We start from the raw sequence: 244,472 nt of genomic DNA on the forward strand, positions 1-244,472 counted from the left end.
TTTACACCGCATTCCTGCTGCCCTGTCTCTTCAGCCCAGAGAGCAACAGACAAAGGGAAAGTTTCTTTCCTATTTTTTAAAAGTTCTATCCTTCCCATTGGCTCTTTTGGTCAGGTGCCCATTCCTTTTCTTTTACCTGTGGGCTTGTTAACTCTTTACAGCAGAAGCGGGCAAACTTTTTGGCCTGAGGGCCACATCAGATTTCAGAAATTGTATGGAGGGCCAGTTAGGGGAGGTGCTGCCTCCCCAAACAGCCAGGCCCCCACCCCCTATCCAACCCCCTCTGCTTCTCGCCCCCTGACAGCCTCCCTGGGACTCCTGCCCCATCCAACCCCTCCTGTTCCCTGACAGCCCCCCCGGGACCCTGCCCCATCCACCCCCCTGCTCTCTGTCCCCTGACTGCCCCCAGATCCGTGCCCCTAACTTCCCCCTGCCACCCCATCCAACCCCAATCTCCTTCCTGACTGCCCCCCCCCAAGGATACCTGCCCCATCCAACCACCCCTTCCCCCTGACCACCCGCGGATCCCCCGCCCCTAACTGCGCTCCACCGCCCTATCCAACCCCTCCTCTCATTCCTTCCTGCCCCTGGGGGACCCCTGCCCCGTCCATCTCCCCTGCTCCCTGACTTCCCCCCACCCCTGACTGCTCCCCACCACCCCATCCAACCCCTCCTCTCCTTCCTGACTTCCACCCCCATACCCCTGCCTCATCCAACCACCCCTTCTCCCTGACTGCCCCCGGAACCCCCTCTCTCATTCAAGCCCCCTGTTCCCTGCCCTCTGACTACCTCAACCCCAATCCACACTCCTGGCCCCTGCCCTCCCCTGCCCTCTATCCAACCCTGTGACAGATTTCTGTTACCAATCTGCCTGAGGCATCAGGGATCAGGCTGAAGCCGCAGGATCATTTGGGGAGGAGATGACAAAACACACCAAGTGTCTGAATTTTAAACCTTTATTGGTAAAATAATAAAATAACAGTGGAGAGTGATGGGAGCTCCCCACATCACTTAAAGGAAAGAAGAAAGTGTTAGTGCCCCAACCTCTAACCCACTTTCATACTCACACATGCTCTACCCAAGGCTGGCCAAGCCTGGGTGTAACGTAAGCAGAAGAGGGGGAAGGGTGGACTGGAGTTCTGTCCTGGGCTTAGGTTGTCCGGGATACGCTGTGATCTCCAAATTACTCCAGCTCTCAGGAGTGTTTTAAGTCCTGGGTTCCTTTGGGGGTGTTCCATTCCGCGACCTCTGTTCCTGGTGCTCTTTGTGCCAGTCCAAACCAGCTTTCTGTGGTCTTCTTCGCTTTCCCAAAACACAACGGCTCCAGGGATATGAAGATCTGCTCCTCCCCTCGTCGTCTCACCTGTGTTTTCCATCTCTGCAGCCCTGGTTTTCTCATGGCTGGCTGTGGCTGAGTGAGAGATAAACTTCTCATCTAGCGCCTTGACCTTGGACTGGGGCCAGCATCTTATCATTGGACTGAGCTTGCTAGCTGCAGTGTTGAGTTAACCTATTCTCTGCTCTCTTTCTCCTTCCCCCTTTGGCCTCTTGCAGCCTGCAAAAGAATCTTCCACTCCCCACTCACACCTTTGACCCTCCGCAAAATGCTTTGCGATGCTTGTAACAGCATTAGCAACATGCAGTGCTGATCTGCCTTCCTCAGGGGAATCCCTGAGGTTGTGACAAACCTGCTCCCTGCCCCCTTACCACGCTGCCTGGAGCACTGGTGGCTGGCAGCGCGGCTGCACCAGAACAGGCAGCCGTGCTGCCCAGCTGGAGCCAGCCACGCCACCGCGCAGCACAGAGCACTGGGTCAGGCTGGGCTCTGCAGCTGCACTGCCCCAGGAGCTCACAGCCCTGCCACCCAGAGCATTGTGCTGGCGGTGCAGTGAGCTGAGATGCAGAGGAGGGGGGACAACAGGGGAGGGGCCGCGGGCTAGCCTTGTGGGCTAGGAGCTCAGGGGCCAGGCAGAACGGTCCTGCGGGCCGGATGTGGCCTGGGGGTCGTAGTTTGCCCACCTCTGCTTTACAGGCAAAGCAAGCAGAGAACAGCTACCAAGAGGGATTTTACAGCTAACTGGCTGGCTGGGTGTCCATAAAAGGGAGCTCCCCCGCTGCATTTATCACAATCACATTTAAAGAGAAGTTGGTGAATCATATTAGCTGAGACAATTTAATTAAGACAGTTTTGCTAAAATCAAACACTTGAAGTATACAATTAAAATAAAATAAAATAAAATAAAATAAAATAATTTTCCCTTCTAATTTCCTCTTTCTATAATTAACACTGTCAGGGCTTCCCTGTTGGAGGGTTAACAATATCACTAACCTGCTGCATAATGCTTCAGAGGTCTGGAAAACAGTCTCCTTTCTGTCCTGGGTTCAGCTTCTCCCAACCCGCACATTGCCCTTTGTGAAGCAGCTGCCCTGACTACTTGATCTCATGGAATCTGAGTCCAGTTAGAGGGAACCTATTGGAGCATACTGAAAACTACCACACCTAATTCCAGAAACTTCTGGATGTGGACTGCTAATTGTGCATTAGCCTAGCTACTCACTCCTACCTACCCCCCAATAGATCGCTTCAAGAGATATCTCCCTATGGGTTAAACAGGCACTGTACTGTCCCATGTGTTTGTGGAGCAACCATTACTATGTGGTCTCAGTCCTGACTGGATCTTGAAATGCTATCACAATACAAATTAAAACTCATACTCAAATGTTTATTTGTGTTGACATATGCTTACAATGGAATTGCCCAGCCAGTGGATTTCCACATGAATGTTACCACCTTTCCAGCACCCCTGGAAATTAGTAAGGATAAGAGTTAGGCCCCAGATACAAAGCTCAAATCTGAAGCTAAACTTTCTCAAGGTTTGAGTAATTAAGAAATGGGGTTCCTGTTTGTGCTCATCTCTAATAAGGAATCAAAACAAATCCCAAATATTTTCTTATGTAGGAAATAAGGTGGAGCTAGATTATGGAAACAATGGAAAGTAACAAAGACCTACATGAAGTGTTCACAATGTCCTGTACCATGTAGTATATCTGGGAATATAATTCTAAATATACTTTATGTACTTTTGACTGGAAAATTACAGTGGTGATGCAAGGAGCTTTTTAAAAGATCATAATGTCTAGGCATTCCATTTCTACATAATCACCAGGGCTATAATTCTCTAGGACACAGACAGTAAATATTATTGCAGTCATTGTAAATCCTTGCATTGTTTTAGCACAGCTAAAGTTTAAAACAGGACCTTTTCCCAAGACCTATGAGAAAAGAGGGCATGCCCTTCTGACTTGCTTCACTTGGAAGCAAGTCATCATGTATATTTGCATATTCAGAAGCACAAAAGCATATAAAAATGTACCCATTGATCTTAGTTTCTCTCTCTGCTTGATTACAGGATATTTTGTGAACAAATCTGCTGCTATACTTTGAATGGAAACTCAGCACTACAAAGGAGACTTTTATAATAATTTAAATAAATCAATGAATGAGATTCAGGGGTAAACTCTCATTTTGATTCATGCACATAATTCCCATTGATGTCAATGGGAATTATGCATACATATCAAGGGGAGACTATATCCCTTAGGATGGGCCTCTGAAAGGATTACTAATTTACTTTGTTTAGGTACATCAGAAAGATGAATGAATAACTAGAAATAATAAGAGCCTGGTTCTTCTCTCATTTACTTCACTATAAATCAGGAGTGATTCCGTAGTCACCAATGGTGTTATATTAGTGTACATGGGAGGAGAATCAGGCCTAGGATCTCCATCAAATACTATATACATGCAAACTTCAGTACACTCTTTACAATTAACAATGAATAATGAATAGAATTATTTGCATAAATGCATCATTTAAAATGCAGTTTCAAGAGATTTACATATTTAGAGTATATTTTTACAAATATTTTCCTTCAGTTCTCTGTCTTGTCAATGCTCTATCCTGGTGGCAATCTACAGCTATTCACTAACAAACCAGTGCTCACACACCTATTCATTAGAATAAAGCAACATAGAGTGTATCAGCGGCATCTGTGGTCTTCCAGTAGGGGGACATGAAGCATGTTTTTGCCAGTACCTTTTGAGAGACCACTAAGCGTATGTCTACACTACGAAATTAGGTCGAATTTATAGAAGTCGATTTTTTAGGAAGCGATTTTATATAGTCAATTGTGTGTGTCCCCACCAAGGGCATTAAGTTGGCAGAGTGCATCCACAGTATCGAGGCTAGTGTTGACTTTCGGAGCATTGCACTGTGGGTAGCTGTCCCACAGTTCCCGCAGTCTTCGCCACCCATTGGAATTCTGGGTTGAGCTTCCAATGCCTGGTGGGGCAAAACCATTGTTGCGGGTGGTTTGGGGTACATGTCGTCAGTTGCCCCTCTCTCCGTGAGAGCAATGGCAGACAATCGTTTCACACCTTTTTTCCACACAGACACCATACCACGGCAAGTGTGCAGCCCGCTCAGCTGGTGTTGTGTCCTGGGTGCTGCTGGCAGCAGATGGTGCAGTAGGGCTACGAACCATCGTCATCGAACGACCGGTCCCGCTGCCACTCTGCTCTCCTGCTCTGGAAGCAGATGGTGCAGTAGGGCTGCAAACCATCATCATCAAATGACTGCTTCCACTGCCACTCTGCTCTCCTGCAGATGCCATACCACGGCAAGCATAGAGACCACTCAGATCACCACGGCAGTTATGAGCACTGTAAACACCTCCTGCATTATCCTGCAGTATATGCAGCACCAGAACCTGCAAAAGCAGACGAGGAGGCGATGGCAGGGCAGTGATGAGAGTGATGAGGAAATGGACAGACTTCTCTCAAAGTACGGGCCCTGGCAATTTGGACATCATGGTGGTAATGGGGTAGGTTCATGCCATTGAACACTGATTCTGGGCCAGGGAAACAAGCACAGTCTGGTGGGATCGCATAGTGTTGCAGGTCTGGGATGATTCCCAGTGGCTGCGAAACTTTCGCACACATAAGGGCACTTTTATGGAACTTTGTGATTTGCTTTTCCCTGCCCTGAAGTGCAGGAATACCAAGATGAGAGCAGCCCTCATAGTTCACAAATGAGTGGCAATAGCCCTGTGGAAGCTTGCAAAGCCAGACAGCTACCGGTCAGTCGGGAATCAATTTGGAGTGGGCAAATCTACTGTGGGAGCTGCTGTGATCCACGTAGCCAACGCAATCACTGAGCTGCTGCTATCAAGGGTAGTGACCCTGGGAAATGTGCAGGTCATAGTGGATGGCTTTGCTGCAATGGGATTCCCTAACTGTGGTAGGGTGATAGACGGAATGCATATCCTTATCTTGGCACCAGAGCACCAAGGCAGCCAGTACATAAACCAAAAGGGGTATTTTTCAATGGTGCTGCAAGTACTGGTGGATCACAAGGGATGTTTCACCAACATCACCGTGGGATGGCTGGGAAAGGTACATGATGCTCGCATCTTGAGGAACTCTGGTCTGTCTGAACGGCTGCAGCAAGGGACTTACTTTCCAGACCAGAAAATAACCATTGGGGATGTTGAAATGCCTATAGTTATCCTTGCGGACCCAGCCTACTCCTTAATGCCATGGCTCATGAAGCCGTACACAGGCACCCTGAACAGTAGTCAGGAGCAGTTCAGCTATAGGCTGAGCAAGCACGGAATGGTGGTAGAATGTGCATTTGGACGTTTAAAAGCGCGCTGGCAGAGTTTACTGACTCGGTTGGACCTCAGCGCAACCAATATTCCCATTGTTATTACTGTTTGCTGTGTGCTCCACAATATCTGTGAGAGTGTAAGGGGGGAACATTTATGGTGGGGTGGGTGGTTGAGGCAAATTGCCTCGCCACTGGTTATACGCAGCCAGACACCAGGGCGGTTAGAAGAGCACAGCAGGGTGTGCTGCACATCAGAGAAGCTTTGAAAACCAGTTGCATGACTGGCCAAACTACAGAGCTAAAGTTCTGTTTGTTTCTCCTTGATGAAAACCCCCACCCCTTGGTTTACTCTACTTCCCTGTAAGCCATCCGCCCTCCTCTCCCTTCAGTCACCGCTTGCAGAGGCAATAAAGTCATTGTTGTTTCAAATTCATGCATTCTTTATTAATTCATCACAGAAATAGGGGGATAACTGCCAAGGTAGCCTGGGAGTGGTTGGGGAGGAGGGAAGCACCGGGTGGGGTGGAAGGACAAGGCCACACTGCACTTCAAAATTTATTGAATGCCAGCCTTCTGTTGCTTGGGCAGTCCTCTGGGGTGGAGTGGTTGGGTGCCCGGAGTCCTCCCGCCCCCGCGTTCTTGGGCGTCTGGGTGAGGATGCTATGGAACTTGGGGAGGAGGGAGGTTGGTTACACAGGGGCTGCAGTGGCGGTCTGTGCTCCTGCTGCCTTTCCTTCAGCTCAGCCATATGCCAGAGCATATCAGTTTGATCCTCCAGTAGCCTCAGCATTGCATCCTGCCTCCTCTCATCATGCTGCCACCACCGGTCCTCTTGCTGCAGCCTCCTGTCCTCACGTTCATTTTGTGCTTTCCTGGACTCTGACACTGTCTGCCTCCACACATTCTGCTGGGCTCTTTCAGTGTGAGAGGCCTGCATGAGCTCAGAGAACATTTCATCGCAAGTACGTTTTTTTCATCTTCTTATCTGCACTAGCCTCTGGGACAGAGATGATAGGGGGAGCGTTGAAACATTTGCAGCTGCGGGAGTTAAAAAATGGAGAGCAGTATTTAAAAAGACACATTTTAGAGAACAATGGGTAGACTCTTTCATGGTGAACCAAGCTGTTAACATTACATACCACATGTGCTTTCTTTACAAGGTCTCATTTTGCCTCTTATATTGAGGGCCTGCCATTTTGGTGTGAGAGATCACACACGCAGGGCTGGGCAATAGACTTTGGCTTGCAGGGAGTCATGGTAAGCCACAGTCTTTTGGCTTCTTTAACCTTCATAACATGTGGGAATGGTTTCAAAAAGCAGTGCCCTCCTTTCCCATACCAAGCACCCGTTGGGTTGGCCATTTAAAATGGGTTGGCCATTTAAAAGGAGGGGCTGCGGTTTTCAGGTTAACATGCAGCACAAACCCAACTAAACCACCCCCTCACACCCAATTATCTGGGATGATCGCTTCACCCGTCCCCCCACCACGTGGCTAACACCGGGGATGATTTCTTTTCAGCCACAGGCAAACAGCCCAGCAGGAATGGCCACCTCTGACTGTCCCCTTAATAAAATTCCCCTATTTCAACTAGGTGACCATGAATGATATCATTCTCCTGATATCAGGATAACACAGAAAGATAAAGAACAGATGCTGCTTGAATGCCAGCAAACACCAGGACCATACGCTGCCATGCTTTCTTATGCAATGATTCCAGACTATGTGCCACTGGCCTGCCATGGTAAAGTGTCCTACCATGGAGGAGGCAATAAGGCTGCCCTCCCCAGAAACCTTTTGCAAAGGCTTTGGTAGTACCTCCAGGAGAGCTTCATGGAGATGTCCCTGGAGGATTTCCGCTCCATCCCCAGACATGTTAACAGAGTTTTCCAGTAGCTGTACTGGCCGCGAATGCATCCCAAGACTTCAGGGCAAATTAATCATTAAACATGCTTGCTTTTAAACCCTGCATTATATTTACAAAGGTACACTCACCAGAGGTGCCTTCTCCACCTTCAAGGTCTGGGAGCCTGGGTTGGGAGGGTATTGTCTCCAGGGTGATAAACAATTCCTGGCTGTCGAGGAGAACGGTTTCTCCGCTTGCCTGCTGTGCGCTGTCTTCCTCATCCCCAAAATCCTCATCGCTGTTGCATGAGACTCCCTTGCAGGAGTCCACATACAGGGGTGTGGCAGTTGTAGGGGCACCCCCTAGAATTGCATGCAGCTTATCATAGAAGCAGCATGTCTGGGGGTTTGACCTGGACCAGCCGTTTGCCTCTTTGGTTTTTTGGTAGCCTTGCCTGAGCTCCTTAAGTTTCATGCGGCACTGCTGCGGGTCCCTGTTATAGCCTCTGTCCTTCATGCCCTTGGAGACTTTTTCAAATATTTTGGCATTTCATCTTTTGGAACAGAGTTCTGATAGCATGGATTTGTCTCCCCATACAGCGATCAGATCCAGTACCTCCCGTTTGGTCCATGCTGGGGCTCTTTTGCGATTCTGGGACTCCATGGTCACCTGTGCTAATGAGCTCTGCATGGTCACCTGTGCTGATCAGCTTGCCACACTGGCTAAACAGGAAATTGAAATTCAAAAGTTTGCGGGGCTTTTTTCTTGTCTACCAGGCCAGTGCATCTGAGTCGAGAGTGCTGTCCAGAGTGGTCACAATGGAGCACTCTGGGATAGCTCCCGGAGGCCAATACCATCAAATTGCATCCATACTACTCCCAAATTCGACCCGGCAATGTTGATTTTAGTGCTAATACCCTCGCCGTGGAGGAATACAGAAATCGATTTTAAGAGCCCTTTCAGTCGACAAAAATGGCTTCGTCGTGTGGACGGGTACAGGTTTAAATCAATCTAACACTGCTAAATTCGATCTAAACTCGTAGTGTAGACCAGGACTGAGGGAGCCAGTGGGAGACAAAAATGGTAGGGAGTAAAAATGTGTTCACCAACTACATCCACAAACCCCTCACATTCAATCAAGTCTCTTAATAATGCATGCAAACAGATATCTGCAAAATTACTTAATCTGAAAGTGCAAGCAAATGGGTTTGCGGACAATGTAACAATGCAGTTTTGCATCCTCTGAGAAAATTCAGTCTTCATTGTCCAGTAAATCTTCAACCAAGTACTATATGCCTCCACAAACCTGCATTGTATCTCATTTTTTGAAGTACTCATGAGACAGATTTCTACTTTAAGCATTCATTCCACAAACTTCAGTTTTCCTGCTAAACTACATTGAATATTTTCATTAGTTTTGTTGAAAGGAAATGTTTGTGTTACTCTCACAGTCTCAGTTTTCACAAGACAGTATTGATTACATATTGAGACAAAGTTTTAAACAGACCCCGAACTGTTAGGTCTCAAATTATGCAGCCATCTCTATGTTGCAGTTAAATCTGTTTCAAGTATGAGACACAACTGTAATTGTAAGATTATATTTTGCAAAATATATAATCACTTAAAACGTCTTGTGACAAAGTTCCTCCTCTGCCGTGATGGGGCCTGCACTTATTGGCAGATTTGCTTGCCTCAGAAATTCACGGCAGCCCTCAGGTTGGCCACTTTTGCTCGTGGCTCAAACCTACCGTTCACTCAGCTAACCTCATCACTGGCCAGCATGGGAAAAAGGAAGGAGAACAATCCCCGCAGTCTCTGCTGATCCACCATGTGGGTCAGCGAACAGCCCAGAGTCCTTCCCCTTTGGTGGAACCCACAGTCCAGGTCAACTCCTTCTGTGTCTGATCAGGAGTTGAGAGGTTTGTGGGGAACCCAGGCCCACCCTCTACTCTGAGTTTCAGCCTAGGGCCCTGTAGACTGCAGCAGTCTAGAGTGCCTCCTGGAACAGCTGTGTGATGCTACAACTCCCTGGGCTACTGCCCCATGGCCTCCTCCCAACACCTTCTTTACCCTCACTATAGGATCTTCCTCCTGGTGTCTGATAATGCTTGTACTCCTCAGTGCTCCAGCAGTACGCCTTCTCATTCTCAGCTCCTAGTATCTCTTGCTCCTAGCTCCTTGCAAGCACACCACAAACTGAAGTGAGATCCTTTTTAAACTCAGGTGACCTGATTATCCAGCCTGCCCTAACTGATTATAGCAGCTTCTTAATTGGCTGAAGGTGTCATAATTAGCCTGCCTGCCTGAATTTGTTCCAGCAAGTTCCTTCTTGTTCTGGAACTGCCCCTGTTACCTTACCCAGGGAAAATGGACCTGCTTAATCTGGGACTAATGTATCTGCCTTCTAACACTCTCCTAAACTAAAGTGTGTCTGAGATGGGTGTAACTACCTGCGCAGTTGGCTGCACAGACAAATACAGATGGTTCAAGAGCATGGGATTCAGCCACAGAGCAACATTAAGTGTCCAGATGTGAACAGAAGGCTTTAAACACATCTCTAGAACATGAGGGGAGAACATGACTTTCATACTGTCCCTGTAGCCTCACCCATCTGACTGTCAGTACATTTTGGAAAAAATAAAAAACAAACAAACAAACAAGCAAACAAAACCCCACAGTCTCCTGTAGCCATCTGGCCTGACCCTGTCACAGTCTATATTTTCTAAGTGGCAAATGAAAATCTAGAGTCAAAGACAGGGTCATTAAAGTAATGGGTTTCAAATTTTAAAAAACCCCAAACACCACGAATAAATGTAGTAATATCCTCTCTATTCTGTGAAATTTTGTAGGATGAAATATGTTTTTTCTTGAATACTCTGTCCTTTCCAGTGATTGTTTCTGAGAATTATGCCCTTTGGGCTAGACTACAAACCACTACATATTTGAATCTTGATATATCTTTATAATTGCAAAGGGAATTAAAACCAATAGTAAAAGGTTCTATAGCCATATAAATAAGAAGAAAACAAAGAAAGAAGAAGTGGGACCGCTAAACACTGAGGATGGAGTGGAGGTTAAGGATAATCTAGGCATGGCCCAATATCTAAACAAATACTTTGTCTCAGTCTTTAATGAGGCTAATGAGGAGCTTAGGGATAATGGTAGGACAACAAATGGGAAGGATATGGAGGTAGATATTACTACATCCAAGGTAGAAACCAAACTTGAACAGTTTAATGGGACTAAATCGGGGGGCCCAGATAATCTTCATCCAATAATATTAAAGGAACTGGCACATGAAATTGCAAGCCCATTAGCAAAATTTTTTAATGAATCTGTAAACTTAGGGTTGTACCGTATGACTGGAGAATTGCTAACAGACTTCCTATTTTTAAGAAAGGAAAAAAAGTGATCTGGGTATCTACAGGCCTGTTAGTTTGACATCTGTAGTTGCAAGGTCTTGGAAAATTTTTTGAAGGAGAAAGTAGTTAAGGACATTGAGGTCAATGGTAATTGGGACAAAACATGGTTTTACAAAAGGTAGATCGTGTCAAACCAACCTGATCTCCTTCTTTGAGAAGGTAACAGATTTTTTAGACAAAGGAAAAGCAGTGGATCTAATTTACCTTGATTTCAGTAAGGCATTTGATACGATTCCACATCAGGAATTATTAGCTAAATTGGAAAAGATGGGGATCAATATGAAAATTGAAAGGTGGATAAAGAATTGGTTAAAGAGGAGACTACAATGGGTCACACTGACAGGTGAACTGTCAGGCTGGGAGGAGGTTACTAGTGGAGTTCCTCAGGGATCAGTTTTGGGACCAATCTTATTTAATCTTTTTATTACTGACCTTGGCACAAAAAGCAGGAATGTGCTAATAAAGTTTGCGAATGACACAAAGCTGGGAGGTATTGCCAATACAGAGAAGGACCGGGATATCACACAGGAAGATCTGGATGCCCTTGTAAACTGGAGTAATAGTAATAGAATGAAATTTAATAGTGTAAAGTGCAAGGTCATGTATTTAGGGATTAATAACAAGAATTTTTGTTATAATCTGGGGATGCATCACTTGGAAGTAACAGAGGAGGAGAAGGACCTTGGAGTATTGGTTGCTCACAGGATGACTATGAGCCGCCAATGAGATATGGCGGTGAAAAAAGCTAATGCAGTCTTGGTATTCATCAGGTGAGGTATTTCCAATCGAGATAAGGAGGTGTTAGTACTGTTATGCAAGGCAATTGTGAGCCCTCATCTGGAATATTGTGTGCAGTTCTGGTCTCCCATGTTTAAGAAGGATGAATTCAAACTGGAACGGGTACAGAGAAGGGCTACTAGGATGATCCGAGGAATGGAAAACCTGTCTTATGAAAGGAGACTCAAAGAGCTTGGCTTGTTTAGCCTAACCAAAGGAAGGCTGAGAGGAGATATGATTGGTATCTATAAATATATCAGAGGGATAAATACCACGGAGGGAGAAGAATTAATTAAACTCCGTACCAATGTGGACACAAGAACAAATGGATATAAAGTGGCCATCAGGAAGTTTAGACTTGAAATTAGACAAAGGTTTCTAACCATCAGAGGAGTGAAGTTCTGGAACAGCCTTCCAAGGGAAGCAGTTGGGGCAAAAGACATATCTGGCTTCAAGACTAAGCTTGATAAGTTTATGGAGGGGACGATATGGTGGGATAGTCTAATTTTGGCAATTAATTGATCTTCGACTATTAGGGTAGATATGCCCAATGGCCTGTGATGGGATGTTACATGGGGTGGGATCTGAGTTACTACAGATAATTCTTTCCTGGGTATCTGGCTGGTGAGTCTTGCCCACATGCTCAGGGTTTAGCTGATCACCATATTTGGGGTCGGGAAGGAATTTTCCTCCAGGGCAGATTGGCAGAGGCCCTGGGGTTTTTTCGCCTTCCTTTGCAGTGTGGGGCACGAGTCACTTGCTGGAGGATTCTCTGCACCTTGAAGTCTTTAAACCATGATTTGAGGACTTCAATAGCTCAGACATAGGTTAGGGGGTTGTTACAGGAGTGCATGGGTGAGATTCTGTGGCTTGTATGGTGCAGAAGGTCAGACTAGATGATCATAATGGTCCCTTCTGACCTTAAAGTCTACGATTCTAATTTGAGTGGTTGGGGTGCAGTTCAGTTTTTCTGTTCCATGGAACAAATTAGAATAAGAGCATATTACCACGTAGGATATATAGTTTGTGACAGACAGATCAGTAATATCATCTGCAAAATATCATGAAAGAACTATTAAACCAAGTGGGAGTGAAATAGAGCCCACATGTTAATGAGGAATCAGATGCTGTTGGAATTTCCTGAAATATTTTCAGTAGGCTGTAAAATAATACAAGGGAGAAAAATTCCCAGACCTCAGAGCACAGAATTTATTAATAATCACCAGTTACTAACTCCACAGATGAAGCACAATTGATTGGGAGTAATAATTGTGATGATTTCATATTCAGGTTACTTATCTATAGAAAGGGATATAAGCCAAGGGGTACTAGTGGTCAGAGCAGTAGAGGCAGCCAGGACTTCTGGGTTTTAGTCCCAGCTTTGCTATTGACTCACTGTGTAACCTTGAGTTAGCAATGTCCATTGACTTCAGTGGGCCCTGGATAGGGCCCTCAATCCCTTTGCAATTCAGTTTGTCCCCCTGTAAAATGGGTCAGAACCATAGGTGCTGGTGCTGGGGGTGCTACGGTCCCCCTGACTTGAAGCGGTTTTCATCATATACAGAGTTTACCCTTTGGTTCAAGGGCTCTCAGCACCCCCACTATACAAATTGTTCCAGCACTTCTGCAAAGAACTATTAAGCTACCTCACAGGTCAATTAGGTTGATTTAATTAACCTTTGTACATTGACTAAGGGCACCACCTGAGAGATGCCGTATGAGTAATTATTGTAAAGAAAGGATGCTCTTGTATTTAAAGCACAGGACTGGAAGTTTGGAGTAGTAACCACACCGTCCTTAGATGGTTACCCACTTAAATCCCCAGCTCTCTTATCAGACTAAATCCTTTCAGGCTCTAATCTGTTGTTCCTCGCTGAGGTAAGTTTATTGTAATGTAGTGGCCACGAGGCAACATGTGTGTCAGGGGCACAGCAACACTTCCGTGTAATTCTGTTTTAAATCACTCCTCTGGAGCAGACACATCCGACTATGAGCTGAGTGCACTGCCTTGTCCAGACAGCGCTTCCATTCCTTACCCGGCCAATAAAACCCACTGCAGTGCCAGCCAGGCGCTGGAGAGAGAGAGAGACACACACACACACAGAGCTTCCTCAGCGCATCTTTGCTGCAGAGTTCCCTGCATCCCCTCACTTTGTCCTCACTTTTGGGCGCTGTCCATGGTTGCAGCACTTGCCTGCTTGACGTCAGCCAGCCGGAGACGCCCGTGCTATTGGCTGAGGAGCCAGGCCGCCCTTTGGAATTGTGCGCGCAACCCGGCTCCCGCCCCGCTCCGCCCCGGGCACCCCCGTCTCTTACTCCCACCTTCCAGGCTAGGGAGAGGAGTTGGCCGGGCAGCGCTGCGCTGAGCGGGGGACAGGCGGACAGCAGCAGCAGTCGCAGCTGGAAGGAGCCGCCCCGCTCAGGCCAGAGGCTCTGTGCATGGAACTTTGCCCTGCCTGCTCGGATTCCGTATGACAACAACATGGAAGAATTTTTGCAGCGCACCAAATCCAAGCTGGTAAGTTATAGAGGAGAGTTAAAAAGGGAGGGGGCAGCAAAGCCTTAGGTGACTGTTACTTTGCGGGTCTGTTTGCATTTGTGCGCTGCACACAAAAACCTTCTGGGCAGCTTTTTAGTCCACGCAAAAGGATAATCTGTTAGTAAGAGTTAATGAGCAACCTGAGCAAGACATAACGTGTGATCTTTCAGCGGATCACGTTTTGTTTTTCTTTTGTTGTCTCATTTAAAGTAACCGAATTGTAACCCTGCGCTTAGCACTCTTTGATCATTTTATGGAGTGTTCTAAAAACCATATTTGACTTCCATATGGGGAATAACAGTAAATGGGGCACTTCAGGAAGTTATTTATGAGTTTGTAAAGTGTCTTTCATATGCATCAAGTTGCTGTAAAAATGACCAAAACATAGAAATCTATCAAAAGTAGAGGAGAAAACAGTCTATCTACTGTGCAACCTCTATGATCTGAAGGTCATTTGGAACAGGGAATAAGTTTGGGTAATCAAGATTTCAAATAATCAAAGGAATTTGCAAGGTAATTCAGATCCTTAGCTTGTGTTAACTGATGTCACCCTATTGAAATCAGGCAGCAGAGCTGCACCAGTTGATGATCTGGCCCCAGATATTTACTATATACCTTTCTTCAGACAGTTCTATAATCTGTTAAAGAACCAGTCCCACATTAGTTGCCTTTAGTGGGCTGCCTGCTATTCATGTGTTCACATGCAGGTTAGCATAATGTTACCCATTGGGCTGCTAATATTGTTGTCCTTGCTCAGGCAAAATTCCCATTGAAGTCATGGGAGTTTTGCCTCAGTAATTTATGAAAATCAGGCCCTGCATGCTTGTATTTTTTTCCTGGGATGTTATCATAAAAGAAAAATAAACTTCAGTGTTGATACTTCCAGTAGCAGCAACTTCCTGATTTCCAGACCTGTTTTGAAGCTTTAGCGAGAGAGGCACTACACTGGAGAGAGCCTCCATTCCTAAGCCAACCACACCCTACTTATAATAACTTGGAAGTTGTTAAGCTGTCTTTTGCTGTCGTGTATCAAGTTAAAAACAATGCTTTAATTTGACAATGAAGGCACCTTCTAAGAGGGGTAGCAAAGCACAAGAGGAAATACTTAACGGCTGATCCCCTTAACCTTAAGCACTCTGTGCAGGCAATCAGTAAAGTCTACATCAGGAATGTCTATTTGATCACGTGGCAGAAAATGTGCAGTGGTATTGTCGTAACTCTGCCTGTTAAAAGGTTGTTTAAATGTTCTCCTGTTATGCTTTTAGGATGCATTCTAACCATCAGAGGAGTGAAGTTCTGGAACAGCCTTCCAAGGGGAGCAGTGGGGGCAAAAAACCTAACTGGTTTCAAGAATGAGCTTGATAAGTTGGTGGAGGGGATGGTATGATGAGATTCCCTGCCATGGCATATGGCCCATCTGCAACTGCTATTAGCAAATATTAGCAAAACTATTAGCAAAACTGCCAGAGATAGGACACTAGATGGGGAGGGCTCTGAGTTACTACTGAGTATTCTTTCCTAGCTGCCTGGCTGGTGGGTCTTGCTGACATGCTAACTGATCGCCATATTTGGAGTCGGGAAGGAATTTTCCCGCAAGTCAGATTGGTGGAGGCCCTGGTTGTTGTTGTTTTGCCTTCCTTTGCAGTATGAGGCATGGGTCACTTGCTGGTTTAAAGTAGAGTAAATGGTGGAGTAACCTGAAGTGTTTATTGATTTGAGCACTTCACTAACTCAGCCAGAGGCTATGGGCCTATTACAAGAGTGGATTGGTGATGTTCTGTGGCCTGCAATGTGCAGGAGGTCAGACTAGCTCATCATGATGGTCCCTTCTGGCCTTAAAGTCTGAGTCTATGAGCTCCTTGCTCCAGTGCACCTGTGTTTTGCTTAGATACAGTGGAGGTTCAAACTCTATATATTTACTTTAAGGGTTAAATTATGCAATCTTTACTTACAGTGAGTGGTACCTTAGGCCATAACAGTCCCATTGATTTAAAGTGATTACAGTAGAATGGCTTGCAGAGTACCACTCATAGAATCATAGAATAACAGAGTTGGAAGGGACCTCTGGAGGCCATCTAGTCCAACCCCCTGCCCAGAGCAGGACCAATCCCAACTAAAGCATCCCAGGCAGGGCTTTGTCAAGCCTGACCTTAAAAACTTCCAAGGAAGGGAATTCCACCACCTCCCTAGGTAACATTCCAGTGTTTCACCACCCTCCTGGTGAAAACGTTTTTCCTAATATCCAACCTAAATCTCCCCCACTGCAACTTGAGACTATTACTCCTTGTTCTGTCCTCTGCTATCACTGAGAATAGTCTAGATCCATCCTCTTTGGATCCACCTTTCAGGTAGTTAAAAGCGGTTATCAAATCCCCCCTCATTGTTCGCTTCGGTAGACTAAACAATCCCAGTTCCCTCAGCCTCTCCTCATAAGTCATGTGTTCCAGACCCCTAATCATTTTTGTTGCCCTTCGCTGGACTCTCTCCAGTTTCTCCACATCCTTCTTGTAGTGTGGGGCCCAAAACTGGACACAGGACTCCAGATGAAGCCTCACCAGTGTTGAATAGAGGGGAACGATCACGTCCCTCGATCTGCTGGCAATGCCCCTACTTATACACCTCAAAATGCCACTGGTCTTCTTGGCAACAAGGGCACACTGTTGACTCATATCCAGCTTCTTGTCCACTGTCACCCCTAGGTCCTTCTCTGCAGAACTGCTGCCTAGCCATTCGGCCCCTAGTCTGTAGCTGTGCATGGGATTCTTCCATCCTAAGTGCAGGACTCTGCACTTGTCCTTGTTGAACCTCATCAGATTTCTTTTGGCCCAATCCTCCAATTTGTCTAGGTCCTTCTGTATCCTATCCCTGCCCTCCAGCGTATTTACCACTCCTCCCAGTTTAGTGTCATCCACAAACTTGCTGAGGGTGCAATCCACACCATCCTCCAGATCATTAATGAAGAGATTGAACAAAACCGGCCCACTCAGTTAGAGCAAGGGTGGCAAAATCTGGCCTTAAATGAACAATTGCTTCAGATTATACAGGAAAGTTTATTACTGTGAGCGCTTCATCATTCATTTGTATCTGACTCCAGCCACAACATTAATGAATGCTGGTTTCCTTTCATGGCATAAGTTCTAGCCTGTATGATACGGTTTAGTCACGGAGGTCATGGCAGTCATGGATTTTGTGACTTTACCGGACCTCCATGACTTCTTCAGCTTCAGCTGTCAGTGGCTGCCGCCAGCGCTGGAGCCAGGGCCGTGTGCTCCCCCGCTGAGGCTGGGGTTGGAACTGGGGCTGCGTCCCCTCCCCCCGGTTTCTACTGGAGCTGGGGCTGTACACAACTATCCTGGGGCTGGAGCCAAGACTGTGTATGTCCCGCTCTCCCCCGACCCGAGCCTACAACTGGAGTTGGAGCTGGAACTGTGGGCCTTTGCGCTGCAGCTGCGGCCGGGGCTGGAGTCCCCACCCCTCTCATGGCTATGGAGGGGCTGGAGCTAGGGCTGTGCCCCCTGCCATGGCAATGGAGCTCAGGCTGTCAGTCCCCCCCTGGGGCTCCAGCTGTCTTCCCCCTCCCCAGCCCTGCTCCCCGGTTATTTTTAGTATAGTCACACACAGGTCACAGGCTCCTGTGAATTTTTGTTTATTGCCTGTGACCCGTCTGTGACTTTTACTAAAAATAACTGTGACAAAATCTTAATCATGTATAGGACTGTCCTATTTCATGATTTCAAATAATACAGTATTATGTAGCACTCTATAACTGCCAAAAAAGTAAAAATCTCTGCACAGCATCTAATGATATTAAAATCTCCATTAATGTATTCTTTTAAAGAAAATAAATTTTATTGTTATTTTATATGCAGTGTCAGATTATTCTCAGTAATGCTCAGTGCAGAATTTTTAGTTACAAAAATGCAATCCAGAGATATGTTTGTATAGGACAAGACAACTGTTACTCTAAGGCTGAAGGAAAAAAAGGCTAGTGAAAAAAGTATTAAGGTGTGGGACAGTAATTATCCTGAAATGATCCACATTTATGGTCCAGTCCTGCAATTCTTTCTCAGGCAAAATTCTATTTGAAATCAATGAGCGTTTTGCTTAAGTAAGTGCTGAGTATGGCCCTGGTCTAGGACAAATTCTGGAGGTGGGGCTGGCGGGGGGGGAAGGGACTCAGAGGTGGGAGTAAGTGACATATTCTGCTACAGTGGTTCTGGGCTTCATCATAGGCAAGTTAGAATATTTTGGCCCCTCAAACAGTCTTGAATCCAGAGAGCAGCAAGGTGGCAGAAAGCCACAATTTGCCCCTTCCTGTCTCATGGCTGCTCCTTCTATGCTGAATTGGAACTACTGGTTTTGCTTTCTCTTTAAGGATTATTAGATTATGGAAAAAAGAACCTCCAAAATACACAAGTGAAGGTCTCCAACTAGAGAACTCGTTAAAACTAGTCACACCACTTAATTTGGGGGTGGGGGGGATTTGAACTCTACTGCAACACAGACATTGGTAATGGGTCAAACCATCCCCCCACATGTGGAGGGATTCTCTGTAAGTGGATCACCCCTACCAGATGCTAAAGAGTGACTGAAGTTCTGCTGAGGAACTATTTCCTCCTTGTTCAGACACTATAGAGGGCTGTCCACATTGTGTGGAGTCAATTTTGGAGTGTGAGGGTGTGGAGTTTCAATAGACCAATAGAGAAGTGAAGGGATGGAAGATGAGACTGTGGAATAGTTTCCTTAAGGAAGTGGTGGAAGCCCTATCCTTTGACACTTTTTAAAACTAAACTAGACAGTACATTATACACAACTATACTCTGCTATAATGTGGAGCAGAGAACAATTTTGCATTGGCTAGGAGATCGATTATGGAGTCTATTAGCCTTCTGTGTTTCTATGCAAAGCCACACAGAATGCCAGTATGTAGCACTAAGGTAAAAATAAAAAAGTATTTCCCTATTGATTTTCCTCCTTTGTAGATAGCACAGATAAATGTTTTCTTTTTTGTTATCACTAATATGTCTTGCACTTGTCCACTCCTTGCACTGGCATTTTCAAATAAATAACATTCTTCTGTTCACACAAAATGAATGGAAGTGGAAAAGGTACTATAAAAATCTTTGTGCATTCTCCCTTTAAAGTGGAAGGGTGAAGTGCATCAGAATAGTTGGAGCCTGAGAATGCACAAGAAATCCTAGCCTCCCAACCTCTCGATATTGGGATATCTGCATGGTTAGCCTGCTTCACTGATGATTATTTTGCAAGAGCAACATTAAGGTCCAAAGGGATTTCAACTGCATCAGAGCCCAGTTTGCTAGGGGAGCATGCTAGCACTCGCAACTCATTCTTGGTTCTGCCCCCACTGCCAGCCAGTTATAGCCCTGAAATACCAGGATACAAAAGACATAGAGACGCTGCTCCTGGCTTAAGAGGATGCATTTGTGTACATGCTTTTTTTGCAGCCTCTGATGCCTTCCTTCAGTGCTAATAAGCCACATTTAACGTGTGTTTGTTGGTATGGCTTCTCTAGTTGTCATGCAAAACAGGAGGCATAGAGGCCTTTATCAGTGGGAATATGTATGGTTGTAGGGAAACTGTTCAATATGGCATTTCTGCTGGAAGACAACTGGGAGTGCTCACATATTGTTCATGAGTGTGCCACACAATAGTAAATTTTTTCTTAGTGGCAGGAAATTTGATGTGCTGCATAATTTATATATATGCAAATGTGTGCACACACACGCACACACATATTGAAGTGGGAGGACAAATTCAAAGTCTAAACTACCTGACGTGTCTGTATTGTTTTTCCTCTAGCAAAAGATACAGAGTCTTGTGCCAATAATATTAGAATGACTGTTAAGCATTTGAATGATGCCATATGTCCTAATGAGAGTTTAATGTAAGATTGCAGCACAATACATGCAGTGGAAAGAGTGGCAGTGAAAGGGTTAAGGACTTTTTTTTAAAATGACATCTGGAAGATGTCAAACAATGTTCTCTTTTCATTTTGTTCATAACCATGTTTTGTTTACTTTGTCATTTGATGATAAACGTATGCTATGTAATAGCTCCACTGTGCTGGCCCTTTTCCTGTCTGTGTAATTACATCCAGGCTATATATATTTCCCTGAAGTTTTAGTTCAGTATTCTTAAACTTCCTGTCCTAAACTGCTGTTAAAGAGCTGTTATGTTCCACCAAAGAGGTAGCCACATTTCAGTGATTCCTGTAAAAAACTTTGAATGCTGTGGTATGAAAGATTTGTAATGATTGATGCAAAGCTGACCGATGGGTTATTCTGAACAGAAATTATAAATGTTTGAAGAAATATATTGGAGTTCTGTGAAGCTGGTTAGTTGTTTGTTCAAATGCTTTAATTTTCAGTACTTCATAATAAAGGGCAATGTCACTTACACATAATCAGGACACCAATGCTTGTAAATGTATTAATATTTGTACAATGTTTTCAAAATGTAACAACTATATAGTGCCATGTAATGTTTGTTAATAGTGCAGTTCCTTCTCAGATAGAAATAAGTAATTTTCCAGAGGTTAATAAATAATATTAATTTACTTTGTCCCTGTAAAATTAATAAGGCTCCAATTCAGCAGTGTACCTCACTTTAAGCATATGAGTAGTCCCATTGAAGTCAATGGCAAATGCTTCAATTGCTGAATCAGGGCCTAAAATTCTAGCAAAATCTACAAGAAACTGAACTTTGGCCTATCGTGGGTCTTGGGCAGGGGAAATTTGGGGGAAGAAGATTTTAGCTTTGCGGGAGAGGGAGGAAAGAAGAAACATTTCTCTGGTAGTATACATTTTAAAAAAATCCAGTCATTTGAATTTGCTCTCTTTGACCCAATGAATGCTGAATTATTTCTGTAAAGTGGGACAGCTTCAACAAGAGACATTGACCATCAGAGAGAAAGGCTGTATAGCTCAATGGTTGGGGACTCACCTAGGATGTAGGAGATCCCCCCATTCTAGTCCCTCCTATCAATCAGGTAGAGCCAGGCCTTGAATTCGGGTCTCCTACAGCTTAAATAAGTACTGTAACCACTAGGTTATTGGGTGTTTTAGGGTGGACCAGGTCTCTGTCGCCCTCAAAATTCCATCCTGGACCTGCAAAAACCTTCCTAACAAAAGTTTTGTCAAAAATAATATATTTCTGCACAAAGGTTTGGGTCCAACAAATTGGCATTTTTTGACACAAGCATTTTGTTGAAAAATTCCTGACCAGGTTCAGGGAGAAAGTCTTGAGGCAGATGAATCTGTGAGCAGAGGAAAGGAGAGGTTTATTCATTGCATGGATCTGCCATTTATTACATAGATGTTATCTCCATGTGTGTGTATATTTTAATTCCCATCCATATTGAAATCATAATGTGATCTTAGAAGTGTTTCTTAATTCAGTTGTTACAATCAGGTAAACCTGTAAGCAGTACTCACAGTGATTTTTGTCTGAGAACTGTATTAGCCAAACCATTCTATAGACCACCTCCAAAAGCTAAAGTGACTATCAGGACAGTTCTGGGTTTCCAGAAGGTAATGGCCTGTTGTTCTGGGAACTTCCTTTGGAACAACTGAAGTGGCCTAGTGTTTCATAGCCAATGTAATAAACAATGTTTGGTGTGAAAGAAAGCTTTGATCGTTTTTATACTCATTTAAGGTGTTCAAAGTGAATTTCCATGAGTCTTGTTCAGTATTACATGACAGACACGTTCAGAAAACTAAGTTATTGGAAACGTTCTCCATTCCAAGAAATATACATGTGTCATTAATTGGTCAAAAACTAGCCACAGCAACACTATAATACATTAAAAAAATCTTTATATGCTTATTTTGCAATGATAAAAATGTTGCCACAAAAATATCCTGGGATCTTGATTTTGAAAATATGGTCTCCTTATCTGGAGCAGTTCTATAGCACCGTTCTCAGACGAAGCCTCCCTGTCCATAATGATCGGAGAAATGCTGCTAGATCTTTCTAAAAACAGCTGTGTTTAAATGTTGTTGTAATCAGCACAGTTCTGATCCCTATGTGGGAAAGTCTATATTTTTTTCTGCAGTGATTGGCACTTTCTAAATAACTAAGCTAGTGAGGTAGCCAGTCTGATTAGGCGGTAGACCATCACATTGTAATAAGTCTCTTTTTTTCTAATAGAAAGTCTCATTGTACAATGATTTATTACTGAACAACAACAACAAAACAACAACAAAAGTATAGCAACTTGAGAAGTTTAATAAATGCTTGAGTTTTGCTAGGCAGCAGTTGGAAAAAAACAAAAGAACAAAACCTGAGCCACCTGATTAGCTATTATTGTGCTTTTGTGTTCAGTAGAAATCAGTCGAAATTTTTTTTCCTAGAGATAAACTTGTCATACTATTCAAATCCAGATTTTATCTCCCCCTCCCCCACCCATCTCAAAGTTATTTGGATTTATTATTCTGGCTTACTTTTGTTTTCTGGATTTTTTTAAAAAATTCAGGCAGGAGAAAAGAAAATATTTTCATCTGACTTCAACCATTTGGTGTTAAGAAAATAAGCAAAATTTCTTTCTTCTGTAAAGTTTGACTTATCTGTCCTTTCACTTGACTTGGTCTGAACAACAGATGTGATGGTCGTCATGACAGACAGTTCATTTGCTACGCCAAAATACAGTAATTAGTTCTCAAAGTTTACCTAAGTTATAGAAAAAATAAAGTTTAACTTTAAAATGAAGTTCTGTTTACTTCACAAAAGGATTATGATGTAGACTGTGCCATTCAGGCCCAATCTAGAGCAGGGGGTGGTCCACTATTTTCCTGAGGTGTGCAGACTCTATGTAATTAGATTTCACCAATGCAGTAACAAGTGTGAACTCCTGAAACACTGCTTTACCATGGAGCCACAGATATTCCTTGGGTTTTCCCAGCTAGCTTGCCACACCAAAAATCACGAAATATTCATGTTGCTTTCAGTCCCAAGAGACCAGTCACTAGCCCTAGGTCAATTTGTACCTAAGATCTCTCACCAGAGAGAATGCTTGCAGTCAATCCTGTAATAAACCAACTAAAGATTTATTAATTAGGAAAAAAGAAATGAGAGTTATTACAAGGTGCACACACATATATATGAATTAGTTATGTTATATGGGTTTATAAGGTGACAGTTGTAATAATCTGTCAGCTCTGAATGTCTTTTAGGGCTAACCCAGGTTGACCCTGGGGAACTCTACTTCTGCTTCTTGGCTCCAGCTCTGAGAGAATCCAGACAACAAATGAGAAATGAAAACTTTTCTTGTCAGCTATAATTTCCTTCTTCCAGAATTCAAGCTGATGGGACAAGATCTTTTGCACATAGTTTCTTCATGGATGTGAAGGGGCAGTTAACAAAGTCTTTTATTGTGATGTCCCACAATGGCCCCTTTAGTTTTGATATCCCCCCCAACATGTTCACAGCAAACACTTTTTTCCAGTTATAAAGCAAAAACTTAAATATTACCTTGTAGTAGGTGAAGAAGATATTATAAGTGAAATTATGAACTTCTTATAAGCTGCTGATATATTAAAGTCTAAACACTATAAACACATTGTTATAAGTTCAATACTCATCTTAATCATACTAACACATGGGTGAAACAGGCTGCTTTCCAGCAATGAATTTGTCCGTGATCAGCTGAGATCTAAAACCTTGTCAAGTGCTGGCACTTTGCCAGCGTCACACCTGACATCAGATTGCTTTGTGTTTTCATCATGTGTGATAATCTCATAATGCTAACTTCATAACACCATCTCAGAACCTGATAGCACAATTATATTTTGTGGACATCTGCAACTTCATAAAATGGGCCAGCTTTCCCAGGCAGATTATTGCTACTATGCCAAGAAGAGTGGCACAGATAGATTGAACCATAGTTCATTTAGAACCATAGTTTCCCCCCATCCTAGAAACTAATGTGTATGTGCATTGCGCACAGAGTGTTTGAGGGGGAAGAAGGAAAGGTGGGGGCATTTACTCTCTCCCCAAATATTCCCTCCCAGAGCAGAATTTTCAAGGTGAGGCTTCTCACTTTCCACCTAGACAACCTCTTCATTCTGCCCCTTAGGAATTAAAGTATCTGGGATCCATCAGGCATGCCCAAACCAGGCAAACTCAACTCAACTCTCCTCTCGCCCCCACCCCATAACTTCCACTTCGTGCTTACCTGTCTCTCTGCACAAACCTCCCTTATTTATCTGTAGCAACAAACAAACAAAAAGAAGTGTAGAAATTTATAATTTATAGGTTCACCTGCATCCAATAATAAGTAACACCTTGGCTCTTCTAAACAAGTTCTAGGGGGTCTCATCTTCCTTATGGGCTGCCATTTTCGGTTCTTACAGTGTTACATAGCTGGCCAGTTACCTATGTGAACAGCCAGCCCATCCTGTCTGCACTTGGATGCTATATTCCCATGAGATTGTCCCTGACTGCATTTTGCTACACTCCTGGAATGCAACCAAGGAGGGAGAATGACATTCTAGGACTTTCAAACCCACATTAATCACTGTATCCTCCAACTGAAATTCATAAATTTAAGTTTTAATTTTTAAATGTACAAAAATCTCCATTTCCAGTGTTCAGACTGAGACCACTTGGTGATGGCTTGATCCCCACATTACCCTAAAGATGTTATTAAAAATCAAACATAGTCATTGCTTCTTTAAACAAATAGTCATTAAAAGCTAGGGACTTCTTTGCAGACCAGCTAATAATTACCAATCTAGAATTAACAAGGAGCTGTAAGAACAGAATCTGCATGTGTGCTCTTCGCTCCCCATCAATCAGGAGTAGTTATATAGTGACAGAAGTGCATAGTAACCTATAACAAACGCTGTTTAAGAAATATTAGGGTTGTGGCAGAAACCAAGGAAATTAAGTTAAACCTTCATCCTTAACCCAACACATAGCAATAAGCCATAGCTGCACCAGTCATAGTCACATGAGCCCTCCTGGTGCAACAGGAGAAGTTAAGGATGGATTTCTTTACTTTTTACAGTTTGTGTCTCATCTTTGAAGATGATCTTGTAGACTATTGTTTGCATTCAAAGCATTTTAAAGTGAAAACATCCTGCACTGAGATTTTTAAATGTATGTTATTGATTGATTATACTGTAAGAGCTCTGGGCTCTTTTTTAAGTGCAGATTATTGAACTAATGGATTGTAATAGCTCCAAATTGGATAAATAGTGCCCTAAGCTTCCTTCAGACAGACAGTGTGTATCCTTGTGTGCCTTGGCTTTGCTCACAGGATTATTTTGTGAAGCCAGTAGGAATCTTGGTGGCTGTAAGGATTGGTATTGGAGTATAGACCCTTTCATACACATGTGGTCAGATCACAGTCAGCCCACACAAGTAAAGGGTCATTATCATCTATTGGCTGTTTTGCACATGAATTGAGTTTAGTGGTCTCATTTCAGTTCCTAGTAGGCAACAGACCATACCTCAGATACTAGCGAAATTGCACCACTGTTGTCAATTTAATGAAGAGGTCACAGACTCAAGACTGATCTAGAAATGGAGATTCTGGTCCCTGCACCCCTTTCCCTTGGCACAAACGGGCAGTAAAGCCAGAATGGGGGAAGCCCTGGGGTAGACCAGCACAACAGGCTCTGTGACATCTTTCCCTTGCAGCCCTTAATGTAGGGGATACAAGGGGAGCATGACTGCTGGGTATGGTCATGAGGTTGCTCTAAATTGTTTCAGGCCAACCCCCAGCTGGCCCCAGGATCAGGAATTGCTCAGGTGGCAAAGTCATCTTTGCCTCCCTCTGCAGGTTTTGTTTGGTATAACATATGGACATTTTGTAGGCATTCTGTTGCTAACACGAATATTTAGATACTTTAAATAAGGCTGTTTTAAATTTTTTCCAAATTCCCCTTCTATTACCCTCTATTTTCAGAGAACTCTAGTTTTAAAAGTATTGATGCTTTAAGATGTGGCGTTCACATTCTGCAAAGGGGAAATCAGTGGACTTTTGGATTCATGCTATCAACTTTATTCTCCTCCTGATATATGTGGGTTCCATTATAAACCAAAGAGAGAGCACTCTGTTTGCAATGAGTAGATAATGGATCAAGTAATGGACATAAAGTCATAGAATCATAGAACATCAGGGTTGGAAGGGACCTCAGGAGGTCATCTAGTCCAACCCCCTGCTCAAAGCAGGACCAATCCCCAACTAAATCATCCTAGCCAGGGTTTTGTCAAGCCTGACCTTAAAAATATCTGAGGAAGGAGATTCCACCACCTCCCTAGGTAACGCATTCCAGTGTTTCACCACCCTCCTAGTGAAAAAGGTTTTCCTAATATCCAACCTAAACCTCCCCCACTGCAACTTGAGACCATTACTCCTTGTTCTGTCATCAGCTACCACTGAGAACAGTCTAGATCCATCCTCTTTGGAACCCCCTTTCAGGTAGTTGAAAGCAGCTATCAAATCCCCCCTCATTCTTCTCTTCCGCAGACTAAACAATCCCAGTTCCCTCAGCCTCTCCTCATAAGTCATGTGTTCCAGTCCCCTAATCATTTTTGTTTCCCTCCACTGGACTTTTTCCAATTTTTCCACATCCTTCTTGTAGTGTGGGGCTCAAAACTGGACACAGTACTCCAGATGAGGCCTCACCAGTGTCGAATAGAGGGGAATGATCACGTCCCTCAATCTGCTGGCAGTGCCCCTACATATGGATCCCAAAATGCCATTGGCCTTCTTGGCAACAAGGGCACACTGTTGACTCATATCCAGCTTCTCGTCCACTGTAACCCCTAGGTCCTTTTCTGCAGAACTGCTGCCTAGCCACTCGGTCCCTAGTCTGTAGCGGTGCATGGGATTCTTCCGTCCTAAGTGCAGGACTCTGCACTTGTCCTTGTTTAACCTCATCAGATTTCTTTTGGCCCAATCCTCCAATTTGTCTAGGTCCCTCTGTATCCTATCCCTACCCTCCAGCGTATCTACCTCTCCTCCCAGTTTAGTGTCTACACCCCATATGATTGTGACTGAAAAGGACTGCTTTCTGGTGCTTTCCCCTCTTCCCCCCGGTGGCCTATGTAAATTAGTTTGTTGGTTTCTGTCTTTAGTGGCAGTTGGCACTAATTGTCACCTTTGTTGAGGCTTAGCCAAGGGCTGAATGGACATGAAGTGTGAATTTCCTAATCAGCTTCATAGACTCAGATTTTAAGGCCAGAAGGGACCATCATGATAATCTAGTCTGACTTCCTGTGCATTGTAGGCCACAGAACCTCACCTACCCACTCCTGTAAATAAATCCATAACCTCTCTCTGAGTTATTGAAGCCCTCATATCTTACTGTAAAGAAGTTACACAGAATTCACCATTTATACCAGTTCAGCCAGCAAGTGACCCATGCTCCAAGCTGCAGTGGAAGATGAAACCCGGCCCCCCCAGGGTTTTTACCAATTTGTCTGACAGGGTGCTCTACTCACTGCTGGTATGGTGCTTCCTCCTGGCCATTCTGGGGAATAGCTCATCACAGCTCAACACCCCTTCCTGCGTTTGCACACTGTACTTCCCACCTCAGTCTCAGTCTCTTTGTCTGTACCCCTCTCACATCTTGGGAGGTGCTGTGGCCTCTTAGTGAGAGCACTCTGGCTAGATCACTATTGTGGTTTCCCCTTCTGGGTGTTGGAAAGTCTCTTCTTACACACAGGCTCAGGCACTCTTCCTACCCACTGGTGCCACTTCCTTAGTGGTTGGTTGGGGAACCTGGGCCCACCCTCTACTTTGGCTTCCTGCTCAGAGACCCTCTAACCAGCAGTCAAAGTGTGTTCCACCCTGTACCGTGCTCCATTTCCCTGAGCCCTTTTCTAGCCATCTGGCTCTCTCCATTCCTTCTCTGGGTCTGCCAGCTTCACCACTCCTTCCTCCCAGGAGTTACTTTAGGGTATACATCTCTGCAGCCTCCAAATACTCCTCCCTCTTCCAGGGAGTGACTGCAGCCTTTCCCCATGGCCCTGTCTCTTGTCAGCTTCCTGGCTTATTCCTGCACAGGTGAGCTTCTAATTAAGTCTTCTCTCAGTCTTAATTCCTAATAGATTAATTAGCCCATGTGGCCTCCATTAACCCCTTCAGGTTGCGTGTGAGGTAGACACCCCATCATACTGACCCGGGGAAAATTCCTTCCTGACTCCAAATATGGCGATCGGTTAGACCCTGAGCATGTGGGCAAGACCCAGCAGCCAGTCACCTGGGAAAGAATTCTTTGTAGTAATGCAGAGTCCTCCCCATCTAGTGTCCCATCACCGGCTGTTGAAGATTTTTGCTACTAGCTGTCACAGGTCGGCTACATGCCATTGTAGGCAGTCTCATCTTACCATCCCCTCCACAAACTTATTAAGCTCATCATACCATACCCTCCTAAACTTATCAAGTTTTGAAGCCAGTTAGATTTCTTGCACCCCACTACTCCCCTTGGAAGGCTGTTCCAGACTTCACTCCTCTGATGGTTAGAAACCTAAATTTATTGATGGACGGTTTATATCTATTTGTTCTTCTGTCAATACTGGCGCTTAACTTAAATACCGCCTCCCCACCCCCGGTATTTATCCCAGTGATGTTTTTGTAGAGAGCAATCAGCCTTCTTTTGGTTAGGCTAAACAAGCCCAGCTCTTTGAATCTGTGCTCACCAGATAGGTTTTCCATTCCTTTGATCATCCTACTAGCCCTTCTGTACACCTATTTCAGTTTGAATTAATCTTTCTTAACTATGGGAGACCAGAATTGCCCACAGTAAGACCAGATGAGGTCTCACCAGTGCCTTGCATCTTGGTACTAACACTTCCCTGTCTACTGGAAATGCCTCTCCTGATGCATCGTAGGACTGCCTTAGCCTTTTTCACGGTTGCATTGCATTGGCTGCTCATAATCATCCTGTGATCAACCAATACCCTGGTCTTTCTCCTCCTCTGTTGCTTCCAAAGAGGGATTCTCCAAGAAAAGGTTGAGGTGTGCTGTGCAGGAAAGCCCTCTGCACTCTCTGTTCTGTGGATGAGAAGACTTCAGTCTCCAGGTCTGTCAATACAGCATCTTTCATCAGTACTAAACACACACTCAAATGTAAAAGGTAGAATAATTTAGACCTTACATCTCTGCCCTTTCAGACCACAGGCTTTGCATTTCAGAGAAAGGGCCTTATATTGAGAGGTAAGGCAGGTAAGGAAATAAACACAGTCTTTTAAATTATTTTTTAATTTGGTTTGGAAGAACCTTTTATGGCTTACCCTGAAAATGAGCTAAATGCTGAAATAAGTGTACAACAGTTAAATTTCTGCAAGTTCTTCTCCCATAACAAAATTAGGTGTGATGTTCTATGCAGTCATCATTTGACATGCTCTGATATGTATTTTCAAAGTTGGAGATTAATGAGTATGTCATTAGTAGAGATATTCAGAGCATCACAGGTACTTGATAACATATTTAAAGTCAACTGACTGTCACTTAACAGGAAGTAGAGCCTGGCTACGTCCTCCAGAGATCCATAAAGAACACACATCTGTGACTAATATAACAGATGACTGGATGTCACCAGTGCTTTATACAGCCACAGCTGAAAGATCATTTATCTTGAAGTAAAAAAGTCAACCCTCATGATAAGCAGGTCAGATATGACAGTCTTGGGTAGCTAGACAGTGACATACTTCATGGCCCAGACCAGGGGTGGCCAATCTGTGGCTCCGGAGCCACATGTGGCTCTTCAGAAGTTAATAAATGATTCCTTTATAGGAGTATAGGCACTGACGCCAGGGCTGGAGCTACAGGTGACAACTTTCCAGTGGGCCAGGGGGTGTTCACTGCTCAACCTCTGGCTCTGCCACAGGCCCTGCCCCCACTCCACCCCTTCCCACCCCCTCCCTTGAGTCTACAGTGCCCTCGCTCCTCCCCCTTCCCCCCCCAAAGCCTCCTGCATGCCACAAAACAGCTGATCAAGAGGTGCGGGAAGGGAGGGGGAGGCGCTGATTGGTGGGGCTACTGACGTATTACTGTGGCTCTTTGGCAATGTACATTGGTAAATTCTGGCTCCTTCTCAGGCTCAGGTTGGCCACCCCTGGCCCAGACGGACTATGTGGCATATTGTTTTGAAGCATGTCACATGGTCATGCCTGTCTTGTGAGGTGCCTAGCACATTTCAGAGTGCTTGAAAAATAACAGTAGCAGTAATACATGTTGGTAAGTTGGTATAAGTGTGACTTGTGTGCCAAAGGGGTAGAAGCAGTGGTGAGCTGGAGCCGTTTCATGCAAACCAGTTGTTAAATTCTGAAGCCGGTTTAGAACTGGTTGTTAAAGGGGTGGGCAAACTCTGGCCCGCGGGCCATATTCGGCCTGCAAGACCATCCTGTCCAGCCCGCCTGAGTTCCCGGCTGTGGAGGCTCCCCTGGCTGAGAATCCCTTTTTAATTTTCACTCACCGGCGGTGCTCTGGGTCTTCGGCAGCACTTTGGCGGCATGCACCTCAGTGCCACCGAAGACCCAGAGTGAGTGAAGGACCTGCCACCAAAGTGCCGCAGAAGACCCGGAGCGACTGAAGGAACCAGTTCTTCAGATTTTGTCAGCTCATCACTGAGTAGAAGGGTGGGAATGTAGCAGCAAAAGCAATCAACACAGCAAAAGAATGTAACAAAGAAGTGCAGTGGAAGAGGGTAGGGGAAGGACTGCTTTATCTTACATTTCTTGATGTTCCTATTTATAGAACCCCTACTTTCAATCCATTCTGCATGAATGTTACTCTCATACTTCCTCATATAACACGTATGTCACCTCTAAATTTGGCTCAGTGCACCAGATTCATCCTGATGTACTTCAGCTGAAAATTGGAATTACACAAGGATTAATTAGTCCCTATGTATTGATGATAAGCTCCCTAGAGTTGGGACTGAGTCTTCCTACTATATAGCACAATTTCATTGAAAATCTGGGCGGAGGATCCTATTTCTCATAATTTTTCTCCTAACACAGGTGGCCAAGAATATTCACATCACTAGTTAATAAAAATAAATAAAATAAAAGGGAAAGAAAACAATCAGTCTCCATAGTGATTATTTCTCTAAGGGACTTGTTCTGCCAAAACAATCACAATGGAAGTGCATAACCCAAAATACTTCCTAGGAATGATGGGCCTGATTCTGATCTAACACCTGTGAAAATAAAGAGCTATTCTATTCTCAGTGGAGCTATTCTAGTGCAAAATGAATGTGAATGAGATCAGAATCAGGCCTATTGTATGAAAATAAATAAAAAGGAGAAGTGTGGCAAATAGCAGGATGGTATGTGGGAAATGACACTAAAATGATTTGCTGAATCTGGAACAAGCATTTTGATTTGTGTGGGGTTCCTGGTTCTTGCAAGAGCCGAAGTAAGCTGGGAAAAGGCCATTGAGAGTATCTCCTTCTCGCTCTTTATCTGCATTCTGTCTGTGATTGCCCACTTTGCATTCTGCTATCCTTGGAGAGATATTAATTTCGACAACCAAGGTTTATATAATTGCATATGTTTCTGAGGGCATTTAATTAACTAAAATAAACATGCATAAAAAGTTTAAAATATCTTAAACCCATCAAGGTTTAATAATTAGGCTTTTTCCTAGCAGTGTTTTGCAAACACACCTATAAAGCATGAATACTTCTAATGGGAGACCAGAAAGAAAATGTAAATCAAATAAACCAAAATGTGTGTTGAAAAGGGGATTGTGTTTCCTAATATCCTGGGGTAGAGTTCTTTTTCTTCCCTTCCTCCTCTTTTATAATCCTTTTTGTTCTTTTTAGCTCCTGTTATTGTGCATAAGCTGAAAAATGGATTTTGCACTTAGCTCTGGAGGAGGCCAGATTGGATCACATTTCGATTTCTTTAATAAGTTTAGCACCTAACACTAAACATTTCTGGTCTCTGTCTCAGAAAAATCCCATACTGGTATAGTGTCAGCATCCCCTCTGAGTGCAGTGTCCTGGGGTGTCACTATAGGAGAGATGTTCACTAAGGTAGTCTGATCTGAGCCCATTAAGGGCTTTAAAGATGAGGACCAGAATATTGAACTGGACCTGCTAGTGAATGGGGAGCCAATGGAGGACACAGAGCGCTGGTCTGACTGTGCTCACTGTGACTAATTCCACTTTACAAGCTTGCTGATATGCATTGTACAAGCTGGAGTTTGTGGATGGCCTTGGCTGATAACCCAAGAAAAGAGTGTTAGAGGAGACAGGGAAATTAGTTTTCCCCTCCCCACTGTCAGCAGATGGGTGGCAGGGCTAGGAAGAGGAATGGCTGTATCATGTCCTTTCTGTCCCCAATCCCAGGCATGTGCACTTCTGGATCAGGAACCAACTAGGGAGTGGGCATGGTGCAGGGTAGAGTTAACTCTTTTCTCGAGTAATGGCAATACAGAGAACCAGAGGAGGATTAGACACCAAAGGGCTGTTGGTACACATTGTAAGCTCTTTGGGGCAGGGAACATCTTTCTGTTATGTGTTTGAGCAGTACCTGGCACATAGGGCCCTGATCCCTAGTTAGGAAACCCTAAGCACTACCACAATACAAATAACAATATTAAAACCTTTAAAACTATGGCAGAAATAGTCCTTTTATTTTCTAGAATAATAAACAGTAAACACACACACAGTTGATTGGTCCATAGTTCATGTACCTTCCTGGGCCTTTCTCTATTCATAATTTAACAAAACCCACAAACCTTAGCCGTAGCTGTATCCTGGGCTCCCCGCAGGGCCTTATATTCAGGCACTTTAAGCTTATTTCCAATGTTTACTAATAAGTAATGTCTAAATTGTCAGAGGCAGAAAAAATAACTTGTAGAAATGCTCTATATCCTCTTTAATGTGGTGAAAGACATCAGTAGTCCATCGATATATCACTCAATCTTGTCTTACCTTTTTGTTCACAAATGTCAGAAAAAAGAAACGGTATCTGTATCAGACAACTTTGGGACTGTTTAAAGTCATAGTAGTGCTAGATCGTTGAAAAAAAAGTCTTCAATCTTAATACTGTTTTGTTTCTTCTTCTCTGATCCTTTTCTATTTTTCTGTCAACAATTGCTCTGTCAGTGTCATTGTTTGTGTCCATTTCTCTGTTTATTCATGTGTTTGTTTCTGTCTGTTTTTAATGACCATGTAAAATGGTTTCTCTTTCAGTCCCATTCCTTTGTCCTTAAATCTTTTTTCCCTTTTGTCTCGTTTTAGTTAGTACCTCATTTTCTGACTCCTTGCTTTCTTTTCCCCACTTTATCAATCCTTCCTTTCCTTATCTTGTTCTTTCTTTCCCAGCATGTTTACAGACACATTGCTGCAGTTAAAGCAGCTTGACTCTCATGACTTTAAATTTCTATTGTGATCACAGGGCAGCGATAGGAACATCAAGGCTTGCTCACTTGAACCCCATTAGTAGTAACACAAGAGTTTGTTTTCATTTGCTTGGTGGTCATTAAAGAGATACTTGTTAGCAGATATCATTACTGGGGAATAGGCTCTTTTTCAGTCTTGTTCAGAACACTTTGTTTTGCACTTTAATTTTGATAAGGTTTTGTAAACAAAATTTAAAATGTCTATCATTTTATTATTAGAATAGGTCACTCCAAGGTATGTGGAAATACAGGTGTATGCTATAGCCACTTATCAAGTGCTAAAGTTACTTAGCTTCCTCTGTTGTGCCTCACATAAGGTTTGAAAACTCAACACCTACAGATATTGTGATATTCTGTTATTCCTTGATCAGTTTCTTAAATAACACTCAAGTGCCTGGGTTAGGGCTAGATTTTAGAGTTGAGTTGAAATGTTCTTCTGAAGTCTCAAGTATATAACTTGTTGCTTCTTGTTTGCAGAAACAGGCTGCCCCTTCCCAGCAATCCGTGGGGAAGGAGCTTTGAAGGAGCGTAGGGGAAGGCCACAGTGCTCAGCTGGCAGGTGTGGGTGTCAGGGCCAATGCGAGGGAGTGTGTATGGCTGGGATGGGGGCTGTTGTGCCCCTCAAGTCTGCCACCTTTCCATTGGGTGGAGGTGGGGGAACAAGCTAACTGATTGGATTTTGCCAGTCCTCCCCCTTGCCTATTTAAGCTTACCTGTGCTTTTCAAAAGCCTCTTACCCTACCATGGCCTCCCTCCCCTTTGTATAGCATTGTGTTATTTATGAAGCTGCAGATCTGACTGATGGCCTGTTTGGGGATCAGGAAGAAGTTTTTCCCAATAGAGCAAACTAACAAGTGGTCTGGTGGGATTATTTTGCCTTCCTCCCAGGATCCTGGGAGATCATAACATTAAGACTGAAAATGGATTAATATTAAGAAAAATGATACTCTTTTAGCATGTTACTACTTGAGGCTAGTGTCTAGTGCAGATAAAGATAAAAGGGACCAGCTTCTGGTGGTAGATGAGACCTGAGATTGTACTGATGGTCCTGAAATCTTTGAGGGACAGAGGTGCTCCTTTGGGAACCTCTACCTCCTCCATGCAGGGGAGGTGGAGAGGATTCAGAAGTGAGCTGAGTCTTAGAGATGGGCCCAAGCAGGTCTACTCCAAGTTATTGGTGATATGGTGGGAGTCCTGAACATTGCACAAGACCCAGTTAAATGTCTGTCATGAGAGACTGGGCATATAATGCCCCTTCCAGTATTTAATATATACATAAAGTTGCAGCCTGCTGCTTAAATTTATCCTGTGTGTGTGTCTGTCATTCATTCACCTGCATCTACTGATAAATAGCTTGGTGATTGTCATTAGCTATGCATAAAATTGTTGTAAATTAGAGATTTTTACTGGTTAAGCAGCCTTGTTAGTATTCTTTAGAGGTGGCGTTCACCGGAGTGATCATTTGACGAACAAAGCTGGTGAGGGAGAAAAGGACATAGTATCATTTCCAACAGAGAAGAGACAAGAGTTGCATAAATAAATAGGATGTTTGTCCTATTATTTCCACTAACATGACTCACTGTTCTGGTTCAAGACTGAAAATATCTTAGAGGAAACAGAGGAAACCTAATACTGCTACTTCTAAAAGATCTAAAAGCTGTCAACATTTCATCTGTGTTCTTGTCTTGAATTTATCTAATGCAAGGCTCAATATGAGCTGTAGTTTGTATTAAGATCAATATTGTGGTAAGCTGAGAATCCATTGCACTTAATATGTCACCATAAGAGAAATTTGAAAATCTGTGGACAATAATACAAGCAAATAGCACCTGAGAAACTGATTCTGTATTGGCACGGTTTTTTGTTTTGTTTGTTTGTTTTTTTGCTGTAGGGAAAAATTGTGCAGGGCCTGTAGACTTTTATCTTTTACAGTAATTAAACTGAAGTCTCTGATGGCTTAATTAGTCTTGGACACTGTCATGTTTTAGTTAACACATAGCAATAATTGGTGAAGAACCTGTTGTTTAGACTTGAATTATATTTGTATTAGATGTCGTGTTATTCAGATCCCTAAATCTGATTCGCATCTGTTGCTGAGATATGTCTCTATTAAGAAGATTTGCCATTTAAGTGGCTCCACTGTATTCTCCAAATGCTGTTTCTTTGGTGGAGCATTACTGAAAAGAAGGTGACATTCAGGAAAAAAGAATCTACATGTGATTCTGTTTAAACTATGATGCGAAGATCTCCTTGTCCTTGTGTATTTCAAAGTGACATTTAAAGCCAGGATTTATTTTGGTGCTAAGCACAAGTATCACTTTGCATTCCTGATGTTAATTGATTGCACAATCCAGAAGTCAGAAAATTAAAATTTAAGCCCCTTGTGGTAATGTTAATTCAAACACATTGAACATCCCATATATTTCAAGGTATACACTTAATAACAAACTTTAATATGCTAATGTACACATTTTATTTCAGAGATCTAATTTAAATTGGAAACTTTCCATGTCGATATTATAATGCTAATATAGCACTACAGTTAGTATCATAGCTCCCTAATATTGGCAAAAAGTACTATAATGCATGTGTGACGGGCTTTTAAAAATATATTCTAACAATGGCCTGGATCTCCAAAAGGAGTTAGGTGCTGAAGTCCTTGTTTCAGGCATCTGAGTGCTAGTTTTGGCTCCATTGTGATGCACAAAACTGCTGCCTAACCCCTGTAGCCACCTAAACTCACTTGGCACTACATTTTCAGAGTAAAAGTTCCCTCAGTGCCTATGTTTCTGCTTCTGGGCATGTGTCCTGCTGTCTCCCTCTAGGCACCCAGGCACCTATCTCCTAAGCCCCTAACCACCCCACTGAGCAACGTAAGTTACACCAAGATAAGCGCTCATGTGCACAGTGGTACGTTGGCGGGAGAGTTTCTCCCCTCGACATAACTTCTGCCATCGGGGAGGTGGTTTTATTATGCCAATGGGCGAGCTCTCTCCTGTTGGCATAGAGCATCTTCACCAGACGTACTGCAGGGGCGCAGCTACATTAGTACAGCTGCACCGTTGCAGCACTGTACTCGGAGACATGCCCTAAGTCATTTTTAATGTGTTCCTTCCCTATTTTAGCCTCTGATCCTACCTCATTTTCACTGGCATTCACTTTGTTAGATGTCCAATCACTACTAATCTATTTGGTGAAAACTGAAACAAAAAAGGCATTTAGCACTTCCTCCATTTTCTGTCATTGTCTTTCCCCGTCATTGAGTAATGGGCCTACTCTCTCCTTGGTCGTCTTCTTGCTTCTAATGTAATTTGGAGAATGTTTTCTTGTTACCCTTTATGTTTCTAGCTAATTGAATCTCATTGTATTCCTGTATTAGAAATTCTTTCTAATTTTGTCCCTACATGCTTGTGGTGTTGTTTTTTTATATTCATCCTTCATAATTTGACCTACTTTCCACTTTTTGCAGGACTCTTTTTTGAGTTTTTGTAGGACTCTTTTTTGAGTTTCAGATCATTGAAGATCTCCTGGTTAACTCAGGGTGGACTGTCTTCCTACACAGTGAGATAATTTGCTCTTGTGCCCTTAATAATGTCTCTTTGAAAAAACATCAGCTCTCCCAAACTGTTTTCCCTTTAGACTTCCTTCCCACCGGATCTCACGTACCAACTCCTTCAGTTTGTTTAAATTTGCCTTTCTGAAATCCATTATCTGTATTCTGCAGTTTTCTCTCCTACCATTCCTTAGAATCATGACATCTATCCTTTCATGATCACTTTCACCCAAGCTGCCTTCCACTTTCAAATTCTCAACCAGTTCCTCCTTATTTGCCAAAATCAAATCTAGAACAGCCTCGCCCCTAGTTGCTTTCTCCACTATAGGTATACAGGGTATGCTTCTTTCTGTGAATATGGCCAGCTCTGGCCAGTGTAGAGGAGACAGCGATGGTTCTGCTTACTCGCTCTCTCTCTCTCCTCCCTGCCCCTTTTGGGATTTCTGTCTCTCGGGGTACTGGGGGGGTACTTGAAGAGCAGGGATGGCAATTCTTTCCCCTCAGACTGCCAACCACACTAGGCAGAATCTAATCCTCAGTAAGAACTACTGTCCTGATTTTCCACCACAACACTGCAGTAACAGTTACTCGGCCCGCTTGGTCTACATGGGCTGCTAAGATGCCAGACACACACGTCTTTTTAGACAGAAGTATCATATACTCTTAGCCACATTTCAAAGCACTCACTCTAACCAAAAGTTGCCCTGTTTCAGTCTCCCACCCCTCTCCCTTTGTGTGTTGCAAGAGAAAAATCTCTAGTAAATTATTTCCCATATTGTGTTCCTGTTGTGAGCACATGTGAAAATTTGTGTTGATATTATTGTTTTTACAATAATGGCTTTACTTTTTCATCTCATTAATATTAAAATCACCACAGACAAAAGTTTTAGATTGCCACTGTATATTACCTTTCAGTGCATTTAATTAATGTGTATTTGTCCTACAATATTATCATTCCCTAATCATTGTACTGAGCAAACACCACAGTGACATGGTAAGTTGCTTTGTTTTGTTCCATATGTCTGTGTTCCAAGTTTTCCAGAGTTTTAATTGGTTCCCTGTAGAATAACATTTACCAGCATACAATATAGAAAATGCTGACTGTATTTGTTATCATATATTTTAGTACATTGGTGGCAATGGATCACTTTGCTTCTAATTGTGATTGTGAGATTATTTAATGCAACTGTAATAAACTTAAAAAACAATACCCCATAGTGTGCCAAATTGTATTAAGGTCCATTTTTAATAGTGTGAGGATGTTGGGGGTGGGGTGGGGCGGGGTGGGCAAAGTCTGGTTCCTAAAAGCTTTTATATAAAGTTTATGTTGAAATATATTTTGTATGCAGTGTTGTTGCAGCTGTGTCGTCCAGTTGGTTAGTCTTCATAAACTGATGATGTGGTGTTGTGTAGTGTCCATGTGGTGGGTTCCGGTGCCATGGCAAAATATATTTTGCTAGTTGGGAGCAGTTTGGAAAGCAATATAGAGGCTTGCTTGTGGTTACAATGAGAGGAATGTGTACGGCTGGGAACATGCAAGGCCGTCCTTAGGATTTATGGGCCCCTACGCAGTATTATTAAACTGGTGCCCCTATGTCCAACTTGCTCTTAGCAACACAAACATAAGCTTACAGTATTGGAAAACTTACCGAATGCACTTTATTAAAACCAGTTTAAACAAATTAAGCACACTATAATGCTAATGGACCCTCCTCCCCTCAATTACTGACACACCGAGCTTCGTACGGAGCAGACGCTGTGGAAGCCTGGGTTCGCAGTCTGGGGGGAGGGATGAGGCAGCAAAGGATACCAAGCCTCCATGGTGGTGGGGGAGATGGGGCAGGGGGAACTGGGTCTCCAGTTGCTCCCTGGGGCCAGGGCCGAGGGGGCTTATCTACAACAAGGAGCACCCAGTGATCGGGATGTCCGTCCAGTGGGTGCTGGTGCCGTCTCCGCCCAGCATGGTCCGGGAACCCCATGCTGTCGAGCCTCCGCATTCGAATAATGGCGGGGCCGGCGCACAGGGCGAGAGGGGAGCTGCATGCACAGGGCCCTTGCATCATCGCTGCCCCAGGCCCCACAGGGGCCCGAGAGCACAGGGAGGAGGCCGCGGCCACGTCCTGGGGGAGCCCAGCTGTCCACAGTGCATGGTGGCGCAGCAACCAGAAACCCCTGGGCCTGCCGCTGACCCTCCCCCCTCCCGCACCACCAAGTGGTATGAGCCTTTGGGGGGAGGAGGTGGGGCCGGAGCGGAGCTGCAGAGGCTGAGAACTCCTCTCCGCCCCGTCACTGGCAGGAGCTCTCAGCTGGCAGCGGGCTGGCTGAGAGGAGCAAGTGGGCTGGGGGAGGGAGAAGGCAGACCAGGGCCCGCCAGCCGAAAGCAGCCAGGGGGAGGGGCTGAGCCAGAGAGGAACCAGCGCTGTGGCCACTCTTTGGCTGGCCGCCCTGGGCACCCGTCCCAGCTCCCCACCCCTGGTCCCAGTGATGCCCCAAATTTTCTGGTGCCCTACGGAGCCATGTATGCTCCATATGCCTCAGGATGGCCCTGGGAACATGAAAAGCAAAAAAGACAAAATATATGGTGCCTAATGCTTCATGCCAATGTTATATTATCAGCATTAACTCCATTGACTGCAGAGGAGTTATTCTGATGTTATGCTATGTAATGGAGTAGCGTATCAGGTCCTAAATCTGTGGTGTCCCACTTTCGATACACCAGTTCCAGCACTGTTCTGATAAGAGACTTCTAGTACAAAAGAAAACTGGGCTGACTGAAAAAGAGAGCTCCCTTTCAGATGCAGTGTAAGCTAAATTAGTGGTGACTGAAGGAGTGTGGGCTACACCTATGTCACAGTTAGACCATTACAGTCTAGGGTTTGAGTTAGGGCTCACCTGTGGTGCTGTCAGTTTGGAGGGCTAAATTGTTTTGCCCTCTGAGGCAGACTAACCCATGCAGTATTATTCCTCACAGCAATCTGAAACCAACCAGTTCAGTCTGTTAATAGTCTATTTGGATTTTATGGGCTCAGCAAAAGTTATAAGCTGCAGCCCATGATCAGAAGGGATGCCGAGTAATTCCTAAACTCAGGAAATTACAAGGGTACAGCCCTTGCATATAGATACAAAAGGTTAATTGTTCCCTCCCCCATCCCTTGCTTACCTCTGGAGGGCTGGATGTAATCAAGCTTGTTTTTAGCTATGACTATAAATAGAGTAACTCCCCAATTCTCCCTCCTCTTATATCATCCTCACAAGGATGAGCTTTGGAGACTGAAGACTTATTGGTGACTATTGACATAAGTTGAAAAGTGTACATGTCAGGGAAAAGATGATACATGAACACGACATCTCTCTAGAACTATGATATTTTCCACTGCCCATACTCAATATGCTCTCTGATTAGTACAGTGATGAGGGTAGTACAAAAACCCATATAAAATAGCACAGCATATGCAAACCTTCATAGTTATTAATTTCTACTTCTTTTTCCACCCAAACTTGATCCCGGAGGTCCTCTTCAGTCAGGACTATTTACATGCCAAATTTCAAGTTTCAAGCTTTAGTCATTCACATTATTTGTGGGTAGGGAAAGGGTAGCAATGGTGTCTTCAAGTGGGAAATGTTTCCTTTTTCCAACACATTCCTAAGTCAAAAACAGTATAGCGCAGGTAATGCTCTAATTCTCCAAAGGGAAGGGGGAACTACCAGAAAACCTTTGGGTGGAGACCAGTCATGAAAAGCTTTATCCAAAAACGATGAAATTTTCAGATGGGTATGAACATGTAAAAACAGACATATATTTGTGTTCAGGGGCAGTGGTTTTACTCTATCTAACATCCATATGGATTGCTTATATATTTGTCATTTTTAAATGGTTATAAAGCATCCAGGGGTTATGAATATATAAGTGCAGAATGTTCTGTCTTTCTGTTTTGTGCATCCTTTATTTATGAAGACTGACATTTCATTACAAGAGTGAAACACACAGACAGGTGGACAGAGTTATAAAAAACAGAGCACTCAGGATTAGTTTATCAGTTCCAATATATTTCCTATTAATATTAACAGTGATGTTATACATATATTATTAATTCATTTGGATAATTAGATTATTACCTGCTTTACTGCTGTATTGGTTTAGGAATATGTTGGGGGAAAATAACAGCCCTTTCTCACTGTAACAGTTATTCTTCTGTGCAAAAGATGGAGGCACCAAATGAGGCTAAGCACTCTTTGGTTATAGATAAATAACATAACATATTATATTAAAATAATAGCATTCATGACTGCAATTTTGGAAAACCAGTAATTACCTATATTTTCCAGTACATCATTTTCTAGTATACCATAATTTCATTAATGTAGCTGTTGTTGGAAGCCTATTTTCTCTTTCATATGTAACTTTAGCGCCCTCGTGGCCAAGATGGAGCCTGCTCTGCAGGTTCCTCTGGCCAAGAGAAGGTGCGCACAAGAATGCATCAGGAAAAATCCCTTCCACCCCAGGGGCACCTGTTCCACCCCCTACTCCTCCCAGAGTGAACACACACACACACCGGAAAAGTACAGTGGATATAACAAACAGAAATATTTATTTACAGAGGGATGAGAGGAGAAAAACAACAAGGGGAAATCTAGGGGGAGCAGTAGAACAGGGTTGCATCCAAACCAAGGTCCCACAGGCCCAGTGGTAGCACAATCTGAAAGGGCAGACACTGAGCAATGTGTCTGCACACAGAGTTCAGGAGCCACACAGAGCGACCACCTCCCCACTTAACTAGCTAGCAGCCTCCTTATTCCCAATGCAGAGTCACAAGCCCCAGTACTCACAGCCCCATGCAGCTCTGGGCAGCAGTGATACTGGGTCTAGCTTCGGCCTGTCCTTCTCGGGCGATTCCCCACTGGCACAGTGCTCCTCCTGGCCCGTCCTGGCGTGTCCCCGATCGGCCGCCCTGTCCTTCCCAGGCTTCAGGTAGGTTCTCTCTCTGCCTCACTTTGTGAGGGCCTGTGGGCTGCATCCCCTCTCTCTCTCTCTTTCTCGCTCGCTCCAGAGCCCCACCTGGAGTTTCCCTCCTTTCTCACACTGCTCCCCCTCCCCAATTAGGAAAAATATGTAAAGGGGCCATGCTTTCTAAACCCCAAGGGGTCACACATACATACCCAGTTTCCATGGGATATCACCTTGACATACAACTCTCACAAAGACACTTGCACTCAAGAGTATTACAATAGATCTCCCCAGTGAAAAAGAAAAGTTACCTATGGTAAAGAGAGTGTTTTGGGAAAATCCTTCCAGGAGGTGGGGTTTCTAGCGGGCGTAAAGGGAGTTAGGGGAGTCATGCTAATTAATTTCTACATTTTCAACCAGGAAAAAAGAAATTATTAATAAAATAATATTAATATAAGAGAATATTGGACGTATGCAGAGCCATCCATGCTACAGACAAAAAAGGGAGGGAATTAAAAAAGTTAAATTATGTTAAAATGTTCTTTTTTTAAAAAGGCAAATTTAAAAATTGACTTCAACAGCTCAGTCATTTGTTCTAGCTACAACTATGATTTTTGCCCTCATCTATAAGTAATATGATCTGGTTCATTATATTTCACCTCAATTCTTTCACAGGTATGGAAGCAAACCTGAAACCCAAGATGGGGTCAGTGCAATTATTGCTAATCCCTTTTCGCTCCACTATGCATCCAACATAATTTTGAGTATTGTTAATGATGAATGTGAGACAGAAGCTCACATAGAAGATCTGTAGCAAAATGAAATGTAACCATGCATATTATATAATTGTGTGTGCGTGTGTATGCAAAATATGCAATTTCACACACATATATATTCCAAACAAACAAAACATACAAACACACACACACATAAAGAGTACATATATTCAAACAAAAAATACATTAAAAATCTTAAGATTGCCAGGTAAAGCACTCAAGTCAGAAAATGACAATGTTAATACCGCCTGTACAATCTTAATGTTGCTCCCCAGTACAAATACATTACAATATAGTCTAATTACATGGTCACATACTATTTTTTCCCAAGGACCACTGCCTCACTTCCGTGTGTGACCACATGTTTCATGTACTACATACCATCCAAACTATAACTCAATAAGAAATGTTTGCCGTAGGATTTATTATGGCTCTCATCTGGCATGCAGTGTCTGAGTCTTGATACATTTATCATTTTATTATTTATATATTATATATTGATATTTTATTTTTAGATGTTAAGTGACTATCCCCATTTTAGAGTTAGAGAACTGAGGCACACAGGAACTTGCCCAAAGTGGGGAATCTGTGACACAGGCAGGAAGAGAACTTGCACTTACTGCATCCAAGACCAGTACCTCTTTGATAGAGTCCTCTTGACTCTGAAGTATTGCTGATTCATGCTTAAACAATAGTTCTACTGAGAACATTTTCCTTGTTCAGTCATAGAGGATATGTCCTGCTTTTGTCTTGGCAGGGAAAGCAGTTAGGTATCTTTATTTGGCCTGAGATCATTTCAATGGATTTTTCGTTTCTCTTGTTTTGTCACAAAAAAGTGTGTGTGTGTGTGGGGGGGGGGTTGTGGTTTTTGTGTGTGTGTGTGTGTGTGTGGCTAAAATCAAGTTAGTTTAATATCTGACTGACTCCAGTTGGAATTATTTCTAGGTGTAAGTGCAGAACTGGGCTTTAAGAGACAACTTTTCAGACACTGGTGCCAAAGTTGTGCCCACAAAATTTGTGTGCACACCTACAACATGATCAAAATATGCAGCTGTATATGTATGTCCCTGTTTTCTTGAGCAATGAGCAGTTTTGGATGACAGGTGATATTAGGCACATGATTAGACACATGCCAAGTCCAAAAGCAGCACAGGGTCTGAAGATCTGGCCTGAATAGTAAATTATGGAAACACTTGAGAATTGAACATTTAACATTTAAAGGTTAGAAAATATCAAGGAAAATCTGTGCCAGATCAATAGGTGGAATAGATCTGATTTTAAAAGGAGCAGACAAAGCTTTTGAGGAATGTTGTTAGTTCTATGGCAGTTCTCTTGATATTTAAATAGTTTCTGTGCTTTATTTGTGCTTTCAAGCCATCCTTTTTAGGGGGGAACAGCACACAGAGATCATTTTTTAAAATCTATTTTTCACAATGTGGGTAGTTGGTGTGATGAATAAGTTAGACTGCGTAGAGGTAGGATCCAGAAATAGGCAGAGCTGATTAGCATGTAAACAAACTCATCAATCACTTCAAATGGATATTTTAAGTCATTGGAAACTATTTCTTGCATAGAAGTGAAATTTACTATTGTGCAGAGGCCCAGAACAGGCCCTATGTGTAAGGCTGATTCCCTGGATGAACTGTCAGAGTGTAGACCTGAACCTAAGAACTGTGGATTAGAATTCACCAGGAAAAGGAATTTCCATTTTGCAGGAAATTCCAGGTTGTCAAAGTTTCGCTTTGATCTGCGTGGGAATGTAATGTTGACATCACAGAATTTGCGGCAAAATGGAACAGTTTGGTTGAGCTCCACCAACCAGGCAGCCAGCCAGCCAGCCAGGTTTCATTAATGAAAATTCAACAGAATAGATGGAAAACTGTTCCATCAGAAATTTTTCAATCAGCTCTACTCTGGATTTTAAAGTATGAGCCTTTACTGCCTGAGCTAACTGACCCCAACCTGCTAAGAAAGCCTATAGTAGGCTCATCAACTTTTTGCATGTAGTCCAACCACTACTAAAGGGGGACAGAACTCCCCACTGAACAAGTGTTTGTTACATATTCACCACTTAAGCCCCACATACATCCTCTTTTCATGGCCGGTGGCACACAGGCCTTGTACTAGGCTCAACTCAAAAGCCCTCAAGCCAATGGAGATATCATGCTGCCTGCTATTCTGGGACAAATTCAGAGAATATTCTGAAATGACTGCTCAGGGTTTTGCTCATGGATCAAAAGGTAGAACTGAGCCCTTAATATCCATTGAACAAATTCTCCTTTAAATGGTTTAAAGTCACATTCAGTTCACATGCATCTAAAGAAGTGGATATTCACCCACGAAAGCTTATGCTCCAATATGTCTGATAGTCTATAAGGTGCCACAGGACTCTTTGCCGCTTATTCAGTTCACAGGATGTATTCATACCCTGTTCCCAAAGGGACAAATCCTGTTCCAAGCTTCCAGCAGAAGCAGCCAGGTTTAGTGCTAAGGGTTCTCCCATAGGGGAAGAATTCAATTCTTTGGGCCACACTGAGGCAGCAGAACTGCTCCATGGTTGCTACACCAGCATCAGGACTGGAGTAGCCTTCACAGGCACGTCACCCGCCATGTGGTTGCCAGTGGGCAGTGACTGTGCAGCACCTTACCTACTAGCCATATTCCCGTCATCCCATGCACTTTCCTCTTCCAAAGAACTATGGCATAGAGACATGCAGAGAATCCTCATAAAGCTGCCTTCTGTACTCTCTTCAGGAGTGCCCTAAATCTTGCCCCTGTCCCATGGCGTAGATGTTGCAGTGGTTCTATTGCAGGCAGGGTCCACCACATGCACAGAGAGCAGAGTAAGATCTGGGGCAACCCCCTAATTCAGAATGCGAGGTTATCATGTCTGTTTTGTAGGGGAGAGGGTAAGAGGAACTGGTGCAGGAATACTGGTCTGAAGATTGTGAACATAATGTATGATTTTCTTTTTATAGTAGAGGAAGTCAGCTCACAGCAGCTCCTTCTATGTAGGAGCATTTCAACCTTGTATTAATACAGTAAGGAGGAAAGGAAGATGATGTCTTGATTGTAATTGAGATATCATGATGTGATTAGCCACTGTTACAGTATATATTAGCTGAAGTCGTTGCAATCCTGATTCAAAGCATATGTAGGACATATGAATGAGTCAGATGATAAGAACGAATAATAAAGGTTTCTTACCACAGTTGTCTTATTTTCAGAGAACAAAGCTAGGTAGAAAAGGAAGTTTTACTATAAAATACCAGAGTGCATCTTCTATTTGGGTACCAGATTGCAGGGGCAGTTTATTGTTTAATAATATACATAAATTTCAAACTGTGTTGTACTTTTTGATCACTATGGGCTTAATCCTCAGCTGATGGAAATCGATGTAGCGCTGTTGGCTTAAATTGAGCTATGCTGATTTACACCAGCTGAGAATGTGACCTGTGTCTAATTAATTTCATACCTCACACAGGGAATATCAAGAGTCAATCTTTTAAAAGTGAATACGTTGTTACAGTGTGACTACTGCACAGAATATATCTTTTATAAAGCCGTATAGAAACTCATTAATCATAACAGAAATCTGTGGGTTCCACTCAGGGGGGCAGAGATTTGTTTAGTGACACAAATCTCACTCATCTACCTAGGCTGCTTTCAGGTTTTCAGAATTGCTAACAATTGAGTATGGGTTTGCATTAGTACAAGGGGGCTCCGCTAGGCGGAATGGATTCCTTTACAAATTTTGCTGAGCTGGAAGAGGAAGCTTCACATTTGATCCCCATATTTTTCTTCTAGCTAATTGACTAGTCCCAGGACATGCAGGCTAGGTTTGTGGGGGGGGGAAGAGCTTCTGTTCTCTGAAAGTATGTCTGCACTGCAATGTAAGCCTAGGGTTCAAACTCAGGTGCAAGCCTAACTCCTCTTCCATCTACATACAAATTGTGCTAACCCAGGACTCAGACCCCGTGTCCCAGCCCGTTCAAGGGCTAGAGTGGTCACGTTTGGGAGGGTGCTAGGAAGTCTGGGATATGGACGTTTGGACTCAGGGCCACATAATGCAGCGTAGATTCTGGAATCCCAGGTTGGGACACAGCTTTCTATAATTCCGAACCTGGGGTTGCAAATGAGTGTAGACGCTCCTGCTCTAGGTTAACAAACTCAAGGTTTGCTAATTCAAGTTCTACTAATCCTGGGCCTACGGCACTGTAAAGCACATTAGGGATGTTCTCATTGAGAATACAATGGCAGTTCAGCAACTCCTGGGAGGCTGGGACTAAAGAGTAAGCACTGAAGGAGCCTTCCAGAGGAGCTGAAAATGCTGATGATAGCAAGTACTGGGGCTCTGCAGGAAGAGCTGTCATAAATATAAAGGGAAGGGTAACAACCTTTAAGTATGCAGTAATATAAAATCCCTCTTGGCCAGAGGTACAGAATCCCTTTACCTGTAAAGGGTTAAGAAGCTCAGATAACCTGGTTGGTACCTGACTAAAAGGACCAATAAGGGGAGAAGATACTTTCAAATCTGTGGGGGGAAGGTTTTGCTTTCTCTTTGTGTGTGTTTTCTCTGAGACAAAGAGAGAGACCAAGCAAGTAATCTAGCTCCTACTGAATGATACATCTAACTTACAGAAATAGTAAGTAATAGCGAGGAAATACGTTAGAGTATCTTTTGTTTTAGCTTGTGAATTTTCCCTGTGCTAAGAGGGAGGTTTATCCCTGTTTTTGTAACTTTAAAGTTTTGCCTAGAGGGGAATCCTCTGTGTTTTGAATCTTATTATCCTGTAAAATTACCTTCCATCCTGATTCTTTTCTTTTACTTTTTTTTACAGAGGTGTTTCTTTTACTTTTTTTTCTTTATAATAAAGTTATGTTTTTTAAGAATCCTAAAAACCCAAGGGTCTGGTCTGTGCTCACCTGGTTTACCTATTTGGTTGGTAGATTATTCTCAAGCCTTCCCAGGAAAGGGGGTGAAGGGGTTTGGGGGGATATTTTAGGGAAACAGGAACTCCAAGTGGTCCTTTTCTTGAATCTTTGTCTAACTCACTTGGTGGTGGCAGCGATATCAAGGGCAAGGACGAAATGTGTGCCTTGGGGAAGTTTTTAACCTAAGCTGGTAGCAATAAGCTTAGGGGGTCTTTCATGCGGGTCCCCACATCTGTACCCCAGAGTTCAGAGTGGGGAAGGAACCTTGATAAGAACAAAGTGCTGTTCAGAGCATCGTAAGAGAAGAGAGCATGATCTTTCCTATCAAATAAAACAGAAGACATGACGGGAGGAGGTACTGCTGCACTCCAAAGTAGGCTGGCAGGACTGTGTAGCTAAGCTCTCCAAGGAGTATAGGCCTTGTGGAGTCTTCCTGTTAACGAGGAGTGATCCTCTGAAAGCCAAGAAGCTAGCTAAGTCATATCAAAAGTGAACAAAGGCTGCCTGCATCATGCTGATTGTTGACCTGGAGTATCTGCTAGTATCTGAAGAGGCTGTGACAAATTAACAGAATGGTTTTCTCAGAAAAATCTTTGAAAGCAGATTGAGGTGTCACCAGTGACAGGTAATACTGCCAGTATGGTATGATTCTGAGTGCATTAATACAAATTTTGACCGCTGCTGTTTCACCGTGATGCTCCAAAGGGATAGTGTCTCTTTGTTTACAATGTAATGAAAATGCAGTATGAAGTTGCCTTAGGGAAGCAGTACCTTGTGCATTGATTATATTGTCACAGACACATTACAAGATTAGGCCCTAAATGCTAAATTTTGAAGATAAAATTATATTTTTAAATTTTGCAATCAGAAAAGATAACTTTATAATCTCTTTACTATAATCTCAAACCTATTTGTACCATTTTCTTTGCCAGATCTTAATTGCCTGTTAACATCTTTTCTTGAAATCATCATAAGATACTTTAGCTATAGACAGTGAAAAAGTTGGCTATTTCTGGAACTATGTTTGATAATTTATAATCTATCGTGAATTCATGTTACTTCCCTAAGTAACCCCTGGATGATGTTGCATTATTTGTCAGTAATCATTAGCTGAGATGGTGATGTTATTCCAGGAAATATTGCCTTTTAGAGATTGTATTTCAAACACTGCATCCTCAGCAGAACAGATCCAAGGTTAAAAATAGCTGGCTGCATGATCACCGGTTAAATTGCACACCTGCAGAATTGGAGAAAAACCCCAGGATCTTTGGCTCCAAACACACAAACTTTTCCCAGTTGAGCTAAAAAAATGTTTGTCACTTAGCACTAAATAGTAAGTTGATAAGCACTGAGTAGCACTAAAGCTTATATCATCTACAAGCTGCTGCTGCTAGAGGTCTAGGTGATCACGTACATTTGAACAGGTCTGATATTCCATACATCAGAGGACAGTATGAAACAAATTCTAATATATTACACTGATAACATGCTTGTGGTGGGTAAGATATTTGCACTGTTAGAACATACAGGTTTCCTATGCTTCTGTGAGGCACAGCGGCCACTAATTAGCTATCTGGGTATGTTGGAATATAAAGGCTTACACTATAAGATTTACTATGTTGGAATATAAAGACTTACACTATAAGACTTACTTTAATTATCGTGTCTAATAAATGCCTGGATCAAGTGGTAGAGATGCTTGGGACAGGAAACACAAATCACTGCCAGTATGTGTGTGATGCTGGCTTATATGAATCTCTGGATATTAATTGAGTGATTTAAGTAGTTATCTCTAGGAAAAAGAAGAAGGATGGTTCACAGGTTAGGGCACTAGCTGGAGACAGGGGTTCAATTCCCTACTCCACAAGTCTTCCTGTGTGACCCAGGGCAAGCAACTTAGCCTCTCTGGGCCTCAGTTCCCCATCTGTAAAATGGGGGTAGTACTTTCCTACCTCACAGGGGTGAGTGAGAATAAACATGTTAAAGACATGTGCTCAGATACTGTGGTAATAAGTACATAACATAGATAGAAAATTAAATATTTAAGAGGTCAGTGAGATATTTATAGAGGGACCCAAACTATGTGGTGTTTTGTTGTTAGAGTTGAACATGTGCTTGATTGTGCTACATGGGATGGGCAGCAAGAGCTGAAGTGTTTTCTGTGCCACTCGTTCTTGCAGCAGGAACTTCCTGGAGGAGATGTACTTACAGAGGGGGGGTGAGCCTGACCATAGGCCTTTTGTGTTCTGGGAAATCAAATGAAATGACCGAGGGTCATTGTGTTTCTGTTGCCTATATGTTATTGGTTACACTGGAGAACGTGCTACTAAGAATTATTTTTGTATATTCAAATGGCGCAGTGAGTTACCTGCTCAGGTTGTATCACATGTGAGTAATTTTTGTTTTGTTTTGGCATGAAGCAGCATTTGACTTTGTAGGGGAGGGATTAGGGATAAACTCCTCCTAAGGCAGAGCAGTCAAAGCAGCCTTACTTGCTAGAATTTAGATGCTGCTGGAGGGAGCCTGGGAGCAGGCAGAAACCTGACTCCCCATATGAGCTACAAGGTGTTTTGCTAATTTGTGATCTGATTGATAGAAAACAATTTAAAAGGCCTTGTGATTGTTCCATGTATTTTACTGTTCTTTTCTCTCCCCTTTAATTATTTAAAAAATGTAAAAAAAAAAAATTGTTCATAGAAACCTTTCTTGGTTCTTCAGTGGAATATCCCTGCCTCTCAGTTTGCAGCTTTGACTGGGGCCTCCTTTCCACTGGGCTCTGCCTGATCCTCACATGCAGTGAGGCGCAGGCTCAAAGGACTACCAACTCAGGCTGCAGTCTGGACCCCAGCCCAGAGCTCGGACTTTCAGCCTGCTAGGTCCCAGCAGGAGCTGCTGCTACAGCCCATGCAGATGCAGTTGCACATCCTCCTCTAATCCAGGAGCAGGAAAGCTCAGATCACAGTAGGAAGTAGGGGTGGGATTTTGTGCCAGCTCTCTAGCCAGTCAGAGGTCTGTGTGGGTGAGAGGCCAGCTTCTTCCCCTGCCAGCCAGGGTTCCAGGGTCAGCGCCAAATTTCACAGCATCGCTGTTGGTCTGGGGAGTGGGACTCCACACGAGCATCATTTGACCCAAAGTTTCTCATCTTTGTATTTGCTTCATTTCCAAAGATTCTATTATTTTGCACTTCTCTTGGATGTATTTAAATGAGTGGCCTTAAATACAGAAACTTACCTGTGGAGTGGGTACTAATGGTGAGTTCTCATAGTTACCTGTAGTGCAGCTGGTATACACTATCTACCAATTGTCTGATATACAGTATCTAATGCACTTCTACAAGCTTGTGGAGGTAGCCAGGAAGAACTATTTCAGATCAATGCTGCTGCTTTTTTCCAAGAGCCTCTTGGCCTAATGAGATCAGGATGCTTTAATGGATAAGGATATTTATTCTGATAAGGGAGAATTTCATATAGGAACATAAAAGTTAACTTAGCTTTAGGTTAAGCTCTACCTTTTAATAATAATTAAAGATTACTTGTTTTTTAATTATTTTTATAGGGGACATTGACAGGCAGAGCTTTTATTCCCATAAGTAACATGTTAATATCTATTTACTGGACTTTTCATGAATAATTAGTTTGATCATGCATAATTCAACTAGTGCAGGCTGCCTCTTTAAAACTACTGCAGACACACTATTTTGCAATAAATAATCTTTAGGATGGAGAAAGAAGATGAGGTCTCAAGCCTTCTTCTCAGAGTCATTGGTTTTTTTTTACATTTTTAGAAAAAATGAAGACATATGATAAGTGACTCTCCATAACTGAGAGAATAGGCTCAAACTACGAATGGGGGGTTATACAACAGGTCAGACCAGATGATCTAATTGTTCCTTCTGGCCTTAAATTCTATGAATCTATGAAATAACATTGGAAGGTCTGTTGGACATAACGTTTTTTAAAGGAATGTTTTCTGATCAAATGTGATAAAAACATAGATTTTGTGAAAACAACTTTTTTGCAGACCCCCAGGGCAATTAGAATGTTTCAGCTGCCATATTTCTGGACGCTGCAGCATTGTTTTAAAGTATGGGAGCCTGAAAGTTAAAGTGAAACCTACTGGTCAATGCTTCTGTGGGTCATGAAAGTGAAACAAATGGTGAACAAGCAGCCAAAATAGTGAAAGTTATTTTTTTAAACAGTCTTTCATTTTTAATAGTTTTGGGTGTTATAAGAAACATAGATAAGGACATTTTAATGTATTTATTTATTAAATATAGGTCTTTTAACCTGACTTTGTCCTTTAAAAATCTGGAGGCATGCTCAGGACAGTGCCTGTGTTTGATTAGGAACATTCCATTATCTGGGATTCTTGGTTCCTCTTGCACACGAGGGGAGTGAAATTCCCATGTAAATTGCCGTATGGAAGAGGATTAGAGAATGGGAATTTTGGAAGGAGCTGTTACAGTTACCAGGATAACTGTATCTCGTGTCTGATCCCTTCTTGTCTGTTCAAGTGCACCCCCTCTCAGATCTTGGGCCTGTAGCTATCACCTCAGGGTAGAGTCATGGAATTCTCCCACTCTCAGACTGGGCTGCAGTCCCCTGTGATCAGCTGTGATTACTTCAGCTGTCCTGTTTGTCTTCAGCACCTCCAATTGCATCCCCTCCAGGACAATGACAATGGTAACCAGTGACTACATTGCCTTCTAAAAGCAAAGCATTATTTATTTAGAACAAAAGCATTTAGGAGAAAACAGATCTTACAACAATAAACAGTCTACATGCTTGCCTGTCTTTCTCTAAGGCATACCATTCCTGGAAGCTAGGGGATATCCAGTGTCTGTTCTCCCTCTGCAGAGCCTCTCTCTATGTCAGCATGTCCCCCTTGACAGCAGTTGACGTGTCATCGTCCCCCCACACCGCCCCCGGAAAAGAGATTTTTACAACTGTTTAGAGTCTGAGAGAGACATGGTGGGTGAGGCAATATCTTTTATTGGACCAACTTCTGTTGGTGAAAGAGACTCGCTTTGGCACTCCACAGAGCTCTTCTTCAGGTCTGAAGTTCTTTCGATCTCTTTGTTCCCAGCATTCCCAGCAGAACAGCTGTGTCACTTAGTTGGAGACAGGATACAGTATGCTTGAAGCTAATACTTTTCTCATTGTCTTTTAATTGCCCCCTAAGTGTTGTTCCAAGGTTGCTTATCTGGGCTCATTGGGTCGCTTCCCTGCTTGTTTTTTCCACTGGCTGCTACTGAGTTATATCAATACAGGAAATCCTAATAGCCCACCATAATTGTACAATAATTTTATCTCCCTATCCAAGTCTCATATAGGGTTCACAAAATTATTACATCTCAGTATTCTTAGACTATTACATAGTAATGCCATGTCAGTCACAAGAGGGTTGAAGAGAAGATGGGTAGATAATGGGATGGGGAAATAAAAGCAGGGAAAATGTGGGCATGTGAAGAAGGCAAATGCTGGTTTAGAAATTTGAACGCTCCTTGTCCTTTAAAGCAACTACAAAGACAAAGGATTATCGGAAGCTGCTATATTTAGGTTTTTATCTCACCTACCCAATTTTGTTTCTCTTTGGAACTGCAGTATATCTTTATAGCAAAGCCACTGCTAATTAGTAACATGGGTATTTTGTGTGAATTTTAGTGTACAGGAAAGGTGTCACATGGACAATGCTGGAGACTGAAGTTCTCTCTCTTTATTTTATTTTTATTTAAGAAAACACGATGGTGTCTGAGCAATCATATGGAGCTGAAGCTGGAGCTGGAGTTTAATCTCTGTGCCTATTCAATCCTAGGCCTTTCTGCTGGGACTGCCACTGCGGTTTCTTGCTTGTTAGTGTCACATTTTTAGGATGTGGACATGTGTTCACTGGGAAGTAGACAAGATCAAGAAACTCATTTTATAGAGGCACCATGACTGCCATATAGATGGTAGATACTACTGGTTGGATTGGATTCTGAGAGGTGACAGGCTCACTATCTAATTATCAACCCCCCTGATCCATTCAATCGCTTATTGCTTTTGTAGAATACACAAATGCCACAAAAATAACCCAAAGGCTGAAATAGCACATTTGTCAAGGAGCTAAAGAAAAAGAATGTCAATACATTTCTGTTTGTATTAAAGAAGCCAAGAAGTCATGAGTTTTTATTTAGTCATTAGGATGGCACTGAAATTGGCATTATTTGGTAATCCTAAAAATATTTTGAGCAAGGACAATTTGAGAAAGGGGAAAAATTAAAAATTGGGTGTGACACTGGCAGACCAGGTGCCAGCTCATGCCAAGGCCCCTAGGCCTCACTGAACACTGACAACCATAGCTGGAAACCAGTCTGGTTCAACTGTGTGTTAGCATTGGTAAAATAGATGTTAAGCTGATAAGAATGTGTTTAGTGTTTAGACTCAATGAAATGTTTGTAGGATGCTGCATGCATTCATCTCGCTTATATCATCTGTAGCCCATGGTAAAAAGTAATATTGAGTGTTTGCATTGTAAACCTCTGTAGTTGTGTAACTCACCAAATAGAAAAGAAGAATTAATTAATGTAAAGTGCTGGCGCTGTTCCATTGTGAAACATCAAAGGACAAAGGACTTTTGGTTGGTTAGGGACTATATAGAAAAGCTGGATGTGCACAAGTCCATGGGGCCGGACGAGTTGTATCCGAGAGTGCTGAAGGAATTGGCGGCTGTGATTGCAGAGCCATTGGCCATTATCTTTGAAAACTCGTGGCGAACCGGGGAAGTCCCGGATGACTGGAAAAAGGCTAATGTAGTGCCAATCTTTAAAAAAGGGAAGAAGGAGGATCCTGGGAACTACAGGCCAGTCAGCCTCACCTCAGTCCCTGGAAAAATCATGGAGCAGGTCCACAAAGAATCAATCCTGATGCACTTGCATGAGAGGAAAGTGATCAGGAACAGCCAGCATGGATTCACCAAGGGAAGGTCATGCCTGACTAATCTAATCGCCTTTTATGATGAGATTACTGGTTCTGTGGATGAAGGGAAAGCAGTGGATGTATTGTTTCTTGACTTTAGCAAAGCTTTTGACACGGTCTCCCACAGTATTCTTGTCACCAAGTTAAGGAAGTATGGGCTGGATGAATGCACTATAAGGTGGGTAGAAAGCTGGCTAGATTGTCGGGCTCAACGGGTAGTGATCAATGGCTCCATGTCTAGTTGGCAGCCGGTATCAAGTGGAGTGCCCCAAGGGTCGGTCCTGGGGCCGGTTTTGTTCAATATCTTCATAAATGATCTGGAGAATGGTGTGGATTGCACTCTCAGCAAATTTGCGGATGATACTAAACTGGGAGGAGTGGTAGATAGGCTGGAGGGCAGGGATAGGATACAGAGGGACCTAGACAAATTGGAGGATTGGGCCAAAAGAAATCTGATGAGGTTCAATAAGGATAAGTGCAGGGTCCTGCTCTTAGGATGGAAGAATCCAATGCACCGCTACAGACTAGGGACCGAATGGCTAGGCAGCAGTTCTGCGGAAAAGGACCTAGGGGTGACAGTGGACGAGAAGCTGGATATGAGTCAGCAGTGTGCCCTTGTTGCCAAGAAGGCCAATGGCATTTTGGGATGTATAAGTAGGGGCATAGCGAGCAGATCGAGGGACGTGATCGTTCCCCTCTATTCAACATTGGTGAGGCCTCATCCGGAGTACTGTGTCCAGTTTTGGGCCCCACACTACAAAAAGGATGTGGATAAATTGGAGAGAGTCCAGCAAAGGGCAACAAAAATGATTAGGGGTCTAGAACACATGACTTATGAGGAGAGGCTGAGGGAGCTGGGATTGTTTAGCCTGCAGAAGAGAAGAATGAGGGGGGATTTGATAGCTGCTTTCAACTACCTGAAAGGGGGTTCCAAAGAGGATGGGTCTAAACTGTTCTCAATGGTAGCAGATGACAGAACGAGGAGTAATGGTCTCAAGTTGCAGTGGGGGAGGTTTAGATTGGATATTAGGAAAACCTTTTTCACTAAGAGGGTGGTGAAACACTGGAATGCGTTACCTAGGGAGGTGGTAGAATCTCCTTCCTTAGAGGTTTTTAAGGTCAGGCTTGACAAAGCCCTGGCTGGGATGATTTAACTGGGAATTGGTCCTGCTTCAAGCAGGGGGTTGGACTAGATGACCTTCAGGGGTCCCTTCCAACCCTGATATTCTATGATTCATATTCTATGAAAGACTTTGTTGATTGCCTTTCCCCAACTCCCAGAAGAGGAGACAGGCACCAATACTTGTTCCATCAGTTTGAACTCTGAAGAAAGGGAATAAAAATCCCTGGCCAGACGAACTGTATTATGTTGCTTGGAATTTGGAGAGGGCAAAATTTCTAAGCATAAAGAAGGGATTACCAAGCTGCTTAGCCTGGGTTAGCTCTGAAGGACATAGAAAGCTTGCATATCACAGCAACTACTGTTACCTTTTGGAACCTGAGGCTTGGTTTACACTACAGAGTTAGATCGATAAGGCATCTTATGCCGACCTAAATCTGTAAGTGTCTACACTAAAATTTTGCTCCTGGTGACATAACTGTCCTGCTACGCTGACTTAGGCCATGTCTACCACTACCACTTATGTCAGCAAAACTTTTGTCGCGCAGGGTTGTGAAAAAACTCACCTCCTGAATGACCTAAGAAGTTTTGCTGGCATAAGTGGTAGTATGCACTGCACTATGTTGACGGGAGAGCTTTTCCCACCAACGTAGCTACCACTGCTGGGTGGTTTAATTATGTCAATGGGAGAGCTCTCTTCCGTTGGCATAGAGTAGCTACACAAGAGATCGTACAGTGACGCATATAGACATAGCCTTAATAACTCCACCTCCACCAGAGGCATAGAGTCAGTGTCGATGTAGTTAGGTCGGCGGAGTGTTAGTGTTGCTTACATTGACAGTTACTGGGTTTTAGAAGTCATCCCACAATACCCCACACTGACAGTGTAATCGGTACAAGTGCTCCTGGTGAGGAAGTGCACTGCTGACATAAGGAGCAAAGTGTAGACACGCAAAGTGTAGATGTAATCACTGTGTGATGCCATAAGTTAGGTTAACTTAGTTTTGTAGTGTAGACATGCCCTAAGACAATGACTCATTTGTGTGTGTATATTTACCTGCTTTAACCTTGTAAATCACTCTTATTTCTTTTTCTTAATAAGTCTTTAGTTAGTTTATTATAGGATTGGCTACAAGAATTGTCTTTGGTGAGAGATCTAAGGTACAGTTGAGCTGGGGGTAAGTCACTAGTCCTTTGGGACTGGAAGTAACCTGAATATTGTGATTTTGTTGGCATAAGGGACCATCTATCACAAAGATAGGGGGCAAGATAGACTGGAGTACCCAAGGGGACTGTCTGTGACTCCATATTAAGGCTGTTGTAGTGCTCGAGGAGTTCACACTTTATACTTGGTTGGTGAAATCTAAGTATAGAACACACAGCCAGTTTGGGGTTTGTGCCCTGCTTCTTCACAGTTTGTCCTGAGGTTGGCACTCACGGTCATGAGCCACTCTAGACAGCTTGACATAGGGAAATAAAGAAGTAGAGAAATATCGATGATAGAAAAGATGTACATTTAAGTCATAGGTGTCTGCTCTAGACAGTTTTTACAACTGCATTGTTCAGAAAGGTATCTTGCTTAAGTAGTTTCCTTCCAAGTGCACAGGAGATTGGGAACGATTGACCTGGTTTTATTACCCAAGCGTATTTTGAATGATTGTGTTCTACATAATGAAAAAAGAGCTGTACCTCTTTTTTCTCTCCTGGTAGAGTGAAGATTAGACATTTGTATTCTTTTATTAACAGGTAATTGAGGCAAGTATGCTAATTATAGCTCTTTGCAGGAAGATTAGATTTCACTTGAGAAAGTGTAGAAAATTAACTCAAAATAACAAAATGTACTTCAACCTTCAGACATGGAAAAGAACCTCTTTAATTGTGTATGTTTGGATGTGAGACACCTATATTAGTGTCAGACACATTTGTTTCTCAAATTAAGATGCACAGCTCATTAAAAGCAATAGGCTAGAACATTTCTGTACAGTTGGCATCTCATTAATGATGTGTTCAAGGAAAAGCATAATTCGCAATCATCTGACGTGTGTGGGGGTGTGTGTATGAATTGTGCATGAACCTCTCTGAAATACTTCGCATTTACACAGCATGTTTGGCATTTCCCTGTCTATTGTTTGGAAGGGACCCAATTTTACCTGATATTGAATGTCCTTAATTCCTGTTGCTGTCAGTGGGAATTAAAGACATGCAGCACCTCACAGAGGTGTGCTCGTCTTCTTGCAGGATCAGGCTTAAGGCTAGTTACATTTTTAAAGTTGCAAATATCAGGTCAAGTGGCAGACAAGGAAAACAGCTACTACCAGAAGAACTCACCATGCTTTGTGATTCAGTGGTTTGTCAAGTAGGTCTTCACCCCTTACCCCCATGCTGCTTTGATAACTAGGTCTGTGTAGTGTGTTTAGCATCTCACCATTCGCACTGGAAGCTGCTTTTCTCATTATTCCACCTACACCATTGATTTTAGTGGGAACTGACCTATGTGAGTTCAGTCCATATGTCTAAACCTGGGTCCCCATGCACTCCAAGCTCCTATCGACTTCATTGGGAGTTATGGGTGCATGGGGATTGGACTGACCCTATAATGAGCACATTTATTATGCTGACTGACTGAGAAGTTTTACAATTAAGCAAAACATTTAGATATTTCAATTGGCAAGTTAAATGTCTGCATTCCTTGCTGTTTTTTACAGTCACCTTTTAAAATGGTCTTATATGTTTCAGAACCGGAGCAAACGCCTTGGGAAAGTCCATGTTGTTCTTGGGAATAAACCATGTGATTTGGATTCTCTCATTTCTGCATTAACATATGCCTACTTCCTAGACAAGGTAAAAAGAAAAATGAGATCCTGACTTATTTGTTATAGATGTAATAATGTTCAGCAAATAAAAACATGCATGTACAAAATTAGGGTCTGATCCCCTGGCAGTCAAAGACAAGACTCCCGTTGAGTTAAGTGGGAGCAGATGGCAGCCCTTTATTATACAGAAGTAATGATCTAGAGATTATCTACATACAAGAGATGAATGGCAATAACGAAAACCCGAAGAACATGTTAATGCAATATAGGTGAAATTCATTGCCAGCACATGGCCTATTCATCGCTAAAAGCTGACTTAAGTGATGCATAGAACTCATGCAAATCCTAATCTTGTGCACAGGGTTGAGTTTCATCCTCAAATCTTTGATACAAATAACATATCCATTGTTATTCTTTTTGTTCAGTAGACTGTTGATTCACAGGAGACAGAGGACAGATTACTATTATTTACTTACTGCTTGTGTCACAGTTGCACCTACAAGACCCCTTTGTTCTAAGCACTGTATACATATGCATAGTAAAAGTCAGTCACCACAGAAAGTGAAATCTTGACCCCTCTGAAGTCAATGGAATTTTATGGGATCAGAATTTTTTCTCTTGACTTTAGTGGGATCACAATTTCACCAAGAGTAATTAAGTAACTTGTCCATGGTTATACAATATATGTGTCTTAGAGCTGGGAATTGAACTAAGATCTCCTGATTTTTAGTCAAACGGCTTAACCATGAGACCAAACCAAGTTTGAAAGGTAAACGTTGACTGCAGTTGATGGGGATTTAGGCACATGCTGAAAAAACAGAAATAGAATTTTTAGCAATTTCCCCCACTCATTTTTCCAACATCTCTCTTACAGCTACATAAAGAAGAATCAGCAAAGAGGAATTATCTGTGGGAAAATAAGGTTTACTGATGGGCAGAAATTCAGAAAAAATTGTCCCAATGAAAGTCAGTTATTCTTTTGCACCATTCTGACAGATACACATTCTCTTGTTACAGGTCAGTCCCCCGGATGTTCTATGCTTGCCCGTGCTGAACATACCAAGAAGAGAATTCAGCTACTACCCAGAAACAAGGTTTATTTTGGAAGAGTTGAATATCCCAGAATCATTCCATATCTTCCAAGATGAAATCAATTTGCATCAGCTGAACGATGAAGGGAAATTGTCTTTAACGCTTGTTAACAGCAACATGCTAGCAAGGTATAGTGTTCTGTGTACGATAAAGTGGCCATGCTAGATTGAGCTGTTTTAAAGGTTATATTTTAAGTAGTTTTAGGACTATAAATGCTGTCTTAACATTTTCTGTTCTATATCTGTAACACAATGTGGAATCACAGAAGAGACAGAAGACCCAACATTATTTTCCCTTCATTATGACCATTGAGTACAACATACTACACGTATTAGTCTAACAGATTTATTTGAGCACAAAAGCTTATGCTCAAATAAATTTGTTAGTCTCTAAGGTGCCACACGTACTCCTTTTCTTTTTGCGAATACAGACTAACACGGCTGCTACTCTGAAACGTATTAGTCGGTTTGTTTCACTTTTCTGATGGACCATTTTATGTATTTTACTAAAAGCCCTTGATGCACCTTCATAGATCTCAGTTTAGACACTATTGAATTAGATTTATTATCCCAGAGCTTTATATAAGGTCTGTAAACTGCAGGTCACACTGGAATCCATACAGGGTATCATCAAACAACTACATCCCTTACTCCATGGGGACCCCATCCTGAAGAATCTTTCCTGAACCTCCTCTTCTGGCTTTCAGACAACCCCCTAGCCTCTCAAAGGTCATCATCAGAAGCAAGTTCCCCACAGACCAGGACACACCAATTCAAAGTGGCACCAGACCCTGTCAGAACAACAAATGCAAAACCTGCAGACATATCTCCACTGCTACAATGATCAATGCCTCCCACAACACACCTGTCAAGTTCCATGAGTCCTACACATGCCTATCACATGTGTTATACTTCATCCAGTGCACTACGTGCCCCAGTAACAACTATGTGGTTGAAACCAGACAAACACTACGCTTTTGAATGAGCTCACACAGGAAAATGATAAAAGACAAAAACACCCTATCATCCTTGGGTGAAAATTTTCCCAAAGCAATCACTCTATATCTGACCTATCAGGCCTCATCTTCAAAGGAAACCTGCACAGCATTTTCAAAAGATAAGCCTGGAAACTTAAATTCATAACTTTGCTAGACACTAAAAATCATGGTCTTAATAAAGAGACTGGATTTAGGGGTTATTACAACAATCTGTAACCCACTAACCCTGCCCTCTTTTTTGTCCTATGACTACAGGGGTGTTAATGGGTCACTTCACTTTGAAAAGTCCCTTAGAATATGTGCTAACTACTTATGCTAAACCTTGTATTTAGCGGTGACATTCTAAAAGTACCTTTCCCAGACATGAGGAAGAGCTCTGTATAGCTCAACTGCTTGTCTCTCTCACCAATAGAAGTTGGTCCAGTAAAAGATATTATCTCACCCACCTTGTCTCTTACAAGCATTCAAGTCTGAGTACATACTAAATATCAAACAGTAGTTATTTTAAAGAAGCTAAGAATCTATCACTCTTCAATAGTGACTTAAGTTTAGGACATTGTGGTCAAGAAATTAATGAAAATTTTTTTTGTTGTTTCATTCACAGTAGAATTTGAATAAGAATGACTAGAGTGTAGCATTATGCCAGCAGCTGTTATTAAGTGATAGCTCTTTTTAAAAAATAATTTGTAGTATTAACAATAGCAAAATAACTGAAAAGGCTACACTGGTGTGTTTACAGATCAAATAATTAGAATTTTTTTAATTTGTATTTTTAAAAATTTTGTGTGATAGTGATGATAAAAGTTTGGAATCAGCTGTTGTCAAAGTCATCAATCCAGATGAGCGATGTGATGCCAACTTGGGGTTACAGGCGTCTTCTTCCTCTTTAGTAGTAAAAGAGATTCTTCAAGAGGCACCAGAGTTAATCACTCAGCAACTGGCTCATCTCCTTAGAGGTGAGAGATTACTCTTTTTATTAAATACTGAAAGGTTTAATGGAGTGTTGCTGAATTTGCTCATGCAGAAAGAGTGTGATCCATTCTTTGGTTAACAATCCCTTTAAAGACCACGGGAAGCTCCATAAAAGAAGCAGGGAGTAAAGAGTTTGTTAAAGAGTAACATTATATTTAATATTAAAAATGTGCATTTAAAAACAGGCATGAGGGGTCTTTACTGTATCACTAGAGAGGAATATTAAATGGAGCTATCTGCACATCAGTTGGGTAGATGGAATAGCTCTTATAGTTCTAACTTTGTTTCCAGTGACTGTGTGGTATTAGGAATAAAGATACTCTTACCCTGTCGTGGATAATGAATATGGATCAAGATCCCATGCTTGCATGTTAAAACTTCTAATCAAAGCCATGTTTATTTAATCTTGTTTTGGTGGTATAATGTGTAACTTTCATGATCTAAGAATGCCATAATCAAATTGCCATGACACTTTCTTCTCAGTTTGCCTCATTTGTGCACCACAGTATTAAGCAGTAGGGCTTCAGTATAGTCACAAATGTTTCTCAGTTTTTCTTTTTAGCTTGTTACATTTGCCATTATCTTCATTTTTGCAGTGTCACTGCTTTTAAATTTGTGATATCTGTTAGACAGAAAGCTGAAGCTGTAGAAGAACTGACGGTTGCCCATAAGTTAGTTATGTACTTTTATCATTCCCTCTTCAGAACATACTTTAAAAAATAACCAGTTTAAATTGTGAACTCATGCTTGCTAAATTTTCTTTTCTGAAAAATTAACGTAGACAAATGTCGCAACTCCAGTGCTGAATTTTTGCATACACCTAAGTATAAGAAAAGATATGAGTTTATTTTACTCTGTTCTGTACCTCATAACATGCCCTCCATCATGGTATCTGAAGTATTGAATTTACACGGAGAGACTACAAAAGTTTGTATTTTTATAAGGCTTTTTCATATTTTCATGAGGAAAGGGTGTTAGCTTTTAATACAGAATTTGGTCAAATCTCTATACATGTTTCATAACTAATGGTCCCCAGTAAAGCTGCCATTAAATATTTCGCAGTCTGCAAATCTCTGTAGAATAGCTCTATGGGAAACTCTGCCCTCAACTAACCAAGTAAGCATAATCATTTATCTTTGTGACAGAACCAAAAAAAAAAAAAAAGGCATTTGGGGGATTTATGTCAAGAGGCCTCTATGACAATGCAAAGTGACTGGAGCTAGTAGGATATTACTGATAATAACGCCTTTATGTAGTTCATTATTTAGAGGTAGAATTATAGCTTATTATTCAAACACTTCAAATATATTTGCTATAAAAGCTAAACATAGGCAAGATTTTTCTTTTAATGCAACCATAAGGGCCCAATCCTGCATATACTTGTTAATGTGTGTAGTGATTAGCACCATAATTAGTTCTGTTGAAATCAGGAGGATTATTCATGATTGTAAACAATATTATTTGATAGTAAGTGTTTGCGGAATTGGGCCCATGCCTAGTAGAATTACAGTTATCTATCATATTAATACAGCTTCAACAACCGATGAAGTGAGCTGTAGCTCACGAAAGCTTATGCTCAAATAAATTGGTTAGTCTCTAAGGTGCCACAAGTACTCCTTTTCTTTTTGCATGGTATCTAGTTATTCTGTTGATATCTAATGGTATAGAAAATAGTAAGGTACTGAATTAAACAGTATAATAAGCTCTGATGTGACTTTTAAAAAGTTTTTAGTAGTTAGGAGACCACATTTACAAATTCAGGAAAAATCAGTAAATACCAACATCTCTTAATTTTAATTTTTAATTTTAATTTTTAAATTTTAAGTCCAAGCTGTTAAGACTATAAATATTTACAGATAGTAGACCAAATTCTGTCCTTACAACTTACCCAAATCCTACATATGAAGGGTTTCTTCAGGTATGTTGGCAACAAGAAGAAAGCCAAGGAAAGTGTGGGCCCCTTACTGAATGAGGGAGGCAACCTAGTGACAGGGGATGTGGAAAAAGCTAATGTGCTCAATGCTTTTTTTTGCCTCTGTCTTCACTAACAAGGACAGCTCCCAGACTGCTGCGCTGGGCATCACAGCATGGGGAGTAGATGGCCAGCCCTCTGTGGAGAAAGAGGTGGTTAGGGACTATTTAGAAAATCTGGACGTGCACAAGTCCATGGGGCCAGACGAGTTGCGTCCGAGAGTGCTAAAGGAATTGGCGGCTGTGATTGCAGAGCCATTGGCCATTATCTTTGAAAACTCGTGGTGAACCGGGGAAGTCCCGGATGACTGGAAAAAGGCTAATGTAGTGCCAATCTTTAAAAAAGGGAAGAAGGAGGATTCTGGGAACTACAGGCCAGTCAGCCTCACCTCAGTCCCCGGAAAAATCATGGAGCAGGTCCTCAAGGAATCAATCCTGATGCACTTACATGAGAGGAAAGTGATCAGGAACAGTCAGCATGGATTCACCAAGGGAAGGTCATGCCTGACTAATCTAATCACCTTCTATGATGAGATTACTGGTTCTGTGGATGAAGGGAAAGCAGTGGATTTATTGTTTCTTGACTTTAGCAAAGCTTTTGACACGGTCTCCCACAGTATTCTTGTCAGCAAGTTAAAGAAGTATGGGCTGGATGAATGCACTATAAGGTGGGTAGAAAGCTGGCTAGATTGTCGGGCTCAACGGGTAGTGATCAATGGCTCCATGTCTAGTTGGCAGCCGGTATCAAGTGGAGTGCCCCTGGGGCCGGTTTTGTTCAATATCTTCATAAATGATCTGGAGGATGGTGTGGATTGCACTCTCAGCAAATTTGCGGATGATACTAAACTGGGAGGAGTGGTAGATACGCTGGAGGGCAGGGATGGGATACAGAGGGACCTAGACAAATTGGAGGATTGGGCCAAAAGAAATCTGATGAGGTTCAATAAGGATAAGTGCAGGGTCCTGCACTTCGGACGGAAGAACCCAATGCACCGCTACAGACTAGGGACCGAATGGCTAGGCAGCAGTTCTGCGGAAAAGGACCTAGGGGTGACAGTGGACGAGAAGCTGGATATGAGTCAGCAGTGTGCCCTTGTTGCCAAGAAGGCCAATGGCATTTTGGGATGTATAAGTAGGGGCATAGCGAGCAGATCGAGGGACGTGATCGTTCCTCTCTATTCGACATTGGTGAGGCCTCATCTGGAGTACTGTGTCCAGTTTTGGGCCCCACACTACAAGAAGGATGTGGATAAATTGGAGAGAGTCCAGCGAAGGGCAACAAAAATGATTAGGGGTCTGGAACACATGACTTATGAGGAGAGGCTGAGGGAGCTGGGATTGTTTAGCCTGCAGAAGAGAAGAATGAGGGGGGATTTGATAGCTGCTTTCAACTACCTGAGAGGTGGTTCCAGAGAGGATGGTTCTAGACTATTCTCAGTGGTAGAAAAGGACAGGACAAGGAGTAATGGTCTCAAGTTGCAGTGGGGGAGGTTTAGATTGGATATTAGGAAAACCTTTTTCACTAGGAGGGTGGTGAAACACTGGAATGCATTACCTAGGGAGGTGGTAGAATCTCCTTCCTTAGAAGTTTTTAAGGTCAGGCTTGACAAAGCCCTGGCTGGGATGATTTAATTGGAGATTGGTCCTGCTTTGAGCAGGGGGTTGGACTAGATGACCTCCTGAGGTCCCTTCCAACCCTGATATTCTGTGATTCTATGATTCTATATGCAGCTGTACTGTTATAAGAGTCTTGCCTTTTGCAAGAGGACTGTTAAATTCTGGGATCTCAAATCACTGTTGGGAGCAGCCATGGAGAACAAGGCAACCAATTACAGTACTGGAAATGTAGAAAAATTCCCACTCATATACAGATACCAAAATGATTTGCTCTTCATGGCCATTCTGACTTTGTAGCTACCAGCAGAGGACCATATTCTGGGGTGAAGAATAGCTGTTTTGTACTGCACCGCCAGTGGATATATGCTGTAAGGCTGACATATCTCACTCTAGCATGATTGCTCCAGGGCATAGGTGATATTCCAGTGGCATAAAGCCAGTATAGAAGTACCGATACTAGTATTCCTCCCTTTTAATACTATCTGTAGCGTAAAATAATTGTATAATTTACATGGAGCAATTTTTGTTGGTGTTTAGGTTCGGAGAGCTAACGTGAAAGTCAAAGTGCTATGAATTTGGATTTGATTTCATAAAATTGCTGAGCGGAGATAATCAGCACTGAAGTCAATGGGAGCTTTAACATTTATTTTAGTGGGCACTGATTCAGGCCTTTAGGATGTATGGGGGGGTGATATTGCAATCCTTAGCAACATGATTCAAATGCCTAGGTTTAGAGATATCTTTTCAGTTGTGCTGCACCAGCTGTAACAGTTTCATTAGGTGCCATCTCAACAGACTTCTTTGGAATTCTGAAACTTTGGCTCACAGTATTTATTAATTTTAATAATAGCTGAAAGTATTTAAAAATACTCTGTGTACTATTATAAGTTTGAACAAATTAGACATGCTTTTGAATGGAAAAAAAGGGAGAAGGGAAGAAAAGGCATATCCATGCAAAACTTAACATCATTAATGTAGGCAGTATTATTATTTAAGGTCTTTTTTAAGCTGTATGCTTTCCTGATATCTTTGTCTCTTCTTCAGACACACTGTGAGTTAATTCTACCCTTGGGCCTTAATCAGAATCTGCTCCAAGAGTCAAAGTACTGCACAATCATATCTGCCTTAAGTCAGTGCTTGTTCTGACTCTGGATTTGAGCCAGAAGCAAACGATTATAAAATCTGCCAGAGTCTTGGGCCTGTATTACTTTATTTCCCCAGAGATGTTTACTAGGGGACTGTTGCCAAACTCAAGATCCATTACATTGCTGAATCATTACATTTTTTGTTGGAGCCAGCTGGCAAGGAGTGATTCAAAAAACTGATTGTCGTGTACCTTGAGTCAGTGCATTCTTGAAAATGCCTCCTTCTGTTTATTTGTATAAGGACTTGAAGGATGCCAGAAGATGCAGATTGCAACACGTAAATACTAGCAGTTTTCATACCAAGATGAACAACAATATTTATAGATACTGAATTTGATTTTTCTGGAGATGAACGGAAGCATTAATACCTTTCAGTGCGGTGCTGGTGCAGTTCAGCTTTCAAAATTAGTTTGTTATTTTAGCAACTCACAACAGGTCCTTTTTGGGAGTTTGGGAAAGGTGCCAGCATTTATCAGATGCATGATTCACACTTTTCTTAAATGGTCATGAAGTCCAAGTGAATTGCATCCCTTTATTATACATATAGTATGAGAGAGAAAGGGGAACATTTTCAGCTTCACCAAACAATGATTTTTTGGCTTGATAAGATGTTTTTCCTACTGTGTCTAGAAACAAAGCATTTTCCAGAAGGCAAATATTTTTTCCACCAAGATTGTGTAGCATTTCAGCTAGGAATTTTTTTTTTTTTAACTGCTGATCATCAATGAGGGCTGCTTTTTTGCTCTATGTACAGTTTTCATGAAATGTTGCTTCTTTTCCCACCTCCCTACCATCCGTTCTTTTTCATCTTAAAGATCAAAACCTAGGTGAAAAAGGGAGGCATCTGTATTTTCATTGCATTATTCTTTTCAGCCACAAACTTATCATGCAGGAGATGCCTGTGCTGTTTTTAATGTTTTCCCAAAACAACTTCTGCCTTCATTAGATCATGTTTAATATTAATGCAGAGCAATTGCTTTTGGCAAAAGTGGTACTTCTGAACTGCTTTGAGAAAAGAATAAAATGCCCATCATTTTTTTAAAGCAGCATAGCATATTATCCATTGTCCTCTCTCCTCACCCCACCCCCAAAACCCAGTAATGCAGTGTGATGCACATGGTAAGTAATATCAACCCTTGGATTATATATTGTATTTTCTTTTGTTTGTGTGTGTCAGTAGACAGAAGAGCTTCTGGAGTCCTTTCAGGAATCCAATGGGAGTTGCACTAGCTCTCAGTAAAAACAAGTTGTTGGCAGGAGGTGTTCCTAGCTGATGGATCTCCTTTACAACAGAGACTTAAAAGAGTACATGACTAAATGGACTGCTGACCTGACTCAGTCTGGGAAAGTGGTAATGAAAGTGATATACTGGTGTCCCACTGAGCCCACCCGTTCCACCAGCCTCACCCTGTCCCGCAGTGCCAGGCCCTCAAGCCTCCTCGAGCACACACACACACAGGTAGGGCCACACCCAGTTGCAAAAGACACAAACACTGAGATCAGCTCTGCGTGGGAAGACTCAGCTTGGAGATTGCTCAGTACTCCAGTGCACACTACCTCTGGAGTATAAACCCAAAATTATATTGTCTTGCCCTGCCCAGAAATGTGTACAGCGTAAGCTCATGAAAATCGCCCCCTCCCTCAATGTGGAGGAAGACAAGCGCAGCTTTTTGCCCCCTACCCCCATTATGAATTGTACAAACTGGATTTTAGAAAACAAAGCAAGTTTATTAACTACAAAGGATAGATTTTAAGTGATCACAAGGGATAGCAAACAGCTCAAAGCAGATTACTGAGCAAATAAAACAAACACACAAACTAAGCTCAATACACTAAAGAAACTGGTTACAAGTAGTAATTTCTCACCCTAAATGTTATTTTAGGCATTTCTTTAACAGGCCAGACACCTTTTCTAGTCCGGGCTCAGCTCTTCTTTCCCCCTCAGTCCTTGTTTCTTAGATCTTCTCAACAGTCATCCTGGATGGAGAGTCAGTGAAGGAGCCCTGATTAACTCTTGCTTCCCTGCCTTAAATAGGATTTACATAGGGCGGGAATCCTTCGTTTCCCAGTTTGGTCTCCACGCCTTTTGTGGAAAAATACTAGTAGGTCAAGATGGGGTCCAGTACCAGGTGACATAATCACCTGACCCTGCAGTGTCAAAGCAGCATCCCAGGAAGCTTCTCAGGAAGATGGGAAATTAGCATCTTCAAAGTCTTATTGCCCTTCCTAATGGCCCTTCCAGGCTGATTGCCTTCTGTCTGGTGGGCATTCCCCACGTGCTAACACTTCAGTAATTTATACACAGTCAATATTTCTAACTTCAGATATAGAAATGATAAATGCATACAAATAGGATAATCAGAGTCAGTACATCATAACCTTTCCAATGATACCTCACATGACCCATCTTGCATAAAACACATTTTAGTTATGCCATATTCATATCATAATATTTCTATGAAGAATATGGGGCGTACATGCCACAGTGTTCTTAGCTGATGGATCTCCTTTACAACAGATACTTAAAAGAGTACATGACTTAAATGGACTGCTGATCTGACTCAGTCTGGGAAAGTGGTAATGAAAGCATGCCTAGGATGAAGAGAAATGAGGTGAGGCAGTGTTACTTAGGACAAACTCTGAGTTCGTTTTTCTAAACTATGTGGGATCTTAAACCCCATAAAGAAATTGAGGGCTCCATATCCCACTAATATGCAGGGATTTTGTGTGTATGTCCCATTAATGCTAACAAGCACAATGTATACATTGAAGGAAGAATACACCCGTGTTGACATTGGGAATTGCAGATGTTTCTATATTAGTTTGAGAAGACTCTTTCTCTCTCTTCCTTTTTTCTTAGCAGAAGCATTAAACAACAGAATGCCTACGACAAAAAAGCTTTTAGAATTGGGTGCCTGTTTGATTAATTACTCCATTAATGCTATAAGGCCTACATTTCATGTTGGGATGAAAATGCTTGTTCCCCTTAAAACCCAAAGTGGGTTTCCTATCAGAAAGTTTTGCACACAGCCAGACTATGTCAAGTTGCAACTCTTGAGAGGAACCTAGCAATCAAGAGTACAAGGCTGCTTTCAAATAGCCAGGTGAAATGCATATCTGTACTCTTTCTTGCACCCATGTTCAAACTCTGATTTTAAAATATGCAATAACTCACACGTGTGTATCCTAGTGAGGGTCTGATCAAATTCTAAGAGAGCTTTCCCAATGGAAATTCACAAGAACATATCATACCAGTGAAAACCAGATACAGGGACATAGCAGTATAGAGTTATCTTCAAACAATCCTTTGAGCTCTTTTGATTTGGGAGGTAAAGGTAAAAACGTTTAGAAACATTAGAACTCCCTGTTTTAAAATATATTTATAAGGATTGGCAGATTAATTTAAACTAGCTTCGTGAATGTTCAGAAAATCATTTTTACAATGCTCTATAATAAAACTGTTCTTGAACTGAAAAATGGAATTGTCACTGGTAAGAATTTTTATTATGAAGATTCGTTCTGATTTAAGGGGCTTGATTCTTCTTTCCCTCACACCTGTCCATATTAGGAATAACTTAGTTAAAGTCAAGTGAGTTATGCCAGTATAAGGCTGGTGTGAGATTTTAGAATCCAGCTGCCATAGTGTCTTGGGGTTAGATCTTCAAAAGCCCCTAGCTCACATTGATGTCAGTGGGCATTGGGGCCTATTATCTTGAAAATCTGGGCCCTAGATTTTCATTTACCTGAACTCCACTATTCATGTAAAAGAAACAGAAATTGACTGTGTGAGACACACACACACAAAATATTTTGCTCAAATTCTGAGAATCAAATTTTATTTTTCTTTTACTGTTTCTGTATTGCCTTTGCCTTCAGCATTTTTTTAGAATTACATAATTCTGCACTTATGTCACAGCTTAATTGAAAACCTGGATTGATCAGGGAAAAGCTGTCATGTAATTATTGCTCAATTTTTAATCAATTGTAATTAGTCTGTGTTATATTAAAAGAAAATTAGTAACATGATGTTATTGTAATTGTACTGAAGCATAATTTACTTGATCTTAGTTCTTTCTATACAATTAGGTATACAAATCTGGGTTGACCTTCTAGCCATCTGTAATTCTGAATTGATGAGTGTGTATGGTTTTTATATCTAATACCTGTTACTTTATTGCACTTTCCAGTACTTTGTGCTCTGATTTCCTCTGCTTCTTAAGATACTATTTTTTAAATCCATTGGTTAATGGTTCAGATGACACATACAATAGTAACTATTCCATCTCTTATATTAAAAAAACCCCAACCAACTGAACCACCACTAAAGATACAGGCCTACATTTTGAAAAATGAATAAAGATTATGGGTGCTTCAGCTTTTGGATACCCAACTTTACATACCTGAAAATCAGACCCCTTAAGGTGTTCAAAAATTGGGATGCCTAAATCACTAGCAACTTTTGAAAATGTGGGCCACAGTATATATTTTCTGTACAGTCTTGTTTCTTTTATGATTTTTAATACTACCACACAGAGAGGAATACTATTTAAAATAAGACTGACATAAACCCAAGAAAATTAAGGGTAAAAGAGATAAATTCTGGAAATTCTAAGATAAAAAAGAAATTCCATCCTGGATTCACCCTACAATAAATATTAAAAGTGTCTACAGTCTCTCCAGGGAGTGGTATGTTACAATAATTTTTATGGCTCTATGTATTTTCAGGTTGTATGTCTCCATATGAACATGTTAGGCCAAATTCATCCCTTGGACTAATATGTCAACTAGTCTCAGTTCCTCAGAGAGATTCACTCCCTACTTCAGAGTACTACTCCCATACCAGCATTTGTCTGCTAGTGAGGCCTATACTTAAAGTTGCAAAATTGTTTCCAGTAGCAGATCATCCTGCATTCATGCACTTATAACTTTTTGAAGAAAGGTTTCAGAGTAGCAGCCATGTTAGTCTGTATTCGCAAAAAGAAAAGGAGTACTTGTGGCACCTTAGAGACTAACACATTTATTGGAGCATAAGCTTTCGTGAGCTACAGCTGAAGTGAGCTGTAGCTCACGAAAGCTTATGCTCAGATAAATTTGTTAGTCTCTAAGGTGCCACAAGTACTCCTTTTCTGTTTTTGAAGAAAGTTACTATTGAGGATAAAACATTCATCTCCAAAGGTGATGGTTGTAAAGTTTGAGGAAAATCCTTTCAGTGATCAGAGGGTGGAAAACCCCCCACACTTTTCCAGTTTGGAAACATTCAAGCTATACTTTTTTGCCAGGACTATGCCAAAAACAACCAAAATTTGAAATCTAAAAGACTTTGACATGCAAATAGTCCTTGAGGAGAGGAGTGTATCTGCTAGGTTGGAAAAATCTTTGCTGCTTCTCAGGGAACTGAAACCCCCCCATAAGGCACTTACCCAACTATGCAGTGTTTTACATTGAAAGGGTAGGGGATTCCACTCATTTTACAGGCTTGTGGTCTAATGAACAGGATACTGGAGTGGGAGTCAGGAGACCTGGATTCAGCCGTTAACGTTAAGCATCCGTTAACAAAACCCTATAGAAATAGAAATTATATGATAAGTTAAAGTAGCTTTTCCTAATGTGGTAGATTTATCAAAATAACAAATTACCAGTATAGATTTTTAAAGAATTTGATACTTTGGCTGCTTAGAAAATGGGAATTTGGCATGTCAGTTTGTACTGGTCCTTGTAACAAGTATATGAAGGCTATATCTTCACTGCAGAGTAAGCTTGAGTTATCTACACTTGAATTAATGCATCTTGAGTAAGCGTAGCTCTAGTGAGAGTAGCCACACAGGGAAATAACACTTGAGCTACAGAAGAGTGACTGGATTACTTTATGGGGTGATTGTTAGCAGCTGATGCGTTATGCTAAGTCTAGCTGTGACCTACAAATCTATATCCCCTGACAGGCCAGCCAACTCAAATTAAAAAAAGCACCAATACATGCCAGTTAAGGCTCTGTGTGTGCAGAGAGCACTCGAGTTATAACTTGAGTTAACTCTACAGTGAAGACAAGCCCAAAGGAGGAAAGGGCTTTAAAGGGGAAGGGGAAACGGGTACAGTAAGAATTGTAGTTTCTCTAGTACCTTTTCACTGTTGTACAGGAGGAGTTGACTTTGCTGTTTCACATTTCAGGAAGCATTCTCTTCAAATGTATGTCTATGGAACCCGAAAGACTTACAGAACAACAGGAAGAAATACTGTCAATTCTAGAAGAAAAATTTCCAGAGCTGCCTCCTCGAGAAGACATTATCTCTGTTTTCCAGGAGACCCCATTTAAGGCTCAAGGTAATGTAGTTTACTTCCATTCCTTAGGCAGCTTGTCATTTTTGTCATGTGGCTACATCTAGATAGAATGGATCATTATGTGAGATGACAGTAGTTGAAATAAAAAATTAAAAATGTCTTCATTTGTATTAACATATGATGGTTACTTTTAAGTTAAATGACTGACTTAAGGTGGAGCATAGAAGTCTTGTTTCTGTGGACTGTCCATGGTAGCTGAGGTTCTAAACCAGATAATTAATACTGTCTAGTATGTATGTATGTATGTGTATATATATATATATATACACATACATACATACATGCACAATTTAGTGGGCCTCAACACAACATGGTGGGCTATAGCCACTGATCCAGCCATAGGGAGGATGCTCAGCATTAATTCAAGTGTAGATAGCTCAATGCCATCTTGGGGATGGATTTTACTTTCTGAACCTACTTCACCTGCATAGAGCTCAGTTTCTTGGACTCTATGCTGGTGAAATGACTTTAACCCTAAATAAAACTTGAAATAGCAAGAAGTTATTTTAATAATGGAAAAGTATATTTCTTTTTCATTGTCACTCAAATGAGACTGAACCATTTTTACTCCATGCCTCCAAAAACATTCTCTATCTGGGTTTGAAGGTGCTTTTTCCCAGGCTAGCTAGCCTGGCTGGGGTATAGGCTAGCGCTCCTTGGCGCTGCTTCCAGGCAGCTTGGTAATCCACCCACTTTGTAATGAAGACACAGACTAATTCACATGAGCACTGATAGTCCTTCAGTGCTTTCTCTCAGTTCCTGCCATGTGCCCAGGTCGACAGAGAAGTTGTCCCACCATCCAGAAAAACATGGAGGCTGGGAGAAAAAATTCTCTTCCCAGCTGGATTAGAGACTGCAACTTCAATGCAGCCTCCCTGTGAGAAACCAGGTGAAAATAGCTCCAGCTGAGCTGGCTGACCTCCCTGATTGCATAAGCTAGGATCTGCCAGTCAAGGGCAAAGGAGAAGAATGTGTGATGTCCACCATATGGCTTGGCTCAAGTGATCTGCCCTAATATTCAGTATCAAACTTGAAATACATTGTAAACAGCAGTGGGATGAAATTTCTGAACGTTGGGCCTGATTTTCCTAAACCTACTTGTTTAAATCAGTAGCAGTGCAATTGAAATCAGTGTAGCTATATTGAAATGAAACTGGTATAATTGAGGGCAGAATCAGTCTCATTGTTCCTTTTCTGTTATTCTCTGTGCTCCAAAATCAAGGTCAAGCAATATACAAAACAAAAGACATATACAAAAAGCTTCTATTAAGAGTTCATGCATATGAACAAAATTCAGTGAAACATTGTCACTTCATAGATACAATACAGAAGTGAATATAGCTTGATTTCAGTGGTTTCTGCAGCTTGAATAAAGCAGTTGACATGCTTCTAGTGCTTCCCAGCTCTGTCATGTACAGCCTCTGTATACACATTAGGAATGTCAGTGGCTTTTTTTTGCTGCCATGTCACATTACAAACGCATGTCCAGTTTGCTTTTCATTATTATCCCGAAATCCCTTTAATCATCACTGCTTCCCTAGGACATCTCCCTCTGATTGAGTTAAATTTTTTTGGAGTATTCCTCCCAAATGTATTAGCTTTCTGTTTGCACAGTTGAAATAGACTGAATTTTATTTTTATGTTTCTGGTCCCTTTAGGTGTCTGATGGGTGTTGCCAGTTTAGACCAATGTGCTCTTTAGCTCCTCTTTTAGATCATTAATGAAAATATTAAAATATATTTAAAAGGCCATACTTCCTGTGATCACAAACACTATTCACATTTGCCATTCATGGCCCCAGTTCTACAAAGATTAATAAATGTGCTTAACTTTGCTCATTGTGTGTAGGCCTATTGACTTCAATATATGGAAGTCAGTGGCAAAACTCTCATTGACTTCAATAAGGCCAGGATTTTACCTAACAGGATTACTAACAATACATCAAGTGAAGTCTGCCTGTGTGTCTTTTTAGGATTGGGATCCATGGAGTTTCATGCACAGAGATAAGACCATAGTTGGCTGTTAATGAAACTACACTGTTTAAAAAAAAAAAAAATTAGCCACTTTTCTACTACTCTTGGAATCAGCTTTAGTATGGCCATTGATGCATCATAATTTCAAGTGCCCCTAAACAGGGAGTAGCGTACTAGCTACATTGTTGTGTGTCTTATCAATATTGTTTACGATTTTATTACAAATTACATAGTTAGCGTTGCGTATGTTTGTGTGCTCTATGTGCAGGTAGATGGGGATGAGATTCTGAGGTCCTTTGCAAGTCAGATGAACGGTTTTGCCTTTATGTATCTAGTTTGTTAGGCAGAAGTGGAACAATTCAACAAAATAGCAGTTCCAGGTTTCATCTAAGAAGCAGTGCTCATTTACAAACCTGAATCCATAGGTTTACTGGTTATTTTGGGCACACTGAAGAGAATAGCTACTCTGCTTATTAAAGACTCTAATGTCTATATATAGTAATTTTTGAAATGAAAATATCAAAGATTTTGACTATACATGAGAACCTGCCAGTTCATCTTGTCAATAGATTGCTGATTGAAGAGAATCTAGCTACTGAATTCGTTGATGAGCAGTTATGATTTATATGGCTGTTTTAGTCATGAGTGGTTATTTGGCTATATTATCTGCACTATCGGTAGGGGTCAATTGACCATGTTCCTATGCATCATGCATTATTTAAATATAGTTTTAGAGAATGTTGCAGCCTCTTAGCTGGACATCTCCCATTACATGAAAGCTATATGGTTAAATGAAATATTTGAAAATTCACAACATTCCTGGCTCCTATATAAAAAGAATCCAGATCCCACAATTAAAGAGTCACCCAGTAGATGATGATGATAAACTCTCCTGTGTCATCCATACACACATTAATCTGTACCTGAGGGTTATATTAATCTTTAATCCCACACAGAAACAGCCATTCGTACAATGTTAGTTTAAAGAAGATCAGTGGTAGAATGTAATCTGAAGTTTATATTTACAGTATGTACCTTAATTGCTTCAGCTCTGAATGATTTGTTACAACAATTCTATATTAGTGCCACAAGTTTTATATCCATGATCTAAAGATTAAAGAGTATGGGCACTCATTGACAAGTTGTATTCGATATGCTTCCAGATCAGAGCCTTTACAACTTCATCGAGGGAAACTGATGAGGATCTTTGTCTTTTAATTCTTTTGAACTTTGTTTACTCTGATATTAAAGTAGTAGTGCAATGCTACTAATATTAATTTAAATAATAAAATAATAGTGTTAATTTTTTGATGTGAGCCCCGAAAAGCCAGAAGAGTTAACATTAAGGCTAAAGTTCTGGTCTTCACTCATCCTTTTGCATTTGACTAGCTCTGAAACTTGTATGTATTGAACAGTTTTTCTGTACCTCAAACAGGTTTAAATATTGAGGAGGCTATGTTGAAGGATCTCAAGGAGCTGTCGGATGGAGAAATTAAAGTAGCAGTTAGCACGGTGTACATGACCCTTGAGGTAAGAGGAAACATAAACAGAATATAGCTGCTAAACAACCAAGCTGCATAAGGTGGCCTGTTCTTTCACATAGATTTTCAGTTACTTGTTTTCTCAAGATAGAGTATGAGCAGATTTTGTCAATGATGTAATTCATTTTTATGAATGCTGTAGTTATTTGTGGTCTGACTTTCATTACTATGCATCTGAATATCCTTTCAAATAAAAGTAATTTACCAGTATGCTTTAGAGCAACAACTGCAGAAAATTGCAATCAGAACCTACCCTTCTGTGCAGTGGGGTTAATAATGTCTCAACTCCTTGAGAAAAGTGTCCCCTTGTTTTTTTACTTTTATACACCTGCTTTGAATGCTGTGAAAACAGTCATGTTGGTCATAAATTATAGACGTTCCAGGGTTGATAAGAAAACCTTCCAGTTTGTTAATCAGATGGCTGCTTGTCTCAGGCATTTCCTATGTTAGCAGTACTGGTGAAAGTCATTTTTTTGGTTGCTGGTTTTCAGTGTCACACTTCTGAACTGACCCCACTTAAATTGGAGTGCTCTTAGTTAAATGTGTGCATAACTATTAGCTGTTCAGAGTTATGCATATTTTACAAAAAGAAAAGGAGCTGTAGCTCGCAAAAGTTTATGCTGAAATAAATTTGTTAGTCTCTAAGGTGCCACAAGTCCTCCTTTTCTTTTTGCGGATACAGACTAACACTGTGGCTACTCTGAAACCTGGCATATTTTACAGATATTCTTTCCTCTAGTGTATTGTTTTTAATGAATATTGTGCTGATATCACTTTAGAATTAGCTGTTATATGTGTAGAAGTACAGATCAAAATCATTCAGGGCCAGGTTGAGGCTGGCTCTTCACAGGTGTGAGAACGCAAAGGGACACACGAGGAACCTTCCCCTTCCCCGTAAGCCCATGTTCAGGGACTAGCCACAATGTGGGTGGGAAGTGCAGCAACTGAGTATGACTAGTCCTGCAAGTGGCATCGGTCACCTCAGAAGGAGCGGGGTAAGACACGAGCCTAAGGCAGCTGTTACATTTGCTCCTATTTCTCCTTTTACTATTACTTTTACTATTTTGCAGTCCCTTCACATACCCCATCAGTGTAGGTGGTCGCTTTTAGTCCCAGCCAAGTCCTCACACACTGAGCAGGTGCATATAAAGCACGCCTCATCTAAAAGCATTGTGGTTTGTATTACTGACTCATCTATCTTGTGTTAGCCAAAATGATCCTTTACATACAGATAGGGTAACCAATAGAAGGAGTGAAAAATCGGGAGACTTTTTTTCCCCGGGAGGATAGCCTCTGTAAAACAAAGCTGCCAATATGGGGACTGTCCCGCTAATTGAACATCTGGTCACCCTACATACAGAGAGCCAATCTGGCCAAAAATACCCAAGACTGTATTTGTGCTGCATCACCAATTCAAACAAGTAAAAATGAACTTTTTGGCTATCAGTGAATGAGCCCCCTATGTTCCACAAACATTGATTCTCAAACTCTGCAAACTTCATGCCTCGCTGACTATGAGACAAGCAGAAGTTAAGCTGGAGGGGAGGGGGGAACAGATGTTTTATGATTCGGTCATGTTTTATTCTTTCTCCCTTCCCATATTATTTTAAATAGGCTTCCTGGAAGAAGCCATCATTGCTCTCTTATTGGTAGATGAATGTTGCAAGTAGGTGATGGGGTTCTACCCTATCCCCAGTCACCAAGGACTTGATTTTAAGAGCTCCCACAACTCCACTGAACTCAATAGGAGCTGAGGGTCCTGGGCATCTGTCTTTCTGTTGCCAAGCTTCTTGGGTGCCATGAAGTATGAATTAATCTTTGACCTTTCAATTTTGTGGTCTTCATGCTCTCATTGGATGTCCTTCTGAAATGACACTGTCAGCAAGGGAAGAGCCTAGTGTGTTAATGGTGTGAGCCCTTCAAACTTGTCCCTCACTGAGTGATGTTTAGTCAGTTGGAGAAGAACCTGTTAGGACATGTAGGGCATTAAGTGTGCTCAGGTACAGAGTGTTTTGGTATAATATCAAATAACCTAATTTACTGCAGTTATGGCAGTTGAGCAGTACAGAATGGGAGAATCCATGAAACACAGCATTTTGGGGTACAAGAGAGGAATAGTTCCCCTTGAAAATAGAGGTTAGTTTTCATCTTTGAAAACGCCACAAGGCCTATGGAAATTCCAGGGATAGCAGTTCCAGCGGCTTAGGTCTGCTGGATCTAGTCTGTAGCTTTGTATTGTTGAATATCATCCTGTTGTGTTTAAAATGTCAGACTTGGATTTTCTTTCCTGACTTATTCAAAACACTTTATAATTGCTCAGAGAAGCATGTTTCATATCAAGATATCTTCTGTGAAGGGATTTCAAAGCTACATACCTTTAATCATACTAGATATTAATTGTACTGGCTAGTATGTCAAAAAGTTAATGTCTAGCTTACTAAATAAGTGATAGAGTGTCAATAGTGTCAGTGACAGTAATTTACATGCTGGCACAGTAATCAATCAGTTTAAAAAACCACATGTTAGAAAGTTAAGAAATGAACAGTTAAAGGGTCCAGCCACTTTCTCACTGCCATACAATCCTCCATTATCCTCCATCACTCCACCAAACTTGCACGGCCCACTCAGCTTTAACTTTGGCCCCTAAAATTTGCAAAAATATACAAATGTCAAAATAACCAATAACAAGATGGTTGGAATTGCATTCTTTGAATAAGAAATGGGATTTTATAATCATCTAATAATTTATTTTAACCATTGTCTATCATTTTGCTAATTTAGGTGAGTGGTACAAATTAGGCTTATAATGAGCTTCAGTATTAAATTAAGATGCTTTTTTTACTTCCTGGAAAGAGTATGTGGAATGCAGCTTCTGTGCTCTTTGCTCTATCCAGATCCAACATCCAGGTAGCACTCACGTAGCTCAGCTGGGAGATGGAGGATCTTTACTTCTACTTTGCACAACTGTATTAAGGCTAGTCACATTCTAGCCCATAATTTGTATCCCTTTCTTCTACTACTTGACCACTGCAGTGTTTTTATAGTTCTAAAAGCAGACAAGTTTCAGAACTGGCCTCAGTGAATATATTGTATCACATTTGACTTTAGAATACTTTTGTGCAGGGAACACCAAGATTTGGTTCTTAAGCAGTGAAGTGGTTCACAAGAACATTGTTTGAGGCATAACTAAATGGAACTGTCTAGGGGAAGGAGATTCAATTGCATATCCACAAAACAATCAATTCTTTCCTTGAGTTAAATGATCTTTAATCACTATCCATCAAGTCACTGATATTACCAGCATTTTTGACTGAAGTTACCTGGAAGTGATTCCTAGAAGTCATTCCTTCTAGTTCTTCTCTTTGCAAAAGAAACATGCTTTAACTGAAGTGGCATTGCTTTAGCCTCTGTGGCTGGAGATTAATTTTTGCGGTTGCTGAGTTACTACACTCTGTTCAAATGCTTCCAAAACTCTGTCTGGCTTACAGTACTTGACAGAAGCACATAGGACAGTTGTTGGCTTGTAGCAATCTGCAACAGCACCAACAGAGTCAGGGGTGGATTTGCAAAACCATGGTGTACTGCTCTGCCTGCCACATCCCCAGCAAGCAGAACTCTGTAACCCATAATAGGAATAATAATTAACAATAGGCAAAAATCTGAAAACCTGAGTCTTTTACTTCAGGCAAAGTCCTGAAGATATGAGTCTTTACTATGATAAAACTCATGTTCACCTTCCTGTGGGTTTTGCTTGTATAAATACTTCCGGATTTGCTCTAGTAATAATGATGATAATTCCTACTACTTAGCACTTATGCAGTGCTTTCCATGTTCTAAGTGCTGTACAGATATTAACTAATTAAACATCAATGAGGACATGAGACACTGCTTTTGCTTTGCTTTGCTTTAATGCCGCAGATGTTGCATCTATAATGTGTTTGCTTCTTTAGAAAACTAACAGGGTCAAACTGTTCTTCCAGCCAACAGATATCTAAGAGCATCTTTTGATGAAGAGTTTTCTTAGGCCTTATTATTTGCTTTGGTTTCATGATCTCTCCTGATCTGTTAGGATTTATTGGTTCTGATGGTTACACAGCTGCTGCTGCTGTTGCTTCTAATAGTGATAATAAAGTGATTATATCTACTGCAACCCATCAGGAATAGTTGTTGTTCACAAACATATGTTTATTGCTGTAGTTGCTATGTGTCATGAAGAATGAAAATGGCACACCTGAAACACTCAGGCTGTGAATGGGTTAAATGCGTATTTAAGAATGATAAAGACTTCTTAAAATCAATCTATCAAGTGACATTGATATTCTAATAAATGAAATAACATACATAGTCTTTCTTATACCCATAAAAAGCATGCTATCTTTTATTATTGGTTTTACAGATCTATAATGAAATTAGAGTCTGTCTTAGCTCCTGTGTTTCTGAGAGGAAGGATGGTTTTGTGGACAGGCACTGGGATGGAACTCAGGATGTTTGAGTTCATATCCCAGCTCTGCCATTGACATCCTGTGCAATCTTGAATAAGTCACTCTGCCTCTGTAAAATGGGGATAATAACACTTCTTTACCTCATAGATGAGTTGTGAAGATACATTCTGCAATATTTGTGAACTGTTCAGTTATTATGGAGCTAAGACCTGAGTTTTCTATTAAAATATAGATGCTAATATCCCTTGTTAGAGAAAATGTTTGCTAAAATGTTCTTTGGTTTAGGGGAAAGGTAATAGTGGCAATAATTGAATAATTTCTTCAGTTACCAACTAATTCACTATTAGTATCACTAGTCAATATTCACATTGCAGTACCACTGAGAGGCCTGAAAAGTATCAAGGTCTATGGTTCTTGGTGCTATACAAACACATAGGAAGGCACAATCCCTGCTCCAGTATGTTTACAATTTGGGAAGACAAGGGACATATGAGGGGTGTGAGGGGTTGGAATATAATCAAATATATATATTTTATGTATATGTGAGTATATTTACTGCTGTTATTATATTAATAAAGTGTCACATATCCCCACCTGCCCATCATCAATTTGCTGATCTCTTATAGGCATCTTGGCAGAGATGGATCTTGAGGAGTCTTTTAAAGAAATAGAGGGTAGTATTAAAGGAATAGAGGGCTTTATTGATCAATTCAGGGAAAGCATTTCATGCATACAAATAAGGATTTGTGTGAGGAGCTGGATGTACACAGCTTTGCATTTTTCAGATAAAGCTCTTTCTGTTTGGGGTTTTGTAGATTTAAATTACCGTGAAGTTCTAGGTTAAAACAAGAAATGAACAGAACCATATCATACACAAACTGCATCTTATTTACATGCATGGTAGCATTTGTTCAAGACAGTGGCAACAGAGAAGTAACATGGCCCAAGTGGCTGTTGTTTTCATTACTTGTACTGGAAAGTTTCTCCAAGTCATGATGGAGATTATTCATAGGGTATTGTAGCAAAACTGAGTGCATGCACTGCTGTTAATTTCTGTTTTATTATGTTATACCCTGAGAGTATATTTTGCTTGTTCTCTGTTGGAATTCCCTTGAAAATGAGAAGCATCTTCTCAATGTGACTTTCCGGGAAAGTCATTTTTTCCTGAGAGATGAATAATACTTTGTGAATTGAACTTTCCATTTCTCCTCTTTCCTCACAATGCAATATAGTGAACAAGATATGCAACTTTCATGGAACTTTTCTTTATGGTTTCTTATGAAAGCTTGATGACTTTTTTGCTGGAGTCTGTGGTCCAACCGTTTCAATGCTGTGGGCTGGATGCTAGTTTGGACTGGAGGCACCTCCATAGGCCCATTACCAAAATATAATTCCAGAGAGATGACTCTGAGGATCATCATTGCTCACTGGCTACCTCACCAGCTACCTTCACCTTTCTGCTGCTGTAGAGAAGTGCTGCATGTGCCGGAGGGAGACTGGCTCTATAAAATGACCTCTTCCACATTGCGTGACCTCCCATGTAGGAGGCCATTTTGTCTCCACATGTAGATTGTGCAGCATTTCACTCACTGCAATACCCTCTATGTTCTGGGTAGCTGTTGGGGGGAGCGGATGCCATAGGAGTTCTGGGGGCTGGATGGAATTGTCCTGCAGGCCAGGTTCAGCCTGCAGGCTCTCAGTTGGACCACTTAATGATAACACAACTAGCAGTATCTTTAAAGAGAAAAAAAATAACATAAATAGAGATTTCTCAAGGAAACTTAAGGAAGCCAGTTGAAAAATATGGCCAACAGGTATCTGGTCTTGATCAGTATATGTGAGAGAAACTGAATGCTGATTGACTGATGAGATAGTGCTCTATTAAAGTTCTTACATCACATTCCTCACCCTGATATCTGAGCACACTTTATAATTTTGTAAAGTGTTCTTTAGGAAGGGCAATCCCCACATGATAGCGTAGCTGCCTCTATACTTCCTGCTGCTGGCCCTCCTGGTCAGGGTGGGGTGTGTCCCAGGAATGGAAGAGGGGGTGGATACAGCACTTTGTACTCTGCTGATCTTGGGCTGGTGGAACAATTCCCCAAGAGGCTGTTACAGCCAGCATAACTTAGAGCAGCCTGGAGGCTCTTATAAATTTCACTTGGATTTGAAACAGCCCTCAGCTGTCTCAAGGATTGAATAGGGGAAGGACAGAAAGGTGGCATAACATCACGTATGCCTCTCCTCCTTCGATCCTGCTGAACATTGGCCAGACCCAAGGATCAAGCCCTAGATTTTGATCTCCTAACCAGCCCAACTGGTGTCCAAGAGAAGGAAAACTCCTTGGTTAAATTTCAAAATCTTTTTCAAAATAGCACAGTGTATACATTTGCAAGTTTTTTCTGGCAGATTTGTATGGTGTTTTGTGTATTATGAAGACAGGTTTTTATTTAAGTATTACACATTATACCTATATAAAAACAAGTAACTCTCTCAGCTGTAGCATGGCAGGCATTTTCAAACAACTTTTAAACTAGTTGGGTTACTCCATAAATCATAATGTATTTAATTTTATTTGAAGGGTTGAACTTCCATTGTCTGTTTTTGCTGATCACATCACAGACTTGGCAAACTTTTCTTTTCCAGTATAAATATACACATTATGTTTTTGAAATGGTGTCAGATTGGTACATGGATTTGTTTTGGATGCTAAAAAAGCAAGTAAACATGTTAACATTTAATCTTCCAGTAATGGAATTGGAAACAAAATTCTCAGCAACTTACAATGCTGTTCAGAGATATTTTTCTGATGCCTGTTGTGAGAAGTTAGGGTATGTAAAATAAATGATGTATGGAGCTGTAGGAATGCGACTTTTGCAGGCTACCTTATGTCTAAGGAACATTAAACATAGGGTTCTCGTTTAGCAAATAAATAACCATTCATTTCAATGGCTGCATAGTCTGGACTTTTGTGCATATTTTTACAAAGATGAGGCGAGGCCATTAGGGATTTAATATAAAATAAATCGCCAAGGGGTCTTCTTGTAGTCCTAGTCTTTCTGCCACATGGTGTGTTACTAATGTGCATAAATGGGCTTAAATGAATTTGTTATCTGTATTACATTTGCAGTATGTATATATTTATATATTATTTTTTAATTATGTTTAAAAATAAAACATTAAATACATCCTTTGTGTGTGTTGAAAACATTTCATTTGTAAATAAATCAACCTTAATTAAGTTTTTTTTAAAATGTCAGTGTGTGAAATCTGCCTATAGGTAAATATGTGTTTATATATATATATATATAAATAAAATACACTCTCTCTCTCTCACACACACACACACGCACACACGCACACACACAGCTAAATGTACTTGAATTTTCTATCCCGGAAGTATTCAGAGAGTTAAGTCATTACATTACAAGAATGAATAGTACAGTCAAAGATCCATTAATGAAAATATCATAATTATGCAACTCCACCATTCTGGAGGATGGTACCTGTGCTATTGATGCCCCAGGTTGCATGAAGAATCCCATTTGGAATGAATACAGATTGGTACTAGATGCTGACAGGCTAACCAAGGCATGTGGGTTTTCTTTTGTGGTTGTCTATCCTGCTCTACAAGTGCAGAAGGGAAACAGGTGGGAATGTGTATGGGTCATCCCAGATTGTTTATTTATGACCTTAACTGCTTATTAATTGACTGTAGAAAAGCAAAAAGTGTCATCAGCTATGATTATAGTGATTATCTCCATCACTTCTAGTCTTTAAATCAGGATTAGATAGCCTTCTACAAAACATACGATAGCCAAGACAGAAGTTATGGGCTTGATGTGGAAATTACTGGGTGAGATATTATGGCTTGTGTTCGGTAGGAGGTGATCATATTTGTGATCATAGGTGATCATATTTGTCCCTTCTAGCCTTAAAATCTATGAATAACATTGACCAGTCTCAGGGCATGTACTAGTAAATTGAAGTCATGTTGAGCTTGAAGATGGTGCATAATATTTTATAAGGTATATTTGCTTATCTTATTCTATAGCTACCACCATTATACACAGTATAAACTGGAAAAACAAAAACAAGATTTGTACTGCTGGTATCATTTAAGAATGTCATTCATAGTCATATTTGGTTTGTTTTCCCCATTTCTTTCCGTAGCAGTTTATGTTTTATGAAGTTCCAGTGACCTGTGCTATATTTTGTTTGGTATCAGATCTAAATCTGTGTCTGGCATATACTGTAATAAAGGGAGTTTTGCCATACTATTTCTTTGCTAGTCAATCTCAGTTTAAAATTCAGATAGCTGGTATGAATTGGCTAAATAAATAAATAAATAAGATATAATCTTATAAGCATACCCATACATTAGCTTGTTCTAATCTAATTTTCTATAATAGGCAAATATTTTTTATGTTTTTAAATATATCTGTCATTTAACAAAGTTAGTAGGTTTTTCCTTTCATTAGAAGCTTACAAGAATATTTGTTTCTAGCTGTAAAGAAAATAATACTGTTTGTTTATAGAATATGAACTCTTGATTGTATGATGTTGAGCAAGTGTCTCTCTCATACATATATATAGATAACAGAACATCTACAGTTTCATTTTGGTGGTAAAGAGAAGGCTCATTATTGGACTTCATTCCTGACTTGTATAAATTTGACTAATTTATCATTTTTGTACCCTTCTTGCTTTTGTCAGTAGCACTTCAGCTCAGCTGTTCATGGGGCATAGACACTGACAGCGGGAGGTGCTATTTTGAGAAATGTTCAGCATAAAAATATGTTCATATGATGTATCATACACTTTTCTTATCCCTAAAGAACTCTACAGCCTGGATATTTAATACAAAAGCAATTTTAATATGTTAAAATACATTGTTTGAACATATTGATTGAGAACCTATTAACAAAAGTTGTTGTAGGTTTAAATTTGATTCCGTACTATGTAGTATTCATTTTGTTTCTTGATATTTTGTGGGTGATCATCTAAGCAGGATGTTAAACTGTTAACCCACCAGTGTTACCAAATACCAAATTTAAATAAAAAAGTAGAGTCACTTTCTTCTATTATAATTTGCTGAAATGTTTGGATATGCGTGTTGTGTAATATAAAATGAAGACAAATACATATGCCATTTATTCTAGTTATAAAAAGTTACAGAACCTCTAACGGAAGTAGAATATTACCAAAAGGAATGGTCTGATTGGTCACTGAAAATTCTAACCCATGATTTCCAACTTTTTATTAAGACCTAATTTACAAAAATCCCCTTACACCATGCAATAGTTATTTACAATAGAGATATTTTGTTGAGGAATAAGGCTCCCCATTCAGCAAAGCAATTAAACATGTACTTACCATGTTCTTAAATCCATCCCTATTTACCAGTGCATGTTCTAAAGTGCTTTGCTGAATCCGATCTTAGATAGATGGCAGTTCACTTGTAATATATACAGTAACCTGAATGGTAACACACTACTTATACACCTTCTGCTAAATTTTAGGGTCCTAATCTGCAATCCATATTCTATTCTTAGACATAGCTACATAGGAATTTCCAAACTGTTCAAACCAATTGTCCTATGTAGGTCAGTGATGTACTCCTAAAATCCAAAGACCACTTTAATTCTGATTTACAGGAAATACTTGTCAATTCTTTCACTAACTAAGATACTTCTGACTATTTAAAGTTTATAATGCACGTATATATTTCAGGGTTCCCCTCATGCATCCCTGAGAAGGTGCAGGGAGAATTATCTCAACATCTTTTGTTGTCGTTTCTTCTCATCTGCAGCCTCCTGCTTTCAGCCAAAACACTGAAGCACCAGTCAGTAAAAGCTTTCTCTGATGGCATCTTTTCTGTGTTGGCTTCAGTGATGGAGACTCATACATAGTTTTTTCAAAAAATAATGCTGTTTATGAATGATATATTATTTCCTTTTTGGTCCTGAATATTATCCTGTGTATGAGGTAATTATCCCTAGTCAGTTGTGTATTACAATTTGGATCTGATCACTAGATCTAGAGATATGAAGGAACTATAGGCACTTTTCAAAGTTTCAAAGACTCTTAATATTTCTTTTTTCTGAAAACTAGTTGCTCTGATTCCTTAACATTCATAAAAAATACTTGTCACTGAAAATTTTGAATGCCCCTAGTTTTCTTCTTTGCTGGAGTTGGTTGGTATCAAAAGCATCCTTGGAGATGTGATTTAATGTTGGAGAGACTGTCCACCTTTCCACAAGGTGGTTCTTGCCACATTAGACAATACCACCAGACCCTGTTATGTCTTACTTCTTAATTCTTACTTACAAGTGAAAATCACAGGGCCATCCTCAGATATAAATGTGCAGCTCCCATTTACTTAAATGGAGTTTTATGTGTGTATTTGATGACTTCTGGGAATCAACTGCATAGATATTTATCTTTCTAGGTACTTTTATGGCCCCCTTCATCTTCATACCTAAACACCTCTCATTTGCACTGTGTAAATCAGGAGTAACTCCATTGATGTCAATGGGGTTACACCCATATAAAGGCAGAGTGAGGTAGAAATAGGAGTCAATGAATTTATCCTTACAACATTCCTGTGAGATAGGGAAATCTTATTATCTGCATTTTACAAATGAGGTATTGAGACACAGAGAGAACTGGGATGAGATTGTGCAACTTTTACTCACACAGGTGAGTGCTCAGTCTAGGCTGTGTGAAAAAGTGCTCATGGAGCATGAATAAGAGTTGCACAGTGTAGCAGGTCAGTATGATAGCCAGCTGGCCTAGTGGTCAGGCAGTGGCTTTTCAATATGCCCATCCTGGACAGAGCCTTGTCTGGTCCTATACAGCAGGCCTCCATCTCTCCTGTGTGTTCCTTCTTCCCCCCTTCAGGTTCTTTCACTACAGAGGGAAAGGGGAGCAGGAGAGGACGATGCAAGTCATTCCATTCCACCAGATCTCAACATAGGGCCCTAAAGGGATGTTGCAGTGTCTGGACCACTTGTTGGTCCACCTCAAGTTACATTCCCCCAGGATCACTTCATACCAGGTGTGGCTCCTCCATTTAGGGTGTGGTCACAGTCTTAGTAGTATTTGCTTCACCTGTGGGATACAACATCCTGTTCTTCAGGGCCTCTTGTGGGTTCACAGCTCTGGGGCAGCCTGTAACACCTTCCCCCCGTCACTGGCCTACCACTGCCCCTTTAAATTGTCTCATCACCTGGAGCATACCTTGCAGCTGTTGAGGGTTGGGACCTCCCTGGCCCAATACTGCCCCATGCCTTGCTTGGTTTCGCATAGGATCTGTAAACCCCTCACCCTCAGTCTAGCCCTTTTGTCCAGCATCACATGAGAAGTCTGTGCTAAAACAGGAAACAGAACCCAGTTCCCTGAGGGCCTGTTTTGTGCCTTGACCACAAGACCATGCTTCCTCTTCTAGGACTTGGTTCCAGCCAGGCCTTAATGGGTAGGATTTTCACAGTGCTCAGTATTGGCCTAACTCTTCTCCCACTGAAGTCTATAGGAGTGTTAATACTGTCTTCATTAGGAACAGAATTAGGTTAACGCTGAGCACTCTTGAAAATAGCAACCTGAATTCTAATTTTGCCATCAAAAACCAGCAACTGGGTGTCTGTTTGCTACTATTTGTGCTTACATTTGTTATGAGTGAAAAATTACAGAGATAAGTAATTGGAGGCATGAAACTGCAAATACAAAATGAAAAAGGCCCTTTGGAAGTTTAAATCCTGCTGTTCAGAAAGAGGGGCTTACATACATTGTATAACTTTGACTATGGTCACATTTTACAATTTAAAAATTTCTTTGTATTTTTTTTTTAGTCAGGTTTCCAAGGGATCACACAATTAATCTTCAGAAATGACAAAACCACCAATAAGATTCTTAATCTTTTATTTCCATATGACTCAGCAGCACCAGGAAATTCACCCTTCCCTCTATTACTAGTTTTACAGAGGGCCCTGGCCTGCAAAAAATACGCTTGGCATCTTTGCACAAAAGTTGATTTTTCCAGATTTTTTTTCTCTGAATTGTTTCCCTACTGTGTGTAGAGTTCTAGGCAGAAAAGATGTTAGAGTAGATTACCTGAAGTGGGAATCATTGTATCATATCCTCAGCTGCCATAAATTTGCATAACATCACTGATTTCCCTGGCTCTATGCTGATTTACTCCACCTGAGGATTACTTTATCTAATAAAAAAAATGCAGTTATGCGTTTGAATGAACTCTGATTATAATAGTGAACTGCTATTCCTTGAAACAAAAGAACTGTGCTTTATAGCCTAAAAGTCCTAATATTGAGCCTGATGCAAAATTCATTCTAGGTATTTGATTATGCTGTCTATGGACTTGCTTTTTTTTTTTTCCTTAAAATTTTGTTCATTAGCCATTTCCTTTTGTATTTAGAAACATCACTAGCAGTATTGTTTCTCTACACTTGTGGCTTAACCTGACATTCCATGTAAAGGGAAAAGAATTAATTCAAGAATAAAAAAGTGATTTCTCTTTCACATCTCTCAATTCAATATTTGCCATATGGAAGGCTCAGCATCAGTCTCTCAGCAGGCCTAATTTATGGCAAACTCACATTGATGGAACAGAAGAAAAGATGATACAAAGAAAATACCACAAAATTAATATTTTCTCTTATTTTACTGTCCCAAATATATTCAGGTTAAGTCCATAAAGTTGGGGTATGCAGCTGTGGTATATACCATAACATACAGAGTTTCTAAAGACTAAGATCTCACACATATGTATTGCTATGGGACTGACTAAAGCTGGTGTGACAATGTGTGAATTATACTTCACTGTGCCAGTTCGGCACGCTGCCAGGCCTGCGTCTGGGGGAATATTTACACCATGGAGAGTAGGTGATAGGAGGCAGTACCACTTTCCTTGTGAAAAGGGGAGCTTTATTTTTTGACTGGGGTGCCACCAGCTGAACAGATGAGCTGATTCTGTTGTCCTCTGCCAGGATCTGCAACAGCAGAAGCCAGAATAAACCCCAGGTGGTTTTTTTCCTCCATATTTTAAAACAGAAAAGCTACATCATTGACATTTCCAAAGGGTCCTATTTTCTTTGAGATTCTGCTGCCTTCTGCAGATCCTGTGATGTCTCTGTACAAATATTTCCACCATACATGTACCTCTCTGCACTGGGGCCCTTGTTGGGGCTACTGTCCTTCAGACAGAGGAGAAGCGGACTCCCATTGCAGCTTTGTCAACACCATTCCTCAGTCTATCAATGGGGCAGACTACTGTGGACCAACAAGAATCACTCCCTCCTCCAAAAGGCTGCATGTTTTTTCCTCAGTGTCCCCAGCGCAGTGAGCAGGAGAGGGAGAGAGGGAAATGACGTAGGGTTAACCTCATGGGAAATCAGAACAGTATCACTACACACCGCATTGGCAACATGCCTTAAAGTTTCAAGCTATTTTTTTTAAATCTAGGAGCAGTTTAAGATATATGTACAGTCAACTGTACAAAGAAACTTGCTTCCACTTGAGTGCTTTCAGTTTTGCTACATAAATGGACACATCTATCTGACAGTATGATCACAGACCTATGGCCTTGTAAAGTTACAAAAATAAAATACAAAACCAGGCATGGCTTGGGCTCCTTCTTATTGGTTCTGCAGCAACTAACTCCCTTTCCAGAGCTGTTCTGACCAATGCTGGTACTGGGTGGCATGGGGGTGGCCAACAGGAGCAGCCAGTGGAGGGGTGAAGATGGCATCCACGGGAAGGGGGTGCCCGTGGGGAAAGGTGGCGGGGGCCATCTCCATGCCATATCAGACCAGTGGTCCATCTAGTCAGGTATCTTGCCTCTCTGTGTCCATGTGCTTCCGAAGAAGGTGTAAGATAATTGTGTATTGGCCAATTACAGAAAATTCTAATCCTTGTCAATTAGGAGATGGCTTGTACCCAGAAGCATAGAGGTTTGTATCCCTTAATATTTAAGTGCTTTAGAAAAATCTCACCCTAAATCCATAATTGAATTGGACTCAATGGTCCCATCAAATCCCATAGACACGTTCAATAATAATTTAATTTCAACCTATTAAAAAGTCTACTTGCAGCTTCATCTGCCAACTGGAAAAGAGTTAGGGTTTCTTATATATTGAGGGATAAGACGTCTCACATGTAATAGACACTCATTTATTGCAGTCGGAACCAGTGAGCAAGTACTAAAGTGCTAAATCCAAAATATATCTTTGACCCATTATTACAGATTCAAAAGGCAAGCATGTTTTCAAATGACACCATGCGCTGCCAGTGATGTATCAACATCCGATGCCATTATTCTTCTCTAAATGTGATAATAATGTGATGTATTAACATTAAAAAAAAGTTTGACTCTACAAAAGCAGCTGGAAGTGGACAACCACAATATGCATAAATCTAATTCCTACCATTAGATGCACACTGATATATATTGTTAAAAGTTCCTCATAGTTAGGATTCCTTTTAAGCAAAATACTTGCACTGGAATGCAGTTGGTGTGGTACATGAATACATTTGGGAATATTCGTTTTTCAGTGGCAATCAAGAATTTGTATTTTTTTCATCTCTCTGAGATGTTGAATGGGTTTTGGAACATGTTGGTGAGAAGGATCATACATTTCAGGTGATAATCAAGTCCAAAAGCTTTTTATGCCAATGATTTCATAATCTTTCCTTGTGTTTTATTGGTAATGAAATCAGAAGGCCAAATCCTGCACTAGCCAGTACTGTGATAGGGAACAGGAACACAGCTCCCCAGTGCATAGTATGCTACAGGGACCATGACATCCTGGGTAAGATTCCAAAGGGGTTATTTAAGAGTTGTACATTGGGGTGTGGATTACTGCTTCTCTGAAAAGGAACAGCGTACATCTTGGCCAGTGCCTACTGTTGACACCACCAGACACGCTAGCTAACTTTGCAGCTGTCCATATCCTCTAACCATCAAACCACACCCACATGGGGCTGTGCTGTGCAGACCACCCTGATAACCCATTTCTCCTCTCTATCACTACCTGTCCTGTTGCTGCATAGTGGCAACCCAGTGGTGGATTAATGCATGAGCTCATGCCCAGGGCCCCCAGCCAATTTGGGGGTCCCCCCAGGAGCACTGGAACCTGTGTAGAAATGGAGGGCCACCGATGCTGGAACTGTGGCCCCACCCCCTGCTTCTCCTCTTCCCCCCAAGGTCCTGCCCCCTGACCAGGCTGGAAGCTGGAGCTGGGCTGTAGTAAGAGCAGCCCAGGGAGCTGGGCCACTGTGGGGAGCCTCAGCCCTCCACCTGCCCTGGGCAGGTGGAGGGTCTGGGACTCCCCACAGTGGCTTGGGCTCCCTGCGCAGCTCTTACTACTGCCCAGCTCCAGCGTCTGGCCTGGCCAGGGGATGGGGCCTTGGGGAGGAGCAGGGATTGGGGTCCTATGGTGAGGGAGGGCTAAGGCCCACATCAGCCTCCTACTGGGAAGAGGCTGGTGCCACTAACAGGGGCTGTGCTTCGCGGCTGGGGAGCTTATCACCTCTCTTATCAGTCTTGGCCACAACTGCTACGCACCTACTTGAGGCCACTACACCTATGTTAAAAATTGGGCAGGCATGGCGTTCTCACTTTTAAAAGTGGGGGGGCCTTGGCCCTCCCTTATTCAGACACCCCGGGCCCCTGGGGTGGGGGGTCCAAATGTTCTTTGTGCCCAGGGTCCCAATAAACCTTAATTTGTCTCTGACTGCACCCCAGTGTGTGCCTGCCACAAGGTGCGTCATGAAGACCATAGTTTAATTAGTATAATAAATATTCTTTTTTAAAATGTTATGTATGTTGGTTTTTAAAGCCAAATATATTTAACAATAACTCCAGGGAGGGCATGTGCAGGGCATGAGATAAGCTGATTGTAGCACATCATCCACTGCATGTTAGTGTGGTGTTTTAAAAAAATATATATATTTGGACAGTGAGCCAGGAAAAGAGTCCATGGTGCAAGTAAGTGATGACTGGTAACTGAAGGGAGTGAGCATTATGTAGGAGAGGGAGTTTGCATTGTCTACCAGGTCAGGGAGGCCATTTTAGAGGTAGGGGACAACACGAGAAAAGGCACAGAATCCCCTGTGAGAAAGGAAAGCAGGCTGAAATGACAGAGTGTAGTACCAGGGGAGAAGTGAGGGTAACGAGATGAGGTGTGACCCAGAATAGACACAAGGAGCAGACTTATGGACTAAAAAGGTGCCATTTTTACATCAACACTTTCTCTATATAATTAGATATTAAATTGCACTTGCGAAAATATTGGTATTTGCACATTAAACTGGGCCACTGAATTGTCCCTCAATGCATGATTAAAATCTTGGTTTGAAACTCTATCCCTTGTACTGTAAATGAACTTGATCTAAATAAAAGACACAGGAACACGAAAATGTAGAAAACCACTACTTTTAGAGATAGTATGACCAGTTCTGAACACTGTATGTGAGGTATTGAGACATCTATATAGATAGAGATAGATGGATATGTAATGCCTTGTATAGGCAGTGTCTTGTCTCACAATGGTTTGATTTGTTTCCAGGAGAAACGTTGGACTGTCTCACTTAAGTGTCACCTACATATCTGGATAAACAGGACATTCTGCTATGTGAAGTGTACAGATGTGTTTGCTCCATTTTCTTTTTTTCTTTGATTCCCTCTCCCCCTTTTTTCTTTTTAATCCTAGTAAGTTGTTACTTATTAACCCTATGCACTTGTCTGTTTGTGAACCTTCTCTTGTGGTCGTTTAGAGCTTTCTCGGAAATGGGTTCAGTCTCTAAATGGTTTTTGTGTTGCAAGTGAGTTTTGAAAGGACTAAAAGAACCTGGGGTGCCCAACAAGAGAACATTTTGCCTTGTGGAGGCAATGTCTATCATGATCATATGGTATGTAAAATTAATGACAGTTCCACAGTTTAAAGCAAACTGGAGGAAAACACCCACTATCCAAATATAGAAGGGAGTTTTATTCTGAATCTGAACCATATGCAATAGTATTTGAGACATAAGCACAGGAAGTACTGTTGAAGCTCTTCATAAAAGTTTAACTGAGAACTTTTTGCTTGTTGTTGTTTAATTAGGCCAAGCTACGCAAAGATCTTTGGAAAATGCTCATTTTTTGGTCAAAAGAGTAACTTTTTCTTGAGGAAAAGATTGTAGTAGTTATGCAGTATCTCTGCAGTGCTGATTCAGTCTTGCTCTCTTGTTAAGTAGCTACTTCTGAGATTATATTTTTGTAAAAATGTTTCTGATCAGCTAGTGAAAGTTTGTTATTTGGAATGTTAAGTGCAATTATATTGACATATGGTGATAATGTGATAAAGCATAAGGGTTAAAGGTTGAAGGAACCATGGCATGGCAATTAGCAATGTAAATGAAACATTCATTATCTAACATGCTGAGAAGTTGATGAACTGTACAATAAATCTGAGCCCAAGTCACTACTGAGATAAGTCATTTCAGACATTATAGTATTTATGAGTATCCTGGACAGTGTTTTGAATTTCCTGATGAAATATCTTGTTGTATGGAAATATTTTACCCATTAGTTTAGAGTAACTCTACAGTAAAAAGTCACAAGACCCTAAGCTATGCTGCAAGCAATACAATGTGGAACAGGAAGAAATATGAGCGACATTAAAGCTCGCATTGCCTAGACTATTTTCAGGATAAAGTTATTGGGAAAGATTCTGATCTCAACTACTGCAGTCTAAATTATCTCAAAAGACTTAAATTGACTTAACTGAAGTTATTTCATATTACAATGGTGTAATTGAGACCCATTGTTTGAGTGTCATAAATGTTCAAAAAAGTTACATATACTGCACATAATATGATGGTGATTTTTAATAATCACACAGGAGGCAAGCTAGTTCAAGGGAAGGCACAGAACTTATGTGGAATCTTATATTTAAGGTGCTATAATGATGAGACTGACTGCCTTCCAAAGTTGTCAGAAGTTAACAATTTATTTATGCCTTTTAAAATATTGTATAGCAACTAGAAACTATGGGCTAAATTCAGTACTGAGGTAAGAGAGTGCCTCTTCAGTGTAGCTATTCCCATTTACCAGGGTTGCATTTGGCTGTATATAAATGACACGATACAATAAATAATATTCCAAGTAATGCATAGATATATTTAGTAGAAATAGCCTACAAGGACAGGGAGACCTGTAAATCCAAAATTAGAGTGAGTTTTCTTTACAATGAGTTACATAAATGTGCTTGATTAAAAATAAAATAGGTGAAAAGAGAACATATATTTGACTCAAAATTATTGAAGAACAGTTTATCTCTTTAAAGGCTACCTGTTTAATGTTGCCATGGAAAGTTATACACTGTCTATTCTGCTTCATATGTTTTCTATCTATGTTGGACTGCAACTTGTTTATTTGGACAGTTTTCCCATTCTGTAGTAGCCATATTTCTCATTATCAGGACAAAGTGTTTGAGTGGGTGAATATTAATTTTTATAGTGCTTCCAAGGAAGAGCCATGTTCCACACACTCTTCATTCTAGTTGTTTGAAATGCATTAATAATAAATAATGATAATAAACAATAAACTTTATATTTATATAGCACTTAGAATCCTAAACCAAATCCTGAAGTTCTTACTTCGCACTTACTCAAACACCCTTCCCTCACATCTAGGTCTATATTTAATCTATGTCACTCTCACTTCATTCATCAACAGTTTCTCTGTGTAGAAGGGTGACCGCTGTTTAACACTACAAAGAGACCTAATGCAATATTTCAGACTTGGAAGTGAGGAATACAACTGAAAATGCAAGGAGCACATAGGCAGACTATTGGTATCCCCATTAAAATTTAGCTGGGAAGAGGGGGCTAAGAGAGACAAGTCTCTATAGATCTGAACCTGTAAAAGTACTTTATCTTTCTATTGATTGCTTCTGAAGCCAATTTTCCTTTTCTCTTATGCTTCCTTATAGGCTCTCTTTTGTATTGAAAACTGTTTTCAATTTATAAATAAGACCAAATGAAAGTGTTGGAAACTGTAAAAGACTTACATAAATGTGACTTTTCTTGGTGACCGTAGCTTTTCATGCTGACCAGTATCATCTCAGTTACACTGTGCTCTCCCCATCTTTCTATCTGTTGTCTCTTGTGCTGTATTTACAATGATAGTTCTTTAGGGGCAGGGACCATCTCTTTCTTATATAGTTGTAGTATCCCTAGCACAATGGGGCTGGTACTTTTAGGCATTACTGGTAATACAAATAATAAATCATAATAATATATACAAGTAGATAAGAATTGCTTAGTTGGGACGTCCTCCATGTTGCAGTCACTAATGTGTTCATCCTCACAAATAGCCCTGTGAGATAGGGAAGTACTAATGTCCCCATGTTACAGATGGGAAACTCAGGCACAAAGGGATTAAGGGATCATCTAAGCCCGCTGAAGTCAATGGAAAGACTCCCATTGACTACAGTGGGCCTTTAATCAGCCCCCCAGTCACTTGTCCAAGGTCACCCCAAAAGTCTATAACAGATCCAGGAAATGAACTCAATCTCCTCCTGTAATCTCAAGACTATCCGTCCTCCTTTCTGTTGGCTGTGCTATTTTGGATAGCCAACTGTACGATATGTTTGAGCAAATATATTCTGAATAAACTGTATTTTGAAGAAGAAATGCTTGATCTGTCACTCATGGGCTAGATCCTTATCCCTGCTGTGGCCACGTGTATGGTTAGAGACCCTCTATGCTCCAGCAGTTAATAATTTCTGGACTGCCCCTTGGGGCCCATTGCAGCTTGGCACAAGTTAGAGCCAGTCCCAGTACCAGGTGGTTAAAGGTGCTCTTCCCCCACCTTGGGTCCTGCACTGCGCAGAGCAAAGCCAGATCTGAGGATATGGCCTATGTTATTGTATAACATAGGCCATGTTGAAATCATGATTAAAAATGGGAGAGAAAATAATTCTACTGTAACTTATCACATTTATATGATGCACTTTTTCTTTAATTGACTTGGAATTTTTTACTCAGGGCAAGCTCCTACATGGTGCTTGGTATTCATTCCACTGACTTAAATGGGAGTTGAGGGTGCTGAGCATCTCAAAGGAGAACTCAACACCTCACAGCATTGAGCCCTTGGAGATACCTTGAAGAATAGGACTTTAGAGTGTTGCCCTTATGTAAATAGATTTGTTTAGAATGGTACCCCTAAAAAGCTCATCATTGTAGGGAAAAGTATTGCCCTCAAGTCTGAATGCTCGCTAAGTTTATGGGCTCTTCCTTGCAGCACCTGGCTTTGATTTCTGTTAGTTTCCTCATCTTAGGAGGTAGCTTGTGGCTATTACTGTGGGGAGAAGTGCAGCCTGCTTTCCACTGTCACCAGACGCTCCCTTTTCATTCCTGATGTGTTCTTGCTTCTGATTCACTTGAGGCTGAAATTTCCTTTTGGTTGTGGATGCAAACTTCCAATTCTTCTACTCTGGGTATTGTGGGAGCTTGATTAAAATGTGATTACAGCAGGACAGAGTTTCAGCGGATGGACTGGCCAATATTGAAGCCATGAGAAGCTTAACCTCAATTTAGAAGTAAGCCACTTCCCTTCTTTTGTTTATCAGCATATCGTGTTATCTAATTTCTTGAAAAGTCCCTGAGCACACATCTCGTGAGAACTAGAACAAATTGTCAAGTAAAAGGCAAATAAGATATAAGTGGTAAGATTTATCATCTCAGTTTGTGAGGAATCTGTGTCTATCTAGCAGCTCACCTAAATGTTATTAATGAAATAATATTTTTAATTAAAGTGTCTTCAAATGTTAAAACATTGTAAAGTGTAACTACTCTTAGTTAATTTTCATTTAGTTTGTTCACTTGTAAAGTGAATTATCTTGAATCTCAGAGAAGGTTTTTGTTTTTTAGATATAATAATAAATCTGAGTGTCATGCTGTTAATACTGTGCTTATATAAACGTTACCCCGTACTCCCACACACAATGCTTTTTAATCAAATTGGGGGGAGCAGCCTCATATACTCTTTATTTTACTACACACACAGTAACTGGTCTCGTATTTTGAAATTTCTATGGCTTGTAAAATGCTATTAATAATGTTTCCAGTGACTTTTGATAATGCCTTAGATAAATCAATAACTTTTTCTTCATATTTACATTATGTAGAATACTGTAAGCAGGGCTCCGTGAAAGCAATTCACGCCTGCCCTATGAAACATCCCACATGGGAGTTACCCTAAACCTTGCCCTGCCTGGGTGGTAGTGGAAGAAGCCACCCATACACAAATAATTTGCAGGTTTGGTTGAGCCCCATCATCATACTTCTTTGGACAGACGCACCCCAGACTACCACTCCCTGCCTCTTCTGGAGGAGGAATGACTCAGGCCCCAGTCATCCAAAGTACTCGTCTAGTAACTTAACCCTTTAACAGCCCAATAAGATGAATGGGGCAGATCAGACCTCTTAGAGCTTTTGTTTCATGTCATCTGCAGACTTAACAACGCTGTATCAGTTGCCCGTGAGCCACATTTTCAAGGTGTTCTTCACGATGATGACAGCTAGAAACAATCTTTTGTAAATGAAAGCTGAACTTATGTAATCACATGAGCATAGGGGCTGGGGCACTGGGCCCATGACTGTGAAGCCTGTGCGTTAATCAAGAATGAAGTTTACATAATAGAATTTCCTTAGGAAATGAAGTATCTGTTTATTGAACGAAAAATTGACAATGTTTTAAGGGTGGCAACTATAGGCCATGCAATCTCATCTAACTGGTGCTTTCGTTCCATGCCCATCACCAGAGTAGCTGATTCTACATAAAAATGATTTGTTATAGAATCATAAAACTATAGGGTTAGAAGAGACTGCAAGGCTCATCTAGTCTAACCCCCTGCCAAGATTCAGGGTTTGTTGTGTCTAACAGTCCAAGACAGATGGGTATCTGGCCTCTTTTTGAAAACCTCCATGACTTCGCTAGGCAATTTCTTCCATTGTCCTACTGTTCTCACAGTTAAGAGGTTTTTCGTGAGATTTAATCTAAATCTGGTATGTTGTAGTTTGAACCCATTGCTTCTTGTCCTACCCTCTGTGGTAAGAGAGAACAATTTTTCTCCATCTTTCTTATGGCAGCCTTTCAAGTATTTGAATACCACTGTCATGTCCCCCCTTATTCTCCTCTTTTCCAGACTAAACATACCCCATTCCTTCAGCCTTTGCTCATATTGCTTACCTTCCATTCCTTTGATTATCTTTGTCACTCCAGTTTCTCTATTTCTTTTAGACTGTGGTGACCAAAATTGGACACAGTACTCCAGCTGAGGCCTAACCAGTGCTGAGTAGAGCGGTACTATAACCTCCCATGACTTGCATGCTATTCCTATGTTAATGCAACTCAAAATTGCATTTGCTTTTTTTTGTAATAGCATCGCATTGTTGACTCATGTTAAAGTTGTGATCCACCACAACTCCCAGATCCTTCTCAGAAGTGCTGCTGCCAAGCCAGCCATTCTGTATTTGTGCATTTAGTTTTTCTTCCCCTTGTGTAACACCTTGCATTTGTTGTTGTTGCATTTCATGTTGTTGTCCATAGCCCAGTTCTCCAATTTATCAAGATCCCTTTGAATTTTATTTCTTTCCTCCATAGTGTTTGCAACCTCCCCTAGCTTTTTGTCATCTGAAAATTTGATCATTTTACTCTCTATTCCTACATCCAGCTCATTAATAAAGATGTTAAATAACACAGGACCCAGAACAGATCCCTGTGGAACCCCACTTGAGACCTCCTTTCAATCTGACATCATTCCATTAATAGTTACGCTTTGTTTGCAGTTGTTTAACCAGTTACATATCCACTTAATGGTACTTCTACCGAGCCCATGTTTCTTAAAGCTTACTTATGAGAATGTCGTGTAAAAAGCCTTGTTAAAGGCCAGGTATATTATGTCCACTGCATTCCCCCTGTTCACCAAACCAGTGATCTTATCAAGGAAGGAAATCAAGCTGGTTTGGCATAATTTGTTCTACTTCAAGCCCTGCATCCTTGACTATGAGTGCATGTGGGACAGAACATCAGCAAACATTTGAGTCTGCATTTCTGTGTCAAACGCGGGTGTTTGTTCTCCAGTGCTGGTGGCCCACAGAAGGATGGCTGGTCACATGTGGCTGGCCCTCCTTAATTCAAGAGGCTTCTAAACATTTACCTGCCAAAGAAGAGCCAAGAGTCCTGTACCATAGGTGAAAGAGCAAGACTAGCTGTCTTTACTAAGGGCTGCTGCTTCATAAGACACATAAGCTGTTCTCTGAGACTGGAGCCACTGCTGAGAGAATAATATTGGGGAGAGCAGGAGGAGAAGAGGACTAGCAGGGTGGGTGACATGTTCAGGGGAGGAAGAACCCAAGCAATATGGGAGAGCAAGAGGAACAGGACAGATGTGAAACAGAGATAAAATAGTAAGAAAAAACCCTAATTACATTAAAGACCATTAAAAATACCTACATACTTTCCTAATGTTGTTTTTCCATGTCAGAAATTGCGGAAGTTATTTGAGCAAGTGCAGTAAAGACTTTTTGTGATCATGAATGGGAGAAGTGGTCTGCAAAGCTAGGAGTGAAATAGGAGGTGAGCTACGATCAAGCAAAGAGGACAGTCCCACAGACAAGCTCTTTACACAGGTGTGTTCCACTCTGAAAAAGTTGGAGAATACTTGTTATGAAGCGTCAGGTATTTCCCTGTTACCTGAGAAAACTAAGTCATTGTCATGGCTGAGAATTTTAGACATGTTCTTTTCTCTGGAAAGTCAGAGCCACCTAGTGTCTCAGAGAAAAAAATATCTAAAGCAGTAAGATGCATACTTATTTTTTCCAGTTTAGTCACATCCTGAAAGACCCTCGAATGTTATAAATAACAAGTTGCGTGCAACATTAATTAGATCTGGATGTTTCTGGAAATAACTTGTCCATGAAGATATATAGTAAAATAAAGACTATTAGTCACAGTGCACCATTAACTTTTATTTATTCCATACGCACAATGCTTAAGAGGCAGGGAGAAGATTGGGTAAAACAATGGCTCGCTCTAGGCCTTCCTCAAGAAGTTTTTCCTATTCTTAAAAATCCTCAATATAATTACTAAATCTCTCCCTCTCAATTAATAGTTAACTTCCTTTCCCAATTATCTACTCAATTACTACCTAAAAAAAATCACTTGTATTAAAATGTGGTTCTACTCTGAAAAGTGACTCCATGAAAATGGCAAGGTGGGGTACCATGTTTGTCCTATCAGTGATTTCAAGTCAAATATGTTCAGTTTTTAAGTTAATTTTTTTTTCTTTAACTGCCAGACTTGCTAATTCAGGTCAAGCTCTGAAAGGCAAGCAGGATATTTTCTATCTAATACTTCATCGCCATTGATAAAGGTTCTGCAGGCCAGATAACCTCATGGTTTTCTAGTTATGCCCTAGTGATACTTGTGCCGTTTCATTATCTTGAAAAGTCTTGGACAGATGTACCTATTTGGAACTTAATCATGTCTGAGACAAAAAATGCAATAGAATCCAGCTTGCTGTCTTTTACCTGTAGTGGGTGTTCAGGGCTAACTGGAGGGAAAAAACCAACAAAACTTTACTTTTGTCAGTAAAGTCAAGAGATATTAACTAATAAATTTAGCTTGTAATGTTCACTGTCAATTTAACTGAAGTAGAAGTTGGTCAAATCTCTTGCACACAATGTGAATAAGACAGCATTTATTTGTAAGTTGAAGCAAATGATTATAAATGAATTGAGAAATATCTCCTGGGATTGGACATAAAGGTCTTGTAAACTGAAATTTTTATAAACAAACAGCTGTTGGGAAAATACCATTATGCTGTAATAGCTGCTATTAAAATCCATTAGCAATCTTGATGGCCTCTTTGAATTTGATGCATCATTTGCTCTGAACAGCATTTCTTTCTAAATATTTTTTACCAAAAATCTTTAGATTAAACAAGACAGTGGCAACAGACTAGGAGATTAGTACCGATTATGTACTTTGCTTGCACCAGCCAATCAAGCTTTGAGGAATGCTGCATATTCTCCAGTTTAAATGTCATTGGGCAAATATAAACAAATTGATTTGAATAAGTGTAAGGTTTTCTCCATCACTGTGGGGCTACTGGCAAAAATATAACATCCTACATAGATCAAATAGTTCCATATTAAAACTGAGTTTGTAATTTAAGGGTCAAAAAAACCAAACAAAAAGCAAACAATCCTACTATTTTTAAATTATTGCAATGTACTTGAAACTGTCACCTATTCCTGCTTACCGATTCAGATAACATATAGGATGCCAACTGCCTTCAGGGTGGGGCAGGCTACAGTTCATGTTTCTGCCAGAATGAGTCAGATTTCTAATGAGATGTTGAAAAATGTGCAGTCAAATATAATACAGCAACTCTCCTCTTACAGGAACAATTCAAATATTAGAGTTAAATCTCCAGAAGCAGTTATATATTGTCTTATCATTCACTGATGCTTCAAGTTCGCCATCTGGTGGATGAGAAACTGTGTAGCAGCCTAAACCTTAATTTCAACAGTAACATTTTAAACATGGGATAATAATTTCTTGCTGAGTGTACTATTTACTTCCTGTCTCTATGAGTACATGATGTTTTGTTTTATTTTAGTTTTATTTTATACTTTTATAACGTTTATTCTACTGCTCTACAGTGCTCTGAGTACCTTGTCAGAGAGTTCTTTATAAATAATGTTTGTACATGTGGACACTCACATACATGAACACACACACACGATATTTCTCCTCTGTTCATTTTTCTCTAATACTATCCCCATGGTCCATTCTGGAGAGGAAGTGAGGTGTCAGTGTATCTTCACCCCTTTGCCCAGATGAAAGGGAGACTAATATATCTTCCTTCCCTTGCATGTCAGTAGGGCTGTCAGATGTTCTTTACTATTGTGTACCCCTATTATCATGCAAAGAAAACCCAGAGTGGCAACAGCACAGAGCACATTCCTGGGGGTGGGAGTGAGTAGGAAAGAAATCAGTATTGTTTTAACATCTTAAATATCTTAGCACTGCTGAAGCAGCTGCCAATACATTACGAATTCCCCTCCTAGCAGAGATCCCATACTATTGCTGGTATTTTGGGTCTCTTCTAGTTGGCATTGAAGTTGCCAGCTGGGTGATAAGGAGGCAGCTGTGCTGAACAGCACAGTGGAGCTGCCTGAAGCTGGAAGCAAACAGCCACTTGAGTTGGGCTTGAAAGTACTTCACTTTAAATTATTTTAATATTTTTCAGGATGTTGGGATGAGGAAGTTACTTGGAAACTACTTGCTGTGCCAGTTGTTCACTTTTAAAGAAAATAACCAGTAATATTTTTGTCATGAATTGCTTCAATAATATACACCTTTAATATATATAAATATGGCTATAATTCTATCATACGACCCTGAATTTCACCCTTATTGTGTATAAGTGTAATTACAGTATATCCTATATCCACTTAGAAAAGCTACCTTAAAGACTGATAAGATGCATTCAGAAGCCAGGAAGTACCAAAGAATGTCCCTGCATTATGAGAGTTTTCTTTTTTACATATCTTGTATTTAAAAATCCTTAGGATTTAGATGGTATACAATAGAAAAAGCACAAACCGAATGATGAGAACAGAAAAATATTCCCTGATCATCATCCATGTTGTCCACTGCATGAGGCTGGTGTTTGGAGACAAATATAGCATGTAGTTATGTAGTTAGGCTACGGGTCTGATTCACTATTGCTTTACTCTAGTTTTGTGCTGGCGTAAATCAATGGAATTGCATCACTGTGAAACCAGAGGAACACAATGGTGATTTAATGTCATAATGCATACACATAAGGGCACAGAATTAAGGTTGTACAGCCTTAACATTTTTATTTTCTGGCCTCTTAGTGCTTTGCATTGCAGCAGTGTAACTTTCAGGTATGGAATTTCCTGCATCTTTTAAGAAGTAAAAATTAAAAATAAAAAAAATTCCCTCATGCATGTGCAAGTCTTTGATAGAAAGCGATAGAATGTTCTGTACTATGGCCCTAATTTAGAAAACACTGAAACACCTTTGTAACTTTAAGCAGGAATTTAAGCACTTTTGCCTTCAATGGGATTTAAGCACACATTGAAGTGATTTGCTTTATCAGGAGTTACAAGTGTTGCGACCTGTTATGAACACATTCCTGCTTTGTGCACTGATTCCTCTATTTTTGCTTAGCCTCATTACGATTATGCATGAAAACAATTTTCGAATTTGAAAAATTATATTTAAATATTTGGGTTCAAATTCTCATCTGGCTCCATTGAAGTCAATGGAGGTCCGTCAGAAGAGAATTTGGCTCTTTACTTTGTTTAGTGAAACTTTCCATTTGATTCATTCACAAAATATTCTAGCCTTTTCCTTAGATCAAGAAAAGGTTTGAAGGATAACGTTATATACAGAATCAGAGTGTATTGTGTATGGCTATGTACTGCAGGTGCACTTTAAAAGTTAATCTCTGTGTTAAGAGATATTATAGGTTTGAGTGGTATTCCCTATGTTTAAATTGAGAAATAATGCTATACATGGTACTAGCTGTAGAATGGGAATGAACTTTATAAGTGTTCTCTGTATAGTATGCCTACACCTTTATTCATGTAGGAAATGATCCTTGGGACCAGCCAGACAGCACTTGACTCAGGACCTAAATGGTAGGAGAGGTTGGCTTTAAGGTGTTCTAACCTATGCCAGCTAGTAAAGAGCCCTTGTAATGTTGAGGCCTCTAGTGGGACACTACTGAGAGTATCAATTCAGGACAAATTGCTTAGAGTAAGGCCGTCACAGCCCAAAGCTGGGTGTCCTTTATTACTAAGGCACACCAAACCAGCCAAACAGAGAGGACTTTAGTCTCACCCCACTGGCTAACCATAAGTCATACAAGCAATTCCCTTAGACACACCAGTTTCCCAGTATCACCAGTGCCACTTGTTATGGAGACGAATGGTTATGAAAACCAATACCCCAGTAAAAGAAAAAAGGTTCTCCCGATCCCAAAGGACCAAGCCCCAGACCCAGGTCAATATATAAGTCAGATCTTACCCACAAATCACACTGTTTCCAATCTGTTAGAATCTAAAATCTAAAGATTTATTTATAAAAAGAAAGAAAGATAGATGAGAGTTAAAATTGGTTAAATGGAATCAATTACATACAGTAATGGCAAAGTTTTTGGTTCAGGCTAATAGTAGTGATGTAATAAACTACAGGCTTAAATCAAGTCTCTGGAGTACATCCACAGCTTGAATGAGTCATTCAGTCCTTTGTTCAGAGCTTCAGTGTAGCAAGGTTCCTCCAGAGATAAGAAGCAGGATTGAAGACAAAATGGAGAGGTTTCCAGGGCCTTTTATATTCTCTCTCTTGTGGGCGGAAACCCCTTTTTGTTCTCCTGTGCGAAATCACAGCAACAAGATGGCGTTTGTAGCCACCTGGGCAAGACACATATCCATGAATGACTCAGTTTGCAGGCGGCAGCCATTGCTCACATGCTAGCTTGAACATCCCAGGAAGACTTCTCATATGTGGATTGGAGTCTCCCAAGGTCCATTGTCAGTTAAGTGTTTCTTGATTGGGCACTTAATCTGCAAATTCCTTTCTCAAGAAGCTGACCAAATGCTTCACTAATGCTACTTAAAATTAAACACAATGAGATATAAGTACATAGCCAATACACATAATTTCAGCTACAAAAATGATATACACATACAGATAGCATAATCATAACCAGCAAATCATAACCTTTTTATAGATACCTCACACAACAACCTTTGTACAATATCTCCTGCAAATATATAACAGTGGTTGCAACAATGATCTGTACGGTCACAGTTTATGTCAATAACGTCACAGCCCCTAAAGGCTGTCATATCATTTAATGATCGCTGGAACAGTTACCCTTGACATGAACACCCCCCCTTCCGCTGGTGGAAGTTTCCACCAGCCACATAGGCCAGCTTTAGATCTGCTTTGTGCTGTTGTGGAAATACCAAGTGGACATAAATTGTACCAAGATCAGTGTAGTATCATCCTTGGAAGCCGAATGGATTGGATGTTGAGCCTATCTGGAGGTACATATTTTGTAAGCCACTCTAGCTATTTATGGAAACTTGCAAGCAAGCACAAGATTTGACCTCTTTACTAAACTCCCAGAGAAAGAGGGATATTCTCCCCTAGTCACCCACGTACACATTCTCAGTTATAACCATTGGGTGTTATATACAAGCAGCAAGTGGAGAATATGTGCCAGATTCACCATTACTCTCCAGCTGCTTTGTGCCACTGCGATAGTTGATCAGTTAAGCCAAGTTTATCACTTTAATGCCACTAGAGCAGTGTATCTGGCCCTGAAACTCAAATAAGTTATTTTAGAAACTCTGGGACTTAGACTCACTGTTTTGCACATTGTGTAGCCATTTATACCGGTGCATAATGAGTGCAAAACCATACCATTATCAAATATACAATTGAGTAAGTTGTAGAACAGTGGAAAATTAGGCATTGCATGTTGAAAGCTTTCAATTCAATACAGTTGAGCCAGATTCTCTCCTTATTAATACCTGTGCAATCCACTCATAACTCCGCTTATATTTTGTTTGTAGAACCGTTGATTATTTCAACATTTACTTTTTCTGCCTTGGCCATTTTCAGTATAAAACAAATCCATACGTAGTTGCTGAGCTTTCACCAAGTGTAGCTGAGTGCATGGCATAGGATAAGCATCTGCAAAGAACTTTTTTTTTTCTTGCTTGGGTAGATAATGACTCTTATATCTCATCTGAAGGAACTGACTGTTTAACAAATGAGTTGCTGAAGGCATCTCTTAACTCGCATAACCATGAGTGCTTATTAGTATCCTTATCAAAACTTCAGTGAATTACAAAGAACTGCTAGCTATAATCTTTGTAAACAGATTGGAACTTTTTTGGTGGCTAATCCAAAATATTTGGTCATCTCTGTCCAGTTCCTAATGGACAGGTGTCCACATCACTGAAACAGTCATAATAAATGGTGCCCTTTTAGAGTAGATCCAACTCCATTGAAGTTAATGGAAGGATTCCCTTAACTTCCGTGGGAACTGGATCAGAACCTTGGACAGCCTCAGCAGAGAGGTTAAGAACTGAATGGGCATGGAGAATGAACTACTCCTTCACCTCAGAAGTTTTCCAGGTCAAGGTTCCTGTTCAATGACAAGAAAATGTGATGGTGTCTATTTTGCTGCTGCGCATGCTGAATCTATAATACAGTAGTAGGGTTCAGTTCAGTGATGCCAATTCAGCTCATTTTACGGGAAGCAAATGTACTAAAAAAGAATATATACTATAATTATATTTCTCTCTCTTTTGAATAGTGTGAGTGAAACATTGTTTTGACTATCTGGTACTAAGGGCTGAGCTAATATATTGAGGTAAATTACACACCCATTCTGCTTCATGTATTAAGAATTTATTTATGGGATCACACCTTGTGAAAGTTTGTGGGGTTGCTGTTCCATAAAAGTGGTACATTTTGCTAGTCGCAGGCCTCCAGAAATGATATGGCTACTGACAAGTTTCAGCTGAGTGAGCTGATCATGGCAAGAAGTACTTAAATAGTAATACGGACCTGTTCCAAAGCCCACTGATACTAATGAGTCTTTCCATTAACTTCTGTAGAGTTTGGATCAGGCTGTATTTGCCTCGGAATGCAACATGAGTAAGTAATGGATTCAGGGGGATTCAGACAGATGGGGCAAGTAACGACTATTTGCACTGCAGTAGTGCCAGAGACCCTAGTGAGGTCTGGGCCCCATTTTGCTGGGCCCCATTGTGCACACAAATAGAAGGACATGGTCCCTGTCCTGAAGATCTTACAGTATAATTTAAGAGAAGACAGTATGAACACAAGGACAGAATAGGGGAGACAGAAGAAAGATAATGGTGACAGGAGCACTAGCTGTATGCTCAACCTGAGGATTCAGAGACTTTCAAATGGTTAAATATTAGATATAACTAACCAAATAAATAGAATGGGTATCAGCAGTTCTAGCTGGCCATCCAGTAACAGGGAGAGTGACAAATTTGGAAATGGTGACCTGAAGCTTGTGAGCATTACCAGGTGTCTAAAGGAGAGAATATGCACTGGGAAGTGGCAGCAGTACTGGAGTGGAGAAAGAGATTGTAGAAGAAGAAAGGCTATGTCTACACTTGACACTAAGCACAGGCACTGACTCAGGTTTGAGTCTAAGTCCCTGTTCCATCCACACACAAATCAGTCTGACTCAGGTCAGCAAGAACTCAGAACCTGGGTTGTAGAACCTTGCTGGGGGTGGGGAGGGTGAGTCAGAGCCAAAGTCCCACTTTGACTAGGGTCTAAGTCCTGTTCTTTTGCAGTGTGGATGCAGCTAAAACCACAGACATGAGCCAGAAGGTCTGTGTAGTGCAGTATGGATGTGCTAGCATGACTGAGAGACACAGATCTACTAGCAGTTGTACATCCAGCTTTACAATGCAGTGTGGACACTTAAGTGTGGGCTTGAAAACACACAGTCCACGAGCCTGGTCCTGCAGACCCGGGTTTACAATGCAGTTCTGGAGGAGAGAGTGTGATTGGAGGAATGAAAGATTGTGGGAAGGAGTCAAACAAAATGTGAGATAGAGTGAGGAGAGAGAAGGGAGCAGCAGTTCCTTGAAGATAGGGGCTGGAAGAAAGGTTGCCAGAAGAAGTGAGACAGCCTAAGGGGCTGAGATTGGGGAAACATTAATGGCAAAATTGTCAAAAATATACCCTGTTAAGCAAAGAACCTTGAGGGGAGAACCCCTTCCCCACCTACCATTATTGTCCTGAGTAGCTTCTTTCGCGTAAATGCCAGCTGATAATTTAATGAAGGAAATATGACATTGTTAGATACAATCCACAGTTTGGCTCTTTTAAGAGGGATTTTAAGTTGACACTTTGGGCCAAATTCTGAGATTAATTCTCCATTGGTGTAATTTAAATGCAGAGTGAACCAGAAGAATGTGAAAGGTATGTAAATCTGGACCCTTACAGCTGGCTTTACATTTGGCACTGTGGCTGCATTTCTCTATAGGAAACAGCATCATTGATAAAGAAAATATTTTCAACCACAGTTGTTTCCTTTGTTCCATTTTTTCTGGATCTCCAACCATTTCATGCTAAGTGAAATGATGTACATGTTTATATGTCGTTTATTCTTATCACTTAACTATACAGAAATTTTTATATCCTGGATGTTTATTTGCTGAACTTTCTGCTCTCTTCTTTTTGAATATGTGGTGCTTTCCCCTCTGGAAAAGCTCTGCAATGCCATACAGAAGATTCTGATTACTTTCACAACCCACCCTAATCTAAGAAACACTCACATCTGGATATTAAGTACAAACAAATCAGGATGTAGCTAATTAGTTAATTCTAAGCAACCTAAACTTAAACACAAAGACAGATTCTCTACTATAATTTAGCTACTTTGTGCAAAGGGGTGAGCAGAGAATTTCCTTATATAGGTGAATACTTGGCTGGCATAAGCCTAATGGAGATGGCTCATGACCAGCTACCCCTCCCTCCATCTCAGGAGAAGTGAGGGAAGGGAGACGACATGCCAGAGGCATGGTAGAACAGAACTCTGCTAGGCCAGTCCAACAATGGTAGAAGTTAGAGCAGTCCATAGACTTCTCTAGCTGATGCTAATGTCAGCCAATGCAGGGTCTGGGAAAGGGGTAGTCACTGGGCAGACTGTGGGCCAAATACAGACCAACAAATGCTTTTGAACAGACCCTGAAGTTTTTTTATTTACTTATTATTATCATTATTGTTGTTGTTTTATTATTTTCTCTGTAGTCTGGACCTTGACCAAGAAATTTGGACCTTGACAAAAAATAATTGACTATCCTTGGTCTAGGAGCTGTAACTTAACTAGTGCACAGATAGCCCTCTCTTTTCCTGTGCCCGGCAGCACTCAGGCACAGGAGAGATTTGAGTCCATGTGTCATGGGGTCCACTCACTGTAGGTGGTGCCTCCTCCTGGTGGTCCTGGTGTATAGATTTCTTCCAGGTCTGACACTTCCCCTTGTGGTCTCTCAACCTGTTGACCTCTTTCTGTCTACAATCCCTTTCTTACTCCAGGAGCTATAGCTTCCTTTCATAACTCAGACCTCTGGCCAGGTCACTACAAGGTTTCTCCTTCCAGGGTATAGAGCCTCTGGACCTGCTGTCCAGGCAATGCCACTCTGTTAATAGATGGTAGGGAATTTTACCTAGGCCTAACCGCAACTCTTGAGTTCCAGTTCCAGGGTCCCTACAACATGCAACCAAGGTCTGCTCAGTCCCTAAGCTTGCTGCTCTCTCACTGGGCTGCTTTCTACCCACAGGCTTTCTTCTCCACTGTTCTATCTTCTGGATATACCCTTCCCTCTGAGTCAGGCTCCCAGAGTCTTACTCTTTCCCTGGGTTCCCTCCTTCCCTCTCTAATGTACAGAGGATAGCTGCAGACTGCCTCACTGCAACCAATTTCTGTTGCCCGCATCCTAGCTTTATACTAGCCCAGCTGCTACTGCTCAGCTGAGCTCCATCTTCCAATGAGGGGTTGCTTCTCCAGTCTAAACCCCTCATGTGTGGTCTGTCTCACTAACTGGCCCCTTTCTCAGCTTCCTTCATCCTTTCCGGATTGGTATGGTGTGAACACCCCATGATACTACAGAATTAATGTCTTCAGAGGTAAACCTAATTACATTTTTTATAAATATGTTCTTTGCTCAGAAATGAACTGATGTTTTATTAACTTGAATGAGCATGTTTTCTGAAGATCTGAAAAACAGTTATCTTCTGTGTAAGACACACTCTGTGTATATCATTTTTCTGGCAACGTATATCTGATGGTGCCCATTGTGCAAAGAACTTGGTCCATAGTACTGCTAGCTTCCTCCTGCCAAACAGTCGTCCAGTCCTGCTGTTCTCAGGTAAATGTCCCACTGAAGTTAAGGGGGGAACTGCATCCCCTCTATGATGATGACGACCTGTGAGATACAGCACTTTTTAAAAAAGAAAACTACAGATATTTGCATTATCATTTTTGTAACTACCCTCCAATTGCAGCCTAGGGGAGAAAATTAAAAGTGTCTGTAAAAATCAGTATTAAAACAGAGCATTTTTAAACAGTCATGCCCTGCATTTCTTGATTATGTTTAGGAAGAATTAATGTTTCGAGATAATGTCTGTTCTTTCACGGGTTTGCAGTGGTTAAATCAATAGTTAATGAGGTTCGTGATGTAATTCGAGCCTCTAGTTTGTTTATGCTAGACCAACTTTATACATACTCCAAACAAATTATCTCTTATAATCACCAGCCTGAAGATAAATCTCTAAATGTTTTTCTGATGATAGTGCTGTGGTTGGCAGGTGTTAAAAGTGCCTCCCAGGGACAAAGATTGAAGATGGGCTTGTTCCCACAAATCCTTCAGGCGAGGATGTTTAGCTCTCTATCCTGTCATCTGCGGAGGAGCCTTGTATGGTGCCCTGCTAATGAAATCTAATAGGCAAAGGTCATATATCTTTGTGAAGAAAAATGCAAAGCTGGTGAGTGATGAATGTGCTCTGTGGGGTTCAGTGGACGGTGCTCAGGGATAAAATCCATGTTTAAACAGTATTGCAGGCTGTTTGGCATATCTGTATTCTTTATGGTTTAAGTACCCTTTATAACCTCTTTACCTGGTGATATGTCTGAAATAAATATGAAAATAACTTCAGTTTGCATGCAACTTATTTGCTTAAATGCAAAAAAATAAAATAAAACCCCTAAGTGATTGAACATCTGCAAGTTTTTAGAGTGATAATGAACATGAGAAACTACAGTATGTAAAGCACCTCATGTAAATGAAATAAACAATTTTTATTTGTCCTGTTTATAAAACATTGAATTAAAATGTAATTGTCTCTGCAGACAAACTACCTGAAGAACTGCACTATTTAGTGTAAAGATGCTAGGTTGATACTAGTTTCAGCCATCTGTAAATCAAACCCATCGGATCACTAAGAAATGGAATTTTAAACAAAATATTCAGAACCAGGTTGCACATAGAGCTGTGGAAGAATGCATGTCAGGCCCTTTAAGAAATCTTTAATCTGAAGTTATAAGGAATTAAATAAACCAGATATTGTTGAATCACGACTGTTTTGGGAAAAGTTACCAGTTCATTTGCCGTAGTTATACTGCTGAGCTAAGAGACAGTTCAATAAATCAACTCAAGCTTGATGGATTCTACAAACCATTGCAATGAGTGCATGGAAGAGGAAAGAAATGTCTTAGTATTCCCTCTTTGACAAAAGGGTATGCAAAGAGCCTGAATGGATGGATGGTTGATTAATTTTGCCAGAAATTTTCTTGACAGCTAGAAATGCGTTTTTTTATGACCATGTTTGCATGCAAGTTATTTTGTAAGGTATGAATTATTGCATATACATTTACATCTGAGGATTATCTGGCTAAAATGTACAGCTCCTGGTCAGTATGTATACTCGTGATGCCTCTGTATAGCTTAGTACACCACACCCGACAGGATGGCCCATGCTAATTTTGCCTATTATCTCTTTCTCCTCTATCAACAATGAAATCAAATATTACACATGATTCAGCATTGATCTTAGGATTGCACCTGGCAGGTTTGTGTTTTCTCAATAATATTTTAAGTGGATTTACAAGCTAATAAAAGAAATGAAAATTTGGATGCAAGTTCTTAGCATATTATATAGCAAGAAAAATGTAATACAAAGAAGACTGACAGGGGTATAAACAGATATAATTGCTCTTTTCAATGGCAGGTGGGCCTGTATTTAAAAATACAGTGCTTTAGCAAATCCCTGACATATACTTTCTTCCATTATATCTTTCTGTCCTGGATGTATAGAGCTAGATTTTCAAAAGCGTGACTTCTTTTTTTCCATATCCAATTTTCCTCCCGTACAATTTGTACCCATTTTTTGTGCCCTCAGTAAGAATGGTGGGTGCAAATCTGAGTACTTGTGATTACAGTTTTGTGATATAGACACAAATCAGGCAATGCAAATTCTCTCGTTTGCTCCTGTAATTTATTTTTCAGAGACAACGTTATAGACACAAATTTTACAGGCCTAAAATGCACCTGAAAAAGGGAAGCTGAGCTTCAGCCTATGGGGAAGTGTAAATTTTAAAAACTTAAAGATACAAAAACATTTGTAGTCAAAATGGCAGTTTCATTTATTACTGTAGGAATAGATACAATGTGTTGATTAAAAAGGAAAAACCTCAAGTCATTAACAAGTGGAAGATTTACCAGCTCTTGGGCAAATCCATTTTTTTTCTTAAATGTGGCAAGCAAATATACAGTAAACAGAGTTTCCCCTCTAGCTCACCAGTTCAGAATCATCCCCATCCCTACCTTAACTCCAGAACTTGTACCCAACTTTGCCTCTGCTGGACTTAATGATGCCAGTTAGTAAGTGCCATCATGTTATACCAGTGCACACCATCTCAGTCTGTACACCACTGACAAATGTCAGTTGCTGTTTATTTAATATAAGATCGAGTAATCATTTCTTGTTTGTAGTGTTGTTGTAACAGTGTAGGTCCCAGGATCTGAGAGAGACAAGGTGGGTGAGGTAATGGAAGGGACAAGCTTTTGGCCTTCACAGAGTTTTTCCTCACGTCTAGGGTAACATTCTGGTTACCTTTCCCAATCCTGAGGAAGAGTTCTGTGAAGGCCGAAAGATTGTCCATTCCACCAACAGAAGTTGATCCAGTAAAATATATAACCTCACCCACCTTGTCTCTCTTAATCATTTCTTATCTCTCATGCAGTAACAATAGGAGTTAACCAATTATTTCTGCTTCTGAGTCTCCACTCTACCAAAATTCTTTGAGCATGTTAAGTTAATTTGTGTAGACTTTCAAAAAGTCTTTAACAAAGTTTCTCACAAGAAGCTATGAAACTACTCCTATTAGTGAACTTTCTGTACTGTAATGTTTCAAGAATTGGGCTTTAAGACTCTGAAAAGAGTAATCAATCAATGTTCTAGTCTAGGGTATATGTTGCCTACCCATAACAGAAGGATTCCTTCTTACCTATGGACAAAAACACACAGTTTACGTAAGTCTATTATGGTGGAGGATGAGTCACTTCTGAAGTGTTAGGCATGGGCCACTGCTGAAGGCAGGGTGTTCCACTGGATGGATCAATTGCCTGAACCAATATAACAGTTCTTATTTTCTTCTAACATACGGAAAGGCCATACTCCTATTACCAAACTCAAAATATGGCCAAAATATGCTGGCTGCCCCAGGCAGCTTTGAAAATGCTGGTTGATATAAATGAGATTTGGTTGTTTACCTGTATAACTTTTTTTTCAGAATTTTGAGACTTTTCAGTTTACGCACTCCCAGAACCCCATCTCGGCTTGTGCTACATGCATATAAAGCACAGGAATTTTAAATTAGTTACAAAGTTTTGTTAAAAAGACAAATTGCAATAGACAAACCAGAGTTTTAATCCGTACTCATCTGAAATGTTATCAACAGTGGATAAAGGCTATTTATCTTGGATTATTCCTTCAAAAAGCATGGATTATTATACTCTGTGTGAACAAACAGGAAATGTGTGTCCGATGTGGAGAATGTAATGCATCAGTGAAACTGTTCAGCCACACCTCCATTGAACACAATGTGATAATTCCATTGGTTATACTTGAATTCTTGGTTTACTTCCATTGTCTCATTTCCCCTGTGCGTCTCTGAACAATTATTCTGCCTTGCATAGGCAGGATGATTCTTGCTGAACCACGCAACTATCACCAATCCACTTTATTCTTGCAACACAGCTCTGAATAGGAAGAGCAAGAATTTATCCTTACAATTAATGTCCAGCAGAGACACCAGGGCTTTGTGCTTTTTAACTGTTCTGTATCCAATTCAAACTCTACTTCAGGATATGGGACCTAATGTTTAAATTCCTTAATTGGCTAAGCTCAAGGTACAAGGTGCTCAGATTCTGTAGTAAAGAGTGTGGTATAGGAACTTATATAGAATAGAATAGAACAGAACAGAAGCAGCTCTCTCAGATACCACCTCTCTTTCTGTTCTTTGCTTTAGCACTTTCACTTGACCTTTTCCTGGAAGTTTAGAACAGCAGCTATAAAAAGAGGAGTGGAGAATTTAGGTCCTTTTTGGGACAGATTGATATTACCTTTATTCATATACATGGTGCTTGGATATTAGTGGTAGTAACAGCAAAATTGCATATAGGTAGATTGGTACATGTGCCAGATGAACATAAACCTCTCTCATGGAGAGCACAGGATTTTGTATTAAGCAGATCCACCAGTGGTGGATACCAAAGAGGGCTAGAACAATAAATGCATTTATGTGCTTTAGATCTATTCTAATAAATATCTATGTGATTTCGCTATAATTTTTTTTCAATTTCTTGACCTTACCTGAAAACTTGTATAAAAGTGGATTGTGTCTGTTTTCAGGAGGGGGCTTCCAGTAATTAGTCTGGATTTACAACAAATGGCACACAGACTGTTAGCTCTGCATGTGTGCGATAACATTGGTGTTTACCCTATTATATTGCAATTTAAGTATGTCGTAAAGTTTTCTGGAGCACACAGAAAGAAACAGGAAAGCAGAAGTAGTGACCATGAAATACAAAGAAGGTCTAATGAGATAAAGCACGTCTCAACTTGTGAATCATTATGGTTAGAAATAGTTGCTTTTATTAAGAAAATTTTAATAGAGACACAATTATATTCTTCACTTTTACTTTGTGATGGTTGGGTATTTTTAGCAAATGAGTTGTCAGCAGAAAGGCTTCATTAGACCCATCAGGATATCTGCCCATGAATAACGAATCCCAAACTGTACTGGCAGTTTCCTTGAGCCAAAATGATGGAGCACCTCTGACAAAAGCCATATTGTGCTCTCCATGTGAGAAGTGTGGAGAACAAAAGAGACAGTTTGTTCTTAATATGGTCAGGTTAATATTGACACAGTTAGCTCAGAAGACTCAGAAGTGTGTGTAATGTACATTTACAGTGATCACTTGGATAAGTGACTGTTGGATGTCATAAATCAGAAAGTGTTACTAGAGAGGGAGAAATTACAATTCACTTTTAAGTGTTGTTCAGAGGTTTCTTGTCAAGTAAAATTGTTCAGGTTTGCAAACATGACCACTGTTAAATAGACAATATTCCTATAACTGCTGAAACATTACCTTGCACAGAGAAAAATAGTTTAATTTTTACCAGTACTATTAAACATATGTAATCCACTTTCTGTAAGTTAAAATAAAGACACACAGTTATTGAATTTGTCAAGCCTAGAAATGCTTCAAAATTATTCAGATTTTCGTAAACTCCAATTTACTTTGGGGAATACATTCTAAATTACATTGACTAAATGACCTGGAAAATAAAACAAAATATTCTCCTTTAAATTTTACCGTTTGGTTTGGTTATTTACATCATTTCATCATGTTATATTAATATGAGCCTTCTTATATACATTATGTATACAACCTGATATTACTCACAACTCACACTTTGAAGGAAATGGTTTGGAGTTTGTTGTAGGAACGCAAAGATATTGGCTTTTCTTGCAAAGAGCTGATCACTATGCCACATAGTTTGGGACACTTATTTAAAATTATACTGTACCTGTTTACAATAGTTTTGCCTTTGTTACAAGAGTAAATAAAGGACAGCATGAAAACTAGTAAAATATATACATAGTGCTTTACAGCTACAGAGTGCTTGTGCAAACAATTTTTAAACCAACAAGAGCTAAAATACTAAAGTAAAAAAATCTTACCAAAAAGTAATAGGTAATTGACCTTCCCCATTGTTTCATTGTGCCCTTATTGTATTTCTTATTATGCTATTTCTTTAACTCCATGAGCATATTTATTTTTACAGTGTTTATAATGAATTTTGAATTGGCAGTTAAGTTTGTGAAATCATTGGTAGTCTTCCATTTCTGCAGGAAATAATATATTCCCAGTTAACATTTGTAATAAATGCAGTATTCTACTGATGTTTATTTACACAGCTATAGAAAGTTTGTTCTTAAAGGTTCCGTAGTTCCAATCTCCCATGAATTGTCTAAGTTTTGTGATACTCTGCCATTTGGAAGAACCTGACTCTTATGATGATGAGTAGTAGAAAATCTTTTTTTTAAGAGGATATTTATCTTGCTTGTCACAAATGAAGCCTATATTTTTATGTTAGCTGGAATAATTACAGAAATCTATCTCAGAGCACAACATGTTTTAGCTACTTTGTGGACACACTTCACTGAAATGACTATTCAAAAGCACTTTATATCAAACATATATCATTATTGATATACCAGCATTATACAGGAAACTTTAGAAAGTTTTATGTACCAGCGAGCAGCCTTTCTTAAATATTTGAAATAATGTTAGCTACTGTCTGGTAATACTAATGTGAGCGATGTTGTCATTTTGTTGGCCATATGGTGTAAATCTTCCTGACAACAGAGTGAATAAGGAGACATTGGTTTTATGTCTCCTCTGAAGAATGACACTATCAGCAGCACAGCATCTCAGAGACATACTTGGGTAATATTCGAGGGAGCATGGCTGGGTTCCTCAGCTGGTATTTGAACTTGAAGCCCTCTGACTCAGAAATAAGAGAACTGCATCATGCTGAGCTACCATACAGAGTACTAGTCGTATTTGGCTTTTACGTGACAAATTTTCTTCATGAGGCAGGAATCTCTTTGTCTTGCCGCAATCACCGTGGAATCTACTGGAATGAGGGGTGCAGGTTTATTTTGCGAGGGATTCTTTATTTGGTGAGATGGGAGTGACACTGGTGGCTGGGGAAAGTACTCTGAGGACATGAATGAGGTTATGACTGTTCACTATTTACTAGGTGTTCCTACCCTTTTGTCTCAGTGGGTTTTCAATTTCAGGTTCTTGTTGTATCCATCAGTGTTCTCGGATTTCTGGATAGCAGCAGTAGCCAGGAATTCTTTTTCCTATTATCATCTCAGCTGTCTCAGATATTGTGTCCTTTCCTCTCCGATGCAGACTTTGTCTGAGTTTTCTAGGTCTTCATCATCTCCAGGCTAAACTACTGTAGTCCACTACCTAAGCCCCCATGAAAGCTTCAACTAGTACAGACTGTGGCTGCTTACCACATCAGAGGGGCAGTCAGAAGTGAGCATATTACTTCTCTGCTCTATACACTGGCTGCCAGTCCACCCTGGGTGCAATTCAAAATTTTAACTACAGAGCTGGCTGTTCCGCATTCCTGTATACTGCTGTGGTAGGGAGAGATGCTATGCTGCTGTCTGAATTGAACCAGAATATTGCACTGGTGGTTTCAATATAAAAAGCCAACTTCATCGCCTTTGTCAAAGCCAACTTCTGAACAGCAAAATGTGATATGAAGGCTGACCTGGGAAAATACTAAGAGACAATCTATATACTCTTAGGAAATATTCACTCAGTCCACGACACATCCCCAAATACCTTATTAGCTTTATTCTCTGGATTGTGTCCTCCAGCTCTTCATGTTCACCATCACTGGATACTTGGAGGACTTGGAGGAATATTCTCAATGGGGAGTTAGACACACAAGGTGAGATTTTCAAAAGTGCCAAAACATGTTAGGTACTTAACTCTAGTTGACTTTCAGTGGGAGTTGGGCACCTAGCTCCTCTTTGTGCCTTTGAAAATCTGCCCCTTAGACTATGCAGTCACACACACACACAAACATCCAGGGAAGCCCTAGACAACACAGCCACAACTCAAAGACATTTCCTCCTGATATCTTCCAGAAGATCATGGAGAATGGAATGAAAGGAAGGCATATAAAATAAGCCACTATTTCTGACTTGTCCCAAGATAAGAATCCCTGGCTGTCACAGCTCCACCAAGCGCCACCTCTCGGCCACTCACCAGATTGCTGTGAGAGGATCCAGTCATTGGATGCCATGTGTGTTAAGCCTCCACAGTCTGAACAAAATCCAGGCACTCCTGCTGTCTTAGGGACTCTGGGCACACTCTTGGGGTACAGATATTCTATATGGCAGCCTCTCTTGGGAGCTGTGACCACATGGTTCCTTGGCCAGCCCTGGAAACCAGTGCTGACCCCTCAGGTTCTTCCATTATTTAAACAACTACACACTGTCTCCTATAACTCCACTAGAAGATGAGCACCTTCTGGTTTATCTTTTAAAGAGATCATTTGGTAGGTGTAACACTTAACACACACACAGACACTGCACAAGTTTCTAAAACCCTATTGCTCTTTCTTTAATAGCATGAGAAATACACACACCTACATAAAAGTAATAAACCCAACATGTGTTCCCCTACCTCCGTTTCCTCACCACTCTTCGAGAGCATTCTTTGGGGTTGGGCCAGAGTAATGGATAGTCATCCAGGGTCCTTCTGCTTTAGTGCACTGCTTGGATTCTGAAACATGGAACCTTCTCCCACAAGCTTGCCTTCCCTGAGCTTAGTCAGATCATCCTCTTTCCCAAAATTCCTGTGCGTTTCCCTAAGTCTTACTCCTGTGAGCCATTTTTACAAGGTAGTATCATCACCTTGGTATCTTTGTTCTGCCCTTGGTAAGATTCCACACTTTGAGTGCCCAACTACCTGTTGAAGGAGAATTGGTTACTCCCTAGGACAGTGCTACTCAAAGTGGTGGTCCACGGACCGGTGCAGGTCCGTGAGCCATCAGCTGCCGGTCTGCACGCACATTGGAAAAAAAATGCCTGTCCCCCACATCAGATAGCTTGAAAAGCACTGCCCTAGGAGTCAGTTCCTCTTTCGTTCTCCCCAAGGAACGCCTACTCAGGTACTGATAATCCTTAACTATGAGCTATTGTCTCTGGTCTGGGAGGTATATGCCTACAGCAATTTTATAATAGGAACCAGAATTCATAAATGGTACAGTCAGACTTCCCAAAATTGCCAGACTGGCTACCCCCATATCATACAATATATGAAAGTTGAAGAAATATAAGTTCATTATAGCACAGAACCCTAACAGAACCAGATACAAAAAAGCTCTGGGGGCAAAGTAATTAGCTAGATCCATTTAGTAAAAACCCCTTTGAAGTTGGAAAGATGAGTATTTCCATTTCCATTTTTGCTGCTCCCTTGCAGTAACAATTTCACAACTTTTAGTCTTCCTTTCAGATGGAATTAATGTCTTTTGTGATTGACCATTTTAGTTTCAGACTGTGTTGGGATGGTAGAATTCAGAATAGGAGTGTACTGAGGCAAAAAAATTGTAATTTATATGCACTTTAAGACCTCCTTTACACTGCCAGGTAGGTGCAAAGAGGATTTAGTGTAAATGAGAATCAGGCCCTAAATATTAAATCCCACAAGTTCCATGGATGCCTGATGAAAATAAATAGAAAACCAATTTGTGGTAAAAATGGAGAAACATCTTTGTTTACCAGTTATAGAGTGAATGACAAAAAGTGAATAAATCACATCTATAATTTATGCATTTTATGTTCTCATAAATCATTTGCCTGTCAACATTTCCGTAATTTATTAATACTGAATCTTTTAAACATAATAATGGAAATTGGCTAGCATAAATCATAAAGGTTTCAGTTAGAATATTTGTGTTTATATGAGGGCCGTGTGAGCAGTTTGCATAGAATGCAGAACCCGTTTGAAATCAAGAGGGGATTGGGGTTCACTTCAATTAGAATTGTGCCATGGTTCCCAGACCTAGGTTCAGGCTATTCACACAGCCTTACTACAGTCCTCCCATAGATGCTCCTCACCTTGGAAGCTTGTGTTCAGTCTGATACCCTTTGGCCAAATTCTGTCCTCAGTCTCACTGATATAAATCCATTCATTTAATTTAAATCAGTTTCACTGATGTCTACAAACAATTTGACAATGGGTAGGCCTCTGTTGTGCTTAGATCACAGACTCTCATGCTGGCCAATATTGTCTCATTGTATCTTTGTACTCCCCCATCTGTTTGTCTGTATTCACCTGTTGTCTCTTGTTTTATACTTAGATTGTAAGCTCTTTGGGACTGAGGCTGTCTTTTGCTCTGTGTTTGTACAGTGCCTAGCACAATGAGGTCCTGGTGCATGACTATGGCTCCTAGTCATATGGTAATGCAAATAAATAATAATAACAATAAGTTGCAACAGGGCCAAAACGTATCCCAGGAATCAAGGAGCTGAATCCAGCTGTCTGGTTGCACTCAACTCCCCACAACCTCTCCTGTGCTGAGAAAAAAAAATCTTACTAGACTATTATTTTCTGAATCAAGATAATTTTGTATTTTAAAACTTATTTAGTGCCATTTAAAATCATTAAAGTTGCCATATTGATATTCCTAAATCGTGACTGGAAAGACGGAAAGAATCCCAGTCAGCTGATGCAATCCTCTCTTTATCTGCACAAGAGGTTGAGAGCAAATGGTGGGCATACTGACCTCCTAGTGTTGCTCATCCCTGAACTGGAGAGGGAAAATGTCTAGGGATAGTATCTTTATAGTTCATCTTCATGCTTCTTTCAATCCTTGGCATTCTGGTGACACTGTCAACAAGGAATGCTCTACTCCAGACTTCAGAGCATGAATCTAACGTATAGCACCTGGCCAGTTTTGGTCAGAGCATCTGTAATGACATGTATAATATTGACCATTCACTGTTTGTAGTAAAGTGGTTCAGTTTAAAGCCTGTTGACAATTCTGCTGTCTACTCTTGCTGCTCCAATGGAGATAGGAATTCTGACAATCAAATCCATCTTTGTTTAGCTTCTTGTTAAAAACTGGATCATTTTATTGTCTAAAGAATGTTTAATAACTCCTTTACAACTGCTGTGAGAAAAATCCAATATAAAAACTAAAAAGGAGTGTTAATATGAGGTCCAGGATTGAAACATAATTTAGTGCCCTAATTAACATTAATTAATGTTACTTTGTATGGCCAGAAAACATGCTGCAGGCCAGATTCTGGCCCATGTTAAGTCCCCTTTATGCTGCTCCAGTAGTGTAAAGGCGGGAAGGTGTGGGGCGGGAGGTACTATAAACTGAAAAGTCCCTGCTGTGGGAGAATCCTTAGATTATTTTGAGTCTATGTAACCAGCTCTTTGTCAGCTCCTTCCAGCTGCCCCTTGTCATAGGATGCCTGACTGCAATCATAGACAGCATAAAATCCTCTAGGAGATTTTTATGAACCCATGTGACTTATGTGGTCTTGAGGCTGCTCTAAGTTACACTAGAGACTGCAGTGGCCCCTGGCTGCCCCAGGGAGCAAAAAGATGGCAGAAAGCCATGCTCCCCCCCGTAGGTGCACTTGTGGCTTTTTCAGCACATCTGCCAAGTTGGCCCTCTGAAAGGATAATAGATGTGCAATGTGTTTATTTTGGAATTCAGACCATTTCATCACAGTCTCTCACAACTTTTTGCCATTGTGCACTACTTGTGATGTAAGTCTATCGGAACCTGATACGGATGTCCAACAATAAGATGCTACCATCAGTTTGTGCAGCAATCCTAGTAACACTCATTGTTCTAACACTCAGTGTTCATTGTGTAGCAATCCTAACACTCATTGAATCTCATTGTTACATACCACAGAAATACATACCACATGTCCAAGCAAGATGGACATGCATCTTTAATGTAGAAAAACAATATTTTTACTTTATAAACAGTTGACAAAAAGTTTTTTTGTTTTAATTTTAACTTAAGGGAAGATGAAACACATTTTTGGACATGTTTGAGCAGATTAATAAATTGTATTTGTATACATGTAACCAAAACAGCAGTTTATCAGGTAGAAGTCAGTTGGGGGTTGGGGAATTGGGAGTGGGGAATAAAATGCCAACCTGTATATACAGTTGTGCTGTACTGATGATGAACTACTGTTTATTCAGGGAGAGCATAGCTTGGCAGCAACAGAAGAACCATCACAGCATATGACATTGTGCTTCGCTAGGAGACAACAATACATTATCTCAAATACAAATAGCACAAGCACAAGGGAAGAATACAAATGTTTTCTCAGACTTTGCTCATTATTTCACTGGGTGGCTGTCAGAACTGAGAACTACAGAAAGACAGACAGAGATCATAGGTACTGCATGTGTTTCTGTTACCAACACTTAAAAGTGATACACCTGGTTTAGGTTGGAAAATCTAAGGCCTGGTTTACACTACAGAGTTAGGTTGGCATAAGGCAACTAAATCAGTGCAAATACCCTGGTTACGACACGCACCGCTGACACAAGAAGGGTAGTGTGGACATGCAAACGCGATTTAATTACTGCAGTGTCTGTACGGTGCCATAAATTAGGTCGACATAATTTTGTAGTGTACTTTTGTATATTTAGACCTACTTTAAAGCCCATTTCCAGTGTCAGAGTGGTTTAGAGGGGCCTTAAGTAAATGAGAATCTAGCCCAACAGTATTTGGTGCAATTTTCTTCATAATTATGTGTATTTGTTGTTCAGTGAATTATGATAGCCACTCTTGTGTACAAATTTTAAAACTACATTGTCTCACATCTTTTTCTTATAGAACCAGCTAACATATCTCTATTGCTGGAGATTACAGCCTGTCACTATTTTGGAAAGCATTGCATGACTTCAAAGAGCATTGGATTAGGTGCTGAATGAGGCAGGAATTCTGTGAATAAAATAGTATGTGATAATATAATTAAAGGGTATATCATAATGCAGATGAACAAGGGACAAAATTAAAGTTGCACAAGCAACTTAAATGTGGCTTTTCCTAATTTTTCAGTGTTTGACTTTGCAACCTTAATAACATTCTGTTAGCATAGTTATTTTAAATATAACATTATGACAAAATCATAAATCCTTTATATATACATTTTTCTAAAGCAAATGTTTCTATTCTGGGCATTGCAGCAGCCCATTGCTCATAAGCAACCCTACAATAACAAATCAGACTAACAGGTAAGGCAAGAATACTTGCAAGCTTCTAAGAGGGTAGATATACTGCACACGGTGAATAAAAATTATGAAAAGTAACATGTCTTTTAATTGTGCTGTGAGGATGGTTCTTGAAATCACAGCTGTTGTCTGACTTTAGTAAGGCTGGTGATAATTGTTATAACAATTAGGATATGCTTCTGCTCTCAGTTATACCCATGCTACCACACTGACTTGTACTTTAACATGGTTGATGGCTTGCCCAAACATTGAGCTCTAAAGAGCAAGGGAAATAAGTACAGTTGCCCGGAGGATGACAATTCCATTTTATGAAAACTTTCAAGGTTTCAGAATTTCTTTTCATTCCAATGCAGAACAAAACCAAACTCTCTCAAATATTTACACAAAAAAGGACTTGTGCATGTGTGCACTGATCTGGAATGTGAGAGGTTCAGGGTCAAGTCTCTGTTATGGTTGATTTTGAGTGCTGTAGGATGAAAAATTCAGTTCTAAATCAGAAAGAACAGCGGATGTCCCACATCCCAGGTCAGTTCCCTAACCATCTAGGTATAGAGTGTCTGTCTCTCACCCCAGGAGCTTCTTAATAAAAGTTTTGTGGAAACTGATATATCTTTGATGACGAGTTCTAAGAATAAGCTATCAAATCCTTTACTATATAATTTTCTGTTATATTTCAGGATTGCATATTTCACAGGAATATCACTGGTGACCTGAAAGCATTTATAGATAAATATGGTTTTGATGTTCTTGTGATTTTGGCCAACTATTTAGCAGAGGATGAGCAGGCTAAGCGACAGATAGTGGTGTATTCAGAAAACTTAGAGCTATGCAATCAAGTAAGTACTATAAAGAAAGAATGAAACATTGTCCTTCCTGAACTGAGTATGCTTGAAAATAGTTATTGTATAATTAAATGGGTTAAAATTAAATTAAAACACTGAATAACCATTTAACATGTGATGGTGTGGGTGCTACAACACTTTATTGTCATGGATGTGGAATGACTGCATTGTTTATGTTTGCAGTATTGCTGAAGCTATGTTGGGCCCAGAATATGAGAGAGTTAAAGTGGGTGACCACCTTCTGTTTATGGAAGAAGGGAGAAAGATGTTTTTAAGCTTCACAGAGCTCTTTCCCAGATCTGAGCTTGTTCCTTCTTCCAGCAAAAGTTGGTCAAATAAAAGATATTACCTCACCCACTTTATCTCTTGCATTATTTATGTATTGCATAACAAAGCACTACCATATTTGACAGTGTTCCAGAGCAGTCATGCAGCAAGATCCAGTGGTCAAAAGAAAGAGACGGGGGATATACAGATGACTTTTCATTAAAAAATGTTCATAACATTTTTGTGTTGATTTGACTTGATTGTGTGTTTCATTGTGGCCTACTCAATGGCGATCTGGGTTGTGAACACATATACAATATAAACGAGAGGAAAACCAAAGGGACTGTTTTCATGTTTAGATTTGGATTAGATATAAGGTAAAGTTCAGGATTCTGATTTGAGTTTGGGTTTTAACAGCAACAAAAGTTGCCAGCTATTTTCATGAAATTTTGGACAAAAATGGAGGAAGTGCTTCTGAGCTCCACTCTGAGCATCTTGTAAGATTTTCTTCATCTTAGGTGAAAATCTCAGAAGGTAATTTTGGCCACATCCAAACCAGAAATGGAAGAAACAAGTTTCTAGTTTTGGTTCCAACCTGTAAGCTGGACTATTGGTGTTGGTTGAGATCCAGGAATTTAAAATCAGACTCCTGCTACCTATTCAAAATGTGAAAGAGTTCTGATTCAAGGTTTTGATTTTATTTCATGAATAGTATAAATATTTCACTAGATCTTTGGGCACCATACAGTTGTTACTATTAAAGAAAAATTATTTTTAGTATTCTAGACCTGTTTTTAAATTATTTTAAATTCAGTGCACACTGAGGTGCTAATCCTTCAACTGGATCTGCATGGGCGGGCAGAGCCTTGTAACAGGGTGGAGCCCACTTGACTTTGAGGAGACTTTGTACAGTCCCAAGAGCTCACAGACATGGATCTGATTGCAGGACAGTGGCCTAAATAAGTACTTCCCCCTTTGGTGTAGAAATGCATTTCTTTAACACTTTCTGGGAGCATTCAGTTTCTTTTTCACCTTTTACAGATTTTAGTCAGCTTTCCTAGAATAGCAAACAAAAATCTGAGTTTATTTTAGGAGTGAAGAATTAATTTGAAAAGTCAAATTATAGCATTTCAAGTAAATATTTGTTAATTAAATAATAAATGTTATGCAATGATCTTCTTAAGTTTAAGAGGATTAATGTGTTCAAAGTTCATTAAAAAGATAGGTAAAGCAAGATAGCTGAGAAATCAACTGACAAGAATAGGTAGGCAATAATACTATTAGTATACATTTGTAACTGTCCTTACAATGACTTTTTGAAACCACTGTATTTTCCAACAGATTTGCTGTGAATTAGAAGAATGTCAGAATCCTTGCCTGGAGCTGGATCCTTTAGAATGCGGATGTGACCAATTCCTCGTTTATCACCAAGACAATACTTTGGTGACTGGTGATCAAATTTTTCTAATAATTAAAGAAGTTATTAACAGAAGACAGCCAGAAATGGTACCAAACAGCAGAACGTCTTCTACTGAAGCTGTTGCTGGGAGTGCTCCACTTTCACAGGGATCTTCTGGTATCATGGAGCTATATGGTTCTGACATAGAACCACAGCCCAGTTCTGTCAATTTTATAGAAAATCCTCAAGATCTCAATGGATCTATCCAAGCCCATGTTGATGTTAATATAGACCTTGTGAGTCCAGACAGTGGATTGGCTACCATTAGAAGCAGCCGGTCTTCCAAGGAGAGCTCAGTTTTTCTCAGTGATGATAGTCCAGTTGCAGAAGGTGCTCATCACAGTCTCCTTCCAGGTTTTGATTCCTATAGCCCCATTCCTGAAGGAGCAATACCAGAAGAACAACAACCTCAGTCTAGAAACAACAGTGATAACTTTGATTTTTTCAGTTTTGATCTAGCACCTATGGTTACAATTCGATCTGAATCTTCTTCTCGTTCTGTTGATTATTCCCCAGCAGATGACTTCTTCCTGAATAGTGATTCATCAGAAGGACAACCACCTATTGTGCAGAAAGAATTTGATGAGACAAATCTATCAGAAAATGACATGGCTAATTATTCATCCAATTTACTAATGACTACAAATGAAGAAGACAGTTTAGTAGAATTTGATGATGAATTTAGGCAAGAAAATCCTGGAGATTTGTCTGAAAAAACTTCAAGTTTGACAGATTTAGTGGAAGATGATTCTTCTTCACCTGAGGTGTTGAAAAATGTTGAAACAAGAATTCCCCCAACTCCTATGAACAGTCTTGTAGAAAGCTCACCATTAGATAATGGACCACCTTTGTTTTTTCCACAAGATGTAATTAAAAAAATTAATGAAATAGATAGTGCAAGCTATTCTCAGTCACGTGCTAGGTATGGAAGCTGGTGGGATGGTTTTGAATTAGATTCTAAAAATGCTGATGCGTGGAGTTCAAGTGAACAGGAATCTGTATTTCAAAGCCCTGATTCATGGAAAGATTGTAAAGCAAGCCCATTACTTCAGGAGCACTTTGATAGAAGAGCCTCAGATTCTGTATTTCTGCAAAAACAGCCAAGGCAGACGGAATACTCAAGAACAGGTCTGTGGGAGAATCAGTTTAACCCTGTCCGAGATAAACATAGCTTAGAGCTGCAGAAGAAAACCACTGAACACTCACACGGGCAAAGTGCACCTTTAGCGGAGACAAAACAACACAGGGAAGCATTTACTAATTTGTGGAAGTCCAGTCAGCTGACCCCAGTGATATCAGCTCCATGGTGTAACACTGTAGGTGAAAGTGGACAACTCGATGCAGAATCTTACGATGTTTGGACAGAGTTTGATCAAGAAGACGGCGCTAAGCCATCAGAAAATGTATGGAGTATGCTGAAACTGGACACTGATCAAACTTCTGTGAGGAGTCGTGAAGCCTGGGCCATGTCCAAAACTAATCTATCATATTCTTCAGAAAACACTGCAGAAAATGAGTCTGAAAACCTGAACAATGAAGTAGCTTCAGAAGCCTGGAACAAAGGGAGGGCTTATCCAGTGGAAGAATACAGCACTTTTGCAAATACAAAGTCCAGTTTTGATAATGTGCAGAACAATTCTAATCTAGCCATAGAAAATCAAAATGTATTAGGTGACACTAAATATAGACCAAAACAATTTGAAAATATGGATGTCTGGGATCTGTATGAAAAAGACATAGAGAAAGAAGTACTAGAAACTCTGGTTCCATGGGAAGATTCTGTCTTGTCATATAGATGCTCAGACTTTAGCTCATCAAATGCCGGTGAAGATTTAGTTGTTTCTCCACCAGATACCAATTATTCAACATCTGATTCATACATATCACCTACATATATAGGGGACGAAAGGGAAAATGAGGACAAGCATTTTGACAGAGAAACAATTTTCGATGAAGTGATTAACTCAAATTCAGATGAACCTAAAATATTGGCGGAAACAGATAAGGAATCATTACCACAACCATCCATTAGAAGCATGCCTTTTCTAAGCTCAGGAAACACAGAAATGTGGAATGTGTCTCCTAATAATGTCAGTCAGTTAAAAGCAGAAAATTCTGAAATTACTGCTCTTCCAAACACTTGTACAGTTTCACGGAATTCAGAACAAATAGCTGCTAAGTATTTTTCAGGTGATGAGAATATCAGTGAAAGTAATTCTAGTTCTGAGGACACTGGAGTCATGCAGGTGTATAATCAAACAGTCAACCACTTATCTCAGCCACATGGTGGACTGAATACCAGACCAACTGCAGCTGAAAAAAATGTAGAAATATGGAACAGGGTCATCCTTGAGGATACACAGTCATCTACAAGCACTTCAGAGATGGGTAATGGTTTGGACTTGAAAGGAAGTGACTTAGAAAATGAGGTTTCAGTTAATGGGCAAGTACAAGAAAGCATTAATAAAGATTCAGAATTGAGAACTCAGCTTTCAGAGCAACAGTTGAATCTCTGGAGTGTACACCTTCAGCAGAATCATCAAGCAGGATGGGAGAATAATGGTATCTCTGGTACTTCTCAACAAGGAATAGATGAATATAAAAGAATAGATGAGATGAGTGGACAGCTAACCATTAGCAATGTTTGGAACACAACCATGCAAGATAACAGAGTGTCACCATCAGTGTTATCCAAACTATCATGTATAACAGATTCAGAAGAAAGTACACCACCATCCGAAATTCCTAACTCACCAGAAAAAATAAGGAACAGTGACATTTTCAAAGCTTTAGAAACAGAGAAATCAGAAATAAATATGCCCTTTTCTTGTCCGTCTAACCCTGCCAATCAGGAACAGAGGAAAGGAACTTTGCAGAACAATGCAGAATCTTCTGCAACAAGTCACGAGGAAGAAAGACATTCTGGGCATTTAGATTTCTATAATCTCCAAAATTACAGCCATAGTAATATATCACAGTCACTTCCTAGAAATACTGATAAGGAAAGTACCGCTACAGAGGGTGCAACAAGTCCCGAGATGAAAAGTGCCTCTGAAAGTTATAACAAAGGTGAGGATGGCCAAGAAAATCATTCTCCTACAGTGCCTGAAAATCTAGATAGCTGTAATGACTCTGCGAAGAGTAGCTCTCAATCAGTTGCATCAAGTCCTTTGATAAATGAAGCACCAGAGGTGTTCAGAGGGGCTCAGGAGAGTTTATCTGAGGAAGTTCCTAGCAATTTAGAGATCTGCAGTTTTGAATTAGGTTTTTCTGAACTCAGTCCAGAGATAAGTGATGCTCATGAAACACCTTTCATGAGTGAGATTCTGCAGACTAAAATTCAAGTGAATCCCTCTTCTGAATCTGCTGAAGTGCCTGGCATTACAAATATATCTGTGATGGATAATTCATTATCACATGAAATGGATTCTGGGGGAAATGATGCTTCTGAAGGTTTAGAATCTGGGAATAAACTTCCAGATGAGGAACATGTTGACATCACATCTCATCATGATTTTCCCCAAATTCTAGGTGTTTGGAATTCACACATGTGTGAAGATACACAGTCTCCTGGAACAAGTCCTGAGACAAGTGAGGTTCCTGAAATGACAAACACCATGAATAGCCTTCCAGGAGATACACAAATCGAAAGTGATTGTGAAGAGGATAATGTATGGAGTGGTTCAACAAATGATTATACACAGTCCAGTGCCACAAGTCCTGATATAAGTGATGCCTCTGAAAATGTGCATGTTTGGGGGAGCATGCCAGCTACCTGTCATAGAGAAAGTGAAGTCATTTGGAATATCACCAATGATGGATTAGAAAAAGCTCCTGAAAAGGGGGGCTTTGAGAATAAAAGTCAGGAAGAATCTGAAGAGAGCATTGATCACAAAGTTCCTAAAAATTTAGATCTTTGGAATGCACATGTAGATGATGATACAGTATCTTCTTTATCAAGTCCTGAAGCAAATGAGGATTCCAAAAATTCAGAGGCACCTCAGGCAGTGATAGAAATAGATTCCAACTATCAAGCAAATGAGAATAAAGTTTCTGAAACTAAAGAACACTATTATGCACAATCCAGTGTAGTGAGTTCTGAAGACAGTTTAGATGCTGAAACGGAACTGGAGAAAGAGGTTCAGATGGCCATCTTAAATAAAAACTCTGAAAATGTAAAATCTTGGAATATATCAAAGGAAGAGGATATTATGCACTTAAACACAACTAACAATGATACCTGTGAAGCTTTTGAATATTTAGACGGTTGGGAAACAAGTCAGGGAGAATTTCAAGTGAATACTTTCCAAGAAAATCCACACCATCCACATGTTTGGAATTCATGTACAATGGATTACTATATTGCCCCATCTTCTGCAGCAGGACATAAAGAATATTCTTCAAAGAATTCAGAATCATGGAATATATCATTGCAAGCTGATTCTGAAATAAATCAAAGGTCCACTGTGGAAACATTTGGATTTCCGGATGACCATTCAGAATGGTGGAATTCAGAAACGCATAAACACAAGCCAGTAGAGGGGCAATATTCTAATTCAGATGGTGGTTTAGAAATTAATCAATTGGCAAACATTAAGCTTGATGCCTGGGGAGCACCAGTACAAAGTGAAGAACTAAAAGTTGCATATCCTGCTTATCTAGGTAGCCACGAAAATCAGTCTCCCCCTCTGTACTTTAATGAAGAGAAATATGAAAGTATAGTGCATTCCAGGAATATTCACAAGAGTCAAATTGATCCAGATATTGTACAGCATAAACTGTCTGATCCACTGGCACTGGCTAAGAAAGAAAGGGATTTAAAAGAGCAGCCTTTTGTCACAGTTGATGGAGATCAAGATACTTCTAAAAATGCTTTTCCAGAAAAGTGGCAACCAGATATGCCAAACACATTCGCTCAGGCAAACCTAATACTTGATCTTTCAAGAGATAATGTGGACGTTCAAATAAAAACTTCAAATAAAGATCTATTTGTTCAAGAACAATGGAATACCGGTGGAACTTCAGAATTCTGCAGCTCCCCCAAAAATGCTTTCATTGCAAATGACTCATCCCAAAAACTGATAGAAAAGTCAAGCCTGAGATGGAACGAGTTAGCTGAAGTTCGCCAGATTACATGTTCCCCATATACTTTACAGGACAAGACTCAGGAAAGTAATCAGCTATTCTCAGTTGATCCTGATTTGTGGACTGATGCTGAACAGCTTTTCATTTTGAAAGCTGAGGGTGAAAATCCTGATATATTAAGTCACTGTGACCAAGACAGTAGTTCACGGGCCTCAAACAGGCCTGATGTTTGCCATGAATATGAAGCTAAGCATGCTTCTTCACAATCTACTCAAGCTTTGGCTGAGGCTGGAGAAGTTAGTCAGTTGGTTCTCACAGTGTCCAATATAAGCAAAGAAGCAGACTTTGATGTTAAACAGCAATTAGTAACTCACAAAGTAGAGACATATCCTGATCGAAATAGTCCAGAAAATAATGATGGAACACAGGTTGATCAGCTAATATCTCCTAAAGCTCATGAAGCTTCTGAATTCAGAAAGGAAAATATCTTAAAAAAATCTGACTTAGAAAAGAAACCAGTTGTTGAATCAATAGATTCAGCAGGCTCCTCTGCTGAAGATTTGGGAATGGCTTCCTTGCATCTTAAAGATGCTTACTATGAAAATAATATTCTTGCAGCTTCTGTCAAGGTAGTTCACTCCCAGAGACATTTAGTTGCCACTGATTTCTTTCCCCTTGATAATTCGGAAGAAAGCATAAAAGATATGAGTGTCTCAGCTGAAACTGGCCAAATTCCAGCTATTGACCATACAGCAGTGACTTCCGATAAATTAGAAATATCAGACATGTGTGTTGATGGGAATGAGACTGGTATAGAAAATAGCTCCAACACATCAATCACTAACAGCCAGTCATTAGATGAAGTAAGCAAACTGACAATATTAAACAGTGAACACAATGTAGCAGTAGAAAGAGATGCAACTGACGAACAAACACTCTTCTTAAAAACCTCATTGGATGATAATGATAGAGATGCTGCAGTTTGTCAGCATGCTGACGATGTCGTAAAAGAACCTGAACATTTGCCTGATAGCCATAATCCTTGGTTTAAAGAATCACCTAATGAACAGTCACCAGTGGTGTACTCTTCTCCATCTGATGTATCGTTTAATACAGAAGCCACTGGCAGCAAAAAGAGAGGAAAGGAAATTTCATTAAAGCAGCAGTTTTCTGGCAATGTTTCGGTGGAAATGCCATTATCTCCACTTACTCCTCAAAAAGATAAAATGAGCTTTTTAGAGACCAAAGACAGCCTTGCCAAAGATCAGTCATTTGACTCATTTGCAGAGTGCCTCCAGGAAGACCAGGCATTGGGATCTTTACCATTAGAGTCAGAAGTGATGCCTGAATCCTCTGATATCGTGAAAGGATTAGAACATGAAGCACAAACAAGTAATACTCATTCACCAGCAGGTGGAGTCACAGGATCACCCAATGGTAAGAAATTATGCACAGTCTAATAAAATAAGTTAATGGGACAAAGTAGTAAATGTCTGAGAAGGAGTATTGCTACTGAACAGTAAGATACAGTATAGCTGCTGCATGGTGAGACTTTAGCTGAGTGGCATTTGGAATACATGTGTCTTCCTGAAACTCTGGACCTTGGAAAGACCTGTATTCTCTTCATTGTAGCTAGATCAAAAACTGAAACTTTGAAGGAGGGAGCGTCATTTACCGCATATTTGTATAATGCCTGGCATAAAGGGCCCCAGCCTCACTGGCCTCTTGGCACTACCCAATATTAAATAAAATAAAATAATAATAAATAATAATAATAATATAAAATGCAAGAATAAATTAACACAGGACATAGGCTATCAAAGGCAAATAAAAATGGGTTTATTTTACAGGACTCATTTGAAAAACAATAATTGCTAACTGCTGAAACTGAAATTTTGTTTGTTTTGCATTTTAGAAGCTGCCAGTGACACCCTCTATACTGAGGGGAATGGAAGAAATTCCACTGAGAGCCCTGAACTGATAAGTACAGAGAGTAAGGAAGATATGAGGACACAGGTGAACAAAGATCAGACTGCACTAGAGATGGATTACATCCTTGTTACTACTGAAGAAAATGGATCTGTGAAGAAGGATATCCTTGAAACAAAGGAAAGTGATTTTGCATTTCAAGAAGCTAATGTGGCTGAACAAACAGAGTCTCATGAAGCCTTTTCAGCAGGCTCCTCAGATACATTTCAGTCAATTTCCATAATAAATGAAAGTAAAGACCAATCTTTTTTGACTACTGAATGGGATTCTTTTCATTTAGCAGAGAAAAGTCCTTCTGTTTTGCCTCAAAGACTGGGTGATGAAAAGAGATCCCCTGAAAGCCCTGCGCAAGACCACAGTTGGACAGTGCTGGGCAAAAATGAAGTCAGTGATATATCACCTGAAGAAATTTCAAGCAGGACAGAAACAATGGACTTAGGGTCTGGACATTCTGTCAAAGAACTGGAAGCAGTTTTAGACCAGGAGTTGATCCATGACAAACAATCTGGAGTTCAGCTAAAAAAAATCCCTCACAAATCATTTGAACAAGAGAAATATTCTCCCTTAGACAGTCTGACGAGGGAGGACAAAAATTCAAGCATCGTAAGGACAGATGCTCTTTTATTGCAGGTTGTTGGCGGTCATGGTATATGGGAAGTACATTCACAGCAGCATCCTGGAGATGGCATGGCAACTGAACAAGAAATGGAGGAGGAAACAGAGTTTCTCAACAGTGAACGAGAACTAAATCGAGTTTCAGGGTAAGGAAATGCCCACACAGTCTGTTTTTGAGAATCTTCTAGGAAACGGTAGTCAGTGTTATTTAAATAGATGAGGATCCTGCAAAGGTGACAACATTCCAAAATGAAGTATTAGTTGTACTTACAGGATTTCTCTCTCTCCTTTTGTAACAAACAGAGCCTAGGTTAGTGATAGCCCAAAGTGGGTCCATTTAAAATTGTTTCATAATTTTGAAGGAGATTATAGGAACCACAAGGATAACCTTTCCATCACAGGCATAATTCCAACCCCAGTTTACACCACGCAGCTTTTAGCAACAAAAATCGGGACTGTCCCTATAAAATCGGGACATCTGGTCACCTTATGTTAGGGTCCCCTTCCTACTCCACCATTTTAAAACAATAGACCTATAACTAAACCTGATCGTCACTTTGTTTTTCAAAGTAAGGATCCTGGGAAGTGTGAGGGAAGCTTCTTTTTGGGAATCAAATAAAAGGATTTAATTGGCTTGTTCTTGCTTCGCCCCTTTACAGCTGCAGTTTGGTGGCTTTTTTTTTTTTTTTTTAAATGGGGAAGTTGTTCATGTGAAATGCAAGATACTGCCCTTGGGAGGGATATTTCTTATTGCATACCAGCATTGGGACTTAATTGGAAACAGAGTGCTTGATGACATTTAGAACTTCCATTACCCCGCTATAATTGGTTCACATGTTGTTTTAGGCTTCCTGAAAATTTCACCAACAAGCAGCAGTATTGACAGTCAGCCTGTTTTCAAGAAGCACTGCATGCATTACTGCGGCAGCGTACACTGATAATTGCATGTACTGACAGCATTTAATATACCAAACAACTACAGTTTGCTGGCCCAAAACAAATCACATTTGAATAAGATTAATGCTGTACTCGGTGAAAAGAACAGGAGTACTTGTGGCACCTTAGAGACTAACAAATTTATTTGAGCATAAGCTTTCATGGGCTACAGCCCCCTTCATCAGATGCATAGAATGGAACATATAATAAAAAGATTTATATACATACAGAGAACATGAAAAGGTGGAAGTTGCCATACCAACTCTAAGAGGCTAATTAGGGTTGGTATGGTTTCAGAGTAGCAGCCGTGTTAGTTTGTATTCGCAAAAAGAAAAGGAGTACTTGTGGCACCTTAGAGACTAACCAATTTATTTGAGCATAAGCTTTCGTGAGCTACAGCTCACTTCATCGGATGCATACTGTGGAAAGTGTAGAAGATCTTTTTATACACACAAAGCATGAAAAAATACCTCCCCCCACCCCACTCTCCTGCTGGTAATAGCTTATCTAAAGTGATCACTCCCCTTACGATGTGTATGATAATCAAGGGGGGTGAGGGAGAAAACCTGGATCTGTGCTGGAAATGGCCCAACTTGATTATCATACACATTGTAAGGAGAGTGATCACTTTAGATAAGCTATTACCAGCAGGAGAGTGGGGTGGGGGGAGGTATTTTTTCATGCTTTGTGTGTATAAAAAGATCTTCTACACTTTCCACAGTATGCATCCGATGAAGTGAGCTGTAGCTCACGAAAGCTTATGCTCAAATAAATTGGTTAGTCTCTAAGGTGCCACAAGTACTCCTTTTCTTTTTAGGGTTGGTATGGCAACTTCCACCTTTTCATGTTCTCTGTATGTATATATATATATATATCTTATTATATGTTCCAAACTATGCATCTGATGAAGGGGGGCTGTAGCCCATGAAAGCTTATGCTCAAATAAATTTGTTAGTCTCTAAGGTGCCACAAGTACGCCTGTTCTTTTTGCAGATACAGACTAACACGGCTGCTACTCTGAAACCTGTTGTTGTATTCAGTGTTTTTGTAGCCTTGTTGATCCCAAGCTATTGGAGAGACAAGCCTTGTATGTAGCTATGACACCACTCTGAGAATGGTTCCCAGACCCAAAGAAGAGCTCGGTGTAAGCTCAAAACCTTGTCTATCTCACCAACAGAACTTGGTCCAATCAAAGGTATAATCTCACCCACCTCATCTGTCTAAGATTGATGTTGGCAATCTCAGAACCTCAATAGTTCCCTCACTGATTTTTCCCCCCAGACAGGTTAAAGAAACCTCCGTCTCCTGTTCTGTTTCAATCCACACATGGTTAAAAAAAACCTTCTGTAGAATACTTCAGCTATTTGGTATTTTTTATCTCAAATAAACATTGGTTTCATTCTAAGTGTAGGCCCTGATCCTGCAAACATTTGACTTCAATGGCACTACTTGCATGCTGAAAGTTAAGCACCTGCATAAATGTTTGGCAGGATTGACGTTTGGCGCCTTAGTTTTTTGAAGAACAAACATTGTTTGTTGCTGTACAAAACCATAAAGGAAGAAGACATTGTCCCTATCTCAAATTATTTATAGTCTATAGATGGACAGCACAAGAATGCATTGAGGATGATGGTAGCTTAACTGACATCGGTTAGCATTTATTGCCATAGAGGAAGAAGCATATCTTCAGAAGAGGTTTGAAGGCAGAGAGGGTCGGTGCTTATCAATTTCCGTACAGTAAAAAAGTAAAGCAATGGAAACTCTGTCCCAGTGCTTGACCTTGAGACTTTCATAACAGATGGCCAAATGGGACAACAAATTGGAAGGGATACTTAAGAAAGGTGTGGGTTTGTTCGTCTCACAGGCGCAAGTCAGCTGTAGGCTCTTTAGCCTCCCACTAAAAGCATTTTATATTAAAAGCTGCCAGATGCTGGCCCTGCTTAAGTCACCCTGATTAATTACATGGAGACAGCATCCCAGGCTTCTCGCATGCCATGCCTGCACGACTCAGTGGTGTTAATGTCTTCACACAGGAAGTGAGAATAATTCTAAATATCCATTTTTCACTGCTATTTTTATGTCACCACTGTGAATCTGAGAAAAGTTTTGAAGAAGCAAAACACTAAATAGCTAACTTTTTGGTGAGATTCCTCAAAATATGGGGGCTAATTCTGGTCTTACACAGACACTAGAAAAATGAGTCCCTGTAGGTCTGAATTTGTCAAAGTGCTCAGCACCCTCGGTTGGAACCCAATTTTCAGAAGGGCTCAGTCCTGTTTAGGAGCCCGGGGGGGCAGATTTCCAAAGGAATGCAGCATGTTGGATGCTGAGCTCATTTGTAACTTTAGCCCAATTGTGGGTTCTGAGCATTTGAAAAATGTGGCCCTCTGTTACAGCAACTAGTGGTAGCAATGGGGTAAGTGCTAATAGGGGCAAGGCTCAGGCTTTTCAGAGCGTGTTTGTGTGGCACAGGGTGTGTCTAGACTGCAATCAAAGGGTGGGATTGTAGCTTGAACTGACATACTTGAGTTAGCTTTAATCTAGTTAGCTTGGGTCCTGGAGCAGTGAAGTTGTAGCACCATGTGCTTTAGTGTGGGTTGTACTAGCCTGTCTGGATCCCTGGGTAATTACTCACAGGGTGAGCCAACGCTGAAGCTCATGCTGCAGTGGCTTCGCTATCCTGGGACCCGAGCTAGCTGTATTAGTTAGCTCAGGTATATCAGCTCAAGCTGCAGTCACACTTAGGCCTGGTCTACACGGGGGAGGGGGGGGATCGATCTAAGATACGCAACTTCAGCTACGAGAATAGCTCCCCCGTCAGCTCCGCTTGTGCCTCTCACCCTGGTGGAGTTCCAGAGTTGACAGCAGAGCAATCGGGGATCGATTTATAGCGTCTACACTACACACGATAAATCGATTCCTGATAGATTGATCACTACCCACTGGTCTGGCGGGTAGTATAGACGTGGCCTTAGGGATTGCAGTCTAGCTAGACATACCCACAGCCATAGATGCTGGAACTAGGGTTCCTGCCGCACTGCCTGACGAAGTGGTTTCTATCATATAGAGGGTTTACAGTTTGGTTCAATGGCTCTCAGCACCCCCACTATACAAATTGTTCCAGCACCCCTGCCCCCGGTGGTAAAACTACCTGAGCTCTGTCTACACTAGCAGCTTACACCCATAGTGATGCTCGCTCTTGATATAATATGGCTATCATCAAATTTTTCTAGTGTGGCCACACCCTATTATATGGGTCTACTCTCCCCCTCGGGCTTTGCAGTGACAGCTAAATACCAGGTGCCTGTCCCACAGCTCCAGGTATTTCTGCTCTCTGTATTAATGTTGAGGCCCAAAGAAGTAAAGGAAAGTGAGCCAGTTAGGCTGCTGCTGTATTAAAAACACATATAAATATAATTTGCCAAATGGAAAGGGACAAACACATATGGGAACAATTATTTATAGTCATTTTATTAAGGCTGTTGTATAAATCGAGCAATCAGCAACTTGGGAACTACTCTGATTTGGTGTGTGTAATTAGGGACTCTTTTATATGCATTTTGGTGACATATTAAAAAAGAAAAAATATTTCTTTAATTTGCTCTAGCATGAAATCCCTCTGGGGCCTGCTCCTTTGTCTGAAATAAATATCCTGTTTCGTGGATAAAGTTTAAAGCAGCAGTGGAACACAAATTTCTCAACCCAATGACTGGCTGGTTAGCACAAGATACTGCCACAAGGACATCCATGTACCCATATACAGGAACAACCTATTGATATTCTCTTTTTGGTCAATTGCTGAATCAGGGCCTTGAATTGGTAGAATGAGGGGAGGGAGAAGATGCAGGTTACATAATTGTCAGCCCTCCCCCAGTAACCGTCTGACAGTTCAGCTATGAAAATTCAATGGAATCAGTTTGACTGTTTTGTCGGGGAAGAAATTAAGAATGAGAGACCATAAATAAAAACAAGACATGAAAACTTGGATAAAGAGGGGGATAAAAACTTGAAGTCCCCCTTCCTTGAATCAGTCACTGTCCTGTCCTTTCCTTATGGCAGATCAACAAATTCCTTGACAAGAGTTGATAGAGGGGTTCAAGCAGGTTGCAAGAGTGTTTTAGGAGGCCATGAAGGTCCTCTCCTCCTGCCTTGCCTTGAGACACCCACAACAATATCAGAAAATCAAAATCAATAAGAAATGTAATAACCCAGGGCTGATTGACATCATTCACAGAATCTTTTTAAAAATTTATTTCTGGCATTAAAATATGCAAGAAAGACCATAAAGCAATGTCAATAAGAGCTGAATGCTAGAAATAATAAGTCCTGGCATTTATTTGGCCTCATGTAAAATACAAAAAGATCTGATAGCACATTATTAATGTCACTCTCATTGGAAAGAAAATAGCTTTTTGTATGGCTTTTCTTACATGAACAGCCAAGAATGACTAATTTAGAAAGAAAAAATTCATGGAGTACTATACAGGTCTAGGATGTCTAGAATAACATCTTTCTCTGCTAGCGCTGATGTGATGCCAACAGTAAAATTTCCTGAGTCTGAAGGTCATTTTTTTGTGGCAGAGTAACTCATCTTACATAACTATATGAAACTGGATAGTACAACAGTAATTAAGGTCCGGGGCACAATAGATGGTGGTATTAGCTTACATATAACCACTCTTTTCTGTGCATGTTCGAAGTAATGTTTATAAAATATGTCATTTTTAGAAAGGCTGTAAAGTATTGTTGGAAGTAATATTCCTGCCTCCTCTCTGCATTTTGGGGTTGGGACTTCCCCTCCCACTTCTCCTCTGGAGGCAGCAGCAGTCATTTGAAGAGGCTCTGTAGGCTGGTGCTGAGAGAAAAATTGATTTACCAGTTTGGTGACTAAGCTGAAAAATTAAAAAACAATTTTTGAAAAAAACCTGTTCATTTTGAACTGAAACTTAAAAAAAAAGTTTTCTTGCCAAAAAAAAAAAAAAACAAAGACAAAAAATTATTTTGGATCAAACAAAACATTTTCTTTGAACAAAACAAATTTTTTCCCCATTTTTTGTTTTATTTTGTTATGCTTTCCGGTGTTTATTACTCTTTGAAAAACACATCTAGCTAAAAGAAAAGGAGTACTTGTGGCACCTTAGCGACTAACCAATTTATTTGAGCATAAGCTTTCATGAGCTACAGCTCACTTCATCGGATGCATACTGTGGAAACTGCAGAAGACATTATATACACAGAGACCATGAAACAATACCTCCTCCCACCCCACTCTCCTGCTGGTAATAGTTTATGTAAAGTGATCACTCTCCTTACAATGTGTATGATAATCAAGTTGGGCCATTTCCAGCACAAATCCAGGTTTTCTCACCCTCCCCCCCCCCCCCCCCAAAACTCACTCTCCTGCTGGTAATAGCCCATCCAAAGTGACCACTCTCTTTACAATGTGTGTGATAATCAAGGTGGGCCATTTCCAGCACAAATCCAGGTTTTCTCACCCCCCACCCACCCTCCAAATACCACACACACAAACTCACTCTCCTGCTGGTAATAGCTTATTCAAAGTGACCACTTTCCTTACAGTGTGTATGAAAATCAAGGTGGGCCATTTCCAGCACAAATCCAGGTTTTCTCACCCCCCCACCCCCATACACCCACAAACTCACTCTCCTGCTGGTAATAGCTCATCCAAAGTGACCACTCTCCCTACAATGTGCATGATAATCAAGTGGGCCATTTCTAGCACAAATCCAGGTTTTCTCACCCCCCCCCCACAAACTCACTCTCCTTTTCTTTTTGCGAATACAGACTAACATGGCTGTTACTCTGACATTTAGCTAAATTGCACAACAAAAAAAGTCAAAATGTTTCTTTAAAAAATGTCAAAACAAAACGTTTCACCTTTTTCTATTTTTTTTTTTCATTCTTTATCTGGATGAAAGTATGTGCCTGATTTGATTTACATTTTCCAGCAAATTTACTGTTCAACCAAAAAAATTTGCCCAGCTCTACTGTAGGCATCATCCCAGGTATGTTTGTTTGCATGTATGGTAGATGGTGGTGGTGGGAAATTATAAGAGTATTTCTCAAGGAAAGAGGCTTCATCTCACAAGCACTGGAATTATAGGTACTGGAACAACATATAGAAGCATGGACACGCTCCCAGTGATACCCTGTGCCTTTTTGTCCCCAGCCGGTGGACCTATGCCTTCACATTGTCTCTGTTCCCCTTCATGTTTTCGTGTCATAAACCCCTTGCAACTGCCTCCTCCCCTTACCACGTCAGGATAGTTGAGGATTAGAAGTAGATTTAAGAATAAGAACCCAGTGAGTAAAAGAATTTATGCTGCTCAAAGGTCAGGATAGATGTGGACCTCAAGAGGGCTGTCTGGTGGAATGGAAGAGGTGTAGCAAAAAAGCTAAAGGATGGGGATGATGCAAAAAACCCAAAACCAAACAAACCAAAAAGGCTGAGGCAGAATGGAAGGGTGAAGGGAGAGGAGATGTAGGGGCAGGAATAAAAGCCTGGTTCAGTCAGGCACTGGGGAACACGTAGAATTGAGTAAGAGGTGAGGAAGCTAGAATGGCTGCTGGAGAGGCAGGCAGATAGGAAGATGAATTGTGAGAGGAGGAAAAGGGGAGTAGAATGAGCTGGAGAAGGGATCATGAACACCAGGACGGGGCTGTTTGAGGAGTCAGGCCTGGTGAGAGCAGTAATAGAATCAGGTGTATATTGGAAGGGGAGCTGGACAGAAGGGGAGCTGGGCAAAATAATAGATTTTTTTAGTTCTTTAGAAATTCTGAAAAAGAAAGAGATGTCCCATCTCTGCTGTGTCAGCACAATCTGGGCCCAGCAGAGAATCTGGCCCATTATGTTTATTAAGCAAAAAAATATTTTTTTAAATTTGTTGTAATCATAAACAGCTGGATTCTTCAGTATTCTGCATGGTAGTCCTCTGCCTCTGTGCTGCTTTATAGGCCAGCCTCTCCCTAGGGAGATCTCAAAGGCATCATCTTTAAATGAGGAGAAGTGGACAGGACTTTATTCACTCCTATCACAACTGTTCCTTAACTAGTCAGTGTCACTCTGCAACAATGCTGGGCACTCTGGGGACTGAGCTTATTGCTTTAGTATACTTCCAGTCCCTGCTGAACTGCAGGATTAGAGACTTGAACTGAGAATTGAACCCAAGTCTGACAAATGGTAGAGCACATTATTACTACTGGCATTGTTTTTCATTATTATTTAAACAGCACTATAGGTGTGCCTGGTGCTTTACAAGTACTAAATCTGGCAAGGGCCTAGCCCCTTGTACCTTACCATATTACTTGCCATTAGGACTTGTCGTAAGAACTGGTCAGGAAAAGAAAAATGCCAATTCAGCAAAACACAAAGTGCGCATGGGAAAGGGTCAGTTTTGACAAATTCCTGTGTTGAATAAGATGAACTTTTGAATTTGTCAAAACATCCCATCTGGACATTTTCCAAAAAAAAAAAAAAAAAAAAGAGTCAATATTTTGATTCAGAATAACTTTTTGTTTTGAAACATAAATTAATAGTATTTTGTTTTTGTTTTTTTAAATCAAAATTAAATGTTTCAGAATTATCAAAATGCAATATTTCAACTGACCCAAACTGATTTCCCCTCCCCCCCCCCAGATTATTGGTTCTCAAATTGTTTTAAGATTTGGACTTTTCACCTGTATTTGAGACAGGAAAATGTTTTGAAACCTCAATTTTTCCCAGGATGGGAAAACTATTCCTATCCAGCGCTACTCATTATGTGTTTTTTAATGATATTTCATTATTTGCAAAGATATCATCATCATTTGCAAAGTTACATCTATGAAAGTAGAAGAATGAAACAGGCATACTCAGCCTGGATGCATTTTAGGGCACTTTAGTAAATACAAAAAGAAAAGGAGTACTTGTGGCACCTTAGAGACTAACCAATTTATTTGAGCATGAGCTTTCGTGAGCTACAGCTCTCTTCATCGGATGCATACCGTGGAAACTGCAGCAGACTTTATATACACACAGAGAATATGAAACAATACCTCCTCCCACCCCACTGTCCTGCTGGTAATAGCTTATCTAAAGTGATCATCAAGTTGGGCCATTTCCAGCACAAATCCAGGTTTTCTCACCCTCCACCCCCCCACACAGATTCACTCTCCTGCTGGTGATAGCCCATCCAAAGTGACAACTCTCTACACAATGTGCATGATAATCAAGTTGGGCCATTTCCTGCACAAATCCAGGTGAGGGGGTGAGAGAACCTGGATTTGTGCAGGAAATGGCCCAACTTGATTATCATGCACATTGTGTAGAGAGTTGTCACTTTGGATGGGCTATCACCAGCAGGAGAGTGAATTTGTGTGGGGGGGGTGGAGGGTGAGAAAACCTGGATTTGTGCTGGAAATGGCCCAACTTGATGATCACTTTAGATAAGCTATTACCAGCAGGACAGTGGGGTGAGAGGAGGTATTGTTTCATATTCTCTGTGTGTATATAAAGTCTGCTGCAGTTTCCACAGTATGCATCCGATGAAGTGAGCTGTAGCTCACGAAAGCTCATGCTCAAATAAATTGGTTGGTCTCTAAGGTGCCACAAGTACTCCTTTTCTTTTTGCGAATACAGACTAACACGGCTGTTACTCTGAAACCTTTAGTAAATACGTAATTGACCTCATTCAAGCATTTCCTTTTCCCAATATTTTCTGCATCACTCCAATTTAATAACAGTGAATTAAATTATTGAAGTTTTAACTTGATGGAAATCGTGAAACTTACTTTTCATACTTAGCTTTCTTAACGTCCTTTATTCCCCCACACTTCCTGTGACCCAGCAAGCCATGACAACTATCTTTTTTGTTGCCAGTTTTGGGGTGGTAATATATTTTCCACTACCATCTGGATGCTGGAAAATAATTAAAATGTAATGCAGTTTTGCATTGAAGAGCCAGATGTTAAAAATAGCAGAAGCAAATATGGTGATAATCCCATTTCTGTAAAAAAAAAAAAAAAAAAAAACACCAGCTTTATTATTTACTGCATGCCACATACCAAGTACTTTATACCCAGCTTTTAATAAGACTGGGACAGCTATTCATGAATTGCTAAATAAATAAAAAAAACTTCCGTTACTAACTCACTTTGTGAATTGTACCTTTTATTTAATTCAGGAAACACAGATAATAGACCCCTTCTAAAGTAAAAACAATAAAATTATTCTGAATGTAGGCTGTTGCTAAAGAGCATCTGTTATACAAAAAACTCCCCCTTCTGTCCAACCCTCGTTTTTCTGGGTAAATGTACTATGTTCCGTTCACTGTAGATCAGCTGTACTCAATTTCAGCTCAAAGCATTAACAATGCTGACCCCATTCTTGCAATCTGATCCATATGGGTTGACCCTCGCCCTGTCAGGGTCAAGTCAATGGGGCTCGGCACAGGGAATTTAATTGCAGTAGATCTAATTGTAGTATTGGAGACTTAGCTTTTATTACATTTCTAATTTCATTGGGGTATGTGATTATCAGGTTAATAATGATATAATTGCACACGTTGTACGCCATGTAGTTGTAGCCATCTTGGTCCCAGGATATTAGAGAGACAGTATGGGTGAGGTAATCTTAACCTTTCCCACACCTGAAGAAGAGTACTGTGTGGCTCAAAATCTTGTCTCTTTCACCAACAGAAGTTTGGTCCAATAAAAGATATTACCTCATTTGCCTTGTCTATCATTGCACAAGCACAATTTTGTACTTTTTACTATGGATATTTTTTCCTAAGTGCCCAGCATAACATCAGATTAAAATTTCAGACTGCTAGCAAAACCAAACCCAAACCAAACCAATACAAAACCCAACAACCCCAACAACAATCATAAAGGAACTTGATTTTCAGAATTGTTACACTGCCCTCAGCACCACGAATCACATTTCTGCAGCAACATCCTCTTTGAGAGGGAGCATGTTTTATATCTTTTTAAACGCTCAGTAGTTGTCTTTTTTTCTTGCAATCTGGCCCAAAGGGGAGTTTCACAAGTCAACTGAAGTTAATACAGCTTCAGGGGCTGCTGACTTCCAGTGTCCCCCCTCTCTCCAGGACTGTGAGGGAAAAATCCAGAAAAGCCCAGCCCACTCCCCTCTCTTTCTCCTTCTCTGTAATGCTGGAAGCACAAGGAGACCATGCCCCCAATGGGGCTTTCACAGAACCAGGCTCACGAGGCTCCAGGGAAAGAACCTTTCCTGCAGGCTCCCCACCTCCTGTATTCTCAGAGGAGAGCATAGAGCCTTTAGTAAAGCCTGAAATATTGCTTTATTGAGCACACCCTGCTCCATACGATGGTTTTAATAATATTCACATTTTCATAACTAAGCCATTAAACTGAAACAAGTCATCTAAAGCATGCTTGATTATGTATGTGTTATATAACCACAAGAGGCAAACAGAAATGAGGGCTGGGATGAGCTGAATCCATATGAACTTTTGTCTCATTTCTCACTGCAAGCTTTCCTCAGGCTCTTGAAATGAAACAGCAAGCAGCTTTTCACAACTGACAGCTGACCCTCCATGTAAAAGTTTGGGGATACTGTGACAGAGCTCCACAGGACCATTAAAAAAATATTTCCCACAGATAAAGCTCCAGTCAGCTCTCTCTCATTCACCCAACCAGAGTGGCTGTGATTTCTGGTACATACAGCAGGCTACCCAAAGGCAGGTGATCATCCTTATTTAGAAGTACCACTAGTCATGTGACCAGAAAATGGTGGAGAATCTGTATTGCTAGTAAACTGCTACAGGAAGAGGGATGCTGAAGTGCAGCAATAAAGCATCTGTATTATTTTCCCTCTAAAAAAACCTCTCCTCAAGTCTTTAGAAGGTAAGCATCTCTTTGCATTACGAGAATGATATGCAAAGTGTTTTTCTGGTTAACGGTTCTGTTGTTGCAGTTCATTCAGAGAAAAAAGAGGGGATGAGAGGAATGTTTGTCAGCAGGATGCAAAGCATCTAGTTCCTCATTACTAAAAATCAGGCAGCTGTATTTTAATTATGTTGCAACTCTTTATGAGAGGAGCTTACATCCATTCGATGGACTTGTTTTGTCAGGGAGCAGACGCGGTATTTATAATTAGGGAACAAAACTTCAGTGTAAAATCAATCACCTAACACTTCTGATTATTTTCAGTTCATTTGCATAGCTTTCGGGGGGGGGTGTCGAGGGAGTGGAGAAGAGAAAACCGAGGCATTGTCATTGTGTTTTTAAACGACTGCTTAACTACTGGCATAGCAAGAATTTGAGATAGCACTAACGGTGCAGTACTTGACAGTCTATTGTTTTTGGTCCTTTGCTATCAACTGAAGCATATGACATTTCCTGCCCCCCCCCCCCTTTGCAACACCCTTTTCAGTTATGTAGTATAAAGAGTCTTGTAACCTTGTGAGAGAGAGCAAGATCTTGCTCTCTCTCTCTCTCTCTCTCTCAAGGTTACAAGAATTAAGGTAAAGGTTAAGAATGTCAACTGACATGAGTGCTGAAGAACTAATGCAAAAGTTGCTTTGAACAGGAATTAGTTTCATTCCTTTTTAGTGTCAGGAGCTTACCGGTTTCATTAGCTCATTTGCGTTTTTAATCTGTGAAGAGAGAACGAAAATTATCCTTGTGGAGGAATTTTTGTGAACAAATACTTTTCTAGTCCAGAGAAATGACAGTGGTGCAGAACAACTTGGAGAATATATATAGAATATCTAACTACGAAGTACTTAAAACAGTTTGGGGAAGAAATGTGTCGTGTTGATAGTACCATTTTGAGTAAATGAGGGGTTACGATTTGGACTCATTTATACCTCTGAAGAAGCAGAGCTGTGCTAGGGGAGGGGGAGGAGGCGCACAGCAGTGCCAGGAGGCATCATGCCTTCCTTAGTCATACTGCCTCCTGGGGGAGCACATTGGGCTGTGAAAAGAAAAGTACCACACATCAAGCCAGAACAGCCATCCAGCCACATTTGGGGAGGAGCTCTTCCCTCACCCTGTCCAGACACATCCTTTTGAGGCCACTAATGTTCCCCATAGTACTAGCTACCTTTACTCATTTCTTCAGACCACATTCTCCTGTCCAGCCATCCAGAGTGTGCTTTCTCCCTGCATGGGAACACTGAGGATAAAAAAAGTCCTTTGCATCCTCTCCATGACTGGCCTGGCCCTAATTTAGCATTGGGTGTACCAGGGTACCATGGCAGAGCTGCAGAAAGTCCATATAGTTCCATCTATTTACAGTGTTAGCCAGTGGTTACTGTTAGTCCATCTCCAACCTAATAACAGGAGTTCATTGTAGTTTTGCAGCATGCCCTTAACATCTAGCTCTTACAGCAGAGACAAACTGGAAAAAGATGACAGATAAGAGCTGGAAAAAGCAATGACAGTGCAGAGCAAATACATTTTAAGAGCCTGTGATCAGCGGCACTGCTATGGGTACCCGCATGGCCCCACAGTATGCCAACATTTTTATGGCTGATTTAGAACAACGCTTCCTCAGCTCTCGTCCCCTAAAGCCCCTACTCTACTTGCGCTATATTGATGACATCTTCATCATCTGGACCCATGGAAAAGAAGCCCTTGAGGAATTCCACCATGATTTCAACAATTTCCATCCCACCACCAACCTCAGCCTGGTCCAGTCCACACAAGAGATCCACTTCCTGGACACTACAGTGCTAATAAACAATGGCCACATAAACACCACCCTATACCGTAAACCTACTGACCGCTATTCCTACCTGCATGCCTCCAGCTTTCACCCTGACCACACCACACGATCCATCGTCTACAGCCAAGCTCTGCGATACAACCGCATTTGCTCCAACCCCTCAGACAGAGACAAACACCTACAAGATCTCTGTCAAGCTTTCTTACAACTACAATACCCACCTGCAGAAGTAAAGAAACAGATTGATAGAGCCAGAAGAGTTCCCAGAAGTTACCTACTACAGGACAGGCCTAACAAAGAAAATAACAGAACGCCACTAGCCGTCACCTTCAGCCCCCAACTAAAACCCCTCCAACGCATTATTAAGGATCTACAACCTATCCTAAAGGATGACCCAACACTCTCACAAGTCTTGGGAGACAGGCCAGTCCTTGCCTACAGACAGCCCCGCAACCTGAAGCAAATACTCACCAACAACCACATACCACACAACAGAACCACTAACCCAGGAACTTATCCTTGCAACAAAGCCCGTTGCCAATTGTGCCCACATATCTATTCAGGGGACACCATCACAGGGCCTAATAACATCAGCCACACTATCAGAGGCTCGTTCACCTGCACATCCACCAATGTGATCTATGCCATCATGTGCCAGCAATGCCCCTCTGCCATGTACATTGGTCAGACTGGACAGTCTCTACGTAAAAGAATAAATGGACACAAATCAGATGTCAAGAATTATAACATTCATAAACCAGTCGGAGAACACTTCAATCTCTCTGGTCACGCAATCACAGACATGAAGGTCGCTATCTTAAAACAAAAAAACTTCAAATCCAGACTCCAGCGAGAAACTGCTGAATTGGAATTCATTTGCAAATTGGATACTATTAATTTAGGCTTAAATAGAGACTGGGAGTGGCTAAGTCATTATGCAAGGTAGCCTGTTTCCTCTTGTTTTTTCCTACCCCCCCCCCCCCAGATGTTCTGGTTTAACTTGGATTTAAACCTGGAGAATGGTCAGTTTAGATGAGCTATTACCAGCAGGAGAGTGAGTTTGTGTGTGTATGGGGGTGGGGGGGATGTGAGAAAACCTTGATCTATGCAGGAAATAGCCCGACTTGATTATGTAAAGAGTTGTCACTTTGGATGGGCTAACACCAGCAGGAGAGTGAATTTGTGTGGGGGGGTGGAGGGTGAGAAAACCTGGATTTGTGCTGGAAATGGCCCACCTGTTGATCACTTTAGATAAGCTATTACCAGCAGGACAGTGGGGTGGAAGGAGGTATTGTTTCATGATTTCTGTGTGTATATAAAGTCTGCTGCAGTTTCCACGGTAAACATCTGATGAAGTGAGCTGTAGCTCACGAAAGCTCATGCTCAAATAAATTGGTTAGTCTCTAAGGTGCCACAAGTACTCCTTTTCTTTTTGCGAATACAGACTAACACGGCTGTTCCTCTGAAACCTGTGATAATATTGGCACTCTTATCTGGGCAGCCACTCTACTAAGGAAGAGTCACTCTTTATGTCAAATCCATGGGTTCAGATAAATGTGTGGGCTTAAAAAAATCAGTAAGCTACGGGTCCTAGGTGGTAAAGAAAGCAATTCTGTCAGCACAAGTAAATATGGTTCCTATTATTTATATCACAGTAGCACCCAAAGGTCCCAGGAATGGGGTCCTATTGTATTAGATGCTGTGCAAACACACAGAAAGACATGGTCGTGCAATGTGATGCAAAAATAAACAAGAAGAGCAAGCAGAGGAGAATGAGAGTGACACTAATGATGTCATGTGGTTGAACCAACTGTTCTCTCTTTTGAATATTGAAAAAGATGGCTTAGTTGTTAATGGACTTTATGACAGCACATTAACCGATTAAAATATTGTTACACAAATTTAGTGCTGCAAAAGATTGATAATTCTGGAACTGAGACCTTTTATTTATGGGATAAGTGCAAATTGGACAGCAAGAGAGCAAGCTTCCCTATTTCATCTCACCAATACAGGGCTTGATCGCTCATAGAGGATGAAAGGTGTTTGCCTACGGCAGGAAAATATTATAGGCAGCAAAATGTATAGAAATGCTCTTTGTGTGAGCGACTGCAGGCTAGTATGGATCAAACATTTGCCAGCTTACCTAAAGCAGCAGGACCTATAGCCAACCCCGCACCAAAGTGCCCCAAACTTTGATCTACAAGGATAAACTCCTGATGAAACAGGGGAGCTCAGGGTCTAGTCTATCCCAGGCCTCTGTGCTTTCTGCCCAATATTCTGATGGTGCTTTTTCCAATGTGGAAACCTGCCCAGTAGGATGTGGATTGACTCAATCAACTCTCATTTCACAATAGACATCAAATAGCTATCGCATATGCTAATGACTTTCATACACTGCTGATGTGGAACAGATTCAAACCAAATATCTAGAGGCAAAAGGCACATTTATTTTTCAATAGTAAAACAAATTCTTCAGTATTTGTTCCCAGTGAAAGAGGAAGTTAGTTCTTAGTGTTAGAAATTTTAGCGCTTTCAGTTCTGAAATAGAAGGATTAAGTATTACATGATGAAATTCCCTTCAAGAAGAGTCAGCTGTCAACTCCCCATGCCACATTGTCCTTTCAGGAGGATCACGTGAGATGTGTTACTTATGGAAATAACATTCCTGCTCCAGAAGAGCCAATGAGATGGCAGTGAAATGTCAACTCCTGGAGGGGAAGCATCTCAACATATATTCAGTACAGGAGATCATAGAATCATAGAATATCAGGGTTGGAAGGGACCCCAGAAGGTCATCTAGTCCAACCCCCTGCTCGAAGCAGGACCAATTCCCAGTTAAATAATCCCAGCCAGGGCTTTGTCAAGCCTGACCTTAAAAACCTCTAAGGAAGGAGATTCTACCACCTCCCTAGGTAACGCATTCCAGTGTTTCACCACCCTCTTAGTGAAAAAGTTTTTCCTAATATCCAATCTAAACCTCCCCCACTGCAACTTGAGACCATTACTCCTCGTTCTGTCATCTGCTACCATTGAGAACAGTCTAGAGCCATCCTCTTTGGAACCCCCTTTCAGGTAGTTGAAAGCAGCTATCAAATCCCCCCTCATTCTTCTCTTCTGCAGGCTAAACAATCCCAGCTCCCTCAGCCTCTCCTCATAAATCATGTGTTCCAGACCCCTAATAATTTTTGTTGCCCTTCGCTGGACTCTCTCCAATTTATCCACATCCTTCTTGTAGCGTGGGGCCCAAAACTGGACACAGTACTCCAGCTGAGGCCTCACCAATGTCGAATAGAGAGGAACGATCACGTCCCTCGATCTGCTCGCTATGCCCCTACTTATACATCCCAAAATGCCATTGGCCTTCTTGGCAACAAGGGCACAGTGCTGACTCATATCCAGCTTCTCGTCCACTGTCACCCCTAGGTCCTTTTCCGCAGAACTGCTGCCTAGCCATTCGGTCCCTAGTCTGTAGCTGTGCATTGGGTTCTTCCGTCCTAAGTGCAGGACCCTGCACTTATCCTTATTGAACCTCATCAGATTTCTTTTGGCCCAATCCTCCAATTTGTCTAGGTCCTTCTGTATCCTATCCCTCCCCTCCAGCGTATCTACCACTCCTCCCAGTTTAGTATCATCCGCAAATTTGCTGAGAGTGCAATCCACACTGGAGTGCAACATCCAGATAATGTTGGAGAGAATTCTGGGGCACAATTATTGAGCATTATATTGCACACTCATCTGCAAAGATAGCACAAGTGGTTGAGTGGAGTACATGGAGACAGTATAGCTCCCCAACCAGCTACCGTGAGAGTCATTGTGAGGTTCATGGTAAAACACCTGGCTGTAGGTACATGGTATTGTACTGGGTATGCCACAGACTCAGCAGGTGTTTCAAACAGGAGACTCTTTATGCTGTAGCACATGATGTGATACACTATTATATGTCTGACAGGAAAGAAGTCTTTATTAAGAATGGCAGAAAGGAAAGGGTGCAAGCACAGTAGGTGCACACACATTGTTTTTGGTTATGAAATAAATAAGGCCATGAAACTCCTAGTTAAAGTGCCACGGGGCAATCCAACCAGTTGGGAATAAGGCTATAGAGCATACTCTCCAGGATGCCCATTTAAGACCTGATTGAGGAAAGCCACCCTGTTCAAGGAAGCACTTAAGTATATGTTGAACTTTTACTAAATGGGACCTAGCATGTGCTGAAGTTTTCCTGAATTGTGGACTTAAACCCATCTTCCCTTGTAAAGTCTTTGTATCATATTCAATCCTGGTGTAACTCCATTGATGTCAGTGGAGTTGCACCCTCTTACACCAGGACTGACCTTGATCCTTTGGTTCTGTGATCTCACAAACATGATGTTTTACCTTCCACACCCTATATCTGATGCCCTTCACATCACTAATGCTCTTTCTGGGGCCATTCTGCATTGTGCCCTTGCTGGATATTGTATCAGTAGCCCAGCATGCTCTCCTCAAAGGTCTCTCCTATAGGGATGATACTGGATTATGAGCCCTTTGCCAACTCCTCTCCTTGGGTTTGCCACATCTAGTGTCTCCTGCATGCTACTTCTCCTACTGGCTCTATTTCCGACCTTTCGATTTCCCCCCCTCTTCTCCTGGGGCTGGAAACTGCCCCAACTAGGACCCCATAATATGGGATCCTGTCCATCCTGATCTGGTCATTGTCATTTTAAGCACAGCTGAGGCCCCTCCAGCATGGGCCTGTGGCATGGTTTATTCATGCTTATCTTCCGTGAGGTTAGGCCACAATGCCTTGGGAACATTTGCCTATAAAAGGGTATTTTGAGTAGTTTGAATAAAACGTCCTTGGATCAGTTTACACAAGCCCTCTCGATGCAGCTCTTTGGCTGCATTCCAACTGCTTTCTCTTTCAGTCTCAGTGCTCCCCGGTCCCCTCCTTCCCTGGTTCCAATCCAGCTGTTATTAGCTCTGCATTCCCTGACACACTGGCTCTGGCACTTTCAGAGTATCCCCCTGTCTAATGTTTCCTTTTGTGCCCGGATTTGGTTGGTCTGCCGCCTTTTACTGGCTCCAGGGGTCCCACTGATTTATCATAGCGGTCTTCTTCTTAGGGTAGTTGATGGTGAGACACACACAGAGCATCTGTAAGACAGTCTGAGGCCTTTAGATGAGACAGGGCAGATCTTCCCTGCTTTTTATGTCAGATTTCTTCTGGGATCCAGTTCTTAAAAGGTCCCAAAGTATCCATTCATCCACCTGTTCTTCTAAAGCTGCGGTATTGCTCTGCGCCCCTGCCTTTCTCGTCAGTTGATCTGTGGCTGATCCTTCAAGCCATGTGGGAGAATTTTAGTCTTAACTTGGAGTTTCTATGATTTCAGAATTCAGGTTAGGAATTCAGTATAAATGTATATCTTAACCTGAATGAGCTGCAGGCTCACTACAGCAATTTAAGATATACATGTATACTGAAGTCCTAACCTGAACTATGAAATTACAGAATTTCAAAAGTAAGACGAAAATTTTAGGTAGAACAATGCAAAAGAGAAAAAAAACCTAGATATTGTAGGAAAACAGAAAAATAGATAAAAATGCAAAAATAGGGGAGAGGTATAGCAATAGCAAGAGAATAAAGGAGAAAGCAATACAGCAGACAAAAAGGAGCGAAAAGGGGTAAGAGAATCATGGATTCAGGATTATGTTAGACTAGAGGTGCAATTGCACAGTGTAGAAATAATACATAGGAAAAAAGGTAAAAACAAGTGTCACAGGGAGACAAATATGATGACAACCAGAAGGCATCTGTAGCATAAGAAATTTGTGTGCACATACCCCTTTAAAAAAATCAAAATACTGCAAATCGTGCCAATTCTCAACTTGGCAGCAACGAAGGAACTGAATTCAGATCCTTGTGTTCTAATAAACCGATTTGCAGAAGTGCCGAGTATCTGCAGTGCCTATTGATTTCAGCTAGAGTTGTGGATGCTTAGCACCTCTGAAAATCAGGCCCAAAAGTCTCCATCACTTGTGTTAAAGAGGAATCTCTTTCGAGAAAAAAAAAAAAAGGGTGTAAAGTTGTTAGTAGGATAGGACCTTTTACCCACTGTTGACAGATCTGATTCCATCCCATAGAGGACAGTTGTAGACGTCTCTACCACGAGGCAAATGTGTTAAGCAGTGCAAAAGGAAGACCATGAAAAACAAAAAAAGATTTAATTTAAAAAAAATAACACTGGAGAAAGCCAACAAAGTTGCAGAGCCAAACAGATCAGTTGTACAGGAGTAACACTAGTTGTATTTTAAAATTGTCAAGGCCATTGTGAATTTCTTTATCAGAACTATTTAAAGAAATTTTAGTCTTATAGGAATAGGTGAAGGGGAATTCTCATCGTGCCAAGCATATTGGAAGTCCTTGTGTGGAGCACAACATACACCTTCTTTTCTGCTTCTTCTGTTATGGCAAAAACAGACAAAAATAAGATAAACCGTACAAATACTAAAGCTATTTGAAAAATAGGAAAACTTCTTCAAGATTTCTTTTGTGAACAATCCATCCCTTTTTGTCAAAATTCAAAGTTTCAACAAAACTTTTCACTGAAATTTTGAAATTCAGAAAATTTCAGCCATCTAGCTTATATCTAGTTGAAAAACGTGATGAATTTTTAGGGAAAATTTTTTACAACAAAACCAATCACTTTTCTGATCTAACTTTGAAATTTCAGTGAAAAATTGACTAAAAGAATTGAAATTCAGAAAATTTCAACCAGCTCTAATGTTCATTGTCAAACAACTTTTAGATCTGAGGCACACAGGACAGGGACCTAGGAAGTCATGAGTTCAAATCCTGGTTCTGAAAATGACTACCTCTAAGGGCTTTGGTAAGTTGCCTAACTTCTCTATCTCAGTATCTCCATCTATAAAATGGGAATAATGGCACTTGCATACCTATTGCGCAGCAGTGTTGTGAAAAATGATAAGTTAATATTTGCACAGCACCTTGCACTGTGTATTATAGTATGGTTATTAAAATATATGGCTCAAACAGAGACCCATTGTCCAATATTTTATAGTATGTAAATAGAAGGATGATTCAAGGTTTTTTAGTGATGAATAAATTCCAACATTCAGGATATTGATTTTTTCTACCTTAATTTTATTATCGCCCAAGAATTAAACTTAGTAACCACTTGGACATATTCTGTAGTACATGATTAAATCAACCCTGCACCTATTTCTTCTTAATTTGCAGATCTTAATTAGAAATAATTAATCAGCTTCCACTAGTCACTTGCATGTAATATGATTATACCAGAGGATCTGTTACACCACTTTGGGTAAAAGTAATTGCTTCTGCTTCCAAAATCTCAGATGTCCAGACATGGATTCCCTCTAGGCTGTTCATTTTTATTTATTTTTATTATTTTTTTGGTGTGCAGATACAGGTGAGATAGGGAATCACTAAAAAGTCCACTTGAACTGTAATGTCTTTCCTGCATTGAATCCAAGCTGTGCAATACGTGTCACTTTGATTTGTTGAATACTGTTCTTTATTTTAGGGCTCTTCAGTTTATCAACCTAAGAATCCCTTCCAAAGCCTCTTTTAAAAACAAGTTGTAGAAATTTCCTGCTTACAGATTTGTAGCACAGAAATGTTGCAGTTAGGAACTGATTCTAGGAAGTCATTTTGAAGATTTTCATGTCAATATATTTTTTCTCTCCCTAGACTAGGTTGGGCTAATGGGTCTTACTTATGGTTTATATTTCTCTTTCTAGCTGAGTATTTCCTGACAACTTTTCTATATATTTTTTGGAGTGGGAGCTTATGGCCTAATACTCTATCATCTTCTCCCTTCCTAATTATGTATAATACCACCGTATTTTCTGAATCTCCTGTTTTGTTGTGGTTGTTTGATATTGTCTGGTTAGCATGTTTCCAGCTGAGCCTGCAAATCCCTTCTACTTGCCCTAGTTAGATGATCAGCTTCAAAAGGCAAAGGCACACACATGCAATTAATGTGCTTTCCTACCAGTTCTTGTAGCTTAATATGTTACTTGAAATAACCCATCTCATTTGTAAAACAGTTACATAGTTCACATCTGTAACCAGAAGAATCGTTTCCTATTCAAAATGCACAACAGACTGACTACATTTTAAATCATTTCTGTTGTACTTTTGAAAAAGTAGTCCAAGAATGGTAGATGACCCTAGACCATTGATATTTATGGTAATATTTCTCATCAGAAATATTGATAAAGAAAGGCCCTGGCATTCAGTTATCTTTTCAAATAGAGAAAGAACTCTAGTTACAGGACATCACAGTACAAACACGTAAACATATAGTAATATTTTTTAATAAAAAGGAAGCAGAAAGGCCTTTTCTTTTTGGAATAAAAGCAAAACTGCCAAACAGTTTCTAATTCTAAAAAATATATGTCTGACAAGAGTTTGATCTGCAGTAATGATGGGTTCTGCAGCTGTGTTACCTGAATGCAAAAGGGAGGGTTAAAGCAAGTACAACACTGGAAAGGGATGTATGACCACCCTCCCACCCCCATTGAAACTAGTGAAAGTTACCCCATGTGTGTTATCTGAAGGGATTGTTTTGGATCCAAGTGCCTTAAACTGAAAAAGATGTCTTACTTTGTAGCATAGAATTGTAAGTGGAAGAGAAATATCATTAGCAATTAAGCAAAGATATTTTGCCAAATTCATCTCTGGTGTAATTCCATTAACTTCTGTTATCATATTAATTTGGCTCATTCAGACTGAGGCCCAGATTTTAGGTGGCCCTGAGTAAATACTCAAGAAGGGGAAGAAGGCAGTCCCACCCCTGCCCTTGGGCCAGCCACAATGTGATTGGATAGTTCAGGCATGGCTTTAGGTTAGTGCTGATAATGGGAAGGTGAAAGAGCTGAGGGCTGGATCCCACCTGATATTGAGCACTCTTAATCCATGCTGAACTTTAAGCATGAAAGTAGTTTAACTGAAGTCAAGTTAAGAACATGCGTAAGTGCTTTGCTGGATCAGGGTGAGGGTACTCAACACCCTTCAGAATGGAGCGCTAGGAAGGGAAAGAGCGGGGGTAGGCAAGAAAGAACAGATTACAAGTGACGGGGGGAAGAACACATGTCGAGCAGAAAGGGAGTGCTACTTTGGCTCCTTGCAGAGATCACAAGGAAGGATTTTTTTAAGGGAGGAAGAAACAAGAATAAAAAAAAATATTGCATTGTGATGTCCAATACCACCTTTTACTAATTCTCCTTCCTTGATTTTTATGTGACTTGTATTATATCTGAAATAGGGATAAGAAGGAATAGAGAATAAATTCTGCACTGTGTTTTGTTTTGTTTTTGTTTTTAGTCCACCAGGCAGATGCAAGAGAGAGAGGATCTCCAATCCCCTAAAATTATTTTTATATCGGTTGAGCCATCTCACGATGAACCCATTCTCCCTCCAAAAGCTCCACCTTTCATTGAGAATCAGTGACAAAACAGGCACTAACCAAGCCTGTTGTTTATTGCAAGGCCATGGTGGCACCAGGGTTATCTGTGAAATTTGAGTAGCTTGTTTGTTTTTAATATGGCTAATTTTCCAGTCTCCTCTCTGAATGGCATTCTCTTTGTACTTTGTTCTCCAGTCTTACCATTATTATTTTTCAAAACAACATGGATAATCAGCATTTTTATGTGATTATGGGTGTGACATTCTTTGCATTTACCTTTCTTTGACCACTTTATAAAAGCCCTGAACATAGTGCCCTGCAGAGTAAAAAAAATAAATACATTTCTGCACATAGGAGGGGAAAATATGAAAGATCTGTGAAAAAACGTAGAAAATGTCAGTGTGCTGTTTCCTGGCTTAGCAGCCTTCTCCAGCCTAAATGTGCTAAATGTGACGTAGCTTTTGGGCATAGAAAACGGGAGGGTGAAAGGCCTGCGCTGGGAATGGCGAACTGCAGCCACTGGGAGCTGTGGGTGGCCATGCAGTGTAAACAAACTGTCTGGCAGCCCACCAGCAGATTACCCTGACAGGCTGCAGGTTGCCACCACTGATCTAGAGGTTGTTTCATCAGATATGTGGCTAACTAAACCATAAAAAGGGAATGTAAAAGAGTTCAGCTGCAAGTCAGCTTTTCCCACCCCCATTCGCTCTCAGACAAATCTGATATCTGGCTCTGAACTGCCTTTAAGAAATACACATTTTTGGACTTACTTTTGTGCAAGACTGCAGGCCTTATATATCAAAGCTAATGTCCCGTAACCTGACTCCTAATGCAGCTGATCATTGAATGACTGGTCTGTGTACCACACAAGTCATTTAGGACACAAAGTTTAATTTACTTTGACCTCAGTTTCAAGAGAAAACATCTTTTTATCAATCCACTAAATCGTGTATGACTATAATGGAGCCTCTAATGCAGCTGAGTAGACCTTCAACAAGGAGCATTCACCGGAAAGAAAAAGTGTTCTCTCTATTCCTAACATTGTGGTCAGCATCACCTTGTGTGCCTGGAAATTCTTCAAGCATGGACGTAAGAGGTTTCCGATGTACTAACACTTCCCTCTGTGGGTGAAGGAGTGGGAAGGGTTTGCCTACTGTAGAATGGAGTTCCTGCATTACCAGAGGATTCTGCTGACATTTGTGGAGGCCCAATGCCTATAGGTGGGTTCCCAGCCTATGCTCTGCCAAGGATTTGTCTGTTATCTGCTGCCTCCAGAATTCCCTTCAGAGCGTGGAGGAGGAACCCAAGTCAGTTAATGCAAAGAACGTCAGGTTTTTACAAAAATCCTGCCAGATTGGGGGTGATTGTGCTGCAGAAAGTCAACATGCCCCCACCTTGCCCATTTCTGCACTGCTGGGGAGTTTGAGGAAGAAGTGTACAATACAGTAGAAGCAGTACTCCTCCTTTCCATGCCCTTCCCCCAGTCCACCAGGTTTTTACCCATTCTGGCTGTGAAAGGGGAAATGAAAACAATAGTCATCTGAGAATAACTAAGGCTAGTTCCCATCTCTTTTTTTAAATGTCTGCTTTGCATATTAATTTATAAGTAAATAAACATTAATCATGTCTCCATTCTGTAAAAACTTTGTTTTTACTGACGATATTAGAGCTCATGTTTCCAGCGTGACATGCTTATTTGGTCAGTCTAGGGTGCATACAAGGGTTCTAAAAATATCATTCTCAGGACATTTTTCTCAAGTGCTGTTCATTGTTTATTTCATAGAAAAGGGACTTGACACTAAAAAAAAAAAGCATTATCTCAGCAAAAACTGCTTAGCTATTTACATTCAGCTTTGCTGTAAGGCCATAATATATGCCCCTCTTTGATTTGAAATGCAGGAGATTATTTTATGTCAACAAGGCTGTTTATGGTCATGTTTTAAATTATTTTTTATGTACCTACAGTGTCCCAAATCTGTCAAGTCTCCATCTGGAGGAGGGTACCCCTTGCTTCTAGAGCTGTCACACAACAAATACCCCACATTGAATATTGTATATTAATTACATAAAAATGCTGTTCCATCAAATTGAGCTTAGAGATTCTTGGCCAAATTCTGTTCTCAATTACTTGAATATCACTCCTATTGAAATCAATGGGCTAGTTCAACCTGTGAAGAGAATGTAGTTTATAGGGGTAGAGATTCAATTCACGCTTGGGGTGTAAAACTTTAACAGCCCATTAATAACAAATTATTAACTCAGTTTAATTCATTTAAGAAAATTGCTCCTTTAGGTATTATTTGTATAGCAATAGCACCTAGGAGGCCAATCAGAGACCAGGACCCCATTGTTCTAGGCATGGTACAAACACAGATCAAAAAGATGGTCCATCTCTCAAAGAGCTTACAGTAGTATCCTAGTTTTGTCTTTTGTTTTGCTACAGAACACTTTTAAATAAAATGGACACAATTGGGATAAAACTCATTTTAAATTTATTTTTACACTTGAGATTATGAAACAAAGTATTTTTTAAATTTACCATTCACCATTTATGTTGCTTGTTTTATTTTTGCTTTTCGCCCATTATAAGGAATAAAAATTACCTTGCGACTTTCACTTACAATCACTTTCTGCTTTCAGATACTTATGCAATAGCACAGTGGTTCTCAAACTGGTGTCCCCTTTCACATATTCCAGAGTGGTAGCTTTATTAGTTTGTATCAGCAAAAACGAAGAATCCTTGTGGCACCTTAGAGACTAACAAATTTTTTTGGGCATAAGCTTTCGTGGGCTAAAACCCACTTCATCCGATGCATGGAGTGAAAAATACAGTAAGCAGTATATATATATATGAAAAGATAGGAGTTGCCTTACCAAGTGGGGGGGATGGGGGCAGTGCTAACGAGGCAAATTCAGTTAACGTGGAAGTGGCCTATTCTCAACAGTTGATTATTTTTGCAGTGCTAACCGGGCCAGTGTAATCTAGGTGGACGTCGCCCACTTCCAACAGTTGACAAGAAGGTGTGAGTATCAGCAGAGGGAAAATTACTTGTTGTAGTGACCCATCCACTCCCAGTCTTTATTCAGGCCTAATTTGATGGTGTCCAGTTTGCAAATTAATTCCAGTTCTGCAGTTTCTCATTGAAGTCTGTTTTTGAATTTTTGTTGAAGAATTGCCACTTTTAAGTCTGTTATTGAGTGTCCAGGGAGATTGGAGTGCTCTCCTACTGGTTTTTGAATGTTGCAATTCTTGATGTCAGATTTGTGTCCATTTATTCATTTGTGTAGAGACTGTCCAGTTTGGCCAATGTACATGGCAGAGGGACATTGCTGGCACATGATGGCATATATCACATTGGTAGATGTGCAGGTGAACGAGCCTCTGATGATGTGACTCATGTGGTTAGGTCCTATGACGGTGTCCCTTGAATAGATATGCAGACAGAGTTGGCAACGGGGTTTGTTGCAAGGATAGGTTCCTGGGTTAGTGTTTTTGTTGTGTGGTGGTAGTTGCTGGTGAGTATTTGCTTCAGGTTGGGGGGGCTGTCTGTAAGCGAGGACAGCACTACAAAAGTAATCAACTGTTGAGACTAGGCTACTTCCACCTTAATTGAATTGGTCTCGTTAGCACTGACCTCCCTCTTGGTTAGGCAACTCCCATCTTCACATGTATACTCCTTACTGTATTTTTCACTCCATGCATCTGATGAAGTGGGTTTTAGCCCACAAAAGTTTATGCCCAAATAAATCCCTTTCACATAGCAAGCCTCTGAGTGTGACCCCCCTTATAAATTAAAAACACTTTTTTATATTTAACATCAGAAATGCTGGAGGCAAAGTAGGGTTTGGTTGGAAGCTGATAGCTCACGACCCCCCATGTAATAAACTCGCGACCCCAAGTTTGAGAATTCTTGCAATAACAGAATATTTTTCTGTTTCACAGAACAATAAGGGAAATTTAAATTTAAAAACAAACCATATTTTAGCGACATTTTTAAAATATCAAGAAAACATGTCTATTAATATTGGCCAACCTTTTCAAACTTGTGCCTACAGACACCTAAATAAGTGGCCCGATTTTCAGAAGTGCCAAACTCCTGCAGTCTCATGCTTAGATTTAGGCATCTAAATTGTAAAATGTTAATAAAACACATTTTAAATAAAACCTGAATGTGGACACTAAAGCAAATATATTCACAAATATATACACTCCCGCTCTGATGTTTGCATACAGTATCTTATTTAGCTTTACTGGGACATCTAAATGTCATTATAAAACTCAGGCTTCATTTCATATTTGTTTAAAAGGATGAATTAATTTTAATAACAGAATTTTACTGTGTATTGGTCAAAGCATTTAAATAGTTAATCGTTTATTTACATTTTGTAAGGAAATAGTGATGACATTCAAAGAATCAGTTTTCTGTAGCGCTTCTGTGCACAGATAACATTTATTTTGATTCTACTGTTTAGTGTTAACAATTACAAACAATTTAATGCCATTTATTTTATCCATTAGCAGGGTGCTTTGATCAGACTTTTTCATTTATTCTACTGTTGTCCATAACAAGAAAGAAAAATACAAAGCCTCTTTGACAACCACCAGACGTGTTCCAAAGTGGTGTGTTTTGTAGATGAAATTAAGTAATTAAAACAATTCCTTTTTCAGTACTCAAGTTATTCGACTTTGCATAGGAAATTCATTGTGCAATAAATCTAGTGAAGTGATGACAAAGCATTTCATTGCTTTCTCACAATCAACAACACACCACACCACAGAAACACTAACCGAGGAACCAATCCCTGTAACAAACCTCGTTGCCTACTCTGTCCCCATATCTATTCTAGTGACACCATCAGAGGACCCAATCACATTAGCCAGACCATCATGGACTCATTCACCTGCACATCTACCAATGTGATATATGCCATCATGTGCCAGCAATGCCCCTCTGCCGTGTACATTGGCCAAACCAGACAGTCTCTATGTAAAAGAATAAATGGACACAAATCGGACATCAGGAATGGTAACATACAAAAGCCAGTAGGGGAACACTTCAGTCTTCCTGGACAGTCTATAACAGATTTAAAAGTAGCCGTACTTGAACAAAAAAACTTCAGAAACAGACTTCAAAGAGAAACTGCAGAACTAAAATTCATTTGCAAATTTAACGCCATTAATTTGGGCTTGAATAGGGACCAGGAGTGGCTGGCTCACTACAAAAGCAGCTTTGCCTCTCCTGGAATTGACACCTCCTCAACAGTTATTGGGAGTGGACAACATCCACCCTGATCCAATTGGCCCTGTCAACACTGGCTCTCCACTTGTGAGGTAACTCCCCTCTCTTCATGTATCAATATAATAATGTCTGCATCTGTAATTTTCACTCCATGCATCTGAAGAAGTAGGTTTTTTACCCACAAAAGCTTATGCCCAAATAAATCTGTTGGAGTCCGTTGGCACCTTAAAGACTTTGTCATTTCATTTAGGGAGAAGGCCTGCCCATGCATCATCCACAATGTAGAAGCCTTTGGTTCTCTATACAGTTCCCAGGCTCCATAGCCACAGAGCAAAGATGGAATCCTAAAATGGAAACTTGCCCATCTAGCTCTGGCCCCTGCAGCGTCTAGACATGACATTGTTACATGAGACTAGATAATAAGGTGCCTCCTCTGATGTTCCTTCACGGGCATATATTTGCCCAGCTGAGTGATATTTAAGGAGATTGTACAGGCCACCAATTCTAAAAGCTCATTGAAAGAAACTGGGTGACACTCTGTCAAGAGGAAAGCTAATCTTATGGTAAAAGAAACGGACTGGAATCAGGTGTTTGGGGCTCAATTCCTTGCTATGCCACAGTCTTCCTCTGTCACCTTGTACAAGTCATTTAAGGCCTGATCCAAAGCCCCTTGAAATCAGTGGAATTTTTCTATTGACATCAGTGAGCTTTGGATCGAGCCCTTAAACGTTCTGTGCCTCAGTTCCCTATCTGCAAACTGAAGGTAATAGTTCCCTTCTCTCACCCTTTGTCTGGCATGTCTGTTTAGATTGTAAGCTGTTCAGGGCAGGGACTGTCTCTTACTGTGTGTTTGCATAGTGTTTAGCACAATGGGGCCCAGATGTTGATTGGGGTCTCTATGCACTACCATCATACGATAAATACACAATAATAATAATAAATAACCAAAGAAGGCCATGCTCTGACACTGCTCCCAGGATGCTGGCCAAACAGCCAGATAGGATTTTTTCCCCCAACAAAGTAGATAGAAAGAATGTACAACAAGGAACGCTGTAACACAGAACTAACGCAAGTTGGATTAATTAGACTCCCCATCAGTTCAAGTGAGTCTGCTGGATGAGACTCTGCTGAAGATATATCAGAGGAAAATTCTTACTACTTTGCCCTTATCACAGCTCCAGCACAGGAATGTTAAAATTTTCTATACTGCTACTGATCTGCCTCAGACTCACTTTTCCACAACCATTACTTTAACCTCCATCTTTGTTAATTCTTAATTCCAAGACTGTTTCCCTTGGTGCCCTGTGACGATGAAGTGTACAGGAGACAACTAGGTGGCAGTCAATTGTTATAATATTCTCCTAAACCATTAGCAGAGTTGTGCAGTGGATAAACAGAGCCTTCTGTAGATACAACTGAATGGAAACTGGCTCCTTCAAAACAAAAAGAAAAGGAGTACTTGTGGCACCTTAGAGACTAACCAATTTATTTGAGCATAAGCTTTCGTGAGCTACAGCTCACTTATGCTCAGATAAATTGGTTAGTCTCTAAGGTGCCACAAGTACTCCTTTTCTTTTTGCGAATACAGACTAACACGGCTGTTACTCTGAACCCTTCATAACAGGTCCTGCATGTGGACAGGACAGGCTATATCATCATTAACAGGCTATAACATCAGTCTCAGCCCAAAAATAAGATCCAGAGTATGATTTTTGGGGCGGAGGGGGGGGAGGAGAGAAGTCTCATACAAATCCATTTAGCCAAATTTCTGTGATCCAGATGTGAAAACAAAATTATTTTTCTGCTGCTAAAAAAAACAACAAAAAAGCCAGACTATGTTGTAGCTTAAATTGCTACTGTAAAAATATGCCTGAGGCTATACATTTGCATATTCACAATAATGTTTAAAAGTTACCTGAATACAGTGTGTGTTGTGTGTCCTTGCCTTCCATAAGAACGCACATTTCACAATGTAATCAATGACAATTTCTTTGAATGAGCAAGGAAAGCAGGATCAGGTCTGCTGATGGTATTAGAAATTCCCCTGTTACATTAACATCTTTGATTTTGTATTTTTTTCAATAATTAATTTGTAGTTATTTTCAACATTCCAGTTGGATGTTTATAGAGAGTTGGTTGCCTATTCTCAAAAAGCTATTTAGCCATGGCATTTTGGGCTTTTTTTTTTCAGTTCACAAACTATCTGCAAAGAAAATTATGTTTTCCACAATTTTTTTTCTTTTTTAAAGTTATTCAACTAAATTTTTATGTGAAGATATTTCACTTTGGATTTCCTATGAAATGTTTCCTGCAAATATTGCTTTGTGTAATCGGTATTCATAATTTAAAATTGAGCTGTTTGGAAAGGACACATAGGTCACACAATATGTTTATTCTGATTGATTTAGTGTAACTTTTCAGAATAAGGCTTATGGTGTAAATACTTGCAGTTATGAAACTGAAATTTACTTTAAATTAATATTCTGTCACATTCATTTCAAATTTGCTGTTTCTGTGAACATTCCTACTAGCAAACTTATTTGTAAAAATTTCACAGAAAGTGAATACAAAGGGGGAATGAACACAGCTGAAGTGATTTATTTTAAAAAATTCTAACATTTGCAATTTCCCCCCAGCATTTGCTATACATTATCCCAATTAATAGTCATTTTTAGGTATAATTATTAGGATAGTTCCGTAATATTTTCCTAACTAATATTACTTGATATGAAAGTTAAACATTTGGTAGGAGTTTTTGCAACATAGAAAATCTGTCACAAAATTCCAGGATATTATTTTTGTGCTTCTGAGTTCTTTCAGTCCTATACATGCCTTTCTGAAATTCCATGATAGAATGAGACACTTTAGCTGATTCACATGCAAAATAGCCCTAAAATATGAATAAAATCAAAAAATGTAATATCCTTTTAGTCTTAATGTTGATGTACAGCAAATGTGATTATGGTAATTAGGTTATTATGGAAGTCTTGCTATGATATGTGATTTGCATGCAGTGGCTCAGGATAGCCACAACTTTCTGGCACCTAGTGCTGCATTAGCAACTTGCGAGAAGCCCAGAAGCTGCACTTAATTTGCATAAAATGGAAACAACTGCAGTCTGCTGAAGTGGGGTTACACAATGCTACGTCCTAATCCAAACTCAAGTGCGTGATTATGTGGTGCGGTTTGCACTCTCCAGGGGCCACATCTCCATATCAACAATAGAGGTAACTAAGAGCTACCTAGACATGTTCCATCAGCCACACTGTGGTCATCACTATATGACTGTAGCCTGTTTGCAAATCAAATATTAAAATTAGACATATATGAGGAAAGACAGTGCTCCAAATTAGATCAAATTGATCTTGGTCATCTTGCATATAAAATACAGTATGTCAATTTAAGGTGTTGCTTTGTTGTTTTTTCCAGATTGGTACCAGAGGATGTGGGAATGGACATCCCCTTTGAGGAGGGTGTACTAAGTCCTGATACTACAGAGATCAGGCCTGGTAAGAGAAACATTTATTCATTCATTCATTCAGTTATGTCTGATTTCCATGACATTTAATTATTCAGTGAGAAGGACATTTCTGTGCTGATAAGGCATCATTTCAGTGTTAGAAAAAAAGTGTTGTTTGCTTTATTTAGTTAATTCTGTACTTCACGTGACAAATGATAATAATTAGCAATGTGCCACATATTTTCCCTTGTGCCCTGGTGTCAGCTGTCTGTTAATTATCACAAGAACTAAATGCATTAAGTACTCTGCCTTAAGTATGCTAAATTGGACTTCAGTCTAAATGGGGTAAGTAAGTTCAGATATTAAAAGACACTAATCCAAAGAAGAGAGCTTAAAATATTGCATAAAATGCAGTAGCAGGAAAGAAATCATGCCAAACTTGTATTTTAATTAACTGAGAATATCTTTAATTACACCCAACTATGAGGAACAAGGTTATGTTGCATATTTATAACTACTACTGTAGAGAATTTCACATTATATAATCAGACAAAATACAGAGCAGCATATTTGCAAAATACCACCACAAGAATGATACCAAACAAATACGACAATAGATATCTAAAGGTATATTCATTCAAAGGTACCTTGGTTCAACATTGAAATGAACTGTGTGATCCACATATACTGTCAGAAGCACATCTGAACTTTGCTTTTGGCCCATAATTTTGTTATAAAAACAAAATGCACCTGTGTCTAAATATTACAGAAGTTTGGAAAAGGTGGTAACCAGATCTGAACTTTCCCGCTCAGGCATGTCTTCAAAGGAGCTAGATCCCATTTTGAACAATTTAAGAGAAAGTGATTATGATTAATAATGGTGTTACTATCAGAGTTTGGAACATGACAATACAAATCCTTCATCTGTTTTTTAAATATAATGATAATTTTAACTAAATTTATAGGGCCAAATTCTGTCCTGGGATGCTTCCATATGTATCTCACTGAGGTCATTGGGAATTCATGTAATTTAGAGCTTCTAGCTACATTTGACATTTCTGAAGACATAAATCTATTTTCGTTTCTTGTTAACTTTTTTTACAATTGATTTTATATATTATACAATTTTAAATGACTGGTTGATAGAAAATATCATTGTTGAGTGTGTTTGATGTTATTCAAAAGCATTCAGTAGAGCAGTTTTATCTAATACAGATACTCTTCTCTTTCTTCATATTATTTAGAGCCACCTAATTCTCTGGATCTTAATGGCTCCCACCCCAGAAGAATAAAGCTCACTGCTCCAAACATCAACCTTTCTTTGGACCGAAGTGAAGGGTCTGTCCTTTCTGATGATAATCTGGATACGCCAGATGAAATTGACATCAATGTAGATGACCTTGACACTCCTGATGAAGCAGATTCTTTTGAATACACTGGAAATGGTAATGAGCTAAACTGGGAAGACATTATGCAGAAATAAAGCAGGCTTTTCCTCATTGTTTTAGATGGGCCTAGGTCTGTCTTTTGTGTGTCAGCCTTTAGGCAGTGTAAGTAAATCTAATACTTCACCCATTTTCCGTTCATAAGGAACATCTGTCTCTTCCGCATGGAAAGTAATCAGTGGTGTCTACTTCTTTAGCGCCACGCTGAGAACTAACTTAATTGATTAGCTAGTTATCTTGGAGGTAAGAACAGCTAGTCATAGAAATGCAGAAGTTCAGACTCCTCTCACTCCCCAGCACTACTATGGGACTTGTCCTGAAAAAAATCCCTCTTTGATTAGGAGCATATCTCAGAGTTTACCAGTTCTTTGACAGTCAGTACTGGCTTGGTTACAGTTATAGGTATTACTACTTTGGTTTTCAGTATGTTTATGTTACATAACTAGGAAGTACATTGGCAGTTTTGAAAATTTGATCCTGTCTCTCTTAACATTATTCATTTCCAGATTTCTCTTTCCCAGTGAATATTTTTGTTTCAGATTATTTTTGCTGATATCATAGCAAGATGAATCTTATTTTATTATTTTCTGTCTGTTAGTCTAATCTCCATAGGTTCTTTTGTGTTCTCTTTCTCCTCGTCAGTGTTTGGGATAACACCCATTTATGTGTTTCATAAAAGTTTTCTTTACCTCGTCTTCTAGAATCTAGATCATTAATGAAGATATTAAATAAAACTCAATCTAACACACTTCCTGGCAATACCTAGTAGACAACTTATGAAACCAAAAGTTAATGTTTTATCATAACCCTTTGTGGACCTTCAGCAAGTTTTTATACTTTGGGACTGTTCGCATTCAAGTCAGTTTGAATTAATATTGAGAGAAATTTCATGATATACTGTAGTAAATGCTTTACTAAAATCCCAATTATTCTATCTACTCCTTTTCATTCATTTACTAATTATTAATTTAGTAATTCTCGTTAAAAAAATAAAATATTTGAATTTATCTGGCAAGATCAGTTCTTAATAAACCAGTGCTTCTTATTGCACCTGGTTCCATTATCTTTTACATGTTTAGTGACTTTTTTTCTCTCCATATTTGTTCGTTGTGTTCCTGGAGAGAGAAGTGAGACTTACAAAAGAATAATTGTCAAGATCACTCTTACTTATTTCTTGGGGCAATACTCTCTCTAGATACTTAGCTGGTCCTCATGACTATATGAGGAGCTGAGATACCAATCATTAATGGATTTTATCCTCTCAATTCCTCTGTGGGTTGGGGATTTATCTCCATTTTACAGAGAAGGAACTGAGGTGGAAGGTAAATGATGAAACTTGCCCAAGGTCACACACGGAGTCTGCAATTGAGCTGGAAATTGAATAAGTCTCCCAAGTCCCCCATACAGTGCCCTTCTAGACTAGACCATCCTTACTACTTTGGTACAAGCCCGCTTTTCCATACCTTTTTAAAAATAAGGGTCATATTGTAAAAAAATATTAAAAGGTCATTGTTCTTAGAGATAAAGGGATAATTTCAGTAAGGGATAATCTGTTATGTGCCAGCAATGAAATGTACAGGACCAGTGCAGTTCCCAAAGAGTGTATCACTGGCAGGGAGGGGCCAGGAGAGAAGGGGAAGTGTTGATTTAGTGCTTGACTAAGCACCTGTGCTGGCAGAGCTCCTGTTGAGCTCCAAGTAGAAATTAAAGCTGTCTTTCCTCTGAGAGATGGTGTTAGTGCAAACACCACCAACCCGCCACTGCAGTTATCCCCATGTGGTGCAGTGGGCCAAACTACTACCCCCTCCTTTACCAGTGGAAATTAATCTGGCCCTAATTATGTTATAAAGTACTGTACATTTTATTAAGGTGAACGTTTATTCAGCATTTAAATTATTGTCAATTAGGCCCTAATCCAACAATGCATTAAGGACCTTGGAGTTAATGGGAGTCCTACAAGCTTAAGCACATGCTTATGTGTTTACTTGACCAAAGCCGTAATTCTGTATATGAAATGCTTCTCCAGCTGGATGTAGTGTCTGCAATAGAATATAGAGTTCCAGTGAATTCAGCATTCTTCCTTGGTTAAGTTAAAGCAAGTTAGATTTTTGTGTTGCTAGCAAACGAACGGACATCATTGTTTGGAGTCAGTATTTGGACTGCAAGTTTTTATAATAAAATATCAGTTAATATTAATCACTCTTCCCAACTTAGAGAAAGTGCTGCAAAACAATATGCAGTTAATGAAGCATGTGTACTTGTAATCACAGTCCTGCAAAGAAAAACATGGTACAATGAAAGTCCTTATGGGACATATTACAGCAGAAAAAAATCTCCCTATTACAAAATTTCTGTGAACACCTGGCCAAATCATGATAGTCATCAGATAAGGAGACACAAGGTTTTTTGTTCTGCTCATATCATTCTAGATAGACATTATATCGGAATAAAAGTCAGTTCGGACTTTGAAATTTACAGAACAAATCTAGTGAGCATGGTGCATGGATCAGCAGTATTCTGAAAGTCAACGGTGAAACTTAACATGTTTCACAACGAATGTATTATTATTTGTGTTACAGTATTGCCTAGAAGCCACAACCACTGAATGCATCCGATGAAGTGAGCTGTAGCTCACGAAAGCTTATGCTCAAATAAATTTGTTAGTCTCTAAGGTGCCACAAGTCCTTCTTTTAACCAATTTTTGTGTTCCAATATGCTAGGCACAGCAGTCCCTGCAATGAAGACTATACAGTCTAAATAGACAAGACAAAGTGTTGAAGAAAGGAAGTAGTATTATCCCTGTTTCATAGATAGGGAGCTAAAGGACTGAGAAATGAAGGGACTTGTCCAAGGTCATATAAGCTTGCATATGGCAGAACCAAGTAACTGAACCATGATCAACTGAATCTAATTCTAGTGCCTTAACCCAGATACCATTCTCTCTCTCATACTACTTATGTAAAACAATTTGTAACATTGCTTAATTCAGCTGTTCTCATGGTGAGAGGGATATGGCTATTGTGCAAATTCTTTTTTGTTACATGATTGGCCTTATATACAATGTGGTTATTTGTGTAGATGAATAATAATTATAATTTTTTTCTATGTGGGGAACCACACATTCACAACCAACAACAGAGGACAACTTTTTAATACATTTAAACTAAATTCTTCCTTGCATATAAATGTTCTATTACTGGAGAGGACATTGTAAATTAAAAGTACTTGGAATGATCATTTAAACATCCAAGGAACAGTAATGCCAGCTTAAGTTGTTATTGCTAAAGAGGATATCACTGTGTATTCAGCCATCCATAAGTATTTCTAATGTCACTTCTGGGTAGAAGACAGAGTTTGTTATGGGCAGATGTGGAGCGTGATGATGAGCTGACTAGATGGTTGAAATGTAAAAAAAAAAAAAACAAATCCACCCTGGTTGCTGCAGAGAGCTTTTCAGAATTTGACTATATTGAATACTGCATGAAAGCAAACTATTTCTGAATATAAGAAAATGGGGGTGGGGGGGAAGGGAAATCAGCTGGATGCCAAATGGATGCAAATACCAATGATTTCAATGGGAATTGTTCTCATTTACTCCAAGTCTGAATTTGGCCCCATGTTTTTATGTCACTTTCTAAATTAGACAGTTCATCATTTACTCACTAACTATGAGCCATATGCCAAGTACCATTAATTTAAAGAGTTCAAGGTGTCCATTCCTATTATTTCTTATACTTGGAGGGTTATGTCCTGGATTGGACCTGAAATGTCTATGTGAACTGGCAGAACTCTGCTCAGGGAATTTATTCCTTTACTCAGATTAGCAAAAAAACAGCCTCAGGTTGATTTAAGTGCTCCATGTACCTCACATGAAAAAAACACCCTTTTAAATCAGAAATCAGACTGGCTGAGTAGGAAGAAAATCTTCCTAGGGGATTTGTGTCTTTACAAAGCTGTGTCTAGTGAGAAAATAGGGTCTGAATCAAATTATTTGATTTACATCTATAGCCAATCACAGTGTCCACAAGTCCTGTCTCAAGTACCCAGTATGAGTTCAGTTGGAGCTGTTTCAGCCTGCATTGGTTTAGAACCAGTACAGAAATCACTAAACAGTTCAGACTTAAGTGTTTCAGATAATGTTCCCCTTACTGCCCCACAGTACACTTGTGGCCTTTCAAACCGCCATGCGCAGAAACGACTGCTCCTGGGAAGTTGTGACAAGAACTGCAGGACAAATACCCAGGAGACCATGCTAGCATGGACACAGGGCAAAACTACAGTGGTTCTGTACATGAATATGCATGGCTAATGTGGACGCTGTTTGTATTAGAATAGTGGGCCTTCATTAGCTCAGTTAGGAATGCTGCATTAAACAGAACAGATATGTCAACATAAATACAAACTATAACTATATTTGGTGATTCAGCCAAACTAATTAGATTCTTGGCTTTTTTTGTTAGGCTTTAAAACCTTGCTTCCATTTCCCCCCAAATCTCCTTGCTAGATATATTTAGTCTTTTCACCTAAGACTGAGCATGCTATTTATGTGTGTCACGCATTGAAACAAATTCTCTGCTTTTCTGCCATATGTGTCTTCTGGGCTGTTTCCTCTCTTTCTGACCAGGAGATGTTTGCTCAGACTGCCTGCTTATTTGTGGTGTGTGTTCACAATGCTAAAATGCTCCAGGAAGATTAATAAAAAATAGATGGAAAAGAGGAACAGATTCACTCAAAAATCCTACGTTGTACTCACTAGCTAGGGAAAGAAATTAAGTAATTCCAACTACAAATGACGTTAGTACCATATGTTAATTTTTATGTAGCCAGCCACTAAATCTGGCAACCTGAGATACAATTAGACATACATTAGCAGCCATGCTTTTCAATGCAGAATGGATATATATGTTTTGCTAATTACTTGACATACTCGCGGGAGTATCAGAAACCAACTCTGGTCCCTTGCTACTCTGTTAATCTATCTACTCCTGACTTAGAACAAAATTCTGCAGCATCTTTTGACACTATGCAACTCTCAAAATGTAGTAGAAATACAGTGACACCCTGCATGGGCTGGGGGGACAAGGAAACAGAGGGGCTGTGCTGAGGGACTCCATAGTCCTCTGTGGACTTTGTATCTGAGTGTGGCTGCTGCGCTCTGAATTTTATGGACCAGTGCATCACAACCCTGTGAGGTATGCCCATAGTGGTGGTCAGGCTGCATTGCTGCTCCCTTCCTGGATGCAAAGTATGAAGGACGGGAGTTTGTAGTTCCTCCATCCGTGCTTCTATTTGATCCTTTTAGCAGGGGACAAAGACTTCATCCTTAGATGAAAGGGATTACAGAGAATAAAATCCACACCCTGAAAATTTTGTTTAATATATTCGAGCAGACAGCCATGTGGAGTAGTGGCAGTGCAATGCAGTATCATCGTCATCTGAGTCTGATGGTTTTGGATGTGGAGTAGTACTCAGAATGTTGTTTGGTTTAATCGGGTATTTCTCCATTTCAGACCTCTTTGACGTCCACCAAAAAATAGGAGGAACACTTGAGAAAAGGGAAAGAAAGTTGAGAACAATGCAGCCCTATTGTTAATTACTTCCTCTCTCCTCCTCCCCCCTTCCCCCCCAACCCTGGCAAGCACTGGTATGACCAAGGGATTAATTTTTCCATTTTAACTTTGTACTTTACTTTTTGGTACAATTATCACACCAGCAGCCCATATATCATTGAAGAGCAGCAGTTCAATAGGCACTGCAAGTTGCTAATCAGAGTGTTACATTGCATTTTGTTACCTGAAAAATGTAAAGGCAATTCTGCACTGTGATTATTTACTATCATGTTCAAAATGGCGAAAAGGGAGGCAGATCTGACCAAGTGGCTGTTACAGGGTCAAATTCTGTTCTCATTTATAGCACTGTAAATCCAGACTAACTAATGGCTTTAAAGGGAAAGTTGAGTTCATTGAATTACTACAAATTTGGACCACTAATTATGAAGATGCTATAGTAATATGTTCTGTTTTATTGTTTTCAGAAGACCAAGCAGCTGTTAGGGATGTTTTCCAAGAAGAGTCTGAATCCATTCCGGAGTATACTGCTGAGGAAGAGCGACAAGACAACAGGTTATGGAGAACGGTAGTGATTGGAGAACAGGAGCAGAGGATTGATATGAAAGTCATTGAGCCTTACAAAAAAGTTATTTCCCATGGAGGTAGGGAACTCCTAAAAGCATTTTTAGAGTGATGTGAAAAATCATGCTTCGTCAGCCAGTGGGAAAACTGAGTTCATTCTTCAGCCACCCGTATAAACAACATGTTGGCTCAGACCCTCACATTACAGTAAATACTAGGGGGCCAGGTTCATGCCTGGGTTGCTGTTGCTGAAGACCCAGGTGCAGAGCCGAAAGTCCACTGAGAAGGAGACTGTGATGGCAAAAAAGCAGCTGCAAACTCCTGTCCATCAAAGGGCCAGCGGGCCACGAGCATAGACCTAAAAATTAGTGGTATTGTCAGAAAAGGGACATGGTCAATTTAACCATAGGATGCCCTGACTCAGCACATCTCCTGAGCAGTCTTTGCCAGCTGGGATCATATAGAGCCCCCAGTGGAACTTAAAGCCTCATCTGTGGCAGAAACCCCATAGGAGAATAATTGTATAGAAATACCACCTACCCTCCCTGCAGGGTGAATCTTTCTGGAGATATAGGGAGGTCAATTGGTTCAAGGCGGTATCATTTTCATATTTCTGTTCCATGGGTGAATTTGGGGTGAATTTAACCCTCAGAGTTTGGAAGTTCACTTGGAAAGACTGGATATGGGGTTTGGGTTATATCGCTCAGCAGTATTCCTTGTTGTGCTGAATTATTTCTCGGAGAGGCAATGGGCCTGATTCTGTTCTAACTTACACTGGGGAAAATCAGAAGTAACTCCAATGAAGTAAATTGACTTCAGCCAGTGTAAAACTGGTGTAAAGGGAGATCTACCTGAGTCAGGCCTAATGTTTGATTCAACCTGGGAAAGGTAGAAGTGAGACGATCATAGACTCATAAGACTGGAAGGGACCTCAAGAGGTCATCTAGTCCAGTCCCCTGCACTCATGGCAGGACTAAGTATTATCTAGACCATTCCTGACAGGTGTTTGTCCAACTGCGCTTAAAAATCTCCAGTGACAGGTACTTTAAACACCTAAGCATCTCAAACAGTAAACAAACGAATATAAATGCCTTATTAGCAGCATGATATTCATAGCATAAAATTCCCTTTCAGTAAAGAGTGAATGCTTTGGTTTTTGTATAGCCAGCTGTACTGAAAAATCTACTCTGTAGGTTATAGCTGTAATCATTTTTGCCTCATGAAGTATGCTCTTCCATGAGTCATTAAACTACTTTTATTCTGTGCATGACTGCAACCATTTTCCAGAGCAAGGTGTACAGTTCCAAATAGGAGGTGCAGTTAAAGGAAAAACTGCCTGTAATATATGCAGTGCTTCCCTGTGGCTTCAGCATATGTGCCATTGATTAACCGGGAACATTGCTAAAGTTATTTTCTGCCATTCATGAGCATCAGCCGTCAGCCTTTCACCAGCAATCCCAGCAAATATTTTATTTTGTGTTCCTTGCATACTTGGTAATTGTTAGACAAATCCATCAAATATAACTAGGAAAGTGACCTAATTTAAGCTGTGTACTTGTAGTATTGGAGAGGCAAAGTGGGTGAGGTAACATCTTTTATTGGATCAGCTTCTTCTGGTGAGAGAGACAAGTTATCAAGCCACACAGACTCTGCTTGAGGTCTGGTCAGGTCTTCCTCAATCCTTCTGGTCACTAACAACCTAAAAGCACCGCCAGTGTTGATACAGTAACTAAGCCAGCCCAAGTTATTTACCCCATTGGACTTGTTACCATAGATACTTAAAATAAGAACATTAAAAATAAATAAAAATGTCTTTCCATTGACATATCAGGTTCATGATCCCTTTGGATACACTATGCATATGAGAAGATTAATGGGAGTGCTGTTTATTAACTTTGAATGGTTGTTAACACAGTATAACCACTGAGGTCTTACGAGTTTTTCCACTGTTGTCGTGTTGCTCACTAGCAGTGTTACTGAAATTTAAGCTATCATTTCTACTACATTTTCAGGGTCAGATCCTTAGCTAGTATAAACCAGTATAGTTCCCTTGAAGTTAATAGAATTACAATTACATCAATCACTCATAGACTTGAAGGCCAGAAGGCACCATCATGATCATCTAGTGTGACCTATATTAAAGCCTGCAGAGACTCACATCACTCAGCGTACAAAAGGATTAATCATAAGTTAGAAAAGTCATTTTAACATCCAGAAAAACCAGTTTTCAACCATAACACCACTATTAAAGACCGTGAAGGTATTTCATAAATGGATGGTATAATTAAGGAAGAAAAACAGAAAGAATTGCAACATTGCTAGTGGTATTTATTTACATTTTAAATGTATGTGCCGAATAAACACCCTAGATGCATATACTATGAAAACATTTACAAACTTTCCAAATTAGTGCCCTTACATATGCATTTACAGTAGTTTCTATTAAAATGAAAATGAGTCAATGATATGACTGTCATGTGATTTCAGTGGGAGCAGGAACAGGCTCTTTGTCACACAATCCTACTGTTAAAATTACTGCTAACTTAGCTTTTGAGCAGGAACTGCCTTCTGTGTGGAATTCCGCCTTATCCTGTGATGGCTTTGTAATCATGGACAGTTTTCCACTGGGGACCAGACCACTCAATTCAGTTTTATGTATGAACTAATTAGGATTTAAATTCAGCTCTCCAGGAGTGAAAGCCAAGTGGTCTAGCCCATTCCCCACCATTTAGGTGCTCTGGGTCTGATTCTTCATGGCATTATACCAGGTTTACATCAATGCAACTCTGCTGAGCAAATGTAACAGAAATGATGACTTAACCTTAATGAAAAAAAGGTGAGTAGTGTGCAGCTCTATAACAAGTGTGCATTGCCTCAGACCTGTTTGACACATGCTTTCAACTTTCTCGTCCATCCTATTCTTGCCTGAAAGATCCAGTTAAATTAGGTGACACTAACTGAATCTGGCAAGCTGCCAAAAGTAGAAATGAAGCTGTCTGTTGTGACAGTAGTTTATGGCAATACTGTTTCCAAGAGAAGTGGCCCTGCCTCGCCTTTAGCACTCATTTTGGAAGTGGTGACCATTTTCTTCAGCGTAATAACCTGTTAAACTGACCCCTTATTTTGCTTCTGCCATCTTCCTTCTCTCCGGGCTGTTGTGTACTAAGAGATAGTGAGCACCTTGTCTTTGACATGGCTGATGGTTTTATCAGCAATATGTGCATGACATGTTCACCCACAACAGCAAGCTGCATGCTATTTGGTGAATTTTTGTCTGGCATCTTCTTATTCTTCAGACAGGAAAGTGTGACAAATGTATTCATTCCAATGCAAAGTTTTGTAAAGAACCACACAAATCTGAGCTGGAAACCTCTACTAAGTCTTCTAGCCCGTCACCTTGAAACTGCATGATTTGCTTTCAAAATGATTGCAGCTAGAATTTAACAGTTTAATCCTTGTAAAGGAAACATAAGAATCAGCAATACACACCAACACTACATTGACCAATTTAGAAACATTGGGTGAAATCCTGACCCCCCTGAAGTTAATGAGATTACAACCTTTATTTATCAAGACTCAGATCCTTCCCTCCTGCAGCTGCAGATGTGGAAATGATGCAGTTTCATTGCATATGTATGAGGCAGGATTTGGAGAGCCTGAGCAATTGGTATGGCATTACTACAAAGTCCACCTCCATCAGAGTCCTTTGCATAGATATTCAGGAGCAGGAGTAGGGCTGGTGGAGCCTGTCTGCTTAGATAGCAAAGAAAGGTGCTTGAGAAATAAATTAACTAGAGTTTAGATAGATCGACCACTACATGGATTCACTGGCCATATTCCTGAGAGGGATGGTGGTGTTCAGAATCTGAGCGGTGACCAGAGTGTGAGTGGAGAGGAATGGATAGTAGATACAGCTCTTCAGCCAAGGGCAGAGGTTTCCTTCCACACTAGCCCCTGGGGAAATTCCTCAATGATCAGTCTGGCTGCTTCCACTGAACAATGGGCAAGGAATTTGTGCCAACTCTTGTTAGCGTCTTCTGATGAAGGATTAAAAAGCACCACTGTCTCGCATGAACATTGCTTGTCCATAAGACAGCATAAAAAGAATATGTGATAGAAAAAAAGATTCCACATATCAAACTATGTGGTTAGGTGCACATTATCTTTTTGGGTTTATGTGGAACTGCAAGATAATGCCCTTAGCAGAGCTGTATAAAATACTGGACACATCTGCCACTGTGACCTGGTAATGCCAAGCTCCTGGGCAAGTTGAAAGGATTGGCTCTTGATTTCATTATGTTAGTTGTATAGGGAATCCCTAGACATTTCCTAATTTATGTAAGCAAGTAAATCCCATCCCAACTTTCAAAGAAGAGGAGAAAAATACTGCCTTGTTCTTGAATGTATGGACTTAATATAGCCCATTATTTAATACAGCTAATCTGATTTAATACAGCTCATGTTATTGGTTAGCTGAAGGCTATGTTGTCTCTTTCACCAACAGAAACTGGTCCAAGAGAAGATATTATCTCACCCACCTTGTCTCAGTTGAAGACTGTATCAGTTGCTGCTCTCCCTTTTGAGATTGGTACTTAAGTCTGAAAAAAAGGAAGAATAAAACAGGGGGGTTCAATGTTCTCCTCTAATTCCTGTTTAGAAAACTGGGTTATTCCTTCATTTGAAGGCCTCTGAATATGAAGATCTTACAAACATGAGAGTTGGCTGTCCTTTTTTCTCCTGCTTACTCCAAGTTCAGGAAAAAGCACATTTAATTGTTGGTTTGAAATAATGCAAGCTGCTGTGTGACTTTGAAAACTTCTGTGATTAGCATTGTTAATTGGATAATTGCAAATGTAAATATATGCTAATTCTGCCAATCGTCTTATTCAGATAAATTATATTTTATCAAATATGACATGTTTCAATTGTAAAAATTCAGGAGAACAAAACTGAAATCCTTCTGCAGACTACTTTCCAAAGTGAGGATTTGAAGCAATATGGTTCAATGGATAAACCGTGGCACTAAGAGACAGGAGACTGATCCAGGTCACAGGCTTGATGTGAACCTTTTTCTTCTCAAAAAGAAAAGGAGGACTTGTGGCACCTTAGAGACTAACAAATTTATTTGAGCATAAGCTTTCGTGAGCATCTGATGAAGTGAGCTGTAGCTCACGAAAGCTTATGCTCAAATAAATTTGTTAGTCTCTAAGGTGCCACAAGTCCTCCTTTTCTTTTTGCAGATACAGACTAACACGGCTGCTACTCTGAAACCTGTCATTTTTCTTCTCAGTCACTGATCCTCTCTCTGTATCACTGTGCCCATTTGTAACGTGAGGATAATTATATTTTCTGTCCTTTATAAAACATTTGAGATCCTTGAATGAGAGATGGTGTATGCATGTGTGACCAGCCCCACCACCACCTCAATTGGTCAGCACTTGGGCAAACTCCTTGCTGGGAGGGGACACCTTTGCCCATGCCCTTTTGACTGAGACTGGGTGGGAATTAATCTCCAGAAATCCTTTTGCCTCCTGTTCCTTAGATGTTGAAAACTTTGCTCCCTTGAGGAGCGGTCTACTTGAAATACCCACCCAGCAGCAGATTTCCTTAAAACAAGATTGAAAACAGAGAGAAAAGGGAATTAACACATAAGGACCAGTTTGCCTAATACAGCTCTCTCTCACTTACCTTCTTATTAGCTAAATTATGAAAGACATTTTCATCTTAGTTCTAGAGACAAAAGAATGCTCTTACTCTTACATGTCTAAAAAGCTAGTCCTCTCTGATCTTCCTTGATAAGTCGCTGCACAGAGAGAATTCCTCTTTTGCGCCTACATCTAACCTGTTTATCCAGGTGTTCATTACTAAATTCAAAAAACCACCTCTGCATTTCTGTAGGAATGTTTTTGCATGACTCCTGTCCAGGGAAAAGTTCAGTCAGGGTTGCCCTTACCAGGATCGTCTTCTAACCACCTCTACCCTACAACTAAATTTCTCCCAGCCGTCTCGTCACCAAACTGATATGTCAAAAGCTCTGGTGATTTTCATTTCTTTAGATTAACTACAGCAATCAGTGTTTGTCCTGAGCTATTGTTCCCTTCTATGGGAGCCAACTCATGCCCCCCTTGTGACTATACCAAGTCTCCATCTCTGCTGGCGGCAGAGGTAGCTGGGATTTTAAATACTGGGCTTAAACAAAAGGATTTACTTGATCTCCATTAGGCTTAAAAAATTAGATTAAAAAAATCACCATATTCCAGGCCTCCCATAATTATTTTCTTTTTAAGATGATCTTGTTAAGAGCCTTTACTGCGAGACAAATGCCTTTTTGTTTGTTCCACAGGATACTATGGTGATGGTCTAAATGCCATCATTGTGTTTGCTGCATGTTTCCTGCCAGACAGCAGTCGAGCTGATTACAACTATGTCATGGAAAATCTTTTCCTGTGAGTGATATGTGTGAACAATGTGACAGTCTTTTGCGTTAATACGTTTAATACGTACTGATAGATAAGCTGTGTTTAATTAAGAGATCATTTAGAATATTAAAGGGGGTGACTTGAATGCTATGGGGAAAAACTGCCTCAGGTAGAATGCTCAGTGAAACACTCCTTGGCTCTAAAATCATTAAATCACTTCACCAGTGAGTGCCAGTCCTACTTGTAGGGGAGAGCAGCCTTTCCTGCCTTTAACCCTCAGTTCATTTTTCAAATATTATTATTTGTATTGCGTAGCACCTAGGAGTCCCAGTCTTGGACCAGGGCCCCATTGTCCTAGGTGCTGCATAGACACAGAACAAAAAGACTGTCACACAGGGGCACCATTTCAGATTCGGGGTGGGGGGGCTGGGGGGGGGGAAGGGACAACTTTAATCATGATTCCAAGGGTTACTTAGAAACCTGGAAACTCTAGGTTTTTTGCAGATAAAAGGAGGGACACAACCAAAAATTATAACTCAAGGGGGCGGGGGGGTGCCTCAGCACAAAAAGTTTGAAAACCACTCAGGGTGCAGGCAGGGGATATCTAGGGGCTGTGTACAGGAGGGGTATAGCTCAGGGTGCAGGGAGACAGGTAGCTAGGGGCTGTGTGCAGGCAGGGATGTAGCTCAGGGGATAGCTAGGGGCTGTGTACCGGGAGGGGTGGAGCTCAGGGTGCAGGGAGACAGGTAGCTAGGGGCTGTGTGCAGGCAGGGATGTAGCTCAGGGGATAGCTAGGGGCTGTGTACCGGGAGGGGTGTAGCTCAGGGTGCAGGGAGACAGGTAGCTAGGGGCTGTGTGCAGGCAGGGATGTAGCTCAGGGGACAGCTAGGGGCAGTGTACCGGGAGGGGTATAGCTCAGGGTGCAGGGAGACAGGTAGCTAGGGGCTGTGTGCAGGCAGGGATGTAGCTCAGGGGATAGCTAGGGGCTGTGTACCGGGAGGGGTGTAGCTCAGGGTGCAGGGAGACAGGTAGCTAGGGGCTGTGTGCAGGCAGGGATGTAGCTCAGGGGACAGCTAGGGGCTGTGTACCGGGAGGGGTATAGCTCAGGGTGCAGGGAGACAGGTAGCTAGGGGCTGTGTGCAGGCAGGGATGTAGCTCAGGGGATAGCTAGGGGCTGTGTACCGGGAGGGGTGTAGCTCAGGGTGCAGGGAGACAGGTAGCTAGGGGCTGTGTGCAGGCAGGGATGTAGCTCAGGGGATAGCTAGGGGCTGTGTACCGGGAGGGGTGTAGCTCAGGGTGCAGGGAGACAGGTAGCTAGGGGCTGTGTGCAGGCAGGGATGTAGCTCAGGGGACAGCTAGGGGCAGTGTACCGGGAGGGGTATAGCTCAGGGTGCAGGGAGACAGGTAGCTAGGGGCTGTGTGCAGGCAGGGATGTAGCTCAGGGGATAGCTAGGGGCTGTGTACCGGGAGGGGTGTAGCTCAGGGTGCAGGGAGACAGGTAGCTAGGGGCTGTGTGCAGGCAGGGATGTAGCTCAGGGGACAGCTAGGGGCTCTGTACCGGGAGGGGTGTAGCTCAGGGTGCAGGGAGGGGCTGTATCCAAAGGGGTGCTGCTGCTATTGCTGGGCCGGCCATGTGCTCAGTCTCTAGTTGGCCCAGAGGGGGCAGATCCGTGGGGCAGGAGCTGGGGCGAGGGGCGCGCTCTGCCCACCTGAGTACACAATGGGCAGGAGGAAGGGGACTCCCCAACATCAGCCTGCGGCCAGTTCTGCACAGCAGATCAGGAGGCAGGCTCCCAGTCCCAAGCAGCATGGCCAGTGGTAGCTCAGTGGTGAGGAGGCAGGGGCAGGGCAGCGGCTGCACACTGCAGTGGGGCAGGGCAGCGGGGGAAGGAGGGCAGCATCTTCCCTCCTGATGCAAACTTCACCCAAATGTGGCACAAAACTTGGGGGGAGGTGGCAGATACCCCCTCTCCCCTACCTTCCCTAGATGGGACCCTTGCAGTCACTGCCGCGAAAAGTTTAGGACGATTCCCGACTCCAGCTGCTTCTGAGTCAGGCACTACGAATGGCAATTGCCAGTGAGGAAGGACATACGAATTTGACCAAGTGAACCCAACTTTGTTTTAATTTTTAACAACAAAGGTAACTCCTAATGGCGACTTGTTCTGGCAGCAAATAGCTGGAGAAGGCAATGGCTGCCCTGAGCTGTCTCCAGTCTGCCTCACTCTGCTACTGAAATCCTAATCTGGCTGAGCCTCCAAGGTCCACAAACCTGATTAAAATGAAAGTCATAGAATCATAGGACTGGAAGGGACCTCGAGAGGACATCTAGTCCAGTCCCCTGCACTCATGGCAGGATTAAGTATTATCTAGTCCTGGTGAGCTTGCACAGTTCAAAGGCCAACCAATGCCTGGCCTTACACAGGCTGCTGCATAAGGAAATGGTGAACCTGACCATTAAAGCACAACTCCCTGCAGTTCTGTCCCCCGGAACACAAATGAGGGGTTCATGCCTAATTCATAGGAAAGATTGTCTCAGCTCGGGATAAAATATGACCCATACAATATAAGGCTTAATGGTGGATCATATTTGAAGCATACCCTAATAAGGTAACCAAAACACAATACAGCAAAAAAGAAACCCTGCAACCACAGGTGCTGGAATTAGAGGTGCTGCTGCACGCCCCAGCTTGAAGTGGTTTCCATCATACAGAGGGTTTACCACCTGGTTCAGTGCCTCTCAGCACCCCCACTATGCAAATTGTTCCAGCACCCCTGCCTGCAACACCACAAACAGAAAAACAACAGCACTTGATTTCCTCCCTGTTCAGACCATTACTAGTATTTTTCTGAAAGGAGCTGCTGCATCTAAATCCGACCTATCATCACCAGCAGTCAATTGAGCTACGAACAGAGTAGCATCCTCGAGATGCAAAAAACAACAGAGCATAATTATGACTCAGATTGAACAATTATTCTGTGACTTAGTTGAACCCCTCAGTTTTTAAGTAAAGTTGTGTGTAATCAGGATAGACTTATAGAGGAGGAGTCTTTAAGGGTTAAGAGCTAGATTTTTCTCTCAATTATGCTACAGTAAATAACAAATAATTTCATTGCCTTCAAGACTTAAAAGCTTCCCCACTCAAGGCTATCAGCAGGGTCCATTTTTTTTTTAACTCCATTGTTTTCACTGGGATTACTTCCGATTTATACCAGTGTAAATGAGAGCAGAATTTAGACCTGTGTCTTCAACTTGTCTTGCAACTGGCAGACTCCTGTTTCTTTCATACACAGAGGTTCAGGGTAGTGAAACTACAGAGGAAGTATCTGGCCACCCATTTATTTTGTTTGTGGCAGGGTAGGGGTATGTGCATGGAACCAAAGAGATGTCAGTATATGGATCCCTAGTACAACAGGCTATAAATATATGTGCATAAATTCTTCCTAGTTAATTGTATGAGGAATCTCGGGGAGTTCTGCATCCCCTCATTTTATTATCTAGCACTTCTTGGCCTTAAGCAAAGTACTTTGCATAGGTAATCCTGCAACTGCAATGCTGTATTCACCAGATGTCAGCTCCATATCAGTGATTTTACAATCTATGACCAGCAATTGGGCATTTAGTTGTTTCATACTTTACCTACTGCGGTTACAGTGCCCTTTGGGTCATCAAAGCTTTCTGTCGTCAATTTGTTACCTTGACTAATCCGGTTGGATACTGAGAGTCTGGGCCAAGATTCAAACCCCAGGAGACAGCAGCTGCTGATGCCCTTCCCTGGGATGCTGCAGACCCAGACTGAAATGCCTGCTGTCTCAACTGCAGCTCCTTAATCCTCAGCATGTTAGAGGCAAACAGTTACAAGTTCCACACAAGAATCAGTCCACAACCCGCTAAAACTATTTGCTGAAGTCTGAAGAGACAGTTTGTGCTTTCAAACTCAAGTAGAGCACTGTAGAAGAATCTCTCCAGTCACTAAGACATTTCCTTTCACCCACAATTTATTTTATTAAAAAGGAAAAAAAAATCTTTCATTCTCATGAGGTAGATGAGGAGCCAGGCATCATAAGGGTGGCTGTTTTTTCCTAAAATGGCAATTGCTGTAATTCAGCCATGTTACTGATCACAATAGCATTCACTTATGGAAACAGGGAGGAAGCAGTCTCTCCACTTCAGGAATTACTAGGTGAAATTCTATGGCTTGTGTTATGCAGAAGGTCAGACTAGATGATCATAATGGTCATCTCTAGCCTTAAAATCTGTAAATCACTCTCTCTTTATTCTTGCTGTTTATTATGATTGACTATCTGTATAGCACCCACCAACCCTCTGCATTTTATACACATAAAAAGACTTGCTCCCTTCTCCAAGGTCCCAGTCCTGCAAAGATTTACACGCCTGCTTAAACTTAGGCATTGTGCGTAGTCCCACTGACGATTCACTGCAATGAGAAGTCAGCTTTAAATTCCACAGGATTACTCACAGTGCGTAAAGTTCAACATATGTATGCGTCTTTGCAGGGTCGAGGCCTAAGTAGACAACATAGAAATGCAAAAGGGAAGAAAGGCAATAAAAAGTACTGTGAGTCAGTAGCAAAGTGTGACACTAGTCTGGGTAGTTCCATGAATTTAATTTAATTAATGTATCCTTATATTTATTTAAAATGGGATTACAAATACTCCCGGAAGGTGAGAACTGGGCTTCAGATTCTTGTTTGGAAGAGCAATATTTTAAGAAAGGATTTAAAGGAGGAGAGTAGACTGTGAGGTGCTCAAAAACAACAGTGATAAGGCCCATTAAATACATAGGTAAAGGTTTCCCTGCCATTTTTATAAAGACACAGCCCTAGGGCTGGATGGTAGAGTCCAAAATTTTTTGCAAGGGATATTAAACTTCATGCTTCAGGGTATAAGCCAATTTCTAACTATTGCAGAGCAAAGTTGCAGTGTTCTGCTAACGTCTACAGGCTTCTAACAAACGTTTCAGCAGATTGCTCAGGCTTTAGGCTGTTCTGGTGACAACAAGGCCTTTAATGGAAGATGCTATGTTTAGGCACAACACATTTCTGAAGGTCGTTTATCAACTTTTTCCTCTCTCAAAGGCAAAGACTCTGAAAATGTGCTCAGCCTTTCTACCAGTGGCATCAGTGTTGCAAAGCTGGATGAGACCTAATGGGGTTGGGGGGAGAGAGGTGATCATCTGTTTCTGTGGAGACAAGACCAGAATTTAAATTGTCCTGTTATTGGCGACTACCATGGGGGTGAATCTGGCCAACAGAGTGCAGTCCTGTCAAACTATTGTAGGGTTGGGGATTCATATTAGCATTATGTAGGTCTCAGGGATTTTTATGTTCAAAAAGGACCCTGTGGTTAGAAGTACTAAGGGGTATTCTGTCCCTTCAGCAGAAGCAGGGAGGTTCATACTGCTTCCTAGCTGGTTTAATAGTTTTGGAATTCAAAAGCTTGGTAATACCTGTCACTCACAGACCCAGGAGATAGGATCTGTTGCACCTTCTGAGAACAAGAATTACAACTAAGTGTCTTTATGTTCCTTTTTTTTTTTTTGTCTTATTTTCCCTAGTAAACATGCCAATGACTAACGATGAAGCTAAGTTTTTCTTTGTCTGTGCTAGTCAGATCTCAGCACCACTTGGAATTTAATTATCTTGGTCTCCCTTGTTGACTGTTGGCATAATGTGTTTAAATGGGGTAAAAACCCCACCCGTAATGATGGAAGTGTTCCAGACTCACTTTCTGAAAGGAAGTTTTCCTAAGGAAACTATATTTTTCTGAAGCTGAAGATATGTTTATAGCTTGCAGGATAAGCAACCCCAAACTAGCTTTGAGTCAGTTGTCAATGTCTGCTTTTAATTTAAAGCAAAATGAAAAGCTGTTTTAGTCTAAGTGTGCTTGTATTAATTAATTTATGCCTAATTATGTGGTTTTGATTAGGGATAAATGGATAAAAGATTGCTCACTCACAGGCTTTTACTCTCCAATCAGATATGTAATAAGTACCTTAGAGCTGATGGTAGCTGAAGACTATATGATTGTCTACTTGAATGGAGCAACACCACGAAGAAAGATGCCTGGATTTGGCTGGATGAAAAAATGTTACCAGATGATTGATAGACGGTGAGCACTGTATATTTTCCTCCTTGACCACACCCACTATTTTAAATGCCACCCTTTGACACTTCTCATTATCGAGCCTGCTCTTAGATTATTGATTGCATATAGTGTTTCTATGTGACATTTTTATTTTTAAGAAGCTGAAGCATTTTTCTTTCCAACTTAGGTTAAGGAAGAATTTGAAATCATTTATAATCGTTCACCCTTCTTGGTTTATCAGAACTATCCTAGCAGTGACACGACCTTTTATAAGGTATGTAATACATATCAGTTTTATTTTTACTCAGTGTCCTTCAAAACATAGAAGCCCATGAATGGTCAGAAATGGCTTTAGCACAGGACTTGCTTGTTCCTGATGGCCTTCCACAGATGCATGCTTAATTTACAAGTCCTTGCACGTCACTTCCCAGGTCCTGGAAGATGAAGTGTGTATTGGGGTATTTGCAAAACCTTACTACACATGAACAACTGGAGTAAGAAATTGCATACATCATAGGCACCCAGTTGGACACCTGTATTTGTGTGTACAAGTGGGACTCTCTTATTTTTTTAATTGGCCTTAACTGTTAAGGGTATCTTGGACCATCCCTGCACAAAGCCCAAGTGGGTGTTTTATTGAAATTTCTTAGTTAGAAAACTCATGATGTGGATTACTTAATTACTTATTGTCCAGTGGTCAAGCTCCTGATCGGCCCTTAAAAAAAAGGGCCAGAGAGCAATGACTGAGCAGCACATCCAGCCTGAAGATGAAAATGAAAACAGGCCTTTATCCTCAGTTTCCTTGTAAACGCTGGTTGAAACTATAGTAAAGAACAAAACTGTCAGACACATAGATGAACATAATTTGTTGGGGAATAGTCAACATGGTTTTTGAAAAGGGAAAACATGCCTCACCAATCTACTAGAATTCTTTGAGGGCTCAACAAGCATGTGGACAAGGGGGATCCCGTGGATATAGTGTATTTAGATTTTCAGAAAGCCTTTGACAAGGTCCCTAATAAAAGGCTCTTAAGCAAAGTAAGCAGTCATGGGAGGGAAGGTACTCTGATGGATTGGTAACTGGTTAAAAGATAGGACACAAAGGGTAGGAATAAATGGTCAGTTTCCAGAATGGAGAGAGGTAAATAGTGGTGTCCCCCAGGGGTCTGTACTGGGCTCAGTCCTATTTAACGTATTCATAAATGATCTGGAAAAAGGGGTAAACAGTGAGGTAGCAAAATTTGCAGATGATACAAAACTACTCAAGATAGTTAAGTCCCAGGCAGACTGCGAAGAGTTACAAAAGGATCTCTCAAAACTGGGGGACTGGGCAACAACATGGCAGATGAATTCAGTGTTGATAAATACAAAGTAATTCACATTGAAAAACATAATCCCAACTATACATATAAGATGGGGTCTAAATTAGCTGTTACCACTCAAGAAAGAGATCTTGGAGTCATTGTGAATAGTCCTCTGAAAACATCCACTCAATATGCAGTGGCAGTCAAAAAAGCAAACAGAATGTTGGGAATCATTAAGAAAGGGATATATAATAAGGCAGAAAATATAATATTGCCTCTATATAAATCCATGGTACAGTACGCTCACATCTTGAATACTGCGTGCAGATGTGGTCGCCTTATCTCAGAAAAGATATATTGGAATTGGAAAAGGTTCAGAAAAGGGCAACAAAAATGATTAGGGGTATGGAATGGCTGCCGTACGAGGAGAGATTAATAAGACTGGGACTTTTCAGATTGGAAAAGAGATGACTAAGGAGGGATATGATAGAGGTCTATAAAATAATGACTGATGTGGAGAAAGTAAATAAGGAAGCGTTATTTATTCCTTCTCCTAATACAAGACCTAGGGCTCACCCAATGAAATTAATAGGTAGCAGGTTTAAAACAAACAAAGGGAAGTATTTTTTCATAGAACACACATTCAACCTGTGGAACTCCTTGCCAGAGGATGTTGTGAAGGTGAAGACTATAACAGGGTTAAAAAAAACTAGATAAATTCATGGAGGATAGGTCCATCAATGACTATTCGCCAGGATGGGCAGGAATGTTGTCCCTAGCCTCTATTTGCCAGAAGCTGGGAATGGGTGACAGGGGATGGACCACTTAATGATTACCTATTCTGTTCATTCACTCTGGGGCACCTGGCAATGGCCACTGTTGGATGACAGGGTACTGGACTAGATGGACCTTTGCTCTGAGCTGTTATGGCTGTTCTTACGTTATAATCAGGTAATTCCTCAGTGAGCACTCACACCAAAAGGGAAGGCTCCACTCCCTATGTTTTCTTTTAGTGGGATATTGTGAAGGGGGAAATGAAATCATGTGTGGCATTTCTGTGTTTCAGTTCAAAATTCAGCAGCAAGATCCAGTATGTTGGCACGTTGGCAGAACTCAGTGAGCTGATTCCAATGGAATATGTACACATTCCAGAGAGTATTGTCAAGTAAGTGAAGCATAATAAAAAAGAATGTACTTGTACCGGTGAAAAAAGTTACCATCATCCAAGCAAGGTATTGTTATTTGCAAGCCTGAACTATAACCAGATTTTGCTTCTAAATCTGATTTCACATGGAGTGACATGATTATTTGTGATGTTTGGATTGGAGGGCTCGTATTCAAGAGTCTATACGGGAGTTAGAAAACTTTTAATTTTATTAAGAATTATTAAGAGTCAGCATTAATTCAGCTGCACGAGCAGGAGTGAGCCAATTCCAGTTTTGTCTGGTTCCACAAAAATTCCACCCCACTCTGAAGCAGTAAAACATTCAGTCAATGAAACACAAGAAAGAGTTATTATCTAATCAGAACAAACTCTTAATTCACTAATCATAACCTGAAGCCAGGACAGGAAAGCTTAATCCTTTCATGAGTATCCCACTACATTTTGAATGATTGCTCTGCAGTTAAGTCTTACTGTGCTTTTTGTCTTTAATCTTACTGCACTTAGGACCGAAGCAATCATTCAAAGATAGCCAATTGATAAGATCACTGTCTTTTGCACAGTGAAAGCCCTGGGGCTCACCTATTATCTTTTGTCAAATAATTGGGAAAAGTAACTCATGAGCAAGACTAAAAGAAAATGGAAAACAGCAATTAGCCTGGTGAGGAAACTATATTGCTTCCATAAGTAGTAGTGGGGCAAACAAGGAAATACCTGCCCTGGTTGGAGGTGCTTGTGACATCTCTAAAAGAAAGGTTCTTCACACTAGGGCAGGGGTGGCCAACCTGAGCCTGAGAAGGAGCCAGAATTGACGAATGTACATTGCCAAAGAGCCACAGTAATACGTCAGCAGCCCCGCATCAGCTGTTCCCCTGCTCCCAGGGCCTCCTGCCCACCTGCAGCCCTGCCAATCAGCACCTCCCGATCAGCTGTTTCCTGATGTGCAGGGAGGGGAGGGAGGAGGAGCAAAGGCACTGCAGGCTCAAGGGAGGGGGTGGGAAGGGATGGAGTGGGGGCAGGGCCTGTGGCGGAGCCAGGGGTTGAGTAGTGAGCACCCGCCCCCGCCCCCCCAGCACACTGGAAAGTTGGCGCCTCTAGCTCCAGCCCTGGAGTTGGTGCCTATACAAGGACCCGCATATTAACTTCTGAAGAGCCGCATGTGACTCCGGAGCCACAGGTTGGCCACCCCTGCACTAGGGTATACATACTCTTCTCTTCGTGCAGATTTATTTTGCAAAGAAGGGGTCTTAGCACACTTCCTTTGCCTTGTTCAAAACCGGGTATGTCTGACACACGGAAGAAAAAAATAATGCATGTCAGAGATAATGTAACTTTGCAATAATGATCCATAAAGAAACTATGATTGACTTCCAAGTTTTTTAATCTTACTAAATAATTTCAGCCTCTCCCTCGTTTTCAGTTCTGCAATAGATGACAATCTGAGATGAGTATCGATGCTGTCCTATATTTCACAAGCTATTCAGTGTAGCTGTCAGAGATGCATACAAAATGCCTCAATCTATATGATAGATTTAACAAACATCTTTCAGTTGCATTTATAAAAAACATTTGGGTTCAGGGAGCAGGAAATGAGATGTTTTGAGATATGCAAGCTCCTCAGATTCAATAGCTTTGGAAGGCATAGTGATGCTGGTAAAGGTAGTTCAGTACAACTGAAGTTCTGGCGAGTAAGATGATGCACAGACAGTGGAGATTTCATTGTCTGTGCGACTACTTTACTGGCAGGATAAATGTGTCGATGAGGCGTAGTTATAATACTCAGCTGGCAGTTTTTGATCTGAAAAAGTTGAAATGGATTCATGTCCCAGACGTGCAAATGCTCTCTACAAATGTCCTCAACCCTTTCTCTTTTATTTTGTTTTCTTTCTTTCCTTTCTCCTTCTGTACTTCATGGCATCTTTCTTGCCCCTCCCTCCTTGATCCTTTTTTAACTCATCGTCATTCCCCTGGTCTCTTTTCCCCCCTCCCTACTTTTCCTGCACCGGTTTCTGTACCTGTACAAGGGGGGTGATCTGAGGGGCCAGGAGAGGTGTCTTGCATCCCAGGCTGTAAGTGCACATGCTGCTGCCAGCAGCAAGAAGAGCAGCGTACTGTGCTCCAGTTTGTCTCTTCCCTGCCTGCCGTGAGGAACCCTGCTCTGATTAGAAGAATTAATGGAGCAGAGACCACAACAGTTAGCACCCTGCTTCCTTTGTTGAGTAGTGCAGGGTTTGCCTCTTCACCAACAGCAAGTCTGCTGGACCCATGGACAAAAGAAGGATTCATGCCAGTTTTTTTACTTGTTTTGTTTTTAGTCAGGATGCATTCAAAATAGATTAGGTTTTTGTTTTGTGGTTAGGTTTGGTTTTTAAGTGGAATAAAGTTTGCTCATTTTTCTACTTCTATATTATTTGAATTTATAGATGTTTCCCCTTCGTTCACTTTTATCTTGTAAGGTATGATGAAGAGAAGTGTTTTAAGAGAAGAATGAGGTAATATTCTTGCTCTGCAGCTCATGCTACTGTCCATAATGGAGTGAACACGTGTGAACCAGCCTTTCACATATAGGTGACCTCAACAGCTGATTGAGAGAGGTTTCCTGTGCATTTGCTTGTATGTAATTTGCTGTCTTACTTCCCCCTTCGAGCTGTTGAGATCAGCCTCCTTTGCAACTAAAACCTACTACACTGGAAAAATCCTTGACTTGGCTGAGGCTGCAGCTAATTTACTTGTATCTGGTAGAGCAATGGAATGTTTTCAGCTTCGTACAGCGAGCATGCCTCAAACCCCTGCTACTTTTATGTGTCTGCCTCCAGATGAGCTCAACAAGGAGTTACAGAGTAAAAGAGGGTAAAACTGAACAGGCAAAAATGACGCAATATTGAATAGAAGAACCTTAGGGACAGTGCAGAAAATGGAGTGAATATTTTAGAAGCATGTACCTTACTTGTTCTTTGCTCTGCTATTGCTCTGCTTCTCTCTTATGCTCTGCTTGCTTCTTCTTTGTTTCTTCTCTACATCAATAACTTTTACTCATGCAGACTGGATGAAGAGCTGAGGGAAGCATCAGAAACAGCTAAGTAAGACACTATTCAGCTTGCTGCTGGCATTACTTTCACTTGGTTTACAGGAATGGATTGAGTGTAACTTCACATTATGTTTTCCACTGCCGTCAGATCTTCAGTGCTTCAGGACTGAGCCCTGGTACCTCTAGGCTTGGCAGTTGATATCCCCAGCACCTCTGGGCTCGCTGCATCAGTTATGAATGTAAAAAAATGGCTTGAGCCTCGGCACCTAATTACTTGAGCCCCAGCACTTCTTTCAATTAAGCACTGCAGATCATAATCTGAATTACTGTAGAAGGATGCCACATTTGAGAATCCATTTCCTTCTCTCTCACAAAGGTTTGCTGTTGACGTCAGTGATCAGCAGGGGCCTAGTTTTCTGTGATTAAAATACCCCCAAAATTCTCCAATAAAAAAAACATAAAAACCTCATGTTTTTCTGTGACTAAAATCAAATGCTGAAGTTTAGTTTCCCTAGCCACAATATATATAGGTATCAGTTGAACACAATGGTTTATTGAACCCCGTTTATCTGACCTAATTGGGACCAGTGTCAGCCCTGGGTAGCGGGGCTCAGGCTGTCAGCCCCGGTTTGGTTAATACGAAGAACCGGATAATGGAGCCTCAGATAAACAGGGTTCTACCGTATATGTTTTTAGTTTTTCACAAAATGTAAAAAGTAAAGATTGTCTGTGAAAATGCAAATTCCATATTTTTCTGCGGCAAACTGATTTCTAGGATCCCTGCTGATCAGTCCTTTAGAGTAGTTCCTTAAGCATTCCACCTACCCCACTCATGAGATGACTTACTCTATTTATGATATCCAGTGTGGACACTTTTCAAAAACGAAAAATTACACTGATTTACTCAGTGAAGCTGGGCCATGATGTAGCTGAATCACCAGATGGGTTGACTGACATACCCTCAACTGGGTACCACACAGTAAATCAGTGGTTCAGCTGGGGATCAGACCCTAGTATCCTTCTGGCTCCCATGCCTTTGCTTTGAGCCTAAGACACACTCAGACAGTATGGAAGAAGAGCACTGTAGAAGTCCCTAGATAGAGACACACAACACTTCACTTTCACCAAGTTATGGGTAATGAGAGTGGATACTATGATGACAAAAAAACTTTTAAAATGTGGCCTGTTCCAGATTTCAGTTGGGATAAAGCAATTTTGCAGTGTTCTGGGGCAAACGAGTCTTGAATTAACTGCATGAGCTTTAGCTAGCACAGCCTTAAAATACAATCCTGGTTTTCCATTTCAGATTTATAACTATAGATGACTCAACACTGCCATTTTTGAAGAAGTTAAAATTTATCAAAGATATTAATTCAAATTGCCCTGTAGATGATCAAACTGTTATTCCAATGCTACACCAAAAGCTAAATTATAGTGGGTTTTTTTTTTGTAGAGCATATTTTTTCTTGTGCACATTAGTCATAAGGTCCCTGAAGAAGGGAGTTGCATCTGCAGGTCCTATCTGACTTCTTTCCCTACTTTTTTGGAACCAGCCACTGTTTTTGAAGATTCTCTTCGGTCTCCTCCTTTTGCTTTATGCAGTTTACATTTTCAGCCATGCAGTTTTGTGTCTGTTGTATTGATTCCTGATGCCTCCTCATTTGTGGTCAGACATTCCCATCAAATTATTTTGAGAATTCAGCCTGTATAGCCACAGAAGAGAAAGGCGACATGTAAAAAATCCAAAATACTTGTATTCACCTTATATACACCAGCTGTTAGTCTGGGAGAAACTTGACTGACTCAGTGCCAGTAGCAAAAGCTCACATTTAAATCGCCCTTGTAAACAGCAAATATCTGATATTTGTGTGCATGTGACATCAGGCATTTACCCAGACACCCAAAAATGGGGACAGAAGAAGAACATGGTGAGAAATGGGGCTGCATCCATTCTATTCAAAACATCTTTCTGTGTGCTGTCAGCATTCCGTATGTGCCAAATGAATCAGAATACCTGAGAAGGAAAACTGCATGGGAGAAAATTGCTGTCTTGTTAATAACCTTTCCTGTGTAGATTGCAAGTTAGAGCACAGGAAGTGCAGGGGGAAGTAGAGAGGCACATGGGGACATTATTGTTAGGTGTACAGAGTCTGTTTGTAGTACATGTCCCATCCACAGTCAAATATGTTCTAAGGAAATAGCCATAAAAAGACTCCTTTGAGTTAATCAGTGTAATGTCGCTCACACTGAACTGTTACATTCATGTTAATATTGTTTTATGTTATTACCCAATCACCAGGACTCACTACAGTGGGTTACATCCCAAAATATAATTTCATATTTTAAAAGAGAAAGAAATGCAGAGGAAAATGTTTACTGCTGCCTATTTTCTCTTGAACCCAGAACTAGCTGCCTCTCAAATGAGCCGGAAATGACTTCTATGGAGCAGGAGTAAGAATTTACAACTAATGACAGTTACATTGTTATGTTATTTTATGACCATGCAGTTTGACTCTGAGGGCTGGGTAAACTCCATATAGTTTTTTGCAAAACCAAATGCTTTCCAGTTTTCTTTTCAAGAGCCTAATCCGGGGTTTACAAATAGAAAAAATGGTGTTTCATTGCTGCACTCAAGATGATTGAATTGTACGTATTTATAGTGCAGTGGTGTTTAAAATGTTCTCGCTGCTTTCCAAACAGAGGCAAACACGGTCCTTGTCCTGATGACTGTACAGGTTAAAAACAAAGACATATGGCAGGTGGGGTAGGGTGTGGGGGCGGGAGGTATAAAGTGATCAGGGCGATGAAAGGCACATGTCTCATTAGTTACAAGTTTGTTTTTCAGTGGCACATTCCAAGCTTCTGCTTCAAAGCTCATTGAAGTAAATGGGAGTCATTCCATTTATTTTAATGAGCTCTGGATCAGGCTTTAAATTCCCCTCTTCTCTTGATGTGCTTCACAGCAATCCCTGACTTCATTTCCAGTGTGTTTATGCCCCTCCTTCCCAAAATTGGACTTGGGTAATGGGAGCAGTTCAATGATCAGTCAGTTGTTAACACTGAGGCAGTATTTTGGCACACGGCTCCTAAAGCCACCTCATAACCGAAGCAGGTGAGCAGAGGCCCATCTTGTGTGGCTGCAAAAGTGTGTAAGGTTCTTTCTTGCACTGCCAATTCCTGTCATTGGCAGCAGCCTGTGCAGGGCAGCAGGTTCCACAGAACTGCTTTGTGCCCCACCTGCACAAGTGGGTGGGAAGGGGTGCATTATGGGTAGACCCTTGGCAGTGCACTGGGCTGTGTAGCCGTGTGTTATAATACTGCGCCCAGGATAGACACAGCACTGTTTAATACCTTCCTCAGAGCACTGGAAAGACCAGGATGGAGGTTGGGACACTCAGGGTCACAATGTCCCCTTCAGACTGCTCCAGGGGCAGCACAACAGCATGCTGCCCTGTACTTAGGGTGAATTATGACATCATGATCTTGTCTATAATGAGTTGGAAACGTGCCAAAACAGGGAATAATGGGATTTTTCATTGACACTGTTTTTTTTTTTTCACTCAGCTGTATAATTCAGGGAAAATATAGATTCTACCCTTAAAATGACCACTTGAGCCATGCAAGAATTACCACTTTTGTGTGAAATTTCATTTAAAGTTTTGCAAATTCATTTTGCTTCACGGTCCCACAACCTTGGCTTTTCAATGAAGTTTTGCAATGTTTCATTGTGAAACCCAATCTTTATTGAAAGAATATTCCAAATTTTGAAGGGTTGTCCCTAAAAATGTCAATTTTTAAAATTAAAATCAAGAAAATGGACACATTTTCCAAAATTTAAAAATGCAAAAAAAGTATGAAGATTTTAGTGTAGATGTAAATGATACTTTGTACAGTTCCATTGACTTCCAGTACCTATCAGCTGTTGAACCATTTCCCCTAACATTGCTTTCACTATTTCACGGTGGACTAATTATACATATCAAAATATTCTATTAAGCTCATTCTAAGTTGCATCAAACAAAAAAACGTGTCTCTAACGTACAAAACAGCACTCCCAAGGTATTAGTTCCTCATTCAGGAAGCAGAATAGCATTACTGGTTCATTGAAAAATTCTGTTCTTTTACTAGCACAATTATAAGTAAGTAAGCAGACTTCCCCTGGAGAACTGACATGTGGAATAAGAAGGAACCATTTTTATATAGTTGCTTTTCAGAATAAAACTATACTTTACACTGTCTCAGGGTCGTACCTGGTATCTGTGGCAGAACCAAGAATAGAACCCTGGCCTGCAGACCTGTGCCCCTATTAAAAACACATGCACATCTCTCTCCCCCTCCCCCCCCAACGCACAGGATACCTAGTGAAGACTTCAGCTTTGTACATACTATCACTTTGGTCAGTAAAACGTCTACCGGCCAGCGATGTGAAAAAACACCTCCCTGGCTGACATAGGTTTCACCAGCAAAAGCACTAGTGTGGACAGTGCTGTGTCATCAGGAGAGGGTCTCCTGCTGACAGAGCTAACACGGCTCGTTGGGTGTGGTTTAATTATGCCGGCAGGAGAGCTCTCTCCTGCCAGCAAAGAGCGGCTACGCGGGAGATGGTACAGCGACACAACTGTAGCAGTACAACTGTGCCTCTGTAAGGTTCGTAGCGTAGCCATAGCCTCAGTTTCAGAGCTCTGTGGAAAAAAAATGTACCACTGTCAAAACAGATTTTAAAAATAATCATGGGGTTTGACAAAAAAGCAATAAAATAAAATGTGTGGCATCACCAATTTTTCTGTTTTCCACAAAAGACTGGTTTTGCAGCAAAAATGACACAGTTCGTCGATGAGAACAGCAAATTTTCATTGGGTCTAATGTGTGAACGTTTGGGATGAATTCCAAGCTGAACTCTTGCTATTTCTCATGCCAAAAAAGTGTGTGTCCATTTTCCAAAATGGCAAAAATTCACCCTTGTTCATAATCATAAATTCTTGCAAAAAAATCAGTTTTCACCCATAAACGTCCTCTCATTGACACTGATAGTTTTGCACAAATCTGTTCAATATCCCTTCTGCTGAAACCTCTCTGGAGTCTGCCTAGCCCTTAGCTTGTTGTGTTTTTTTCTTTATATCCATTTGGAAGGTTTTTGTCTGGTGGTGTGCTCTCATGTTTTCCGTTTTTGTGGTTTGAATGACAACTTTCTTTCTTTTTTTTTTTCTCTTTAAACAAAGTACTCAGTACGCTGAAGCATTTTGCATGTTTTAAAAACAATACTGATCTTGTGAGACCATAAATATGCAGTATGCCTCTAGGAGAGCTTTACAGCAGCTCTGTATTCTACAAAGAAAAATAATGATCTAATGTGGTGGCAGCTCCTTAGTCTAAAGAATGCCAGTGAAACTGGGGGATGGATTCATCAAAGGCATAATGGGGAGATATTTTCCAGATTTGTAAATTTTAACTAATAAGTGCTCTGCTTATTACAATGAGAAACAGCATCACTTACAGACAGATGTATTGCTGATTACTTGGTGCCCTGATTCCCTTCTCCATTTGCAAAGATAGTGTGGGAATGGGAACAGGGACATGGAAGGAATGAACGAGGGCTTCACAAGATACTTCTCACATCCCAAATCCATGAAGCTCCCTTCCTAAAGAACACTGCAGGGCCAGAGGTTAGGTAGGGGCACATTCAGGGGTTAGGAGGATGGGTTGGATACGGGGAACTTCTGCTGTCCCTGGCAAGGCTCTCAGGGACCCAAGAGAATTCTCATTCACCAGCCATTTTGGAGTTAATGGTGGTAGAATCATCCATTCCAGGATTTCTGTTCCTTCCCTTCAGAGGAAGAAATGTATACAAGGGGTGTAGCCAAAGGCTGCAGCAGAAAGCATGGCAGGGGGAAGTCCATCTTGAAGGATCACTGGGGTACTGCAGGGATATGCTCTACTTTTCCCATGGATGCATCAAGTTTGCAGGCTGCACTTCCCCTCAATGAACCTTGCTGTATTTTTAGAGATCAAAGCCTTTTAAAATATATTTATGGAAAATGGCACATAGAGGTACAGTAGACAATGCACTTCAGCATGGAGAAAACACTGACCTTCTACAAATATTGACATTTGGGAATAATTATCAGTCTATCGATTTCTTCATTTTCATGGCAGAAAGTTCCATAAATAATGTCTGTATATTATTCCTTTAAGGAATCGACCTCTCTGCTTTAAAATGATATAGTGCAAATATAAATATACATTCATTTCCATTTATAATTATATCATTAACTCCACATAGTGTATCTCAGATTTCAGTAATCCGCATGCTCGAGCAAATGGATGAGTTGCCCATCTGTGCTGGCAGGGATATTGTATGTCTGCATTGCAAGTTTATTTTAAATTCCTGTAAATATGCCCACATTGCTGCCAGTGCTTCTTGAAATGGATGGCAAAAATGTGCTTCTGAATACATCCTTAATGAAGCCATTGTGTAGCCCAGTCCCCACCCCACACACACACACACTTAGGGCCCAATTCTACTCCTACCGCAATCAACGAGAATTTGGCAATTGACAACAAAGGGAGCAGCATCAGGCCTTTAAATTTTCCATATTAAGTAGAAGCAAGATAGGGCCCAAAGGGACTGTCTAAAGTATTTAACACTGGAGCACTGAAGTCAACGAGAGTGCTCAGCACACTGCAGGACTGGAACCTCAAGACTGAGAAAAGTAGCAGCAATGTGTTGCATAGCACTGAATTATTGTTTTGTTTTGTTTATTTTAAAGACTTGATGTGACGCTGCGAAAAGAAAAACCATAACTTCCAGGCACTCGAAGAAGAGCGGTTGTCTGCATCTGTCTCCCTGACACAGAAGGCCATGGAGGAAGGGGCAGTTTGGTTCATTTCTTTTCGGTTTATGATTAGCTCCGTGCTGTTCAGAATTTCTGAAGAAAGCTAAGGGCTCGACCCTGTTGCCATAGAGGCTGCAAGCTTTTGCTCTCACTTTGTTTATTATCTTCAGAGGTGTCATTTGCAATAAGAAAATTGATTTAATTTAGCACTGTTTTATGTCACTGTGTATATTTTTAATTTAAAAATATCAGAGTTAACCAACAATGTGCCTCAAGGGTAATTCAGTGGAACCCTCACAAGAGAGTAGTTATGTTTTGTCTTCAGTATTTTATGCCTAGCTTAATAAAGTGGTATTATTACAGTAAACACTCTTAGCTTAGTTTGTTTCACAGATTAGCTGTAACGCTACTGTTTAAAATACATCTAGAGATAGTTCATATTTTTCTCTGATTGTGTTGATAGCTCTTGCTGTCTGCGAAACTCTGCTTGTTCAGGTTGTGCTACTGATAACTTTACACAATCATTTGCTTGGCCAGAGACAAGCCTACTTTTTTAATAAATATATGAGTCATTAAAGAGATTTCTCAGAGAGAACATAACTAATTGAAAATGTAATTTTAGTAATTGAGTTCAGTGTTTTTATTTTTTAAAGTCAGGGTTTTTTTAAAAGTGGTCAGTCCTCTAAATGATTATCTCATGCCCTAACAGTGTTGGAAATATTAAAAAAAGCAAACTCGGTATATCTAAAACTGTGATAATTCAAAATGGCATCTTTAGCGCAAGTAATACAGGCTGATTATTCCATGTTTGTAGTATTAACACTGCAGATTTTCTAAGTGCTAGATAAAATATACAAATCCATAGCGTGGTGCCATGATCATTAAATGCTGATATCAAAATAGTCTGAGAGTATATTTTATATCAGTAAAATAATGATTGAAATGCAATTTGAGTGATATAGCAAGAGTACTCACCAGAAAATAAGCCCCACCGCCCAAAAATAACATCTATGCACAGCTGCTATACCACATTATGGTATGTAAGACCCTACAGCATGGCCATGTGCTAAACAGGGAAATACTTGGTGTGGTGGTTGTGGGTAAATGTTGATTTTTCTAATGGTGACCACTGTATTTGTATAACAGAATGCAGGGCCATCCCTAGGATTTAAGGGGCCATATGCAGTATTATTAAACTGGTATCCCATGCCTGATGGCAGCCCGGGCTCGCATGTGTATTTTAGATAAGGTTGGTCTTTTGAAGGATTTATTTAAAAAACTGTATGTCTGAAGATCCAAGCATTTAAGGCTAAAGATGAATACTCAGATTGTGCATCTAAAAATTAATCCAAGGATTTTTTAGAGATGTGATTTTATAATCTTCAGCAACACACGAATGAAGAATTTTTAAAGCAAATTTTAAACTAAGGTCCTGTAGACCAGTGCTTCTCAAGCTATCTGATGTGGGGGACTGGCAATTTTTTTGTCCAATGTGCGCGCAGACGGGCAGCCGATGGCTCGCAGAATTGCAGCGGTCCGCGGACCACCACTTTGACTAGCACTGCTGTAGACTAACATGTTCTGAGTAAAGTAAATATTACAGTAATGCACAACTGTTTTTGTCAGTGAATTCAGAAACTGACAGTATATACCTGGGGGTTTGCTAAAGCCTGTTAAATGGCTTCATTACCACTTGATTCAGAGTAGCAGCCGTGTTAGTCTGTATTCGCAAAAAGAAAAGGAGGACTTGTGGCACCTTAGAGACTAACCAATTTATTTGAGCATAAGCTTTTGTGAGCTACAGCTCACTTCATCAGATGCATTCAGTGGAAAATACAGTGGGGAGATTTATATACACAGAGAACATGAAACAATGGGTGTTACCATACACACTGTAAGGAGAGTGATCACTGAAGATGAGCTAATACCAGCAGGAGGGTGGGGGGGGGGAGGGGGAGAAAACCTTTTGTAGTGATAATCAAGGTGGGCCATTTCCAGCAGTTGACAAGAACGTCTGAGGAACAGTGTGTGTGTGGGGGGGGGAATAAACATGGGGAAATAGTTTTACTTTGTGTAATGACCCATCCACTCCCAGTCTCTATTCAAGCCTTAGTTAATTGTATCCAGTTTGCAAATTAATTCCAATTCAGCAGTCTCTTGTTGGAGTCTGTTTTTGAAGTCTTTTTGTTGTAATATTGCAACTTTTAGGTTTGCAGTCGAGTGACCAGAGAGACTGAAGTGTTCTCCAACTGGTTTATGAATGTTATAATTCTTGACATCTGATTTGTGTCCATTTATTCTTTTACGTAGAGACCGTCCAGTTTGACCAATGTACATGGCAGAGGGGCATTGCTGGCACATGATGGCATATATCGCATTGGTGGATGTGTAGGTGAACCAGCCTCTGATAGTGTGGCTGATGTAATTAGGCCCAATGATGGTGTCCCCCTGAATAGATATGTGGACACAGTTGGCAACGGGCTTTGTTGCAAGGATAGGTTCCTGGGTTAGTGGTTCTGTTGTGTGGTGTGTAGTTGCTGGTGAGTATTTGCTTCAGGTTGGGGGGCTGTCTGTAAACAAGGACTGGCCTGTCTCCCGAGATCTGTGAGAGTGATGGGTCGTCCTTCAGGATAGGTTGTAGATCCTTGACGATGCGTTGGAGAGGTTTTAGTTGGGGGCTGAAGGTGATGGCTAGTGGCATTCTGTTATCATCTTTGTTGGGTCTGTCCTGTAGTAGGTGACTTCTGGGTACTCTTCTGGCTCTGTCAATCTGTTTCTTCACTTCAGCAGGTGGGTATTGTAGTTGTAAGAACGCTTGATAGAGATCTTGTAGGTGTTTGTCTCTGTCTGAGGGGTTGGAGCAAATGCGGTTGTATCGTAGAGCTTGGCTGTAGACAATGGATCCTGTGGTGTGATCTGGGTGAAAGCTGGAGACTTCAAAAACAGACTCCAGGAGAGACTGCTGAATTGGAATTAATTTGCAAACTGGATACAATTAACTTAGGCTTGAATAGAGACTGGGAGTGGATGGGTCATTACACAAAGTAAAACTATTTCCCCATGTCCCCACCCCCCCATTCCTCAGACGTTCTTGTCAACTGCTGGAAATGGCCCACCTTGATTATCACTACAAAAGGTTTTCTCCCCTCCGCGCCCCCACTCTCCTGCTGGTATTAGCTCATCTTAAGTGATCACTCTCCTTACAGTGTGTATGATAACACCCATTGTTTCATGTTCTCTGTGTACGTAAATTTCCCCACTGTATGTTCCACTGAATGCATCTGATGAAGTGAGCTGTAGCTCACGAAAGCTTATGCTCAAATAAATTTGTTCATCTCTAAGGTGCCACAAGTACTCCTTTTCTTATTACCACTTGAATGGCTCTTTAACAGTTTCAATGTTGTGCTAATAGGTCTGGGAGGCTGGAAGCCTTTTTCACTCTTAAGTACTAGATCACTTCTGGAGGAAGACTCACCAGGCTGAAGCAAGAACCTGCAGGAAGGGTCAGAACAGGGATAGGAAGAAGCGGGAGGGTAGACACTAAGACTCAGGGGTGCCCCAAATTTTCAGGTGCCCTACGCAGCTGTGTATGCTGCTTATGCCTGAGGACCACCCTGACAGAATGTAAGTTGATAACCAAATTCATTCTACTTGTCTCTTTCAAACAAGAGAGTCTGGTAGTAGATGTATAGATCCTTTGGGGTGCCTGTGCGAAACATATAGTTTGGAATAAACATAGTTCACCACTAAGAGTCACTGTTGTGCCCCAAAATTACAGCTGTACTGATTTGGCTGAAATAAGCAGATCGTTGTAGGAAACAATTCTAGATGCTTTGTTTATCTCACAGCTTACATATGTACTAATTCTCAGCATCTGGTATTACTAATTAAAAGAGGAGAGAATCACTAGACAGAGAGAGCAAACACGTTAGTCAGGACAGAAATGATGTGAGAATTGTTCTTAGTAAAATCTAAACTGAGAACAGAATCTGATTTCTTTTTGTCCTATATCAAAATAAAATCTACATTTTTGTTTTAAAGTGAGCACATTTCAGTCTCTGTAGATTATTCTCTTGTATCAATAATGAGGCATACTGCAAACAAGAGAATGAGTATCACTGTGTGCTCATTTGTTCAGCTACTCTAATGCAGACCAAGTGTCAGAAGGACAAGAAGTTGCCAAAATCTTACTTATATACCGCCAAGCAAACCTGAAATGTCATCACACTAATAGTTCTTGATTTGTCCTGCCATTTGTGCAGTGCAACTCTGTTGTACCAGATAATAGATTTTCTCTCTACTTTCTATCAAGTCCTGTGAATTTCCACAGGGAAAGGGCCTGATCCTATGAGGAACTGATCATCAATTCTTATTAACTTCACAGAGACGAGCCCAAAATTAGATCTGGTTGTTTGCACAGTCTTCCAGATATTCAAGTCTTGGCTTTGATATGGCTTACAAAAGTAATGCCACTTAAAATACTGGAGATAAATGCTTTCTTTAGGAATTAATATTTGTGTTAACTTCCAGATGCTAATTAAGATTGTTCTGGATATGAATAATTAAAAATATATAACAGCATGAACTCATATCATCTGTAGACCTGCAGTTAAAACAATCTAGAATGAGCTGGATCACCTATATTACACTCTGGGGGACAGAAATGTTCATGGAGGGTGAAATTTACTCCTACGCAGGGCCTCAACAGAAATCCAATGCACCTATTTTCAGAGCCCGAGTGAGGCTTAAGTGCCACATAATCCTTGCACTGGCCTGCTGCATAGGAGGTGAATTTCACTGTAGAGGAACTTGAATGTGAAAGGATTTGATCAGTAGGAGCAGACTAATTTGGTAATGGTGTCTGGTGATGGAAAGGACACATTTAAACCAAATGTCATGTTAAAAAAAATAGGACTGCCAATATGATGGTGTAAAAAAGATCACTGTGGCTTAAAGAAGAGGTGTGGTTATCTTTGCTCATTAAAATATATATTTCTAAAATATATTAATGTTCTGATATAGCAACTATATATTATACTAACAGGTATATACAATATCTAACCAAAAATCAGTGGTTTGTTCAAAGAGGAATATTGTATTAGAATTGCACAAATGTACTCTTTTATACACAGATTTTTTTTCCTACCATGGATCAGTGCTCAGAGCAAGATATAAATTAACTTATGATTTGTTTTGTTAAAAAAAAAAAAACAAAAAAAACCTATGCTCACTAAATAGTAGACTAAGCAATACAAGGATACGTAATATCACTGTATGTACAATATGTATGTATGATTCAGAAATAAAAAGCTGCAATCCACTATCAAAAGTGCCTCATTTCAGAAGCGCGCTGAATTTTTTTGTAGCTGCCAGTGTTACAGGTTATTCTGATAGCTCTGATGCTTTTCCTCCATTGTTCACCCTAGTCCATGAAAGCACTAGCCATTTCACTCATTATATTATTGTAAGTCATTGCAGATAACTTACCTCTCTCCCCCTATCTTCCTTTTCTCCCTCTGGCCATCTCACTTTCCCCACAAACTCCTTGCAAAATATTCATGTTTGGGTTAAATAAAATTTCAGATGCTCATCCCACTCTCCTCCCACGCATGTCCAAATCCTTGTTCCACTGAAGTTAATAACATTTATTCCCAAGGACTTGGCTCAGAAAGAAAACAGGGCTATCACTGCTAAAGTCTTAAATTGCTGTCGCCTCTTGAGACTGACAGAGGAGCCCAGAAGGTAAAGAAATTGGCAATTAAGGCCCCCCTCTTACATGTAGCTAAAACATGGCAAACCTTGGGGATGTACAGTTATGCCTTAGGATTCCTTTGCTTTGGATGGTCCTTCTCCAGAATCTTAACTCTTGTTAGTATCACTGTTGTAGTTTAAATACTTTGTTTGCAATTAATTATTGAGATGTGCTAATTATGGACCAGTTATAGAATAAATGTTGTAGAGAGAACCCAGATATAGTTTCTGGAATAACATACTATCAATTATAAAAAATCACATTTTGAAGTATTTGCAAAGTACGTGTACATATGGTAGCTAGAAAGGTATCAGAACTCTAACCTTTTTCTTTCCCTTTTCTTTTCTTCTCCTCAACATCTGATATTTGACTGTTCCTAATAATTTTGCTAGTGTCAGTGGACACTAGTGCAGTGATAACGTCTATTTGTACATGGATGCCAGAGAGAGGTAGAGCAGAATCCTGATTATCCAAACCTCCCACTAATTCACTGCTAAAGTCTATCCCTTTTCTGTTAATCTCCAGTTATCCAAACATATTTTGTGATGCTCAAGCAGCTCAGATATTTGGGATTCTTTGGGTTTTTTCCTAAAACCTGATGTGAATCTAGCGTGAAATTTGTTACACTGTTAAATGTGAACACCATCTATTCTTATTCCTTTATTGTTTCTCCAGAAGCTGAAAAAGCATGTTTTCCTTTACCGCAAACTTTATTTTGAATGAAGGTTTCTTGTGAATTAAGTTTGTAGTCCAGTTCAATGGCATAAAATAAAACCTGTTGGTTGAAAGGGAAATACATCATGGTGAGTGCAGTGGATTTAACGCTGCTATGCTCTTTCCCTGACTGCATTCGTTTTCTGCTTCCATGCTTCCCAATGATATATATTCAGGTTGATTCATTCTTTGATGTAGTAACAGAAGATATTGAGAAGTGAATTGTTTTCTGTGACGGACAAAGAATCTGAGCTATGCTATACCTTCTAAAGCAGGAACCTGCTATTGCTAAGCCAGCGTTTGGGGCCTATAGACATGAGGTTAGAGTATATGTAAGTGTCAAGACTGATCTCAGTTTTCATTAAAAATAAAAGTAAGTTTCTGACCCTCTTCATTGTGGAGATAGCTGCAGAGTTGTCAAATCTTGCGATTTTACTGCAAGTCACATGATAGTTTTTTTGTCACACGGTAAAGCTCAACAACAAACTCTCAAAAAACAAAGGCAAATAAAAAGCCCAAAACATTACAGGAGTGTCATGATTTTTAGACACTTGTGATTTTTTTGGGCCCTACTCATGATTTTTGAATGCCTATGTTTGCAATACTGCAACTTTAAAAATATGAGCTAATTGACTTGTGTAGGGCTGCTCTTTTACACCTACAAAATGCATGGCCCAGTTTTCCAAATTGCATACCCAGTTCATTGTCACTGAGAGCAATGTTTCCCAGTCCTCTACTCATGACACTACAAGCTCTGTCTATAGTTGTGCAGCCAACATGGTTTCTTGCCACAGAGTGGGTAGTATAAGAGGCAGCCTAGTATGATACACTAAGGCCAGGGCTGAGAGCAAGGGAGGCCTACATTCTAATCCTGGCTCCCCCAGGGCACTAATTAAGTCACTTAGCCTTAGTTTTCCCAGCTGTAAAATGCAGATTACTACTCCTGGATCTTACTTTTTATTCCCCTACCTCACAGAGTAATTGACAGTTGCCTAATTAACATTTAGGAAGCAATAAGGACTTAAGTCCATCAGCATGCATCTAAACACCTCCACGGACTAGGGGCCTAACATGTTTATTTGGAAAACTGTCTCTTTAAAAAAAACTGGCTCATGATGTAGGAGACCTCCACAGCTGTAAAACAGCAGTTTTACTCTCTCTCTCTCTCTCTCTCTCATGTGACAGAAGTATGTAAAACAGAACAACCCCTTCCCTACCAACTCCTTCTTTCCAGAATATCTAATTCCTATTAACCCTGTTGGTGTAGGGATGCCCTTTTATAGGATTTCCACCCGCCCCCAGCATGCCTTCCTTCCTGTGGGCTGGCTGTTTAAATGGAGCAAAGGCAAACAGCTGTAACCCTAAAGTTGCTTGTTTGTAATAGGCTGCTACTTGTATCTTTTTCTCTTCCAAATGATAAATGCTTTAACTGCCTTTTTTTTTTTTGCCATGTTTTCCCCTTCTTGCTGTTAAGGATCATGACCTGTTCTCTTTTCTTCTGGAGGTTTTCTGAAGATGAATGCAACCAGGGCTTTGGGGAGCCTTTCACTTTTCAGGTTTGTAACTGAAAAAATCAAGTTATATGTGCCTTTCAGCAATGAGATTCTTTTTACAGTGGAGGCTTCCAGACTAATTTTGTTATCACCTTAAAAATACGCAGTGATAGATCTGATGATCTGCATGTAAGTGACTTAGAAATCAGATATTTCTTTTGATAAAGAAATGTTATCACATAGAACTTAAACTATTGTTCTGTATGATCAGCTATCTGTACTCAACAGACAGCGAGGAATAAAATAGCAGGGGAAACACTGAGCTCAGTGATAAAGCATTTGTTTCCGCAGCTCCTTCCTGCACTGTGCGTGGTTCAGGGTGGTGCTGTACCCTGCTGCTGGATATAGAGCCCTCAGGAAAAGTAGTTACTCTCATAAGTCACTTTTCAAATTAACCCTGGCTTCCTAAAATGCTTGAGCGTCTTGCCTCCTTTCTGACAGGTTTCAGAGTAACAGCCCTGTTAGTCTGTATTCACAAAAAGAAAAGGAGTACTTGTGGCACCTTAGAGACTAACCAATTTATTTGAGCATAAGCTTTCGTGAGCTACAGCTCACGAGTGAGCTGTAGCTCACGAAAGCTTATGCTCAAATAAATTGGTTAGTCTCTAAGGTGCCACAAGTACTCCTTTTCTTTTTGCCTCCTTTCTGTTTGCACACAGAGAATAGCCTGTTCCAGCAGAAGTGGGAATCTGGTGGCCACAGTATGCTGCCCCTTCACCCCTCTCCCCTAGAAGCTCCTCCACAGTGACATTGTTAGGATTCCAGCTGTCTGGGGGCAGAGGAGCCAGCTAGGCTCCTCCAGAGTCTCCCCCTCACAAGCATGCAAGTAAAAGTAGCCTGAAGTTGTACTAACTTGTGCTGCTTCCTCCTCCCTAGCTACTGCAATAACCATGTTATAAAGGAGCTGTGCAGAGCCAGGAAGGCCAGAGTCCTTGGCTGCCCTCAAAATGCTCCACCTGATTCATGTAGAATGCCTAAGTACCAATGCAGGTGGCAAACCATTCCTTTCCCTCCAGAAGAATGAATTTGAAATTGAGATTTCCTTTCTCCAGTGTTTACTATTCCCACTCAGAAGGGGTCTGTGTTCAGACAATATTGGAGATTTGCCACTTACCACATCCATTTTTATATATGAGTATAAGTCAAATCTCCTCAAGAGGCCCTAAATGTCCATTACACATGCTTTCAGAAGGGTACCCGATGGAATGGCTGAGTCGAAGTGGAAATTATTTTTTTTTTTTTTTAAAGACCAAGGCATGTAGGACTTTTTCTGTTCTTCAAAAAAATTACTATCAAACTCAGCTTTATTGAATTAAAACCAAATCCCTATGGAGTCTTATTCTACCCAAGTGTAAATTTCAACCTTTAAATAATGCATAGGCCTTGTGCTGGCCCTCTGCAGAAGGGTGAATTTTACTCAAATATTTAGCTATTGAATAAGGAAAAAACCCTTGTGCAATGAGTGTTCTAGAAATCTACTCACAGCCTTCACCTCCTTTTTTCCTTTATGGAAATCCAATGTGCATCATGCAATCAAATAAGAAAAAAGCCAAAACCCTTAAAAACAGGTTGGTTTTTAAAAAAATATACTGTACTAAAGTCAATTTGTTTCTGTTCACTCAAGGTCAAGATTGTACATAAAAAGTTAAGCGAGTTCTAATTTATTAGCTTTACAAATAATTTCTATGGGCTAAATCCTGGTTTTATCAACTTCATTAGCAAAACTCATTAGTATCAATGGAGTCAGAATTTGGCCTTCTGTGTTACCATGGTGCATTCTAATGTGTATATTTTATATTTCATCAGTTCTGAAGTAGAAAAATGGAATAATTATATTTTATAGCAATGCTAATACATCATTAACATGTAATTATTCTACTTTATCCACAGTCATGCTATTAATTCTGATTCACCCTTGGCAAAAGGTGACTGGATCTTTTACCTACTGGTTGCCAGTTTGAACCCAACCCAGGTTGTGTCAACTAAAAGCTGTTACCATCTGAAAGATGTTTGTTGACCTGCATTAAATGCTTGGTGGTCTCAGGCTAATGGACAAGTGTCCGTATCGCAAAACTGGCACTAATGAGGAACCTTATTAACACTCTGAGAGGTGAAGGATGAGGTGTAAAGAATGAACTGTTGGTTCTTTCACAGTCAGTCCCTTCAGCTCAGGGTTGAGACATATTGGTTGAATAATGCAGCGAAGCTTGTACTGCTGCTTATACTGTATTATCTTTGTGACAAAGGAAACATGACATTCTCCAGGGCTGTGCAATGAGCACTTTTCAGTAGCATTAGATTCACATGCAGAAATCATTTACAAAAATCTCCCTCCTGATATTTAGTCAGATAAACAAAAACAAAAACACCCACACAAATAAATCCCTGAACAATTCAAAAAAGTTAGAAATGTCAAAACCTAAACTTCTTGCCTCTCCACTAGGTATTTCAAAATCCACATAACGCTCCCCATACAGCTTCTGAGGCTCTACATGTAAAACTGTCTCCCTCGAGGAAGAAGTGAGACAGAAAAGGAGACTATATAAAAGCATTGGCTTATGACAGACCAGCATTAAAGCCAGCAAGAGCCTGTAAGATCTTCATCTGCTCTTTTAATATTCTTTTGAGGTTTTGGTAGAGTTTACATTAAACCATCAAGCTTGGGGGCATGGAGGGGAGAACTATAGAATAGGAATGAAGGATTTGGCCTTTGGGGACAAAAAAAGGTGTGGCCTCACCTGTGCCGAATAGAGGGGAATAATCACTTCCCTCGATCAGCTGGCAATGCTCCTACTAATAAAACTGAACAGCAATGAATTGCACTCTGATGCGAGTGGTATGTACCAATCAAGCACAATGTGATCCGCTCCTGCTCCAAGCCTTTTTACAGGTCTTTTCCATTGCCTCTCATGCACTAAGAGTGAGTCATGGTAGGGGATCAACATCTCATGCTTTCCAGTTTATAATTCAGGGAGACAAGATTCCATCTATGAGTGGAACAGTTTTTCTTAAGCACCTGTTTTGTTTCTTTGTGCTTCCACCTGCCATGGGCATCTAGCCAGAATTTCCTACAAACCAAACAGTCAACCTACCTCCCACTGCTCCTGCCTGACTGTCACTGGAACAGCAAAGGGAATTTGACAAGATCAGGTGCATAGCTTCTACATGAACATAAGATGAGCAGAATCTGAAAAGGTAGGCCGGTTAGCTGACCCCAACCTGCAATCAGCTCCAGTTTGCTTTGTGAAACAGAATCCAAATACTTTTTCATATCCTTCTTTGGTTTTTCTTCCATTAAGTCTAGCTCCACAATACCATTCTATGCCATTTTTCATGTTGTAGTCTCTAAGGTTCTGTTGACAGTTTAATGAAAACTCTACCCAAACTTAGATAGAAACATGTCTTTTTATAGCTTTAAGTCATTTGCTGGTCTCAAATAGACACTTTCTGAATTGCTTCCTCATTGAGGGAGACTGCAGTACCATTGAGGTCTCAGGAGCAGCGTGGGAAGCTCCTTCAGTGTTCTGCTAACGACCTGAGGCACCTGTCCTTACTAACTGTGAAACAGTGGAGGCTGACAACTGAGAGTGTGTAGGCAGATCTGACATATGAAAGGTATGAGCAGAGCCATTTTAAAGCTGCTAGTAAAGTCCATGTAGGCAAAGCTATCCCTGCTTCCTGTGAGGGGCTGTTTCAGGGATGTCAGTTAAATTCTACAAGTGTAGTATTTTGCTCATCAGCTTTTAAATTATATATGTTTATGGAATCACAGAACATGCTGTTTGTGTTCTAGGTGTAGAGTAGCATGGGTAAGATCAGAGAATCAAAAAGACTGTGCTGGGCAATCCTATCTTGATATAGGTGACAAATTAGGGTTACCTACAACACTATTCACCTTCTCCCCAAGGAAAGCCGTTTTAGACAGCATGTGACAGCATTTGGCTCCCTGGCAAGCTAGTAAACACCTTTCAGATCATTCTGACTCCAAATGGCTGATCCAACCTCTTATGTCTTGTCTTCACTGCTAAGTTAACTCAAGTTATGGCTCAAGGGTTTCCCCTAACTAGACTCTCGCCCACTCATAAAGCCCTTTACTGGTGTGGTGGTACTCTTCACTTTAATTGGCTGGCCTGAGAGGGGGGATGTGGTCTAAGGTTTGAGTGAGCACAACTCATCAGCTGCTAATTCTGCAATGTGGAAGCAGGCTAGCAGCACCTGCTGTCCAGTGCCTTACAACAATTCTCCCCTCTGTGCCCAAAAAGGACAGACTCATTCTCCCACCATACACCAAGAAGAATTAATAAAATGACTCAACTTGTTGCAGTATCAAGATCCATTGGATATGCCCCAGAAGTCTTAGAACCTCACATGAGTAAGTGCAGCACCTTTGTGGACATAGCCACTTGAGAATTATTTTGTTGTGTGTTTGCTCTTACTCAAGCTAAGCTAATGTGAGAGGAATACCTTCAGTGTAGATAATTCAGTGCTGCAGTTAAGACAGACCCTTAGATTTCTCTCTGTGTAGCATTCAATTTGATGTAAAGCTGATTAGGCAGCTTTTACCATTCCTTACAAAAAAGCAAAGTATGTGTTATAAGACTATTTCATTGGTTATATGCCACCAAGAAGAAAACACATCTTGTAAGTCCCCACTGGCTTGTTACCAAACATTTCTGCATGAAGCTAAATGGCACCATGTATCTTTTTCATCTGGTCTTTCAATCTTACATACTGCCCCCCACCCCTCCCATGCCCACTCTGGATTTGCTGAAGGTGTGTTCCATCTTGCAGCCTGGCTAATCCACTGCTGCTACTCACTTTTTTTTAATGTTGTTGGCTAGACACACACACCCCAGTTTGCTTTCCTCACTCGATTATGTAGTGCGTAGTTTCGTTATGGGATAAGAAGCACACAACATTTCATTCTTCTCTTTTCACCTTTCTACTCCAGTTTCTGATGAAGGCCTTTTTGTGCTAAATGCCATATTACTACACAAACTGACTTATAAAGGTATGTAAGCAGGGTTTGCACACTGGCTTTTTCTTGATGCTGTTAGGTCTCCAACCAGCCTTAGGGTCAAATCATCTGTGAGGAAAAACCTGTAGAGGGTCCTGGAGAGTTTTCTCCATTTACCCTCCCACTCACTCACAGCCATTGATCTGGGGCTGCTTACTGGAAGCCAGGGCTCTCTATGTTGACTCTGCCCGCCCCGCCCTCTTACCACTCCTGCTCAGCAGATGCCCTGCTCCCATGGCCTCACTGTTTGCAGCTGCCCCCAAGGAAGTCTTGGGACTTGCACTAAGGGGAGGCAAGAAGGAAGCCCCATACAGTACTGGCAACTGAGTCAGATACCATGATCCTCAGATACTGCAGTAAGGAGCACAAAATAAATGCTTGAGGAGCTGGGACAGACATAGATACATGGCTAATTCCCTGGTTTCTGCTGATGGGAAAATTCACTCTAGGCATCATTGTTCCCTCTGACTCTCCCCAGAGATCTGTTGACCACTTATAGCACACGGTAGGTGAGAATATCTTTTGTTGGACTGGCTTCTGTTAGTGGAGCGTACAAGCTTTCAAGCACACAGAGCTCTTCCTCAAGTCTGGAGAAGGAAGTAGAGTGTCAAGAGCCATCAACATTGAATGACTCTTTCCAATTGGTACAATGCATTTTGTACTGGTCAGGCCATTGACTTTGAATGACCCTACACAGAAGCGGACAAAGGAGTCTGGAACTCCCCAAGCAGAAGCACATGGCCAAAGGGGCACAGACTGTTTTAAAAAAGGAGTGCTTTTCTACCAAGGGGGCCAGAACCCTGTGACATATAAGGCCACCAGGCTAAGGAAGGCCTAACCTAAAGGACACCTAACAGAGCTCAACTCACAGGAAGGGTGAGAGCAGACTGAGAGGCTGCATTCAGGATTTTGTTGTTTTGAAAAGAGCTGTGACTCTTGTGCTTTTTTTAAGAATAAAGTGTTTGTGGTTAAGAAATTCTATTGCTTAGCTTGTGTGCCTGGTTTTCTTGCCACATTGTCCCTGAAGGGGTTACAACAAGAAACTAGAGTTCCCACAGCTAGGTGGGCTCTAGGAAAACAGGTCTAAGCAACAGGGAGTTCAGGAGGGCTGTGACACTGAGGCTGGGGTCTAAGGCTAATGGACTATAGGTCCAAGAAGAGTGTCAGACATGGGATCTGCATCCGAGAGACCCAGAGCTATGAACAGAGGCCTGTAACTATCCATACGTAGAAGGCCTGAGAAGCAGATGGGATCAAGAGATTGGGTCCCCTTACAACAGACTGGTGTTTGTCCAGTGCGGGGGACTGGGACAGGTTGTGATAATGGGCTGTATTTCTTATCTAAAAAAAGTTCAATTGTGAAAGAAGTCTTCAGGAGTGTTGTGGAGAGCAAGGTGGTATGATATGTCAACCTTTAGTTTTTGTAAAGTTTTTGCTATTTTTGTTGTGGTTTTTAAAATTGTTTTACAATCAAAGATTTTTTTTTAAATATTGTCACTTTTTGTGTGGCCCTCAAAACAATGTAGTGCACTTGATCTATTATTAAAATATGACAGACATAGTTTCTGTTTCGTACAGGATGAACAAGGAAGTAAACAGAAATAGTCCTGACAACACTTCAGAGAGGGGTGTGAGAGAAAGTGATGTTTGGTAAACAGAGGACAAACAGGAAGGAGGAAAAAATTCTATGTCCCAGCTCTGTAAAACTCAGTGACAAACAATATAGGGTGAAAACTTATTAATCTATAAAAATGTCCTTGTCAGAGTTCATATCCCCACTATGAATCAGTCTGAGCTATCGAAGAACTTCAGTTTTATGTCAGCTATTGTTCTTTTTGGAGAGTATGATCTTTCTAGAAATTAAAAAGACAGGGATCCCAGCCTGAAAACCAGATCACACAGTTTGGGCACTCAAATTTATACACTTGCAACAAGGTTTAGGTACGTATGTGGCCATTCGCGTGCCTACAAACTATATTTATTTTGAAAAGTGGTCCCGAATCTCCATTCTGCAGTTTGATGAATGTTGTAACAAATCCATATGCTGCAGGCAACAGCTACAATGGCTAAATGATTCAAACTAGATGAGTCACACACTCCTACTCTGTAGCATGTAAATTACCATGTGGTTTGGGGGTAGGAGGGAGAGAGAAGCTGGCTAGCATGTCATCATTGCCATTCAACAAAAGGGAAGAATGTTATCATACAACCTAAGCAAATATTCTGCACAATTAATATTTTAACAAACTTTGGAACCCTCCCTTTCTTTAACTTGGACATTAGCATTTGGGAAAGGGGTAGGTTGAGGGCTGGAAAGGCTCTTAGCTCTGCTATAGAAGGGGGTTATTTTTATGATTGTGTGCTAGTAGGTAGAGTCCTGCAGTGGGACTGGGATTCCATGGGTCCGGAAGGACCCGCTACCAGAATAGCAGGAAAAATGTACTGTGTTGCAGGTGGGATTGGGTGGGCAAAATCAAAACCAAAAAAACCCCACCCCCAAAAAACCCCCAACCGATCACCAAAAAACCAGACTGCAGTAATTTGTGGGAAAACACTAAATCTCACATCAATTTATCATAAATAGAATTTCAGCAATGTAAAGCAAGTTTCTCTCAAGAAAAATAGAGGTTTTAATACTTAAGTGAGGGGTAGAAAGAGATATGATATCTATTATAACAAGATGCTTTAAGCAAGATTTGTTTTATACTTTTAGTGGTAAAAATTGGCTCTGAATTCAGTTTCCATATATTAACTGACTTTTTTTTTTTTTTTTACATAGCAGGGGGACTACCTCTTTTGTGGGATTTGGGGGAATCTAAGGTTTTTGTGGGTGGGCGTGGGATAAGAGTGCAAGATACAATGAAGGAGCGGGAAGGGGTGGGAGTGGGTATTGTGGGGCGGGACAGGAGAAGGATTTAAAAAAAAGAGTCCCATGCAGGGCTCTCCTGGTGGATATTTGTTATCCTAGGATTCACAATTCTCTGTGTTTTTCTTTTAATATTGTGACCTGTGAATTATATAAGAGAACCCAGAACAGAGGCCTGAAGCAGACTCGGCTTATACATTAAAATAAGAATAAGCTGTCAAAGATGAAACTGCAAATGATGAAGTCAGTTTAGCTTTATATGATCGGCATCTGAAGTATTCATGTGAACTAGATCAGTTTGCAAAAAGAACAGGAGGACTTGTGGCACCTTAGAGACTAACAAATTTATTTGAGCATAAGCTTTCGTGAGCTACAGCTCACTTCATCGGATGCATTCAGTTTGATCTCTCCATAGAATGTTGTTCAGGGAGAGGCTCTGCTGCATTTTCAAGTACAGTAGTCATTTGAAAATGCCAGTGGCTTCTCAATGACACTGCACTATTAAAGGTGGCAATCAGGGGACAGAGGAAGTGTAGTCGTTCAAGCTCCACCCCTGTGAGTCACCAGAAAGAGACTCCACTCACCACATTGTGCAGATGTTCAAAATAGGACTACGTGGCTCTCTGCATTCCACTGGGCTCCTCCTCTTTTGGGCTTGACTATACCTGGGGCCCTACTAGGCAACTTGCTGGGCTTGTTCTTGATTGCAGAAAAAAAAGTTGTGGTCTCTCACAGTAAATTTGCAGCTCTGTGGTCCTTCCTTTCTTTCCTTACATGAGGAATAAAATAGTCAATAATATAGACATTTAAATTTCCAATCACTGGGCATCTGAGTTTACACTTTAATTATAGGAATGGGGCAGGTTGCCCCACAAAGCTACTGTTCCAGGCTCTCTATAAAAATCACATGGACATCTCTGCATCAGTTATACCCAGTTCACCTTTTTGGTGGTTTTCTTCGCAACACTATAAACTAGACACTTTTTTTTTTTAAATGAAAGTACGTTGAGACTCTAGAGAACAAGATACCAGAATGTCTCTGCAGCTGTTACCTCTGAGCTGGCTGGTTCCGAGCCCTGATTGTAATAATAATTGATGATGCTGAGATTCTCTCTCTGGCCTCTGTGTCAGGTTAAAAGGGCTGGCGTGGGATGTAAAAGGCCTCTAAAATCCTGGATCCAGACAGGGAACCATTCCCCTGGTGCTGGAACTGAGGAAGATGACAGTAAAGCTGCCTTCTGAGGACCCAATTACAAGGTCTGGCATGGTGGATGTGTTGGAGGAAGGAGGGTTGGGTTGGGACGGGACTACAGCATATAGCACTGAAGAGACTCGGAGCAGGTTCTGCCACCCATAGGGCAATGCAGAGAGGCTGCCATACTTTTGACTGATTCCCAGGCCCCTCCAATTATGACAGGGGCACAAAGATCAGGAGAGTGCAAATGTAACTTAAAGCCTTCACGGCCCCACACCTACTGAGCTGATTGTTCTGTATGGCATCTCTTTGAGGCTCAGCACAGAATCTCCCCTTCCATGGATAAGATCTAAGCTATAAGTGGTTAAGCTATTATCAGTGGATAAGATGTAATCAAACAGAGCATCTCAATCTCTTAATTTCTATTCCATTATAAATAAGCCCCAAGACATGTATAACCTTCCATACTCTCGGGGAGGGGGAAGGGGAAGAGATGTAGGATGGAAAATGAATGAGATGTTCAAAAGTATGATGATATCTCATAATATCCAAGGTTAAAGAGACTTTGGTGGACCACTGAAAGTGCTTTTAAGAAAGCAGAAAATTATTTTTTTCTAAGCAATGGGCCTGGACCAATGCTCAGGAAGGGGAAAAAACCCACATAAATCAGTCCTCAGTGATGGAGCTCTCAAGGCAGATAGATGTTCTTTAACTTATTTAACTAAAGGTGAGAAACCTAACCCATATGATATGATACCAGCTTCATAAAGACCTGGATTTATTTTTTCAAGGGAAAGTTGGTACATTTGTCATTAAGCCATTTTCCTTCTATTCCTAATTCAAGATTTATCCTAGTTTTCTATACTCCATCATATGCTGTGGATGGTGGATTTGAAATATTGAGAGATTAATGTAATGGACAATTGTGAAATGCCACTAATGGTAAAGTAAACTTACTAGCTGACCGTATTTGCTCTGACAGACTGGATTCAGGAAAAGGTGGAAAATGTGTGTAGGAATCCTGGGTCAGATAATGTGCTCCAGGAAATGCAGCATAAAGGTGCAAACTAAGGGCTGTTTGGGACGGGGGGGCGCAAAGGTTTCAGGATCCAGCTTTCAGTGCCCAGAATTGGGAGGACACAAGAGGCTCCTGGTGTAATCTAGGCAGCCTGGGGGCTGTTCTAAGTCATAGCAGCCTCCCTTGTGCTGTTGATGACTTGCAGTGAAATGGTGGTCATCCTCAGACAGTGGGGGCAGTGTAGGGCTTCCTATGGCACCCAATGCAATGGCTGCATACAGGGTGTTTTCCCCTGACCTTTTGTGGGCTGTTTATGGCCCCTATACACAATCACATGGTGTATAAGGAGAAATGGGATGAACCTCTCCCTATGGATTCATTCTTTTTGGAGTTTGAAATAATCATATAAAATGCTTGTGACCTAGGCAAAAATGGGTCTAATTATTCAGAATGGGTTAATATCTAAAGTTACAATGGTTAATGCTAAGAAATGTTGGAAGGGATATCAAACCTAATGCTTCAGGGTTTAAACCAATCTCACTATTAGGGATGAAGAGGGGACTTAATTTGGGAAGCAGGTTATCCCTCATCTATTTTAATGTGAGGTTGCTTGCACCTTCCGTTGAAGCACCTGGTGCTGGCCATTGTTGGAAGCAGGACACTAGACTTGATGGACCTCGGGTCTTCTGCAGTCTGGTAATTCCTGTATGTCCCAATGCTGGTAAACCACATACTTATCAGTGACAGAGATGGTGACTTGCTAATCCTTTAAACTGAGTGAATCTGACCGTAACCTCCTCCCAACAACTGACCATCCCTCGCCTCAAACAATTAACTTTCCTGCAACCACATAAAATAACCTGACTCTCCCTCCCTCCCAAATGTGCAGCAACTTAAGCCAAAAATTCTCTGCTTGTGAAGGCCCAATACCTCCATTCTCCACCTGCCATGTCTTTCCAGCACCATGCCTGATGTCCCGCCTTTCTACCTGCCAAACCCTCTCACATCTGCCTTGGTCTGATCTCTTTCCTTCTCCAAATTGCTGACCTCCACTTTAACCTCCCTAAACATACCAAGGTTGCCTTGTTGTGGTAGCTACAGTTTGCTCCCACTGTGTCTTTGCACCCCTAAGATTACATGTAGGCGGGTGTAGTTCTTTGCATAGAACAAAAACTATGATAGGTCCCTATGTTTAGTGGGCAACTTTTTTTGTTTTACTTAAATTTTGTACGGCATTGTTATCCAAATCTGTTATTCCCACAACTGGTGGTAGGATAGCTGCTGGATAGAATTACTGTGGTGCTACCTTAAAGAGGAAGTTGCTTTTAGACAAACAAAATCTTGAGATCGGTCTGGACTGATCTGGTCTTATCATGGCTTGTCTTTGCTAAATAACAAACATGTTATTGCAACTACTTAATCACAAGGCTCGACACATCCCTTTGGCTCAGAGCTGACCTAATATTATCCGATGTTGTAACTAGCTCCAGGATCAATCCCTCTAAAATCAACGAATTCCCATCTCAACTGGTGATTTTTCAGAGCTGTAATTTTGTCCTGAGTATTGGTGGGAACGGATTACAATGGGGTGGGAAAAACACAGAAAGTAACAAGTCTGTGACCATTGTCACCACTGTGCTGAATCCAGTGGCCACTTAGAATTTTATGGCAGAAGGGCTTCAACCCACAGGGAAGGGTAATTTTGCAAGTTCTGCTTCCCAATGACACTCTTTTTGTCTTAATGTGAAGATATTATTTTAGTTTCATAGTTTCTTTTGCAATAGCCCCTTACCTAGCTTAATAGTTAGCATTCCATGTGTTGTCATTAATAAAAAAACAATAGGAAGGAAAGAATGTTTTCTTATCTAGATTTTTCTGTTCCACTATTTTTATAAAAATAGTAGTTTGCACTTTGACAGCACCTTTCATTGAAGATCTCAGTGTTTTAGAAACATTACTTATATAGAATCTCACAATACCCCTATGAGAGAGTCAAGTATAACTCTAATGATTTTAAGTGAATGATAAACTTGACACAGCAACTGAGTTGCTCTAGTCAAACAACAAAGCAGGACTGGGAATAGAAACTGGGGGTCCTATCTTCTCAGTCTGAGACTTAGGCCACCAGATAACAGGTCCTCTTCACTAATTTAATCTTTTAAATATGCATGTGTGGATAGATGGGGCGTATACAAATGGAAAATGAGGCCAAGCAGTTGAAAGAAATATAAAAACTGAAAACAAAAATGTTTATTTAAGCAAGTCCTACATGCATACTTCACTAATGGCACCACTGTATTGCTGTTAGTACTTGGCCAAGCACATCAGTTGTGTCCCACTGTTTAGTACATGCATGCTCACCCCTGGGTGGTGCCACAGTGCGAGGAATAAAAATTAAGTAGGTCCTGCAGCCCTCACTCTTGCCAGCTCTAGACTGCTCCTAACCAACTATTAGGAGTCCCGTATTCCTTACCCAGGTCAATATATTTTTCCCCATGTCTTTTAAGCTACAAATTTTATAAAGTCATCTTAATACTCCAAATCTTTTAGCTAAAAGGCAAGTGCTTGGTGTGACTCCAACTTCAATTTTGGTTTCTAACTTTTAGTGTTCTCTCAGACTGTCCTGGCCTATCATAATCTGGCCCTTCATGATTTACTCACATATACTTGCTTATTATTAGTCACGTTATCATAGAATCATAGAACTGGAAGAGACCTCGAGAGGGCATCTAGTCTAGTCCCCTGCACTCAGAGCAGGAACAAATATTATCTAGACCAGTGGTTCCCAAACTATGGATGCCACTTGTTCAGGGAAAGACCCTAGCAGGCCAGGTTGGTTTGTTTACCTGCCACGTCCGCAGGTTTGGCTGATCACAGCTCCCAGTGGCCGTGGTTTGCCGCTCCAGGCCAATGGGGACTGCAGAAGTGGTGGCCAGCATGTCCGTCGGCCCGTGCCACTTCCTGCAAGTATTTGTCTAACCTGCTCTTAAAAATCTCCAATGACAGAGATTCCACAACCTCCCTAGGCAATTTATTCCAGTGCTTAACCACCCTGACAGTTAGGAGGTTTTCCCTAACATCCAACCTAAACTGTCCTGGCTGTAATTTAAGTCCATTGCTTCTTATCCTATCCTCAGAGGTTAAGGAGAACAATTTACCTCCCTCCTCTATGTAACAACCTTTTATGTACCTGAAAACTGTTATGACCCTCCTCAGACTTCTCTTGTCTAAACAAACCAATTTTTTTCCAATCTTTCCTCACAGGTCATGTTTTCTAGATCTTTAATAATTTTGGTTGTTGTTCTCTAGACTTTCCCCAGTTTCCTGAAATGTGGCACCCAGAACTGGATACAATAGTCCAGTTGAGGCCTTATTAGCGTGGCGAAGATTGGAAGAATTACTTCCCATATCTTGCTTACAACACTCCTGCTGATACATCCCAGAAAGATGTTTGCCTTTTTTTTTTTTTGCAACAGTGTTACACTACTGACTCATATTTTATTTGTGATCCATTATGACCCCCAGATCTCTTCCTGCAGTACACATTCCTAGGCAGTCATTTCCCATTTTGTGTTTGTGCAATTGATTATTCCTTCCTAAGGAGAATACTTTGCATTTGTCCTTATTGAATTTCATCCTATTTACTTCAGACCATTTCTCCAGTTTGTCCAGATCATTTTGAATTTTAATTCTATCCTCCAAAGCACTCGCCACCCCTCTCAGCTTGGTATCATACGCAAACTTTAGAAGTGTGCTCACTATGCCCTTATCTAAATCATTGATGAAGATATTGAACAGAACCAGACCCAGAAATGATCCCTGCGGGACCCCGCTTGATAAGCCCTTCCAGCTTGACTGTGAACCACTGATAACTACTCTGTGGAAACGGTTTTCCAACCAGTTATTTTCCCCACCTTATAGTAGCTCCATCTAGGTTATATTTCCCTAGATTGTTTATGAATAGGTCATACGAGATAGTATCAAAAGCCTTACTAAAGTCAAGATATAAGACATCTACTGCTTCTCTCCTATCTGCAAGGCTTGTTACCATGCCAAAGAAATCTATTAGGTTGGTTTGACATGATTTGTTCTTGACAAATCCATGTTGACTGTTACTTATCACATTATTATCTACTAGGTTTTTGCAAATTGTTTGCTTAATTATTTGCTCCATTATCTTTCTGGGTACTGAGGTTAAGCTGACTGGTCTGTAATTCCCTGGTTATCCTTATTCTCCTTTTTATGGATGGACACTATGTTTGCCCTTTTCCAGTCCACTGGAATCTCTCCCATCTTCCATGACTTCTCAAAGATAATCACTAATGGCTCAGATATCTCCTCAGTCGGCTCCTTGAGTATTCTAGGATGTATTTCATCAGGCCCTGGTGACTTGAAGACCTTGCTTAAGTAATTTTTAACTTGTTCTTTCCCTATTTTAGCCCCTGATCCTACCTCAACTGCACTGGCATTCACTATGTTAGACGTCCAATCGCTATTAACCTTTTTGGTGAAAACCGGAAAAAAAAAAGTCATTTAGCACTTCTGCCATTTCCACATTTTCTGTTATTGTTTCCCCTCTCCTCAATGACTAATGGGCCTACCCTGTCCTTGGTCTTCCTCTTGCTTCTAATGTATTTTTAGAATGTTTTCTTGTTACTCTTTTTGTCTCTAACTAGTTTAATCTCACTTTGTGCCTTGGTCTTTCTGATTTATTCTTACACACTTGCGTTATTTGTTTATATTAATCTTTTGTAATTTTGCAATTCCACTTTTTGTAGGACTCTTTTTTGAGTTTCAGATCATTGAAGATCTCCAGGGTGGTCTCTTGCCACACGTCCTATTTTTCCTGTGCAGTGGGATAGTTTGCTCTTGTGCCCTTAATGTCTCTTTGAAAAGCTGCCAACTCTTTTAAACTGTTTTTCCCCTTTGACATGCTTCCCATGGGATCTTACTTACCAACTGTCTGAGTTTGCTAAAGTCTGCCTTCTTGAATCCATTGTCTTTATTGTGCTGTTTTCCCTTTTACCCTTCTTAGAATCATGAACTCAACCATTTCATGATCACTTTAACCCAAGCTGCCTTCCACTTTCAAATTCTCAATCAGTTCCTCCCTATTTGTCAAAATCAAATCTAGAACAGCCTCTCCCCTAGTAGCTTTCTCCACCTTCAGAAATAAAAACTTGTCTCCAATTCATTCCAAGAACTTGCTGGATAACCTGTGCCCTGTTGTGTTATTTTCCCAACAGATGTAGTTGAAATCCCCCATCACCATCAAGTCCTGTGCTTTGGATGACTTTATAAGTTGTTAAAAACAAGCAAGCAAAAAAAAAAAAACAACCTCATCCACCTCTTCTTCTGTAGTAGACCCCTACTATGACATCACCCTTGTTTTTAATACCTTACCCAGACTTTCAAGAAGCCTGTCTCCTATTTCCATTTCAATTTCAGTCCAAGAGTACACATTTTTATATATAAGGCAACATGTCCTCCTTTTTTCTCTACCGGTCTTTCCTGAGCAAGCTGTGTCCTTCTATACCAATATTCCTGTCATGTGTATTTCTGTAATGCCAACTATGTCTAGTTGTGTTTATTAACTAGCATTTCAAATTCTTCCTTCTGATTCCCCATACTTCTTGCATTAGTATACAGACATCTAAGATACTGATTTGATTTCCCCCCACGTTCTCCTGTCTCTCCCTGCTATAATGGCCCATGCTCCCCAAGTTTCCAACCCGCCTCCCAGGTCTCAGTGTTTTTGACTTACTTGTTGGCTTTTGTCTCCTGGTCCTGTCAAATGTAGTTTAAAGCTCTCCTCACTAATTAGCCACTCTGTATCCAAATATGCTTTTCCCCTTTCTTGATACCGTGGACCCCATCTCTGCTTAGCAGTCCTTCTTCCCAGAACAGAATCCTGTGGTCAAGGAAGCTGAAACCTTCCTGGCGACATCATCTTGCAGCCAATGCATTCACCTCCAGGATGCATCTGTCTCTGCCTGCCCTTGACTGGAAGGATCCAAGAGAACACCACCTGCATCCGCAGCTCCTTTGCCCTTACTCCCAGAGCCCTGTAGTCACTTCTGATCTGTTCAGGGTCATACCTTGCAGTATCATTAGTGCCCACATGGATGAGGAGCATGGGGTAGTAATCAGAGGGCTGGATGAAGTAGCTGCTGTGCTACATACAAAACCCTGACCTATCATTCAAAATCAGAGTGGTTTTTATATTGCTGTTATTAGCTATATTGTAATTTACTCATCAAAAACTGTTTTGTAAATGTTTTTTAACACATAAATCCTAACCCACTCCACTCTAAAGAAATCTCTTCTTTAAATAGCTTTTTATTTTCCTTGGTAAGTGAAAACAGCTGATGTTACCCCAGCTAACTTTGAGCAATGAGCAGCAGCTTGTGCCCTTCAGGTTATCATTGCAGTGAAATTTCATGCAGGTGTGAGGTGCTTTAAAATACCCTAATCAGTTACAGATAATTGCAGAGATTTGGATGATCTGGGTTTAATTCTTGAATGAGTCGGTCTCTGACTTGATGTGTGACTTTGGGCAAGTAATTGAATCAAATTTTGATGGAACATTAGGTGCCCAAAGTAGACATTTAAATCCATGTGTAGTTAACTGAATATCTGTTTAAGGCACATAGGTGAAAATTTAGGTGCCTGTCTGTGGATTTGGATACATATCTTTAGGCATGCATTTTGAAAATGTATCCTTGTGCCTTAGTTTCTTCACTGTAAAATGGGGGAGACAGCAATCCTTCCCTACCTCACAATGATGATGTCAAATGTAATGCATTAGAGTCCAGTTTGTGGAACTTTTACATACATGGTTCAATGGAAGTATCTGTATAAATGCCCACCAATGTAAGTGCTCACTAGTCTGAATAAGGGGTGCACAATGGGATCTCTAGTGTGTGCCAGATGGCAGGTGCCATATACCTGCAAAGTACTAGTATCTTCATGTTATAATGTCCTTCGGGAAGTGATATTTAAAAACTCATACAGTAAATGAAATGTACGCTTCTGCAGAAATGAGATACCTAGTAGGATGACAAGAACATTGCATCTTGCAGATTACCACAAAGCTCCTTTACTTAGTCGTCTCACTGTTTCTCTGCAGGAAGCCTCAATAATGCACATGCTTCCACCAGGTGTGAGCTGCTTTTCACAACCTTCATTTTACACAAGTCACTTTCCTTCATCAAGTTTGGGAGGGAGTTCTTCAAATGGGCAGATGGAATTGCAGAAGTAAAATTATCTTTCATAATCTCCTTTTGACAAATCAATATGTGATATTAGCCACTCCATTGCTGAAGGTTTGGCTTATCACAGGATAAGCATCTATTCACTAGGTATCAGAAGTCAGTAACCAATGACAGAGTCAAGATCCACTCCTGCATTTAAGGGAAACTAATTTTTTTATTTGGCTTTGTATCAGTCTCAGCCACTGCAGTCTTGAGCAGAGAAGAATGGCCTCGTTCATTCAATCATTCTTATTTATTAGACTCTTTAAGACGTTTCCATAAATAAGCTTTCAGGATTTTTTTTTAAACAGAACTGTTGTTTTTCTTTTGAATTAATTTTACTCCTGTTAACATAAGGTTTGAAATGAAGGAGTGTTTGTACCATTTTAGTCAAGGTAAAATCAATGTATGCAGTATCAACCACCATTTTAGGCAGTTTATAGCGTCTCTGAAAAATAATGTGTGCTCTTTGATGGTGGTCGACTTGAGACCAAAACATACTTTCGTAAGGAGACATTTAAAGTTGATGGATTCCCTTCATACGAGTGTCATGCTGTCTGGAGTGGCTCACCACTGTGAGTGCCTACTTCAGGGCAGACTGCCAAAAGCAGGGTAGACACCCCAAACTGGTGGTATGTTCTACAATTGCATTTCACCAACCCAGTAGTCTATCTTGCCACCCAGGGAAGCTCGACTATGTGATAAATGGTCACCTACACCAGAAATCTCAAACATTCCTGGTTACACCCAGTCCCAAGAGACCAGTCACTCAGGTTGATTTGCATCCCAGATCTCACACCAAAGAAGCTGGTAGCCAGTTCTGCAGTAAACAAACTAAAGGTTTTAGCTAAGAAAAACAAATGGTTGAGAAGTTAAAGCAGATAAAAGTATAGATACAGATGAGTCATAGCCAATAATTCCAAATGGGTAGCAGAGATGTAGTAATCTGCCAGTTTCCCAAAAGTCTCTCAGGGCTATCCAGAATAACTCTGGGGATCTTTGTCTTGTTCAGTTATTCTGCCCTGTTAAAATCCAAACAGTCAAGAAATGAAGCATTTTTCCTTGTGTCCATACTTATAGCTTCTCACAGAAAACAAGCTGACAGGGTAACTACCTCCATGGGCTCTTTCTCCGAGGGCGAAGAAGGTGAAGAAAGAGGAAGGCATTTAGTCTTTGATCATCACACACAATGACCATTTGCCTTCAAATATACAAAAGTTAGTACTTTCCTCCCTTTGCATTACACAAGGCTTCTTTCTTGTTTGATAGGTTATTTAGTGAAGACATGCCCTGAAGTCAATGAGAGTTTTGTCTGCATGATAACTACAGTGTCTTCTCCTGTGCTAGGATTAAATCCTATTTACACCAGTGTTTTGTATTCCCTTTGACTCTCTGTATTAGTAAAAAAGAGGGTGGGGGTTCTCATGCTCCCTCCCTCTCCCCTCCCCCAACAAGCAGCACAGATGTAGACGGTTCTTACTCCCCTCTCTGCAGATGCTAGAAGGAAGCAGCACTGATGGAACAGGCATTGAAGAAGAGCCTGATGATGCATGCCATTAAATTCCAGCAAGACTCCATCGCAGAAATCACTTTCATTTTCCCCACACAGATTAATCTCCCATATTGCAATTTTGAAACCAAAGAATGTTCTTGTATTACTTGTCAATTTTGCAACAAGTGAAATCCACTAACAATGTCCACCGGTGCTTGAGGGGGGAAAAAAAGATAGGCCTCCCATTCTTTTACTGAATGAGCTGTGGTGGAGAATGGGTGTATGGGGGTCACACCCTGAACATTTTAAGGCCTGATCCTACCCCCAGGGTGCTAACGGCCTTCAATTGTCATTCTCTTTAGCTTAATAATTAACCCGAGTTGCCACCCTTAGTCTATACTTCCAGCTGGGCATGTGATTCACAGCTGGAGGAGACATACCTGCGCTAGCCCTGGTTGAGCAAGAACGCTAGGAATACAGCAGACCTGTGGCAGCTTGAGCAGCTAGCTGCCCCACGTACATATCCATCTGAGACTACAGGCACAGCCATGGGGCAGCCGCCTCAGCTACCCTCTCTTTTTAGCCTGCAACGGGGTCAGAGCTGGTGTAGAGTGGTCTAGCTAGCTGATTGCAATGTAACTTACATCTCATTGTGAGCAGGGCTGGCCAGGGCCGGCTCTCGGATTTTTGCCGCCTCAAGCAAAAAAATGTTTGGCCGCCCCCACTTTTTTTTCCCGTGCCCTCCGCCCCGCCCCTGGCTCCGCCCCAACTCCGCCCCTTCCCAACCCCTTCCCCAAATCCCCAGCCCCGCCTCCTCCCCTGGGCATGCCGCATTTCCACCCCACATTGCTTCCTGCGGCTCCCCCCCCACACAACCCTCCACCCTAGCTCACCTCCACTCCGCCTACTCCCCTGAACACACCGCCGCTCCGCTTCTTCCCGCTCCAGCAAGGGAGAGGCAGCACGTTCAGGGGAGCAGGCGGCGCGGAGGTGAGCGAGGGTGGGAGGGGGTAGAGGAACCGCTCCCCGCCCCAGCTCACCTCCACTCCACCACCGCCCCCTCCCTCCCAGGCTTGCCACGTGAAACAGCTGTTTGGCACGCGGCAAGCCTGGGGGGGGAGGAGGGGGAAGAAGTGGAGTGGCGGCGGCGCGGCTCAGGGGAGCAGGTGGAGGCGAGCTGTGGCAGCGGGGGCACATTTCTAGGGGCGTCATGGCCAGCACCGGAATGCTGCCCCGAGAAATGTGCCACCCCAGGCACCTGCTTGATTTGCTGGTGCCTAGAGCCGGCCCTGAGGCTGGCAGAATCAGGGCTAACTTGGAACTCACTTTTGCCCACACTTATCCTTGTAAGTTATATCTGTAAGTACCCTCAGGCTATGTCTGTTTTATGAAATCTAGAAAGCACTATCTCATTCTGGATACAAAAAACAACTCTCTACCTGGAACTTCACAGAATGTCCCAGCTTCTCCAATGAACCCACAAATAGGTATAGTTGGCAAGTGTGAAAAAATATACCATCCCTACAGAGTACAATGCTTACATTCAGCCCATACTTTTACCTAAAGGTCTGGCTGAGTTGTCTGCCATACATGATCATTCTGCAGACAATTCTAGGTGTGAGCCTATTGAAATCATTGTAATTATATTTTGTTATTTGTGCAATTAATTATAAAGAATACAGTTGAAGCAAGTGCCACCTTGTTTTGTGTTGTTGGAAGGTGACTTCTGCTGCAGTAGACTACATTGTCTAAAATCTAACCGAACCATGGTGCCAGAAGCATGTTTTAACCTGGAGTTAGCACACTTGGCAGCCTTCAGAAAAAGATTTTAATCGAAGTCAGTAAATGTGGAATGAAATGAGACATATTACGGCTGATTGGTATAGGGACTAACAATCAAAAAACCAACTGACTCAGAAGTAAATAAATATTGTTTTAACCTGGAGTTAGCACACGTGGCAGCATTCAGAAAAAGATTTTAATCGAAGTCAGTAAATGTGGACTGAAATGAGTCATATTATGGCTGGTTGGTATGGGGATTAACAATCTAAAAACCAACCGACTCAGAAGTAAATAAATATTGTGACGGGGCAAGGCCAGATGGCTATGGAAAAGTAGTGGGAGATGGATATATTAGCTCCAGGCTAAACAAATCCCTAGTATCAGGATAAGTGAAATGGCAGCTGCTCCAGGTCAATTAAGACATCTGGGGCCAATTAAGAACTTTCCAGAAGGCAGGGAGAAGGCTAGGTTGATTGGGACACCTGAAGCCAATCAGGGGCTGGCTGAAACTAGTTAAAAGCCTCCCAGTTAGTCAGGTGGATGTTCATGTCAGGAGCTGTGGGAGGAAGCTGTGCTGTTGGAAAGACTGAGTAGTACACACCATATCAGGCACAAGGAAGGAGGCCCTGAGGTAAGGGTGAAGTGGAGCTTGAGGAAGTGAGGGCTGCTGTAGGGTAAGTAGCCCAGGGAATTGTACATGTCATGTTTCTAAAAGGTCAGCTACCATAGCTGATACTATTAGGGTCCCTGGGCTGGAGCCCAGAGTAGAGGGTGGGCCTGGGCTCAATCCCCCCCCCCCCTTTGTCCCCTGATTAATCACTGAGACTGGGAGACAACAGAGACTGTGCAAGGAAGGATAACTTCTCCTCACCTCCCTTGCTGGCTTATGATGAAAATGGCTCAGTAGACTGTGACCCTTGTCTCTAGAGAGAGAAAAGTTACATGGAGGGTCACAGTGAGTGAAATTTCCCAGGAAACGCGGGACCCACGGAGGCAAGGACAGAGCTTTGTCATAATATTTATAAGCCATAGCAGCTTAAAACACATTTACCTTAGAAAAACTGGATTTGCCCCAAAAGAATATGAAGTATTATGTAAATAATTGGTCTCTAATAATGTAGAAGTGCTCTTAATTTTCTTTTAAACAAAAATTGAAAAATGTTCAAAAATGTAAATGTAAATAGTTTGTAAAAATGTGAAAGACAGTGATACACCCTTCAAATGCAGGCAATTCAAAGTTAAGGCAAACATGCTGACCTCTTTTCCTGTTGAACTGGAACTTCCTGGCATCTGTTAGTTTGTGTCAACCTGAAATATATCTGAACAGAATTGTTTCTTTCTTTCTCTCTCTCAAAAATAATCTATTCAGCATAACAATCTCAACGTATATTAAAGAAGGTTTATTTGGAAGTTAAATACTATGATTGTTTGGCTTTATTACCTGATCTGTACTTTAGTGTGAGTCTGAAACAAATCTGCTTTTATATGTTTTAAACTAGTAACTTGATCTATAGCCAAAGAACATAATTGGGTCTTGGCTCCTACTAACCAGTTTAGACACAGGGAATTTGAACAGAAATTACTCTACACATGTACAAATCAATAGCATGATTGTGTGCTGGGCTTACTGCAGGGAAAAATCATCCATGGAAAAAGGAAAGCGTTGAAGGAAAAATGGAAAGGGACAAAATTAGTATGGAGTTCAGTTTCAGGGATGGCAGCTCTGTGTCCAGTCCTGCAAGGTGATTAGCTAAACTGAACTAAAACTGAAGGTTCGGGGAGCTGAGGGTGGTCAGCATCTAGCAGATTGAAGCTGTCTTTTCTACCTGGGATTATTTTGGGCAAGGTCTTGTGTCTTGATTGTTTAGTCAAGACAGGTTATTTTGTTGTCAAGGGCTGTCTTACTGAACTAATAATGGACCAAATCCTGTTTGTCTTACTCTCATGGGGGAGTATTGGGAAGGCTAGTGAGATTTGGCTCTAAATATACACAGTGCATGTTGTGCTCTTTGTCTAGGTAAGGGATTTTCACATAATCAATTCTGTAGCAGTTCTTCTCCTTTAAATTACACAGTGTGGGTTGTTGCCTAAGAGCCCAGTTCTGTAATCCTTACTTGCATGAGTAATTATGTTTATTCACCCCCCGGAGTAAGGCGGAGGTATGTGACTACACTGGCCCAAAGTGCCAGAAGTCCCTGTACTACAAAGCCTCCTTGGGGCACTCTGGTTTCACTCAGCAGGTGGGAAAGGAGTAAGAAGGAGCAATTTCCTACAGCCCATTTCAGGATTCAATTGCTAGCTGGAATGAGAGCTCAGAGCCCTTTATCTGCCTACTCCCTGTCCACTTTTTCCCTGGGAGACGCAGCTCTGCCCAGTACACAGAACTAAGTTTGGAGTAGCCCTAACACTGCTGCACAAGGGAGGTGGTTTTGAGATAGTTGGAACTACAAATTTACCCTAACTGTGAGCTCAACTGTGAAAATGCATAAAATGTCACAATAGCCTATAACAAACTTGGATGGAAAAAGTTGCAAAAAGGAGACAAAGAATGAATTAGTACAAAGGCCTACTGCTATAATTCAAGGACTGTGTTAAGATCATGCCTGGTGCACAAGAGAAGTGTGGGACTGGAAATCAATTAACCAAAACTGATGTGTCAGTATTTGGGCCAAATATGTGGATAAGGATAATGAGAGGATGGGCTGTTCTGCCCACCACACCAGTTTGGTGTCTTCAAAAAAACAGACTGCGGGGAGAAGGCTGGAAGTTGGCTGCCACCATGCTGGTTGGCAGAAAGAAAAGACAAGGGGAAGGAACAAGTTTTAGCACCATGACTGCCAGCCCCACTGTCTCCTGGCACCCCAGGATTCAGCATGACACCATTGTGCCTTCATTATCCTGATCCTGAGTGATGTCCTGACCAGACCAGGTCAGGTCACTGAGAAGGACCTAGATGATATCACCACCCCCATCAGCTCCAGCTAAATCCTAGACACCACTGGGATGTGAGACTGTCCCAGGGCTGGGGCAAGGACATGTCGCATCCTAGGCGAAACTTCCACCGTGCGCCTGCCCCCCAGGAGTCCTGCTGCAGCTCCCCGCCCGACCCTGAGGCACCCCCACCGCAACAGCTCCCTGCCCCCCTCACTCCCTCCTTCCCCTCGGCCCAGGGAGCCGTGCAGCAGCTCCCCACCCCAGCTCACCTCTGCTCCGCCTCCTCCCCGAGCACGCTGCCGCCATTCCACTTCTCCCACCTCCCAGGCTTGCAGCGCCAATCCTGGGAGGGAGAGAAGCAGAGTGGGTTGGCGTGCTCAGGGGAGGAGGTGGAGCAGAGGTGAGCTGGGGCAGGGCACAGTTCCCTTGCACACTGCTCCCCCCCACCCCATTACTTGCTGCAGGCAGCCCACCCCATCCCCCCCACCCCAGCTCACCTCTGCTCCACCGCCTCCCTGCAGGGCGCTTTTGGCTGCCCCCAACCACTTGGCGCCCTAGGCAGTGCCCTAGGTGGCCCCCTAGTTTGCCTAGTGGTTGCACTGTCCCCCACCCCACCCTATTTCTTCTTTCTCATCTCTCTCCTTACTCCTTCTGTTCAATAAGAGTCTGGCTTAGGTCTCCAGGACTGCATATTTTGCATCACTGCTGTAAGCCTGTGACCACAAAGAGGCAGCTAAATGCAATGCCCTCAACAGCCTGATGCTGGTACAAGAGGCTAAGATGACCGGGTGCTCTCCCTGTGTTTTTCTAGCAGTAAGATTGCAAGTGAGTGTCAAAGCCAGAGACAGAAGCTGTATTTTCTATCTTTGCTGTTCTTTTCTCTCCCCTTTCTGTGTGTGTTTGTCTTGGGGTTTTCTTCTAGGAAACAGGATTGGACTTTAAACAACAGCAACAATGACAGCTCCAGCTCATCTCAGCTAACTTTTCTCCCAAAAGGACAGTTATTATCATCTTTGATACTATCCAATAGATTGTCAAATGGGGGCTTCCTTCTAAAGACTCTCTCCAGCCAGAGACCAGGGGAAGTTGTTAAATGAAAATCTTATTTAATACTTTACATTTCAAATGCTTTAACTGTTTTACCCTCTTTCTGCATCTTTAATGAAAGCTTAAGAAGATTTGTAATGGTTGTTTGCCTTGTGTAATGGGGTACACTTACCACTGGGACATCTCCTCCTGGCTGCATTGCATTAGCTCTGCCAGGTCTGTTGCCCCATTCCTTCTCTCAACTCATGCCATGTTTATTCTCCAAGAGTTTCTGTTTTTCTTCTTCTCAGCTTGGCCCTCTGGCCAGGTCACTGTACAGTTTCCCCTTCTGTCCAAGTGTCACTCTGAGCAGTCTTCCAGTTCAAGACTATGCTGCTTTCTCAGTGGTTGGTAGGGAAACCCAGGCTGGCCTGCTACTGTGGGTTCCAGCCCAGGGACCCTGCAATCAGTAGCCAAGGTCCATAGCATCTCATTCTCAACCCTTGCTTTCATTTCCCTGGGCTTCTTCCTACTCTGCCCTTGGCAGGCTTCATTCTCCACCACCCTTCTGGGTAAACCCTTTCAATCAGGAGTCCAGGACTTCTACTCCCCTCGGGGTTTCCTTCTTCTCTCCTCTCTTCTCCTCCTCCCAAAAAGTGACTGCAGACCTCCACCTTGCCACCTCTTGTGCACTTATTTCCTGGCTTTACGCAAGCCACCACTTACTCCTGCCCAGATGGGCTCCATCTTCAACTAGTGCTTGTCAGTCAAGCCTAAGTCTCCCCACAAGCTTCAACCTATTGGGTTAATTAGCCCATTCTGAGCCACCTTATCCCCTTCAGGGCTGGTGTGGGGTACTAAGCAGGCTGAGGTCTCTGTATACCAAATCCCAAATTTGTTTAGACTGTTTAATGTTGGACAGTGATAGGGTCATGTTAAGACCTTTGACCTTTTAGGGCCCATTTATCTCACCTAAATTAATACAACCCTGGGGAACCCTTACTCTGCAGCCACTTTGGTCACAATCTTGCCTATAAATAGTCCCATTGAAGTTAATAGCACTCGTTGCACAGGTATAGCCTGCTTGGGTGAGTAAGGGTTTAAAGACTGATCCTAAAGTGCTATCAACAAATCACTAGGGATTTTAACAAATTACAAGTAGGCAAAATATACATATTACATCCCAAACAATAAGCAATGCCAAAATGTCAGCATGCTGCTGTCATCACCTTCCAAGGTTTATTACCAGATGGGGGAAAAACAATGCCAATACAAAATTAACCCAATGCTAACAAAAATAAGCTAGCTGTTCAACCTTCCCTGACAGCTGCCAAGCTGTCTCTGGCAGACAGCAGTGGGTTTGAGTTCCAGAGTTGGAGGCCCTCTACTGAGAGACCAGCTACGGCAACTGGAAAGTTATTTGTGTTGCAATAGTGTCTCAAAGCCCTGTCACGGACCAGGGCCCCTTTGCGCCAGGCACTGTAACCAGAGACAAAAGATGGTCCCTACCCTAAAGAGTTTAGTTCCTGGAACCAACAAGGGCATCTCAGGTGATCTTAAGTGTCTTGATGCAGTGCAGGATGAGAGCTGGTGTCAGGGATCTCTTGACTCCAGACAATTGAATTACTGTGTTTAGCTTTTTAAAAAATCTAATAGGTTGAGAACGAAAATCAGAAATGTGAAAAGAAAGCATGTCCTTCAGAAATGACCCCTAAACAGTACACAGTCACATACTTTCAAGAATAAGACCTTTATTGCTGTGGGGGCAGGGGAAAGGAGACTTCTAATTTACTTGGCTGAAAGAATCCCTTCTCAAGGTCATCTCTCACCTCCTGGACTCACATGCTAGTTTTCTGAGTTTAAAGGAAAGGAAGATCTCCAGTCCTGCATTACTACTCACTTAGCAGTTATTACCTTTCTCAAAAGAAATGTTATTTTGTGGTGTTGATATTTTCTTAATTGTGCTACCATGTCCAGGGGTAAATATTGTGGGCTCTTTGTGGTATGTTAGTATTAAAAACCAGTAACTTTGCTGCAGGACCACAACAATTTGGCGTATCAAATAAAATATGCCTTTTGGTTTTACAATGCCAGCAGCAGCTATTTCCCCTAATTCCTGCCCTTTCCATTCTTTCAAGTCTCTCGTGAATACAGGCAGATTATTAGTCTTAATTTGAGATCACTAGATAGAATTCTTTGATTTAAAAAAAATACATATCTTTGCAGCCGCCAGTGCTTTCTGTGTGGAGAAACAAGTGTATAGCCCAGTCATCAGGGAAAGGACAGATGTTATCATTGGAACTGTTGTCTCAAACATTGTCCTGCCCTCATTGTGAGTGGTATACAGTTGTAAAACTAGGTGCCTTTTGAAGATGGCTGCCAGAATGCTAGTTATCTGAAATGGGATAGTGCTTAGCAGGAAGGAGATGGTGAGGCTATTATTGTGAATCTTACTAGACTCTGAGCTGTTCTTGGCTACGCAGTAAACGGATAAAGCACACATTTTCCTCTCTATACTTCTTAAGGAGAGTGTAGCCTTTTGCTTGAGATATGGACCTTGGTACACCTAGTCATGTCTCTGTCACCTAAACTTACCCCACTGCAATATGTTCAACTTGGGACCCCTCCTATGCTGAAGCTAGACCAGAATGCGACAGCCTGCTTCTAGCAGGAGTGCATAACACTAGGGGTGTTTGCCTGGGGCTTTCTGGGTAGACCAGAGGGTGCTGACATTAACCTTAAAACCTTCAAATGATTTGGGCCTCACTCATCTGAAGGACTACCTGTCTTTCCCACACCATGTTACTTATAGTTGGATAAGCAGAGTCATTCAGGCTGGCTCTCCCTCAATATAGAAGATTGGGAGCTTCTGGCAAGGCATTCTCAGAGGATCCCTTGTGTCTGGAAAGTGGTGTTTTGAACAAAACACTGACATCAAGATAGAAAATCAAATCAAGCCTGTGTAAATCTTAAATCTGTCAAGGATAGCATATCCGCAGCAGCTTGTGGGGACATGTTTCAAAGCTCATAACTACATTACAACTAAAAGCCTGCTCTTCCAGGGATTTAAACCTGCTGCAAGTGATGTCTGAAGGACTAGTTGGAGAATTGGGGGGGATAACTCAGTGGTTTGAGCATTGGCCTGCTAATCCCAGAGTTGTGAGTTCAATCCTTGAGGGGGCCATTTGGGATCTGGGAAAAAATTGGGGATTGGTCCTGCTTTGAGCAGGGGGTTGAACTAGATGACCTCCTGAGGTTCCTTCCAACCCAGATAGTCTATGATTCTAACAGGCATAGAGTTGAGTAGGTGAATAGCAATCTGAGTCCCTGTGCTTCTAAAAACCACCTGACTGTGGACCCAACAACATTTGAGCTTGTCTGAACTTTGAGTTAGTCCTAATTTGGGCACAATGAGTTTGCCTGTTACTGCTTAATATAAAAAATATTTTCATTTGAAGGTCTTCTACTTTCGTCTGGCAAGAGGTGATTAGCAACGTTCAAGTAACCAAATCCAGAACAGTGAGCCAGTGAGTAGCTTTTTCAGTGGTTTGGTGTAAGCCTGAGATGACCTCAGTAAATGATTGAAGTGGGCACCAATTTACAATGTGACTCATAGTTTGCAACTAGTAACCACCGTCACATTGTGCATTGTCACTCATCTTCCAAAGGTGTAAGAGATGACAACATCTGCCATTTAATGTTCTAAAATGGTTTAGTGCAGACCATTGTTGCTGGGATAGACTGAAGATGTGAAGTTCTTTTATGGGGTCAGCAATCACGTGTTTGTTTGGGACATGAACATTATTGCTGAACTCTTTTCAATTTGCCTCACAATTGAATGAAGACACTTTAAGAACTTCAGCCCAGTCCCAAAAAGGCTTGCAAGATTTCAGAAGTGACTTTGGAAGGTTGTGGATGAATTGGTAAGTCCAGGCTGGGTCACGGTTCAAGTGTGTTCATGAACTGTTTGTGCGTATCTTTGGTTTTGGGTGGGGATATATGTACCAGAGAGGGCAACCATTGAACAGGTGTTGATTTTAATGTTCCAGTTATTATTCTCATTGTGGCATTGAGCTGCACATCCAGACATTTGGTATGTGAGCTGCCTGCCCAGACTGGTGCATAATGCTTAGCAGCTGGGTATACCAGTGCTAGTTACTGTTCAAAGTGTGCGCACATTGGTGCCCCAGGCTGTGCCCATGAATTTTCAGACAAGGCTTGTCCTTTTTGCACGTCTTTTCCAGATGGCCTTTAAAAGTCAAGCTTCTGTCCAAGGTTACACCCAAGTACTTCAGATAAGGCCAATTTTGGACCTGTTGACTGTAAAACATGACAAGAAAATGATTTCTTGGTGGCTTTGCTGTTTAGGTGAAAGGGTATTACCAAGGTTTTGGAGGCATTGGTGTGGAACTTCGAGCACTGAAAAGTATTCCACCATTTTCATAAAGTCAATGAAGAAGGTGTCACCAATGGTGGTGAGATCTTAGCATTGCTCTTGCAGTATAAGGCAATCAGCATAAATGTGTTCGCTAAGTCACTCAGTGTAGATGTTAAACAGTAGAGGAGACAGCATAGATCCCTGAGTGGGCATGCTTTGCTGATCTGCCCATTCAAAAAGGACACAGTATTTTCAGTTGCTCAACATCATGTCCTGGAGTTGCATAGTGCTATGGCATTTGATGACCCTTGATGAATTGAGCAATAGCCCAAATCTCCATATCGTATCAGATTTAACCATCTCTTCTATCAGCACTGTTCTGGTTTTTAGATTCCACTGGAAGCCAGCCTCACTGTGACTAGTAATGGCAGAAACCTGGTTGCGGCAACTTCATCCCAGTCAGAAACTAGCCAGTTTCTTGTGCAGTATGGCCTCCAAGCCAGGGATGAGATGGGCCAGAAAAACCCTCTCCATAAACTTTCAAAATTGTGGAGAGCAGTGAAATTGGTGGTTTCTCATATTTGAAGAGGGCAATGATTATCCTCATACCAGCTTTTGGGGATCTTCCCCATTGAACATATGGCAGTAAATAGGTCTGCCAACCATGATGGTCCCTTTGGCCACAAATGCTGAAGAATTCAGGATAAGTACCATCCTCACCAGCAGTTTTACCACTTGTAGTGGCCGTAAATGCCTTGTTCATTTCTTCTATAGTACATGGGGATGATAGCGCTGAAGTGGAGGGGCTTTGTTGGACATTTCAAAAGAGCTTGTTCTGAGCTTTCTGTTTAAGAAGGATGAATTCAAACTGGAACAGGTACAGAGAAGGGCTAGTAGGATGATCCGAGGAATGGAAAACCTGTCTTATGAAAGGAGACTCAAGGAGCTTGGCTTGTTTAGCCCAACCAAAAGAAGACTGAGGGGAGATATGATTGCTCTCTATAAATATATCAGAGGGATAAATACTAGAGAGGGAGAGGAATTATTTAAGCTCAGTACCAATGTGGACACAAGAACAAATGGATGTAAACTGGCCATCAGGAAGTTTACACTTGAAATTAGATGAAGGTTTCTAACCATCAGAGGAGTGAAGTTCTGGAACAGCCTTCCAAGGGAAGCAGTGGGGACAAAAGACCTATTTGGCTTCAAGCCTAAGCTTGATAAGTTTATGGAGGAGATGGTATGATGGGATAACATGATTTTCGCAATTAATTGATCTTTAACTATTCATGGTAAATAGGCCCAATGGCCTGTGATGGAATGTTAGATGGGGTGGGATCCGAGTTACTACAGAGAATTCTTTCCTGGGTATCTGGCTGGTGAATCTTGCCCACATGCTCAGGGTTCAGCTGATTGCCATATTTGGGGTTGGGAAGGAATTTTTCTCCAGGGCAGATTGGAAGAGGCCCTGGAGGTTTTTCACCTTCCTCTGCAGCATGGGGCACGGGTCACTTGCTGGAGGATTCTCTGCACCTTGAAGTCTTTAAACCATGATTTGAGGACTTCAATTGCTCAGACATAGGTGAGGTTTATTGCAGGAGTGGGTGGGTGAGATTCAGTGGCCTGCATTGTGCAGGAGGTCAGACTAGATGATCATAATGGTCCCTTCCGACCTTAATATCTATAAGTCTGAGTCTAGTCAGACAGCTAGTCAGTTTTGGTCAATGAGTTACAGAGAAGGTGTGAGATGACAGCACTGGCTGCCACTTTCAGTTGACTGTGTTTTACTGGGTCAGCGACTCCAAGCTTACGGAGGAGTCCCCAGGCTTGTGCTTGGCATGAGTGAAGTAAGACCCTCCACTGTCTCAGTCCATCTCTTCAGGTGGGCATTTTTCAATGACTACTTGACTGCTTTTTCTGTGTTTGGCTCACTGCTCGTCTCATACTCTTTGAAAAGTGCATCTGGCTCTGGCTGCCAGCAAGTGGTACTGACCTTGCAGTAGCCACAAGGAACATGATTTGTGACAGCTTTGATCAGAAGGTGAACAAAGTGGCCATAGTGTATCTCATTTTCAACTTCTGCAGTGTGTGCAACCCAATTCCCTTTGAGGAAATTTCAGTGCAGTTTTGGCATCAATTCAATCTGTGGAACTCCAAAGCCAATGTACAGAATAGTGAGGCAGCGCTGGCTGCAGGGAAAGTTTCCAAGCATTATTTATGAAGTTTTCAGAGGGACATCACTTTCATCAGAAAGCAGAGGTCTGGATTATCTTCAGTATTCCATTAGGCTGACTGAAAAGTCCCTGGGGATTTGGGGCCAAAAAGAAGGTGGACATTGTGAACCCAAACCCAATCTGTCAGTTGCTCACCAGCTGCCTCATTTCTATTATAGCCTCATTGTAAATGGTTGCTATTAAAGTCACCAATGTACACAGCTTGACACAGCTTGGAGGAGGGGAGGTAATGCAGGCTTCGGCCATACAGGATTTAGAGATTTGAAGATTTGGAGGGTTATTTTCTTTAATAGGCTGGGACTTTTCAACAGGACATGGACTTTTATCTTAAACTTTTCAGTGTCTACACCCTCCCACCAGGTAACTTAATATTTACATAAATAAAGTAAAAGTCTGATCATTTGATGTGAGCAAACTAAACCAACGATAACAGAATGAAGGTTGGTACTGTTTAATGTAGAATGAATGATTACCCTCTGTGATTAGATTTAAAAAAAACCTTTGGTATCAGAGAAGACGTTAAAAAAGACGGCAGTGAAAAGTAGGGTATCAGGTTATAAGTGATTATTTCCTACTGCTGAAGCTTACCTGGGAGGGTAGACTTCTACAAATAAATAACACTACAATATGCATAGGAATATATATCATACATACCTATTGTCCATTGAGTCTGGTATCCAATCTCTGGCATAGGCTAGTACCAGATGCTTCTTAAGAAGCTGCAAGAAACTTAACAGACAAATACAGAATAAATGGTGAATTGGTGAAGTTTCCTGCTCAGCCCAGTCAGCAGATGGCTTATAGCTGGAAGCATGAGGGGTTATATCCCTTATACATTTTGTCTGATCTAAAGTAAAGGTGGATTTCTCAATATCCATATATATGTCTAATGCATTTTTGAATACACTCTTGGCCTCAGTGATTTCTTGTGGTGGTAAAATATATTTCCTGTAATCAATTTTAAAATTTATTATCTTTTAATTGTGTTAGATACCATCTTATTATTATGTTATATGGGCATAAATAGGAGACTCCAATTGTACCCCCTCTGTTCATTGTTTTGTACACATCTATCGTGTCCCCTCTCACTTGTCTTCCGTCTGAACTGAACATGTATCTTCTCACCATCCTAATAATTTCACACTCTCCTCCTATGGAAGTCTTCCTATGCCTCTAATCATTTTGTTGCTCATATTAGATATATCTTCATGATATTCTATTAAGGTTAAACCTATTTCAGTGTAACTAAATTGAAATGTTTATGACCAGCATTCAGATGCTATGACCAAATTCTGGCAAGTCTTTCAATTCACAGCATGTAGAAATTTATTCTTTTTCTATCTTGAGCCCTGCAGTCATCCTGTTCTTATTTCCTCAGATGGCTGCTGAGTGGAACATCTAGACCTCTGAACCCTAAGATAATCTGCTTTCAAAGTCACAGTGGGACTCAGCCAGAGTCTTCACTTTTTTCCTAAAAGCTATATGGGGTGGGGTGAGGAGCAGGTGAAATGGAAGAATGACTGAGAACCAACCTGAGCATCACACTTATGGCATTTCATCTTGAATTAGGCCCCAATCCAGCAATTTACAAATGTGTGGGCCCACTGGTGTCAATGGCGCTTCGAGCCCACACACTGTAAAACATAAGATCAAGGCCTTACATCAGGGCGGACAAACTACGGCCCCCGGGCCAGATCCGGCCCCTCAACGCTTTGGATCCGGCCCATGGGATTGCCACCCCCGTGGCACTGCCGGCCCCATGCCACTCCCAGAAGCGCCTCGCACCAAGTCCCTGTGGCCCCTAGGGGAGGGGGCACAGAGGGCTCTGTGCGCTGCCCTTGCCTGTGGGTACCTCCCCCAAAGCTCCCATTGGTCAGAAATGGGGAACCGCAGCCAACGGGAGCTTCAGGGGAGGTACCCCCAGGCATGAGGAGCCCTCTACGCCCCCTTCTCCAGGGGCCACCCCAACCTGCTTCCCTGAGCCCCCTTACACCCCCCACACCCCTCTGCCCCAACCCCTTTCCCTGAGCCCCTTCCTGCACACTGCACTCCCTCCCACACCCCAACCCCCTGCTCTAGCCCTACGTTCATGGCCCTGCATGCCATTTCCCCACACCGATGTGGCCGTCAGGCCAAAAAGTTTGCCCACCCCTGCCTTAGATCACAAGCTCCTTGTGGCAGGCATTGTCTTTTACTATGTGATTGTACACCACCTACCACAACGGGCCCTAGCCCTTGATTGGGAGCTAATGTTTTAAAAATATATACACTAAGTTATATAAATAATAGGTTTTGCCTTTATTCAAACAACATTTTTTGTTTAGAGGCCTGATGATCTACTAATCTGAAAGAACAAATCAGGTCTATATACCATAATAAAGTGACTTTATCTAACGCTAAGTAGTTCAAGTCAGTTTCATGTAGCTGTAGTGGAGGAAAGAACATCAGAACCAAATATTGGGCAGAGAACTGGAGTAAGGCCAGTTAGCTGGAAAAACTCCACTTTTTGTTTGTTTTTATTTCCATTGCCAGCAAAATGACAGAGAGCACTTAGCGGAAACTGAAATCACCTTTAACAGATAATACATTTTTTTTTTAAAACCTATAACATGGTTGGAGATTAACAAGTCTAAAAAACAAATGTTCCAAGTTTTCTGCCTTTTAAAATTTGTCATGTGTTAGAATAAGCACTTATACTGCCTGTAACTATGTGTGTGTACAAACACAACGATAGGATCATCCCTGTCAGTCATTAAACATCAGAATTGAAAAATCTAGGCTGTTCTTACTGTTGGATTGTTAAGGTTAGATAGTAGGGCTGGCTCTAGGAACCAACAAACCAAGCATATGCTTGGGGGCGGCACAATTCCAGGGGTGGCATTTTGCTTGGGCAATTGCGCTCTCGGAGCTTGGGACGGCAAAAAACCTAGAGCCGGCCCTGTTAGACAGTCAACATTTTGCATGGTATTTACATGTCCAAATATATTTAAGTACATACACACTTGTGTTTCCACTCCCAGGTGCTAGAAGTTTGATGTGCCAAGCATTTTTAAACCACTGAACAAGTCCCTTGCTCCTCTTCTTCCTGTCTGTTCCCTATATGTAAAAAAAAAAAAAGAGGCAAGAAGCAGGGCTCATAAAATGCATGTCAACTTCTTTTTAAACATGGCTCATAAAATGTGGTTAATAAAAATAAATCACAACTCCTCTGAAATCAGCTGAAAGACCTGACTATGCAAATATCTTCTGAATGTAGCACACCAGCCATCTATGCAATTATGCTGCACTATGCTGCCTTTCAATATAGTGGCACACATTTTCCTATTCCTTGGAAGGGAATGACCTTGTTTTGACTCTGACTGAAGAGAGATCTCTAAAAAGGAGAAATATGTATGCTCCCTCCACCCGCAAAAAGACTATGCCACCCAATAGATTAGTCTGTTCATTTCACTTAACAGTTACAAGTAGAGATCTGATTTCACAACAGAACCTGAAACCACTTAGTTTCTTTACAAACTTGGAGCTTGGACTGGAGGTCGTTTCTGCTCCAGCTGATGTAAGTGGTAAGATTCCCACTGACCTCACTGGGTGCAAGAAAGACCTGGTTCCAAGTCTTTTGAAAGGTTTGCCAACCTGAGTAATGGGCAAATGTATATTTTTTTCTAAAAATGTAGTGCAGAGACTCTCTGCTTAAGAATTTATCTGTCTCTATGGTTACCAAATAGGTTGTTCAGAAGCCAGTACCTCTGGAGCCAAATTTTGGACCACTATAGCATTACTCAACATTCCTTAAATGCCTTTAGTCCCCCAGTGCTTTAGATATAGATAGCCATCCTGCTCAGAAGGAGAGAGTTTCTTTGCTGGTGCATTGCTGTTATTGGAATGAATTTGTCCCAATAGGTCATCGTTCCCCACATTACTTCACCCCTAAAATCTGCCTGAAAAGTGGTATTTAGAACCACCATCCTACCTCATTTATTTAATGTATTCATTAATTAAGTGCACACATAGTATGCTTTGCCCTCTACAAGAGGAAAAGGAAAAGATTACTAAATGCATAAGCAGATAGGACGCAAACAAAAGTGGAGAAATCCAGAAAATGCTGTTAATTTAGAATATCTATTTAAAAAACAAACAATAAGGGGCAAACAGCACTTTTACAGAAAGGGGAAAAAAAGTTTAAGGAAGAATGAGGATGAAGGGGGAGGGGATGTCTGATGGATTTTGATAAGAAATTTTTCCCAGCATAGAAGAGGCATGAAAAAATGAAATGAAGGGCAGGGTGAGGTAGGCTTCATTAGTGGAGCAAAAAGACTAGTAGGAAGCAATATGAAATGAGAGCTGAGATTAAATTGGGTGGAGTGACAAATGATGGTAGTAATAGGGTGGAGTTGTACAGAACCTTAACCATAAACAGGTCAGAGCAGCAGTGGGAAGCTGATTTTAACTACTTCATTCAGATAAATTGGGAAAGAGAGAGGTGAGTAGTGTGAGAAAGAAGAAATTATATTAGCTAGAAGCCTGTTGTGTGCTTCTCTTAATTATTTTAAACATAGAAATGAGATCACATTTGTAGCAGGTGTTTATTAACGACAGAGCTGCCAAAAAAAAAATGGAAAAAATAATTGGCAAAAGTTGCCAAAGTTGTTTCTAGATCCCAAGGTTGGAGATGCACCTGTTTTCTGTGGAAGTTTCAGTGATATCTTTTACCAGATTCTTTTAAATCAAAATTGTTTGACATTTTTCATTTACCAAAACCTGTTTTCGGTAAATTAAAATTTGTTTTCAGAATTTACTTTAAATTATTTTTGTAAAAATAGACAATTTTACAAAAACAATGTCAACAACAATTTGTGTACAAAATGTAATTTTTTTTAGAAAGGACTTTTTTTGGGGGGAAAAAGTTCAATTTCAACCAGTTCTATTAATTAGCCCATCTTTTTAATGTACAAGGACATAGCTGGTATTATTCTGAAAAGTTCTGGCTCGCCCACTTTTCAAGAGCGCTGAAAAGACATGAAAACAAAACTTCTTTACAGCAAGATGGATAAGACTGGGGAGTAAGTGTCGCGAGCAGCAAATGGTGGGTGACTCATCCCTGCACATATTTAAAATTAGATTAGACAAATCGATAGCTAATGTGTTGTAGTGAACAATTTTCCACAAGCAGAGGGGTGGGCTGGATAATCCAATAGATATTTTCTGTGTTGAATTTATTATTTTCAATCTGTCTCTTTCAGAAAATCTAGCTAGACACTTCTTGGGGAAAGAAGTCCATTAGATTTGGGGATATAATTCTTATGCTGCATCCTGATTTATGTAAAACCCCCAGTTGTGGCACCGTCAGAGATCAGAATGAACCCATCTTTCTACTTTCAGGGGAAAATGTAAATCTTTTCTTTATGGAAAGGCCTTTCCTCCATAAAACAGTGCTAGAAGAAGTGACGGGCAAAACTTCCCCTGCAGATAAACAGAATAATCCCATTTAAGAAAATGACACTGACAAGGAGTGAAGAGCAGGAACCTTTCAGATCAAAACATGCTTTATTCATTTTTACCTACATTCTATGGTGACAGGCACAATATAAACACGAGACAGATATAAACTCTCTAAACTAACCAACTCTCCAAAAAATTTTTTGCTTTCAAAGTGAAAAGTCTGACCATGGTATTTTTCCATTTAATGAAACAAATGTGATCTAGTCCTGTGTCCCTTCATTGATTTTGGGTGTAATGGGCAGAATTTGACCCAGTGTCTTTAGGCAGAAATATTACGTTCCATATCCTTGTATTAGAGAGTTGCCTCCCCATTCTGACTTGGGTCCTAGACAGAGCCGTCCTTTGGATTTATGGGCACCCTATGCTCCACTGAAAACAGACCTAGACAGGGCCATCTTTAGGATTTACGGGAACCCTATGCTCCACTGAAGGCAGTCCCCAGCTGGCACCGCTGACCCCAGTGTGTTGAGGTGGTACAGCCAAACCCCACTCCCAAATTGCTGACACACACCAAGCTTCGTACACAGCAGACGCTGCGGCAGTGTCTCAAGGCAGGCTTCGTGCTGTCACAAGGAGGCTGCATCTTACCAGAGCCCACAGCCCTCCTGCAACCCCTTGCCACTCCTGGCTCACCACGAGCACTGTGACAGGAAGTAACAAGCAGTAATAACAATAATAATAATAATGATGTGTGTGTGTGTGTGTGTGTGTGTGAGAGAGAGAGAGCGTGAGCGAGCAAGCCTCCGTGTGAGAGACTGTGTGTTGGGGGACTGTGTGAGTTGGGATGCACTGTTTACCTGTGAAAATAAAGGTTTTCTTTGAAATGTTAAAAATGCAGGAATATTTCTAATAATCTCAGCTAATGTAAGACCTATATTTTTGGCCCAAAGGACACCATCAGATCACACTTAATCACCAAGTAATTTTCTAAATGCACCTTTTGAAGACTAACACCACTGATTTTAAAAGATGCATGAGGCCTTGTGCAGGCTAGTCGCACCCTCTTAAAGGAATGGAGGAGTTAAACCTTAGGCTCATATGGCCTCTTTCAATTTCTTGCTGACACAGACCAGAACATGTATGCAGTGTTGGTGTAGCTGCGTCTCACCCACCTTGTCTCACAGAGCAGAGCTGTTAAGCAGGAGAGAGCCTTCCAAAAATCCTTCGTAGTTGAGTGGCATTCACTCCGCTGCGGAAGAAGCGGCTCCTATGTTTGGACATCAGAAAACACACTGAGGATCCCAGCATCATTCCAATGAGCTGGGTTGCCATGGATTGGATGAAAAGCAGTGAGTTTGGGCAGAGCAACAGTCTTCACCGAGGAGCATTTCACAACTGCTAGTCCTTTAGTATAGGGAGCAACCTCTCATGCTAAAGAGACTGAAGGGGCATCTGTGGATCAGAAGTTTCTTTTGACTGAA

At 41.0% G+C, this 244,472-nt stretch overlaps 1 protein-coding gene across 5 annotated transcripts; it reads left to right on the top strand.

Annotated features, from left to right (window-relative positions):
- Positions 1 to 14,072: 14,072 nt before the first annotated feature.
- On the top strand, positions 14,073 to 200,114 carry PRUNE2 (prune homolog 2 with BCH domain). Of its 5 annotated transcripts, XM_073345112.2 has the most exons (20): positions 14,073 to 14,230; positions 58,660 to 58,764; positions 59,754 to 59,956; positions 61,618 to 61,781; positions 72,696 to 72,848; positions 76,275 to 76,369; positions 124,553 to 124,711; positions 126,326 to 132,965; positions 133,444 to 134,278; positions 165,878 to 165,957; positions 167,153 to 167,353; positions 173,388 to 173,564; positions 179,828 to 179,930; positions 185,904 to 186,035; positions 186,199 to 186,285; positions 188,382 to 188,480; positions 190,934 to 190,969; positions 191,519 to 191,557; positions 193,909 to 193,956; positions 198,273 to 200,114. In XM_073345112.2, the coding sequence occupies exons 1-20, from the start codon at positions 14,195 to 14,197 to the stop codon at positions 198,304 to 198,306; spliced, it is 9,426 nt and encodes a 3,141-aa protein (XP_073201213.1). In that variant the 5' UTR covers positions 14,073 to 14,194; the 3' UTR covers positions 198,307 to 200,114. The 5 variants fall into 5 exon arrangements, with proteins under 5 accessions (XP_073201213.1, XP_073201209.1, XP_073201211.1 ...); XM_073345108.2 differs by lacking the exons at positions 14,073 to 14,230; positions 58,660 to 58,764; positions 59,754 to 59,956; ... (3 more) ...; positions 124,553 to 124,711; positions 190,934 to 190,969 and having other exon boundaries at positions 131,248 to 132,965; XM_073345110.2 differs by lacking the exons at positions 14,073 to 14,230; positions 58,660 to 58,764; positions 59,754 to 59,956; ... (4 more) ...; positions 190,934 to 190,969; positions 193,909 to 193,956 and having other exon boundaries at positions 131,248 to 132,965.
- Positions 200,115 to 244,472: the final 44,358 nt, after the last annotated feature.

The sequence above is a fragment of the Lepidochelys kempii genome, chromosome 5 (assembly GCF_965140285.1).
Source record: "Lepidochelys kempii isolate rLepKem1 chromosome 5, rLepKem1.hap1, whole genome shotgun sequence".
Classification (NCBI taxonomy): domain Eukaryota; kingdom Metazoa; phylum Chordata; order Testudines; family Cheloniidae; genus Lepidochelys; species Lepidochelys kempii.

Excerpts from the sequence above, each read along its gene's own strand:
- PRUNE2 (XM_073345112.2), top strand. The coding sequence starts at position 14,195 with ATGGAAGAATTTTTGCAGCGCACCAAATCCAAGCTG. Across the intron at positions 61,782-72,695 it reads ACTGGCTCATCTCCTTAGAG|GAAGCATTCTCTTCAAATGT; the intron begins GTGAGAGATTAC and ends TTCACATTTCAG. Across the intron at positions 134,279-165,877 it reads GAACTAAATCGAGTTTCAGG|ATTGGTACCAGAGGATGTGG; the intron begins GTAAGGAAATGC and ends TGTTTTTTCCAG.